The 273205-nt window shown below is 61.0% G+C and overlaps 8 protein-coding genes and 1 non-coding gene across 32 annotated transcripts; 7 read left to right on the top strand and 2 right to left on the bottom strand.

Moving 5' to 3' along the window:
* Positions 1–30774: 30774 nt before the first annotated feature.
* SFSWAP (splicing factor SWAP) lies at positions 30775–68772 on the top strand. Its single transcript, XM_053669818.1, is given in 19 exon segments — positions 30775–31123; positions 33432–33601; positions 34176–34307; positions 37791–37876; positions 39434–39659; positions 40468–40580; positions 41288–41423; positions 48975–49012; positions 49014–49216; positions 49974–50105; positions 50706–50799; positions 51620–51791; positions 53653–53883; positions 54509–54699; positions 58154–58419; positions 61224–61349; positions 67329–67493; positions 68073–68145; positions 68500–68772. Coding segments are annotated over 19 exon segments (2838 nt in total). The 5' UTR covers positions 30775–30905; the 3' UTR covers positions 68566–68772.
* Positions 68773–75683: 6911 nt separating this feature from the next.
* Positions 75684–91313, top strand: MMP17 (matrix metallopeptidase 17). Of its 2 annotated transcripts, XM_037160933.2 has the most exons (10): positions 75684–75783; positions 82001–82136; positions 82738–82867; positions 83306–83589; positions 84087–84263; positions 84446–84545; positions 85130–85212; positions 85291–85443; positions 87689–87946; positions 89943–91313. In XM_037160933.2, the coding sequence occupies exons 2-10, from the start codon at positions 82097–82099 to the stop codon at positions 90266–90268; spliced, it is 1551 nt and encodes a 516-aa protein (XP_037016828.2). In that variant the 5' UTR covers positions 75684–75783; positions 82001–82096; the 3' UTR covers positions 90269–91313. The 2 variants fall into 2 exon arrangements, with proteins under 2 accessions (XP_037016828.2, XP_053525721.1); XM_053669746.1 differs by lacking the exons at positions 75684–75783; positions 89943–91313 and adding an exon at positions 88281–88319 and having other exon boundaries at positions 81911–82136.
* A 12192-nt stretch (positions 91314–103505) lies between these two features.
* Positions 103506–125105, top strand: ULK1 (unc-51 like autophagy activating kinase 1). Of its 2 annotated transcripts, none has more exons than XM_053669745.1 (28): positions 103506–103916; positions 104088–104180; positions 104260–104301; positions 111477–111509; positions 111798–111834; positions 112413–112586; positions 112671–112744; positions 112876–112977; positions 113663–113721; positions 113799–113881; positions 114162–114212; positions 114434–114522; positions 114768–114849; positions 115616–115676; positions 115845–115934; positions 116188–116313; positions 119315–119463; positions 119595–119681; positions 120060–120328; positions 120740–120921; positions 121124–121233; positions 121319–121462; positions 121823–122016; positions 122191–122363; positions 122444–122562; positions 122742–122899; positions 123360–123495; positions 123567–125105. In XM_053669745.1, exons 1-28 carry the CDS (start codon positions 103806–103808, stop codon positions 123617–123619), a joined length of 3081 nt encoding a protein of 1026 aa, XP_053525720.1. In that variant the 5' UTR covers positions 103506–103805; the 3' UTR covers positions 123620–125105. The 2 variants fall into 2 exon arrangements, with proteins under 2 accessions (XP_053525720.1, XP_037016786.2); XM_037160891.2 differs by having other exon boundaries at positions 114699–114849.
* A 2151-nt stretch (positions 125106–127256) lies between these two features.
* PUS1 (pseudouridine synthase 1) lies at positions 127257–135399 on the top strand. 2 transcript variants are annotated; one of them, XM_037161081.2, is made up of 6 exons: positions 127257–127335; positions 127816–128047; positions 129799–129936; positions 130935–131037; positions 133280–133971; positions 135124–135399. In XM_037161081.2, exons 2-6 carry the CDS (start codon positions 127826–127828, stop codon positions 135169–135171), a joined length of 1203 nt encoding a protein of 400 aa, XP_037016976.2. In that variant the 5' UTR covers positions 127257–127335; positions 127816–127825; the 3' UTR covers positions 135172–135399. The 2 variants fall into 2 exon arrangements, with proteins under 2 accessions (XP_037016976.2, XP_037016975.2); XM_037161080.2 differs by lacking the exon at positions 127257–127335 and adding an exon at positions 127496–127692.
* A 2752-nt stretch (positions 135400–138151) lies between these two features.
* On the top strand, positions 138152–218759 carry EP400 (E1A binding protein p400). 19 transcript variants are annotated; one of them, XM_053669888.1, is made up of 55 exons: positions 138152–138291; positions 148868–150201; positions 151643–151753; positions 160418–160508; positions 162068–162175; positions 162699–163081; positions 164574–164867; positions 165589–165774; positions 166002–166142; positions 166582–166660; positions 167289–167338; positions 167674–167731; positions 168375–168464; positions 171398–171505; positions 172555–172745; positions 172956–173133; positions 174733–174869; positions 175789–175958; positions 176211–176385; positions 176516–176652; positions 179491–179677; positions 181372–181538; positions 182713–182882; positions 183606–183878; positions 185591–185755; positions 187035–187256; positions 188194–188288; positions 188853–189124; positions 190938–190958; positions 191001–191140; positions 191224–191393; positions 192384–192580; positions 192857–192968; positions 193145–193288; positions 195645–195779; positions 195982–196065; positions 196427–196561; positions 196758–196802; positions 196892–197045; positions 197269–197510; positions 197620–197793; positions 199781–199917; positions 200035–200091; positions 200758–200836; positions 200932–201183; positions 202150–202198; positions 202270–202379; positions 207488–207689; positions 207812–207978; positions 209386–209598; positions 209865–210060; positions 210661–210785; positions 211961–212107; positions 215358–215435; positions 216299–218759. In XM_053669888.1, the coding sequence occupies exons 2-55, from the start codon at positions 148903–148905 to the stop codon at positions 216569–216571; spliced, it is 9375 nt and encodes a 3124-aa protein (XP_053525863.1). In that variant the 5' UTR covers positions 138152–138291; positions 148868–148902; the 3' UTR covers positions 216572–218759. The 19 variants fall into 19 exon arrangements, with proteins under 19 accessions (XP_053525863.1, XP_053525862.1, XP_037016845.2 ...); XM_053669887.1 differs by adding an exon at positions 142350–142454 and having other exon boundaries at positions 190938–191140; XM_037160950.2 differs by having other exon boundaries at positions 160421–160508; positions 190938–191140.
* LOC119060842 (small nucleolar RNA SNORA49) lies at positions 192039–192170 on the top strand. The gene has a single exon (XR_005084673.1). It is a non-coding gene; the product is annotated as a small nucleolar RNA SNORA49 (small nucleolar RNA).
* Positions 218760–220313: 1554 nt separating the features above from the next.
* On the bottom strand, positions 220314–226881 carry DDX51 (DEAD-box helicase 51). The gene is made up of 15 exons (XM_037160966.2): positions 226549–226881; positions 226305–226456; positions 224378–224528; positions 224121–224266; positions 223967–224038; positions 223769–223875; positions 223554–223662; positions 223314–223459; positions 223003–223195; positions 222815–222930; positions 222617–222733; positions 222348–222449; positions 222163–222226; positions 221951–222085; positions 220314–221679 (listed from the first exon to the last, which is right to left on the bottom strand). The coding sequence occupies exons 1-15, from the start codon at positions 226838–226840 to the stop codon at positions 221653–221655; spliced, it is 1929 nt and encodes a 642-aa protein (XP_037016861.2). The 5' UTR covers positions 226841–226881; the 3' UTR covers positions 220314–221652.
* Positions 226882–226904: 23 nt separating this feature from the next.
* Positions 226905–231254, top strand: NOC4L (nucleolar complex associated 4 homolog). Its single transcript, XM_037160967.2, has 15 exons — positions 226905–227075; positions 227372–227492; positions 227912–228018; positions 228302–228409; positions 228649–228798; positions 228878–228977; positions 229067–229101; positions 229434–229484; positions 229569–229680; positions 229890–229950; positions 230126–230236; positions 230400–230560; positions 230643–230725; positions 230890–231003; positions 231095–231254. Exons 1-15 carry the CDS (start codon positions 226959–226961, stop codon positions 231212–231214), a joined length of 1551 nt encoding a protein of 516 aa, XP_037016862.2. The 5' UTR covers positions 226905–226958; the 3' UTR covers positions 231215–231254.
* A 7626-nt stretch (positions 231255–238880) lies between these two features.
* On the bottom strand, positions 238881–270324 carry GALNT9 (polypeptide N-acetylgalactosaminyltransferase 9). 3 transcript variants are annotated; one of them, XM_037161098.2, is made up of 11 exons: positions 270061–270324; positions 257874–258054; positions 253610–253776; positions 252581–252755; positions 251472–251669; positions 249043–249160; positions 243439–243624; positions 242039–242176; positions 241459–241554; positions 240599–240766; positions 238881–239633 (listed from the first exon to the last, which is right to left on the bottom strand). In XM_037161098.2, exons 1-11 carry the CDS (start codon positions 270299–270301, stop codon positions 239487–239489), a joined length of 1815 nt encoding a protein of 604 aa, XP_037016993.2. In that variant the 5' UTR covers positions 270302–270324; the 3' UTR covers positions 238881–239486. The 3 variants fall into 3 exon arrangements, with proteins under 3 accessions (XP_037016993.2, XP_037016994.1, XP_053525913.1); XM_037161099.2 differs by lacking the exon at positions 270061–270324 and adding an exon at positions 264268–264329; XM_053669938.1 differs by lacking the exons at positions 251472–251669; positions 252581–252755; positions 253610–253776; positions 257874–258054; positions 270061–270324 and adding an exon at positions 249397–249857.
* Positions 270325–273205: the final 2881 nt, after the last annotated feature.

The raw sequence follows: 273205 nt of genomic DNA, 5'->3' as shown, positions 1-273205 counted from the left end.
ACACAGCCAACAGACGCCAGGACAGTCCCACAAAGCCCACAGCCTGAGTGACCCGTCCACCTGGGGGCCGGCAGCGTGGGAGTGGGCCTGGGGCCGGCTGGCTGTCCGCCCGCAGGGCAGAGGGCAGGGCTCTACACCAGACACCGCAAACGATGGGCGGGGGGAGCAGCAGATGGTTAAGAACCTGCAGAAGGGAGGAGAAGGAATAGGGGCTCTGCTGGATCTTTGTGAAACTGGCTGGGAATCATTGTGAAAACAAGTTTGAAAAGCACACACCAGACGTAAGAGCAAGTAGCTGTCTTTCCTCAGGACCCAGGGTGTCTTCCCGAAGGGCGTTCTGCTCAAAATTAACAGGCAACTGGCGGCCGGGAGACTGTGTCCGCGATGTTTGAATCCAGAAAACAGCATCTGGAGCAGGCGGTGTAGCTCTGCCACCCGACGAGAAAGAATCCCCGCAAATGGACGAGGGGGCGTTAACAGAGAGCCTTCAGAGGGAAACCGCAGTGGGGATGCAAATTAAAACAGCGAGACATGCGTTACCCCCTGACTGACCAGCCAGGGTTACCAGGGATGTGGGACGCACCTGGCTGCGCAGGGGGGTGGGGGGCTGCAGCAGTTGTAGCAGCCCCTGGACAGGAACCTGGCACCAGTCGGTCCCATCGCCCAGGTGCCACCTGAGGAAGCGCCGTGCGTGACAGATAGTGGAGAGGCTGCTCCCTGAGCGCTCACTCGTGGGGGTCAGGAGGCGGAGGTGCGGGGTGGGGGGGCGTCCTGGGCCTGGGCAGAGCAGGTGCCAGCTCCACACCTTGGAGGGAGACACAGACGTCAGAACCGCCGAGGGACCGTCTGTTCAGCAGGATCCGCGCGTTTGAAACTAACTGTCCGTAAAACTCCACGAGAACGCCGTGAGCAGGGGCAATGTGTAACACCGTGCCTTCGGAGTGCATTCAGAGTCCGCACGTGCCCACGAAACAGCCACGGAGGTGCCACGAGAACACACACCAAAGTCGGTCGTCACAGTTGCAGGGTTTCCGAGGGAGAACGTCTTAGAGAAGAGTCTCAGCAAACACTTTTAAGTAAATAAGGTAAGAAGCCAACAAAGAAGAGGTACAGTTAACCATAGTTCCCTGAGTTCCTAAGCACGAGAGGAGGCACGGGGCGGAAAGGCAATCAGGAAGTCGGGAAATGGCGTGGAGCGCAGGTACGGGCCGGTGACAGACGTGTGCGGTGGGACCAGCTCTCCCGTTTCTCTGAGGTCCGGTCAGGACCCTCACGTGGTGACGGGGGAGGGGCCAGGATACTTTGCGCATCCTCCAGGGGCCCCTGGAGGACAGTGTGGCCACGCCCCTCTGGCATGGCCCCGCCCCTGCCCCACCAGACTCCCGGTGCCTGGCCTGAACACACGGGGTCTGACAACCTCGTGGTGGCCTTTCACTTGGGGAGGGGGTGCGGTTCAGAGCTTCCACACCCCAGTCCACACAGGTCTGGGGGCTGGGGCAAACCCCAACTCTGATGCAAACCGGGCCCTCCAGGGGCGACCAGCGTGAAACCCTGGGAACCCCCACATTTACTCCGCCCCCTCTGGGAGGAGCCTGCACGGGTGGGGCCCCGGGGCTCCCCGCCCAGTGCCCCGCCAGGCCGGCGTCTGGGCCCTGGCAGCTGCCCCAGCCCGGGGACATCAGCATTCTGCGCACAAAGACAGCCCAAGGAAACCTGACCATGACGGATGATGCTTGAAGCCAAACTGGTGGCGTCAGCGATTTTTCCCCTGCATTTCTCATTTTTGTTTCATTTTGCTTCAAACAGGAAGAATATCCAGACGATGAGGCGCCGTCTGTGGAGGGAGGCGGGCCTGGGGAAAAAGGTCTGGTCGGTGGTGTGGGCTGGGCCCGAGGGGTCCCCTCCTGGTGACCAGGGGGTGACGGGGGAGGGTGACTGCGCCTCCCTGAACCTCGGGGTCCCTTCCGTGCATGCGCCCGACGAGCCCAAGTCGGGCCTTTCCTTGTGCCTCCCTTCGGTCCGCTGCTGCTGCCCGGCACAGGCCATGCCTTCCTGAGGGGGCCTCCCTGTCGCTGCCGGTGGCGGGCCATCTTTTAAAAACAAGAAATGAGTCGAGTCACTGCTTCCCATAAACTCCCTCCAGTGACGTCCCGCTGCACCCAGAGCCCCAGTGTGGGAGCCCCAGGCCTGCGGGCAGCCCTGCACGCGTCTCCCTGCCGCCCGTCCTCCGGGACCCCCAGGCCTGTCTCCTGGGGACAGCAGGGCACGGGGAGCCAGCCTGTCCGAGCTCTGTCCAGCCCGTGGTGGCATCTGTCCAGCCCGTGGTGGCACCTGCCCGTGAATATTTCAGGAGACACAGCGCACAGATGGCCAAGTCACGGAGTGAAGGGTGGGCCTGCGCGCCCCACGCGTGGAGGAGGGGCAGGAGGGGAAAATGCTTCTGAGAACCCACGGAATCTCCTGCAGGAGACGGATGTGTGGGCCCGGGACCGGCAGGGGGGGAGGGGGTCCTGCCCTCCGCAGCACCCACTCGGATGTCAGGGCGCCCGCTGCCCCATCCTGAGCCGCTCGGCCTAGCCTCTGTCCCCCCACAGTGACCAAAGCGAGCACAAAGCATTGTCGTCACTTCCTCACAGGACGCTGCCCTCTTTGCCACCCCCAGGGGCCCCAGATTTCTGTGCTCAGTGCTGTTTGATGACCAGAAATCTCTTCACCTGGGACGGGATTGCTGCCCGCACGTCTGATGAGTCACCAGTCAGCCAGACCCCCGTTGAGGACGGCTTCCTCACCGTGCCCGCTCCTCGGAAGATAAGAGCTGGCTGCAATCTGCCAGGAGCAGACGCCTTGCAAATCGCCATGCAGAGGGGCGTGTGCGGGGCGTCTCTCTTCCCCGGACGCCTCAGACCCGTTCCCGAGTTGCAGTCACAAAGCAAGTCAATCTGCAAGCAGCGATTCCGCATCTGCCAACCGAGGCCTGAGTCACCCGGTCAGCGTGGGACGCGCTCCAGCCCACAGGAGCCTGCATTTCACGCCCGGCGACAGCGCTGTCAGCCTGCCGCCACGGGGCTGCGATGTCTGTGCAGAGAGGAGCAGGGGGCCTGTGAGCTGGGAGCCCTGGTGGCCCACCGTCACCCTCACCCCCCACTTCTCCTGACCAGAGCTGGTCACGGTTCCAACCCAAAGTGCAGGACGCAGGATGGGGACTCCAGCAGGGAGGGAAGTCCTGCCGGCTCAGTGCAGCCCAAGCCCTCCCAGAGGGTCTCCCACGGCGGCCGGGGGCTGGGGCCCACCCCGAGGGGCACAGTGGCAGTGAACAGGCCCTGGTGGGAGTGACAGAGGACCACTGCCTACCCCAGGGCCAGCACATTCTTCTACAAAGGGTCAGATCAGAAATGGAGAGACTGAGGGCCAGGTGGCGCTCACAGGGACGCTGAGTACTCAACTCCAGAAATGTTTTGAAGCAGCAGAGAAAAAGGAGAACGTAACGCCAGGAGCCCGAAAAGTGAATTCTGTGGGAACCAAAGAGGAAGCTGGTGGCTGAGAGGCTGAGAAACAATGAGTAACAATGAGTAATGAAAAGATACACTCACAGTGACACCAATTATCTAGTAATAACAGTAACTTCCGAAGCAGCAGCACAGAAACTGGGCTGAAGGCTGCGGGCCAGTGACCGGAAGCAGGAGATACAAGAATTTAGTGTAATAAACACGATGCATGTGTTAGGAGTGTAGGCAACACGCACGTGCCTGCGAACGTTCGAACGGTCTCCGGGAGGTTCGCTGGAAGCAGCCCTGACGCAGGCACAGTCAAAGTGTGGCTGAGGGCGGGAGCGGCGAGGGGAGCGCAGCGGGGTTGGGAACCAGCAGCTCCGCGGCCAGCTGGCAGATCAGGTCGGCTCTGCAGTGATTTCAAAATTAAAAGTTTCGTTAAATTTATTCATGGAATCTTTTGCTATGGCCTCAAATATGTGCCTTGCCACCTTGGACCTGCGTCCCAGGCGCAGAGAGTCAGCGTGCTGCTCCCCTGGTAACACGTGCTAGTTCACAGACGGACAAGTGACCCACGCCAGTCCCTTGGGAGATGAGGACACTCAATTTTGGAAACTTTACCGGAATGAGCAGAAAAGTCGAGCTCCTCTGCTCCCCGCCGCCACTGGGCTTCCTGCAGGCTAAGATGCTTCCCACTTCTAGAAAATATCTTGACACCACAGTGAGGGCTGTCTGTCTGAGAACACAGCTGCAGCAGAGGAGAGCAGGGTGCTGAGTGGAGAGAATCCCAAAGACTGTCTGGATCCAGCCATGCCTAAAGCTATTGCCCATGAATGGTTATAGTATTTTCATCGACAAACATTTCTGTGTTTAAACAGGTTCTAGTTAGGGTTCCTGTCACTTAGAAGTGAAAATAAATCCCCATTACCCCAATGTGTCTCCAGTGCCTACACGGAGAACAGTAGAGCATTCTGATGATGTAAGCTGATGTCCTGGATCCAGCCATGCCTGAAGCTATCATACCTGTGAATCATTATTGTTTGTGAGTGAACAAAACGTCCTTCTTAGTTGAGTTGGTTTGAAGCGGGATTTCTGTTGCTCACAGCTGAGGGGGTCCTGCTCCGCCATAGAGCTTAACACCTGGTTAACGTGGGTAACTGGAGAATAAAGAGTGAATAAAAGTGAGCCTGTGTTACAATCCCAAGAGGATATGGACAAGAGTCCTGGGCGGACCCTGCTGATACCCTTGCTAAAGGCAGAGGCTCAGAACTGACGACCCGTGGGGATGGCCCTTGAGCTGGGACCTCACAGAGGGCTGGGTCTGCAGCGAGGGCTCCAGACAAGCAGGCAGATCCAGCAAAGGCCCTGGGGCAACAGGGAGGGTGGCGGGGAGCCTGTGGGCACTGGGGCAGAGGGTGCCTGGGGTGGCGGTGAAGGTGAGAGGAGCCTTTCTGCACCAGGTCGTGGAGGGGGGTGGAATCCAGCTCAGGAAGAGGTAACACAGGGGTGAGCCTGGAAAAGCTGAGACGGCAGTTTGGTGCTGTTGAGGTGACCTGCCACCAACCCAGGTGTCAGAGGGACTAAGAGGGGTGGGATTCCCTGAGCTTGGGGCCACAGAGGGATCGGAGACGGGTGGAGACAGAGGGGGGCTCTCCCTTCCCCACCTGCTCTGCAGCCCCCGAGCTGGTCCAGGCAGAGCTCTGCCCACCACAGGGCCTGGGGCCCGTAGCGCCCAGGGCCCAGGGGACTGGGGGGAGGAGAAGGAAGGCTGGCAGGCCCAGGGTGGGCATCATGTCCCTACAGACTGATCCTCCAGGACGGACCGAGCATTCCAGAAACTTCCAGGAGCCCTTCACAGTGCTGCTCTGGAAACACCACTCTTAATGAATGAGACAGATGGCTTTTGGAAAAGCACCATTTCTTATAAGAGCAACAGAAAATACAGTTAACTAACGAAAACTCAATTCCTTGGGTCTAGACATAAATAATGTGATTTCCTAGCATCAGAATTCTGAGTGCCCTGCACAATATCTGTCTCTCAAAGGCGATTTCCTTCCCCAGGAACAGGTCAGAGGCCCGGGCCTGGCCCGGCCGAGCAGGGACAGAAGCCTGTGTCCCCACTCCCCCTATGACAAGTCACACATGGCACATGCTGCCACCTCTCAGGGTCTCAGTGGGGGCAAGGGGAGAGGGGGGCAGATGGGTCACAATGGCTGGGGTCCAGCTCCGTGGGGAGCTGAGCCGAGCGCCGCACCCAGGCAGGCAGAGGGGCCTGCGTGTGGCCCACCCCCACGCGCGCCGCAGGGGGTTGTGGGCACCACGTCGGATGCAAGGTTTTGAGCAGCAGGAAGGGAACAAAATCGGCGGGCATCCCCGGCGGGCACGGGCAGCCGCTGGGTGGATGCCGGCCAGCAGCAGGCTCCGGGTGGCTCCGGGTAAGGTCTGGTGTGGTTCGGAGCGGTTCTTCCCTCTCCTCCACACCCCTCTCCACAGTGTGTGTTTAAACACGTGCGTCTGCTCATGTCTACGTGTGCGAATTTACAGTGTCAGCGGTCGCTTAACCACACACACGTCTCAGAGCGTGTAACCTGAACAGTCGTGGGCCCTCCCGCCCGGTCGTCCGGACGTAACGAAGGGGGCAGAGCCTCCGACGCTGGTTCGTAAGTGGTGACCTCTCAACCCAGAGGCGAGACACGCAGTGGAAATGCCGAGCCGTCTCCCTCCGCCCTGAAGGCCGTACGGGAACAGCCTGGAGAGCCGAGGAGATGCGCGGGGAACGAGCCAAACCCCGTTCCGTGTCCCTGTGTCCCGAATGGGGCCCGAAGTGCAAGTAAACATGTAAATAAAAGTTTGAAACACCGACCGGAAGTGACGTAAGAGCAAGCGCGACGGACCCGAGGAAACGGGCGTGCGAGAGGCGGAGGAAGAATGAGCCCAGTCCTCTCGGAAGAGGGCGCACTGGGAAGGGGCTGCGCCCCGAGCCCTGGAGTGCAGGTCCTCGGCAGGACTCCCCGTGGGCAGGGCCCTCGCCTGCTGCCGTCGCCTCTGCTCCCCCCGGAGCTGCTTCTAAGGACACGCACACGGGTGCCGCTGGCCCACGCAAGCCCCCTTCCTGCTCCCACCGCACATGTTGACCATGGCCTACCGGGCAGCTCTGCACACCGAGAGGACCCTCCAGGACCCAGGCTGTTGCCGCCAGCCACCCGGTCAGAGGGAAGTCCCGTTCTGGTCACAGGTGACTCCTGGCACCACCGTTCCATCCCATAATTCCAGGGCCTGAGACCAGCCCTGAGACCCGGTGGGAAATAAGTTCTCCAGGGGCCTCGCCCTGTACCTGGGGCACAGAGGGGGGAGCACCAGGGCCACCATGGGCCAGGGGGACTTTCTGGGGCTCAGGGGAGGAGGAGCTCAGGGAAGGCTGAGCCTGAGGGTTACTGAAAGTTTCCCGTGGGTGGGGGCTGCGGACCATGGGGGCTCGGCTTTTGCCTTCGGTTCCATCTCCTCGATGGCTGATGTGGCGCCTCCCCATCGGCACCGAGTGGGGCTGACCTCAGGGTCGGGCTCTGGGCACTTTCCCCACTAAGGACAGGCCTGTCCCCAGGGCGGCATGAGCGCCTCACCTGGGCCCAGGGCTGTGGGGCTGTGGTGACTTCTCAGGCCTTGCTTCCAGGAGGTGCCCCCCCCCCCAGAGCCCCTCACTGTCTCCCCTGGGCGACTCCGGAGCTTCGCATCCATTAGGCAGTGCTCCTGGTTCCAAACCGAGTGGAAAATCCCAGGCCCGGGGTTGCGCTCCAGCACACACGCCGAAGTCTGCAGCTCGCTGATACCTCCCGGCGTCCGCCTGATTTGTCTGCCTCCACGTTCATGAATCAGGTTAAAACTTCAAGTCCCACCAGAGCCTCAGACCTTCCTGAGCTCAGTCTGTTTTGTGTTCTGACCGTGCCCCAAAGCCCCAAATCTCCCTGATGACACCTCGGGGCTAAGCCTTCCATAAGCAGCCCATTCAGCGAGGATCAGAGAGGTGGTGGCCTGTGGCCAGGTGCTGGGGGGCCTGGTCGGAACCTGCGGCACCAGAGCCCAGCAGCTCAAGGGGTGGGTGGCCGAGCTCTGGTCAGCACGGTCCAGGTGGTCTTAGTCCTTTGGTCCCTGGCTCCGGCTGAGGCCAGTGGGTCTTGAACACACATGTCCAGGACCAGAGTGAGGAGGAAAGGCCCCAGGCTGCACCCTCCTGTCCTGCTGTCAGGGGCCCCTATAGGGCAGCCGTGGGCACTGGCCCAGATTTTGTGACAGAGGCCCGCAGGCACGCTCCCAGCATCCACCTCTTCTGCTAACAGCCCCGCTGTGATCTGGGCAGGTCTCCCTTTGCTCCTGACAAAGCCTCCCCAGGCTGCAGCGATTGGGCCCGAGACGGTGGCATGACCGCCAGATGGCCAATCAGAATGAGCCTCAGAGTCTGTGCAGGGCCAACAAGAAAGGCTCTCACCTGCCATTGGCTTTACTCTGTGAACAGCAACTGGATCCCACATGCCTGAAGTGGAACTGTGCTGTGGGGTCTTCAGGTCGGGAGCTGACCAACCCCTCCCCGCTTGTCCCGGGACCTCTCTGCGTGGGCGGCCGCCCCTTTCAGCCTGAAGAGTCCTCCCACGCACAGAGCCGGGCAGAGAACCCAGACGGGGATGGCGCCCCGCCCAGCGTGCAGCACGGGCCTCGGTTTCCCGCGTGGTTGTGGGAACCCAGCAACTGTGCGGCTTCCCATCTCTTCTTGCGGATGCTGGAGACGGCTCCCGCCCTGGCCTCACTCAGCGCCTCCTTGGGTCCCGGAGAGGTGGGGACTTCCTGACCACATCTGAGTGCGGGCCTTTTTGGTTTCCTTACGAGCAAGAATGATTTCCCTGGATCCTGAAAACGTGGCCTGGGCCATAGTGCCATCCCCTCCCCTCCCCGATTCACAAGCTCTCCTTTCCAAAGGGCAGTGTGAGCTCTCCAGCTGCCACCCAGGCCTCGGGACCCAGGACCGAAGGCCCACCTGCCCGGTGCCCAGTAAACTGTGTTCATTTCACTCATGCGCTCAGCTGCAGGGCCTGTGTCCTAGGCCCTGTGCCTGCCGCTCAGACACAGGCTACGGGGTCCCGAGCCCGGGCCCACGTCTGGCCAGGTCTGCAGGTCCGTGTGTCTCTGGTTGTTTCTACTTCCTTCGTCCTGCCTGCCCAGGCCCTGCCAGATCCAGCCCTATGGACACCCCATTCCCCTCCCCACAGAAGAAGGCACAGGGCTCAGACGGCAGGCATTCAGACCCAGCCCAGTCTCGCCCACAGAGGCTGTGGCAGCCGGGAGGCTCCGTCTGCCCACAAAAGCCTCTGTCTGTGCTCAACGTCCCTCCTCAGTGGGCTGTGAGCTTTCTGAGAAGAGGCAACGTCGGTGAGACTCGGACCCAGGCAACTGTCTTGACCCCGTCCCAGGAGAGCCAAGGCTCACAAGGAGAAATCGCACCTGCCAGACGGAAAAAGGAAGAGAAAAGCCTAACAATCACTCCTGAGTCCCTAGATCAAGCCATGCCTGAAGCTATCACCCTGGATGTCTTGTTACATGAGGCAGTAAATTCTAGTTCTTGCAGCAGCTGCTTTGAGTCATATTTCTGCCACAGGAGGTTGAATTAAGATTTTAAAAAGCTGCTGGGTGTTTTTCATGCCCATGTCAGAGTCTTTCTGGGAACTGGGAGTTGGAAGGAAACTCTACAATGAAGAATAAATTTTTTAAAACTTCCTCTGGATCAGCATTTCCCAGAGCTTTCAATCATGATCCACAGAAAGGGCCGCTGTTCAGACTCAGCGCTGGGAGCTCCGGCCTGGCCGGGGGGAGTCTTTCTCACGGTCTTGCCAAGGACAACATGTAGCCCGAAGGCTTGTGTGAGCGAAAGTGTTCAGGAACCTCAGCCGGAAGGGGCAGGCCCGGCGTTTCCGCCCCAGTTGTCTGGTTCACTCTGAGGCTCACCGTGGCAATGCTGCTCCTCCACTTCCCCACACACGAGTGGATGCTGAGGCCCGTGTTTGATCCGGTTCCATTTCTGCAAATGGCCCACTTCTGGCTGCTGGCGGGGCCCGTGTCTGATCAGCTGCTTTGAGCACAGCAGCCTCACCCTGTCCTTCCCTCTCCGTGAGGCAGGGGCAGGGGGCGAGAGGGAGGGCAGCAATGTGCCCCTTATGCCACTGGGGACCCTCTCAAGTGGGCGTTCAGCAGAACCGGCTCCTGACAAGGAAACTGTTTTTCTCACATCCCTGGAATGAGGAGAGAGGCAGAAGCAGCTACGGAGCTAGTACTTGGAGCTGTGTGTGCCTTTGGGGCCTGGGCTCCGGTCTCCTGGGAACATCAGGGGGCTCTCAGCCTCGAGGCGGCTCAAGGAGGAGGTGGAAGAGGGAGGCAGCTCCTCAGAGCTGCGCTCCAGGCCCCTGAGGGTGGCAGAGTCAGCAGGGGACCAGCCTCCCAGCCTCCCGTGTGCCAGATTCCGCCCTCCCCAGGCTGGCCTGACTCTGCAGCCCCCCACCTTGAGCTGAAGCGGGAAGCAGGGGAAGCAAGGTCAGACTGCGTCCCAACAGCCGGAACTCAGCCCAATGCTGTTTCACGTGTCGCCTCTCAGCATGGTTTTTCCCGGACACGTGGGTTTTACAGCCTGTTTTGCAAGCACTTGGCCACTTAACATAAAAGCATTTCCGATGTTACGTTGTTTTAATAACAGTGTGATTAACAAGCATGTATTGGTTTAATGCAGCGATGCCACCTCGTCCAGCAAATCATTAATAAAAGACTAAATAAATAACTTCCCTAACTCAGGGACCACAGGGAGCTGTCTGCAGCCACGACCGGAGTCACAAAACGGCCTCCAGGTGCAAGTGGGTGTCTGAGCAGGTGGCAGGCTGAGGGCGCAGCGTCCCGTGCAGGAGGAAGCGGACGTCCGCCAGGCCCTGCGCTAGGGGAGCGTGAGCCGTGGGCTCCATCCGGTGGACGATCCGGGGCCCCGTGCACACGGCACGGCCGCTGCTCGGCTGCTGAGAAAGAAATCACGGATCCGCGCGAGCATTTCACGTGTGGCTTGCTTCTCCCTCCACCTCTTCTGGGAACACGTCCTCTTGAGCTCCGTCTAGAACCACCTGGCAGTGAGGACCATTTTCGACCCCCACGAGTCCTGCCTGTTCAAACCTGAAACTGTACAAGGCCGAGGGCAGGCAGAGCGGGGTTAATCTGTGTGCTTGGTGCCCTGGCGCTGTGGGCGGTCGGGGACCCCTCCCAGACTGACACTCACACGGGCGGCCACTGTCAGACCCCTGACACTGCCCCCGCCAGGCAGTGGGGACACCCGGGCACATGGGCGGGGCTGCGAGGCGTCTCCCCCACTTGGCTTCCCACCCACGTTGGCCTGGAGGCCGTGCTCTCCCGGAGCCTGGGAACCCTCATGTTGGTTCGTCTGAAAGAGCCCTGTGATCGGCACAGCTACACGGCACGGAGCCTTTGTGTCCTCAGCTCCCGGCTGCTTAAGATTAACACACAAGCCCTGGCTGGTGTAGCTCAGTGGATTGAGCGTGGGCCTGTGAACCAGAGGATTGAGGTTCGATTCCCAGTCAGGGCACATGCCTGGGTTGCAGGCCAGTTCCCAGCAGGGGGCGCACGAGAGGCAACCATACATTGATATTCTCTCCCTCTCTCCTTCCCTTCCCCTCTAAAGATAAACAAATAAAATCTTTAAATAATAATAATAATAATAATAATAAATGAAAGATTAACACACAAAACCTGCCGCAGCCTTCCCAGTCCTGGGTGGAGTCCGCCACTCCCCTCCCGCCCCGCCTCCTCGCTCCTGAGGCAGGGAAGGGCAGCAGCCCAGGACAGGGGGCCAGGGGTTGTGGCTGCCTCAGTTTACCCAAACTCCACCCTCCTCCCCCTGCAGCCGTGCCCCTCGCTCCTCAAGACCGTCCTCCGCCCTCCAGGTCCCACGGTTTGGGCGGGTCCCCACTGGCAAGCAGGCCTGGACGGTCAGAGCCCAGGGAGTGAGTGTGTCCGGGGTGGACCGCCGGCCGCAGGCTCAGGGGGCTGCGTGGGCTCCGGCCCCAGAGCCACATCGTTCCACACCCGGGAGCCTGCGTGCAAACTGAGCAGGTGCAGAAGAAAAAGATGAGCAGAGGCCTCTGTCTGTTCATGTAATTGGGCACCAGGATCCAGGCAAACCTGAACCCACCGTTCAGCCAATGAATCCCTGCTTTCTGCCCCCAACGAGGGGCCGGGGCTCAACCACACTCATTGCCTCCGACAACTGGCAGGGACCCTGTGGGCCCCCCACACCCCTGCCAGGATGCGCACCGGGCCCGGCCCGCCCCCATTTTGCAACTTCCAGCAGAAAGAAGCCTCGGGGAAAGGAAAGCCGGGGCCCATCAAAAACTGCCACCCAGCACCACACGGACGAATCTAGTCCTTCCCCCCTCTTCTCCGGGTGTTTGGTTTCCAAAGCGACCACGGGAAGTGCCACCAACGGTCTTTTTTCTGAGCCTGTATCAGACATTTCTCTGCCTTTTACCCCAAGGGGTGCTTTCCTTTCTTTCCCTGGAGTGGAAGCTTCCGGACTGGTGTCCAGGGTCTTTCCTCAAGGAAGACCACCCGCCCAGGCCCTCAGACACGCCGTCCCAGCAGCCAGAGGCTGGGCTCGCCGGACACGGCGGGTCCGCCCACGGCCCTAGTGGTGGGCACTCGGGGCAGACGCCTCTTCCCACAATGCCCTTGGCCCCCGTTCACTCTTTTCCCCAGAATGTGGCCTGTGTGGTCCAGACCTGCTCCATGTGAGGTCCACGCCCCCTGCCTGGGAACCAGAACCCGCCCCACTCTCCTCCTCGTCCTCCTTCATCCCCAGGACACAGGCCACACCCACGGCCCCGGGGCCGCTGAACCTGCCTCGGGCCGGGCACCGAGCTCATCCAAGGCTCAGCCCACACCCCTGACCCGTGTCTCCCCGCTGTCCCCATCAGGGAGGTGGCATCATGTCCCCTCTGCTGCTCGGGCAAGCTCCTGGATGTCCCGACCACTGCAGACCAGCCAGGTGTCCTGTCCTCTCCGCCGCCAGGGCCTGGGTCCTCGGGACACGGTCCCGGCTGCTCGCTCTCCGTGGGTCCCCCACGCCTGGCCTGGCTCCCGTATCCAGTTGCGCTCAGTGTGCATGTCTGGACCATGGGCCCCTGGGCGGGCCTGCACCTCTGTGCCATGCTGTCTGGGGGTGCGGCCCCTGGTCCGGCCTGCTCTGTGCACCCTTACAGGGTGTCCCCGCTCCCACTACATCCGATTCACTGGACCGTTAGCGGTGCTATGAATATTTGATGTGCCCAGCGGCGCGGCAGAAATCCTAAGCGGCATCCGTGATGATGAGCAGGTGGTGTGCGCCACACTCAGTGAGCATGTGCAGAATGGCCTCCGGCGCACACGCCGCCTGCAAGGGTGGAAGGGCCCGGGGCTCACCCTGCCTCACCTGTTCACGGACCACGGCCTGAAAAGCAATGCGGCTCTGGTCTCAGTGAGGCCCTGGGAGCTCTGGGCCTCGGGAGTCAAACGCCGCCGCTCACTGACATCACCACCCTGGTCCTGACCTCGGCCTCTTCAGGTCGAGTCTGCTTCCTGTGGGGACCCCACTGACCCGCCCGTCTTCCCCAAGGGAATGTGAACACCGTGAGCTCGGGGCCTGGCCTGGCTCAGTCACTGCAGTGTCCCGGGCACCAGGGGAGGGAGGAAGAAAGGATGGGTGGGCGGGTGTGGAGACGGATGGATGGACACATGGATGGGTGGGCGAGCCTGTTGTCTGCACACACCACCGGCTCCTCCTGGGAGCCACCTCTCACACTTCGGTGACCACACGCACGACCTGGCAGCACGCCCGGTCTCTCCCGCTCCACACTCCGATCCGGGGTCTGGCCGGGGCCCGGGAATCTGCATTAGTGACAAGGCTTCTAACCTGATGCCAGGCGAGGTCACCAAAGTGAGCTTGGTAGGACGACGAGAGAGCCCCGCGCCAGGCTGGTGAACAGCAAGCCTCTCTGCCGTCTGCAGGGCCCTGTCTCGGGAGCCGCTCTGTGGGTCCCCGGTGCACGGCTGCTCTCCAAGCCTGTGCAAGGGCAGAGGTCCTGGGGCAGACGGGGGCATCTGAGACCCCAGCCGGACCCTGGGGTCCCCCGACTCACAGGGCTGCTTGTGGTGACCTCCAGGGAGGCTGAAGCCCCCTCAGCACACAAGGTACAGAGTTTGTCTGAAACAGAAACTTCTAGGGATGGGTTCCTGAGCTTTCATTACAGAAACGAGCACGCCGTCATCAGCGTCTGAGCGTCTGTCCGGGCCCCTCTGACTGCCCTTTGTCCCCCTGGGGGAGCAGAGCAGCCTGGCTTTGCCACGTGAGTCCCCTCGGAGCCTCCCCTGCCGCCCCTGTGTCTGGGAGGGGAGCTGTGGGGACGGAGGGGCTGGCAGCCGCTGTGGGGTGTCCGGGGGTCTGGCTCATCCCCGGCCTCTCCCCACTCCTTGGCACTCTGCTCCCCCTGCCGGCCCGGCCCCTCCTAAAGGGCCCTGGGCCGCTCTGAGCAGGAGCCGCAGCTGGGCTTTCCGGGGAGGGAGGGCCATGGTGAAAGGCCCTCAGAGAGCCGCACAAGGAGGCCTTGTTCGGGGAGCAGCCCCCCTCGCTGGGATGGCCGCCCACACGAGCAGGAAGGGCGACCCTGCGGTCAGACGGCCAGCGCCGTGTGGGGTCACTGGGGTCTATTTCTAGCTGCAGCTTCTGGCCCCGCCGACCCGGGGCCTTGAATGAAACTATTTACAGCAGAACATCCCGCCCCCACAGCCACCCTGCAGCTGTGACCTGGTCGCCAAGGGCAGAGGGGATGGAGCCCACGGTGGGGTGGGGCTGAGTCCTCAGCCACGGCCAGGAGGCTCCCTGAGAACGCTGGGGACAGAACGACCTTCCCCTGCGACGCTCCACGGCTCCCCACCGCTGCGGGGGGAGTCCGAGCCCCTCCTCCCCCAAGGTCCCCCCACCATCCTGGGACCTCCCCCTCCCCCAGCTCTGTCCCCTGCTGAGACCAGGAGCCCCCACAGGAAGGGTCAGAAGTCGGGTTCTGACCGATGGGTCCACAGCAAGGCTGGGCAGAGTCCACTCTCAGCAAACACGGGCCCAGGGTGCAGGGGTGAGGTGTACCGACACCGCTCAGCCCCTCAGCCCCTCCCACCTGCAACGCCCGGGTGCCTCGGCCGTGGAGGCTGGTGGGCGCCAGGCATCCCCAAAGGGTCTGCCCAGCAGGGGCTGGTGGCGGGCTCTGCCCCCAATGGCCAGTCACCCCCTCCCCGAACAGGTACACCTCACACCTGTCGGAATGGCTATCATCAATAAGGCAAGAAATGACAAGTGTGGAGGAGGTGGTGGCGGAAAGGGGACCCTTGTGCACCGCAGGCAGGAACGCAGGCCGGTGCAGCCACAGTGGACGACAGACAGAGGCTCCTCGAAAAACCGGGACTGGAGCCGCCCCGGGACCCAGCAACCGCTCCTCCCGGCACCTGCCCGAACGCCGTGAAACACTGATCCGTGCAGGTGTGCGCACCCTCTGTCCACTGCAGCCTTGCCCACCGCGGCCAGGACATGGAGACGGCCAAGTGTCTTGGACAGTGGGCTGGACAGAGGCGGAGCGGGGCGCAGACACGCTGGGACGCTAGTCAGCCATCAGAAAGGAGAAGCACCGCCGCTGCCGCCACACGGGTGGGTCTGGAGAGCGTCGTGCCGAGCGGGACAAGTCAGGTGGAAAAGGACACGAACTGAGTGATGTCACTCCTACCTGGGCTGTGAAACTGAGAGCAGCAAACAAACCCACAGGACAAACAAACAGACGCACAGACACAGACAGCAGTGCGGTGGCCACCAGAGGGGACGACGGGGGTCGGGGAGGATGAAGAAGGTGAAGGGGTCAAATGCACGGTGACGGAAGGGAACTAGACCTGGGGCGGTGGCACGCGGTGTGATACACAGACGGTGTCACAGACTTGGACACTGGAAGTTACATCATGGTAAGAGCAATGTCGCCCAATACATTTAATTTTCGCAGCCCCGCAGCAGGGGGCCCCGTAGGGCTGTCTGAGGACCAACGGTGAACTTGCGGGCAGCGCTGGGACCCCGCCAGGCGGGGGAGGCACCACACGCTGCCCAGACTCTGACTCCAGGGTCAGGAGCCGTGACAGAGGTTCTCTGTCACCTCCCAGTGAACAGCTGGTCTTGGGTCACAAAGGGAAAGAGAGGAGACCATGGCCCTTGGGAGAACATCAGGCCTGAACTCGAAACATCGTGAACTAGACAAGCTGACAGTCCTCAAGGGCATGTCCCAGAGTCCCCAGGGGGAGGGGGCCCGGGACTCGGTGTAGAAGCAGCGGAGCCTCCTCGCTGGGGCTTTGGTGGCCGAAAGGAGCTGCTGGGGAAGCCGTGTGGTGGGAGCTCCCTGGGGGGCAGCGGGAGCCCACTGGGCTCCCTCAGGGTCTCAGGGAAGATCTCGGGTGACCAGGCACCAACCAGCTCTGCCTCTGGGTCCCCACTCCTTCCTGGGAGCTCCGCAGCGACCCTGGGGCTGAAGTGCAGGAGGACCAGCCCACGGGTCCCTGCGGACCCCCCTCCATGCTCCGAGACCACCACAGTCCTGATGAGCGTTGCCGCTGGGCCTCCATTGCGGTCAGAGGAGGACACCGCAGGACCCCACAGCCTCTGCAGGGTTGGTCCCCAAGGAGCTGTCATGCCCTGTTTCAGAAACTCCTCCGGCACAAGTGGCCACTGCCACCTCCCAGCGCCCACCACGCCCAGTGCAGAGACACCGTGATGGGCGGGCCCCCCAGGCGCCCAAAGTGGGGCAAAGCCAAGAGCCCCTTGATTCACTGGCACGGACGCTGTGCCCCGGCGACCTGGGCTGCCCGTGCACCTCTGTCGCAGGTCACCTGGGCTGTGTTCTGAGTGACCGCTCCCTGCCAGGAGAAAAGGCGGAGCCCCAAGGACGCGATGCTCGCTCACTGACGAGACTGGGCTGCAACTCGCTGTCCAGCAGAACAAAATTCACCTGAGTAAACCTGAAGAGGTGTCGGCTTTATGGAACGATTCACAAAGCGGGCAGCGTCCCATTCTAGCAGGGGCTCCGCGGGGTTGTCCGAATGGGAGGTTTTCGTAGAAAGAAGGGTGGGCAAGGGAGCTGTTGCCAAAAAAGGAAAAAGTAAGAAAAGACGACTTTTAGACCGGGACCTTTTGCAGGGCAGGGAGAGACCAGGGCTTTCTCGTGTAGATCTCGGATTTTTCCCGAGGGGGACGGACTGGGCCCACTGGACAGATGACCTCGTTGCGTTAAGCAGAAAATCCCAGACACGCGGGCGAAGACCTCATTTCTGGGGCAGCTGCACCAGCAAGCAGACCCGGCACCACGTGTAGGTTTGGTGTCTCGGGCTTTAGCGCAGGTGACACCGTCTGGGCCTGTGGCTTTCTCTCCCACACGGGAAACGCATCCGCTGTTGGCAAGGTTTCTAATCTGGGAGAAAGAAAAGGCTTATGTCGCGTTGAGAGCCAGTGAAGGTTTCGGAAGCCACGATGCTTTCTGATTCTGTTTTTGTTCTGGTAATTAACTGGGTGGAAGCGTTCGGCCTTAAGAGGAAACGAAAGATAATGCAGGTTCGCTGGGTCTGGGGAAGATGAATTTGTCTCCACCCGGAGCTGCCAGGAGGGCCGACGAACACACTGTCTCAGACGGAGGCGCCTGGGGGCCCAAACTGCTTCTGTCCCGGGCGTGGAAGACAAGCAGCTGCGTCTGCGCAGGGCCGGACTCTGGGCTCAGCCTGGCCGGGACCCCAGGGTGGACACTGGCTGAGGAGCCTGGGCAGGTCCCGACCTCAGTGTCCTGGCCGGGACAGCACCTTCTCTTCTCCCCGGGGGCCGTCGTGGGGATTCCAGGAGACAAGGCCCTGGGTGCGTTAGACAAGAGTCCTGGTACACCCAGCGCCTGGAAAATGTCACCAGAAATGCCCTGCTGATAAGTCACCACTATCCATGACCGTGGCTAGTCATGTTCTTCCGGTGGCCCTTCCAGTAAATCCCCAAATATTTAATGTGTTGTGGGATATTCCCCAAAGGCAGGCTGAAGTAAAGACCTGCTCTGGGACGCCTGCTAGCATGCGCAGCTAGATGTTCATAGGGGAAGGGAGCAACGGTTCCCCCCCCCCCGTGGGCTCTTACAGGCCCCTCCTCTGCCCAACCCCTCCCACTCTGTCCCCTCAGATCCTGGGGACACACCTGCCACCCTGGCCTGCAGGCTTCTCAGCCACCTCCAGGCCAGTGCCCTTGACACTGTCTTGTTTGTTTGTTTGTATAAATAATCTGCCTCCTCACATATTTCATCTCCTCGCCCATTACTATCTGATATTTATATTTTAAATGTAGCTACACTGTTGCAAAAAGGTAAATACACTGTTGCAAAAGTGCAATTCCTCATCTGTTGTGCATATTGACATTTTAAATAAAACTGCCACATCGCTCTTCCCTCTGCTTCCGAGACCAAAAAGACGTGTCATCAGTTTAAAGCAACATCATCGATTTAAACCGACAGCAGGCAGATTTACACGCTGTTTTCCTGCTAAACCCGAGTTTCACTGCTTCCCATTTCTCCAGGAAGTTTCCTGACGCTTGATGGCGTGTGAGTGATCGCTAGGTTATCCTTCTCCTTAGTAACAAAAAGTGCACGCAAAGACATTTATTTGAAGTTAAATAAATTTTGTGTCTAAAAAACTCTAGGGGTTGACATATTCCTTGGATTGAGTTATAATCACATTATGGTAGCAGATAATTCTTCCAAACTACACAAATAAATTAAATGTTTATATAATATGTCATATATATCATAGGTAGGTGTGTTATATAAGTATCCAACAGATATATAATGCATGAGATAAATGCTGATGTTCATTATATGTGCATGTCATACATTTATGTATTTAATATATCAACACTGTTCTAGTTACTGAGGCTTCGAACAGGGAAACTGCGCACGTCTGGGAATGGCTGGGGGCGTCTCTGAAGCCCCGGGGGAGGGACTTCCTGTCGTCGAGGTCGCAGAGCTTCTCCTGGGTGTTCCTCTAATGGGGCCCGTGATCCCACACTGGGTGTTCGGGCCCCTGGTGCACTGGGAGAAGATTCTCTGGTCCGAGGAGGCTCCCTGGTCTCCAAGGCCAACCCGCTGGTGCTGGAGCGGCTTGTGTGGCACTGGGGACTCAGGTCTGTTCCGGAACACAGGCAGGAGAGGCAGAAGTCCCCCGGGAAGGGGGACATTGATTCTGGCAGCCCCTTCGCTGACTGGGTGCTGGCCAGGCCTGGAGCCTGGAAGTATCAGGATGAACCCTCATCCCTGGGTGGTCGTGGTCCCCGCCTGGGCCCAGGGCCCATGTGCTTTGATGCCCGAGCTCCGGGGGGTGGCTTGGTGGGTCCTTGTCCCTGCATTGCTCCCTGGAGAGCTGCAGTTAGGCTTCGCCTGCACGGACTTGACATTTCACAGCACTAACGAGCTGCTGCTCTCCCAGGAGAACCAAGTTTATTGAAAACGCTAATTGAAATCAATAGACAGTGCCCAGTAGGTGAGTCACCTGTGATGACAGCCATCCTGGAGGAAAGCCGTCAAGATCCAGCATGCGGGGACCAGATCCTGGGTGAGCTGTGGGGTGAAGGGAGGAGGTGGTCTTGCTGACCAGCCTGGGGTCTCCTTTCATGCGGTAGCGGCAGCCAGGAACACCCCTCAGGGCCTCTTCAAGGATGATCCTGGGTGCAAGGCTTCCCCAGCCCTTTGCCCAGCTGACTCCCCTCACCCTGCCCCCCAGGACTGCTCCCCAGGGGTCCCCAGGTATCCATCCCCAAGCTCCTGGCACCCAGCCAGGCTCACAGCAGGTGTCTGTGGGGGCCTGGCCTCCCAGGCAGCTCCTGCTGGTATCCCCGCCCCACCAACCTGGGGCCCCACTGGGCTCCTGGACACTCCTCGGATGCCCCCACCAGGCCCCGGCCACGGGGTACAGCTGGTGTGACCCACACAATGGACATCAGCCCCATTCCCACTGTCACCAGCCCCTCCTCAGATGACAGCTTCTGCTTTTCCTCAGGCCAGTTCACAGGCTCAGGGACACTGGCCCACGCCTGGCCCCCCCTGCCTGGCCACACGCACTCTTGTACCCTGGCCACGGTGTCTGGTTCAGGGCTGGACGCACCACCCAAGTCAGAGCGGAACTGTCGTCACTCACAGACCGCGCTTCCTGTCGGAGGGAAGCTGCAGGACGCAAGCCCGAGTGCCTCCCACTGGAGCCTGCCTGTGCCTGCGGATCCATCCAGACCCCGTGCTGCCCCCCAGGCCTGAGTCCCCGCCCCGCCCCGCCCCGCAAGCCCGAGGCCCGTGAGCCTGCCCCAGGAGGCAACGCGCTCTTTTCTGACTGCACTAGCTCCAGATGAAATTCCGTGACCTGCAGCCAAAAACTCTTGGCACGTCACAGTGGTAACATTCGATAACAATGAAACAAGTTCGTCTGCGCCTAGGGCAGCTGCGCTGAGCCCAGTGCTGGAGGGGAAGCCCCCGCGCCCCCGCCGGTCACTCGGTCACTCGGCAGGGGCAGCACACACCTCCTCTTCCAGGTCCTTCTCGGCAGGGAGCTCCTGTGAGCGCCTCAGTCACAGTCTCGGCTCAGACCGGGGTCCTGCGAGATCAGAAGTGAGTCATGCATGTCCCTTAAGGAAATGACGGGAACGTCAGAACAGTGAGAGGGACTTCCTGGAAAGGCGCGTTGGCCACGGACGGCTCCCAGCCAAGGCCGTTCCCTCCAGCCTCTGCCTCTGCCTCCGCGGCCCGCGGCACGACTGGGACCCCGTGTGTGTGTGTGTGTGTGTGTGTGTGTGTGTGTGTGTGTGTGTGTGTGTGTGTACATGTTCCGGGCGCAGGAGCCGGGCGCGCGGGGCGGCCGAGCCCAGGCAGCTGTGACGGCGGAGCAGCGCGCACCAGTCTCTTCTGCGATTCATGGCGAGGCTCGGAATCCTGCGAAGGAACTACATGAAGCATTAAAAGCAAAAAGTCAAGTGTAACGCTGTTTAAACCTAAAAGGGCAAAGGCACTCACTTGTCGGCCTTGTAAAGGGCGATTCATGGGTGAGGGCACTGGGCACAGCCTGACCGAGTTTGCCCCGTTCTCTCCCCTCACCTGACATTACCAGGTGGCAGCGCCAGGGGGCACCACACACCTTCGGGCTCCCGCGGATTTCTGAGGGAGAGGGAGTGACAGGGGGCGCCACTTTCCTGTGACCTCCTGCAGGCAAGGTCGCTCGCTGGTCCAGCGGGCGCTCCTTCCCTGTGGCCGGGTCTGTGGCCCCGCGCAACCAGGCTGGGCTGACACCCCGACTGTGAGGACCCGGAGGGGGATCCACCCTCTCTAAGGAAGGGACTGAGATGAGGCTATGGCTCCCCAGGGAGGCGGGGCAGGCGCACACAAGTGCAGACACATGTACAGATGCGGTCACACACACAGGCCCATGCACACATGTGTGCACATGCAGCACATGGTGTGCTCATACCAGTACACATACAAACACATAACACACATGTCCAGCCCAGGAGGAGCAGAGAAAGGGTCCCCTTTCTGAGGCGGGACCTCAGCCAGGCACCATCTCTGGGGTGCTTGGCGCCCTCCTGCTGACCAGGGTGGGCTCCAGCCGGGTCTGACCCACCGAATCCTACTGTCAGCTGCTAGGACAGGTCAGGGCCAAGGGCGAAGTGCAGGTGGAGGGTCCATTCTCGACACCCAGACAGAGGAGCCAGCGTGAAAATGTACCCTACGGAACTTTCTAGACTCACACCGCCTGCCCCCCCCAACCTGGCCTCCACACGTGAAGAGTGGCAGCTTCCTGTCCAGGAGGGGAGGGTGGGGCTTCGAGTCACAGAGCCTGGTGCCCCGCACACCCCGCGGACCAGGCTGGCTCTGGCTGGCATGGGAAGACATGAGGGGCTCCTGCTTTCTCTGCCCATCGCAGAAGCCCTCTTGGGGTGAGGAGGGGGTGCAGGCAGGTCTCCCATGTGGTCAGAGATGTGAGCTGGCCAGGCTGGGCTCAGAGGAGAGGGGTTCAGGGAGACCCCCGCTGTGCACGCCTGGCCCCCTGGCCCTCAGCACAGGCGGGGAGGAGGTTTGGAGCTCTGGATGTCCCTAGAAGGGGGACCAGGGACAAAACTGTGGTGAGATTCACATCCCACGGGCATCCTGCCATCTGACAGGGATGCTACACAGTACCCTCCGCAGACACACATTCGATTTCAGTCACCGGGCGCCGATACCATGGTGACGGGCGCCATAGCAACCACCACACGTGCCCCTCGTGGCACAGGTGGGATTAATGAGTTCAGGGTGATTAGCATCGTGAGTGCCCTGGAGAGTCAGGGTCCAAAGTCATTTAGAACACGGGGGCCTGACAGTCAAGGATGAGGTTGCAGGTGGGGTCAGGAAGGACCCTCCCCACCCCCACAGAGCCCCATCAGCACCCCCTCCCCACAGGGATTCAGGAGCCTGGGGTCACGCTGGGTGGTCAAACCCTGTGAGGGCCGACGTGCTCGGTGGGGGGAGAGACTGCAGACAGCCGAGCCCTGCAGCTGCAGCTGCTGCAGCCCCAGGAGCCAGGGCCCTGCCCGGGTCCGCGGGGCCCACAGGGACAGGTGGGGGCCGGTCAGTGCCCTGTGGGCTCCTCAATCACAAGACCGCAGGTGCCATGGGGACATGAGCCTGTGAGCCTGCACCCTCTGGCCTCCTCGCTGGTGCCCTCCTGCTGCTTCCAGGTGCGCAGCGAACTCGTCCCAGTGGGCGCGAACCGGGCCTTTCCGGGGAGGTGGGACTCTGTGAAGGGGGGGGCTTCGGCTTCGACTCCAGAATGAGCTGAGCACCCAGACTGGAGGTACGTGGGCCGAGACACAACCCTGAGAGGAGGGGCTCCTGGGAGGGGCAGAGCTCTGGGGGGGAGGGAAGGAGGGGGCCGCACTGAGCAGGCTGGGCTGGTCCATGCCGATCCAACAGGATGACTCGCTCAGCCCGCAAGACACTGGATATGTCAACAGGGTGATCGCCTCAGTTTCCCAGCTGGCAAACTGAGTGTGAGTGGCAACCCCAGGGCAGCGAGGGTCGAGTGCCAGCTCACATCTGTCCAGTGCTCATTTCCCCAGAGACGGTGTCCCACCGGGACACCCCGATCTCCTGGCAGATGGGGGTGCGGTGCCTGGCCCACCCCTGGCCCCCTGCCCTCTGCCAAGCACGGGCACAGACCCAGGTGCAGAGCCGAAGGCCCACCGCAAAGCCCCCCAGAACAGGCCCTGACCCTGGGACAGCCGAGGACAGGCCGCCTGCCACTGCGGCTGGGATGTGGGTCCTGAGTGACCTAGCGGCCCTGGGCTTTGTCAGAGATTCAGCTTCCAGAGGAATCGCTCCACCTCCGAAGGCCTCGCACGCAGAAAGACTCCATTTGTCACTCAGGTAGAAAGCAGCCCAGGGCTTCCCCCTCTCTCTGTGGCATGCTCAGGACGGATGCTGTGCCTGCAGGTGGCAGACGCTCCCCTGGGCCTGCCCAGGACCAGACGGGCCCAGAGAGGCCTGCCGGGGAGGGTGCGGAACCTGCAGCTCCTGAGCCACAGAGGCCCTTCAGTGAGGGCCACGCTCCCCAGTGGACAGGGAGATTTTCCTCGCCCCACCCTGCCCACTCCCCCATCTTCCAGCACCAGCTTCCCACCGGGGGGTGGACTGTCCCTACTGCCAGGCCTCGGTCAGAGGGTGAGCGGGGCCCTCACCTTTTCCTGCAGGAGACTCAGGGGGCCTGGTTCACGTAACGACCACACAGCATCCGGCCACAGCAGGATTGGGGTTCAGGCGTGTGACCCCCCATCTGGGCCAATCAGAGTCCTACCCAGGCTGTGGCAGGAGCCCCCTGGGATGTCCTGCGCTCTTTCTTGAGCCTGCGTGATGGAGGACCTGCCGGGCTGGCTGGGCTGGGGCTGCCAGGTGTCCCCCAGGGCCTCGGGTGGGAGGCCACACAGAGGAGGGTGGAGCTAAGAGAGCTGCTCCCGCCCCGGTGCTGTCCTGACTAGGGCAAAGGTACGCAGATCCCCCCCTGAGGGGCCCACCGCTCCTTTCGAGCTCTGGGCAGAGTCCAAGTTTCTGCCACCTCACACGGAAACTACCCCACTGATGCCCTCGGCACTCACAGAGGGGGGATTAGCCTGAGGACACAGTCAGTACCCTACCCCAGCCCCCACAAGACAGCGAGTGAGGAGAGGTTGCCTAAGGTTCAATAGCAAACCCTCTTATAGGTGAACCCCCCCCCAAAAAAAAAACAAATTCAAACTTGGACTCTTTGCTATTGACAAAGAAAATTGCTTGGAAGACCCCGTGAAAAAGATGGTCACGCCACCACGTGCTTCAGCAGCTTTGGTGCAAACAGCCGGAGGGGCTGGATCCGCAGGTGGAAGCAGGCCAGGCCGGAGCTGGGGCTCAGAGACCGACCTGCCCCTCCTCCCTCAGTAGTGGCTGAGTCTAGGGCTGGGCAGGTGGTGGTGCCGGAGATCAAGGCAGTGCAGACACACACTCACACAATGACGGGGCAAGACAAACCATGGTCAAACGGGAACAGTTTGAGCAAGTAAGTGAATGAAGTTGTCTGGGCTGAGATCTCAGAGTGTGAACGCCCACAGGTTTATAGTGACACTGGAGAGCCCCATAGAAGGGGGGTGCTCCACTCTGAGAATTTCGGGTCCTGTGCGTGGCCCCTGGGCCCGGGTGGCTGGACCATGACCCCCACTCCCACGATGGGCTGCGCAGTGACTTCTGAAGAGGACAGTGTGGAAAGGGGGAGATGCTTTTTCAGGAGCTGAGAACCCGACAGACAAGCCCCAGCTCCGGTGTCAAGGCCACTGCCCACAGTGACGGTCGTGGGGACAGCAGGTTCCTGGATGTCATGGATGACCCCAGGGTGACCATGAGAAAGACATCAGGCATCCCAAAACGGTGGGGGGGGGGCGGGGTGCGGAGGAGGGGAATGTCGGACAACACCTGACTTGCTCCTCCCAAGGTCAAGGCCATCAGAACAAGGTAGGTCTGAGAAAGGGTCAGGGCCACGATCGACCTGAGGACACACAGGGCTGAATGGAGAACTCCCTGGGCGGGACCCTGGGTCAGAAGAGGACGTTGGGGCAAAACAGGAAATCTGATACAGCGATGCGTCACTATGGTGACAAACCCAAGCTGCCAGTCACTGCAGAAGCTGGGCTTGCAGATAGGGAACCATCTGTACCATCTTTGCAATAATTCTGTAAATATAGAACCATCCTGATAAAAAGGCTTATTAAAATCACAAGGCAGTGGGGTGTGATTCCCGTCCCGCACGAAGCTGGGCTGAGAGCCTGGGGCCGGCAGAGGCAACGGAAAGCCCCCACCCATCACCACCTAAGGCATGTGGGAGTCAGCTTAGGTTTTATTCACCTCCGCCCCAAATTCAGACTCATGCAATGAGTGGGATAAAAGCTAAAAAAAAAAAAAAGTCTTTTTAAGAAAATAAAAATAAAACTAACTTAAGGAAGTTTAAATAAAACTTTAAGGATCCAATAAATGGCTCTGCTAGGTAGCTCTGTCTTAAATTTCTCTCAGTCTGCCGGGTCCTCCCTTGGGTTTTATCTGAGACAGAATACATTTAACGTTGCCGTTTCAAGATAGTGTTATTGGCTTAAATTGGAATTTTTTTTTGTGCTATGTATTCCCTGATGGGCATGTTTTTCTGACTTTGATCTTCCAAGCACAGTGAGAAGTTGGAGAATAAAGTGATTTTTCTCTCTTCACTTCCACAGAATTGCCCACTTGGCCTAGCACAAAAATAATGAAACCATCCTTTAAAAAAACAGCCTTTGTTATCTTTTAGATGATGGAACTTAAATGAATGTTAATATGTAAAAGGAGGTAGACTACAATTTTTGCTGTACAATAGAGCCATGGGAAATAACAGCGGCAATGTAAGTTTGCCACATATTGTGTAGAATTCTGAATTCTGGGGCCCTTTAAAACAAAACACCTCCAAACTTACACTGGGTAGGCTTGGGAAGAAACCGAAGATTTTGGGGGCAGAGAAGGGTTAGCCAGCATTGTTATTAAAAGCGAGATACTCTCAGCCATTGCTAAATGTCTGTGTAGTATTCGCTTCCTCTGCACATCGGGCCTCTGCGGATGGTTACAAAGTAACTGGGTGCTACTCACTGGCTTCCTCTGCACGTCAGGCCTCTGCGGATGGTTACAAAGTAACTGAGTCTACCGCTGGGAGTTTCCTCTTTCTTACTTTGGTCACAATGTATCCTGTTTGCCTCACTGAGAGGCAGCCGATATCACTGTTTCTATAAGTTTTTCCAGAGATCGTCTATAAGTGAACGAGTTTCTGCATATATATGTATTATCTACCTACCTATCACCTATGTATTTTCCACAAATGGTAGCAGCACACGTTTATACAGTCCTTTTGTACGTGAACATATCTCTCAAGGATTCTTCCAAACTACGGCCTCATCCAGATAAGGCCTGAGAGTCACACAATTTATTTAGTGGTTCCCTAACCACAGGGAACCACTTGTTGAGTCTTCCGTTACATCAAACGAGCCTGCGGACATCCTGGCACACCCCCGTGTGCGCACGAAGCTTTGGTCTAACGCATGCTTGGAGTGCGTTAAATAAATGATCGCATGCTCGATCATTTATTTAATGGTTCCCACTTTCCACCATTATAGACAACACTGCTCCAGCCGTAAATCTGGCGCGCACCTGATTACTCCTTGGGCACGTTTCTAGGAGGAAGTGCTGCGTAAACACCGTTTAACCTTCAGCGTCTTCAGGCCCTGTTCACTAGGGCTGAGTCCGGGCTGCCCCTGTGCCTACACTGGGGTGGGCGTCATGGCTGAGTTCTCCCTGGGTTTTAACGATTACGCTTTAGTGCAAAATCCTGGCAAAGGGACAGCTTCCGTTCACAATAAATGACATTGGTCACCTCAGATCAATAGAGCAATCTCAGAGGCTGGTAACAAGCTTCGAGTAATTCTCTTCTACAACAATGTTCCTAGGCCGGGTTCGGCCCAACCTGAATGGAAATGGCCCAGATTTAAACCGTCCCCGAGGAGCCGGGCGCTGGGAGAATCAGCCATTGTCACTTAGAGCCAGTTGGGGGCAGGGAGGGTGGCAGCTTTCGCTACAGAGAGATCAGATCAGATCACTGGAGAGAAGTCTGGAGGGGCCGTGGGAGGAGGTTGCCGAGGCAACGGTAAACAGTCGCCAGCCGGATTGGTTGAGAAGCGGAAAGCCTCTGGAGCGCAAGGAATTATGGGCGAGAAGATGTGAAAGAACAGCAGGGGGTGGGGGCTGGCTCGCAGGCTCTCAGGCCCCTCTCCCGAGGATGCTGGGAAAGCGGAGCTCCTGCGGCCTGCGTTTCCAGCCCACCGTTTTACTGGGCAGGAAGGAACTCCACGCAGCCTGGGAGCAGGCTGGCCGGGCGGAGGGTGGCGGGGTTATGCTCTGGGTGCTCTGGAGGGAACAGGCGCTGAGGCTGAAGCCTGCCGTTCTCTCAGAATTGCTTTTGTGTGTTATGTTGTTTTCGTTCATAAACTAACCAAGATAACTGAAAACTAACTAGGGGAACCGCGGGAGAACCCAGGTGTTGGAGTTTCGCCTTCATAGATAGGCGTGATTCCAGCTCTGACTTGACAGGCTTAAGGGACTGCTTTGGAATAAAGACTCCTTTCCTTAGCGTCAAGCTTTTGCCTCTGGACTTTTGCCGCGAGGGCGGCGGAGGGCCCCCGAGGGCAGCAGGACCCTCGGTGCTGTTCTGTAACATTTCCAGGGCTCTGCTCAGGGGCTTAATGAACTGACCTTGGGCAACTTCAAATCCCTGTAGACTACGAAGGGTCTTTTGAGATCTGGGGTTTTTAATGGTCGCCCTCGGCCCTGGGAGCTGAGTGACCAAACTGAGGGGGGGGCACTTCAGGACTAGGGTTCAGAGTGGGGACCCCAACCCTATGTGGACAGATAAGAGGTCACGTATTAACCCTGACGAGCTCAGGGGAGGCGTGCACGGTGGCCTCAGAAACCCGGAGACCTGAAGGACAGTCTGAAATGAAAACCGCATCTGAAGGCAGGTCGTGCTGGGTGGTCAGGTGTCTCCGCTTTGTCTTCAGTCAGCCTGGCCACTGGGTTTCCATCCGGGACAGCAGATCTCTAGGAAGTTGGGGTAATTACCTTTTCCAGACCCCGGGGGGAGGGGTCACAGTCTCCCACCAGAGCAGTGATGCGAATCCCCTCCTTGTTACTGTTCTCGTGTTAACTGTTAAGCACCCACCTGTGTACAAGAAACCTGTGTCTGTTCGGTTTTACTTTTTATCCAACCCCAGAGGTCCTCTCTGCCTCTGCTTTCTCCCGCCTCCCTCCTCTATCGACGAGAGATTCATGTAAACCCCGTCTGTCTTCCCCTTTGACTCTAATGTGTAAAAAAATAAGGGGTGAGACCGCCGTTTTCCAGACTATTTCCTCAGTCTGTTGAGGTTTTGCCTCCTGGCAACTGTCGTCTGTTTGGCTCCAATAATCTCATACAAATGCTTATAGGTTTGGGCGTTTCTTAAATCAACACCTGCGATCCCGAGAGGTCTGCAGACCGAGAACCAAAGCCGCCAAGACGCAGGGGAGGAAAGGGGTGCGGGGTGCACGCCCATGACCAGCAGCGCCGGCTGTGTCACTGGGCAGCGGGTCTGGCCCGGGCTGGTTCGCCTCGGGCAGCCAGTAGTGTGTGGGTTCTTGACTTCGTGCAGGAAAGATTGCACAACACAAGTCCAGGTGACATGAAAGCTCCGTTGCATGAAGCTGGGGACAGTGAAAAAAGGAAGAAGCCACAGGAGAGCCCAGGCTGAGCTGCCGTAGCCCACTGGGCAGTCATAGAATGAGGGCCTTGGGGACAGGCTCAAGGGGGTCAGCCTGAGTCTGCCGCTGCCCGCAGCTCCCCTGGCTGCAAGGCCGTTGGGAAGAACCTGCCGAGCTACCTCTGAAACTCCTCTCGAAATGCGAGAGCCATCTTGGATATTTCCTCTTCCTTTCATGTCTTCGTGCTTCTAGGAGCCTCCAGACCCCTCTGGTGACCGGTGTGCTGCAGCTGACACCTGTCCTGCCACCGGTCCCTTCGCCGCAGCGGGAGCTACAGCCATACGAAACGACTCCCACGACTCCGTGAAAACGCCCTGCCTCTCACTTCCAGCCTCCGTTGGGCAGTCAGCGCACCTTCGGCCAGGTCCTCACTTGCCGTTCCCACCAGCTCAGGCACCTGTCAGCTGTTGCCTTGGACTGAAACATGGTTCTTCTTGCCGAGGCAGTAAAGGATCAAAGAGCAGGATGTCTATTCGGGGCTACATTCTCTTGCAGCAGAACAGGCCTTGGGGGAATGGGGAGAAAGGCCTCGGCTTGGGGCTGCACGAGCCCCAGTCCTTGGTGCCGAGGACTGACTTATACACCACACTTTGCCGTGTATAGTGCGCACTTTTATGCCCAAATTTTCGAGGGAAAAATAAGGATATACATTATACACAGGTAGTACTAATTCTGTTCAACCTGTGGAAAAATGAAAGATTTTTTTTTTACCTAAAAGTCTGGGCCAAAAACGTGGGTGCACATCACACACAGGGAGTGCATTATATACAGCAAAATAGGGTAAGTGGCCTGTCGGAGGTAAGGGAGTTACATATTGATTGATGGGAACAGGTGGCTCCAGCTTTGGGGGGCCAGCGGGGGAGGGGCATGACTACCCAAACAGGTATGTGTGGGGGTCTGTTAGTCCGAATCCTTATCTTGCTCCAGACCTTATTTGTTCATCTTGTTGTAAAACAGATACATGCCAGGAGACAGTTAATTAAAGTTGGGGCTGTTACCCAGTGTTATTTATGGGCTCTTCCTGTAAGCACTAGGGACTCCCTCGTAAAACATAGTGATCAGAGGTAGGCAATCAACCAAAGGTATTTTATGGGCTTTTTGTGGGCTTCTCCTTTGGGCACCGTGGAACCCCTCCCCTTTCTTCCCAGGCCTTGGGATAGATACATAGTTTCAAAAGCTTTCCTTCCCAGACAGTGGGAACGATACATAGAATTAATTTCAGGGCGATCCCTCCTCTCGTGCTGACACCGTGTTTCTCGTGCCATTGGAACACCTGGCAATCTTATCCGACCAGGTTCTGGACTGCTGAGTTAGTGGGTGAGAGAGGTTTCCAGCCTCCCCGCTCCCTGGGTTTACTATCCATCCCGCCTAAGCGCTAAAAGGGCTTTCCTGGCAACCAGGAGGCTAGCCGCTGGTCAGCAACCAGCAGTGAGGTCTCAAGAGTTCTCCCTACCCTGTCTCCTGCTTCCAGCCCAGGGCAGAGCAGCAAGCCCAGGGTTCCTGAGCGCGGCTGCAAGTTGCCCGGCAACTTTCTGGAGATGGCGCTGTCCCGTGGCCGTTTCACGCACGAGGAAACTGAGGCACAGAACAGGGCTCGCGGGCCCGGAACTCGGAGCTAGAGGTGGGACCCAGGTCTTCCAGCCCCCAGCCAGGCGGGAGAAGCCCTGCACAGGGTCGGAAAGCATCTCTTCCCGGGCTCCAGGAGGTCCGAGGAGCATTGGAGCTTGGCTGGGAGCCTTGGCCCCTACCACCCCTTCCCGGACCCCAAGGGAAAGTTCAAAGCAGCCCGGGGCCACCAGCGTAGGTAGCTCCGGAACCAGCCAGAGATACTGCATGTCCCCCCCGGCGGCAGCGGCCCCAGAGGGGCCCAAAGCCACAGATCCTGCCCCCCAGAGTCCCCCTATCCCCTCGGTCCCCCCAGGCTCCCCGGAACCCTGGCTTCCCAGGCTCCGAGCCCTCAACGCCCGGGCCCCCAGAGCCCCGCCCGCGGCCACTGCAGGGTCCGCCCTTTTTCCTCCCAGCCCCTGGAAAGGCGGGGCATGATCCGGCACCGCACTTTCGTCATCGCTCCCAACGGCCTGAAAAAGCCGACAGTAAAGACGCACTCTCTCGCGAACACAAAATCTCCTGCCGTGGAGGTGCCTCCGAATGAAAAGGGCTGCAGTCAAAACACTTCCTAGCGGCTCAAAGGGCTCCAAGCGTTGGGCGAATCTGCTGCACAGGCTCACCGGAAGTGGGGCCGCCCTTCGCCGGAAGTACCGCTTCCTCCATTTTGTTGCCCGCTATGGCGGCCGTGTCGAGGTTGGGTCCTGGATGCGGCGCTCTTGACTGAGGGGCAGGCCGGGGAGAGGCATCAGGGACAACGGTGCACGACAGGGCCAGCCTGGTCGCCGGGGACGCTGTCATGTACGGCGCGAGCGGCGGCCGTGCCAAAGCCGAGAGGAAAAGTGGCGCGAAGGAGGAGGCCGGGCCCGGCGGAGCCGGCGGTGGGGGGAACCGAGTGGAGCTGCTGGTCTTCGGCTATGCGTGCAAGCTGTTCCGGGACGATGAGCGGGCCCTGGCCCAGGAGCAGGGACAGCACCTCATCCCCTGGATGGGGGACCAGAAGATCCTCATCGACAGGTCGGTTCCTCCTCACCCGTCGGTCCTCCTTTTCCCGCGCCCGCTTGATGTCGTCTGATGTTGACTGGATGGCCAGGACTCGAAAGGGGTGTTTTGGAGCCAGCAGGGATCCTGGGAACCCCTCCCCTGTCCCACAGCCCCCCGGTGTTGGGAGGAGGGAGACGGTGAAACCGGCCCTAAGGCTCTGGCTGGAGTCGCCGCGTCTGTCGCCGCAGCCCCGGGCGACCCGCGCCCTGCCGCTGGGCTCCGGTTGGCCCCTGCCCGCGGTGGGAGCTGCCGGAGCCCCGGGCCCCGGGCTCGCGCTGGGCCCGGGACGCCGCCCCGCGAGGCCGCGGTCAGAGCAGCTCGTGGACCCGGAGCGGGAGCCTGGAGGCGCTGGGAGCGCCGGAGTGGTGCAGGCGCCCGACGCGTGGTTCGCCCGGCCCTTCCCCCAGCCGCGCTGTCGGAGAGTTTGACAGGTGCTGGCGGAGCGAGTCGGCGCCCATCGGAGGGCGACCGGCCCTGTGCTTAGGGCGGGTTTCACCGGCTCGGAAGGGAGGCCGCGGGAGGCAGATGTACTTCTTTTCCAATCAAACCTGCTTCAGAAAACCACCCTGCGGGGGGGCGCCCAGCCCTTTTAGGCGGAGGGGCCCCTGCGGAAATCGGGGTGTCTAAAGATGTTTGATTCGAAAAGGGTGACGTTGCATGATGTAGGTCGTTTGCTCCCCGCCCCCCAATGTTTTCAGGCCCCCTCCTCTTCTCCCCAACTCGGGCTTTTTGCTAATCGGTTTGGCTTTTGGCCCCTTTGGCAACTGCACTTCTGGGCCCGGACTGAAAATGAAAAGCCCACTGTCACCAGCTGTTAAAACTGTGGGACGCTCTGGATCGAAGGAAGCCCGTCGTTTAAGACAGTTAAACCTGGATTCTGCACAGCCCTGCACCGTGACTGTAGGGATGACTCTGGGCTGGCCAGGATGGACGCAGTGACCCGTAGGCCTCCCCGTCCCTGGCGTTTCCGTTTGGAGTTAGTGATAGACAACGTGAAGACTCGAGCAGGGAGGCGGCCGGGTCAGGCGGGACTCGCGGCCCCAGCCTTCAGGCCACTGTACCTTCGCCTCGCGGTTGCCACTGAACGATGCCACTGCGCTCCTGGGTTGTCGGGCGCTTGCCCTTCCAGAGTGTTCCTTGTGACAGTTGCTACTGAAGTTGGGCAATTTTCCGTATCGCTCCGTGCGTGACTCCAGTCAGGTCCCCCAAAGCCGGTGGGGGAGCAAACGCTGCACATGCGCACGTGTGGTAGTTTTCAGTAATGAACTACATGTGTAAGTTAAGGAGGTTTACAGCAAAGTAAAAGTAGTTTTGAAATTTAATAAAATGTCATCACTTGGCTACTCTGCAAGTTTTGGCCCTTTTTCTTGTCAATGTCTTTTCTGGGGTCTCCATTACAAAAGTCAGCATTAAAAATTAGGCAGACTTTTGTTTGACTCTCAGTATTTGTTTCTGTGACCCTGAAGATGAGTGTTTGAAGTGAAACTCACTCATTTATTACCCAGAAATTGCACATTGGCAGCATCTCCTTGAATCGTTATGTGAAAGATAGAGCGGAAAGCTACACCTTCTCTTGCCCTTAATGTGGCTGAAGGACCTGTAGGCCCTGCAGCACAGGGACCTGGGGTGGGAGGGGTGACGCTCAGAGGGGAACCGCGCTTGCTCTGCCCCGGTGAACCTCCTTGAACTGCATGCACCTGTCACTGTTCCTATGTACGTGTGTCTCTCTACCACATAACCAGCACTTATTTCCTCAGCCAAGTGGCTAGGGGCCAGCCTAGCCCAGATTTTACCTCCCATGGACGCAAGTTTCTTTGGTGAAGATCTCTCCTGAGAGTTCGGGACTAGCAGAGAGAAGCGAGGAAAGTTCGACCGTTTGGTTCTTACGGATAGGTATTTATGTATTCGGTTTGTGTGAATGTAAGCTATGATATTTGACTTTTCAGAAAATTTTATTTTGCAAATGGCATTGCCTAGTTGACCAAACCGTTAATGGCAGGGTAGGAACTGCCAGTGGAGTGGACCTACCAGTTATGCTATTAAAGGGTTGTTTGCCTTTAACTGTAAGTTTTCTGATATCCTAGCAAAGAATTGAGGCTTTGTTAAGATAACTTGAGTTTACAAGTAGGTGACTAGACAAATGAGATACAAATCTGAGAAGAGCTTTTATGTTTATTGAAATTAGTTTGATTTGCTTTAATTGGTAAGTATCTATGTGAGATCACACACAAAGCAAGCAGCCATTCACTCCTCCCCTCTGACCAGCGCGTCCGCATTGCAGGTACGACGGGCGTGGCCACCTGCACGACCTGTCCGAGTACGAGGCTGCGCACGCCACCTGGAACAGAGACCACCAGCTCTCGGAAGAGGAGGCGCGAGTAGAGGCCCTGTGTGATGAAGAGAGGTATTTAGCCTTGCATACGGACTTGCTTGAGGAGGAGGCGAGGCAAGGTACTGCTCAAGAAAACCTGCTGCGGCAACAAGCGTTTGACAGTTTTTAAGTATTTGAATTCGATTTGCTCCCATTCGTTTTTTTGTACTCACTCTTTCTGATATTATCTTGACAGTACCCCGTGGATTGGAAAGCAGGCGTCTTTGCGTTCTGGGAGGACCTCAGGATAGTTTATATGTAGAGCCACAGAGACTTTCCCAGCCTTTTGAGGGCAGACTGGGTTTGACAGACAAACCCAGCTCTTTAACTGTCCTTCTTTGACAGTATCGTATACACCGAAGTCCATGTCCTTGTCTTTGCCTTCACAACCTTTAATGCGGTTCTTAATCCCCAGATTTCTTAGCAGGAAGACATTTCCCACGCAAGACGCGTGTTCTGCGGTCTGGGGTAAACATGTACTGGCAGAAGTACACACCAATAGGTGTCAGGGGAGTTGTTAAAAACACTGTTGCCTCAAAAAGAGGTTGAAAAAGCGTGTTGTATGCTTTAACTGATAGCTACGACTTTAGGAGAATGTGAAACTTTCCTCAGTAAAGTTCCATTCTGTTAATAAAGCTCCCGTTTTTATTCAAGAGGAGGAATACAAGCGCCTGAGTGAGGCCCTGGCGGAGGACGGGAGCTACAACGCGGTGGGATTCACTTACGGGAGTGACTATTACGACCCGTCCGAGCCAACCGAGGAGGAGGAGCCTTCTAAACAGAGAGGTGAGAGGGAGGCGGGGCCGGCTCTGGGGTCACGTTCTCCGTATGTGAGGGGGACGTCTTCACAGGGCAGAGTCTCAGCACTGTCAGCGTACCGTCATGGCGAGGGGGAGAGCGTGGGTGGGTTTCCTTCGTAGGGCAAACACTGCTAAGAACCAGAACGTGACTTGCTCGTGGGGGTGGAAAGTGGACTCCAACTTCCATCCTCCACATTGGGTCTAGGGTTATTCCCTTCTCTGAGGTTCAGGAACTGGACCTCACCTGGCTTCTGTTTCTAAAGTGGCAGCGGGTGCCTGTCTGCAGGGTTTGCTCTCCCGGCTTTGAACAGACAGGCTTGGTGACGACGACACAGAACACAGCGAAGGTGTTCTGCTCAGGCTTAGCAGGACACATGCTCAGAGCACAGCATTTTACGGTAATGTTTACATAAGAGGAAAGATTTTAAACTGGTGCTTTTCTGGCTCAACTGTCGAGCTGTGGGTCAGAGAAAGTGCTGCTGCGCTGTCTGGAGTCCCGGAGTCAGGGGGCCTGTCCTCAGCTGCTGTGGTCGGCCCTGAGAGCACTGCTGCCACGGCCTCGCACAGCCATCGGTCCTTGAGGATCAGGAACGAGGCCACGGGCTTGTGGCGTTAAGGACAGGCCGCTCTGCCGAGGGCGTCCTTCAACAGAGAGGAAGAGATGTGGCTTGAGAAACCCATGTTTGTAGACTGGAGCCACGTCCCTCAGGGTGTGACCCGAGGGCTATCTAAACCTGTCATCTGGGCCTTCATTGGCTCCTTGCGTAGCACACCTACCAAGTGTGAAGGGACAGTGGCCGTGCTGCAGTGAAAGACTGTCTGCCCTGCGGAGGCGCCGCTGCCTGGGTTCTCCACCCTCAATGGGGGTGTGGCCTGGTGGCACCGTGGGGAGTGGACGCATCCCCTGCTGCCCTTCCTCCCATCCTGCTCCTTACTTGGTGGACAGAACAGCCACTGTCACGTGGCCCTGTTCTGTGAGCTTGTAAAGAGACTTTCAAACCTAATGTTCACTCTATTCAGTTAAAGCCCCACTAAGGTGTTTAACATCTTGCATATCGACTTTTGGACCCATTGCTGGAAAGGTCCTTCATGTAAGAAGGAAACGCTTCTTTACCCAGATTAGTCATCCATCCTGGCGTCCTGGGCTGCTTCCACCTTGTCCCATCTCTGAGCCCCTGCCTTGCACCCGCCTTAGACATGCGGTGTTTGGATCAGGGGGATGGGGGAGTACAGGTCGTCCTTTCACGGAGAAGAACTGAAATGTGTGAAGGCCGCTTGTCTTTTGCAAGATCAGGTGGCTGTTTTTGGGAAAATGCATACTGTTGGTTTCTTAACATTCCAGGTTAGGGATCGGCAGGTCCCGAGTGAAGGCCCAGGTGGCACGTGTCCGTGAGGTCCCCTGGAACAGCTGACTCCTCAGCCGAGCGGCTGGGGCGGGGACCCTGTGCCCCCAGGAGCTAGGCGGACGTGCTCGCCGGCCTCGAAGGGGGAGGTTGCCGGCCCCTGTTCATGGTTTTCAACCACTGTCTCGTTGTGATTATTGGGCTAATACTGTCCAACTTGGTTTTGGGGGTTGTATTTTAAGGACTTACATGTGACCTGGTTTCTCTTCCAAGTTTTAGTATGCTTTCTCTTTAACACAAAGTTCTCTGTAGTATTTTTTAAATACTTTATTTACTTATTTTTAGAGAGAATAAGAGAGGGAGAGAAACATCAATGCAGGACAGATACATTGATTGGTTGCCTCTCACATGTCCCCTACTGGGGACCTGACCCACAACCCGGGCATGAACGGTGACTGGGAATTGAACCAGTGACCTTTCGGTCCACAGGCCTGTGCACAATCCACTGAGCCACACCAGGCAGGGCTCTTTAGTGTTTTGTGTTGTTATTTGTTCTGTAATCATAGCCACAGAACTTTGCTTTATATACTGATTAATTTTTTTAGATTTTGTGGTAGGTAAAAAATGAATAAATAAATGAGGAGAAGAGTGAGCAAACCAAAGGAGAAACTGTTTTTCCAGCTCTGTGGTTAATTTGTAATGGAAGGTGGGCCCATGTGAGACAGCTTGACTTTCATGTTTAGCTTTGCACTGACGCAGGTAAAACGCCCCATGTGTGAATAACACCACACACGCGTGTGCGCTGACACACGGAACGCAGTGCCGTGGAGACCCAGCGCCACTGGCGGCCATCACACTTCAGTGCGGCTTCATTCTCAGATAAAAACATACGTTTTTTTTCGTCCTGAGCCATAAACACATCTGAGCGTTCTTGGTTTTCAGAATTACTGTGTTGCCCTGACATTTTTGACGATTTCGAAGCCTTCTGGCAACAACGGGAGTGTTCCGATGGCAGCTGCATTTCCGTGCGGTGAACTCCTCTCCCCTTTTGCAGACAGTGTTTCTAGCCTGGGTCCTAGCATTTAGATGTTCATCCTGTTCATTGTTAGTACGTATCCATTGACCCCCAGGCTGCTGCCTACGCTCCTGAACCAGGCTGCCTACGCAGAAAATGGCATTAGGTAGCTCTTACTTTGTAGGGATTTACAATCCCCCCACATTTCATCACATGCGGAACCTGCTGACTCCCCACCCCCCCACCCCCACGCCCCCCACCGGGCTCCCAGAAGAATGAGCTCAGATGGGAAGAGGCCTTTGGGATCACTGAGCTCCTCAAGGGGCCACGCAGGCATGACGGATCATTCATTTTGATGAAGAGCTCGTGCTCGCTTAGTGTCATCTCCTTTGAAAGAAAACCCAAAGTGGAGTGGAAATCCGAACAGTTTGCTTTCCCAGGTTCTCTGTGTCTGTGTGCACCTCCTACACCTTGTTAAACTGGCGAGCATCTGAATGACAGGCATGTGCAGGCACCTTGGAGTCAGAAGGTTGTTGTGGGGGGTGCTTCGTAGATAGAGCTCAGCAGACACCGAGGCAGGGCCACAGACGGGAAGGACACGCTGCCTGTTGGTGAGGGAGGGCGGTTCTGTGCAGAGGAGTAGTCGAAGCTGTACAGCTCAGTGGAGAGACCAGTCCTCTGGGGACGCTGGGGACTCAGAGTGGCATGGTGGGGGCCTCAGCACACAGACCAGAGAGGCTGGGGGACAGGGCCCTGCACGTGGTGTGCCTGAGTGGCCGTGCCGGTGGCACACACACCACACCCCGAATCCCCAGACTGCACCCAGCCCTGAAAGGGGAGGCTCAGCAGGGCACTTGCCCCGAGTTGCAGCCTTCCGCCGCGGCCTCGGGCACGCTCCTTCTGCCACAACCCTCTCCACCCCCGCCGTGGGGTTTGCCAAGGCGGTTTTGCTTGCTTGTGGTGGGACAGGATGGAAAATGGGAGAGCGCTTCTGGAGAAAATGACACAAAAAAGGGGGAGGGCCAGCCAAGCACCGTGCCCCCCGCATTGTTGTTTACTGTGGGTGGGTGCCTGGCGCACCTCTGAAGTTTTGTGTTTCCTTTTTATACAGAAAAAAATGAGGCTGAAAACGTAGATGAGAACGAGGAGCCCTTCGTCGCCCCTTCGGGATTGAACGTGCCGCCCGACGTGGAGTTGGTAGGTGCACTTCTGCCCCGGTCCCGCTCGTCCCGGCCCCGCGCATGACGAGGGGCTGGCCATGGGGGCCCAGTGCTGTTGCGCCTGTGCCACAGGAGCCTGTGCTTTACAGTTCCGTGCGAGCCCGCGGAGGGAGACCACGCTCCACCCCTTCTCCGCTGAAGGGAAGGGGGCAGCCAGAGCACAGTCACTGGACTGGGCGTCTGGGCCGGGAGGGGAGGGGAGGGGCTCTCCGGTCTCCCAGCTGATGCAAGACTGAGGCGCAGTTGGAGCGGGGTGGACCCTTGGCCACGCGGAAGCCTAAAGAGTCTCAAGGCAGCACGGCTTCCCATGAAGGTGCTCGGTCGGCCCTTTCTGGGTGTTTCCATGGGTTTCACACACGTTTCCCTTACACTTGCTTGGCCTTGTATCATGGGGGCCTACTCGTGAGAGATTTTAGACTAGCGGGTGCCCCTTCCGTGCTTGGGGGATGGCGCGTGTTCATTGAAGGGCATGGGTCTGAAGTGGCCATTCATCACGGCCCCGTGTGTGAAATACACTGTTTCAGAGACTCACCTTCCGTCAGGCAGAGTCTGTGAGGCTGCATCGGGCCCACGCGTTTGTGCGCAGCGTGGGCCTGTGACGTGCGTCCAGGTTACCTTGGGATGGGGAAACAACTTTGACCGCAGGCATTCGTCCTACTTAAGTGTGAAGGGCATTGTTAGCTAGGGATTAATTTCAGATTTAAGGCGTTTACATTTTATGAAATTGCAATGAGCAGCTTAATGCCCATTTTTAATGAGGATACTTTCCCACTTTATTGGCGTGTAATTTCCTGAGGTTAGCTCTTCATCACAAGTATGTGGACGTGTGGCTTCTGGCATTTAGTCTGACCAGCTGCGTGGCAGGACGTGCCGAGGGCACAGGGGGCGGGGGAGACGGGCGCTGGTGCAGGAGGGCGGTGGCTTGTGGGAGCCTGCCCAGTCACGTGGCCCCAGCCTGTCCGCTGCCATACAGGGCCCAGTGCTTTGCGTGGGGGTGTCTGTGACCTGCAGCCACAAGCCATGTCTCAGGGAGCAGAGGGAAGAACATTCGGGTCCAGAAGGAGGGCCTAGGAGTGAGCATGTGCCTCTCTTCACGTGCTTAGAAGAGTGGTGTCCCAGCTGTAAAAACTTGTTCCAGCTGAGAAACAGAAAGGAGTGATTTTCAAATGCTTGAGAAACTTGTTTGAAAATGCAGATGCACACGCGAGGTTGTCCGCACCCTGTGAGGACTCACGCCCCTGCGCCCCACCTGGGGCCCAGGTGAAGGGCGCTTGTTCTGCGGATGTGCTTTGGTTTGGCAGCGGTGCAGAAACAGGCCGCCTCCCACCAGCTCTGCTCAGGCTCGGGCGGCCTGCCTTGGCAGGCGAGGGCTTGCCCACTGGACAGTGCGGAATTCAGGAACGGAGGCCAGTGCCCATCTTCAGACCGGGCCCTCCCGGTGGGGATTCCTTCCGCCTCACAGTCCCCGGGGAGTCCAGGCTCGTTTCTGTGTTTTGAGTGCTGCGGCCAATGACATGAGTGTGTCTCTCCCCAGCCGCCCACAGCCAAGATGCACGCCATCATCGAGCGCACCGCCCGCTTCGTGTGCAGGCAGGGCGCGCAGTTTGAGATCATGCTGAAGGCCAGGCAGGCCCGGAACTCGCAGTTCGACTTCCTGCGCTTCGACCACTACCTCAACCCCTACTACAAGTTCATCCAGAAAGCCATGAAGGAGGGGCGCTACCCGGTGCTGGCTGAGGGCAGAGGCGAAGAGAAGCAAAGTATGTGAAGCCAGGGCCCTTTTTGCCGTGCGAGGGGAGCAGGGGGGCCGTTATAGGGCTGTGGAAGCGCTCACCCGCGTCTGTGCCACCTGCCACGAGGGGGATGGTGAACCCACCACTCCTCCTGCATGCACACGAGAGGCTGTTCTCGAGGAGTCGGGAGAGAGATGAGTCCTAATTAACATTTGGAGAAACAGTGAACTACTGATGCCGTCAGAACTAACCCCCTGGGTTCAAGGCCATCCCCTCCCCACCTGGCTGCCAGGGGTTCCTGGAGAAAGCTGCAGGCTCCCCAGCCACACGCACGCAGGCTGACTGCTGACTCTGCTCTCCTGCGTGCTTGTCTCGGCCTTGAGCTGTTGTGCTGAGAACAGTGTCAAGTCTGGAGTCCACCCCGTGGACTCCGTTTGGGACCACACCCACCGGTGACAGGTCTCCACACACATCAGCCCCCCCTTGTTTCCCTTCCTCTGAGATGGGGCTTTCAAAAGCAGTTGTATACATCTTACTGCAGCTCTCATTGTCTCTGTGTGTGTGGTAGTTTAAAAATGCCTGTTGCTGTTACCTCACCTTTCACAAACTGATAAGACTTTTGCCTGCTTTGCACAACAGCCCTGGGCTAGTGCTCGCTGGCGGGAAGCCAGCAGCCGGCCAGGACCCCTCCGCCTGGCTTTCTGCCAAGCACCTTGCTTGTCAGCATTTGTAGTGTTTCCAAAGGTGTTTTGGGGCAGGTCACTGAAACGCGACCTGGTTCCACCCCACGCCCGAGTCCCCTGTGAAGCTCACGCGGGCCTCCTCTCCACTGCAGAGCCGGGGGCCAGCTCGGACAACGAGGACGACGAGGACGAGGGCGACGGCAGTTACCTGCACCCGTCCCTCTTTGCGTCCAGGAAGTGCGACCGCCTGGAGGAGCTGATGAAGGTTTGCCTTCGCCCCGGAGCAGAGCCTCTGCGAATTTAACTTCAGAACGTGCTTAGCAAGCCCACCTTCCGTAGAAGGGCTGTGTCTTAGTCTGTCATTGCCGGCCTCCATGTTGCTCTTCTTTTGCTTGGGTCTGTTTCGCTCGCCCTGTTGTTTGAAGCACAGGAGCAAACCACGTTCACTCTAACTGTGCCTGTGCTGTGCGGGAGGAGGCCACGCCCTCTCTGTGCGGAGCCACTGCGATGGGCCGGGCGCGCTCCGGGACCCAGAGACCCAGCCTGTCTCCTAAAGCTGGGTTTCTGTCTGGCCCCCCCACCCGTCCCCACTGTGCAGGGGCTGCTCAGCATCCTCACACAGGCAGCACGTACACACCCCACGGTTGGGCCAGGGTCCTCGGGGGTTCTGCTCATGTCTCAGCGGCAGGCGGGGGCCTGACCAGGGCGGGAGGGCTGCGCACTGCAACCGCACTGCTTGGGCTTATAATGCTGTTGGTGATTAGAAATCAGAAGCTTCTCTGAGGGTGGACTGTGAGCGCCCCTTATTGGCACCTGCGTGCTTGCGTCCATGTTCGTGCGCATGCGCGTGCATGTACAGGGCACCCCTCAAGCTGCAGGTGTCGCTTGGAGGCGAGCTGGCCTTCATGGTGCTGCAGAGCTCCGTGTGGACAGACCATGGGCACCTAGTGACTGAGCTCCCTTCTTCCGCAGCCGCTGAAAGTGGTAGACCCAGACCACCCCCTGGCCGCGCTGGTGCGCAAGGCCCAGGCCGACAGCCCCGCCCCCGCCACGCCCTCGGCTGATGGCGCGGCTGCCCCGCCCTCGCACGTGGAGTACCCCTCGGACTGTGAGTACCTCGGTGCACCCCCTTCTGTTGCCCGGCTGCTGGGCTGAGCGGAACTGCGGGGTGTCCCCAGAGCTGAAGCAGGCAGCACGGCGCAGGGCTGGGGGAGGTGCCTACCCTCTTGTTTAGCTATCCCTCCCTCCAGGCCTTCTTTTGCTCATCACCATCCTCAGCCCCCTCTGTAGTGTGGGGAGGACCCCTGCGGGGGTGGGCAGGGGCTGGGGGACGCTTCCCCTCTTCTGAGACCTCCCAGCGGCCTTGCCTGGGACTCCCTATCTCCCGTGAACCAGGACCGGGTCCCGCAGCCCTTTATCTGCAGCTGAGGCTGGGAACTCGGCTCTCTGCTGGGTGGGCAGTGGCCCTGAGTGAGCCAGAGCCATGCTGAGAGAGCGGGGAGGGTGGACGTGGTCGCGGGCAGAGTTCCGGCGAAGACGCACAGGTCCCTCGGAGCTACTCTCAGCTTCCATGTCCTGCGGCTGGCCACCGTCTCCGCCTGCAGTCACTTAAGGTGACTCACAGGAGCCGATCCTGACAGTCAACTCGGGAAACCACTCGGAAGGAGGGGGAAATGAGGGTGAACACTTCACTCAGGTTCCCGCATATGTTGGCTGTTAGCTGTAGGTAGACGCTGGTGTCCAGAAAACAGCGGGCAGAGGTCAGAGGAGTCTGGAAAAGAGGACAGCGCAGGGGGGTGCTGTGGGACACCTCCGAGGCAAGACCACCGGCAGTTGAAGGAGACCCAGTGTGCAGGCCTATGACATCCTCTCCCTTGGAATATGAGGCCCAGCCGGTGGCCATCCTGAGACCTGGGCCCGTGGCCAGGCCGGTGTGAGGGAGCTGGGCACCCCCAGTGGGGACTGGCGAGGTGAGGCCAGGCCAGCGCCTGGTGCCCCCGGTTGGATTCCAGGTGTGCTCTTTGTTACTGGGAGTCACTTCTCCAGTTTCACGACGGTTTTTAAAAAATAATTGATTTTCTATTCTGCCTTTTCAAAGGTATGTCTTCTCACTCAAACGTCATCTGTTGGCATAAATTTTCATTAAATACATGATTGCAGTGGGGTTACCTGGAAACAGTAGTTGAAGAGAAAGACTGCTGGTAGAAGACAGAGGCCCCGCTGTCTGCAGGGGGCAGTGGTGCAGGTGGGGGGGGTAGGCAGGACCCCGGGATCGTGCCCTTCACAAGGACGGGTCTCAAGGGGGGGCGCACCAACTGACCCAGTAGCAAAACCACATTCAGACGTGAGTGCAGGTGTGAACATCCTCTGGAAATAAGGGCGCTTGCGTGGGGAGAATCATCTGTTTTAAGCCAACAGACACATTGAGCTAATGGGAAAAAATAAAACTGATGAGAAAGCAGAAAGACTCTCCAACGTACAAATAGCTTTTACAGTCCAGTTGGGAAACAGAAGCTAATAACCCAGCAGAGAGGCAGCTTTTACAGTCAAGTACGTAAAAGGAACAGCCCCATGGGAGAAGGTGCTGCGGTGTGAATGATCCTCAGGGTGACCTCACTGCCACGAAGGCTGGCTGTGGCTCCCTGCCCAGGCGTCACTGTGCCTGCGACTGTGGGGTGCAGCCTCTGCAGGCGGGACGTCCCGTGTTCCGTGCACTAGCCACAGCGGATGTCACGAGAACATGGGGTTTCCAGCAGGAAGGCACAGGACACATTGGAATCGTGTCTTGGGATAGAATCAAGATTTTGGGGCTGTCGACTTATTTCACATGTACAAGTTTGGAACGTATAATGATTGCAGAGGTTAAACGAAAGAAGCGTAGGTGCAGCCTGGTGATGTGCCATTCTTCGGTGGTCACAGAGCAGGGAGCAGGTGGGCAGCCGTGGCTTGTGCGCAGCGGGGAGGGCGAGCTGGCAACAAGTTCAGGCCCCAAAACGCACAGACCTTTGACCCAGGGTTTCTCCTGGCATCTCCAGACCTGTGTGTGCGGACGGAGCTGCAAGGGCAGTGACTGTGAGTGAGGCCTGTCTTCAGAGAGGACCCCTGGGTGACCAGGAGGCTCCCAGGGGCTGTTGGGGGGGAGGGCGGTGCTGGGCAGAGAGTCGGAGGCGAGGGATGCGTCCTGCCTTTCTGTGGGGCCTGGCCCCACCTGTCTGCAGTGGCGGGGGGCCTTTTGCCCTCAGCAGAAACGCAGGTTGCTCATTTGAAACCAAATGCATGTCCTGAGCTCAGTCTTTGCAATTCCCTGATTTGTGTTCTCAGCCCCAGGCTGCTGGGTCAGGTCTCTGCGATGGCGTCCCCTGGGCCAGCCCTCTCAGCCCGCAGCTGGCCCAGGGAGGGCCTCAGCTCTCCCTTCTGCATGTGACTGGCTATTTAGTAATGGGTGCACACAGGTGCACCTCGTGATGTGCTTTCTTTTTTCATTTTTGGAGGGAAAGGGAGAGAGAGAGAAGCATGGACATGTCAGAGAAACATCAGTTGGTTGCCCCACACACACCCCTAGAAACTCCTTAAATGTAGGTGTGGGAAACTAGAATGTTTCATTTGTTTGCATGACAGTGAGCTGTCTTTCATGTTCTTTATTTTCTGTTATGATTTAGTTGTCTTCTGCTGTTCAGCTATAAATCCTTGCAGAAGAGTCTAATAAGTGCAGTTAATTGCGCGGGAAGCAATAATACTGCCCGGTGTTACAGCGTGTGATTTTTTAAAAATAAAATGCTAACTTCATTTTTTTTGGATGTTTTATCCTATAAATAGCGTAAGTAGAATTAAACCACATCATGTGGCTGACTTGCTATTTTTGGCTTCTCTCCATTTTTTAAGTGAGGTTTGGCTGTTGTATGTGTGGCATTTTCTTTTTTTCCCATGCAAAATCATGACCTTGAAGTGCTTTGCTTACCTTGCAAGCCCGTTTTTAAAAATGGCTTTATTGTAAGTCAGGAGAAGTAGAAGAAAATAAAACTATGAACCAAGACCCCACCATCAGAAGTGGCCACTTTTGCCACTGGGGGAGCGTCCTTGGCGCCGTGGGGAAAGCGGCGGTGAGTGGCGAGGGAGACCCGGCTCGCGCCTGCAGACGCAGACTCCTCGTGTGGGGCTGCGGCAGTGCGGGCAGGAGCACGTTCCTCACTGGGATAAGTTTTCATCCTTCCTGAGTTTGACACACAGACCTTGTAATCAAAAGTCACAGTGACGTAACGGCAGATAGAGGTTCTTCCGCATCAAGAATTCGGTTCTAAAGGTTAGGAGAACATTAAAGAAAAGAGGTCATAATTATAGGGTATTTTTAAAAAACTTTTTTATCTTGGGTTTCAACTTTTGAAGCTAGAGGAAGTCAGGTGCTCGGTAAAACATCTTCCTTTCACTCCCGAACCCCTGTGTTTGGTGAGCCAGACCGTGTTGCCCGTGGGACCACATGTTCTTGTAACAGCACGCGCCAGCGCGGCCCTCAGCGGTGTGTCTCCGTCCCCGGGCCGGGAGTCCCCGCTGCCACAGCTCCCCCTTTGTCTCAGCTCTTTATCCGTTTGTCTCAGGGGCTGGAACTTCATAAGCAAGTAACTTTCAGCAGAGCTCTGTTTCCTGGCCTCTCCCACCGCGGTTGGAAAGGAGCACTGGTTTGGTATAAAAGTCACGGGGAGCGTGCTCTGTCTTTGTGACCTTTGCAGACCAGATCCCGGCGTGGCTCTTCCCAACATGGGGACGCCGGGACCGGCTGGCTTTCGCCGCTGACTGGTTTGCTGGTTGGAGGTTTCTGTGAATTGCTCTTGGGTGCTCTTTGCTGTGACGTGGCGTTTGGAGGCTTCTGTGGCCTTATGACACACTGAGCCACCTGGGCCTGGCACTGAGGGGCGTCCCCGGGTATTTCAGGAGTGAGGGCCACTGTGGTGGGCAGGTCAGCTCCCTCTCCCCGTCCTCACCTCAGTGTAGCCACCCGATCAGCCTGCCCTCCTGAGTGCCCGAGGGCCACAGTGCCTGCCGTGCAGTCTGACCGCCCTTCCTGGAGGCGCTCCCCTTGTGCCTCGGGACACTGTTCACTGGCTTCTCTGCTGAGCAGACAGCCGCTTCCTCCCCTGGGCCGTCTCTGTCTCCCGCCTGTCGTTTCTGTGTCAGTCTGTTCTCGGCGTCCGGGGAGACGGTTTCTGTCATCTCCAGGTCGGGAAGGTGGAAGCCGAGCAGCGCTGCAAGGGTGTGGTTTGGGCCCCGCCGGTTTGCAAGCCCCAGAGCTGGGTCGGCAGACCAGACACCCCCCACCCCACCCCCACCCCCGCAGGTCCAGGGGAAACGCGTCCCCTCTACGGCTCCTGCTGCCTCTGCCACTGGGGCCTGGCTGTCCCAGGGTGGGGGCGGAGGTGGTGGTGCTCCGACAGAACTGAATTTATAGGCGTTGAATTTGGATTTCATAGAATGTTGGCATCACAGAATGGTACTTTTCCTTTCATTTTTAACCGTTTAAAAGCTCGAGCCCCGCTGTCAGCGCTCCAGGCTGCAGAACCGGAGCAAGCCCACTCGTCCCACTGGGCCCCTCCCTTCAGGCTCTCTGGTCCTTTTATTTCCTTCCTTTGTGCTCAAGGGAACACCTGTCTCACTGGGTCTGCCTGCAGCTGGAGGCCTCGGAGGTCACCCTGGGCTGCCTGCGATGTACCTGCTGCGGCCTCCCCTACTCCTGTGGGCGGTGCTGTCCAGCCGCTGGCCTGGCCCTGCCCTTGCTCCCCAGCCCCCACCCCCATCCCGAGAGCCTTCGTCCCCGCTCCACATTACCTCCTCCAGAAAACACCCCCCCTGCTGCCCTGCAGACTCCAGAACTGTCCCAGAACAGGCGGCCTCCCGCTCAGGGACAGAGAGCCCCAGTCCAAAGGGCCCCTCTCACGGCCAACACCCCCTGGAGGTTGGGGCTGCTCTGCTCTCTGCGGGCTGCACCCCACACTCCACATGCCCTGCCTCTCTCCAGCCTGCAGGCCACATGTCTACACCACTTCCTACTCACCCAGAACTCTCTAGAACCTGTTTTGATATAACAAGCCTCCACCACCTCAACATGGGGTCAGACATTTAAAACTTTCTACTTGAGGGTCACGGAGGAAGAATCTGAGTAGTGGCGAGGGGCAGGCTTTTCTGGAAGCAGGTCCATTTGCTCGGAAGAGATCTTTCCTAACACCGGGCTGAGCTCTCCAAGCAGCGAGTTCCGATCTAAAGCCGGTCGCTGGGCAGCCAGCTTATAAAGGGGGAGAGGTGAAACCCAGCAGGGGCTCAGGGCAGGTGTGAGTCACTGCGTGGCGGGGGCCACGGTCAGAAATGTGGGGTGCAAGGTGCACTGTCATGGGGCATAGGGGGTGGCACTGGGCCAGGAGAGACGGGGTCTCAGGCCTCAGGTGGCCTGTCGCTGCCATTGCCACAGCCGCCCAGCGTCACAGACAACCTGCTCCTGGATGTCTGCCCCTCCTGATGGCCCACGGAAGGAGAACTTGAGGCGAGCCAGGGCTCATGGGGCTGCCTCAGGTGGGGGTCCTCGACTTCGGGCGGCACTGCCCTGAACGTGTCCAGTGCCGGCCAGTGAGGTGCCGCCTCGCCCAGCAGACGGCAGGGCGTGGCTGCCGTCGGGGGTGTGGACACCCTTACACTCCCGGTGTCCTTGCAAAGTATCGTGACACTGTGTTGGGAAGGACAAGATCCCGTTTGCCACTGCTCCTCTCCGCAGGGCTCCCAGCCCGTGGTGGCTGCAGCCAGAGGAGAACGTGGCGCCTGCCGTAGGCTGGGCTGTGTCTGTGCACCTGGAGGCAGGGCCTTTCCTGGCTCAGCTGTGCGCTGGGACCCCTGTCACATGGGAGCCAGCCTTCCCAGGTTTTGGCAGGAGGGGCTTCTAAGGGAAGGCAGCCTGCCCTCGGCCCAGCACCCCCATGTTCAGTGCCCTGCCTTCATTTCATGGACGGACCCCTCAGGAAGGTCTTGGGGGCTGGTGGTCAGTCTGCATCTTAGTGCCTCCAAGGGAGAGACGCTGGGTTTCGGGAGCAGCTCACTTGCACAAAGAATGATGGAGTTGCAGCTGCATGACATGCGCTGTCGTTTGAGGCTCAGTTGTGTCCAGTTTTGTTTTTAGGGATTCATGTGTCCCCTTGGCTGTGGCCCCAATGTGAGATGCATTGAGCTTTTCTTAGGCAGGAGGCTGACAGTCCAGGACAGGACAAGGTATGTCTGTCCTTGGTTGAGATGTGACAGTGGCCTAAGCAGTAGTCTGCTGTTCCCTGCCCCAGAGACTCGGGGCCACGTGGGGCATCTGTGCGAGGGGAGTCACACTCTGCTCTCGCTGCGCCCCATCTTCTCCTCGTTGGCATCTCTGCCTGGGGTAGGGAAAGGGAGGACCTCGGGAGCTCGATGTTCTGGGGGGTGGGACACAGCCCCCCCTCGGGGGCATTGTGAGACCTTACACTGTGAGAAGCATGTGTCTGTATTCAGCGGCCTCGACTGGGTAGGAAGGGCGTGTGTTCGACGCATCGGGGCAGTCTGTCCATCTGGCAAGGCCTGCGGGCCGAGTGCTGAGGGTGCAGATGAACATGCTGTCCTGGCCTGAGTCGAGTGGCCTCGTCTGCCCCCAACATGCTACTTGCGTGTTTCTGTGGGGAAGACCATGTGGACAGGCTATTGGGGCCACTGCTCTTAGCGTGCAGTGGACTAGTTAGTGTTCATGTGTAACCGTGGTTACACATGTGCAGTCAGTTCCTGCTGAGTCCCTGGCTTCTCAGTGCCCAGGTCACCTCCTGACCTGAGGCAGGAGGCAGGGTCCCTGTGCTGGTGTCTCCCTGGGGGCCCACGTTCCAGGAAACCGTGGTTGGTGTAAAGCTTCCACTGTTGGTAAAAACTTCTACTTTAAAGTAATGGAGAGTCAGAGTAAAGCTCCTTGTTTAGGAGGACCTTCACCCGCTCTCTAGTGAAGAGAAGGATCAGCCCTCTGGAGTCAGACCCAGCTGCTTATCTGCAGCAGGGTTAGACACGAAAGTTCCAAATCAGGCTACTTAATATTTTATGATAGTACTGGTTTGGGATACTACACACACACACACACACACACACACGAGTGAACCTACAGGACTTCTAAAGGTCCAACCCTGGGCTGCTGTCTGCCAGCTGCTCTTGCACTGGAGGCCGCAGTGCATCGCCGTTGGTACTAGCGGAGCCCGAAGTGGCCTCCTGAGTGAGTCTCCCCTGCACACCCTTTGGCTGCAGGGCACACACAGGGTCGGACAGGTGACTCCAGCGTGAGTGTGTCATGAGAAAGTAGGAGGCCTGGAGGATGGGGAGTCAGGGTCGCCATAGGGACACCAGCCAGGGGACAGGTCCCACCCAGGCAGCCACACAGTCGGGCTGTGCTGCTTGAGAGGGTCCCCTGTCCCCGTCAGCACAATCTGACGGGAGGTCTCGCCTGGCCCAGGCAGACCCGTGTCCGGCTGCTTCAGTCTCGTCCCCGCCCTGCGTCTGGATGTGGCCTGGCCCTTCCACCTGAAACGTGGAAACCACGCAGTCAAGCCCCCCCGTTGCTCCACTGCGGGCCCCACGCAGCCGCCCCCGCGCGCCCGCCCCCGCCCTCACCCCCTCCTGTGCTCCACAGCGGCAGCGGCAGCCGTGTACTACAGCTACTACGTGCTTCCCGGACGGCACCTACTGCCTGGCGCCCCCGCCCCCGGGGGTGGACGTGGCCACCTACTACAGCACCCTGCCGGCCACGGTGGCCGTGTCCAGTGCTACTGGAGTGACGGCCACCGCCCCACCCCCTCCTGGGACCACACCGCCACCACCCCAAACCACTGCAGAGACGAGTAGCGGGGTGACCTCCACCACCATCACCACAAGGTACCTGCCTGCTCCTGCAACTGGGCGGAAGGAGTGGGCGGGTATGGGGGGGCGCAAGGGGACGGTCTCTGTTACCCGAGTATTCATTCATTAATCCCCAAGTTACTGAGTTGACGGGGCAGCGGGAATTGTCCCAGCTCTCAGCAGTGAGGAGTAAGCACGTGAAGGGTGGGTTCAGGAAGCACCCCAGCACCCGCGTCCCCGACCTGCCTTTGCTGCGTGCAGGGCGGTGCCGCAGCTCCGCACAACCGGCGGGGGCGCCTCTCCTGGTTGCTGAGTGCAGGGCCTGTGACCGGACCCCAGCACCTGTCACTGCCCCGGCTTCCACCCCAGGGCATGGGCTGAGGGAGCACCTGGTCCTGGGCCCTCCGTGCAGCGCTGGGCCGTTGCCAGTTGACAAGAGTCTCGTCGGACACCAGGCGACACGCGTCGGCCTGGCAGCACAGACACCCCGCTGTCCAGTTAGACGGGGGTGCGGGACAAGTCGCGCCAGCCAGCCTTTGCTGTTTAAAACACAGCAGAAATGAACCCTTGTGCTCCTCCTGTGGCTTCGGAGAGTTAGCTCGTGCTGGGGGTGTTAGAGGGGACAGCAGCACGGTGACGCGTCCATACCGGCAGTGAGGCATCGGCCCCTGTCGTGAGTGGCGTGGCCCCAGTCAGTGGGCCAGTCACCCTGGGGGTCCGTGCCCGGCATGCGGTCTGTGAGTTGGTGCTTCAGGGAGGGGCTCCCCGTGACCAAGACCACCTCTCCCCGCAGTGCTCTCGCCCCCGTGGCCGCCATCATCCCCCCGCCCCCAGACATCCAGCCCGTGATCGACAAGCTGGCTGAGTACGTGGCCCGGAACGGCCTCAAGTTTGAGACCAGCGTTCGCGCCAAGAACGACCAGAGGTGAGGTGCCGAGCTCCGTGCGGGTCGCGTTGCTGGTGTTTGGGGCTCACCTTGGCTTCTTTTCAAAAAATCCAGCTGCATGATTTCTCTTTTAGTGTTTTCTTAATCTGTGTGTGTTTAGATAAATACATCTCTTGATTATGTTGTTAAGTTACTTGAAGTCAGGGGGTATTTTTAATTGTGTTACTTTTTTATTTGTTTATTTGCTTTTTTTTTTTTTTTTTTTTTTTAAGTAAAAACGGTGGAGTTTTCTCAAAAGGTGGCAGTTTGGACTTTTCAGGAATCTGCTGCAGAAATGTAGACACCTGGCCTGGGGGTTTCGTTGTTTCTTTTTATCAGATGGTGCTTTTTGGGGGCGGGAACAGCTTGAGGTGGGGCTTGTGCTGCGAGGGGGACGCACAGCCCCCTCTCATGCCCTGTCCTCCTTGTCCGCCGTGGGGAGGCCTCCTCTTGGCTGCCGCACGGTTGTCGAGGTCCTCGGGGTCGTCACTGTAACCCGTGCAACTCGGCGTCTGGCTGCCCGCAGGTGCACTGTCGCCACAGCTGGCGCGGCCGCCCTCGCGCGGGTGGCTGACCCAGCTGCTTCCTCTCTGTCGGCAGGTTCGAGTTCCTGCAGCCCTGGCACCAGTACAACGCCTACTACGAGTTTAAGAAGCAGTCCTTCTTGCAGAAGGAGGGGGGCGACGGCGCGCAGGTACCGGTCTGTCCGGGCTGCGGGCGCTGGGCGGGGTGGCTTCAGGTGCAGCGTGCTGTTCCTTCTCAGCATCTGGGAGGTGCTGGTCGGTTCCCGGTCCTTCTCAGGTGTGACGCTCATGAGCCTGTGCTGTCTCTGACTGGTCCCGCCTCTCGCGGTCGGAACTTGCTGTAGCTCTGTTGAAACTTCACTCACATCCGCAGCTCACTGGCCGTCGGTCACTTGTCCAGCATGTCCTAAAAAGCACTGGATGGTTTGGGTGGACTACTTTTTACGCACTTTTAATGGAAGCTGGGTCCTGTCCTGTGCGGTGACAAAGATTAGATGTGTAAAGTGTCAGCTCGCCCGCCCACAGGAAGCACCTCCTCCCGTCCTTGTCACCCTTCCTGCTAGCTGCCTCTGCTCTGCAGATGCCCAGTCTGGGCCTCCTGCGGGGGCAGAGGGAGCAGGGAGCAGGCCTTGCCCCAGGTGGACTGCGTCACGCTCGTCTCTGGCAGCTACAGCCGAAGAGCACTGACCTGTCTGTGGGCGGCGGCCTCGGTCTTACTCTGCAGTGTTCCCAGGCCGTCGTCCCCCAGGAAAAGGTGGCCGGGGAGGCCCCACAAGGGCGCAGAGCTCCGGGGGCTCACGTGCCTCCAGGGACATCTCTGGCCACAGCCCCTCCGCTCCCCTGTCCCACAGGCCCTCAGAGCCTGGGTGGGGCGCGTGTTCCTCGCTGCTGTGCGACAGCAGCCTGGGAATGCAGGTGTCCAGGGGGAGATCTGCGTGATGACGGTGTCCTTTCCTGAGGTGTGGTGTCCGGTCACGTTCATGTCTGCAGGCTGTGTCAGCATCAGAAGAGGCTCCTTCGGAGTCGGCTCCCGAAAAGCCGAGTGACCTGGGGGAGGACGGTGTGGCTGAGGACCCAGCCGACGCGGGAGGAAGAGGCGGCTCGGGGGGGAAGAAGGAGTCAGCGTCCAGTAAAGCCGCTGCGGACGGGAAGCTCGTGAAAGGTATGCTGGGCCCGGCCTGCAGGTGTCCCCCTGCGTTGGCAGGAAGGGGCTCTGGGCTTCCGGGGTGGGGCCCACTTTGGGCCAGTGCGACGGACGCCTGACGGGGGTGCCGTGCTGACACAGGCTCAGGGACACCCTCTCTTACGATGTGGCGGGCGTGCCAGCCGAGGGGCCTGGGCCTTCCAGACCGACTGCCACGCAGACCGTCGTCCCAGGCGGCCTGTGCTCCGCCAGGCAGAGCCCTGCTCGCCTCGCCTCGGTTGCCTTCCTGGAAGGGGTTGTCCACGGCCAGCACAGTAACCCTGGGAAAGCTGGGCTGCAGGCGCCTGGGGAAGGGCCCCTGGGGGCCCGGGACAGTGACCCCAGGGAAGAGGGGTGGGCGGCAGGCTAGGGTGGCAGGAGCCCCACCCTGGGGGAGTGCAGTGGGCCCACAGCAGAGCCCCTTCCACGCCTGCGGCTGTGGCCTGGGGCCGAGAGAGCACTCTCCACTGCCCAGAAGCCCAGGGTCTGGAGAGCTGCAGGCCCCAGACCGTGCGGCCGGGGGCACCTCTGATGGTGGCGGAGAAACAGGGACTTCAAACCTCATTCGTACTGTCAGACAACTGAAGTTTCCATAGAACCAGTGTGCCCATTACCGCACACTCCGGCCCGGGCCCAGGGGCACAGCCTGTGGAGCGGCTGTGGGAGGGTGGGTGGGCCTGTGTGAGGAGGTAGCTGTGAGCGGAGAGGAGGGGCCAGAGGCCAGCGGGAGCGGAGCTGGACAGTTCTGGGCAGAGCCCAGCCAGAGGGAGCCTGGGGCTTGTCCCGGTGCTTGGGAAGCTGGGAGGCTGCCCAAGTGCTCTTCCTGAGGGGACGGGGTTGGCAGACGTTCCACAGAGGAGCTGATTTCTGCCCCCAGCTCTCTAGCTCAGCTGCCCGGGCAGTGCCCTGGCCTCTGTCTCACCTGTGGGTGGGCGGGGCCAGGAGCGAGGTGAGGTGCGGGGGGTGGCGTGGCGGTCAGTTCAGTTATTGTGTCACCTGCGCTGTGCAGTGAGCACCAGGAGCCTGGCCCTGGGGTGTGGGCACGTGGGTGCCGGCTGCACCGCGTCCGCACAGAGTGTGTGCTGGGGCTGCACTGTGTTCCGGAAGCTTCCACTGAGTATTCTGTTTGTGGCTTGCTTACCATTCTAATTTGGAGGAAGAAACAATTTGGGAAGAATTGTTTTAAGATTATTTTGTGGTGTAACACTTTAGCCCCAAGTTACCTTGGGTAATTTTGTTAGAGACCATGTTACACACAGCCGGCGGTGACTCTGTCTGCTGGAGTCTCTTCCCGAACCGGGAGGTTGTGGGCTCCACCCGTCTGGGTGTGTCGGGCCCCGGCCTGGGCTCGTGTGGGAGGCAGCCATTCAGTGCTCCCACCCAGTGCTTCTCTCTCCCTCCCTCTCTTCCTCCTTCTCTCAAAGCATTGAACAGTGTCCGTGTCTGAGAATGAAAGAGGGCAGGGGAGACCGTATCATTACCGTAGGCAATAGAGGGTCAATAATGTTAAGCTTGTCTTCTCTGGAAGATTGCGAACATTTATAAAACCAGCGTGACCACGCTCCACGCCGTGGGTGCTCGGCCCCCATTGGCAGCCTGTGTAGTTGCGGGCGGCCCTGCCCCCTCAGCACTGGGAGCAGCCTTGGCCCACGCTGCTCTCCGTGGGCATGCTGGCACGTGTCGGCAGAAGGCACAGGCCGGGGCTGGCCTGGCCGAAGGGAAGTGACTGTGCGGACACTCGCCCCTCCCACCGCAGGGGCTCCTGTTGGTGACGGGTGGGAGGGCCTCTGCTCTGGGCATCGTCACTGAAACGCGTCACGTCCCCACCTGTCCCCCACAGCTTCGTTTGCTCCAATAAGCTTTGCGATCAAGGCCAAAGAAAATGACCTGCTCCCGCTGGAGAAAAACCGAGTGAAGCTGGACGACGACAGTGACGAGGACGGGGAGGGCAAGGAGGGACAGGAAAGCACCTGTGCAGCACCCGGCACGGACCCGGCAGCCGCCCCGCCCTGCGTGGGCGTCGAGGAGAAGCGACCCCCGCTCACTCAGGAGGAGCTGGAGGCCAAGCAAGGTTTGTGCGCAGCCGGCCTCTGAGACCAGCCCGTGGGGGGCGCTCTGGGGGGACGATGGCCGCCGCCCTGCTGTGTCAGGGACAGCACGGAGCTTGCATGCAGGGGCCTGTGCACACGGTTCCTCTTTCTGGGCGGTTTGTCGGCTGCGCTTCCTGTGGCTGGACTACACAGCAGGCCCAGCACAGCTGGGAAAGGTCACTTCTCAGCCGCAAGGCACCTTGCTGTCGGGGCCTTGTGCTGAGCTGCTCCTGACTCGTTCAGCTCTGTACTGTGTGTGGGTGGAGGGGTGGCCCAGAGTGTCCATCAGCTGCTGGGGCTGTGCGCATGCCTGTCCCGGAGAACGTCCCAGGTTCCTGTTGTCCCAGCTGTCCCAGCCCATCCACCGTGTGACTTTGGTTTTGAAAGTGAAACATAGAAACACTACTCACAGGCACTGTGAACTGTTTCTCAGGATTCAGTTTGCTGGATTCGTCCACCCGACCCGACCTGACATTTACATGCCATTGGTCTGTCAAAATTACTGTTGCGGTCAGGGCCCTTCACGGCCCCAGACAGTGAGGGCTGCGAGGCCTTGTGAGGACTGCTCACTCTCAACGCTGCGTCTCTGTTCTGTTGCCCCTTCAGCAAAGCAGAAGCTGGAGGACCGGCTGGCAGCTGCTGCCAGGGAGAAGCTGGCCCAGGCGTCCAAGGAGTCGAAGGAGAAGCAGCTCCAAGCAGAGCGGAAAAGGAAGGCCGCCCTGTTTCTGCAGACCCTGAAGCAGCCTCTGCCGGAAACCGAAGGCGGGAAGGTGGAGGAGAGCCCTTTCAGCGTGGAGGTGAGTCCGGGGTCCGAGTTGACTTCAAGGGACTGTGCTGTCGCTGGGAGCCGTGAGCGTGGACTGCTGGACATTCGGCCCCCAGCCTCAGCGGGGTCCTGCCCCAGGGGGGCTGCTGTCGCTGTCCCTGTGCAGTGGGGCTGGGGGCCTGGCGCTCCCGCCTTTTGACTGGCGCTCCCGCCTTTTGAGTGGCCTCTGAGCCACCAGCTGGGGGGCTCTGTCGTTGGCACGGCACCTGCCACTGCGCGCCCCCTACTGCAGAGCCTCACACAGGGGCTCTGTCGTTGGCACAGCACCTGCCACTGCGCGCCCCCTACTGCAGAGCCTCACACAGGGGCAGTGAGTCTGCTTGTCAGAGGGGCCGCCCTTCGGGCCCTTCGCTTCTGGCCCCTTCCTGAGCTGTGTGGCCAGGACCGAGCCCCTCCCGTGGGGTCGAATGGCTGCCCTGTCAGGATGCTGAGACACAGCTGCAGGCCACAGGCCTGTGCCACCGCCCTGCACGTTCTCCGCTGCAGTTGTGCTGACATCCGAGTCTCAGGCCCCCGCTCAGAGCTGACCTGGGCTGCACATGGCCTCCGGGCTGGCTGGCTGGTTGGTTGGTTGGTTTTCCCGTGGACAGCAGCGTTCTGAGTCCGCACGTTCAGCACTCTGTGGAAGGCCCAATCGGCCTGCTCGCCCGGAGCCTCTCAGAAATCGTAATGGCTGTACTGTCCCTGGAGGCGGCCAGTGCTGCGCCTGCCCAAGGTGCCCCCTGGCTGAGCTGCGGCCATCCCACCCAGAGCAGAGGGTGTGCGGAAGGGCACCTGCGACATCCGCTGGCTCTGGGCTGACTACGAGTAGCGAAGGGACCACTCACAGCCCTGGAGCAGCAGAGAAAGGGGCTTCGAGGAGCAGGGAGGAGGGGCACAGCCTACGTCAGGTTCGTTCTTATGGCTGCAGCTGCAGCTGCAAGGGTCACGTCGAAGCTACATGGGAGCCGGGGAGAGTAGGGACGTGTGCGGGGATGTGTCCGCCCTGCTGCTGTCACTGGTGGAGGGAGGGCTTGCTTCAAAGGCGTCGGCATCCGCAGAGGCTTCACCTGGCTACGCCGCCTGGCGGCACCTGTATTTCCCAGTGTGACTGTGAGTTAGTGAGCACTCGTTCCCCCCCAGGATGACCCGCCGTCAGCCCTGTTGCGCCGTGTCCCCCCTCTGTGTGTCACAGAACCACCTCCCCGTGTGCACAGATGGGCGTTCTCCCTGGTGCCCGCGTGCTCAGTGCCTCCGCCTTTTTCGTCCTCGAGTGCGCACGTGGGGTCTGGGAAGTGTCGGCATGGCCGTGGGCGCTTCCTGTGGGGACCCCTGGGCTGACCCTGCTGGGGGTCTGGTGGGAGAGGCTGTCGCCACGAAATGATTTCAACAAAAGTGCAGTGTGCTGCCAGATGGTGACAAATGACTCTAATTGCTCAGAGACAGAAATACTTGAATTAAATTGGTAGTTGTCATGAATGAGATTCATACTTGAAAACATTTTCAGCCTAAAGCAGCTTCCAAGACAGTAGACACCCTGAGCCCTCTGCAGAGTGTCCGGGTGCTGACTCACCGGCCCGGAGTGTGGGGCAGAGCTCGGCCTGGAGCAGCTGAGGCTGGGGGCGGGCGGCCCTGGGGGCACTGCCCGAGTCTGGGCGAGTGTGCGCTCCCAGTCGGGGGCCTGGCACCGCGCCCTTTCCAGTCACTGTGCACCGTGCACATGGCAGCAACCTCCGGGCAGTTTCAGGTAACAGTGATTTCCTCCCACCAACAGTCCTGCCAGGTTGGAAAAGAAAGTGAGGCCCCGGCTGGTGTGGCTCAGTGGATTGAGTGCCGGCCTGTGAACCAAAGGGTTGCGGGTTCAATTCCCAGTCAGGACACATGCCTGGGTTTCAGGCCAGGTCCCCAGTATGGGGCACACGAGAGGCATCTACACTGGGATGTTTCTCTTTCTCTCCCCTTCCCCTCCCCTCTTTCTAGAAAACTAACTAAATAATCTTTCAAAAATGTTTTAAAAAACAGGTGTGAGACTCGTGGTTGCACGTGTGTGTGCAGCCTGTTTCCCACGCAGTGACCATGAAGCTGCGTTTGTAGGGCTGGCGGTGCCCCGAACGTGCCGCCTGGGTGGTGTGGGCACAGAGCCACTCTGAGTCGGGCGGCGGGGTCCGCAGACCCCGTCCCCTGGGGAGACGGATCGGTAGAGGCCTGAGGAGCCACACGGTCCAGAGGTGACGGACCTGCCCGCCCACGGCGGCCTGATGAGCCTGAAGGGTTTACGTGGAGCAAGCAGAACCGAATGGCCTGCGAGTGGCGTGGGCAGAGCCTGACCTGGGGAGGAAGCGGGCGCCGGCAGGGACAGCACGGCCCCGCCCGTGTTCCTGCCCTACAGGGGAGGGCGCAGCCCCACAGACGGGCCCCACCCCGAGGTGGTACTGGTGGGGCCCCTCCTGGACAGGGGGGAGGACGCATCTTCAGTGTGTGTGAGGCCTGTGAGAGAGTCGAGTCCACGTGGAACCGCCCCGTTTCCCGGGGACTGTGGTGTCACTCCGCAGGTGAGACGTGAGCCTCGCACTCGGCCTGCTCTCGAGCCGCCCGTCCTCCCACCACAGGAAACGGGCTCGCTGGCGTGCGCGGTGTGCTGGCGGCCACGCGCCGGGGTCCAGGGGCTGATGGGCTCACCTCCCGGTGCGACCGGGGGTGCGTTTTCGAGGGTTCTCCTAAGTGACCCCGTTCAAAAGCTCCCCTTTGCTCTCTGGAACAGCGTGGAGGCCAGCCCGTGTCCCCCTCCCCCCGTGACGCTTCCTGCCTGGGCCCTGCTGCTGGGACTCTGCCACTCCCAGGAGGCGGAGCTGCCCGCTGCACTGGGCACAGCGGGTGCTGCCTGGCCTGTGCCAGTGCCCTGCTGCCGAGAGCTGGTGGGCGTCGCCACGGACCTCTGCGTTCCTGCACGTCTGCTGCCCGGCGGGGGCTTCCTCAGGCGCAGCGCAGAGTGTGCGGGCCTGCGTGTGCCGCCCGCACGGGGACGGCCTGTGTCCTCTCACACCCCTGCGACAGAGCGGTTTTTAAAGCCGAGGAGGAGCCTGCTTCGTGCAGGCTTTCTTTAAAAATGGTTTTTGGAGCACAGACACCCATCAAAACCCAGTGGCGGAGGCTGCAGGAACCTCCTTCCCGGGGGAAGGCCACCCTGCGCCACACGGTGCCCACGGGTCACGTCTGGCTGCTGCGGACGGAGTGGGTGCGGAGGAGGGGTCTTCCCCCGGCGGCCTCGGGGCTGCCGTTGCCTGAGCAGCCGTGTGCCGCCTCAGAACTGTGCGAAGTGTCCTGGCCCGCTCCACGGGCTGCGCAGCGCGTTGCCGTGAGGGTCTTGCTGGCGGAGCTTTGTAAGTGGACAGTTTCAAATGCCATCTTTTCCCCATTAACACCCAGACGTCTGCTTCGCTTCCCAGGAAGCCAGCCCTGCACCCTGCCCGCTGCTGAGTGGGGGCCGGCCTCTGCCTGCCGCGGATGCCAGGCCTCCCGAAGGGCCCCCGAGCAGGAGCAGAGACCCCCCCAGGGACGTGGAGAGAGAGAAGAAGAAGAAGAAGCACAGAAAGCGGTCCCGGACGAGGTCGCGCTCGCCCAGGTACCACTCGTCGTCCAAGTCCCGGTCCCGGTCCCACTCGAAGGTGAAGCACTGCCTGCCCAGCGCCTACCGGACAGCGCGGCGCTCCAGGTGGGTGTGCGGGCGCGTCTCCTGGGCTGGGGGCGGCTGCAGGCCCAACCAGGGGCTCCTGGGACGGTTTTCTGTCTCCACTTCCCTCTAAACCTTGTGAGCTACTGCCAGGTTTTAAAAAGCTGGATGGTTTTATTTCAGTCTTAACTGGCCTTGGACGGAGCCAGCACAGCACACTTGTTAACGCCAGACTAGTGCCCCGGGTTGGGGGCTGGTATGTGTGGAGGAGTGGATGCCCCCCCACCTGTGTAAGGGCAGGACAGCGGCGGGCTCTGCCCTGGGCACGCCCCACCCTCGTCCCCGCCCCCGCCCTCTGAGGCCACCGGCTCCACTTCCCGGCAGCAGCTCCCCTCCAGACCTCCCAGGTGCCCTGACGCCGCCCGGTCCGGGGGCCAGCCTGGCCTGTCCAGCCCCCGCAGGTCCGCCCGTGAACGCCCCTCTCAGTGAAGTGGTTTTGCTGCTGCTGCTGCTCTCAGTGACTGGCTTGCAGGAGGCTCAGACAGCAGGGTTCTGGTTTGAAGACTCAGGTTGCGCGTGGATGGCCTCCCCCCGCGTCTCGGCGCAGGGCCTCTGGCCGTGCTCTCCTCCCACACGGCGTTTGAGACACTGTGGGGATGCGCCTGCCCCCGGAGTCGCGCCGGACGTGCGCAGGCAACGTGGGGGCTTCAGGTTGAGACGTGTGTCTCCTTCCTCTCCTCTGTGGCGAATTGCCTAGCAAACCGGTGAAGGAACCGGACCGGCTCAGCCTCCTTGTCCTGTCACTTAAAGGAGGGATTGGGGCTTCTGCCAGTCCCACAGGGTGACGGTCCCCACACGGGGAGGCCAGCCGGTCTCCGTTCTGTGGGAACCCAGCCGCCCAGGTCAGCGGCGTCCTGGAGACAGCGGGCCCTTTGGGACTCTGGTGCCCGAGCTGGTCCCTCTGGAGAGAAGCGTCTGAGCTCCCTGCTGCTTGAGTGTTCTTTTCTCTCGTTCAAGTGATTTGGCTTCTTTGTAAGGGGTCTCTGGCCGCACCTCACGGGTGGTCCACTCACAGTGTACAGTGCCCACTCTCGGCCCGTGTCAAGGGGGCCATTAGGAGCCAAGTGACAGAATAAAAGCTTTAGAGTTTCTTTGGTTAAAAGGAAACCCGAATAAGGGCTCATGCAGCTTCCTGCCCTCAGTTCCGAGGTGGGATTTTTTCCCAGATAACTTGGAATCTAGAAGAAAAAAATGTTTCTTTTTCTTCTTCTTTTTAAAGGATATACATTAATTGATTTTCTTTGGAGTGAGGGGCAGAGAGAGAAACGTCGATGTATGAAACATCTGTCAGTTGCTTCCCGTGTACGCCCAACCAGGGATCAAACTTACAACCTGAGTACAAGCCCTGACTGGGGATCGAACCCTCGACCTCCTGGTTAGGGCTGGTGCTCCAGCCACCTGAGCCTTCCAGTAGCTGGGTTTAGACCGTGGACCCTCCTTGGCAGTCATCTGAGGTCCTGAAGGGCCCGCTGTCTCCTGGACGCTGTTGGTGTGGGCGGCTGGCTTCCCACAGAACAGAGACCAGCTGGCCGCCCCTGTGTGGGGACCGTCGCCCTGTGGGACTGGCACAAGCCCTGGCCAGTGCCAGCCACCTGACCGCAGAGAGACCTGCCACCACTGCGACGGTGTCCTGTTGTTGCGGTTGGCAGCACAGGAGCCTCTGTGTGGGGACGCCTCGGGGCTGTCGTGCTGGCTGAGCAAAGGGGCTCAGGGCGAACCCCACCCACCCCCTCAGTGCGAGCGCAGAGTGTGTGCCCAGCCTCACGGAGCCGCCCCCTCAGGGACACTGAGCAAGGCCCCTGTCCCCGCCGCACCTGGGCAGCTGTGCCCTTTCGAGGGAAACCCTGGTGGAACGGGCCGTTGCGTAAATCCTGGGGGCGGTCTGGGGAGAAGCCGAAGGAGGCGGCTCCCACTGTCTGGCGGGGGGGTCGTCTGGGGACGGGCCGGGGCTTCCTCAGAACAACAGTGTGTCGTTCAGGGCTTATTGTGATTAAAACGCAAGGTAGACTTTTGTAAATGGCAAAATCAAACTGCTCTTCTTTATTGTTTTTGAGCGGGTTGTCATGGAAACAGAACAAAAAGAAACTAGTTTTTTTTCCTCAGACTTCTGCTCATTGCAGGTCTTTCCAAGACAGTAATTTCACAGAATGAACCAAAAACTAAGGATCCTGAACCCATCATTAAAGGACCCTCTGTTGAAGGACCTTGGCCCCCCAGGGAGGGTCCCGAGAGGGAGTGGCGTGGGCCGCCGGCTGCCATGGGGGCCGAGTCTTGCTCAGGCCGTGGAAGGAAGGGTGAAGGAAGTACTGACACAGGGCTCTGCGTGCACGGGCTGCCGTCGATTCGGTCACAGCCGGAGCCGTCAGGAGGCTGCGGTCTGAGTGGGCAGGGCGAGCAGCTGGCACTGGGCCGAATGCAGAGGTCCCCCGAGGACGGGGGACGAGGGTGGGAGACACGTCCGGGCCCCTCTGCCTCGTCACATTCCACTGTCTCCCGTGGGCTCACTGCGCCCACCGCCTCCCGTCCTGACTTGGGCAGTGTGGCCGTGAGCAGAGGCTCGTGGAGTCGGGGCAGAGGCAGGACGGGGGCAGTCAGCCTGGCCAGCAGGGGCTGTGCGCTGGTGGGGGCAGGGCCTGGTGTGGCGGCGGCTCTGCCACAGAGCGTGAGTGCCCAGGAGGACAGACAGCACGCCGCCCCCACACCACACTGGGGTCCCCTTGCTGCCCCCGCCGGTGGGCCACCCGCAGCCAGCCGTCCGGACTCAGCCGCCCATGTTCCCTGCCCAGGTCCCGATCCCGGTCCCCCCGGAGAAGAGCTCACTCTCCCGAGAGGCGCAGGGAGGAAAGAAGCGTCCCCACCGCCTACCGGGTGAGCAACAGCCCCGGCGTCAGCAGGAAGCGGACCCGGTCCAGGTAGGCATCTTTGTTCTACAGCGCCAGCCATCAGGGGCACTCGGAGGTGGGCCCATGCTCCCCACACGGGCCGCAGGTCCCCAGGGAGCTGGAGCCGGGGTGCACGCCAGGTTCCCTAAGCAGCTCTTCTCTGCTATGGGACACAGAGCCAGGTCCCATGATCCTAGCGTCTGTCCCCATGTCCAGCTGCCCCTCAGGACCGCACTCACACGCCCTCACCTGTGGGCAGGGAGCAGCGAGGAGGGCAGTGATAAGGAATGTCAGAGGTTTGAGCCTCAAAGGAGATCCCAGCGATGACCAGGCCCTGACCACCAGGGGAGACCTGTCTCCATGGAGGAGAGCGAGGGCGGCCAGCTCGCTCGTGTGCGGAAGGAGAGGCCTCAGCAGCTGCACCTGGTCCAGGCCTCGGACACCCGGCAGGCAGGGCCACCGTCTTGCCAGGGGACTGGGAGCAGACCTGCGCGGCGCCGCGGGCTGACCACTCACACCGGAAGCCCAGACACTGCCACTAACTGGACAAGACACTGCCACTAACTGGACAAGACGTGCGGGGCCTCTCTGGGCCCTCGGGAGCCGAGCCGAGGGGCGCGGCAGATGCAGGGCCCCACAGGCCCGGAACGGCGTCTTCTGCGTGGCCGAGGGCCTCCGGGCCCCGTGCTGTCTGGTGCGGCTGCCAGCACCAGGCTCTGCACCGCGGGCTGGTGTGGTTTTATTCTCCCTGGAATGAAGGGGCCTCGTCTTGCGTGTCTCCACACGGGAGTTAGCGCAGCCTCCAGGTCTGGCTGGTGATTGTGCTCCTGGTGATGGAAGTGCCAGAGGAGGCCCGGTGCAGTGTGCCCGGCGGCCGCAGCAACGTGTCCTGTGCTGCCGGCTGTGAGCCGGGACACTTGGGGTCCAGAACCTTCCGGAGGACAGATCCCTAGGTTCCAGTGTGACTGACGGTCACTGCTCCCGAAGAAAAACCCAGCCACTGCCCGACCCGTGCGTGCCCAGGAGACCAGTGTCGTCGGGCGGCCCGCAGGGTCCCCCGCTCACCTTCGCAGGAGCGGCCCCGGGGGCCACGTTCCCAGGGGGCTCCCGAAGCCTGGCTAGTCTGTCACAGCCCCATCGATGGGTGAAATGTCGTCTTTTTCAAGTCCAGTTTACATTGTGTTCCCAAACCAGGTCATGGTTGAGCATTTGAAGTTTATGATTTTTTTTGGTCTGTGTAAAGGGCATGATCTGAAATACCACCTTGTAGCAAAAGGTGTCTCCTAACAGAACAGTCCGTCTTTCACCCTCAAGCCAGAAGAGCTGCCGTGGGAGGGACGGGGTTTCATCGGGACCGTGTGCGCTCTGGAGCCGTGACGAGCCAGGTGGGCTGCGCTGCCTGCCATGGGGAGGATTGCACCAGGGAGCCCGGCTTGCGGCCAGGAGCTGCCTGTGCCGGAGCATGGGCGGCACTGGCTTGTCTTATGCTCTCAGTCACAAACCCAGGGTCGTCTGTGAGGCCAGAAGACGTCCCCAGTCCCCTGCTCAGCAGGCCTGGCTCCTGAGACTTAGGTGGCAGCCGGTGGGGGCTTACATGTCCAGTCAGGGTTGCCCAGCCCGGGGGCTGTGCCTCCTCCGGCTTCGAAGGGTGATTGCTACAAGCTGATCCTTGAGTGCTGTTCTCACTGGCTTCTCACTGTGAAATCTTTAACTTCCTGGCACGTTTGGAACTCATTGTCCACAAATAGTGTAGCGAACACCTGGGCGCAGTCAGCCCAGCGGTGCTCACCCTGGGCCGCGCTGGCTTGCTCTCCGCCCCCTTCCTCCTGTGCCTGCGTGTTGGTGACTTCGCAGGTGCAGGCAGCTGTGATCCAGGCCCCAGTCTGGATTTGTCCGGTGTCCTGCGGGCTGGGTTCCTGTCAACTGTCTCAACAAGAAGAGGGTTGGGTGGATGTAACTTCCCACTGGGTCACACAGGAAGCCCAGTGTCCTGTCCCCTCACTGGTGGTGCTAAGCAGTGGCTTGGTTCAGGCTGTTGAACTGCCTTCTTCGCTTAACGTGGGAGGTACGAGGTCGGGCACCGTGCGTGTCCTGGGCCAGCAGCTGCTGCCCGTGGGCGTGCGTGGGACTGCGGCTCTCATGCCATCCTCCCTTCTCTCAAGAAGACCCTCTCGTTTTATCACCAATGTGGGCTCTGGCCTCGGAGGGCTGGTTCCCATTGGCTGTGGGGGGTCTGTCGCCGGTGATGGTGACACCATCTCGGCTTGGCCCACCTGGTGGTTCTGGGCCCAGCAGGAGGCCCAGGCGCAGCCCCAGTCCAGGACCAGCCACTGCTGAGTGTGTGGGAATCACATCTGGGTGCGGGGGATGTATCTCAGGAGTGAGGTCCCTCAGACAGAGCCTGTCGTACGGCTGCCCTTGCCTCAGGCCCATTGTGCCATCCCCTCGGGGGCAGACGGGCACAGGGGCCTGTCGCTGCTGTCCTGCCGCAGGGCCCTGCGTGGCAGCAGCTCTCGCAGCAGCTCTCGCATTGCTGTGAGGTCCCAGGAGTCTCCAGCACACTGGTCACTGGAGGGTGTGCACCAAGACTCCCTAGAGTGGCCACTAAATGGCAGTCACCGCAGTGACGGCCGAGGGCGGAGACAGGAACTCTACCGCTGCTCTGTCCCAAAGGAGGGGCGCAGAGAATGAGTGGAGAATCAGCAAGCAGAGCTGGGTGCCTGCCCTGCACGCTGTCACGCCAGGCTGCCTGAAGATGTAAGTCCAGGCAGAGACTGTCAACTGCGCCTGGAGCAAACCAGTCACCAGGCAGTGTGGCCACTGAGTACCTGCGTGGGCGCCTCCTGGTGACCAAGGATCGGTGCATCCTGTGCTTCAGCCTGCAGAACGGGGCTCGAGCTGAGGCTGAGACGGGCGGGTGCTGAGAGCGTGCATGGCACGTCCACCAGCCACGCACCGCAGCCCAGGCGATAGGGCCCGGCATCCGGGCGCACGGAGCCGACCCCGTGGTGAGTGGAGAAAGTTTGGGGGGAGATACCCAGACAATTTTCAGATATTTGGAAAAGGACACTGATTTTTAGTGACTTGTAGGTCAAAGAAGAAATCACAAGAGAAAGAGAATATTTTGAAGTTGATGGTGATGAAAATGTAGACATCTTGGGGGGCGGGGGCTACATGTACAAAGGAGCCAGCAGCTTCCAATGCTCGTATTATAGAGGGAGGGGTGTCTTCAGGCAACAGCCCACGCTTCTAAGCAGCCAGGGAACACAGAGCAAATTAAACAGCAGAAGCCAGCAAACAATAAAGACTGAAGATCAGACTTCAACAGACATCAATAAGGACATAAACGTTATTCCAGTTTATTTGACAACTATGGGGAAATGGACAAATTCCTGAAAGAACTTGCAAACTGACAGCAGAAGAAATGGAAAATCTGAGCAGCTCGGTTGGCAAAGGGGGCAGGTTTACCTATTTCCACCTTTCCATGGCACCCAGGCCCAGACAGCTCTCGTCAGGAGGCCCGGCAAATGCTCGAGAAGGAAGGAACGCCCACCTCATAGCAACTCTTGAAAGAAAATGAGGCAAGAGCAGTTCTCCACTCGCCCTGTGAGGCTGTCGGTGTGAGGGGTGGGAGTGGGGGTGTTCGCAGACCAGCACCCTCAAGAACACAGATGCACACCCACCAGGAGACACCAGCTGGTCCGAGTCCGGCAGCGTGGGGGGAGGACAGTGCGTCCAGACAAGTGGGGTCTGTCTCGGGGGTGCGAGGCTCATCAGCTCTCAGAAACCACTCCTCACACCTCGCTGCACCCACCGAGTGGGTGGGGAAGGCCCGGCCACTGTGCAGTGCCTTGGGCCCTAGGCTCCCCTGGAGGTCACCAGGCAGTGGCGGGCGGGGGGAGCCTTGCCAACAACCGTGCTGGGCAGCAGGGCTTCCAGCGGCAGAAGGGCTGTGCCCGACTCCAAGGCTCATTTAGGGCAATTGTAGCCCCGAGTGTGGAAACTGGAGCTGTTCCGCTTTTTGAAGAAAACAAGGAGATGTTCATGGCCTCGGGGGCGCATAGACCCCTGAGGGTGTGGAGAAGCCCACTGCAGGGAGAGGTTCCAAACTGGGCTGTGTGGCCTTAGCTTCGCCCAGGAGGCACGGTGAGGAGAGTGCTCAGGCAGGCCCCACTGCCAGGTGTTTGCAGTGAGTGACTTGATTGGAAAGGGGCAGGCGACTTGAACGACCCTTCATGACGGGACGTCCGTGAAAGCCCAGTGAAAGCGTGTGAGGGGCCCAGTGTCCTAGGTCACCTGTGGGGGAAATGCAGGCCAAGCCCCAGGGAGAGAACACCTGTCAATGGGGAGAAGGGCCAAGAGTCGACGGGAGGGACACGACTGTGTGCTGGCAAGGATGCAGATGGCCAGGCCGCCCAGTCGCGGCTGGTGGGCTGTTACGGCTCGGCTGCTGTAACACGAAGTCACACGTGGGCCACTCTGGCCCCGTGCGAGCACGGGGGACAGGCACAGACGCTGACCACAGAGGCAGCACTGTCGGTGGTGGCGCAGGACCAGAAACCGCCGGGTGTCAGCTGGCGGGAGAAAGCGTAGAGGAGCATGCGCCCGCGCAGCCTCTGTTCTGCAGGAACGGGCTGCGCGGAGGGACGGGGCGCGGAAGAGCGGTGCTGCGGCTGCTCCGCAGTTGGACTCCTGCAGTTGGTCTCCTGCGCCTGCTCACAGGCGGGACCGCCTCTGGTTGGTCTGCGCGGGAGGGGCGTGGCATGCGTGCGGGTCGTGTCGCCCGCAGCGTCTGCGTCTGCCTCCGCTCTGCGGGTGGATCCCTGCCCAGGAGGTCAAAGTGCAGCATCGTAGAACTCGAGTGACAGCCCAGGGCACTAACCTGCCTTGACCTACTCCACTCGGCAGCCACAGGAGCTGTCGGGTTTGGGGCCCAGCCTGTTCTGGACTGAGTTCACGTGCTACTGAGTCCTGAGTCCTCTTGGCCGCCTCTGAGGAAGGCGTAGCGCATACAGCTGGCACGGGGCCTGGTCGCGGTCTCCACACCTGTGCGTCAGCGTCAGGAACATCCTCTTCATTTTCTTCCCGGCCTGTGCTCAGGCCCCCTGCCCACAGCCTCCAGTTCTCAGGGCGCTACTTCCCAGGGCTGCCACCGCCTCAGCCGGTCTTTCTGGACTGGGCTGCGCTGCACCCCTGCCTGGCCGTGCTCAGTGTCAGGCCTGTGCCCAGGGGCAGCACCAGGGGCCTGGACTGGAATGCAGGCCTTGCCAGCACCTCAGGGCCATCTCTGGCAGTGAGTGGCCAGGGGATATGGGACAGGGCATTTCCCGGAGCACCAGGGGACAGGAGGGCCAGTGAGTGCAGCCGTCTGCCCTCAGCCCACAGTCCAGACCACAGGGAGGCCACCAGGAACAGGACAAGGACAGGGCCAGGTCCCAACAGTGGCACTGCCCTGGGGTAAGAGGCCCAAGCAGAGCCCTGTCTGAAGGAGCCAGGTGGGGCGGCCCAGACGCCGGGCTTGGAAATGCAGGCTCTGCAGGGAGGCCTGTGCCCTGGTCCTGACCTATCCCCCACCCTCGCGCATCAGACTGGTTTGGGGACATGGGGGTCACCCTGGAGGGCACCTCCTGGGGGAGAGAGCAATGAGACTAGGAAACACCAGTTAATCAGTGGTGACATTTTCTGAGGGGGCAGTGGGCTCCTCAAAGGCAGGGGGTAGGGGCCATGAGAGCAGGAAGGGGTGTCGTCTTTCGTAGTCTTGGGGGCCCAGGGGCTCACTCACAGGCTGGGTGGCGTCAGACCACCCAGGAGCCAGGTGACAGGGTCGTGCCGGCACTGGGCGTGGACAGGACAGCGAGCAGCGTCTGTGTGTTGTTGCAGGTTCTCAGTGTGGTGGTCGGGCAGGGGAGCTGCCTGAGCGCTTTCTGGGTTAAACGGCCCACAGTGTGTGGAAAACCCCAAACCCTCAGAGGTGCTCCAGGCCTCTGTCTGAACCTCCTTTCCTTCCAGAAGCCCCCACGAGAAGAAGAAGAAGAGGCGCTCGCGGTCACGGACCAAGTCCAAGGCTGAGTCCCGGCCGGCATCCCCGAGCAAGCAGGCCCCACGCCGGCACTCGGCCCACTCGGCCAGCATCTCCCCCGCGGAGAGTCGCGGTTCCAGCCCGGAGCGCTCCAGGTAACCAGGCCCCGCCCAGCCCCGCTCCCCACAGCCTCCCGGAGTAGGAAGTGGCCTGGGGCATCAAGACAGAGGCCAGGCTTGGGGGGCGCAGCCCCGACCCCACCTCCCCTCGGGCAACGGGGTCACAGGCTGGCCTCCATCCCCCGGACTCTGCCGAGGTCAAAGCAGAGAAAATGGGCGGGGATGGGGGCACAGTCCTCAGACACCTGTCACCAGTGTGACCACAGCCACTCTCCATGTTGTCCCAGTCCCCAGCGACGTTCCCGTGTCCTCACTGGGCATCTGGGGTGGGGGACAGGCCCTGGGTCCACGGGGACAGGGACCTAGCAGTCCCCATCCACATGTCACTCGCTCCCAGCTGCAAAAGGTAGGCCAAACTGTCACTTTCTGACTAGACAGGTGGCAGTGATGTCCACGCTCGTACGATGGTCACCCGACTGGCCTGGTCAGCACTCAGATGCAGGTGTCCCCACGCCAGCTCGGGGGCTGTTGAGTGGCCCCCTGGGGCCGTCGGGGCCACTCACTCAGTCGACAGGTGCTGTGTTTTTAAGCCTCTGAACTCTCTGTCTGTGTCAGGGGCGTTTCTCAGGAAAAAGAAGGTCAGATCTCTTCAGCGATCGTGTCTTCTGTGCAGAGCAAAATCACTCAGGTGAGGCGCAGCGACTGTCTCCCCCTCTCTCTGCACAGGGCCCTGCTCATCGGGACCCACAGGGCCTGGCAGGTCACCCAGAGGCTGGGGGTGTCGGCCTCGCCCTGGCCCAAGCATTCCACACCCCCTCTTCCCCCCGGGGTGGCCTCGTGACCCAGCCTGGCAGCCCACCGGCCCCGCCCTGGGAAGGTCGGGAACCTAGCCCACCCTGGGACAGGCCCAGGCCACACAGCACGTCCCCCGGGTCACTGCCGGTCTCTGCCCACCGGCACTTTGACAAGTCGCTTTGTGGTGAGGGCATCCGCCTCCCACGCTGTGATGGAGCTCACAGGTGTCCCCCGCCTTCTCCTACAGGACCTCATGGCCAAAGTCAGGGCGATGCTTGCCGCCTCCAAAAACATGCAGACCAGCGCCTCCTGAGACGCAGCCATGGGCCGGGGCTGCCCACCCGGGCCTTGCAGGGCTGGCCAGGTGCCCTGGGTGTCCTGACCGCGGTGGCTTTTGTACATTCGTTTTTGATGACATTTTCAGTTGAAGATTTTGACCAGCAGTCTCTTACCTGTATATTTGTAAATATTATCATGTTTCTGTGAAAACGTATTATCAAATAAAATGGGAGAAAAACAACTTTTCTAGCCAGAGACTGTGGCTGGTTTCTTCCTCGTTTGGCTTGTGACTGTTTCCGCCACCTGTTGCCTGTTCTGGATGCACACTCGCCGACACTCGGGGGCTCAGTGGTGGGTGCACAGCGGCTGGCCTGCCTGTCGGGGCTCCCTGGGCGGGTGCCCCCCAGGACCAGGCTGCCGGCGTGGATTTCGTTCCTCAGCATCTGGGATGTTGTCCGAGTCCGCCTCAGACAGACTGTCCCCTGACCCATGGAGAGGGACTCTGCCCTGCCGGCCCCCGCCAGCGTCGGCACGAGAAGAAGAGCCTACGTGCGGGGCCAGCGGCCTCCACAGCACCCGGCCAGCGGGGGCAGCTGGCCCCTGGACTGCACCGTGTCCGACACCAGAGGCAGGGCCGGTCGGCACAACGTCCCTTCACCCCAAACCCAGAGCCCCTGTCACTGAAGATCACCGGAGACACAGCACCATCCTGGGGCGGGCGGGCAGGCAGGTGGGTGTGGGTGTCGGGGGCCATGCCCAGGGCTGCGGAGCAGGGACAGCCGCCAGGCGTCCCTGGGGGTGCGTGTGCTGCACACCCACACACCTGTCCTCGCAGCGGTGTCCCCTGTGCCTGGGGCTTGTCTCCCCTGTGTACCTCGGACCCGCGCCCCATCCACTTCACAGGTGCGGCGGGGGGGGGGGGCAGCACCCGTGGGAGCGTGGCCTGACTCGGCCGCTGACCGGGGACAGGCGGTTGTCCGGTTCACACGGCCTCCGCACACAGGTGCCCAGGCCCAGAATGAACCCCCGCGGTGGAGGCGCTGGTCCCGAGGTCCAGATCCTCCGTTTTGATGCAAAGCCCCCCAGGAAGGGTTCCTACGGACAAGGGGCGCCCTCGAGGGCCGGCCGCCGCAGACTCCGCCTCTGCCGAGTCAGAAAGACCGCGAGGCTCATGCCAGCTGCTTCTCCATCACCATGAGTGGGGTCAGCGGCCGCTCCCGTTTCGGAGTCCTGTCCCTTCCGCAGCCGGCCCGCCCCTGGCCGTGCGCACGCGCTCTGCGTGCCGAGGGAACGAGCCTCCTGTGGTTCCAGGAGTAGTTCTCTCTCGGTTGGTCACCACCTTCACTTTGTTTACAATTGTTCTCAGACTCGGAAATTGCTTTTTTTACGTGGGCGTTTTTTCTCGTGGCTCCTCGGTCTTGCGTGGCTAGACACGAGCGTGAGGCGGCGGTCTCGTGGGCTCTCCCCCTGGGCACCTCGCGCCCGAGGGACAGAGGCAAAGGCCTGTGTTCCCGGTCAGGAAGGGGAGGAGGGCGCGCCCTCGTTAAAAAGCCTGCTTTCTCGTAAGTGCGCGGGCGCTTCACCGCGTCAGGCGCTCGTTCCCTGGCGGTGTGGTCGTCAGAAACCGCCTGACGCCTGTCTGCAGCCCTGGGCGTGTCGCTCGGAACACGCACCCTGCTCACCCTCAGACGTGGCCTGTGTCCCGGTCATTCAACGCCGCGACCTGTTGCTCCCCTGGGGGTCCATCTGGCCGCCAGCTTCTGGGAACAGCTGGGAGCTGCCTGGCGGCACCTTCCCCAGAAGAGGGGCCTGCGGGGGCCAGAACCGACAGCTGAGGTGTGGGGCTTGGGTGTTGGGGCCAGGAGGGCAGGGGGCTCCACCCACAGGTGTCCCCCCACCCCTTCACGTTGGATGAGGGCCTCAGTCACACGGTGGAATGTCACTTTCCTGCACCCACTTCCAAGCTCCTTTTCACGGGCAGGAAGACGCGGCCTCCCCGCCCCACCCCGAGCGAGCTCCTCACGTCCGCTGCTTCTGCCTTTGCAGGATGGGCCCCGCAGCTGCACGCAGGCGAGTTCCTTTGTTTCCTTCATAATGAAATTTTTTATACTTCCATGAGATGTTTTATTTCTTCATAATGAAACCTTCTCAGAAGCGTTTTGGGCTTAACAAGACCCGCGGCTGCAGGAAAGGTCTCCCGTGCCGGGGCCAGTTCCCCTTCCGTCTGCTCCCACGTTCGAGGGGCACATGCGCCCCCTCCACACACTCGCCGGGCCCGGTGGCGGTGGGGCACTCGGCCCCCAGGTCTGGGTCCTGATCCCCCTGCCAACAGGGCCCCTCGGAGGGACGGTGGGTTCAGGCGAGCGCCCAGCCGTGCCAGGAAGTAGGGATGTGGGCCGAAAGCAACCCTCGACGGCCACCCTGAGGGGGCCCGGCAGCCGGCGGAGAGCCACTGAGGCCAGAGCTAGAGCTGCAAGGAGCAGAACGCGCCAGGTGGTATCGGTCCAAAGTGTCCAGGAGCTCGCACTGACGCCAGTGAGTGGCTGTGTGAAGGGAAGGGGGAGGGCGTCCTGTCGGCGTGGAAAGGGGGACACACTCTCTGTGCAGCTGAGAACCCGACAGACAAGCCCCGGTGGGGGGGCGTCAGTGCCACTGCCCACAGTGACGGTCATGGGGACCGCAGGTCCCTGGATGTCATGGATGACCCCAAGGTGACCATGAGAAAGACATCAGGCATCCCAACGTCGGCGGTGGGGGTGGAGGAGGGGAACATCGACAACACCTGACCGTGCTCCTCCCAAGGTCAAGGCCATCAGAACGAGGGGGGTCTGAGAGAGGGGGCAGGGCCACAACTGACCGGAGGACACACGGACTGAATGGAGAGTAGCCCCTGGGCGGGACCCGGGGCCAGAAGAGGGCGTTAGGGCAACGCAGGAAACGACCCAGTGGGACTCCGGTCAAGGGGGTGTGTCGCTGCTGGCTCTGTACGGTGACACCTGTGACTCGTTGACGATGGAGGGGAGTGGGCGTGAGGTGGGGGGGGCTTTCTCTACTATTTACTCAGTTTTCCTGCAAATGCAAAACTGTTGGAATTTTAGACGTTTATTTAAAAGAAAAGAGAACCTTGGACCCAAAACTATGCCTTCTGCAGCAGGGACCGAGGAGTGGCTGTGCGGGTGTGGCCCACAGGGAGGACGGGCCCAGGCTCTGCGGTCACGGGCAGCGTCGGTGGCTGCCTCCCCCTCAGCCACGCCCAGCCTCCAGGTCTCCTGGGGTTAGCGGCCGATGCTGTCATCACAGCAAACAGCCAACATCAGGGAGTGGATCGCGTATGAAGGAAAAGCTTGCTGACTTCAGCCAAGCCAAGACCTGAAGCCGCGCTTCCGCTCCCCACGGAGGGGAACCCGTCGAACCACACTGGCTCAGGGCGGCCGTCACAGGGCGACAGTGAGAAGCAGCCCTACGAAAATGATGGTGACACCCAGGGGTCTGACTGGGGCTTCGAGGCAGGCGGCTGCCATGAAGTGGGAGACAGCAGGAGGGAGGGGGTGATGCCTGGGGTTTGGGACATGCAGCAAGGTGGCGTTGCCAGAGGACACAGGTCAGAGAGCTGGGCCAGCAGCATGTGGCTGGTCACAGAGCACCCAGAGTGGGGAAGGTCACGGGGGGGGGGTGACAAGGGCAGAGTGGAGACAGCAACTGGACCCATCGCAGGCAGAGCAGCAAGACCCCCACCTTGAGGGGGACCCTCGGGGACAGGGGAGAACATGGACAGCAGGCAGGCAGGGAAACTGCTGGGAGGGAAGGCGAGCAGGTGGGTGGGAGCGGGCCCTGTGGCGAGGGCCTGGCAAGGAGGCGGGGCAGGGGCAGAGACCCCGGAAGTAGCGAACCGAGGGGGGCAGCCCCGTCACTTCACGTGAGGGAGCATGGCCCTGAGGGAGACAGGCAGAGTGCTGGGCTCCTGGGAGGCTGGGGTGCAGGGCAGCTGCCCCAAAGCACCACCCATGAGGGGGACAACAGGTTTGTCCTCTCGGGTTTGGAGGCCAGGAGTCCGAGCCCCCAGTTTTGTAGGGCTGCGACCCCCAGGGCCAAGGGCGCAGCTGGTGTCCATGCACGTGTAGGCCACATCCAAGGAGCAGGAGCATTGGTCCTCACACGCACACTCACCCCACACACGTGCACACACGCACACCTACATGCTCATGCACACAAAGCCCACACACATGTGCACATGCCCACACATATGCACACAACACATGCACATGCTTCTGCACGCACACACATGCCTGAGCACGTGCAGCTCACGGAAGCTGCTGCCTGCACCCCTGCAGCCTGGCCGGCTGAGACCAACAGTGCAGGTCACAGCCCAGGGCCACCGCCCGTCAGAGGAGGTGGGCCGTGGGCCCCTCCCTGAGCCAAGCGTGTGGCCAGGGAATGAAAATGAGCAGTTCCTGCCCGGGCTCCACGCCCCAGGGGCGGACAAGGACCAAGGGGGGTTTCTGAAGGAAATTGGGGGTGCCGAAGTCAGAGGAAGGGGGTTGAATGGCAGGCATGGCTGGACCCAGAGGCTCGGAAGAGAAGACATCCACATTTGCCTGCGCACAGCAAGATGCAGGCCGGTGCAGGGCCACCGCCACGTACAGGGCGCACCGAGGGTTCGGAAATGGGGCCCATTTCTCCAGGGGGCCACGGGGGCAAACCGGGTGCGGGGGGACCCCAGCCAGCACCACCGTACACATGGCCCTGCTTCAGCCTGGGACGGGCATTTCTGGTCTTATTCACTCTTCCATCTTGCATCAGCCTCCGTGGGCAAAGGCAGGCACGCTTCCCCAGGCCGGTGCCGACGGTGCCCCGCCACAGACAACGCTCTTCTTGGATTCCGATCGCTGCTCTCTGGTGGCCTCTGAGCAAGGCTGTACTGGCTGGTTCTCGCTCCCCACGTTCCCCAGGCACGGACAACACAGAGCTTCCTCCACGCTGCCCGTCTGGTGGGAGGAAGGAGACCTCTTGGAGGTGCTTTGGTTCTGGCCACATTCCAACGCCAGGATTCAGTGGCAGGCTTGAAGGGAAAAGAGCTGTGGTGCCACACGGTCCCCCCCATAAAGTGACACGTCCCCTGATGTCCTTGGTCCCCACATCATTCATCAGCCACTATCTGGGGAGAACCCCAGACTGTATGGGCCCTTCCTGTGTTTGTGACTGGAGGCCACTGTCACAAGCCACCTCTCGTCACCGCCCTTCAGTGTTCATGCCTGCACAGTGCCTCATACAGCCCTTAGCCAGGGCTCCCTCTCAGGGTCCTCGGATGCAGGCAGACTGTTTGTTATACAGAGGGGTCGACCACTCCAGCTCCTCCACTGGGCCCCTTGATCCAGCCCTGCCTGCCACCCACTGCCTCCTCTGATGTCAGTGCCTCCAATTCCCTTAGCAAACCCCTTCCACCCAGGTCAGTGGAGGCAGTGGGGCTTGCTTCCATCCCCCACTGACGTTACCTAATGACAGATGGCCCTGGGACAGTGGCTGGGGAACTGCAGCTGGGCTTGAAGAGCTGGGAGGAGGTGGGTGAAGCTGCCCTGTGCTGTCTGTGCTGCCATTTGGAGATATCTGCCTGAGAAAAAAAGCACACATGGAAACAGAGAGAAGAAACCTATTCTGATCACATCCTTGTGTGACTTGATCCAGCCTCACCTGACGCTGGGACACTCTGGGATGTTCCCTCATGAGGAGCCCATGACCACAGCCACAGTGAGCTTGGTTTCTGACTGGCAGCCAAGCTGTCCCCATGCACACGAGCAAAATTTGCGGATGTGCCTGTCAAGAGTCACGGGAGCCAGGGTGCCTTTCCTCCCACGGTCTCCATCCATCTGTGGCAGGTGCACACTCTCCAAAAGGGGCCTCTGGGGCTCGGGGAGTGACAGGTAGGACAAGCAAGGCCACCCCTGGGGCAGGACAGTGAGGAAGGGCTCTGCCTGGAGTGCACCCCTCAGCCCCTCAGGTTGGGGGGGGGCGTGGATTCAGGTGAAGGGCCTGGGCCTCTGTCCCTGTCTGTACAATGGGGCCTCACTCCTGCCCCACCAGCCGTGATGAGGGGCCTCAGGGGGAGAGGGAGCTGCCGCTGCCCAGCAGGACAGAACCCAATATAGGAGTGTGCCCCACGCCTCTGAACCGCAGAAGCCAGCACGATCTGCTGAGGGCCTCTACATCGTGACCTCCTGTAAGTTACTTAATTTCTCTGGGCCTCAGTTTCCTCCTTTAAAATGGGAATAATGGTTTTCTTTTAAAATATTTTATTTAATTTTTTTAGAGAGCCAGGAAGGGAGGGAGAGAGGGAAAGAAGCATCAATGTGTGGTTGCCTCTTATGCGCCCCCCAGAGGACTGGCTGCAACCCAGGCCTGTGCCCTGACCGGGAATTGAACCCGCGACGCTTTGGTTCGCAGCCAGCACTCAGTCCACTGAGCTACACCGGCCAGGGCTAAAATGGGAATAGTGGTTTTGATAAGATGTTGGGAGAAGTGAATGAGATTGTATGTGGGAGGCTCTGGGCAGGCGCCGGGCACACAGGGACTACCGGTAAGTCAGCTTTTCCCTTCCCAGACCCACAGCGACCACAGACCGACCGTCCTCGCTGACCCACTGTACCCCGCCTCTCCCAAACTTTCACCCCGGCCCAGCCCTCCTGCTGTCCAGGCCCCTACCCTTTACCCCCTCCCACTGCGGTGCGAGGGCGCCACCTAGCGTCCGATAAGCGCTGCGGCTGCCGCGCGGGGTCTCCAGCCGTTACTACCAATCCGGACCGGGCCCCGCCAGGGTCAGTTCCCCGGCGGGCGGCCGGAGTCCCTGGACTCTGTGCCCACCCGCCCGGGACTGTGTGGAGACACTCGGAAAACGCCCTCTTTCGAGCCGCCGCCGCAGCCCCTACCCGCGGTGGACTCGCGCGGAAGGTTAGGATCCCCGCGGAGCACGGGCCCTTTAAGGCGGTGGGCGGGCCGCGCGGCCGGGGATCATTAGCATACATTAGCATGCCCCGCCCCGCCGCTGGGTGGCTCAGTCGGCCGGGAGCGGCGCGCGGGGCGCTCGGGACGCGGGGCGCGGGGACGTCCACGCCGCGCAGGCCGCCTTGTGAGCGCGATGCCCGGCCCGCCGCGGCCCCGGGCCCGGGTCCCGCCGCTGCCGCTGCTGCTGCTCGCGCTGGCGGCCCGCGGGGGCTGCGCCGCGCCCGCGCCCCGCGCCGAGGATCTCAGCCTGGGGGTGGTGAGTGCGCAGCCGCGAGGCGGTCCCGGCTGGCGGACCCCTCGGGCGCCCTGGACCCATTTCCCGGGCTGCAAAGCCGAGGCGGCGATGGGCTGAGGGTCGGGCACGCGCGCACCGGGTCAGGGACCAGGCGCCCGCCCCTTCCCCGCCCGGTGCGCTCGGAGCGCTGCAGCCGCAGGAGCCCGCGGAGGGGAGCAAGGGTCGCCTGGCCCGAGCCCCGTGCCCGGCTCGGAGCGGCTCCGAGCGGGTGGGGCAGGCGTCGCAGCCCGGGAGAAGTGCGCCCCGCGTGCGTTCACGGGGGAGGGAGAGAGAGAGGCGCGCGCCCACGACCGAGGACAGGCCGGCGCTGCGGAGTGTGGGCGCCCGGAACACGGGTGGTTCTCGAGTTGGCTCTGTGGCAAGTGTTGGGGAGCGAGGGAGCCGGCCCTCAGCATCCCCCCCGCCCCGAGCATGGATCTTGGTCCTGCGCCACCTCCACTTCCACTGCCAGGGTGTCCAGCCTCGCCCTGCCGCCCCCATGGCTCTGTCCTGAGCGTGGTGGGGTCCCCCTGCCGGTCCCAAGCTCGGACGGAGCCCCACCGCCTCTCCTGTGTTCTCCACCACTGGCCGTCCCGCTGCCCTGGGAGCCGCGCTGGAGAAGGCGGTGGCCCTCCCCACACCCCCTCCCTCGGGCTGCCTGCCAGGCTTGGAACCTCTTCTGGCCTTGGGAGACTTAGATCAGACGACGTGCGTCTGCTGCCCCCCGGGCGCGGGAGGCCACGCCAGGGCGCCGGTGCATTAAGCTGATTCCTTCTGAGGTTCCCGCCCCTGCAGCTGCCCTCGCTGTGCCCAGACGCAGGGACCCAGGCCAGGGTCCTTAGCGCCCCACCCGCACATGGCCCACATCCCTGGCAGTCTCCTGAAAGGGTGCTGGGGGGGAGCGCTGCCAGTGCCACGGACATTCGGGGGCTCCAGGTGGATTCAGGCAAATGGAGGCATTTGGGTGTCATCTGCAGCCCTGTGCTGGGCAGGACTTGGCCACAGGTTCTGGATGAGAAACAGGGTCCAGCCGCTGCCAGGCTGCCCCAGCCCTCCAGGCACAGGGGAGGTGCAGCCAGGGTTCCCGCATGCGGACTTTGGGGGACCCCACAGCCGGCTTCCTGCCAGGCAAACTGCCTCGGAGAAGGTGTGCATTTACCCACCTCCTGCAGCTTCTTGGGAGCTGGGGGTTTCCTGGATTCCCCCCCCCCCCCGGGGGACACACTGTGGACACCGTGTCTGGGCTGAGTGAGTGTAGATTCCAGGTCTGGAAGGCTGTTGCGGGTCACAGTCAGGCAGCGGAGCTTCCTCGGCCCAGCCAAGTTCGCTCATCAGACCCAGTGCAGCTCTGAAGTTGCCCCTGCTGCCCCGAGAGAGCCGTCAGGCACACTGCCCCCAGGTCCCGCCCGGGCATCTCCTCACCCTGCTCCATGGGCTCCCCAGTACCCAGGCGGCCACCGAGCCGAACCCTGTGGAGTGCGCTGGGCTGGGGACATGGCTTGCCAGCCTGGAGCCCAGAGACAGCAGGGTGCCGGAGTCTGGACCCTTGGGGAGAGCAGAGGATGCTGCCCTTGCCCCGGAGCCCCCACCCCCAGGAGGCCTAGTGCGGGAGAACCTTCCTGCCTCTTGCCCTGGGTAGTGGGCAGAGGGCGGCCTCTGGTGGCCTTTTGGGAAATGACACCTCAGAGCCTGCACCCCAGAGGTGGAAGAGGTCTGCGAGACACCCGGGATTTATGGGGATGGGGGTCCTTTCCCGCCCCCTCTGAAGGCCGCCCTTCGGGGCCCACCGGCTGCACACGCAGGCCTGCCGCCACCCATAAGAAGGGCTCCTTTGTATGTGGGATCCAGCACCACCCAGGCGGAGCTGAGCCGGTGGGTCCGGAGCAGTGGGTGCTTCTGGGTGGGGTTCCCCCCACCCCGCCTTCACCCAGCCCATCGGCCTTAGCTGGGGAACAAAGCCCACTGAGGCCTCTGCACCAGGCTGACGCGGCTGTCGGGGCGGTGGGGTGGGGCGACAGGGCCGGCCGTGCCCTCCTGGGCCGGAGCTCTTCGTTCTTCCTGAGTCGGAAATCTGTGGAGCCGGACACTGGCCCAGGGCCATGGGGGAACGCAGCGCCCCCCTCCGGCCCTCCTCCCCAGGACCCTTCCAGAAGTGCGGGGGCATGGGGACCCCAGCCCCTGGTCTTTGTGGATGACAACGTGCTGCCACTGCTGTGAGCCTGCTGTCTCTGCTTGGCCGTCTGTCCCGGAGGACAGTCTGTCTGCCCCATGGCAGGCCAGACATGGAGTCCAGGCCTTTAGCCGGTGGGACGGGCGGACAGCTCCTCTCAGTGAGCTGCAACCGGAGCCACCCGGTCGGGGCCGTGGTATGTGAGGCCCGGGCCCTGTCGGAGGGGCCTGCAGGACAGGTCCCATGCAGCAGGTGGCAGGCAGTCTCACTCCCCAGTGTGCCCTCGGAAGTGAGGGTGGCCAGGACGAGCAGCTCCCAGCGGCTGAGCAGGGCACGGGTTGGTAATGGTGGGAGCCACGTCGGCGCTGGAAGCTCCCAGTCCCCCTCCACTGCCCGCACGGTGAAGGTGGCAGGGCTGACAGGCACCCTGGCCCAGCCTCTGGTCCCTGGTCCCTGTGCCCAGGGGAGCTGTGGGCCCCACGAGGGCTCAGGATCCTGTCACAGGCCTGGCGGGGGGCCAGACGCATCCCTCACCGCCGCCGCCGCAGTGGAGGAGCTGGCCACCTGCCCTCAGCCGGGACCCGGGAGCAGGGCAGGGTTAACCAGGAGAGAGAGTGTCGCTGGGCTCCCAGGCCCTCTGCCCTTCCCTGGGAACTTGAATGTGAATGGATGTGGCTTGAGAGACGCCCCTCCCCAAACCCCTCCCACTCCTGAACACCCGTGACCAGTAAGTTCCGACTCTGGGCTGGCGGCCAGCCAGGAGGGACTGAGGAGTCTTTGTGGCTTTGTTGTGGGACCAGCATGGCCCCGGGCAGGACGGTGCTGGACGCCTGTGGTTGCTGCTCCAGGCAGTGCCTGACCCCTTCCTGGTGTAGCCCCCAGGCTGCTGCTCCCTGGCCTGCAGCCTAAGCGCTGGCCTCAGTGTGCTCATCAGCACAGTGGGACCAGGAGAACACAGCGGGGCAGTGGGACCCTCACTGGGCTGTGCCCCTGAAGGGCCCCGGGCAGCGTCTGGCAGGAGGAGGGGGCTGGCCTGGGCAGGTGGAGAGAGTTCGGGACTGCTGTGCTCTGACCCTGCGCCGTGCCCGGGGACTGCCAAGGGTGCTCAAGCGCCGGTGATTCTTGTCTCTCCGTAAATGACGACATGGGCTTCCAGCGGGACAGGGCTGGTGCCCGTGAAGGGTGATGGGGCCGCCACCCGTTAGCTGGCAGTCCCCAGCGCAACCCACGGCCTGAGGGAGGAGGCGGGTCTTGGCAGGGTACAGAGCCAGGCACCTGCCTCCGGTCACCCCCAGGACTGGTCCCGGGCACTAGCTAGGGAGCCCTGGCTTTCCGCTACGGCGCAGTGCCGCGGGGACAGGCCCTGAGGCCAGCCGGCCCGGGGTCAGCGAGTGACAGCGGGCACGTGTCCTGACCTCTGTGCCTCGGTGTCCACCTCTGTAAAGTGGGGATAGCAGGGCCTGCCTCAGAGGACTGACTCAGCGGGCTGTCACTGGGCCTGAGCTGAGGACAGAGATGCACAGGAAAGTGTGGGACCTCGGTGAGTGGTCAGGACCTCTCAGCGTGATTACTGTTGGTGATGGGATGTCTCCACTGTTTATCGCGGGTCTCCATGGGACCGTCTGCTCCCCAGGGGGTGGCAGGGCAGGGTCTCCCAGTCTGTGCCGGCGCCCCAGCGCGCCCGGAACTCTTGGTAGGGGGTGTGTCGATGGACTCCCGGGCAGGGGGCACTTGGGATTGCCCCAAGGGCCAGCACCCCCCCTGAGTTAGTGACTGTGGCCTCACAGTCACTAACTGAGTTTGCTCAGCTGTGAGGAGACAGCCAGCCCAGGAGGTGCAGAGGGTGAAGCAGGGACGTGAAGCAGGTGCTGGCCCTGCTCTGTACTCTCTGTTATTTTGGGGGGCAGGGCTCTACGCAGCTCCCCGTTTCTCCAGCTCTTCCCCTGGTGCTGCGGTTGGAGGCGGGAGCCTGCACTCGATCCCGCCCTCCGGGTCCGCTCCCTCATCTGTGCGGTGGGGCTAATGCTGAGGCCCCCGAGGCTGGTGGCGCGCCCTCAGGGATGGGATGTGGACAGGGCCTGACAGTTCAGCCATCCGTCCCCAAGTTCCCCTCAGGGGGACCAAAACCCAGGCCGGGGCCGGCGTGTGTCGGCCCACGTGCCTGCCCCTCCACACCTGTAAGTGCGGACGCGGACGGCGCCGTGGGTGGCGGCTGCGTGATTCGGTGCGCGCCGTGAGCCTTCGCGCTCCCCAGCGTGCGGGCGTCACAGCGCGCGCCCCCACCGTGCACCCAGGAGCTGCGGGACAGACGGGGGGAAGGGGTGCCTGCGACCCGCGGCCCCGGTGGTGGCTGCACCTCTGGGAACGGATAAAAGTCTCGAAGGGCGCCCAGGGGGCGCGGTAAGTCCGCCGGCCCCGAGCACGGACGCACGTGGTGCCCACGGGCGATAAACAGAAGCCCCGGGGCCGGAGAGCAGCGGCCCAAGTCGGCGGGGCGCCGGCGGGGCGCCCCTCCCGGGCCTGGGTTTCCAGATCTGGGTACCCGTTCAGCCCGAGGGTCCCTGCAGGCGAGCCCCCGCAGGCGGCTCGGCTGGGGGCGGAGCCACTGCGGGGTTGGGCGCCCGGGCCCCGCCCCTCGCCGGTGGCCCCGCCCCCTCCCCGCTTTCTGGAAGGTTCAGCACCGCCCTCCCGCCCAGGCTGTTGCCCTGGAGACGCGGGTGCCTGTGGGTGCGCAGGCGGGGGACGCTATGCTCCGTGGGCTCCCAGGTGTCGGGGGCGGGGCTGCCGTGGCTCCGGGGTCCGGGGGGTCTTGTCGCCCCTGCAGGGACCGCAGCCTGGTGGACGGGCTCTCACTCACGTGGGATCTGCTGTCCCCGTGGTTAACACTCCCACCCCCGTGCCACCCCCTAGCTTTCTCCATGATTCAAAATGTGTCAACTACCAGGAAAAAAATCAAACCTCGGCCATTTGGCAGTTTGCCTCGTCCTCCGAGGCTGGGATGAGCCGGGAAGTGAGGGGGGGCTGTTTTAGCCGCCCCTCCCCACAGCACCTCTGCGGCCCAGCGGGGCTTCTTGTTGGGGGTGCTGTCCCTGTGTCCACCTGCAGGTGGGGCTGCCGGGTCCCCCCAGACCTGCCAGAGGCTTGACCTGCTGTTAGTCTTGGGGTCTCCCCTGGCGAGCCCGGGGGGCTGTGCCCACACCCCCACTCCACACTTAAGCGCAGGCCTCGGGGGCTCTGGGAGGAGTTGGGGGTTGAGGAGGGGGGTCTGCATGGGGCTGGCGGGATGTCTGAGACCGAGGGTGCAGAGCCCCACGCCAGGCCTGCCGTAGGTGTGCGGCCCCTGCCACCAGCCCCGAGATTGGGTCCCTTTCCCAGAGTCTTGCCCCCAGTGGGGCTTCCAACTGCGGTGCCCTGGGGGAGGGGCAGGTACCAGAGGCTGCTGCCCGGTTGGGTGGGGGAAGGAGGGACAGCAACCGAGCTGAGCTGGGCCCCCCACCCCTCTTTCTACAAGTCAGGACTCAGGCCGAGGCTGATACGTGCTTTCCAAGGTTGGCAAACGTCTCAAAGCAGACAAAGCTTTCTCAGGCCTCCTGGCCCGGCGCTCCGCGGCCGCGAACCACACCGAGCCCGGGGTGCCGGCTGACACCTGGCTGCTGTCCCAGTTATAGGCAGGCCACCAGGGGTGGGCAGTTCTCCAGGGTGTCCCACTGTGTCTTTGAGTCCCTCCCACCCCCACAGACCAGAGGACAGACCAGAGGGATGGAGCGACTGGCCACTGTAACAGCAAGGAGGTGGGGGGTGGGTCATGAGCCAGGCAGCCTGGCCCCCCGGGGATAGACTCCTCCCCATCTCTCGTGGCCTGCTTGTGACCTGGTTCCCCAAACTGGGGCCTCAGCTCCTTGCCCTTCTCAGGACAGGCCTCACGCCTCGGGCCCTGAAGACACCTCAGGACAGGGTTAGAGGGATCTTGGGGACTGATGGGGGGACAGGCCTAGCCCCCTCTCCCCCTCACGCTGCTCTCTGCCCCAGGAGTGGCTGAGCAGGTTCGGCTACCTGCCCGCGGCGGCAGACTCGGCGACGGGGCAGCTGCAGACCCAAGAGGAGCTGTCCAAGGCCATCGGGGCCATGCAGCGCTTCGCGGGCCTGGAGGCCACCGGCGTCCTGGGTCAGTCCCGGAGCCTGACCTCCCCGCTTTCTCCTCGCCTCCCGCCATTCCAGGCCCAGTGCCCCCCAGCCTGCCTGTGTGGAGTGGGGGACGGGGGCAGGGCCACCCCCCGGGAGCCCCTCTGTGGTCGCCGCAGCACCCCAGGTGCGGCACGGCCACACCCAGACCCCTCTCCACCACCCCGCACGGTGGGGACTGAGGCTCCGTGCCCGTCCAGGCCACCCAGGGCGGGGCCCCTTCCTGCCCAACACCCAGCTTTCCAAAAGGAGCCGGAAATCTGGGGAATTTCGTGAGCACCCCACTTCTCACATGTTGGCAACAAATTCCAATTTTTCAAAGACCCTCCTGAGGTCTGTCCTAGGGCTCTGCAGGGGACACATGTGTGTCATGTGAAACACAGGGGGAGTTGGCTACGCTGGTCCCCGTGGGGCCCTGTGACTGGTCCCGGCCCTGCCATGGGGTCAGTGACCCTGCAGAGTGGCCCCATTCCCCCAGACCTGGGGCGGCAGGCAGCCAGGGGCCACCTCTCGGGGCTGCTGGGGAGCCCGGTTGGGGGCTGCCTTGGGCCTGGCCCCTGAGCTCACCTGCTTTGCCCTTGCAGACGAGGCCACCCTGGCCCTGATGAAGACCCCGCGTTGCTCCCTGCCCGACCTCCCGGCCGCCGCCTCAGCTCGAAGGAGGCGCCAGGCCCCTGCCCCGACCAGGTGGAGCAAGAGGAACCTGTCGTGGAGGTGGGTGGCAGGGCCCCCGGCCTGTCCCGGGCTCGGCGTCCAGGGGCGGCTGAAACAAGCACCCACTCACCGGGGCTTCAGACCACGGCTTTGCCCTCTCGGTTCTGGGGGCCGGAGGTCCGAGACCCTGGGCCGCAGGCCTGGCTGCTCCTGGGCCGTGGGGGAGAGCCCGTCCGCAGCCCTGTCACGCCGTCCCCAGTGGGCCTTTCTGTCTACGTGTCCTCTTTTGTGTATGAGGATGCTCTCCGTGGGTTTGGGTCCCCCCCCAGAGTCCGGAACGGCCTCCTCTCAGCCTCTGCCTCATGTCACACTGCACACCCCTGTTCCGTGCAGGGTCCCAACCCCCAGCCCTGAGGAGGGACACCCCGGGGAGCCTGGGGTGGGGGCACAGGGCCTGTCCCGGTGACCCCACCTCAGCCCCGACCCCGCCTGCCCTAGGGTCCGCAGGTTCCCGCGGGACTCGCCCCTGGGCCGAGACACAGTGCGGGCACTCATGCACTACGCCCTCAAGGTCTGGAGCGACATCACCCCCCTGAACTTCCACGAGGTGGCGGGCAGTGCCGCCGACATCCAGATCGACTTCTCCAAGGCCGACCACAATGACCGCTACCCCTTCGACGGCCCTGGCGGCACCGTGGCCCATGCCTTCTTCCCGGGCGACCACCACACCGCCGGGGACACCCACTTTGACGATGATGAGGCCTGGACCTTCCGGTCCTCAGGTGCGTCCGGGCTGAGCCCTGGGGACAGCCCTGCACAGCCCAGGGGCCCCGACAGTCCCCAGGGTGTGGCAGGAGCCACAGGGGCCTGTTGAAGGTGGGGAAGCCGCCAGGGCCTCCTTACGCATCCAGACCGCAGTGCGCACCTGTCTGCTCACGGGAGCGGCCGGGCAGTCCCAGCCCGGGTCGGCCTCACCCGCCGTCTCCGGTAGGTGCCCCCACCTGGCTGGGTGCAGCCGGGCTTTCGGGCCTGGGACATGGCTCCCTGTGTCCTCCGACTGGCCGAGGGGCTGTCCTTGCCCAGGAAATGTTGCTGACCCTGCTGTGAGTGGGGCGTAGACCCTGTTGCCCCCCAGGGGGCTGCTGCAGCTACCCGCACAGGCCCCAGGGACCCCCCAGGCACCTTCCTGCCCAGAACCTGCCCGTGGGTGCCTGGCCTGTGTGCACGAGCCCCGTCCTGTGACCCGAGCCCCGTGGCTCACTGATCCCCCCATCCCCAGATGCCCACGGCATGGACCTGTTTGCGGTGGCTGTGCACGAGTTTGGCCACGCCATCGGGCTGAGCCACGTGGCGGCCACGCGCTCCATCATGCAGCCCTACTACCTGGGGCCCGTGGGTGATCCCCTGCACTACGGGCTCCCCTATGCCGACCGGGTGCGCGCCTGGCAGCTGTACGGTGAGTCGTCCCCGGAGCCGGCCCCAGCAGACGGATGACGGGTGGAAGCTGGGGACCCCCCGCCGGCCGCAGAAGGGTTCTTCCGTCTCCACCCTGGGGACCGGGAAGGGCACTGGGGTTGGAGGGAGGTCCAGCCCGGCTGCGGGTGCGCCGGGCTCCACGCAGCCTCCCTGTCTCCACAGGCGTGCGGGAGTCCGTGTCCCCCACGGCGCCGCCCGACAGCACAGAGCCGGAGGAGCCTGCCCTCCCGCCAGAGCCCCCGGACAACCGGTCCAGCACCCCGTACGTAAGGCCGTTTCCCCTGCAGCAGCACCGCCCTGAGCTCCAGCCGTTGCTCAGGGACGCTCTCTCCTTAAACTCCCCGGGCAGCAGGGGGCGCCCCTGCCCCCCCCAGCCCCGGGCCTGCAGAGGCATTGAGTTTCATGTTGATGTCCTCTCAGCCTCCGTCCCCGTCACTGCGGGCTGTGTGACAGACACCTCCTCCATAGTGTCACACCAGCACCGTTTCTGAGCCTCGGGGAGACATTCCCCGAGAGCGCATCCACTCTGTAGAGTCTGAGCCCCGCGTGTTCTAAGTTCTGCGTCAGGCGGGCCTTCCCTTCCCTGGTTGTCACCGTCATGTTGCCCCGAGCCCACCCTCGGGCAGAGCCGCAGCCCTGAGGCCAGTCCCCTGCACGATGGCCGGTGTCACAGTGGACAGTGGGCCCTGGAGGCAGCGAGGTGCTGTTGGTGCATCCTCGGCCAACCTGACAGGGGCCCGCTTCCATTTGCTCTTCTCTGGGCGCCCCTGCTGTGCGTCTCCGAGCTGCAGGCCGGGCGCAGGGCTCCCTCAGGACGCCCCGCCCACCGGCTCTGTCTGTCCCCAGGCCCAGGAAGGACGTGCCTCACAGGTGCACCACTCACTTTGACGCGGTGGCCCAGATCCGTGGCGAGGCCTTCTTCTTCAAAGGTAGCCCCCACGGGGTGCGGCACCCAGGGTGCAGGGGGCCCTGGGCCAGGCCCGCCGCCTCACGCACTGTCCCCGCAGGCAAGTACTTCTGGCGGCTGACCCGGGACCGGCACCTGGTGTCGCTGCAGCCGGCGCAGATGCACCGGTTCTGGCGGGGCCTGCCGTTGCACCTGGACGGCGTGGACGCCGTGTACGAGCGCGCCATCGACCACAAGATCGTCTTCTTCAAAGGTGGGCGCCCCGCCTGGCCGCCTCCAGGACGGCCGTGCCTGCTCCTGCTCTGGGGCAGCCCTGGGTTTGCCCCGGGCACAGCCGGGAGCGGCCTGTTCACGCGCGTGCTGACCAGCGTGTTTGCTGAGCACCTACTCTGCACCGTGTGCCTCGAGGCCCTGCAATGCCCAGGGGTCAGAGCACGGGACCCCTGCCCTTTCGCTGGGGGCGCGCATGGTCAGCAGTCACCGGGGCTGAGGCAGCTATTTCCAGGGCACCCGCGGGAACAGGTCACAGGCAGCGGGAATGGCCCAGGCAAAGGTCCTGGGGCAGGAAAGATCGGAGCACAAAGAGGGTGATGGGGCTGGAGTCAGGTGAAGGGCGTGGACGCCGGGGACGGCCACAAGGTGGGAAGGAGCTGGACTCTGTCCAGGTCTGTGTGTCAGTCCAGAATGACTGGTCCCCTGCAGGAGGGCGTCACTCCCCCCTCCCACCCACGCTGGGGCCTGAGTTGAGCACCAGCTCCCAGACTCCGCAGTCAGGGGTCCGGAGGAACACGCCCAGGGCAGACCTGGTGTCTACACTCAGAGTTGTGACGGTGTGGAGTCCACCCCTCCGGACAGGCCAACCCCCAGCTCAGGGCTGGGCTGTCCTGCTGCCTGGACCTGGGCTCCCCGGCCCGGCCTCCACGTGGGGGGCACAGGGCCCGACGCCCACACTCAGCAAGGGGCCACCCGGGCCAGTCTCCCCGCCCAGCACGGCCACACTCACCGTGGCAACCCAGCACAGAGGGCGTGTTCCAGACTTGGACTGTTGTACAGTGTGTAAAAGCCACGGGTCCCCCACCACAATCCACAGCTCTGGCTTCTCCGGGTCAAGCCTGCAGCCTCTGGTGGGCTGCGCTTTTGCCCGGCTGCCCGTCCTGGTCGCACAGTCCAGCCCGCGGCCCTGACCGCGGAGTCTGCACGGGGCCACCACCTCTGCCACCCTCCCTGCCGCCCCGGCTTGCAGGCCCTGCATCTGCTGCCAATCCCCAGCAGAGGATTTTTTTAAATACTTTTAATTGTGATTTAAAACACACACCACGGAGTTCGCCGTCCCACCCACGTGTGGGCGCACAGCTCCGTGGCACAAGCACGTTCACACTGTCATGCACCTGTCACCATCGTCCCCAGAGGTTTCCGTTGTCCCAGCGAAACTGTCCCCGTTAAACCCTGAGCCGCAGCCCCAGCTCCCACTGTCTGATCTCCGTCCCCATGACTGCTGTGTCAGGGTCCCTGACGTGAGTGGGCTCAGGCACCGCTTCTCCCTGTGGGTCTGGCTGACGTCACCGATCACATGGCCTCAGGGCTCATCCCTGGGCAGCAGGCGTCCCATCCCCTTCCTCTTTGAGAGTCAGTCCCCTTCCCTTGTGTGGACAGACCTGACCGTGGTTGCCCTTCACCCGCCGATGGACACTCGGACTGCCCCACAGTCCAGCCGCTGGGACAGTGCTCCTGTGGACACAGCTGCCCAGCTCTGCTTTGCATCCCTGCTCTCCCTTCTGGGCATGAGCTCAGAATGGCGCTGGAGCCCCTGGTAGTTCTGCATGAAGCTGGGTGAGGATCCCCCACCTTTCTCGGAGGCTGCCCACCTGTCCTGTGTCCAGCAAAGGATTTCTAATGTTTGCTGCTTCCTTGGTCCTGAATAACAAGGCCAGTGAGCAGCAGGGAGGACACGCTGTCACCACTGAGCTGAGCTCTTGCGTCCCCACCCTGCTCGGGCAGAGCGGCAGCACCCAGCTTCCAGACAGAGTTGAGGACAGACCCCAAAGCCTTAGACCATTTTCTGAAAGTTCAGCATATGGGTCTGAAGCTCTCGGTGGTGCCTGAGGGCTCATGCACAAGTCCACTTAGAGCCCATCTTGTCTTTGCCACGAAGATGCTCCCAGCCCACCACCTCGTAGAAGTCGATCAGGCAGAACAGCGAAAGGGCATCTCGTGGGCCCTGACTCGTCCTGAGTCTGCAAAGCGGTTGCCCTCCCAGAACCTGGGTGCTCAGGTTGCCACCAAGTGGAAGGAGTCCATGCCAGGTGCAGAACAGGTGTCAGGCATGGCGCAGGTGCCAGGTGTGGGGCCCACAGTAGGTGCTCAGTAAACGCCGGTGAGGACTGCTGCACACAGTGGGGGTGGGTGCAATGGTGTGGAATGGGGAAGGGCGGGGGGAGCAAAGGCTGGAGCCCTGCCCGCAGGCGGGCTGAGCCCCAGCCGGCTCTTTCTCTCCCCAGGAGACCGATACTGGGTGTTTAAGGACACTAACGTAGAGGAAGGGTTCCCGCGGCCCGTCTCCGACTTCGGCCTCCCGCCAGGCGGCGTCGACGCCGCCCTCTCCTGGGCCCACAGTGACAAGACTTATTTCTTTAAGGACCAGCTGTACTGGCGCTATGATGAGCACACGCGGCGCATGGACCCCGGGCACCCGGCCCGCAGCCCCCCGTGGAGGGGTTTGCCCAGCACGCTGGACGACGCCATGCGCTGGTCTGACGGTGAGCCGGGCGGGCCGGAGGCGGGGTGCGGCCTCGGTCTCCCCACCCGTGGACGGCGTGGAGAGGGCGGGCTTGGAGCAGCCCTGAGCCAGGAGGTGCTCCCGGGCACCCCTGCTGCTGACCCTTCAGGGGTCCCCTCACCTGCCGTGGGATGGCCACCCTGGCGCCCTGTCCCCTCCTCCCTCCCTGACCCAGCAGCACAGAATGACCCCACAGGGCAAATGCAAGGGGATGGACGCTCCTTCCACTTGGCTTTTTAAAAAAACAAGCAAATTTAACCCTTCTTATTTATTTGTATAATTTGTCTCTTTAAAAATGTTTTCATTGATTTTAGAGAGAGGAAGAGCGAGTGAGAGACATTGATCTGTTGTCCCACCTATTCATGATCGATTCCTGCGTGTGCCCTGGCCAGGGATTGAACCCACAACCTTGGCGTATCGGGACGACACTCTAACCAAATGAGCTACCTGGCCAGAGCAAATTTAATCTTTTTCAATGCAGGGCTTGCCCTGATCCGCGTGGCTCAGTGTGTGGGGCATTGTCCCACAAAGTGAAAAGTCGCTGGTTCGATTCCCATTGAGGTCACGTGCCTGGGTTGTCGGTTCAGTCCCTGGTCACAGCATGTACAGAGGCAACCGATGGATGTTTCTCTCCCTTTCTCCCTTATTTCTTCTCTCTCTAAAAATAAATAAGTAACATATATTTTTAAAGAATTTATTTATTTATTTACTTATTGATAGAGGGGGGAGGATGGGAGAGAGGGAAACCAATGTGTGGTTGCCTCTCGAGCGCCCCCTACTGGGGAACCTGGCCTGCAACCCACGCATGTGCCTTGATTGGGAGTCAAACTGGCCACCCTTTGGTTCTCAGGCCTGTGCTCAATCCACTGAGCCACACCAGCCAGGGCATGAATAAGTAAAGTATTTTTTTAAATCTAAAATATGGGGCAGATGCACCGGTTGATAGTCCACAGTATATCCAGTTAATGATCGATAAGAAATCATGATGTTGATCATAGTTGAACTTAAAGAAAAAGCCGGCGTGCACTGCAAACCCTCCGCAAAGCTCTCCCTCACCTTCCGAAACTTCAGCTATTCCAGTTCCTCTCCGGGGACACCACACACATTGCCATGTTGGAGTGGTAGGGAGAAAACCGATCAAACTTACTCAAAGTCCACATTGCGAAAAGACCGCGTTATACAAAAAAGTGGTCACGCGCTCATCAGCTGAATCATCTTAGTGTATTTTCTTTGATTTTTCATTTCGGTGTACTTTAGAAAATTGACCGTTAAAGTAGTCAGACGGGAACGCCTCAGCGAAGGCTCCCCCTGGCGGCCGGGCCCTGCAGTTCCCAGGAGCTGTATCGGATCAGGGCGTGGCCTTTGCCCCGCCCACCGCACCCTCGCCTGCAGGGGGCGAGGGGGAAGGGAAAACAATAAGCTACGAAGAGAAGTGTAGAATTACAAAAAAGCCTAAGTTAAACACTTGCGTGAAAACCATTAATTTGTTAGAACGTAGTGTAATCACAGCAAATTCAATGATGCCTTTGAAAGCACGGCAGCCGACCAACTAGCGCGATTGGACTTGGCGAGCACTTGGAAGCTCTCACGAGCTCTTCACTCGCTTATTTTGCCCACTTCTTAGTAATCTTGTGCCGAGACGAAGCCGTTTGCCTGGCTGGGTAAGCGGCTGGTGAAGACAGCGTAGCGTTCAGCCGAGCCTTTCTGCTCTGTTTTCAAAGCTACTCGAGGGGCGCCTGGCACATAGGGGGCCCCTCCCCCGGCAGTGCCCATAGGAAGGACACCCAGGGCGGCTCCTGCGTCCCTCCGCCTGCAGGCGGCTCCGGAGCTTTCAGTCCCCGGTGGGGCCTAGACGGGGACTCCGACCCGCGGGACAGCGCTGCCTGCCCTGTGGCCCCTGCCCTGCCCAGCGTCCTCCCGTGGTGCAGCCGCCCCGCCGCGTGGGGCTCAGCTGCCTTCGCTCTCCTCCCCCGCAGGGGCCGCCTACTTCTTCCGCGGCAGGGAGTACTGGAAGGTGCTGGACGGCGAGCCGGCCGCGGCGCCGGGCTACCCACAGTCCACGGCCCGGGACTGGCTGGTCTGCAGAGACGCGCAGGCCGACCCGGAGGGCGCGGGGGCAGAGGCCGGGGCCCACGCCCCACCCGGACAGCACGACCGGAGCCACTCGGAGGACGGCTACCAGGTGTGCGCCTGCAGCTCTGCGACCTCCCGTCCGCCCCATGCCTGGCGCCCCCTGCTGGCCGCCGCGCTGCTGCCGCCGCTGAGCACCCTGTGGAGAGTGGCCCGGGCCCTGGTACTCTGACAGCCGCTGCCGGCCGGCAAGAGGACAGGCAGGCACAGCCCGGGGCCACCCAGGGCAAGGAGGAGCGCCCCCACCCACCAGCACCCAAAGCAAGAGCTCCTGAAGAGCAGGCGTGTCGCCTTGGGGACCCGGCCTTTGCAGCCCCTGAGCAGAGCCACCACTTCGGCCTGCCAGACGGAGCGGCCTCCTGGGTGCTGCCCCTGGGCTGGTTACTCTGACTTGTAGACACAGGAGCACCCTCCCCCTGCCTGTCTGGTGGGGACGGGAGACACTGTCCTTCCAGTCAGCAGACACTGCTCACACGGAACCTCACTGATGGGCTGGGGACCTCTGCTCAGGGCCTGGAGCACAGCCCTGCCGGGGCCACCGCCCCCATTGTGGCCACACTGCCCCTGGCCCCTGGTGCTTCCACCCACCGTGGGCTTGCTCAGGGCAGCCCCCAACACTCAGACGAGCTCCCGAACTGGGGCCACTGCCGGTCTCCCTTGTGACACCTACAGACAAACAGGACCTCCCTACTTCTTCCCTGCTCGGGCGAGGCTCCTTGAACCCCCCAGGTGGGGCCTGCATGTGACCATCCTCCAGGCCTGGATCCCAGACTCACCTGCACTCGGGTGGCAGGGCTTCCCCCACCCTGGGTTCATTGGCCCTGGCCTATCCAGCATTTCTGTGACGAGTCTGTGACCTGGGGTCTTTATACCCATTTCACAGATGGGAGAGTGGAGGCCTGCTCTGGAAATGCACCTTCTGCCTGCAGACAGGCCCACAGCCCACAGAGCTTGCTGGCAGAGCCCCTGCCTGGGCACACAGGACGTGCAGAATGAGACATGACCTGTCCTGGGGAGGTGCCTGGGACGTGGCAGGCAAGTCAGCGAGGGGCCTCAGGACCTCCAGGGAAGCTGCTGTGCCCTCGGCTCCTGCAGCCCCGGCTCCCTGTCAGGACGGCGCCTCCCCCCCACCCAGAGGGGCAGAAGGAGCCCAGCTGGCAGGGAGCCCTGTGCTTGTGGGGTGGGCGATGCTCCAGGAGGGGCCTCTCAGTACCTGGAGCGATTGTGGGACTCGGTCAGGAGGAGCGGCCGGCTGTAAGGTGGGCTCAGAGGGAAACTCTGGGGGCTGGTTCATGGCGGTGGCCCCCACCTGGGGGGAGATAAATGCTGCTTTGCAGGGGGTATCCAGGCAGGCCCCTGAGCAGGAACCGGGAGGAGTTGGTCCCACACAGGGGATGGATGGGGACAGGAGCAGCAGGCGCAGGCAGGGGGCGGGGCCCTGTGTCCTCCTGCCAGAGCACTGCAGCCCCCAGAGGGCAGGGCTGTCCGCAGGGCCTGCAGTCGCTGTGGGGCACGGAGCTCACACCCTGGCCTTGGGAAGCCCCTCTGAGGTTCCCCACTGGCCCTCGGGAGGGGCAGGAAGAGCCCCACATCAAGACGAGGGCCCCTGACCTGGCGCCCAGGTAGCAGAGGCGGAACCTGGTGTGTGTGGCCACCACAGCGGGCAGCAGGCTCCAGGCCAAGCCCCGTGCTCATCAGCCAGGCCATGTCCCACATCCGTCCGCCGGCCACCTGGTCCCTAGAGCCGGGAGGGCTCTCTGCCTGTGGGACCACTCGTTTAGGATGACCTGCCCACCCGCTCCCCCGAGTGGTCCCACTTCGACTCCAGCGGCCTGCGTGGGAGCTCTGTGTTTTTGGAGAAAGGGCCGGGGGAGGTTGGGCACAGCCCCCCGGGGGGACTAGGTCTGCAAGAATCAGGCTGTCACAGTGGGTGGTCTTACCGTTGTGTCCAAGCCAAACGCGTTTATAAAACTTTCCCACCAACGCTGTTTCGTGTGAAGACGGGGACAGCAGGCACAGGAGTGGCAGTCGGTGACCCTGTGGGGGGTCGTGAGGGAGGAGTTCCCAGTAATGTGGCCAGTCTCTGGCTGGGCCCCCCTGAACAAACCTGGGGGATGCCGTGCTCTCGTTGCAACCTGTGTGTTTCCGGTCTGGAGTGACCTCATGTTTGCAGAGGGGGGGCAGGCGGAGTGCACCCCAGGCTCCGCTCTGTGCGTTTCCTGCCCACCGGGCGGGTTACCGCACCTGTCCCAACACCCTCTGCTGACAGGAGCGTCGGCCGTGGCTGGGTGTGTTCTCCGAAGTGGGCACAGCCCCGAGGGCCTTCCCTGACCGCTGTGGCCTCACGACCTGCGGCTCGCTGAGGGCTGAAGGTCGCAGCTGGCTGCCTGAGCTGCCCCCCGTGCCGCCGCCCGAAGGGTCTTCCCAGTCAGGTTTCGTTCTGTGTATCCGGCAGGAAGGTCACAGAACTGAGCGACACGGGCAGTCTCGCCGTCGAAACACCTGGAGGTGCCGCGTGGGACTGTGGATGTTCGGCCCCCCTCTATTTTTATGCCTGGCTGTGGCGGTGCTACTAGCAGAGGCTGTGGGTCCCCGGGGACACGGCAGCCACGGTGACAGACCCAGAGAGATCCCCCGGGGGGAGGTCAGAGGACTCCCACCACTGCGAGGAGAGCAGGGACCCCAGCTGAGGTCACACGCCGGGCGCAGGTGCTGGCTGACCTCAGCCTTGTGAGCAAACAGACATGTCCCCGTGTGTGTGGGTGCCAAGTTTACAAATCGTGTCCCCACGGGTGACCTCAGGGGCTAGAACACACTGTACGGGTGAGGAAACGGGGACATTGGCCTTAGCTCTGGGAACCCCGACCCGCACTGCAGGCTGGGGGCTCAGACTCCCTGTCCCGAAGGCTGGGAGTCCCAGCTCAAGGTGCTGGCAGGTGCGGTCCCTGGGGAGGGCCACCTCCCATGTCCTCAGGTGACAGACTTACTGTCTCTTCTTAGAAGGACTCTGATCCCTGGTGAGGGCTGGAGTCTGTAACAGCACCTGAACCTCATCTCCTCCTTGGGTCTCACTCCCAACACCCTCCCACTGGGGGCTGGAGCTCGCACACGGGAGCGCTGGGGACATTCAGCCATGACACCAGGCCATGTCACCCCCTCCCGCCACCATCCTGGGAGCAGACGGCAGGGGCCCTGAGGGGCCGTTGCCTGGAAGAGGAGGCTGGGTGCTGTGGTCACAGTGCCATCCTCCTGTCCTGGGTGGTCGTCTGAATGGGGGGAAGGTGGTCACTCCCGTCTTCCAGATAAGGACACGGAGGCTGGAGCAGGGGCTGGGATGCTGGGTGTCTCAGGGGCTCCTGCGTGGCCTGGGCTTGCTCACGCAGGTGGGCGGCCAGGTTCTGAGGGACAGAGTCACAGCAGAGACCGGGCGGAAGCTGTGTCACCCTCACGACCCTGTCTTGGGTCACCACCGCCACTTCATGTGGGAAACCCTAGGCCCTCAGCTCCCAACCTGCCCCTCTGGGCCAGCTGCAGGCGGACCTCTCATCGGCTTCCTCCTAGACCTCTCGCCCAGTCTGTCCTGCCTTCCGAATGTCCCCCCTCGTCACGCCCATCAGAGCCATCTGCTCTGCCTGGAATATTCCAGCAGCCTCCTAGTGGGCCTACTGCACCCCACCGGCGGGGCCCGGGGCAGGTCCCAGGTGCACCGGGCACTGTGCTTCTGCCGCCCAGGCCGACGGAGCGCCCCGCTCTCCCGGGCCCTCGGGGTCCGAGGTGCTGGCAGGAGGCCGCGACCTCTCGTTCCGGAGGCAGGAGAGGGGGTGACAAGCCAGTGCCCCCATCAGTCCGACGAGGCTCCCCAGATGGTGACTGGGGTCAGAGTGGGCAGAGGTGCTTTACTTACTTTCTCTCTTTAATTTTCTAAACTTCCTATTACATCTTATTGATTATGCCATTTCAGTTGTCCCAATTTTCCCCCTTAGCCCCTCTCCACCCAGCACCCCTCGTTCTTTCAGGCCATACCCCCACCATTGTTCATGTCCGTAGGTCACGGGTGCAAGGTCTTTGGCTTCTCCAGTTCCTGTGCTGCACTTTACGTCCCCGCGGCTGTTCTGTAACTATTCATGCTTCTTAGTCCCCTCACCTCATCACCCATCCCCACCCCCCACACCGGGCAACCATCAAAATGCTCTCTCTATCCACGAGTCTGTCTCTGTCCTGGTTGTTTGCTTAGTTTGCTTCTTAGATCCAATTGTTGATATGTATGTACTTTTGCCATTTTAATGTTCATAGTTTTTATTTTTTTTAATAAGTCCCTTTAACATTTCATATAATAATGGTTTGGTGATGATGAACTCCTTTAGTTTTTTCTTGTCTGAGAAGCTCTCTATTGGCCCTTCAATTCTAAACAATAGCTTTGCTGGATAGAGTCATCTTGGTTGTAGGTTGAAAGTCTTTTCATGACTTTGAATATTTCTTGCCGTCCCTTCCAGCCTGCAAACTTTCTTCTGAGAAATCAGCTGACAGTCTTATGGGAGCTCCCCTGTAGGTAACTAACTAACCGCTTTTCTCTTGCTGCTTTTAAGATTCTCTCCTTATCTTTAAACTTTGACATTTTGATTCCGATGTGACTTGGAGCGGGCCTCTTTGCACCATTCTTGTTTGGGACTCTCTGTGCTTCCTGGACTTGCATGTCTATTTCCTTCCCCAAATTAGGGAGGGTTCCTTCATTATTCTTTCAAATAGATTCCGATTTCTCGCCCTTTGCCCTCTGCTTCTGGACCCCCTACGATGGGAGTGTTGGAGTCTTTAAGTCGGTCTGGCGCTGCTTCTACTACCTCGTTGGCTTTTCTCAGTCTACTGATGTGTCTTCCCCTGAGTCAGTCCCTGCTGGTTTTTGTAGCCGGAAGTTCTGGGGACTTATCGCCCTGCCACTGGTGCCCTGGGCTGTGGGCCTTGGTGTGGCGCTGGGACTCCTTGCTCCCGAGATGTCCCTCTGAATTTTTACCCACCACACGTGGGTGTGGGACCAGCCCGTTCCGCATGTCCGCCCCTCGTTCCAGTCTGGGTGGACGTGGTTTCTTTAATTCTGTAGTTGTCAGACTCCCATTCGACTCGCTTTCTGCCAATTCCGGGCGATGGTGGTTCTACAATTTAGTCGTAATTTTGATGGGGTTGTGCGAGGAGACAAGCCGTGTTTACCTATGTCATCATCTTGACAAGAAGTGGAGTAGTGGGTACTTTAGGGCAGTCCTGGGGGGCTTCTCGGGGTAGGTGCCACTAGAGCTGAGAGCTGCATGGTGGGAGGAGCTCATGGCTGGAAGGCCTGGGCAGTGTTCGACAGAGGCAACCTCCAAAGCGAAGGCCTCAGGCCAGGGTCCATTGGTTACAGTGCCATCCCGATAGGCCAAGGTTGGGAGTTTGATTCCCGGTCGGGGCACGTACAAATACCAGCCAATGAACGTGCAGATAAATAGAACCACAAATCGATGTTTCTCTCTCTCTGTCTCCGCCCCTCTTCCTTGTTCTTTCTAAAATCAATAAAAGGATAAAAATAAAGAAGGCCTCCAGCCAGTGCCAACTTGGGAGGCTGGCAAACAGAAAGAAGCCAAAGGCCGGGTGGCAGGAGCTGGCACTTGGACCCAGTGGCACCTCACTGAGCTGTAGGCTGTGGGGGGTGAGGCGCAGCTCTGGGCTTGGGCAGTGGGAGGCCGGGGGCGCGGGCGGGGCAGAGGGGGCTGGCCCAGGCTCACATCTCACAGTGCACGCACCCTGCCCGCCCCTGCGGAAGGCGCCGGGTGTCCCTCTGGGCCTGGGGGGCAGCGCTGGGGGTCTGCTCCCCCCCAGTCAGAGGGTCTGCCTCTTTCTGAGCATGGCTCTCCCACAAGCTGCCCTGCACCTCAGTCCAGGAGCACCTCCCAGTCCCGGCATTTCTGACAATGAGGACTGGGCCTTCTTTCCCTCTTATTCATACCAGTTCCACTCGTGCCCGCTAATGACTGCACTGGGGAAAAGACACAGAAAATAAGATTCACCGCCAGCCACATTGAGGGCACTCAGTGCCCTGCAACCACAGCCCCTGTCTGGTTCTGAACATGTTGGTCCCCACGAAAGGAAGCTCCTGCCCCTGCCTCACCCCCGCCCCGGCCTGGCTGTGCGAACACTAACCTCACTCTCTGAGCGGTTGCTTATTCTAGGCAACTCGTCCCGGAGGCAACCTGCAGCCCTCGTCATCTGTGTCTTTTACATTGTGCCCGATTTCATCGTGCTGTAGTGTGAACCTGAGCTTTGTTCCTTTTCAGGGCAGAGTAATATTCCACTGCTCAGTTTTTGCCACGTCTTGTTTTCCTTTTTATTGATTTTGAGAGAGAGAGAGAAAAAGAAACATGAATTTGTTGCTCTGCTGATTCATGCACGCATTGGTTGATTCTTGCCGGTGCCCCGACTGGGGACGGACTCACAGCCTTGGCGGATCGCGACGATGCTCTAACCCACTGTGCCACCCGGCCAGGCTGCCACGTTTTGTCTGTACATTCACTCGCTGATGGACATCGGGTTCCCAGTGTTGTGACTAAGGCTGCTGAGGACTGTCTGGGGCTCAGACACAGGGCCGGCTGCTGGCTGTCCGCAGGGGCCCAGCGGAAGTCTCTGCTGGCGAGTGCAGGTAAGCACTGCTCCGCGAGGGTGGGGTGAGGGCGGGGGGCTGTGCTGCTGAGTCGGCCTGGGTCTGCTGCACCCCCGCAGGCGGGCGGCGGGCAGGTGGTGGAGAGCACCCAGACCCCACTCCCCGACCCAGTTGAAGGAGAAAAGCGAAGGGTGAAGACCTCATGTACTCCCGTTGCGGATGATCAGAAAAGGACACATTAGGACTCACGTGGCCGTAGACAGAGAGGGAGCCGGCAGGTGGCTGGAAGTTCGTAGAAAAACACGAGGACACCTTTTTAGGTACGAAAACTGAAACCAGAGTGGAAACAGAGGAGAATCCGGGGTTTTGTGGGCGGAGGGCTGACAGTCGGTCCTCAGGGCCCGAGACGGAAGGAATTGGCAGGTACGTCAGTCACCTACCAACAGAGGGGACGGAGCTGGAGCCTGAGGCCCCGAGGCCCCGCAGCCGGTGTGGGGCGGCTGACCCTGCAGAGTCCCCTGGGAATGTCCCCGTTCCCTCACGGCCGGCCTCCGTGTCCCTACGTCTAGGGACAGTCTAGCCGGTAGCGTCCGGTTGGGTCCAAGTGTTTCCTCCATGTGGCCACCCTGTGACTTCGATGGGGTGTGTCGCCCATTCACACTTAGGGACGCACACGCAATCTGGTCTGGTCGCAGGCAGCAGTTCTGGCCGGGAGGGGCTTGCTGCTGCCACTTCTTTTGCCCTCCCCTCCCCTCCCCTCCCCTCCTCTCTTTTCCTCTCCCTGACTTCCTCGGCTTCCTTGATCAATTTTAAAAACATCCACAAGCTTTGATTTCTTTCTCTTTTTGGAGTAGCTGTTTTTCTGCGCGTGGCCACTTTGGGGATTTACGTACCATCGAGTTACAAAAGTGTATTTGGGGCTCCGAACAACTTGCGCTCGATGGTCCACAGAACCTCCCCCCACGTCCACTTCAGGGGAGAACACAGGCTGGGGGGTGAGGGGACCCCTGGGCAGAGCTGGGGCTCAGACCAGCCTCCTGGCTCCTGCTCGGTGTCCGGGCCAGCTGCACGGCCTCCCCGGGGACTTGGCGAACCTCCAGGCTAGTCAGCACCTTGGGGCGAGATTCCAGCCTTCTGAGACAGAGGAACGAGACTCTTCTGCCCTGTGTCACTGGGCGGAGGGCAGGCTGTCTGAGCCGCCACACCCACTGTGGCCATCACCGCGCCCACACCTGGCCTGTGTCGTCAAAGTGTCCCAGGCACCTCCCTGCCTTCCCCGTAACCAGGTGTGAGGCCTGGCGCCCTCCTCGTGACCCTTTTTAAATCGGTGTTTTCATCTGTAAAATGGGGCCGTGATGCTCCCAGGGTGTGTCTGGCTCCAGCGTCTGGACACTCGGAGGCAGTAAACTTCTCGCCCTCCCGCCGTTATAGCGGTGCTGACAGAGTGGCCAGCAGTGGGGACACGGGGACGTCCAGAGCTGCAGAGGATTTTCCTCAGAATTTATCTGAACTGAGAGAGGACAGCGGCCAGGGAGGGAGTTTTCCTGTGGACAGGGACAGTGCATGGCTCCACGTTAGGGAGGCTCCGTGGAGGTGGGAGAAAGCCAGGGGGGTCTTGGGGGGGTAGCAAGGCTCCGTGCTCCCCTGGGGGTGGTCACCCCATTTCAAAGGTATGTGAAGTTAGGTGCTCAGAATCGGTGGGCAAGGCCGGCTTCGGGTGAAGAGAAATCTTTGACTGAAGAAGCCACGTGCCTTGGGGCGGCTCCCCACCGCAGCCTGCCCTGGTGGGCATTTACGACCAGACTGCCCTGTGAGGTGACTTTCCCCCTCCTGCTGAGCTGTCCCCCGGGGGCGGCACAACCAAGACGGCCAAAGGTGGAGGTCGAAGCCGGACCCCTGAGATCCCCGGCCGCCCCTGCAGTGACCACACAGCAGGAGCAGGGAGCAACCCTGTGTGGTTTGGAGTCACCAAGAGTTACCGGCTGCTTGTCCCCTCGGCACAACCTGGCCAGTGTGGCAGACGAGCCAGAACTACGGGGCTGCCGTGAGGCTGGGAGGAGGTGAGGCATAAATCGTGTAAGCCAGCACCCAGCACACGCCAGCAGGTGACTCACAGACTCAGGCAGTCGGCCATCCGACCGGAGCGCACCTGCACGTGTGCCCTGGCTCCACTGGCTCTCGAGGCAAGCCTTCCCTGCTTCCCACAGCTCCCGGCTCCCGCCCCACCCACACGTCCTGCTCCCCGCCTCCCTGGACTGTGCTTCTAGTGCAGATGGATCCCACGGCAATGCCCAGTTTAATGGTTTTCAGGGAGGCCTCTCCTTTTTCACTGCTATATAATATTCCACCATCGAGCCATCTCAGAGCTGAGGTTTGGGGGTTTTGCCAGTGTTTCCCCCTATAAACGCTGCTGCTGTGAACCTCGTAGACTGTCCTCTGTGAGTGAGTGTGTGACTACATCCCCTTATAAAAGAGGGCTTGGTCTGGGGTGGGGGGACTTCAGCAGAGCGGGGGTATGCTTCCACAGTAGAGGGGAGGGTCTCAGGGAGCGGACAGGATGGTGGCTGCGGGTCCTTCATCCATCCATCCGTTCGTTGCTAATGTCAAGGTCTCAGACCCTTTCGGGTGGTAACAGGTGTGTCTTGGAGCTTCCACACTGGGCAGGGAGCTAGGAAATTCTCATTTCCGGGAGCAGAGTTCCCGCGATACGTCAGGGGGGACAGACGGGGAGGCGGGAGCTGGGACGCGTCCTCGGAATCTGAATCGCTTTGGACCGGCTCGATCTCCACTCCGCAGAGGGCGAATGTAAAAGTATGCGTTGGACGTCACAGAAAACAAGGATGTAACTGCCTCAAGCCCCCAGACCCCCCGAGTGGGCTGCTTGGTCCACCGACCTTGGTCCTTTGTGACCGGGAGGGGAGCGGTGGTCAGAGAAATCCTGGCAGGGAGGCGAGTTTGGAGCTGAAACCAGCATTTTGACAAAGAGCCGGTCTCTGCAAAGTCCCTGGGGCTGGGACAGGCTGCCCTGGGCGAGGTGAGGGGTGATGAAGAGGAAGAAATCGGGGCTGCTCTGAGGAGCATGGCTGATACGGGACACCGGGAGACCCCTCGGGGGCTCTGGGGTGTCCCGGCACGAGGCTGCGATGGCTTGGACCAGGGGGTGGCTGGCAGATGGGATGGGGGTGGGGGGAGGGAAAGCAGATGGAGCCGGGGAGGGAGTCGGGCGCCTCAGCGGCATCAGGAAACACACCTGGGTGCCACTTGAGGCAGGGAGGGTGAGAGGGAGAACAGGTTTTCCGGGCTGAGAGAGCGGCACACCCCAAGGCTCAGGGGCTGGCCCGTGAGACACTAAGGAAGCCCCAGGCCCTGGTCGCCGCCCCCCGCCCTGCAGTGACAAAGCCTGGGGGGGCAGCTGCTGCGTAACTTTAAGATGTCCTGTGAGGCTCGTGACTCCCTGTCGTCCGTCCTCAGGCAGCCACTGTCCATGTCAGGTTGAGTCACCGGTGCGGCAAGGCCCCAGGGCCTGGGCCACTGGGCTGACGACTGCTGCAGGAACTCGTCCGGCCAGCTGCAGACCCTGGGCAGCCTGGGCGGTCCTCAGAAGTGGCTGCGGTGCACGGACTGTAGTGTTGGGGCTGGGGTAACGCAGGGCAGAGTGCGGGGTCCCCGGAACGGTGGTCCCTGGCTTCTTCTCCTTCCAGGCCCTCCAAGGGGAGGGGACCCAGACACTGAGCCCTCGGAAGCTGCCGGAAGGGGCCTTCTCCCCAGGCTAGTGTCACTTCCACCTCAACTGCAGAGGCACTTGAGGACACTCTGGGGCCCAGCTTGTCTCCACGGCCGCTATTTGGAAAAGTGACCCAAAACTTACAAATAACAGCGAGGCAACAGGCCCTTGCATTGTCCTACTGGAGTGCCATTGAACAGCCCTCCCCCAGGGGCTTCTTTGTAACTCAAGGCAAGGGGCGCAAACCCATCCCCTGAAGGGTCAGACAAGCAAACAGGACTCTGCAGCCACGCAATCATGTGGCCACTGCTCGTGGACAGTCAATAAGCCAGGTGCGTGGCTGGGCTCCGGTAACACTGTATTCACCAAAGTGGCCGGGACTCTCCAGGGTACACAAGGAACTGCACCTCTCCCCACTTCCGAGCTGGTCAGAGACTTGAAGAGACTTCTCTCCAGAGAAGACACTTCAGGATCAGGGAAATGCAAATTGAAACCAGAGTGAAAAACCATTCACACCCACTAGGACAGCTATTAAAAAAGAAAGGCAGGGTGTGGCAAGTGTCCGTGAGGGTGGGGCCTGCGTGCTGGTGGGAATGTGGACAGTGCAGCTGTGTGGCCGTCAGGGCGGGGACATAGGCAGACCCTGTGATGACCATGGAGCCTTCCTGCTCAGAAACACTGGACGGCACCTCAGATGGGGGCTGTTTTCCATAGTGAAATCACCCTGGCTGGTGTGGCTCAGTGGATTGAGCGCCAGCCTGCAAACCGAAGGATCACGGGTTGGAATCCCAGTCAGGGTACAGGCCTGGGTTGCAGGCCAGGTGCCCAGTAGGGGGAGCTCAAGAGGCAACCACACACTGATGTTCGGCTCCCTCTTTCTCCTTCACTTACCCTTTCTCTAAAAAAACCCCAGATAAATATTTTTTAAAATAGTGAAATCAGTAAAAAGCACAAAAATGTAAGACACACGGCACTAACTAGAACTTGCTCTTTTGTGAATGCGTGTGCACGAGAACACCGACTTGAGGGTTTCGAGAGAATTCTATGAGCAGGCAGATTTGCAAATGTGGAAGCTGAGCAGAGGGTCGGGGTCAGGGGTGGTGCCCATTGTGGGCAGGGGGCCCAAGCAGAGCCAAGCGGGGCCAGAGGGCAGCGGACCAGTCTGGCCTCCCTCATGGCCAATTCTGGAGCTGAGGGTGAAGATTCCTTCCAGGATGGGCTGGGTCCTGGGCTCCCAGGGAACTAGCTGTCTGCCAGCACCTGCCCCTCACTGGCTGCCCTCCCTCCACACTCCCCTCAGTTGCAACTTTATACCATCTGGACAGTTTTCACCCTTCTGGTCCTCCTCTTTGTCCCCTGCCACACCCCAGAACCCGGAGCTTCTGAAGGAGAGTGCTAGCTTTTCCTCCCTGGGGCAACTCCAGGCTGAAGAAGGGACCTGAGGATACATGGCTAACCACGTGGCACGGGAGACCACCCCCTGGGAACACAAGGGTGGTGGGCCTGGAGACCCCTTCTCCCGTCCAGCTCTGGTGGCCTCTGGCCCCAGTGCAGAGGAGGCAGGTGCGGCAGCTGGGCCCTGGCCAGGCAGTGTGTTCCGAAGGCTGGCCACTGTGCAGGGCTGTCGCTGAAGGCTGGAGGTGGCGAATTCTGCATTTGCAGAAGCGATGCTTGACTGGGATCCGAACAACTTGCACGGGCTCTCAGGGTGCGCAGTGGAAAGGACTGACTCCTTCAGGGCAACACCTGTAGGCAGCAGCTCGTGGGAGGGGCTCTGGCTTCTCTGGCTGGCTGTGAGTTTGGGCACATTAACTCGCTTCTCTGTGCCTCACTCTTCACCCCTGTGAAATGGGGCTATGACAGCAAATGCTTTGTGGACTCACTGCGAGGAATAAATAATATATGGCATATGGCGAGCGACAGATTAGCTGTTAAACCCTAGACTATATATGCATATATAGTGAGGTACGATGTATCACGTATGCAAATACACATGTGAAACTATATATGCAGGTAGGTATTGTATACACACCCCCCCTTGAGTAACTTTCTTTTATTTTTAATTTATTGGGGTGACATTGGCTAATAAAATCATGTAGGTGTCAGGTGTACAAATCGGTAACACATCATCTGTACCTTGCATTGCGTGTTCACCAGCCCCAGTCAGGTGTCCTTGCACCATTATTTATCCCCCCTTTGCCCAACCCCACCCCCTTTTCCTCTGGCAGTCACCACACTGCCGTCTAGGATCCAGTGACTTTCCAAACGACAAATAGCAGCCCAGCTCACTGTTGTGCGTCTTACTTTCACTTAATTATACATTTTTTTAAATCCTCACCCGAGGCCATTTTTTTCACTGGTTTTAGAGAAAAAGGAAGCGCGTGAGAACGAGAGAAACAGCGACCTACTGCCTCTCCAAGGCTTCCCGACCAGATTCAACTGGAAGCCTTCCTGGGTAGGGAGGACGCTGTAACTGAGTGAGCCACACCGGCCAGGGCCTCACCATAGACTTTGAAGTGTTTCCCGCCTGGGCACACGTTTATCCAACGCCGCGTGTAAGAATCCGCTCCGTGTCGTCCCACAGACAGGACGGGCAGTGTCCCACAGACAGGACGGGCAGTGAATCGGCTCACCTTTCCTTTTAGACGCACTTGCAGGCCGTTTCCTGTGTTTGGTGCAATGTGGCCGGCCAATGCCTTACTATAGAACACGATTTTAAATGCATACACTCTGACGCAGCTATTCTCTCCCTAAGAATTTATTTTCCTTAGTCGCCAGCCCTGAAATCCACAGGCCACGTCCCAGGCATCACGGTGGCAAATATGCATCCCCTAAGGGACCCAGGGCCTAGCTCTCCACTTCCGACGCGGGGCGCTCTCTACTGGCCCAGCTCTCGCCAACTGAGCCCGCCCCTGGCCAGGCCCCGCCCCTCAAATTTCCTTCCCAGCAGGCCTCGCCACCCACTAAGCACACAGTCGCTTACCGGCCCCGCCCATGACCACGCCCCATCCCACAAGGTCCCGCCCCCAGGCCCCGGTCCCCCTCGGCGCCCAGTGCGCGTGCGCGGGCGTCTCAGGTTCTGGGTCCCTGCGGCCGTGGCTCTTTTGTTTCCCTGCCCGGGCCGGAGCCGGAGTCGGAGTCGGAGTCGGAATTCCTGTTGGCACCGAGTCTGAATCCCAGTCGGAACCGGGTTGGAGACCGAGTCAGGACCGGGTCGGGGAGGAGTGGGATCCGGATCAGCGACCAGGCTGGGAGCGGGCCCGGCCTGCCCGATGGCGCGCGCCCCCAGCCCGCTGCCCCCGGCCCGCGCCGCCGCCTGAGCCCGGCCGGCCCGCTCGCCTGGCCTGCCCGGCCCGCGCCATGGAGCCCGGCCGCGGCGGCCTGGAGATCGTGGGCAAGTTCGAGTTCTCGCGCAAGGACCTGATCGGGCACGGCGCCTTCGCAGTGGTCTTCAAGGGGCGCCACCGAGAGGTGAGGGCGGCGGGCACCTCTCACCTGGGCTCCCAGCCCCACGTCCCGGGGACCCCGTCACCCCCACGCCCCGGGGACCCGTACTGCCTGGTCTCGTCCCGTGCTTTCGTGGACTAGGGGCGGCCTTAGAAGTGTTCTCGGCTTCTAAGAAACATCCCCTTGGGTTTTCAGAAGCACGACCTGGAGGTCGCGGTCAAATGCATTAACAAAAAGAACCTCGCCAAGTCCCAGACACTGTTGGGGAAGGAAATCAAGATCCTCAAGGTGAGCGGGCACTGGTCGAAGGAGGGAAGAGGTGGTGGGTGAGCCGCCCGCTCACAGGAAACTTGGGTTTCTGTCCTAGGAACTAAAACATGAAAACATCGTGGCTCTGTACGACTTCCAGGTAAGGCTCGAACTCTGGCTGCGCTGTGGTGGTGGTGAGGAGACAGCCTCAGGCCCAGGGGTGTCAGGTCCAGGCCAGCATAGGGCCAGAGACCCTGTTCGGTGATGGATGGCCCCAGACTAGCGGCTTCTGTTTGGGGAAGGCGCTGGGCCACTCTGTCTGGCCCGACGGGGACCTGGAGACCCTATGGTCAGCCCTGCTTCCTTTGGGCACGCTGGCTGAGTGCCCACCTTCCCGGGCTGCCTGAGGAGGGAGCGGGATCGGGGGCCACAGGCCGTTTTGGCAGAGGAGGTGGATCACGATCACTGGCCAGGTGAGGCCTGGCTATACAGCTCGGCCTGACCTGCTGGCCCTGACCAGCAGTGCTGTCTCCAGCCCAGGCCCAGGCTAACCCTGCCGGCTTGGCCCACCTGTCTGGGCAGGCCTGTTGTCTGTTGACATTACTCCAGGGCCAGGCATTGGCCAGTCGCTCCCTGCGTCAGACTGGGGGAGGGGAGGGGCCACAGGAGATTCCTGCTTGCTGGCGGTGGGGCCGCCACCCCTGGAGGGCGGGTGGGGCAGGAGGTGGTTGCTTGTTTGATGAGGCCCCCTCAGGCCTAGGTGGCCCTGAAGGCCATGGCCAGGTTCCCCCGTGAGCCCCCAGGGCATGGCGGTGGGGCCCCGCCTCAGTAGGGGCCCAGGACCCTAGATGCCTAGTTTGGGAACTTGGGAACCTGAGGCGGCAGATCTGCGGGCCAAAGTGCTGACTAATGGTTTTGAAACCTGTTTACGGAGCCACGGGACCAGCCCCTGGCTGAGGGGAAGTTCCCGGCCAGGCTGTCTGTGTTTTGGTGGCCTCCTGCCTCCTCCCCCGTTCTCTCCTCCCCTTTCAGCTCTGGGCTGTGGCTTTGGGGGCTGTGGCATGGCTCGAGGTGACACAGGGAAGGCCGAGGTCCAGTGGGACAGTGGGTACCTGGCAGCCCACCATAGAGATGCCATGTCCTGGGGTCAGGAAGGTGGCCCCTTTCCTCTGCCTCCTCCTCCTCTGTCCCTTCTTCCTCCCCTCCCTCCCTCCTCCCCCTCCTTCCCTATCCCGCTGGGCCACACACCTGGCCCTGGGCAGGGCCGCTTCCTCCAGGGTTGGCAGCCCTGCGGCGTCCCCCACAGGAAGTGCTCGGTGGTCAGCTTGGCCTCTGCCCTCTGCCTTCGGGTGGTTCCCTGAGTCCTAGACCCTTGTCTTGGACCCAGGGAAAAACAAAACAAAACAAAACATTTTTAAAAAATAGGTAGTAAGTGATTTGGCTTGAAAAACAAATGAAGCAGGACAGAGTGGGAAACGTAACTCCTGGGCCTGTCCCTGCGGAGCCCTGTCTGCCCCCAGAGGGTCCGCGTCCGTGCCGGCTGTCCCTGTAGGGCAGCGCGGCAGGTGCCTCCCACCACACCACCTCCGCTCCGCCTCGGAGAGGGTGCCAGTCACTCCACGCACCCCTTTCCATCCCTCGGTGGTAAATTACACCCCCTCCTCCCAAGAAAATTACCCCAATTCCTTCCATGAGGTTAACACCTTTAAGCCCAGAGGTTGGGAGCCCAGACCCAGCTCCAGGGCTGGCTCTGCCACTGACACGGGCCTCTGTGCCTCCACCTGTCCCTCCGAGACCGACCGTGGAGCTGTTTGGCCGAGGCTGGTCACAGGAAACACTGCGTGAGTGTTGGTTGTGGTTTTGGTTGTGGCTGCAGCTCTGTGGTCCGTCGCCCCTTGTCCGTCGCTGGCCTCTCCAGTCCCCCGCCGATGGGACGTGAGGGGACCCTGGCACATCAGCAGTGGGGTCGTGGCCGTCCGTGCACTTGTGGGTGCCGTGTGTGCACCTGCAGGGTGCACTCCTGGAAGCAGATTCCCGGGTGGGAGGTGCTTTTAGTAGGGGACACTGGCCGAGTTGCGGTCCGCAGAGGCCGGACCGTGGACACGCAGCGACGCTGCCCGTGGGAGGGCTTGCCTCCCCGAGACCCACTGGTGTGGTTCTAGATGCCCCTCAGAGGTGGGCGGCAGCCTCTCTCGGCTGGTTTTCACGTGCTGGGGTGGGGGGAGGGCGGCGCAGCGTCTCCCACGGCTGCGTGGACATCGGCACTGCCGCCTGCCCTCCCTCCGCCTTGTTCCCCGAGGCTGATGGTGCTGACAGGCCGGGCCCTGCGTCCAGTTCCCCACTCACTCACCTATGTGACCAGGCTAGTCCCTCGGCCCCTTGGTGCCTTGGTGTCACCTGTGGAGTGGCAGACACTGCGTAGACACCCACCTTGAGGACCGGTCGTGGCGGCCACCTGGGTCGCTGGGTTCGGCGCCCGGTCTGCGCCCTGCTGTGGGTGGGGAGTGCTGTGTGGCTGCCGCTCAGAGGTGGGCAGAGGAGCCCCGTGTACCGAGGAAAGCCCGTCTGGGTTCGGTGGCAAACACTCCCGCCCCCGGTGGTGTTTTGTCTATTGAAGTGGTTTTGTTCTGTTGGCCTATAGGATGGGGACATTTGTCAGGCTGATGTGAGCGCCTGGAATCGGACCCGTGGAACTGTTCTCTGGCCTGAGGCTTCAGACCTGGGGGAGGCAGCCGGAGCCCCCGGACTCCCACCGAGCAGATCGCGTGGTCTCAGCCCGCGTGCTGGGTGGTGTCTTCCAGCTCTTGCCCAGGGACAGTGGCCATGGCCGGTTATGGGCTGTGCAGCTAGGACCAGCCCTGCCCGGTATGCCCCGGGAGGAGGGCCCAGCCCGCAGGGACCCCTCGGCTCCTGAGGCCAGGGCACCATTTAGACCCCGCTGTGCTTGTGAGTGGCGGCTGGTAGAGGCCTCAGTCAAGGGAAGAGTCGTCCTTGCTTCAGGGCCTTGGCCACAGTGCTGACCCCCGGGCCCTGGCTCCCTCTGCCATGGGGCATCATGATGCCAGTTGGCCTGAGCGAGGGACGCAGGCGGTGCTGAAGGCCCCAGGCACCAGGGTCCGAGGCAGAGTCCCGGGGGTAGGCTCGGGGTCCTGACAGCTCTGGACCCTATACAAGGTTGTGTTGCTGTTTCTGCTATTTCTTTTGACTTAAACTTTTGAAGTTTACCGCACAGCGGACAAGGCAGAATGCAGGGTACAGAGAGCTCAGTGAAGCGGCTCCTGCGTCCCTCCTGCCGTGGTGAGACCTAGAGCTTGGTTAGCCCCGAGCGCCTGCCTGCCAGGGACCCCCGCTCATCTGCCACGCCAGAGCCCTGTGCGCCCACGGCGTGACGCCCTCAGCATCACGGGAAAGCCGTGTCGTGGGCATCCCTAGGTGGTGCCCGGGACAGAGCTGGGTCAGATCTGCAGTGTAGCTGGGGTGCGGGGTCTTGCAGGACTGTTTTCTGTGGGGCTGCACCAGCTCATGCCTCTTTCTCTGGGAGGGGTGCGGAAGGAGGGCTGCAGGGGGCAGGTCGGCTTGCCAGGCCCCGGGAGCTGCTGGCACTCTGGCAGTTGAAGGGGACCCCCCCCCCCGAGGAAGGCCACGGCCCTTCCCCTCAGGGTGGGCTGGCATCCGTTCCCTCTGGGAGCCAGGAGAGGCCAGCTCTGTCCCTGCTGGCCTGTGGCCTTTGCCACCTTTGGAGCCAAGGTGGCCAGCTGCAAGGAGTTATCGAGGTCAGCACCTGCCTGCCCACTGGGCCAGTCCCGGATCACCAGACAGTGGGCTCAGTGGCAGGGGAGGGTGGGGATCCTATTAAGCAAAGCACCTCAAGGCTCCAGCCGGGCAGCCTCCTGTGCAGAGAGGCCAGGGCCAGCCCTGCCCCAGGGCCCCAAGAGGTGGGTGGGCTCCAGGTCATGCCTTTAAAGGCTTTGCCGCGTTGGCCCCTCCTGGGGGCTGTACAGGGACTGGTCAGGGCTCTAGGGCCAGCCAACTCCGCCTCCCCACTTGCCGGCTGTGTGGCGAGGCCCTCTCGCAGCCGCTTCCTCCCTCACAGGCTGCGCGGCTTGACTGCCGTCCTAGGGCCCAGCGTGTGCAGCTGGGGTATGGGCAGGGTCTGGTGGGCTTGTGCCTGACCACCTCCGGGTCCCCCTGTAATGATGGGTGAGAACCAGCCCCCAAGGAGACCCTCTCGGGAGGCAAGCCCTCTCTGGGACCCTGCCGTCACTTGGCCCTTCAAGTGTCTGTACCGAGTCCAGACTGAGTCCCTGGGGGCTGGCTGGGTGCCCACTCCGGCCCCATTCAGTCCCCAGGGAAGCGTGTGAAAACCAAATTTAGCGCTGGTGGGGGCAGGCAGAGGGGGCACCTGAGGCCTGTCCAGGTTCCGGGTGAGCAGGGCAGGGCAGCTGAGGCCAGCAAGGTCGTGTTGACCTTTCCCTCCTACCCCGGGGAGCAGTGGGGGGCACCCGGCCAGGCAGTGCGGTGCCTGCCTGGCCCTAGGAGGGGCCCGGGGACGCGGCGGGCCTCCCACTCTCCCGACCTGGGCTTGGTGTGGGCGTGGGCTGGTCAGGGGTGGAGGACACACTGCAGCTGGTCCTGGGAGTGTCCTCGCTTGTCTGCGCAGCACCCTGGGTCCCTGGGCTGGTGGGTCAGCACCTCGCCCCCCCAGGGCCCAGGTCACAGCTGGGAGGGACGTGTCCAGGGCTGTGCTCTCTCCCAGGGTGGGGCCTCCGGGGTCTCCCCAGGCCTGAATGCGGTGGTCTCTCCTCTGAGGCCGCTGACCCTCCACACCCCAGACATCCTTCTGGGCCCAGGGTGGGGGGCGCTAGAGGTCTCTGCTGAATGACCCACTGGGGCTCAAGGACAGAGGTCAGAGTGAGGAGGGCAGGCTGGACCCCCTCCACTCATGTGGCCAAGAACCTCGGGTCTCCTGCTCACTAAGGGGCTGTGTGGCCCTAGGAAATCTGGATGGTCCCTTGGGGGTGACAAGTGCTGACCTCTGCAGGGCCGGGTGGGGGCCTGGGCTGGGGGGTTTCCAGGAGCAGTAAGCCAGCAGGCCTCTGGGGCGGGCCCTGTGCAGAAGCCCTGTGGCTTCTTGGGCACAAAGGGGACTCTTGTCACTCTGTTGCAGGGACGTCCCTTCTGGGGGAGGTTGTCCTGGGTTCCGTGGGTGTCCCTGGATCCGGAGGCCGTGATGTGTGCCTTCTGGCTGGCAGCCCGCAGGCACCGTGGGTGTCCCTTCCAGTCCTGCTGAACGGCTCCTTGCGGTGGCTCATGGGGGTGGGCGCTGTGATGGCTACATTTTGTCTGCATCTGTCCTTGTCACTTTGCCTGTTCCTGCCCGCCCTGGCTTGGTAGGTGAGTTTGGGGCTTCCCCGGGGAGCTGACTGTTAGGAGGACCCGGGATGGCTGGGGGCGCCTCGGCCTGGTTTCCGCCGCGCCACACCTCTGTCACTGGGTCTCGCGGAGCTCACTGCTGAGGCGTAAATTTGGGGGCATGCTCAGCACCTCACCGGAGGTGGCCATGGTCAAGGTGACGGCAGGCAAGGGAGCAGGTGGCCTGGGTGTCTTGGTCCCCTGGGTTATTTCTGGGTCTCTATCTCTGGCACCGCCCTCTGCCGGATCCTGTCTCCCTCTAACCCCGCCTGCACCCTGCTGCTGTAGCCCCGGTTCACCCCATGGGTCCCGAGTGATGGGGGTGGGGTACCCGCACCAGGCTGTCGCTCCCCGGGGCTGGCCCAGAGGTGTGGGCTGGCAGGCGGGGCTGGGAGCTCCCAGGCACTCCCTGCTGCCAGGCAGCCGGGCAGGGCTGAGGTCTGCCTTTGTGGACGGAGCCCACCCCGCCCTGGCTGCGCGTCCCTGTTGGGACACGCCCCAAGTGAAGGGCCTGGGGGTGCCAGGCGGGGCACGCGGGGGCAGGCCTGCCCGGCCCAGGGCGCCCGGCTCAGCCCCTGGGGCTTCAGTGTCAGCCTCACACCCTGAGCGTGCCCCACATCTCAGCCCGCTCCCACGTGTCTGCCCTGGACACGCAACCCCCTCTGTCGGCGGGGCGCCGGGGGCCGACATTTAACATCCACACAGTCTCCAGGGGCGCCGTGTTCCCGCGCTCACCCGTGGCGTGTGGGTGTGAGGCCCGGGCCTGAGCGGGGCGGACCGTGGTGGCCGCTGCTCGGCGTCTGCTCTGCCCTGAGGCCTGCTGAGCGGTGTCCCTCCCTCCTCACTTCCTTCCCCAGGACCCCGCGGGTCCCGGGTGGTCTGAGGGCTCACGGGCTGCTCACGGGCCCCTGCCCCGTGGGAGCTGGAGCCAGCAGCCACCTGCGGAGTGGACACCTGTGGTGATGGGCTTGGGCTCCATGCCACGGGCCCAGAGCTGCTGGCGCCAACAGGGTTTGGGGCCTCCTTCCTGCCGGCAGGGCCCCTCGGGGAGGGACTCCCTGCCTGGGGAAGAGCTGGGGGCCATCGGCGGGAGAGTAGAGCGGCTCCCACGCTGTCTGCCCACTGGATACGGCCCCTGCGGCCTTGGTTTACTTCCTCCTCCTTGAGGAGGAGGTGTCCCACGGCCAGGAGGCCCATGGGTGGCCCAGGGCCTCGTGCGGGGCCTGGGTGCGGGCCCTCTCCATCTCCTTGGGTGGATTGAGCTGAGGGTGTGGGTGGCACCCCGCAGCTGGCCTGGCGGTGCCGACCTATAAGTCTAGGGGTGTCTTTGATTCCAGAGCCCAGAGCCCAGCAGTTTCCTTGGCCTGAGGTCAAGGCCTTCACACCCTGGACATCTCCCTTCTCTGTGGGCCTGGGTCTCCCCCTGAGTGGCTCCACCCAGCCAGGATGCCTCATTCTGAACAGCAAGCTGAACCCAACTAAACCTCAGGGTCTGGTCTGACCCTGACCCTGACCTTGACAGAGACCTGGGCAACTGAGGGCCACTCCTGCAAGGTGGCGTCCTCACCCCACACTGACACCTCTTGAGATCTTGGCCCCTTCCCTAGACTTGGCAAATGAATGTTCTGATTGGATGCTGCTCCTGTCACTCAAGCAAATGAACTCAAAACCAAAACACTAGAACCCACTTGGCTGTCCCACATCCTGTCTCCCAGCCACTACCCTCCTGGCCAAGCCCTGGCAGGCAGGCCGCAGGGCAGTGGGTGTCCACACTCCCTGGCTGCTCCTGCCTGCAGCCCAGGTGGTGTGCTCAGGGTGCTGGCTGCCCAGGTCTCAATGGGGCAAGACAGGCTCTCCAGGGGGCTGCCAGGTGGGGCAGAGGGAGTCCCCCTCAGCTCTCACTGCTGCTTCTGTGTCCTGCAGGAAATGGCCAATTCCGTCTATCTGGTCATGGAGGTGAGTCCCTGCAGGCCCGACCGGAAGGATCCTTGTCACTGGGGGTGGGCAGGCCACACTGCCCGGGCCACGTGCCTGTGGGCTTAGGGGCACGGCCCTGGGTACCCCAGTGGCCATGGCCGGTGCCTGAAGGGTGGAAGGTGCCCCTGTCACCTCTTCCAGCCTGGGTTGCAGGGGACACCTGTCCCGGGGAGGGGAGGTAACGCTGGGAGCCGGGCACAGGGTGGGGGGACCCGGGCAGGCTGGGGTGCCCCCGCACTGACCGGGCCTGTTGCCGGTCTCTTTCAGTACTGCAACGGCGGGGACCTGGCCGACTACCTGCACAGTGAGTGGCACTGCCCGCCCAGGACCGCACCGACCCGGCCTGCGAGGGGGAGCAGTGTGCGCCAGCTGCCCCCGCTGGGTGGTCTGGCCAGCTCTCGCATCCCTCCGGCGCCTGCTGGGGAAGATAGAAGGGGGGCCAGAGCCACCGGGGACCCTCTGAGTGGCCTGTGGGCCTGCAGGGTCCCTGAGTGCCGGCCTGTTCAGAGCACTCTGGGCCCCAGTGCAGCCTGCTCTTCGAGGAGGGCAGGTCTCCCCCTGGGGCTGCACTGCAGGGGTCGGTATTTTTAGCCCCCGGATCCTTAAGGGTCAGGCCCCGGGGCTCATTGCAAAGCTTCAGTCCGGGGCGGGTGCTGAGGCAGGTGCTCCAAGTGTCACAAGGACATAGGAGCAGGTGGGCGGGGCAGCAGCCAGGAGCTGTGGGTGGGGAGGGGCCCCAGGTCAGGTCAGAGCTGGGTGGGTGGTGCGAGGGGATGGCCCAGGGTGACCTCGGGGTCGATGGCGGCCTGTCCGGCAAGGGAGGTCCCTGCGGTTCCTGTCCCGCCGGGGCAGCTGCGTCCCCTCAGCCCCATCTCCTCACAGCCATGCGGACGCTGAGCGAGGACACCATCCGGCTGTTCCTGCAGCAGATCGCGGGCGCCATGCGGCTTCTGCACAGCAAGGGCATCATCCACCGCGACCTGAAGCCCCAGAACATCCTGCTGTCCAACCCTGGCGGACGCCGTGCCAGCCCCAACAACATCCGGGTCAAGATCGGTGAGGCCAGGTTGGCGGGGCTGGCGGGCGCGGGGAGGCAGGGGACCGAGGCCGCCCCGCTCACACGTCTGTCCTCGCCTGCAGCCGACTTTGGCTTCGCCCGCTACCTGCAGAGCAACATGATGGCAGCCACGCTCTGCGGCTCCCCCATGTACATGGTAGGTGGGCAGCCCCCAGCCCTGCTGCGTCTCACCTCAGCTGTGGTGATCAGCTGGCACCAGATTAGGTCAGTGCACACTGCATGCCCATTCTTGCCATGGCCCTGACCCGTGTCCCTGACGCCTTGCAGGCCCCCGAGGTCATCATGTCGCAGCACTACGACGGGAAGGCGGATCTGTGGAGCATTGGCACCATCGTGTACCAGTGCCTGACGGGGAAGGCTCCCTTCCAGGTAGGCGAGCCCTGACCGCGCCCTCCTCCAGCTCCAGGTGGCCTCCCAGCTGCGCCTCTGCAGTTGCTTCCGGGCCAAGGCCTGAGTGTCAGCTGGCTCTGGGGCGCACCTGTGTGTCCATGGCATGCCTGAGTCAAGTTCACAGCCTCCCTCCTGCCCGTTCCAATACTGGTGTGACCTACCGAGTGGTAGCAGGACCCAGAGCTTGGGCGCGCCCCACGTTTGGAAAGCAGGGGCCCGCCCTGTGGTGGGACTTCGCCCTGTGTGCCTGTGCGTCTGGTAGTGGCCGCACGGAGCACTGGGCAGCTCTCGGCTCTGGTGCCAGCTTGCCCGACATGGTCCCCCATGTCCTCCGTGGTCCCTGCTGGCACCCTGACCGGTGCCTGGCACTCGGCAGCGCTCGGGGAGGAAACAAGTGAACAGCAGGCACGCAGGCGCCGGGTCTTTCCCGCAGTGCGCTGCCCGCGGGGAGGGCCGGGCCTCTTGTGGGCGGGGCACAGGAACCTGCCTGATTTCAAGAAGCAAACGACCAGTTGCACTGGACGCCTGGAGTGGCCCGAGTCCAGCCGCCTCTTTACACAGAGCGTGGCTGTGGGCTGCCCGCCTTCGGCTCCAGGCCCCAGGAGGTGTACGCACAGCCCTGGCTGGTGCCACCGGGGCGCTCACACCATTGTTCCCCGACCAGGCCAGCAGCCCTCAGGACCTCCGCCTCTTCTACGAGAAGAACAAGACCCTGGTGCCCGTGTGAGTCCCCTCCCCGGTCACGCCCCTGTCCCCCAAAGGCCCCCAGCCGGGCTGACCTCTGTTCCCTGACTCCCCAGCATCCCCCGGGAGACCTCGGCCCCACTGCGGCAGCTGCTGCTGGCCTTGCTGCAGCGCAACCACAAGGACCGGATGGACTTCGGTGAGCGCGGCCCCTCCCGGCAGCCTGCAGCCTGTCCCTGAGGCGCGGGCTGGGAGACCCGGTTTGCAGCAGGAGCTGTGCTGGGAAAACCACACCTGGGGGACGGGCGGGTCCGGGCCCGATGCTCTGGAGCCCAGCCCTGTGTCTGTGCCGGGCGCGGTGGGCGCGGTGCTGGCCGGGACAGGAGGCAAGGCCCGCTGCGCCTCGGTGAGGGGCGGCGGTTCTCCCAGAAACCCCGGTGTCGGGGATCTGAGGTCTGGCCTCCCCTCCCCTCCCGCAGACGAGTTTTTCCGTCACCCTTTCCTCGATGCCAGCGCTTCTGTGAAGAAGTGTGAGTCCCCGAGGGCCCCGAGTTCCCCATCCCCACCCCCTTTCCCCTGGGCTGCACCCCCTGCCCAGGGGGTCAGATGTCCAGGTCCTCAGCCCCCTCCAGCCTGGGTGCAGCGGGCTGGGGGTGGGGGCTGCGCTCCTCTTTGGTCCCGGGTCTCCGTGTGCTGGGGGCAGCTGTGTGCACCCCGCGGGCGGAGTGGTGCTGACGGCTGGCCCCCGCAGCCCCGCCCGTGCCTGTGCCCTCGTACCCGAGCTCCGGCTCCGGCAGCAGCTCCAGCAGCAGCTCCACCTCGCACCTGGCCTCCCCGCCGGTGAGTGCGCCAGGCGAGGCGGGGCAACACCCAGTGACTGCTGCGTGGGGCCCAGGCCCAGCCCGGGGGTGGTGTCTCCACGTGGAGGGGAGGTGTGGCCCCCTGGGAGAGGAGCAGGAGGGCCCCGGCAGCCCCTAGCCCCGGGCCAAGTCTCAGGGGCCCCTCTCTGACCGCAGTCCCTGGGGGAGATGCAGCAGCTGCAGAAGACGCTGACCTCCCCAGCCGATGCTGCCGGCTTCCTGCAGGGCTCCCGGGACTCAGGCGGCAGCAGCAAGGACTCATCATGTGACACTGACGACTTCGTCATGGTCCCCGCACAGTTTCCAGGTCGGACCCCTGCAGTGTGGGGCCGGGGGGTGGGCAGCGTGGCCCTCGTGCTGGGGGCTCTGTGCATGTGGCAGCCGACCTGTCTCCACCTGTGGGCCCTCGGTGGCTCTCCGGGAGCTTCTGGGAGCTAACCTGCCCAGTCAGTTCGGCCGCAGGGTCAAAGCCAAGTCCTGCCCTCCGTCCGTGGGTGGTCGGAGGACCTACCCCGCCCTCTGCACCCCACCCTGCCTGGTTCTCCTCTCAGCAGCCATGTTGCCTTCTGTCATTTGGGTGTGGAAACCCTCTCTGGAGCACCTGCTCAGACCTCTGGGGTGGGCCTGGCCCCCCGCATCCCTGCTCTGGGGTCCTCAGTTCCTCTCATGACCCTGGACGCTGGCACTTCCCGGGCTGGGCTGGGTCTGAGTGGACCTGGGTGTCCCTGGGGGCAGCGATGACCCGGGCTGAGCCTCTGGCAATGTGAGGAGGGCGGGGGAAGACAGGCAGCTGTGGTGCCTGGTCTGGACTTGGCCAAAGGCAGGGGGAAGACAGGGGCCCTGGAATCTCTCTCAAGAGCCCTGCCGTCCAGGCAGGCAGAGGGAGTTCCCAGTAGGAGTGACAGAAGTGGGGACACAGCACTGGTCCCACCATGGTGCGCGACCCCGCCCGGAAAGAGACCACCCCACCCTGTCCCATGTGTGTGTGTGTGTGTGTGTGTGTATGTGTGTGCGTGCGGAGCCACAGTCGGGGAGGCAGCCTGGGCCCAGCCTTGCCTGTCCCCTGTCCGCAGGTGACCTGGTGGCCGAGGCAGCCGGCGGCAAGCCCGCCCCGGACAGCCTGATGTGCAGTGGGTAAGCTCTGCTCGGCCACTCCCTGGGAGAGCGCGGTGCGGGCCCTGCCAGGGGCCAGGCAGCTGGGGAGGCCCGGGCTGTGGTGCCCTCTCAGGGTGGGCCGGGGAGAGGCCAGGGCCTGTGCGGACCGCTGACCGCCTGCCCGCTCTGCCCGCTCTGCCCTGCCAGGAGCTCACTGGTGGCCTCAGCTGGCCTGGAGAGCCACGGCCGGACCCCGTCTCCGTCCCCACCGTGCAGCAGCTCCCCCAGCCCCTCGGGGTGAGTAGGTGGAGCCTGGGAGTGGGTCCCCCAGCACTCCTGGGTGGTCCAGCAGAAAGGACTGTGGAGAAGGGGTGTAATCCATGGGGCGGGTGACTGCAGGGACCACCGAGGGCCAGTGCCGCCAGCACATCTGGGCCTACAGGGCCTGCCGGTCCTGACCAGAAGCCCCCGGGGAGCAGCGTCGCGGGGTGAGCTCCCGGCCCTCCCAGGGGCCGTCTCCAGTGACCCCTCCCTGCCTCTGCCCACACAGCCGGGCGGGCCCCTTCTGCAGCAGCAGGTGCGGAGCATCTGTCCCCATCCCGGTGCCCACGCAGGTGCAGAACTACCAGCGCATCGAGCAGAACCTGCAGTCGCCCACCCAGTGCCAGGCTCCACGGTGAGTGCAGGGCCCGGGGCCCGGCCCGGGCGGTGGCGTGGGCCCCGCTGCTGCCCCTTGGAGAGGTGTGAGTGGCCTGCACTCACCGTCACGCGGGCTGTGCGTGGCGCGGTGCAGACTGGCATCCTCAGTTGACGACAGCTGTCTTCTAGACGCCAGCAAAGCAGGGGCGTCCAGCCTGCGGCCCGCGTGGGGCCCGGGGTGGCTGTGAATGTGGTCCAACAGAAAATCGTCAATTTACTTAAAACGTGAGATTTTTTTTGTGATTATGTGTCACGATGACATGTAACACAATGACACGTAAAGCACGTGTGTAGTACACTCTCGCCATGTGTGCACGTGCATGGCTTGCTTCCGTTTTACGGTGGCGTGTGGCTTTCGGAGTGTCCTCTCCCGGTGCGGGCGTAGAATCCCCACCGTCAGATGTCCCGCACGCTGGTGGTGACGCAGCGAGGCGGTGACTCTCGACACCGGTTCAACCTACCACTGCGGCGCCGGGCATTTAGTGCTTGTCAGGGGTTAGGCAGCGGTTCTCCTCCGGCTGCTGGCGCACTGCCCGCATGCCACACACCCGGCCGCCGCTGAGGAAGGGCCCCAAACTTGCCGTCTGTTTTCCTGTCAATCAATTTCCACAGTAAAAGTAAATAAAGTCCCTTACCTATTATTTTTTTAATCCCAACGTGGGTTCCACGAAGTCTCAGAAGAAAGATTAGAGGTGAAGGAAGATTGCTCAGCGGAAAGTGGACAGGCGGCTCCTTTTTTGTCCAGGGAGATAGTGAAGCCCTCTGCCTCATTTGTAGGGCATCTGTGCCAGTGTTCAAGGACTAGAGTGTGAAAAGCATTGTATGCAAAAGTGTGCTGCCAGATTCAATGGGTATGAAGGTTTGCGTCATAAGGACAAAATAGGGGAACTGAAAAGTCTGTTCTCAACAAAACGTTTTTCAAAAAGTCACAACTTGGGCAGATTCCACTGTGAAAGCTAGTCGTGTGGAAGCATGTTTGGAGCAAAAGTCGGAAGCCTGGATGGCGACTTCGTGAAGCAGTGCGGAGGAAGTGTCCAGCGGGACGTGCCCCGAGAGCCAGGTGTTCATCGGCTCGTCTCACACCGACCGCAGCCAGGCGAGCTGCGGAAGCTGGGGAATCTGCTGAAAGATGTTCGGCGAGTGAAGCTGCGGGTTTTCGGTTTTGGGCTTTGGTCACGGTTGTTCGCACCGATGCCACAGATGGGGCTCACTGGCTGTTTTCATCAGAGGTGTTGATGGTGACGTGATGTCACTGAAGAAGTGGGTCGTTAGTGCCACCGAAAGACACAGCGGGACCCAGAGAGGCACGAGCAGCGGTGAGAAGTGCGCCGGAGCGGCTTTCCTTGCCCGTTGCCAGCACGTCTGGTGCAGTCACTGTGGCTGGTGCCCCGGCGGCGGTGCAGGGTTGGGGGGCAGTAAAGCTAACAGAAGACGGTGCGATTGCCGCCCAGACCGGCGTTCCATGAAGTGTCATCCCCTCGTACGTCAGGGAAATTTATGCACAAAAGCTTTAAAAATGGATGACGTCACTCAAATCAGCATCAGGATTGAATTTCCTAAGAGCCGAGGGACTGAGTCAGCGCCGGCTCCAGGAATTCCTTCGAAACACCCATGCCGACTGTGGCGACGCCGCTCACCTCTCGGAACACGATGGCCCAGTCCAGGCCAAACACTGGAAAAGCGCTGTGATTTGTAACGCGTTGTCCAGTCGTTCATGGCGTCAAAACACAGATTTGGGCCGGAACTGGACGATGAAAACTGGCTTACAGATCTAGCACGTTTGGTGGATTTACATGAGCTACACATGCGTCATCTGGGTGACACCAGCTCATCAATACCATGTTTCAAACCAGAAGGGCGTTCCCAGTGAAGCCGGAGTTAGGGCGAGCTTGGACGAAGGCAGATAACTTCACGCATTCCACCCCGTTGGCTAAACACAGCCCTGTGGACAGTGGAAGACACGCAGCTTTGCTTTTTGATTTGAAGCAAGGATTGGAAAGCAGATTTCCAGATTTCTGCTGGGAAAAATCAATACTTTGCTATGGTTGTGGCTCCTTTTCAGTGGACATAAACACGTTGTCGGCCGATTTTCAGATGGGATGCGTGCAGCTGCAATCTGACGTTCAGCCTGGAGGGAACTCCTTCGTGGAGTCCCGGTACAGGTCCTGTCTTCCCAGAGGCAAACACCTGCACTTCGCGGCCACGCCTCGCTCGGGCCGCAGCACCTGCACGTGCGAGCAACTGCCCTCGAGAACGAAACACGTGAAGAGTGAGATCAGGGCCAACACATCGTAAGAGCCGCTGGAGAGCTCGCTGGGACTCGTGGCCACGTCTGTCCCACCAGACACGGGCACGCCGGTCTCTGTGTGCAGCGTCACACACCCGCCAGCCAGGGTGACGTGGCCTCTCGTCCTTTCGTGATGAAAGTACAGAGCTCGTCGGTGACGTTCCACTGCTTAGATGCGGACGCTCCCCGCATCGGTGCTCGCACACTCGGGCCTGCTCGGGGAAAGATTATGGAGAGGGCTGCCCCGTGATCAGGGTCATCTATTATGTGAGGACTCTTTTGCTTCCCTGGTGGCCGAAATCAGGAAAACTGTGCACGAGCCTCTCTTTTGCTCATCGGTTGTCATTAGCGTTTGTGAATTTAACGTGTGGCCCAGAGACGCCGAAAGGCTGGACACCCGGTCCCAGGTTTCTGACAGCTGTCTGCCAGGTGTCCATAAAGTATGTGGGGCTCACAAAACCTGTGTTTCACGGCACATTTCAACAGGAGGGGGGGCCTTTTCTGTAACTCACAGAAGGCCCTGTGGGCTAACGGTCGTCCTGGCAGACCCCTCGACCCCTGGCCTAACAGTGCCCTGGGGGACACACTGGGACTCCCCACCTCCCAGTTGTCCTCCATCTGGGAGGGTGAGGGGGGTGAGCCATCGGGCAGGGCTGTGGCCTCACTTCCTGGCTCCCGTTCGTGTCCCCAGGTCCTCCGCTATCCGCAGGTCGGTCAGCACCAGCCCCTTGGGCTTTGCACGGGCCAGTCCGTCCCCGCCCTCCCATGCTGAGCACGGAGCCGCCCTGGCCAGGAAGCTCTCCATGGGCGGTGGCCGGCCCTACACGCCGTCTCCCCAAGGTGCGTCCTTGTCCCTCCGGTGGGTGCGGCCTTCAAACTGGGATGGGACTGGGCATCTCTGCGTGGATGGGCTGGGGGGGGGGGCTGTCACCTCCACCAGGCACTGACCGTGGCAACCCCTCTTGTCCAAGTTGGAACCATCCCTGAGCGCCTGGGCTGGAGCGGGGCGCCCTCCCCACAAGGAGCCGAGATGCGGAGTAGCCGGTCCCCTCGCCCAGGTAGGTGTGGCACCGGCCCTGTGTGTGACCATGGATTTGGGCGGGGGAGAGGAGCCCAGCGCCACGCCTGGGGTGGCTGTCTCTCTGCCCTCGAAGCCTTCTCTCCTCCAAGCAGAAGGCAGGTAGGAAGGAAGACGGCTGTGGGATCCCAGCCTCCCTGGACCTCCTGTCCATGCTGTGTGCCTTTGGGCGGGTGTCTCAGCTGCTCTGCACCCGTCCCCTTGGGTGCACAGTGGAGCACTGTCTCTCAGGTGGCCAAGAGGGTAAAGGGTGAAACGGACAGACTCGGGGGCTCCGTGCACGCTCCCGGGTGGCAGTGTGCAGGGCAGGCTCGGCGGCCCCCCGACCGCAGTGACCGGGCCGCCCTGTCCCCCTCAGGCTCCTCCGTGCCTGAACACTCGCCCCGCGCTGCTGGGCTGGGCAGCCGCCTGCACAGCGCTCCCAACCTGTCCGACCTGCACATCGTCCGCCCCAAGCTGCCCAAGCCCCCCACCGACCCTCTGGGGGCTGTGTTCGGCCACCCGCCGGCCAGCCCCCCGCAGCCGCCCCACGGGCTGCAGTCCTGCCGACCCCTGCGTGGCTCACCCAAGCTGCCTGACTTCCTGCAGCGGAACCCCCTGCCCCCCATCCTGGGCTCCCCTACCAAGGTAACAGGGCCCCCGAGTTTCAGTGGGTAAATGTCCACTTCTTCCCAACTCCTGTGCCCACAGGACATGGGCCCCCCAATTTAGAGGCAGTGCTCTCAGTGCTGAGTCTTGCTAGTGGCTGTGTTCCTGTGACAGATAGGTCCCCAAAGCCACAGTGTCTGCTCTGTGGCCCTTAGCAGAGCAAGTGTCCCAACCCTGGCTCAGTGCCCCACACCCCCAGGACACCCAGGCCACCACCTCCGGGAAACTGGACACAATGAGATGGGACCAGAACCTGCAGCCACCCTGTGGTGTGGCCCTGGAGGCCCACGTGTGGGGGGCGGAGCCCTCCGGCCCAGAGCGCTATGGTGGGAGAGGTGGGGCTGAGGGGCTCTGGGCTGGTTTCACTCCCCATGGCCCCGCCTCCCCCAGGCGGTTCCCGCATTCGACTTCCCCAAGACCCCCAGCTCCCAGAACCTGCTGACCCTCCTGGCCCGGCAGGGCGTGGTCATGACGCCCCCACGGAACCGCACGCTCCCGGACCTCTCCGAGGCCGGTCCCCTCCAGGGCCCTGGCCTGCGGCCCACCGAGGACACCAAGGGCCCCTTCGGCAGGTGAGCGGGTGCCCCTCCCCATGTTGTTGGTCATTCAGTCCCTCGGTGGCCCTTCTGGACCTCTGCTTGTCCTCTGCACATTGACAGTGGCTGTCCCGATGGGCAGGCGTGCGGGGCTCTGTGCCCAGCGGCCAGCGAGCTGGGGGAGCCTGCCTCTGGACCCCCAGGGTGGCTGATCGCTGCCCCTCTCCTCACCCTGAAGGTCCCTCAGCACTGGCCGCCTCACTGATCTGCTCCTTAAGGCGGCGTTTGGGACACAGGCCCCGGACTCGGGCAGCTCCGACAGCCTGCACGAGAAGCCCATGGAAATCGGTGGGTGGGCAGTGTGGCTGTGGAGTGGGGGTGGGGGTGGCGTGTGGGGGCGGGTGGGCCTGAGCACATCCTCTTGTTCCCACAGCGCCCTCTGCTGGCTTCGGAGGGAACCTGCAGCCCGGTGCCCGGGCTGGGGGCGCCAGCAGCCCTTCTCCGGTGGTGTTCACTGTGGGCTCGCCTCCCAGTGGGGCCACGCCGCCCCAGGGCCCCCGCGGGAGGATGTTCTCAGGTGAGGTCTGTCACAGTGACCCCCATAGGCCGGGCAGTGCTGGGTGCCTGGGACACCGGCTCTGAATCCAGCTGCCCTGAGATGGCCTTCCTCACGAGGTCAGGAGGCCTGGGCGAGGGCCCTCCCTAGGCTCAGTGCAGGCCACACAGACAGGCCCCTGTGCTCGGCGCCCAATCTGCAGCAGGCGGGGGGGGGGGGGTGAGCCGCCCACTGTGAGCTCCAGTCGAGGGGACAGAAGGAGCATAAACTGTACCCAGCCCACCCAGAGAGGGTGGGACCAGGATTTGTGTTATGGAGTCCAGGGCACTGGGGCTGCTCACGGGGAGGCGAGAGCACATCTTGAATCGGCCCCCCCCACAGTGGGCTCCTCCAGCTCCCTCTGCACAGCTGGCGCAGCCTCCGCCCGCCACCTGGCGTCTGGGGCCTGCAGCGAGGCCACCCCCGAGGCCCTGGCCCCTGGCCACTGCTGCAGCTTTGCCGACACCATGGCCGCCAACCTGGAGGGAGCAGTGACGTTCGAGGCCCCTGACCTCCCTGAGGAGACGCTCATGGAGGTAAGGGGAGCTGGGGGCACCCTGGGCTGGAGTTTGTGTGCCTTGGGGCAGGGTGGGGCCCAGGGCAGCGTGGACCCTGACCGGAGAGGGAGGGAGCAGAGCAGCGGCCCCCCGGGGTCTGGCCCCTGGCCACTCCTATCCGACCCCCATCTGACCCCCAACTGACCCCCACAGCAAGAGCACACGGAGATCCTGCACGGCCTGCGCTTCACACTCGTCTTTGTCCAGCACGTCCTGGAGATCGCTGCCCTGAAGGGCAGTGCCAGCGAGGCGGCCGGGGGCCCCGAGTACCAGCTGCAGGAGAGCGTCGTGGCCGACCAGATCAGCCTGCTGAGCCGCGAGTGGGGGTGGGTGTTCCTGGCAGGCTGCAGGGAGGCCACCTGGGGTGTGGGGCCCCCAGCCACCTGACACACCTGCCTCCCACCAGCTTCGCGGAGCAGCTGGTGCTTTACCTGAAGGTGGCCGAGCTGCTGTCCTCCGCCCTCCAGACCGCCATCGACCAGATCCGGGCTGGCAAGCTCTGCCTGTCGTCCACCGTGAAGCAGGGTGAGTGTGGGCTCCCTAACCCCCGCCCCGCCCTGGGAGCACGAAAACCAGGGACCGGGTTCAGGAGGGCAGGTGACCGCGGGGAGAGACGGGGAGAGCAGCCAGCCCGGGGGGAGCCGCGGTGCGTCCCGGTGCGTGGCGAGGGGCCGGCCTCAGCGATGCCGACGCGCCCCGTGCAGTGGTGCGGAAGCTGAACGAGCTGTACAAGGCCAGCGTGCTGTCCTGCCAAGGCCTGAGCCTGCGCCTGCAGCGCTTCTTCCTGGACAAGCAGCGGCTCCTGGACCGCATCCAGAGCGTCACCGCTGAGAAGCTGATCTTCAGCCACGCGGTGCACACGGTACAGTCAGGCTCTTGGCTGGGGAGGGGGTGACACCACGCAGGCCCCCAGCGGACAGCCGGCCTGGGGCCCTCCAGGCCCAGCTGGCTCCACAGTCCAGGTGCATCCCTGGCCGCACCCTCCCTGAGACTTAGTTTCCCCCACTGGTGGGGATGAGGCCACCAAGGGCACCAGTACTGGTCCCTGGCCTGGAGGCCCAGTCTGCTCACGTGGGGCCACTGAGCCTTTGGGGTCCTTCAGCCCAACGAGAGCAGCCCGGTGGCGGTGCCTGTTTCTGAGACCACTGATTAACATAGTTAAATGCACACCAAACAAACGTCCTAGAAAAGTCTGCCTCCCCACCAGGGGTGACCCCTGACTGCCCTGGGGGTTGGGGTAGCTGCTGGTCCGACCTGTAGCCCCCGGCTGCCCACGGCCACACGGGCACCTGTTTAGACGCCCCGTGCCGCGGGCCACACAGGTGCAGTCGGCCGCACTGGACGAGATGTTCCACCGCCGGGAGGACTGCGTCCAGCGCTACCACAAGGCGCTGCTGCTCATGGAGGGGCTGCAGCAGCTGCTCACGGACCAGGCGGACGTGGAGAACATCGCCAAATGTGAGCGCTGGCTCGCCCGGAGGGGCCGGGGCAAGGGCAGGGACAGCGCTCACCGGGCCTCCTCCCCGCAGGCAAGCTGTGCATTGAACGGAGACTCTCAGCTCTGCTGACCGGGCCCTGCTGACCGGCCTTCATGCCTGACCTCTCAGGAGCCTGCCCACCAGGCCCCAGCAGCCGGACCTTCTCCACGGACCCCGTGGTGGGCTGCCAGGGACAAGCCTGCAGCCTGTGGCTCCCAGGGCTGGGGGAGCACAGCCTCCCCACCGTGCATCCAGAGCCAGGTGCCCAGGCATGGCTGCTTCCTGGGCCTCTGCCGGCACTGGAGGGCCCGCACGGAACCTCAACCCAGGCCAGTCCCCTGGCTGCCTCCAAGGCAGGTGAGGACATGTGAGCAGCCCCCCACCCTGGCAGTACAAGCCGGGGCCCACTCAAGCCAAAGCCTCCAGACCAGCCCAGGGCCCGCCCAGGAAAAGGTGTGGGCTCCTGGCCCCTTTCCTCCCCCAAGACCACCACCCAGCTTTGTGAATCACCAAGCACTTTATGCAGGCGGACTCGTGCCAGGACTGCGTGCCCAGTGTGGCTGCTGTCCTAGAGGCGTGTGTACATACCACACACATATATACACATATAAATAGCCCACTGCGCCTGCTGCCTGGCCCACACGAGACACAGCATCTTCTTTAAACGTTCTTTTAGGGATACGCCGGATGACGGGCCCAGCTTTCTAAACCCAGAGCAGACGTGACAGTCTTTCACACCCACTCGTAAAATGTGTCTTATTTTTCTGCAGCTCTTTTTTTGTTTAAAGAAGAAAAACTCGTAGGTGTTTAGCTAGTTAGCACGTTTTGTTTTGGAAGGTGGGGGGACCCATAGCAGGGTGGTGCACCTGCGTGGCTCGCTGGCCTGCTGTCCCTGCCGATTGGGGCAGTGAGACCCTTGCTGAGAAGACGGTGGGCAGGTGAGGGGGTGCATTTTGTGGAAAAACCTCATCCAGCTTTCCCAGTAGGTTTCGATGTCAAATGCCTCTTCCCTTTCCCCGCACCAGGTCCTGGCCCCCTTCAGAGGGGCCAGAGGGGTCAGGGAGGGCCCACTTCCTGGCTCCAGGGGACTTCTCTGGTCTGCCCAGCTCTGCTCCGCCCCCTCCAGTGCACCCCGGGAGTGTGGAGGAAGCCTGGCCAGCCCAGGCACCTGGCCAGGGCTTTCGGGTCTGCACCACAGACCCCCTCAGACCTGCGCGTGTGTCTCTGCAATACTTGAATATCGCCCTGTGCTGGGACTTAGGAGCAGCCCGGTGACTCTATCTTCTCGTCACCAGTGACGTTATATTTTTCCTGCTGCACAGGACATGTTCCTATTTATTGCTTTGTGGTCGGCTGGACTCCAGGTCTGCCAGGAGGCTGGCGTCAGGGCGGGCGGGCCTCCTTCCCAGTCCCTCTTGTAGTGGCACCGTGTGTCCCGTGCGCCGCCAGCCAATCCTGCTCTCCACGAGAGAGCACTCAGTTCTCAGTCCACTTCAGGAGGAATTTCGTGTGGTTCCCCTCCCCACCCCATGCCAGTTGTGTTAAATTGTGTAATATCCATTCAAGGAAATAAACCGTTGGAATTGTTGAGTGGCTGTCACTGTCTCAGACCCAGCACTGCTCTCCCCCCCCCCCCCAGCATCCTGCCCTCCTGCAGCAGCACCCGGTTGGCCCTGCACAGAGGCGGGCTCAGCCTGGGGACCAAACTGGCCCTGCCTGCCGGGGCTCTGTGACCGGTCCCCTCACTGTGTCCCAGCAGGATGCTCCCTGGGCCCCGGGGGACGCCTGCCTCTCGGGGTTCTCCAGGGGTTCACCCAGGAGGGGAATGTGGGGTGACTCCTTGCACAACTTCAAGCAACTGCACCAGACTTTGCGTGGCATCCACACCTGTTCCGTCCCCATCCGATTCCCACACCCTCGGCAGCGCCGGCAGAGCTCTGTGTCTCCCCCCAACACCCCGTGCGCGGTGGGTTTGCAGGTCCGTGGTGACTAGTGACCTCCAGGGTCTTTTCACAGGCTTGTCTGCCATTTCCAAACCTAAATTGTCAGAGAAATGTCTATGCAAGTCCTTTGTCTTTTTTTTTTTTTTTAATTTGGGTGGTATCTCTAATGTTGAGTGGTAGGGTTTGCATTTTTTTCAACGACATAATGTTTTTGTGAGTTAAAAATAGCCCATTGAATGACCAAAAAGGCTAACCACAACTCGAAATGAAAGTTCATGGAGGGGTAGCAGTGAACTTTTTTGAGGAAGCGAAGGTGGGGCCTGCTCAGGGCCGGCTTCCTCAAGTGCAGACACGGCCCCCAGAGAGGAAGGGCCGAGCCGGGCGAGGCTGGGGCCAAGCTGCACGTCTGCTCTGGGTCTCCGAGTTTGTCCGTAACAAAGAAGTGCTCGAAGGGGGTGGGGACAGTCGTGACATGTGGCTGTTGCTTAACTGTTGCGTTTGCCCACGTCCACAATTGCAGTCGTCCAGCATCCGCAGGGCACGTTCTGTGGGTTTGAACAAATGTGTACCGACACGCACCTGTCGTCACGGGGTCATACAGGGTAGTTTTACTGGCCTAAAAATCCTCTGCCTGTTCTTCCCCCCACCCCAGTTCTGGATTTTTTGCTGTCTCCGTAGTTTTGCCTTTTCCTGAAGTCCACACAGTTGAAATCACACAATATGGCACCTTTGCAGATTGACCTCTTCACTGAGTAATGATATTCTCCATGTCTCTTCGTGGCTTGATAGCTTTTTTTCCTTTTAATGCTGGGTGACATCCCATAGTCTAACCACTTCCTTCCCATGCACCTGCTGAAGGACATCTTGGTGCTTCCCAGTTTCAGCAATTACAAATAAAGCTGCTATATCCATCCTGTGCAGGAGCCTGACTGTGACAAGTGGGCCCAGGAACGCTGGCCTGGGGGGTGCAGTGACCATGCAGGATGACCTCAAAGTCCCCTCTGCACATTCCTTGCATGTTCACAGCTCCCCAGGCCCACAAGGGCCTTTCAGCCAGGAGGGCTGGGCTTGGGCACCCACCCTGCCTCAAACCTCGGCCCCCTGGGCGCCAATCCCAACTTCAGGCCTCAGTCGACCCTCTGTAGAACGGAGATGCAAGATCACCCGTTGTAGCTGGTGGGGGTGAAGAGGCAGCAGGTATGGCGGTGCTCTGCGTGAAGGTAGCTGGATGCTTCGTAATGCTGCTCAGCCGCCTGAGCCTGCCAGGTCACAGGGGACCTTGTCTTTCCTCACCTCAGGAACTGGGAAGGCAGCGTGCTTCCTTTCTGCAGAGAGAAGGGCTGTCCTGGTGGGCTCATTTGGCACAGGAGCTCTTTCCATTAGGGCCTGACTTGTGAGCTAGAGGAGCCGTATCAGCCTGCAATTTGCCTGTTCTAAACATTTTGCACACGGCGTGGCCTTTGCATGTAATCTCCTTCACGGAGCATGAGGTTTTCAAGTTTGCTCCTGTTGCAGGGGCGTTAGGGCTTCTCGTTCGCCTTTCACAAGGCATTTGTTACTTTACAACGCAGTATTATGCGAATGATCCGTGTTGTCGTTATCTGTCTCCCTGAAGATGCACGCGTTAACACGTGTAACCTGGGCAGGGGCCTGGAAGTGTTACCGTTAGGACCGCTGTCCGCGCTAAAACGTCGCGCGCAGCCGCCTTCACGGCTGCCGGCAACCAGCCAGGAATCTGCTGCTGCTGCCAAGCCCCGCCCCGTCCCACCTCCAAGCCCCGCCCCGAAGGACTTTTTTCCATCGCGGCCGCCGTCCGGCCTCGCGCTGTTCTTCCGCCTTCGCTCACGTGGTCCGGCTGGGGTTCAGTCTGCGGCGCCGTGAGTGGGACCGGGTGGGGTCGCGCCTCCCTGGTGCCGGGCCGGGCCGGTGGCCGGTAGCCGGTGGCCGGGGTTTCCTGATTTCCAAGAGGAAGTCGGGGGGGGGGGTGGTGGGAGAGGGGGCGGGGCTGGAGGACGAGGTGGGGACTGGGGAGGTCAGAGGTCAGCCTGGGGTCAGGGGACGTCGGAGGATCGCCGCGGGCGGGGCGGGGCCTCGGGGGCCCGGGGAGGTCTGGAGTCGCGCGCGTGTACCCCACCCGGGCTGTGCATGGGGCTCGCCAGGCTGCGGGCGGCGGCCGGGGCCCTGCAGAGAGCCTGCGGAGCGTGGACGCCGCGCCTGGGACAGCGCCTCCTCGGGTAATGTCCGCATCTGTCTCGTCCTGTGTCCGGGTCGCGGAGGCCGGAGCGGGGGCTCCACCCCGCGGTCCCCTGGCCGCGCGGCGTCCGCCAGTCTTGCCGACAGCGCCTCTGTCTTTCCAGTTGGCCCCCCATGGCCGAGAAGGCAGAGACCCCGGTGCCCATGGGGACCAGGCAGGAGCAGGACAGGAAGGCCCGTAGCGGCTGGCAGGGCGGGGGCAGGGCATGGGAGGACACGGAGCAGCCGGCAAAAAAGCTCAAAAGCGGAGCGGACGGGGAGCCGCCCAGGAAACTGCCCAAGCGCAAGATCGTGATGCTCCTGGCCTATTCTGGGAAGGGCTACCACGGCATGCAGGTGAGCGCCATGCAGGTGAGCGGTGCGAGCGTGCTCTGACTCGCCCGTGACCGCTCCGTGGTTCCGGGTAGGGCCTCCAGGGGGCCGCCCCAGGGAAGGGCAGACACGTCGCTCTTCCACCCTGTTTCTCGGGTCCCAACAGGTTGAGATTGGAATCCAAGTGCTTGGACCTTGTGCCTTGCACGGGAGATGCAATTGTCGGGGCTTTGACTCGTCTCCCCGGGCGGTTAAAGGCCCAACCGTGCCGCTGACCCGGCGCCACACCTGGAGCGCATGGTTGGAGCGCTCCATGCCTTGGGTTCCTCACCTTTGACATGGGGTGATCACAGCACCGGCCTCCTGGAGCAGGAAAGTGCACAAGGCTTGCTGATGCTGTGCACCGAGACCCAGGTGCCCCTGGGGAAGATTGGGGACTCAGCTGTCCCTGCCCTTTACACCTGTTGAAGTGACGGGCTGTGGGCAAGGGGGCCCCTTTTAGAATTCTCTCTCCAGCCTGCCAGCATGATCCTTTCACAGAAGGCAGAAGGTGCTGCCCAAATGCTTGTAAACTTTCTCCTTCCCTCTTGTCCTCACTTCTGTTTGGGTCAAGTCTCTAAGCCTGACTCACAGTGAGAAATTCACTGCTGGAACAGAGTATCTAAGCGAAGGGAAGTTTAGAAAAAGGTGTTGCAACTTTTACTAAGAACAGTAGTAATGGTAAGTTACTTTGTATCCTATTTTGTTTTTACAAAAGCACCGCTTGCACTCCTGAAACCAAGTTCATCACATCACCACTGGTAGACTGTGACCTTGGTTCAGTCTAACAGCCCCAGGCGTCTGCAGGAGCAGGCCAACCCACGGGAATGCATTTTCCAGGGTGGATTTGATTATGCGGATTTTTGCCTTCAGTGCTGCCTTGAGGACTTTGAGAGAAGGCCTATCATCTTCTATTTGCCTCAGTTTCCCTGTGAGGGAAATGGTGGAGAGTGACGACTCACAGAACGGGCGGAGGGGCAGATGGAGAGACTGGCATGGGGGTTGTTCCCCGTTTGTTAATGTCCGTTCCCATCACCTGAACATTTATGACTCCATGCTGAGTGAGGGATTGGATCTACACTGTGAGGTAGACTTTGGGAAGGACTTCCCCCTGTGCTGAGGCCCTGTGTCCCCTGAGTGGGAAAGGCTTTCTTAGAGAGTGGGAAGGCTGGTGGTCTCACCAACACCATAGGGTCCTGCAGGCCCTGGATCAGGGTTGGGACAGCTTCCCGGGATGGTGTCAGAGACGGCTCCGGAAGCAGGGGCTGTGTTCCCCTGCCTGCGTCAGTCCTGGGAGGTTGTATGGGCTCTGCAGGCACTGAAGGGTTTACGGAAGCCAGGAACGCCAGACCAGCCCCTGCTGGTGGTGCCTGGGTGTGTTTTCTGAGTGAGGGGCCTGCCTCCCTGCAGTCATACGGGAGGGGTCCCTCTGCAGACAGAAGCGCCCCACATTGGGACAGTGCTGGTTTCAGGGCTGACTGGGTGGAGGAAATGACAGCACGGCCGCTGGCCATTCGCCTGCTGCCTGGGGTGGGGATTCCTGGAGGCTGTGGGCACCCTCAGCTGGCCTTCCTCCTTCCCCTGGGAGGGACGAGACGCAGCGTCTCCCCACGCCCACAGGCGTGGTGCCCGACTGGGGGTGTGGGCAGACCACGCCTGCCCCTGCCAGGAGCAGTCCAGGCCTGCTCTTGTGGATAGCGACCACGCGAAAAACCGCGTTGTCTCCTTTCCTGCAGAGGAACGTGGGGTCCTCGCAGTTCAAGACCATCGAAGACGACCTGGTGTCTGCGCTGGTGCGGTCGGGCTGTATTCCGGAGAACCACGGTGAGGACATGAGGAAGATGTCCTTCCAGCGGTGCGCCCGCACAGACAAGGTAGGCGGTGTCTCCGTTGGTCAGCACTCCCGGTTCCAGGTGACGGCTGCCTGAGTGAGACCCGTCTCGTCAAGGTGGGAGGACGTTGCTGCTGGTGGAGCAGAGACGGCTGGGTCTGGACGCCCACTGCTGGCAGCGCTGCGTCCGCTCCGTCCTCTGCCCCCGCCATGACGTCTCCCGCCATCGACCGGCCGTCTCAGGTGCAGTGACACACGTGGGCCAGCCACACTGCGCCGTGCATTTCTGCTTGCCGCAGTCGGAAGGGAAAAGGAAACCAGCAAAATCGGTGTTAGTAACAACGTTAGTTTAAAGGTTCCTGGGGTGTGTTTTTCGTTCTCTGGCCATGAGTGCTGACTCCAGTGCGGTGTCGGTCCGACAATCGGCCCATCGCTGTGCGTCTTGTGGACTCAGGAGCCCTGCGACTGTGGCCCAGCACCGTCCACCTGGAATCACGAGATTGAGTCCTGTTGTCTGGTCAGCTCACACATCTGCCCCGGGCCCAGTTCCTGGCTAGCGTGGCAGCCATCATGTTCCCGGACATGGGCCTGGCTCAGGCAGTAGCCCCCCTGCACAGGAGAGTAGAGGGGTCGCCAGGGCTGGGCCCAGGTGTGGTTCAGCGGGGCAACAGGGCTGGAGCATGTGAGGCCTCCTGGTAGAAGCAGAACACAGCGTGCTCACACCCCACTCTTCTGCGACGCTGGCTGCTGGGCATGTCCAGCCCTGGGCCAGGGGGCAGCAGTCTCCTGGACGGAGCTCTCGGCAGGTCGGGCCCCGGGACCTGCGCATCGCCTGGTCTCAGAGGTGCACAGGTGCCCTGCACTGTCTAGGGCTTCCGTTGTCTGAGTTGCCTTCTGTTCCCCCTCCTGAGGTGGCTTTCCAAAAGCAGAACTCCTCTGGGAACAGACGTAACCTCGGCGTGGTCCTTCTGTTCGGGAGATCCCTGCGGTGCTTGACGAGCAGGCCTCAGCCGGCCCCTCCCACCTGTGCTTCCTCTGCAGGGCGTTTCCGCAGCCGGCCAGGTCGTCTCCCTGAAGGTGTGGCTGATTGACGACATCTTAGAGAAGATCAACAGCCACCTCCCGTCCCACATTCGGATTTTGGGTAAGACCTACAGCGTGGGGGCTGCAGACGTACTCGGCCTTTCTCCTCTCCCCAAGTGTCTCTGGTGGGGGGGGTCGAGACGACAGAGAAGGTGACGAAGCAGGTGGGGGCCTGGGAGTCCGTTTTCCCGCCTCCCTCAGAAAGGGCAGGCTCGGAACATCCCTCTGATTGCAGCTACACGGGCCTGGTTTTAACCAAACCCTGGATGTGTAGGTCCAGGTTCGGTGAAGTTAAAACACGGGCCGTCGTTCCCTCTTCCAACAGGCCTGGTAAATAGGACTTTCTCCGTCTCATTAAAAAGAGAAAATCCAAGCTGACTCCCTTTTAAATGGCATGTGCATGACATTCAGGTTTAGTGTGGTGTTGGGTGACTACTGTGGACCTTGCCATGTGTCTGTTCTTTGTCCCCCTTTATCTGCTTTCTTTCACATTAATTGGTACTTTTCATAGTTCCATTCGTTAGAAACCTAGCTGCCTCGTTAGCTGTAACGCGGCTGTAGATTTTCAGTGATGGCTTTGCGGTGTAAAGCAAGGGCTGGCAAACTCTGTGGAGGGCCGGGAAGTAAATATTTTGGGCTCTTTGGCCACATAGATCATGCTGTGTATTATATCTTACTCTTTATTTTTAACCCACCCTTTCAATGTCACCTCTCTGACTGTGCAGAAATGGCCCTGACTGAGCCATTTTTTGCCAGTCCCTGGTTCAAGGGCCCGTCTCTAACTTACTGCCTTTTCAAGCGAGGTCACACCACTGTGCAGAGTCGAAAACTGTGACTGCACAGCCGCCCCTGTGCCCGCAGCTTGGGCTGCTGTGGACACATTTTATATTTATGGACGTTACAAGTTCCACACTACATTGTTACTGTTTTCTCTTTAAGCAGCCACTTACAATTTTTAAGGATACTTTTTAAAATTGAAGTGGGATTCATGTGTAATAAACCACTTATTAAGTATTCAATTAAGAAGCTTTGGGCCCTGGCTGGTGTAGCTCAGTGGGTTGAGTGCGGGCTTGCGAACAACCGAACAACTGTGTTCGAGTCCCAGTGCCTGGGTTGCAGGCCAGTTCCCGGCAGGGGACACACAACAGGCAGCCACACACTGATGTTTCTCTCCCTCTCTCCTTCCCTTCCCCTCTAAAGATAAATAAACAAAATCTTTAAAATAAAAAAATGTATCTTCAAAAAAAAAAAGAAGCAGCTTTGCTGCACCTGTGCACCCGGCTCTTTATTCCCCCTTCTCGCCGGCAGCCACTGCCCTGGGACAGTTCCTGTTTTTACAGGTTCGAATGAGTCGGAGCCGTTTGCCGCGTGCTCCTTTCTGTCTGGCTTCTCCCGCTGAGCCTAGGGGAAGACTCTGCGTGTTGCTGTGTAGCCAGTCTGTTCCTTTGTATTGCTGGGTGGCGTCCCGTCCCGTGGGTGTCCACAGGTTGCTTATCCATTCACCTGCCGGGGTCACTTGGGGGGTTTTTCACTTCGGGGCTGTTCCAGAGAAGCTGCTGTGAACATTTGGGTGCAGGTTGTAAGGATTCTTCTTCTCCCTTTTTTTTTTTTTTAACCAATTTTCAACTGTATTTTAAAAAAGATTTACTTTAGAGGGGAAGGGAAGGAGAGAGGCAGAGAAATACCAATGCGTGGTTGCCTCTCCTGTGTCCCCTGCTGGGAACTGGCCTGCAATCCAGGCATGTGCCCTGACTGGGAATCGAACTGCCATCTTTCGGTTCGCAGGCCTGTGCTCACTCCGCTGAGCCACACCGGCCAGGGCTCCCTTTTGTGTTTTTCACTCAGTAGTCAACCACGCGTCGTGCCCTAGCGGCGTCGGGTGTCTCGGAGGGGCCGCACCTCAGACCTGCGTCCTGACCTTCAAGGGCTGCCTCTCGTGTTGTCCTGTGAACACTCTGGAATGTGTCAGATCATTTCCCCATTACTGGGCTTTTTCAGTTGTTCCTACTTTTTTTTTTTGGCTGTTACGGTGCTGCCTCTGTGGCCACATCTGCAGAGTAACTTCTAACAGTGGGCTCACTGCTGCCGACGCCATGGTCTGGTCCCTGCGTGCAGCTGTGGCGCTTGCGTGGGGTCTGCACAGGGCGCCCCCAGCACCCTGGCCCCTAGCCAGCCTTGGGTCTTGCAGGCGTTGGGTTGTTGCCCACAGGTGTGTGGTGTGGGGTGCACTTGGGACTTGTCCTTAACGTGGGCTGAGGTGCCAGGGCCCTGGCGCGCCTAAAGCCTTTGCTCTCGTCCCGCAGGACTGAAGCGTGTTACAGGCGGCTTTAACTCCAAGAACAGGTGTGACGCCAGGACGTATGTGTACATGCTGCCCACATTCGCCTTCGCGCACAAGGACCGCGACGTGCAGGACGAGACGTACCGGCTGAGCCCGGAGACGCTGCGGCAGGTGAACCGGCTGCTGGCCTGCTACAAGGGCACCCACAACTTCCACAACTTCACCTCGCAGAAGGGGCCCCGGGAGCCCAGCGCGCAGCGCTACGTCCTGGACATGTTCTGCGAGGAGCCCTTTGAGCGGGACGGCATGGAGTTTGCGGTCATCAAGGTGAAGGGGCAGAGCTTCATGACGCACCAGATCCGGAAGATGGTGGGCCTGGTGGTGGCCATCGTCAAGGGCTACGCCCCTGAGGATGTGCTGGAGCGCAGCTGGGGCGAGGCCAAGGTGGACGTGCCCAAGGCGCCGGGGCTCGGCCTCGTCCTGGAGCGTGTGCACTTCGAGACGTACAACCGGCGCTTTGGCTGCGACGGGCTGCACGAGCCGCTGGACTGGGCGCGGGAGGAGGCGGAGGCCGCGGCCTTCAAGGAGCAGCACATCTACCCCACGATCACCAGCACCGAGCGCCATGAGAGGTCCATGGCCCAGTGGCTGAGCACCTTGCCCTCACACGACTTCAGCGCCACTGTCCACGCAGCAGCCAGCCCCGCTGCCAAGGTGGGGCTGGGGGCAGGGGCCGTGGGGGCCACAGGGCTGGTGGGACCCCTTCCAGGAGCTTGGCTAATTCTTGTCTGTCTATTGTGTCATCTGTGGCTGAGCTTTTAACCAGCTGTGTGCTGGTGTCATCGTGCCCATTGTACACATGAGCAAGCTAAGGCACAGAGAGGCACATCACTCCCCCAAGGTCACACAGCAGCTGGGGAAACAGGACCAGGGTATTGGACCGGGTGCCTGGTGACCCTGATGCACTGCCCAGCGCTAGCCCACACTTAGTGACCTGGAGTCAGGGACATGCTCTGCAGCATTTCCATTTGTGACATGGAGGTGACCAGGTGACTAGGACGTTCCTGGGCCGACTGTGCTGGTCAGCTAGCATGCACTCTCTCTTGCTGGTGCAGTGGGTGCCCAGAGGGTGGCATCCTCACCTGGCACTCGGGGGAATCTTCCCATGACCTGGGCTCACGGAGAAACATTGCCGCCCTCCGCACCTGGAGTTGTAAACGCGTGTCCATGCAGGCAGGTGTCAGAACAGCAGGTGGTAGGCCAGGTAATGAACGTCGGCCAGGGCCAGGGAGGCAATCGGGACCAGTGGAGACGGGGCCGAACGGGAGCTCTCGTTTGTCTACGGGGGAGACTGCCACTGATGTCCACGTTGGAGCGCTTACGCTCTTCCAAGAGAAACTGGTATTCCAGAATTTCACGTGAACCCCTCACTCCTTAAATGTTGTTGGTTATTCATTTCCCCGAGTGCCGTGAGGCTGGGTGGAGACTGTCCAGCTTTGGCCTGGGAAAGCCTACCGCCTGAGTCCATCTGGCAGGCTGCTGGCCGCTTGCTACCTTCACACTCTGTCGAGGGGCCTGCTCTGTCCATTTGGAGAGCCCAACTGCAGGTTTGCTGAGGTCACTGTATCCTCTGGAGATCTCGAGGAGGCCTGTAAAGACCCTGCACCTCTTTGTCCCCAGCCCCTGGCTTTCACGTTCTTGAGTCGGTTAAGACAAAGTCTGGCAGAGCACTAATGCCTGCCTCACTCCAGAAGGGGGAGGTTGGAAGGGGCTTGGGGTGCCACAGGCAGCCCCTCCACAGGGGGGAAGCACCCACACCTGGGCAGCTTGCTCCTCCTAAGCTGTTTGTCTGCTCTGGCTCTGCAGGTCCCCAGCCCCCAGGAAGGCAGTGAAGGGGATGGAGACAGTGACTGAGGCGGGGGGCCACCCGTGGAGACGCGTGCGCCAGGAGCTGCTGCTGCTGCACTCGGCCGCATCCCTCGCCGAGATGTGGCCTCGTCACCTCAGGACCTTGAGACCCACATCGTGCCACAGATGTTTCAGCTCAGCATGAACTCTGTCCAACTCAGCCTGTCAAGATACTATTTTTTTAGAGAAATGATTTTCTTACTAAATGAATACAAACTTTGCTTAGCCATTCCATTTCTCTTGGTCTCTGTTTCTTTCACTGAGAGCTGAAAGGAGCTCTGTGTGCTGTGCAGGATAGGTGACCTGGTGAGTGTGTGGCGTGGGTGGCAGTGGGTGGAACACACTCCCAGTGGCCCTGAGGGTTGAGGCCGAGAAGGTGGTGCAGCCAGGGCATCTTTCCAGGACTTGGCTTTAAGCCACTGGGATGGGGCTTGGCTGTGCTTAGTGGAAGCCTACCAGGTGTCACGGACAGAACAGGTGGCAGCTGGGCCCAGCATAGTGGTACCCAGGCTGGAGGAGCGCCTTTCCTCTGTCCATCTGGCTCTCCAGCACCTGGCTTTTGTCCTGGTCACATCTACCCACCACTGTTAATGGTCCAGGCAGAAGGGGGGGCATATTTGAATATGTCTCTTAGTGTGAGCTCTCCCAGGAGACCCACCGGCAGCTTACTTCCTTCATTGTCATGTCTAGCTGCAAGGGAGGCTGGAAACTGCTTTTTATGAAGTGGCGCCCAGTGCCAACCCAGAACTAAGTGACCTGTTAGCAAAGAGGGGATTGGTGTGGGCAGGTGGGTCATCGGCAAGTCTGCCGAAGAAGCTGCAAGAGGATTTCAGGTGGGGAGGTGGTGTGTGCATGCATGCACATGATACATGTGTGTAACCATGTGCATATACACATAATGTGTGCGTACATGGGTAACATGCATGTGGGTGTGTGTGTGTGTGATGTGGTGTGTGCACATCTGTGTGTATGCACATGCACCGTGGGGTTGGGGAGATACCTTCAGAGGATTTTCCAATCTTACTCATTCTCACCATTTCAAATTGCTTCATCTCCCGGCACTGGGGGCCCCGCCCTCACCCCTCCCACCAAGGCTTGTCTTTCTCAGCACATGTGCTGCGACTCCCCTTTATGAGCAAATAGAAGCCATGACTTGAACTCCCCAGCTTCTTGAATCTGCTCCAAGCCTGCACTCCTCTCCTGCTGCCTGATGTTGCTGTGGGAGCGGCCACTTTCCTACCTGACACAAATGCCCGCAGGTGCCCTCAGCCCCACCCCCCCCACATCACTTCCCATCTCCCCTTTTGTCTTGACCTCTAACACCTCTATTGCGGCATCAGCACTCACAAATGTGAAGTCACTCCTTTCTGTTAACCAACTAATTTTGTCCCCTTTCAGCTGCCCCTTTCTTGTCTCCTTTCTACAGCAAGTTTTCTTGTAAAATTTTTCAGGGTGTTTAATATCAGGGAGGGCATTTGCACCTGCATTTTGCTGAGGAGTTGATTGCCTTAGCCTGCATTTCTTTTTTTTAAGTAAACTTAATTGGAATAGAAAACTCATCTTTTCAAAGTGCACAGTTCAGTCGTTTGTTAGTAAACTCACAATGTTGGGCAAACATCGGCACTACCTAATTTCACGACGTTTTCATCATCCCCAGAAGGAGACCCCGCATCCCAAGGTAGACCCCATCCTCTCCCCGCAGCCCTTGGAAACCACTAACCTTTCCACCTCTGTGGACTTGCCCATTCTGTACATCAGAATCATACTATTCTATCATACATATTGTACATTCTGCACATTAGAATCATATACAACATGTAGCCTCTCTGGCTTCTTTCACAGAACATGTTTTCAAAGTCTATGTAGTACGTGTCAGCATTTGACCCCCTCCCCTTTTTTGGCTGACTTTTATTATCTGGATGTGCCACATTTCATTCATTCACCAATGAATGAATGATGGATATCTGTATTATTTCTATCTAACCCTGTCTGCTATGAATAATACTGAGAATGTTTGTTGTGTATGTTTTTGTGTGGGTACGGTTTTTATTATCTTGGGTATAATACTGAGGAGTGGAATTCCTGTTAAGGAATGGCTCTCCTTAACTCTAACATTTTGAGGATCTGCCAAAGTGCATGTCTGCCATTCCCATCAGCAGTGACGAGGGGCCCGGCTTCTCCACACCCTTCTCCACACTGGTCCGACTTCTTGATTCTAGCCAGCCTGGTGGATGATGTGGGATCTCCTTGTAGTTTTCCGTTTGCATTTCTCTGGCCCCAGAGAGTGTTGAACATGTTTCATGTCCTTATTAGACCTTTTTCGAGGCACGTCTGCAAGTTCTTTGCCCGGGAAAAAAAAAGATTAGTGTCTATTTATTGAGTTGTAAAGTCTTTATTCTAGATACAAGTGCCTTATCCAGTATACGATTTGCAAACACTTTCATTCTGTGGGTTGTCATTTCTCAATGGTGTCGAGTGAAGCACACAAGTGTTTAATTTTAATGATGTTCAATGTATCCATTTCTTGTTACTTATACACTGTTGGTGTAACTTCTGAGGAACCGAGGTGGTGAGGCTTGACACCTGCGTTTCTTAGTTCCAGCAGAGGCACCTGGGCCTGCGATCCGGTCGCGATCTCTCGTGCGAGCGGAGCGAGGTCGGGGTTCCCGCGTGCCTCTTTCACGGGTGGGCGCCTCCTCCCCCCCCCCTCCCCATTTGTTTCAAAGCCCAGTGGCTATGAGCGGGGACTCCCTTTGCTCCGCCCCGCTCCGCTCTCTTGTCGCTCCCGCCTCGGGGCTCTCACCCCACCGACCGTGCGCCTTCGACGGAGCGCGCGGTGTCCCTCCAATCCCGACTGGACTGCTGGGCTCGGCCCCACCCACCCGCCCGCCCGCGGCCGTCTAGGCACCTCCCACTCGCTGACGTCACGCCGCCGTCACCGCGCAGCTGCGGCGCGGGCGCGCGTCCCTTCCGGCTCGCCGTAGCAGGCGCGCCGCCGCGTTTTCCGCCCGCGGCCCCAGACGCACCGAGTCCGGCGGAGCGGCGCCTCCTCCGCCTCAGCCGCCGGTTCCCGGCTCCCGGCTCCCGATTCAGCCCGACGCGGCGGGAGCGCGGCCCAGGCCCCGGGTAGGTGGCGGCGCGGGGCGCGGGCGGGGGTCTCCCCGAGGGCCTGCGCCGAGGGGCCGGCGCCGAGGGGCCCGCCGCGGCCGCCTCCCCCGGGCGCGCCGCCGAGAGCAGGCCGCGGCCGCCGCGGCTGTGGGCGGGCCTGCGCGCGGGCCCGGTTCCGGGTCGGGGGGACGGGGCGTGCGGCCCACGGCCTCCTCGGGGGCGTGCGTCGCGGCGACGGGTGGGCCGGGCGCGGGGGCGCGGCCGCCGGGACTGGAGCGCGGGCCGGGCCGGGCGGTCCTCGGGGCGCCGCGCGGAGTCCTCACGCGACGGGTCCGCTGCCGTCTGGCGCTGTGTTTTGATTCGGGTGTCGGCGCCCGAGCTCTTCGGCGGGCGGCGGGAGTCCCCGCGGGCCACGGTTTGACACCTGTCAACGCGGGGCACCTGCGGGCGGGCGTCCGGACGGCCTCGCTCGCCGCCAGCGGCCGGGCCTTGTCCCGCGGGCGCGGGGACGACGCGGCAGCGGCCCGCGCTCCGCGCTCGCCCCCGGGGCCCTGGCGTAGCTTTGTTCTCTTTGTCGGCCCTTTCGGCCGGAGCTGGCGGGCGACGGACACAGCGACGCTTGTGATTTTCCTAGGGGGACCGCTAAAAACGCTCTCTGAGTGGCGGGGGGAGTGTGGAAAAACGTATTTCAAAACCCTAGTTTAAAAAAAAAGTAAAAAGTGAAAAAGTGGCCCCGGCCGGGTGGCTCGGTGGGCCCGGGTGCGGGTCGGGGCCCCAGTCTGGGCGCGGGCGGGAAGCGAGCTGTGAGCGCGCCGCCGAGGAGGAGGGGCCGCCGGCCGGCGAGTCTCCCTCTGTCGGGATGATGGAAGTGAAGTAGACTCCGTGATTTAAAAGCACCCCGGGATCATCGCTCTGCCCCCCAAAGATGAGCACGATGAACACATTTCTTCATGGCCTCTTGTGTCCGTGCAGCTTTGTGGCAATAGTTGGCAGTTGCATAAAGTCATTTTACGTGCTTTTAAAAAGCTGTCGCTAGCATGGTCGAGGGCCATTGAGGCCTGTGGAACAGCGGTCCCCAACCTTGGTGGCACCAGGGCCCTGTGTTGTGGAAGATGGAGGCCGGTGGGGGAGGGACGGGGGGCGGAGCTGCGGGGGTGGGTGGTGGATGAGCGGAGCGCAGGTCCGCTGCTGACCGGACCCCTGCAACCCAGTACCTGCCGTTGGTGACCCTGACCGTCAGGGACTCAACCTCTTGTATTGGACCCGCCCCTTCCATGCCTTCTCCAGGCCTTCAGCTCATTTTCTCTCCAGTCTTCAGCTTCCCATCCTGGGTCTCTACGGCTTCCTTTTGCTCCAGAACGGCACCCCCAGTCCCCAGGTCCTCTCTTTCCACTGCTCTGGAACCAGCATCAGCTGAGCTTGTGGTCCCATCTCGCCTCTGGAGCGGCTCCCCTGCGGGCTCCTAAGGCCACGCACTGCCAGGCGCCTGCCCCTGTGGGCAGCCTCCGACCTGGCGGCCTGGCCTCCTCGAGGCACCACTGCCTTGGGGCACCCAGCTGCGCTGTTCTCCTTTGACCTTGCTGGCTGACTCCCCCGTGTCCTTGCTGGTCCCTTCTCATCGCCTTTCCCTGTAAGTGCTGCAGTGTTGCTGGGCGGCCCTCAGACCTCCTCTTGGGTCTATGTGGCCAGGTGACGCGTTGTCCTCTGTCACGCTGTCGGCTTCCTGCCAGTACATCCTAGGTGTGCATCCCCTGCTTCTCATGCCCCTCTGCATCTCTATGGGAGGCATCTCTGTCTTCCCAGCTGCTCGGGTCGGACACCGTGGTGAACCCCGCTTTCTTCCACATCCTCAATTTCAGCTGTCAGCACCTTCAAACTGGGCCTCACACCCGGCCACTGCTCCCTGCTGTCACTTGAGCCCCTGCGGCCATCTCACCCTTGGGTGACTCCCCCGACCCGCTCGCTGCTCTCTGCTCCCTTGAGCTGCTCTGCAGTCAGTGCCACGCAGCAGCCTGGCTGATGTTTTACAGAGACTTCATTTATTTACTTTTAGAAAGAGGGGATAGAAAGAGAGGGAGGGAAACATCAGTGTGTGATTGCCTCTTGCAAGCCCCCAGCTGGAGACCTGGCCCACCACCTAGGCATGTGCCCTGACCAGGAACTGAACCAGCAGCCTTTCAGTTTGCAGTCTGCAGTTTGCAGTCTCCACTGAGCGACACTGGCAGGGCCTGTGTTCCAAGTAGAGGAAAGGTCTTTGTGCACCCTCACTTTGCTGTTTTACTTATCTATAATAGAACTTACACAGCCCAGGCTGGTGAGTGCCAGTCTGTGAACTGAAAGGTCACCCGTGCAATTCCTTGGGGGCACAGACCCACAGTGTGGGCCAGGTCCCCAGTAGGGGGTGCTCAAGAGGCAACCCTTGGACGTTTCTCTCTTCCCCTTTCTCTAAAAGTAAATAAATAAAATAAGTAAAATAAAACAAAAACCTTATACCTAGCAGTACTTACTCTTTTTGTATGTAGAATTCTGAGAATTTCGACGTGAGTGTGATTTCTGTGGCAGGATTTAGAACAGCTCTTTCACCCCAGTTTCCACCTGCCTCCTCTCTTGAATCAGCCCCTCCCCGCAGCCCTTGGCACCGGCTGACCTCTGTGCCCTCTGGGATGCCAGGAAGAGGAACATGGTGTGGATGGAGCCTTTGAGTCTGGCCTCTTCCCCTGTGCACAGCCCCTTTGAGACTCACCCGGGCTACTGCGTGTGCCAGGGGTTGGTTCCTTTACGTTGCCGGGTCGTGTCCCAGGGTGTGGACAGGCCAGTTCGTCCATGCACCTGCTGACGGCCATTGGGATTGTTGCAGGCTTTTATGCAGGTCACCAGTGAATAGCTCTCATGACGTGGTGCTCAAGCAGCGGGGAGCACTCGGAGGGCGGCAGAGTTCCCCTCCGCCCTTTCCTCCTTCCCTGACCTGCCCCCAGCACTGACTGGTGTCTGCTTGTGTGGGCCGCTTCTGTTCACGGGAACCCATCTTCCCCACGAGTACCTCCCACAGGGGGTGAAACTGTCTCAGGTAGGGCAGTGGTCTGCAGCCTCCCAAAGGACCCCAGTGCATGAACAGACACACGGCACTACCGTGGTGTTAAGGTTTCCCGGGACGATCAGGGGAGAAATGCCTGCACGCGCTCCGGGGGGTGAGGGAACACTGAGAAACAGTAGGACGATGAACCGGGGGTCGCAGCTCCGTCACGTGGTGTCTGCAGAAGCACTTCTTCAGTTGTCCGCCGGGGGTTCGGCGTCTCGGGCTGTTAAACTCAGGGGACCCTGGTGACATCAAGTCTGGGCTCACCTGTTGCACTTCGGCACCCGCCAGGCCAGCTCCCTGCAGCGACAAGAGTGAGTCCTAGACGGCTGTAAACTGGTTAACCTGGCTTTTCTGATTTTGAGTTGACGCATTTTAGGAGCCAGTTTAGGGACTTCACACCCAGGTGGGAGCAGCATGGACACCTTGTCAGTACATGGGACTTCTGTTTCAGCCCTTTATTCATTGAGCTTCTGGTGTTACCACGTAATATAGAAAATATTTTTTCCTGTAATATTTTACTGTGAAAATTTCAAAGGTACACAGAGGTTGAAAGAAAAAAAACTTTAGAGGGAGGGTCGGGGAGGGAGAAAGAGAGGGAGAGAAACATCGATTGGTGGCCTCTCGCACTCCCCCCGACTGGGGACTGAGCCGGCAACCCAGGCATGTGCCCTGACTGGGAATCGAACTGGTGACCTCTCACCGAGCAGGGGCTGCCGGTCACTTCCAGTGTTTCGCACGTGCAGCCGACGCCACGGCGACTGCGCTCCGTGTTGTCGTGTTGGCACGTCCCAGGGGCCGTCCGGGCTGTTCAGGGTGCAGTCTGCAGGGTGCAGTCTGCAGGGTGCAGTCTGCTGGGTGGGGCCGAGGGTTACCAGCTGTGTGCTGTCCAGCTTTTGAATTTTTGTCAAGTCTAGTAGATGAGAAATGTTATTTCAGCTAAGTTTTATTTTTTATTTTTTTATCCTCACCTGAGAACATTTTTTTCCATTGCTTTTAGAGAAAGAGGAGGGGGGTGAGAGAGAGAGAAACATCGATGGGACAGGAACATCGGCTGGTTGCCTTCTCACATGCACCCTGACCGGGGATCGAACGTGCAACCTGGGTATGTGCCCTGACAGGAATCAAACCTGTGATCTTTTGGTCTATGGGATGACGCTCTAACCAACTGAGCCACACCAGCCAGGGCTCAGCTAAGTTTTAATTTGCATTTCTTGTACTATCAGGGATGAATTTACTAGTTAATATGCTACAAAAATTCAGTGTCAAGTCTTGTGCTGGAGTTCCTGGTTTTACCGCCCTTTGTTGCAGGAAGTCCCGTCTCATATACACAGGCTGGGAGTGGGCGGCGTCAGACACCGAGTCTGTTCCTGGTGAGCAGCCTTGCACAGGGCGCTCGGGTGATGGGGTGGGGTGCCCCCGAGGCCAGGTCTGGTTCTGGTTTATGCAGCTGGACGTATCTGTGAGGGTCTCCCGTGTCCATGGTGGGGGCACGGGGCCTGCTCGGGGCTCTCTGACCCAGCTGCTGTGTGTGCTTTGGACAAGGGACTTCCTCCTTCCCGAAACGGCTTTTCGTTGTGGCTCAGCACCGCTCCCTGGGGACAGCAGCACGAGGCCTTGTCTGTGGCCTGGGGTGGCATTGTGACTGGTGGGGACCGCTGTGGGCAGGGCAGCCTGGAGCGTCTGAGCAGCTCCCGCTTCTTGTTGCCGGGCAGGAGGTGGCCAGACTTGGATTTTCCTGATGAACAAAGCTGACAACTTGAGATTTTGTATGACGTCGTCTGATTTAAAAATACTGACTGAAATAAGCCAGACAACACACGGTGTCTTAAGTCTGAAGTTAGCCAGGGCACCCATGGCTGCCAGCCGCTCCCTTCAGGGCGACATGGGGACAGTCCAGCCCACACGGCGCCTTTGGCCTCTGAGCCCTGTGCTCTCTGTCTCTTCAGCCTGGGGCGCTGACACACCCGTCCCCGCATGCTCACCGAGTGTGTCTGGAGGGCTAGGCGCTGTGCTGGCATCGCTCGCTGAGCACACATGGCCCTCCTGTGACAGCGCACAGCCATGCTCCGCAGGACATTCCTTTTAGTGCATGTAAAGACATTCAGTGACAGATTACATGCATGTTGTTTGACACACACGAACATGTATGCACACGTGCTGCACACATGTTCGGCCTCGCTCGACACACGTGCGGGCACATGTGGGTCTCCTCATTCTTCTCAGTGGCGCCTCCTGTGGGTGGCCCTGCCAGACTCCACTGGACCCCCTGCAGGAGCGTGTCCGTGGCGTCCACGGTGTCTCATGTTACCAATATTGCGGTGTCCGTCCTTGGACACGTGCACATGTTCTTGGATGGATCCCTGGAGGGGAGGCCCCCGATCAGTGCACATTAGGACAGCGACAGGTGATGCCAGGCTGCGCCCCAGAAGGCGCCGTGGGCTTCACTTGCTTCCATGTGGGGCGGCCCCACGCGCCCAGCTGGACCGAGCCCCGTGGTGCCTGTCGACCTCTGTTTCAGGTCTCGTCCTTGCCGGGGCTGAGCACTTTTGATGTTCTCCATCTGTGTTTCCCGCAGAACTGCCTGCTTACGTCCTCTTTTCTCGCGTGGTGGTCTGACTCTTGATTTGTGAGAATTCTTGTCATATTAAGGATGGGTAACCTTTTGTAGTTATGTGCTTCAAATAATTTTTGTCAGTCTCTGACTTTGTTGTTGTAATATTCTTTTTTTATAAAAGATTTTATTTATTTTTAGAGAGGGCAAGGGAATGAGGAGAGGGAAAGAAACATCCATGTTTGGTTGCCTCTTGTGCGCCCCCTACTGGGGACCTGGCCTGCAACCCAGGCCTGTGCCCTGACAGGGAATCGAAGCCGTGATCCTTTGGTTTGCAGGCCGGCACTCAGTCCACTGAGCTGCACCAGCCAGGAGAGCTGTAGGGGTGGCAGGGAGGCCAGGACAGAGGTGTAAGCAGGGCATTTGTTTCTTAGGGATCATAACTGGGGTCTGTGGGGTGGGCTAGGTGGAAGTGCGGAGTCCCCTCGGTGACGTATCGCTCTCTTCGTGTGCCGTTTAGCCAGGTGCACCTCAGATGACAGGTGCACCCCAGATGCCGCGTCAGTGGCTCCCAGCCAGCGGGCGTTGTGCCCACAGTGCGCCCCCACAGTTGGCTCGCTGTGGCGCTGCTTACTTGGGCCTCGTCTCCGTGCTCCCTGTGCAGCAGCTCCTCCACATGACGTGCTTTCTTTGACGCGTCAACGAGACCCTGTAGGAACCTCACTCTCGTTAACGTCAGTCAGCCTGCGGTAGAGCCTGTTTCAAGTCATTTTGGTTCAAGTCACAGAGGCGATCGCTAGTGTTCAGTGAGAACTTCCCGTGTTACCAGAGCAGGAGGGAGTCAGCGTGGTTGCTCACCGCCAAGGCGGGGCCTGTGCGCACGCCAGCTGCAGGGCTGGGAAATGCACACCTCTGTGGCTTCTGGCAGGAGAGCCAGGAGCAGTTGGCCGCCAGCACTGCACTGTGGAACTCGCCAATTAAGGACAAGTTTGGGAAGCATAGAAAGGTAAGAGAAAAGTCAGAGCGTGCCCTGTCGCATGTTACGTGTCACATTTTTTGCATGGGTGTATCGAGTCGTTGATGTTCATCGCAGGGCACGCCACCTTTCTTGGTGTAAAGTTTCTGTGAGCTGGGTTCCTGGTCAGAGGCATGAATGTGCTGTAAGACCCGGCCAAACTGCGTCCTGGGATTTCCACCGGAAGACGCAGCTGCACGCTCTTCGTAGCCCCTCCCCCACCCTGTGCCCTCCCCCCTGAATTTGTGTGCACGTTGTCCGAGCCCCGTCCCCTGCCCTTCACCTCTCACTTTCCGTGCAGCCCGGTGGTCTTTATCTGCAGAACTAACTACCCAAAGTGCCCAGACCCACCAGAGGCCAGATCTGTGGGGGGGATGTAAGGGCAGAGCGGGAAGGGGGAGCTGGTGTGGGGTAGACCTGAGCCGCCTGCTCCGTCGAAGGGGAAGAAGGGGAGGAGCAGGTCTCCAGTGCCTTCCTCCCCACGCGTGGGCCTGCCCTGAGAATAGGGCCCAGGGGGCTATTTATTTACTTACTTGTTTGTCTATTTTTCTTGTTTTTAAAGACCTTATTTATTTACTTTTAGAGAGAGGGGAAAGGAGAGAGATGGAGAGGAAGTGAAACATCAATGTATGGTTGCCTCTAGCACACCTGGTACTGGGGACTGGACCGAAACGCGTCAGGCGTGTGCCCTGACTGGGAACCCAAGCAGCGGTGTTTTGGTTCCCAGGCCGGCGCTCAGTCCGTTGAACTACACCAGCCAGAAACCAGGGGATTCTTTCTTACTTAGAGTGGTTTTCCTAGCACCCAGACATGGGTGCTCTTTGCTGATATCGTCCTCAGAGCAGCTGCAGGCGCAGGTGCTGAGCCGGGTCTGTGCCATCCCGGGCACTGGTGGGGAACCCCAGAACCCACTGCTTCTCCAAAGAGGTGAGGTGGGGTTCACGCAGAGCGGAGTTCACACTTCTGTGTACGGTTCTGGTGATTCGGACGACCGCCCTGTGGTGACCAGCATCACACATCAAGTCTAGAAACAGTTCCTCACCCCTAGATCCCCTCTTGCCTCTCTCGAGTGAGCTGCACCCCACCCGCTGCCCGCAGGCTCTGTCTAATCTCCACCCCCGTGGCTGTGCCTGTCGTGTTAGTGACCCGCAGGGCGCTGCGCCGGAGGCAGGCTCTGCCCTGGTGTGCTGTGTGCCTCCTGGTGCGGGCGTGTCAGCAGCATTGCCCCTGTGTGGCTGTCCAGCAGCGGTTTTGGTTTCCATTTTCGCAGAGTGGTGGCGGTGTGGTGGGGTTGGTGCCCTGCTTTCCGCACTTACTAATTCATCTGAAATATCTCTGCTCTTCGTTACATAGTATCCATCTAGAACCTAATCTTCGGGGCTTTCTGGTTACATTTGTTACTTGTACTGTATTATTCTTCAGTGACTGTTTTTATGCACAGTTAAAAAAAATAGGTAGGTGAGTGTCCTTACGAGAGATTTCCAGAGGGGGCAGAGGAGAGGGGGTGCCCTGGTGGGCACATGGCAGGCCCTGAGCCCTGGCTGTCTCTGCTCTGCCTCCCACGCCAGCCGGGGTGTCCTGTCCGCCACTCGGCCCAGTGCATTGGGGAGAGTTGTACACGGTGAGGCTGGGTGGTGTCCTCTAAGCTGGTGAAGTGGGTGTTTTTGTCTTTTGTCCTTAATTTATTTTTCTTTCAATTTCTTTCTGTGCTTTTGGTATTCCTAGTAAAAACTTTCTGTTACAGTCACTTCAGGTGTTCTTCCCAACATATTTGGGTTGTGATTTTTTTTTTTATTAAATTTTTAAATTTATCTTTAGAGGGGAAGGGAAGGAGAGAGAGAGAGAGAGAGAGAGAGAGAGAGAAATATCAATGTATGGTTGCCTCTTGTGAGTCCCCTGATGGGAACTGGCCTGCAACCCAGGCATGTGCCCTGACTGGGAATCGAACCGTGGTTGCTTGGTTCCCAGGCCCGCGCTCAATCCACTGAGCTACACCAGCCAGGGCCATATTTGGGTTGTGATTTTGATCACTTTTGAGTTTTAAACATTTTTAAGTTATGTCTTCAAGTCCATCTTTTCAGATAAGACTTTACCGTTTAAGTTTGTAGGCAAGTTTGGACATGTTTAGGGTGGTATGGCCATAGACCTATTGAAGTTCTGGAAGCAGAGCTTCATTCAGAGCTTTAGTAAGTATTTATTTTTGTGTTTTTTATGTCTTTCTGCTTTGAGTTCTTTTCATTTAGTATAAAGCTCGGAATGTTGGCTTAAACAAATGCATTTATTTTGGTGAATGATTTGTGGGAAGAACTCAAAAGTTTCTTAATGTGTCGATCAGTGATCATAAGACGCTTCCCCAGAACCCCCCCCCCACCCAGTTACATGAGTTACTGTGTCCGAGAGTCCCTCTCTGCTCCTGACCCTGGGGCGGCCCCGGTGGTCTGCTGCGTTCCACTCCCACACTGACTCCCATCCAGTTCTTGGAAGAGATGGGGACGGAGACCGTTGTTAAGTGCCTCGGGGTGCCTGAGGGTGCCCACATGCCTCGCCCACCCCAGTGCCACTGCCTGGCTGGGCTCTCTGCTTAGAGGGCAGCGGCGGCAGAGGGCCTGACGGCACCCGCCGTTCCTTGCTGCGGTCCTGACTCTGCCGCCGACTGGAGACGGCCGTCAGAGCAAACCTGCTCCTCTGAGGGTCCTGTGTGCGCCAACCCTCCCTACTCCTCAGCCCTGACTCATGCAACTGTCACCCATGGCTTCTGATTCCAGGCACGTGTGCATTGCACCAGGGGTCCAGGACAGCAGGGCCACTCACACCCACGCGTGTGTCGCCTCTGCGGGTTCTGCGATTCCTGGCGTGGGCGTCCCCCCGGCGCGCTGTCTCTGGGAAGCGGCAGTGCCTTGGACAGGAGATGGCGCTGCCGTCGGTCTCAGGGAGGCGGTGAAGCAACACCATCAGCGGGCAGCTGGTGTGTCTGTTAATACTGAGGGTTTAAAATGGTGGGGGGACATTTTTCAGCCTGTGACCCAGCACAGCGGGGAAAGACGGCCTGAGGGGCTGTGGTCATCCTGTTTTCCAGTGGACACCTGGACTCTAGCCACATCTGTCTTGGGAACGTGGTCCCCACTCGGCTCAGAGTAGGCCCCTTGCTGCCGTCCTCTGATGGCTCCTGTCCTGAAGGCCGAGCAGTCCCGTCCACCCCCCACCCTCTCTCCAGCCCTGTGAACTGAGCAGGCTGGGGCCGGGAGCCCCTCGGAAGCTGCCGCACCGGTTCTCGGAGTTCCAGGACATGGTGGTCTCTCTGGCCATTCCCTTTCCCCTGGGAGAGTTTCGTTGTTGGCAGTCCCCTCCGTACGCACCTGTGACAGGCTGGGCTCTTTCCGAAGAGCACAGGGTGTGACATCCTGGGGGCCGTGTGTGCTTTCGGTTAACAGTGCAGCCGTGAGGTAGCTCAGGCACTCGTGGGAACTGCTGTCTGGCGACAAGGGGTTGCTTGTGCAGTCTGTCCCTGCACGGGGAGAGACAGGCACACAGTCTACAGCACGTGGGAACTCAGAAAGACCTCCATGCAGGGAGAAGTGTCCCCGAAGACCACACGCTGGTCACGAGTGCCAGACCGAAGTCACATCCTGCTTGGCCTTGAGCGGCGATGCTTATTACCTTCCCAGGTAGCTGGTTAGCTTCCCACACCTCCTGCCAGGCCGTGCTTTGGCCCTGGGCACAGCAGAGCCCAGCAGGGCCTGTCTCTCGTGTGTGCGAAGGAGGCCGACCACGGGCGGTGTGGCCGAGCACGCAGCTCGATGCGGATCGGTGAGGCTGTCCTCTGCACCGCTGCCGGGGGGACGGATTGTCCCGTGTCTCCTCCAGTGCTGCCAAGTGGTGCTCGCAAGAAGGGGTGATCAGATGCTTGTGTCTGCCTTTAAGTAACTTGATTTTAACTTTGATTTTTCAGGAGAACATTAAGTTGGATAAAAAAGGGGGGCGATAATGCACCACGGCGGTGGCCCTCCGAATGTCCAGCACCAGCTGCAGAGGTCCCGGGCCTTCGCCAGCAGTGAAGAAGAGCAGCAGGCCCACCCAAACCCACCCCCATCCCCTGCCGCGCCCTTCGCGCCCTCGGCCAGCCCGTCTGCACCTCAGTCACCCGGGTACCAGGTTCAGCAGCTCATGAGCAGGAGCCCTGCGGCTGGGCCGAACGTGAACCTCACCCTGCAGAATGTGGGGCCGGTGGTGGCAGGGAACCCCCCGCTCACACTGGCCCCACTGCCGCTCCCCAGCCCCACCTCTCCGGGCTTCCAGTTTAGTGCCCAGCCAAGGCGCTTTGAGCACGGATCACCATCCTACATCCAGGTCACCTCACCACTGTCCCAGCAGGTGCAGACCCAGAGCCCCACCCAGCCCAGCCCCGGGCCGGGGCCGGGCCTGCAGAGCGTTCGGGCGGGCACCCCCGGGCCCGGCCTGGGCCTCTGCAGCAGCAGCCCCACCGGAGGCTTCGTGGACGCCAGCGTCCTGGTGAGGCAGATCAGCCTGAGCCCGTCCGCGGGCGGGCACTTCGTGTTCCAGGAGGGCTCAGGCCTCGCCCCGGTGGCCCAGGGAGCGCCCGTCTCGCTGCAGCACGCGGGGGCTCCCATCGCAGCGCGAGAACGGAGACTGTCCCAGCCCCATGCACAGCCCGGGGGCACTGTGCACCACCTGGGACCCCAGAGCCCTGCAGCCTCGGGTGGGGCTGGCTTGCCGCCCCTGGCCAGCCCCAGCCATATCACCACAGCCAGCCTGCCGCCCCAGATCAGCAGCATCATCCAGGGGCAGCTGGTCCAGCAGCAGCAGCAGGGGCTGCAGGGGCCGCCACTCACCCGACCTCTGCTGCCCGGGGTCGGGGGGGCAGCAGCGTTCGGGATGACATCCCCACCGCCCCCCAGCAGCCCTTCCAGGACTGTAGTGCCCCCCGGCCTCTCCAGCCTGCCCCTCCCATGCACGGGCAACAGGAAGGTGCCCAGGAAGCTGGAGGAGATCCCCCCGGCCTCCCCAGAGCTGGCCCAGATGCGGAAGCAGTGCCTGGACTCTCACCACCGGGAGATGGAGGCGCTGCGGGAGGCCTTCAAGGAGTACCTGATCGAGCTCTTCTTCCTGCAACACCTGCAGGGGAACATGATGGACTTCCTGGCTTTCAGGAAGAAGCACTACGCCCCTTTACAAGCTTATCTTAGGCAGAATGATCTGGACCTGGAGGAGGAAGAGGAGGAAGAAGAGGAAGAGGAAGAAAAGTCTGAGGTCATCAACGATGAGGTGAGGACAGCAGTGTCTTAACAAGAGGGCTGCCCTGCGCGGGGAGTCGAGGCAGCTGCGCGCACAGGCGAGTCTGCGAGCCCCGGTGCTCCTCACGCCCAGGAAGGCCTTTTGCTGTTTCCTTCCTGGGAGGGAGGGAGGAGCCGCTGCAGTAGTTGGGGGCAGGTGCCCGCGCAGGTGCCTTCCCTGAGGGCAAGGGCTCTGCCCCGGTGGAGAGGCGGCCTCCGGCTGCAGCCGGCCGGGGTCTGCGGGGGGGCGCCCTGGCGGCCCCGACTCCCCCGGCCCACGCCTTCGGCCTGGTTCTCCGTCCGGTTTGCACATTTTACTTACGTAGGTCCACCCATTGCAGCTCCACGAATGTAGTTTTAAAACAAAAGGTTTAAACGCAAGTCAGTATAGATATTGACAGTGTCTTCATGATCAAAATACAGGTACAGCAAAAACTGAGGACTTGTAGATGTAGTCTTAGATTTGAGATTATTTTTTAAACTCACACTTGGACAAATAGCTGTGAGTGATATTTAAGGTGGAATCTTTTTTAAATAGTGAAATTTTGGGGTGCCTGGAATGGGTGCGTAATAAATGCCCGAACCGAGGTTTCTCGACACCAGTGTGACTCCGGCCCGTGGCTGCGCACTGCCTGAGGAGGAGCTGGTCCCAGCAGAGCGAGAGGGACGTGGGCTGTCGTGCCCTGTACGTGCGCCTCTTTGTCGTGTGGTGTGCACTCCGTTGGTGCGGCTGACTTTGTTTTAGGAGGTGGCCGAAATGACTGACATCTGTCACTCTTTTCCTGCAAAGAAATCAGCCTTCGGTGAACAGAAACTGGTCTCTTTGCTCAGCCGTCCTCATTGATATTCACGGACGTGTCTGTGTGGCTGTGCCATTTTGTGTTTTTTTTAACGCCCTTTCCAGGACGGACCATTTTTATTTTCTCCAGGGTCACGTGATTATTTTGAGGCTTTCCCCTCTGAAATAGTGTAACTGAGTTCCTTTCATGTTTGTGCACTGGTGGTGTCTGTAGACTCAGTCCCTGTATCTGTGCTCGTGAAGAACAGCGAGTCCCGTCTACAACTTCCCGTTGGAGCAGACCTTCTCCAGGCCGACGACCTCCACAGAGGCTGTGCAGGCCGCCTGGGCGGTGGTCCAGCCCGTGGTCCTGAGACTGCCTGCCGTCCCCACTGCTATAGTGTGAGGTTGTGCAGTCTGAGGGTATTGCACCTGTGCCTGAAATTAGAGTTCCTGCAAGATTTGCAGTTGAGTGAGGTGGTTATGTTATGAATCTGCCTTGAACGAGTCCATCGTCCCTTCATGGGGTCTGATGCAAACATGTTCCGTTTTTAAACATCAAACATCAGGGAGGCGTCAGCAGTAAAATGCTAACAAGATTTTGAGCAGTCTTAAAAATCACGTTGCCTTTTTTTCTCAAAATATTTCCTCTCAGGTAAAGGTTGTGACAGGAAAGGATGGGCAGACTGGTACTCCCGTTGCTATAGCAACCCAGCTTCCGCCAAATGTTTCTGCTGCTTTTTCATCCCAGCAGCAACCATTTCAGGTACTTGTCAATGGTTCTCAAATGTAGCCTCATCCCAAGCTTTCCCTTCATCCAGGTATTTTATCCTTCAATTACTATCTGCTCCTAGCATTTTTTTCCAGAGCCCATTCCTTATTTTTAAAAATAAAAAAGTCGTCCTGCTGCGTATAGAACTGTCCAGTTAAGTTGCATGAGTGAACAGCAGCCCAGAGCTAACACACCACTCCTGTGCGGACCTGTGCCGCAGCCGTAGCTTTAGTGTGCATGTCGTCCAGTCCTCGTGGCCCTGCCCGCTGTGCGCCAGGACGCTGCGTGTGCTATGTTCCATGTGGGTTCTTCTGTGTCTGCTCCCTGCTCCTGAGAACAGTGCAAGACAGAAACAGGAAGAGAAGGGTTAAAGCAGATGGTCACTTGATGTTTTCTGTGGCTGAAGACACACCGTTGTGACACCTCTGAAATCGTCGGGGCCCCAGGCTCCTGCGTGGATGTTAGCGAGCGCAGACTGGTTTTTTTTACGTGTTTAGAAAGCAAGTCACCCACTGTCCCATTAATAATACCAAAGGCCTAAAAAAGCATATAGCCCGATTCTAGTAGTTTTGGAGTAGATTGTGCTGGGTTCTGAACACAGTTTCATCTTGTGATAAGTTTTTAAGAATTTTATATTTTTAACATTTTTAAATAAGTTTTTAATTTTTCACTATAGTTGACACACTAGTTTCAGGTGCGTAACATAGCAATTAGACATTTATATAACTTATAAAGTGACTAACTTGGTAAGTCCAGCACTCACCTCATATACCATACATAGTTATTACAATGTTATTTTTACTTTTAAATTTGACACAGTTTCATACCTGTGTAAAAGCTGCAGTAATTGTACAAAGAGCTCCCCTTGCCTCCCTTACCCAAGTGTCCCCGTTGCTAACTTTCTGCCGTTTGCATCACCTTCATCCTCTCTGTCGTGTACACACACACACACACACACACACACACACACACCCGCCCCCTGAGCTGCTGGAGAGGACGTGGTGCGCACTTTTACCCCGAGATGCTCCGCGGGGCCGCGGCGCGGCGTCCGTGGTCGGGAGGGTTTGGTGCGAGGCAGTTCAGTGACTCGGCTGCGACTCGGCAGCTGTTGCCTCTGTTGCAGACGCGTCCTCTGTGCTTTCTCCTGCAGTTGGGGTCCCCATCTTCCTCCATCGGGGCCGGCTCCCCAGTCTCTCAGGGCCTTCCTGTGTGTGAGGGGTCCCGGCCAGTCACTGCCAGCGTGCGCCGTGACGTGGGCTTGTCTGACATGGCCTCGTGTCTGGTGTGGCGGTGCCTTTTTGAGAGATTCCCCAGGAGGGACGCTGGGGCCGGCTTGGGGCCATGTGAGGAGGCCGTGACGCCGGCGTGTCCCGTCACTGGGCCACGTGGCTTTTCAGTGGAAGGTCATTCTTTTTCTTTGGGTAAATGATAAGATAAATTGGGGAAGATACTTTGAGGCCACATACAAGCATCTAGTGTCTGTTAAACTTTCAGCCATCGTCATCCGATCTTGTTGGAGACTGCAGGGTGGGTGTTCTGACTCCGTGGAGCCTTTCACACCTGTCAGTTGGCATTCGGCTGTGATGGCGCGCTTTCTCTTCAGTTTACGTATTTGTGTGTGGATTCTTACTTCCATTAGTGGTTATAACAGGCCGCTAACCCTGTTTATTCTCTCGTTCACCTGCGCTTACCCGGCAGCATTGACTCTTTCTGGCTGGGAGTCCTGGCGTCCTGATAGGCACGGAGAGTGGAGTGACCGCGGGGGCAGAGGAGCTCTGTCGTCCCCTGAGCGCTCCCTCCTGTGCCTCGGGAGTGCGGCCGGGTCTCGCCCTCCCCTGCCCTCCGTCTGCACCTCTGCGGTTCTGCCTTCTCCGGGACGAGGTGCAACGGAACTGTTCCGGCGTTGCCTCCCATTCTGCCCGCCGGCTGTTTGCACAGCGCACCAGGGAGACTCCGTGCGCCTGCATGCGCCAGCGGACTGTTTCGGTCTTGCCCAGGGCTGCTCCTGGGTCCTGTCGCCTTGGAAGGACAGTCGGGTTGCCTCCAGCTTTCGCCACGTAGGGGTGAAGTTGCAGCGAGTGCCCACACAGGTTTTCGTGCGGACGCAGGCCTGAACTTCATCTGGCGGATGCCGGGGGATAGGCTGCTGCGCTGTGTCGTGGAGGAGCCGCCCGCCTGTCCCCGGTGCTCGGGGCTGTGGGCTCGGTTCTCGTGTCACCGTCCTGACACTGATGCAGGGTGTTCAGTTGCGTGGCTCTGAAAACTAATGGTGATGCGTGCGTCTTCATGTATTCATTTGACGTTTGTGTATCTTCTTCGGGGAAGTATCTGTTCCTTTCTTTCACCCATCTTCATCTTTTTAAAGATTTTATTTATTTATTTTTAGAGAGGGGGAAAGGAGGGAGACAGGGAAAGAAACATCAACATGTGGTTGCCTCTTTTGTGCCCCCTGCTGGGGATCTGGCCCACAACCCAGGCGTGTGCCCTGATTGGGAATTGAGCTGGTGACCCTTTGGCTCACAGGCCACACTCAGTCCACTGAGCCCTGCCAGCCAGGGCTTCCACCCATCTTTTTCGTTGCATCATTTGTTTTATTGTGGCACAATAATCTGGATATGATTTTTGTCAGATATAAATTTGCAATTTTTTTGTTTTATGGTTTATCTTTTATACTATTTTTACCGAGCAAGCATTAAGTTTTGATATATGTTTAAATTTTTTTTTTTATGGATTGTGCTTTTGACATCATGTTGAACCACTTTGTCCAACCCAAGGTCATAGATATTTTCTCCTGTATTTTCTTCTAGAAGTGATGTAGATTCACGTTTTACGTTTTGTTCAGTGATTCATTGTGAGTGAAGTTTTCTGTAATGAGTGAACTCACGGTGAGCATGAGTTCATTGAGTTCATTTCTTTGCACATCAGTATCCGGGAGACCCAGCACCACGAAAAAGGACTGTGCTGGACAGGTCAGCACACCAGGTGGCTTTGTGTGTGTGCCAGGGGCCCGTCCACCCGCGTGCACCTGTTTCCAGACCCCCCCTCTGCTCGGCTGCGCCGGTGCCGCTGCCGCGCTGTCCCTGACTGCCGGGGCGGTGCGGTGGGGCTCGGGGTCGGAGCGCGTGCGCTCTTCGACTGTGTCCTTCCGAAATGGTTTTGGTGGCTCTAGTTCCTGACCCTTTTTGACGTCCACACGCCCTCCTGCCAGCGTTTTGACTGGGATGGCACCGAGTCCGCTGACCAGCGTGGCATCTCCCAGCCGGAACGGGGCGCATCTGTCCAGTTGCTGTGGGCCTCTCTGTTCTCCCCCTTCCCCGTGGTGTGGTGTTCAGCTCCAGTCCTGTGTGTGTTTTAGATTCATACTCGGGGACTCTAGTTTTTCTGTGGCATCGTGCTTGGTGCTTACACTTAAAAACTTTACTTGTCCATTGCAGGTATATAGGAGTGCAGTTGATTATTTGAACCTGTGTTCTGCAGCCTTGCTAAACTCATGTATTAGTTTCAGGATCTTTTTTGGTAGGTTTCATGGGCTCTTGCACAGAGAGAATCATGTCTGCAAAGAAAGCAAGACTTACCACGTTTTCCCTATCTGTGTGGTTATTTTCTTATCTTGCTGTATTGCACGGGCAGAGACCAGAGTGGGAGTGGTGGGAACAGACCTCACCTTCTTCCCAGTCTGTGCCAGGAAAGCGTTGCCTCCTTCCCACTGGGCCTGAGGTCAGCGGTAGATTCTGCAGGTTAAGGAACTTCCTTGAATCCCATTATTTATCATGAGCGGGTGTTGAGTGTTGTCAAATGCTGTTTCCGAATCTGTTCCCGTGACCTTGTGATGTTTTTCTACTTGGGTCTGTGAACGTGGTGAGTCATGCGGATTGAGGTTTGTGAGCAGGGAATACATGCGTCTTGAGTGTGACGAGTGCCTGTGGGACCCAGTGGGTTCGGGCCCATTGTGCACAAGGAGCAAGCAGCCTGCCTCCTGCTGGTGGGAAGAACTAATCGGAACCCAGGGCTCAGGGACTCCTCTTGTGAATTTGATACAGTGGAAGAGCTGCTGACTTGGAGGCTGTCAGAGTGTTGACTCCTGGGCACCTCCCCTGGGAGTGTGCAGAGGGGTGCACCACACGGGTGGGCGTGCGGGCCACTCTGGGAGGGATCGGCACTGGGACCCTGGGGCAGTAGACGCGAGGAGGGCCTGCAGGCTGGCAGGGTGTGCAGTCTCCGCGGCGACTCCCTGTCACACTCACCAGAGGGCCGAGAACTACGCTGGGTAGAATCTGGTGCGACAGTGGGATGGGGGTGCCCCTCCACTGCCCCCCGGTGAGTGTGGAGACGTGGTGTGGAGGAGGGGAGCGTGGGCAGACCCTTCGGCCGGCAGGTGCTGTCAGAGCAACTCCCGGGTTTGTGCGCCAGAACTGGAACAGTGATGTTCCGGCAGCATTGTCTGTGGAAGCCCCCCACTGGAAAGAACGAGATGTCCACCGGCGGCGCTGCACACCCACGGCCATGCACCCTCCACGGGAATGCCAGCGGGGTTGCCATTCACAGCTCAGGGCCCTGCGTGAAAGCTGGTCTCCACGGTGCCCTGTGCCACCCCTGGGCTTCCAGAAGACAGGTGCAGAATTTGTCAGGGACAGCTCACCAGGAAGCAGAACCGACCAATGTGGTGTGGAGCTGGCGCCGCAGGTGCGGGCGCTGCAGGACGTGCCCCCAGGCCCGCTGCCTGCTGCGCAGGTTGTTCGCTGAGCCCGGGGATGCCTCCCTGAGTGATCCCTGCAGGGCTGCCGTCTGCAGCTGTGCAGACGAGGCTTCCCACGTCCCCTCAGCGCTTCACTGCGGAAAACTTCCAACAGAGAGAAAGCTGGAGTGTTCAGTGAACACCCACTTCCCCCTAAATCCAGATTAACGTTTCCTGTGCTTTCAAAATTGCATGTCTGTGTTAATATCTTTTGTGTGTAGGATGTGTGTCATAGTGAAAAGTCTTTAGGAGACTAAAAGGAAAACTGAGAAGTGTCCCTGTGAATTGCAGGTTTCCCAAGCAACCCCGAATGGATGTCTCAGGAAATGGGAAATGGGGAGTCTCTCGTAATGGGTTGAAAGGAAGAACACCCTTTGTTTTTTCTATTAGAAAAATCTCAGCATGAGTTTTCTCATTTACAACCTGTTGTAGAATTTTTATATTGACCAATTTATGTGTCCGCATGAAACCCAGAAATCGACCCGGAGGGCTCGGTGTGGGATGCACATGGCCCCTGTCTGCCCCCACAGGCCCCGGAGCGTCTGGCAAGGGCAGCAGAGCTGTGTGTGATGGCCCCCCCAACGTCTGTCTAGGGAGGGGACCACTTGCCGCTTCCGTCAGAGAAAAGGGCCGTTTGGCCTGTGGGTTCACAGCCCTAATGACCACGTTCACAGGCTTTTGTGTCACATGAGTAGGTGCCGGGCGGCGCGGTGCGCTCACACCTGCGCTCACGCAGCACTCCCTGCAGCACCCTGTCTGCACGGCCCACTCACTCGGACTCCCACTCTAGCCGCCCCCAGGGCTCACTGGCACCACTTCCGATTTGAGGTTCTGTCTGCTCCACCTGGTTAACACCCAGGAGCAGCCGCCGTGCGTGGGGAAGTCCGCAGCTGGTGTGCGGCCCGGGGCGTCACTTAGTGACGGCTAACGGTGTCACTTGAAACACGCGAGCGCATCCAGTGTTAGTGGGGTCTTGCCGCACTGTTAGGAGTTCTCCAGAGTTTAAGACCTAGTCTCAGGCTGAGTTTTGTTATTTGCAGTCAATTACAGGATTTTTATCATAAGTTAGTCTGTTGCTAGTTAAGCTCTGGAAGTGAACCGAGAGGATTGCCCTCTTTCTGCTTCCCAGGTTTGAGGGGCATTCTGGAGTGTGGTTACTGTATGCAAAGTAACACTTTTGTTACAGTTATTTAGATCTGAAAAACCTTCCTCATTGGAGATCATTTTTTAATGACTCTGATGTGAGGGAAAATGAACACTCCTAGTTCCGTAGCCCCACCCCAGCCATTGCCCTTCATTCTGACACACGTGCTCATATGTGCTCTAGGTGAAAGTTTGCAGGTATGAAGTGGCGGCACACCTGGTTTCAGTGGACACACTCTCGTCCTGGGAGAAAGTGCTTTCCTCTCTGTTCCCGGGTTTGCCGGGGGTCATCTAGCCTCGAGTCCTGTCCGTCCGTGGCTGTCAGTCCTGGTGAGGGGCTTGGGAAAGGCACCATCTTGCTCTCTCAGTGTGCGCTTTGTCTGCTCGTTCAGATCAGGCAGAAATTCAGCCCCGGTCACTGCCCCTGCAGCTCGGGGGAGCCTGTGTCTTGGGGCAGGGGAGGGTGCTCCCGCCTCTCCCAGGCCTTCCAGTGCTCTTTTCTCTGCGCTGTCCGGACCCCCCAGGAGCCCTGCTGTTCTCGATGGGTAGAGTCTGTTCTGATGTTAACGTGGGCAGCAGCCACAGTCCAGTTCCTGTCCAAGGGCTTCCCTTTTCTCCATGAGAATTTGTTTCTTATTTCAGTTCTGACACGTGACTGGTAGTTAAAATCGTTTGTATTTTAAAGCCCGCAGTAGGTTTCCTGATAAAATCGTCGTGAACGTGGTGTGAGAGAAACTGAAGGTCATGCTGAGAACCGGGCGTGGGAGGCGGTGCAGAGGTGTCAGGAGCAGGGAGTCGGCCTTTCCCCTCCGTGTGTGATGAGAAGTCCAGCGCGTCGGTCTTTTCACCCAGGTCTTCTGTCTTCCAGCACCATGTTGTCGGGCAGGCTTCGCACTCCCTCGGGTTGCTCCCAGCCTGCAGCAAGTAGGGTGATGGTGGCGGTCACTGCGGCCCCCGCCTGGCTCCTTGTGCGTCTCTGTTCGCTGATGAGCAGCAGGGCGTCCCGGTGAGCACGGCCCCAGCGCCCCAGACCCAGGCTCTGTCCCAGCTCACCGGCCTGCACCCCACGCTGCTCCTCAGCCTTCTGGTGCATTTTTTATTTCTGATGTTTTAGTTCTCGGTTCTAGGATTACCGCTGGGTTTCCTGTTTGAACAGTTCATTATTTCTGTCCCTCACGATGATGTATTTTCCTTCTCTCCCAAACATACTCCTTAGAACCCCAGCAAATCCTCACCGCGGTTCCCGGCTCTGGGCGGTCGGCTTGTGCCCCTCAGTGGTTTTCAGAGTGTGGCCTGTGTCTCCTCGTGGCTGTGTTTCGGAGTGCTTTTGACTTGGGCTTCCAGTGCGGTGACTGGCGGCTGCAGGGAGTCTGGGGCGTGTGGACTGCACTTCTCTCACGGCAGCCGCGCGTCTGCACGGGAAGAAGCGCAGCTGTGCTCAGGCCTCGGTGTCTGCAAGGTTCCGGGGCGGTGGCGCTGATGGAGAGAGAGTCCCTTTCCACACTGCTGGCCTCCCGCACCGTCCTGTGCTCGCAGACAGGAGGCTGGGTGTCTGGGCCGAGCTGGTCCCGGGGGCACAGATGGGCCCTCACGCCCCTGGGGCCGGGTTTCTGTTCCTCTGGAGTTGGTGTATCTGGGGTGCATTTGGTCCAGTAGCACACACTTGCCCGTTACTGGGTACAGAGCCCTTCCTCAGTTTCTGTATTTAAAACCTTTTTCTGATTTTATAAGTAACACACGTTCACTGTGAAATGTCTGGGGAACTTAGAAAAGTGCACACACACACAGATGATAAATTCCTTGTAGTTCTTTCCCAAGAGATAACCACTGTTCACATATCATCTGTTTTTCAACTCATTCTTATCCTCTGCCCTTCCTTCCCTCCCTCCCTCCCTCCCTGTCCCCCATCTTCCTTAACTGTAACTGGGTGCTTACTCACCCCTTCAGGCACTCTGAGCCTGTCCCCAGGGGAGGCAGTGGCCCCGCAGCCTGGCTGCGACTGGCTGTGTTGTGTCCCCTCCTCACGCTGCAGGGTCAGCAGCCCCCACATGGAACAGCGACTTCATTAGGCAGTTGCGACTTTTGCATTTAAAATGCCTTACTAAATAGAGTAGTTGTCGTTGAATAAAGAAACGAGCCATTCGCAGCTGTGGGACATCACCCTTGGCGTTTAACGTGCCGCCGCAGGGGTGGTGCAGATGAGGGAGGTGCAGTGCCCCCACGCAGCCCCACCTCGGCCAGTGGCGTCTCGCTCAGACAGTCAGAGTCAGTGACTCAGTGACCCCGCTTCACATGCCGAGTGTGCCCTGCACCTTTTGGAAGATTCAAGTGAATCAGACTTGTTAACTGGGGTTTTAGTGTCATTTTCCTGTAGGAAAACAGTTCCAGTCTTTTTCCTTGTTCAGCTTTTGTGTTGGGGGCGAGCGATGACAGGCGGGGAGGCTGGCCGGGGAGGCGGGGCGGGAGTCTGTCTCAGACTCCTGCCCCTCAGCGTATAGGCCGGCTCCCGCCAGGGGGGCTGTGGGCTCGCACTGCTTTGCAGTCCTTTTAAAACCAGAATGACTGACCTTTTACAAGTCCTTTCTTGTTTCCAGAGGTAAGTTAGAACTTTGAATTATTTACTATGTAGAAATATACATTGCATATGTATATTTAAGTACATTGGTAGATAATTCTTATTAAAATGGAATGAGGTCAGTGGTTGGGGCAGTTGTGGTAGTTTTGTCTGTTGTTGCAATGCACTTAAATGGCCCAAGCCTGATTCTTTCCTTGTTTTTCAGCAGCAAGCCCTCGCGGGGACCCTGGTGGCAGGGGCTGGAAGTGCAGCAGAAACGGACCCCTTTAAGAGGCAGGCGGCAGGGCCCCCGGCAGGTACGTCTCAGACCCAGGAGCCAGTGTGCTCCTCGCTCCTCAGCAGGGCCCGCTGCTCAGGGGCCACAGGCTTCTAGAGTGGGGGGGCTGGGGGGCTGGGGGGCTGAGTCTGATTCGCTTCCACTTTGAACGCTGGCTGTCCTCGGGCTGGTGTTCCTGTGGAGCGGCAGGCGGCGCTGCAGGCCTCGGTGCGCCTCCGGCTCCTCTCGTCATCGTCCCCCCCCCCCCCCAGCGGTGGTGTCAGACCTTCGCCCGCCTTTAGTTCTCTCGGGCTGGTTGTTTTCTTCAAACTACGGACTTAGTACGTTTTATGGGAAATTTTTCGACAGCTCAGAAGGGGTCACTTGACCTACCTCGGGTCTGGCACTTCCTGCCCGTGTCCTGCCACAGAGGCAGCTGCTGGGGACCTCTGTGCGTTTCCACGCTCCATCCACACAAGCTTCGGGACATGGGTCGTTCTTTCCTTTTGCTGTGGCCACACGGGCACTGCTGTCTTTTTTCTCTTTTTTAAGATTTTATTTTATTTTAGAGAGAGGGGAGGGAGGGACGGAGGGAGGAAGAGAGGGACAGAACCAACCATTGATTGGTTGCCTCTCGCACGCCCCCAACTGGAGACCTGGCCTACAACCCAGGCATGTGCCCTGACCAGGAACTGAACCAGCGACCTTTTGGTTTATAGGCCAGTGCTCAATCCGCTGAGCCACACCAGCCAGGGCTACACTGTTGTCTGTCTTTGATACTGACTTACTGGGCCATCTTTTCCACCCACGGGCCTCGTGCTTTTTGATGGCTGCATGGTATCCCATTGTGCAGGTGGTTCCTCCGTTATTCTTCAGACGGTGGTCAGTGTTCACTTGTTTTCACCACCTGTCTCTGTTGTAATCCAAACAGCGTTGAACACTCCCTTACATTTTTCCCACCGTGTGTGTCGGTGGGTGTTAAGGAAAAACTCGGGCAATGAAACTGCCGCGTCAGCAGCTAGCACTTAGCTGCTGGCAGCATTCAGTGGCCCTCCAGGGGCTGGGCCACGGTCCGCTCCCGTCGAGAGCTCCTGCTTCTCGCGTGTTTGGGCCATTTTATTATGACCAGTCTTTCAGCCTTTGTGGATCTGATGGGTGAATGTTAAATCTCTTGCCTCGATATGAGTTAATTTTGAAAAGGTTGCTCAGAACCTCTCCTGTGAATGAACTGCCGCGGCTCCCCCCCTGCCAGCCGGTTTCCCTGCCCACGTCGTCCGTCCGGTCCCGTGCTCTGCATGTCACCGTGGGGGCTCTCTGAGCGCCGAGTAAACCAGCCGTGTGCCCGTCATGTGTGTCGCAAACATTGTCTCTCCGGTTGTCGCTTGTCCTTTGCCTTTTTAAAATGCTTTTCCTTATATTTGCCAATTTTTAATGAAAAGAAGTATTTATCAATTTTATTTTTTATGGCTTCTGGATTTTGGTTCATGCATAGAAAGGCCCCTCCCCCGTTCAAATACTATAAAAACACACATGTTTTTTTCTACAACTTCTGTGGTTTTATTTTACATCAAACTGCACCTTTTCTGAAAATTATTCTAGAGCAGTCTAAGCGACCTCGACTTGAAGTGGGTCACCAAGGGGTAGTTTTCCAGCACCCAGGGGTGAATGCAGGAGTTCCTCTCCAGCAGTTAATGCCGACAGTTCAAGGTAAGACCCAGCGCCAGAACCAGCTCCTGTAGCTCAGAAGGAGAGTGCAGAGAGGCCTAGAACCTGCGGCAGACTAAAGCACGTGCCGTCGAGCTGGCGCGGTTGAAGTGGCTCCTGAAATTGGGGTGTTGAGCCTCAGTTAGTGCAGGATGAAGACCCCCCCCCCGGAGGCTAGTTCTTGTCCCTTTAACGAGCCACTCACAGCCTTGTCCTTGGGCTTCTCTCCAGTCTCCACTCCTGTGTTTGTGTAGTTGCTGCCACGGTAGGGACCCCTGTGGTTACTCGATGCTGTCCTGCTTGGTGCTAACTCGCAAAGGTCCAGCTCCTTCTGTTCTTTTTTATGTGCTCAGTTATAACATTAGATCTGATGTAACTCAGATTCCCCACCAGTGAAACGTCCCATTTGCATGTGCGATGGTTTAGAGGGACAGGTCTGTGACAAGCCCTGGGAGTGATGTCTGGCTCATCGTTGACACTTCCGAGCTCCGGAGTCAGTTCCGGTGGGGCCTTCACTGTCTTGCAGGAGGGATGCCTCCCGCCCCCCAGGCTGCCCAGCTGGCCGGACAGAAGCAAAGCCAGCAGCAGTACGACCCGTCCACCGGACCTCCGGTGCAGAACGCCGCCAGCCTGCACACGCCGCCGCCGCCACTACCTAGCAGGCTGCCCCCGGCTGGCCTCCCAGCTGTGCCCCTGCCGCCTGCGCTGCAGTTCCCGCCACAGCCACCCATGGGGGAGCCACCGACACAGCTGCATATCCCCGCGAAGGCCCAGCAGCCCAACGCCCCCCTCCCCACCCCTGCCGCCGGCCAGCTGCCTGTGCTATCGCAGCCCGCACAGCCAACCCTGCTCAGCCCGGGGCCCGGGAAGGTGCAGATGCAGGCCCCTCTGCCGCCGTCCCAGCCGCAGGTACTCTGGGCCTCGGGCTGTGTAGGATGGGGAGGGCGGGTGGCAGGTGTGACAGGAGGGTGCCTCAGCCAGGGGTGACTGACTCGTACAGGGAGTGAGGTCCGCGGTCACAGTCGTCATCACCGACTCATCAGAGAATCTACACTCAGAGCAGGGAGCCATGCAAAGGGCTTCACGGTCACTGTCCCACTTGACATGCTGACTGTGGCGGGGGGGGGGGGGGCAAGAGTCTGTGTGATTGGGGCAGAGACGAGGCTGGGGGGTGGTGGGGCTGCTCTGAACCGTCTTCTAGGCCTCTGCTCCCCCCCCACCAGGCTCTGTGTTCTGCAGACACATGTCCAGGGGTCGTGTCAGTGAGTGTGCTTGCTGGAGCCACTTCAGAGCCTCCCTTTCCCCTCACTGACAAGGCCTTTCCTGGGCTTTCAGTTCAGCTTCTTTCTGGTTTCTTGAGCCTCATGGCAGAGCTCGATCTTCCAGAACAGTCAGGTGGTGTGGTGAGCACACTATCAGCATTCTCGTATTTCTTATACCTGGCGGCCCTGTGAGGTGGAGTCTATGGTCTCCGTTCACCCGTGGAAAAGCCTGTGGTCATGGTCAGCAAGGCCATGCATCTTGGCCAGTGACTGGAGGCGCTGTGATTGGCTGCCCTGTTCACATAGGTGCACGTCGAAGCTCTGTCCACTTGCTGGAGAGGGCAGGTGCCCAAGGGCAGGAAGGCAGCCATTCTGGGCATCGCTGGCGAGGGCTCTGTGGCCGTGAGTCTTGTGAACGTACGCCGACTTCCAGCGGCACCGAGGCCTCCCTCGGGTCCGCTTTCCTGCCGTGTCGAAGGACCGGCTGTGGAATGCGGTTGTTGAGAGGGCTCTCGCAAGACTGCCCCTCCTCAGCGCGGGGTTGGCAGGCTTCTCTAGGGAAGAGAGAGGGAGCGTCACGGGCCGTAGGCCTCACAGCCGTGTGGTTGCTGAGGCTCTGCCGCCGACCCCAGGAGGAAGAGATTGCTTCACGTGCAGAGACAAGCCACACATGGGAAAGTGCGTGGCCTGGGTTAGGAACCTGCTGCATTTTGCATCTACTGTCCTTGGCCCCCCGGGCTGTGGCAGCACCTGGCCCGCCACACTGTCTGCTGCCCACTTCCTTCCCGAGGGGCTGACCTTCATCTTCAGCAGGGGTGGGGGTCCCACCGCTGTGCCTTGGTCTCTGCCCCACAGACAGGACGCCCGCCTGCAGCCTCCAGCGTGGGAGGCTGCTCGGTGAGGCTCGCCCTGCACGGGAAGGGGCGCAGTGAGCGTCTGGGAATTCGCAGTAAATGTTAGCTGACGCGATGACAGAGCTAAAAAAAGCCCTCAAAGACAAAAGAAAGGCTGGAAAAAGAGAAAGGAAAAGTCTGAGAGGAGGTGGCAGGAGCAAGTGCATGTCTGTGGTGGGGTCTGCGTGCCGTGCGAGGCGGCAGGCCGGCACTCCTCTCACCTGTTGCCTCTTTTCTACCTACCAGATGGTGACGTCCGCGAGACCACCCGCAGACCCCATGCAGCCCTGTACCCGGCCCCCGCCCACCTCCTCCAACTCATCCGTTGCTCCTGGCAGCATCTCGGGCCCAGGACCCTCACCTGCGCGGGCCTCCCCAGTGAGCAGACCCTCCTCAGCAGCCAGCAAGACGCTGTCTCCAGTTGTCTCCCGGTCCCCAGGGGCGGCCGTGTCAGCCCCGGCAAAACCACAGAGCCCAGCTCAGAGTGTGGCCGCGCCCCAGGACGGTTCTCAGGACAAGCTGGCAGAGCAGATGGCACTGGTGAGCAGCTGGCACCTTCCAGCCCGTGACACGCAGCTTCTTTTCTCTCGGGACGCGCAGCTGGCAGCTACTGGCCCAGCAGCGAGCATAGGCAGTGTGATTTGTGGTCGGGTGGCACAGTTGACACCAGTCGTGTGACCTGTGCTGTGGAGGGAGAGTCCTGTGGAGTCTTTCCTGTGCTGAAGGCAGCGGTCTGCGCTGTTGTCATCACAGGCTATGGGTGAGGTACCGGGAGGTGGCGTGTGTCGTAGTCTGGGGGACAGTGCTCAGGGCCCCCATTTTGGTTAAGGTCATGGCCCAGCCAGTGGCTCTTGCTGTTCGTTGGGGGCCTAGGCAGTTACTCTGTTTGATTTCATTAGAGGCATGAAAAGGAACAGCAAAACAGGTGGGCTCGATAAACCCAGCCTGCCCTGTCCCGGTACAGCCAGGAGCATGGGGCCGGCCTTATTTGGTCTCTCTGCCTCCCCAGTGGGTCGAAGCAGATTCCAGGCCTGTGTTCTTTCCCTCATAAGTGTGAGCATGGGCCTTGGCCGTGGCTCTGAGATGGCAGGCTTGTTGCTTCAGCTTCTGAGGTTCCAGACAGTCATCTGCCTGCTCCTTCCGACCTCATGTCTGAGTCTTAACCTTTGCTGCCAAGACTGCCAGGCAGCAGGTCTCACAAGCGTGGGGTCTGCGTTGGGGGTGCAGTGAATGACCACGTGATGCCTGCCCTTCCCTGTAGGAGAACCAGGTCCATCAGCGAATAGCCGAGCTGAGGAAGGACGGCTTGTGGTCCCTGAGGCGGCTGCCAAAGCTGCAGGAGGCCCCGCGCCCCCGCGCACACTGGGACTACCTGTTGGAGGAGATGCAGTGGATGGCCACCGATTTCGCCCAGGAGCGGCGGTGGAAGGTGGCTGCCGCCAAGAAGGTAGGTGAGACGGGGCCTGCGGCCATCAGTCCACTCGAAGGCCCTGGGGTGCCTTGGCTGCGTGTCTCCCCGCCCAGCCTCTGACGGCCTTCAGGGCACACGCGGCTACATCTCACCGAGACGGGCTCGTCCTGGGCTGAGAACACGTTTAAGAAACTCCCGTGCCTTTCTTAGAGTGCGATGTGATACAGACTAACACGGGGAATTCTCCAACTTCTCCTTGCCAGCTTGTCAGGACAGTGGCACGTCATCACGAAGAAAAGAAGCTTCGTGAAGAACGGGGGAAGCGGGAGGAGCAGAACCGGCTGAGGCGCATCGCTGCCTCGACCGCTAGAGAAATAGAGTGTTTCTGGTCCAACATTGAACAGGTGGGTTCGGCGTCTCACCAGGGTCCGGAGGCCCAGGTTGTCGGGGCCGGTGCTGAGGCAGAGCCTACAGCGTCCCCTCGAAGGCTGGGCAGGGTGGGTCCCTCGCCATTGCTGCTTAAAAGGCGGGGCTCCTGCTCTGCTTCTGGCTGCGTGTGGGCTCGCGTGGCTGCTGCCTGTGCTGCGTGTCCACCACTCCTCGGGAGACCCTCCCGTGGCTCCTAGGGGCGGGGGTCAGGTCACAGAGGCAGCTTCTCTTCAGAGTGGTGGCTCCCACTCCCGGTTCCCAAAATTGGACCTTGGCCTCTGATCGGGCCAGGCAGGTGCGGTGAGGTGGTGCATCACTGGGCGCGCCTGGGTGAGTGGGTCCGGTTGGTGTGCGTCTGAGAGCTGCCTTAGCTTCCTCCTGTCATACGCTTCTGTGTTTAACTCCTGCGTTCAGGTCGTGGAAATAAAACTGCAGGTTGAATTGGAAGAGAAGAGGAAGAAGGCCTTGCATTTACAGAGAGTTTCCAGGAAAGGTATGACACTTCCAGACCGGGTTCCACCCCAGCACTGTGCGCCCCGGGCCTGGCGACAGCGGGGCTTCCCCGGAGGCTGTTGGCTCGCGGCCACGTGTGACCCTGTGGTGCCCTCGGTGCCACTACCCTAGCGTGTGGTTTTCTTTCAAGATTTGCTGGTCGAGTTAACTTTGGGCTTGACCAGCTGTGGGGTGCTCTCAGAATTGAGGCCTGAGCCTGTCCCCTTTGGCCAGTCCCTGGGCGGGGACTGAGGCACGTGCCCCGAGGAGCCACTGTGAGTGGCCACTGCACTTTCCTGCAGCACCACACAGTGGCTGCCAGTGGCAAGGGACAGTTGGAGGTGGGCGCGACAACTCCCATTTTACTGGTGAGGAAGCGGAGGTGGAGAGATGGCCACGGCGACATCACCGACCTGTGAGACCAATAGGTCTTGAGCATGGAGCTTCGCCGTTGCCGCTCTGTCCTCTCCGGACCGGAGACATCCCCATGCTGAGGGCTGAGGGCTGCCCTGGGTCACCCGCAGGGGGTGGGACTGGCCGTCTCCTCGGCAGAGACGTCAGACGCCCTGGACGGATGTGAGGGGCGTCCCCACCGTTGTAGTGAAGCGGACCGTGCTTCCTGTTTCTAGGAAAGGACTTGAGGCCCAAGGGACCTGACGCGTTGCCGGAAAGTGCCCTGGTGAGTGCAGACCTGTCCCCGCTGGGTGCACTGGGCAGCAGGGTGAGCCCGTCTGTGTGGAGTCGTCCCTGTTTCTACCTGCAGCCCCGGCAGTGACGGCGTCACTCCCTGTCACCATAGCATCCGCCTGCTCTGGGGGAGAACTGGTTCTCAGTCGTGCCGGGCTCCCGGGCGCTTCCTCCACTGCCAGGGCCTTTCCTGGCACCAGAGGCCTGATGGCGGCACGCTTGTCACAGGCTCCCAGCGCCCTCGGAGGTGCACGTCAGACAGGCACTGCAGCCTGGGGGCTCGCCCGGGCTTGCAGACGGTGTGTGTGCAGGCTCGTTCTGTTTCAGGGCTCGGGACCGCCTGGAAGGAAACGGAGAGCCAGCACGTCCCTCACTGATGACGAAGGTCTGTCCTGCTGCCCTTCGCTGTCCCCTCTGCAGGGCCCTGAACTCATGAGCGGCGAGCCCACTTACGGCGACCGTGACCAGAAGTCGCTGGGGCCGTTGCTGGCTGGGTGCCTCAGGGTGGGGGGCTTTACAGGGAAGACACAGAGTGCTGACTGGTGGAGCAGGGGGAGCCCGGGACTGAGGGTGCGCTCCGTTCCAGGGGGAGGGGCTGGCAGGGGAGAAGGTGTGGCCTACTGGGCAAGGCCTCAGGTGGCGAGGGCTGTGTCCAGGGGATGGATGGCTGTGGATGGTCGAGTTCCGCTGGGAGTGCCGGTGGACTCTTCTGCGCCAAAGACCAGTCTCTCCTGGGAGTGAGGTGCAGGGTGCAGGGCTGAGGCTCCTTCAAGACAGTGGCCAGGACATTGTGGCCGTGGGTGACGGCAGTTTCACCGTGACTACAGACAGCATGCCTGTGCGCTTCTCTGCAGCGGGCTCAGCAGGCAGACGAGTTCCCCGTGCCCCATGTTCTGGTCTCAGTGGGCTCGCCGTCTGCAGACTTAGCCTGGGAAACGAGAAGGCGCAGGGCTGACGCAGGGCTGAGGCTGGTAGTGCTGACGCAGCCCCGGCCTCCGTCTCATGACGCTGGGTGGTCTCCATTGCAGTGGAGGACGAGGAGGAGACCATTGAAGAGGAGGAGGCGAACGAAGGGGCTGTGGACCACCAGACAGAGCTGTCTACTCTGGCCAAGGAAGGTAGGCCTCGGGCGCCCCGCCAGACGCTGTGGCAGGACGCGGTGTCTGCGAGGCAGGGGAGCCGGGGCCTGGGGCTCTGCGTGGTCAGCCGCGATGCTGTGCGTGGGGACAGCGCCAGGTGCCCGTCTCCCGCTGCCCGCACTGCACCGCGACTGCAACCTGGACCTCACGTTGGTCACTCCTGCGGCTCCGTCCCCAGCACCTGCGTCCGTCCCCAGCATCTGCGTCCGTCCCCGAGCACACTGCTCTGTGTGCGTTGTTGGAGCCTCGCACGCGTCCGCCGTGGGTCCACCCGGTCGCCTCTCTGCTCAGCACACCTCTGGGGCCGTGTCCACACCTCTGTGCTGTGTGAGCGTGCCGACGCTCCTGCTGGGCAGTGTCCACGCGCCCACCCGCCGGCCGCAGGTGCTCTGCTGGGCTGGGCTGCGTGCCTGGCCCGCGTGACGAGGCCACACTCTGGGGCGGGGACGGCGTCTCTGTGGGTTTTCCTTCCGCTCTTGACTGGCGTGTTCCTCGCGTGTCTTGGACACGGATTCTGTGTGAGGGGTGTGTGTGTGTGGCAGGGACCTTTCCCCGTTTTCATTCCCTTCGTGGTACCTTTTGATAAGCAGCTGTTCTTAGTTTTAGTGTCGTTGGATTGACTGACCTCATTGATTTAAAAACCTCTTTTTACCCCTGCATCAGGGGCGTCACACTCATCGTCACCGGGGCCACGTCAGACTCGTGGTCGCCTTCAAAGGGCCGGATGCAGTGTTAGGACTAGACATGCAACTACTCCTTGACTAGGGGCAAGGAGCTCTACATTCGGCCCTTAGGAGACAACCAACCTCAAGGCTGACGTGGCCCCTGGTGAGAATGAGTTTGACCGCCCTGCTCTGCATCATGAGAACGTCTGGGTGTCGGCTAAAACTTTTTGTTTTTCTTCTCAGGTGCATGTCTAACTCATCAAGAGTTGTTTTTGTCTGTAGTGTGAAATAAGAGTGTAAATATTTTTCCTTTTTTTTTTTTGCAAATAGATAACCCACTGTCCCAGGGCAGGTGACACACCTATACTTCCCCCGAAAATGTAGTGTCGGCCACTCAGCAGCTGCCCCAAGTGCTGGGCTCAGGGTCACAGAAAACCCGCTGGGAGGTCGGTCGCTCCGTGGTTGAACCCAGTGTCGGGAGGGAGTCACGGACTGTCAGGTGCTCGACCAGCCTGTGCCCCACGTGCCAGTTCCTAGTGGATTTGTTTTCAGCCGTGTTGTATGAGGTAGCGCAGAAGTAGGTGTATGGCTGTCTGTGTGGGAACAGCGCAGTCGTTCATAAATAACGGGAGAATGAACTTCGAGTTTCACATGCTCACAGCTGTAACCCTGCTTCCGCCCCACCCTGCAGCCTTGGAGCTGTGGTGAGGGGCATCTTCTGAAGACTTGTGTTTTTAATCGGTTGCTGGTAAGCACAACGGAAATGCGGTCAGTGTGTGTTTGTTGGTCCTCCGTCCGCAGCCTGCCGAACTCTGTGTTACGAGCTCTGCATCTCCAGAGAGACACAGTTTTCCCTTTGTAGCCCTGCGCCTTGTGACGCTGCTAGCAGTGACATGTGGGCCAAGGTGCTGGGGACAGGGGAGCTTGTTTTCAACTCAGAAGGGCCACTGTCAGTGGACAGGCACACCTTGAGGTGGGAGTCCCGTACTCAGTGCACACCCCACGCTGCCCGTCATCCCCCAGCCGTGGAGTCGCCTGTTTGTGTTCTTGTAGGACTGTCTGACCACAGTGAGCGTTGCCATGGTAACTGCTGCAGCATGGCACCCCCCATGGATCAGGGACATGCAGCAGCCTGGCCTGGGGCTTTAGATCCGTGTCCTCAGCCTCTGCCTGTGTGGCTGCCCCCAGCTGCCGGGCCCGAGGGCCCTCGTGTCCAGGCGGCCTGATGGCCGGTCCGCCCAGAGCGAGCCCCTCCTTCTCAGTTCATGCCCCCTGGCTGTCACCCAGACCAGCCCTGGCCTGTGTGGGAGGGGACCGCACGGGCCATTACCAGGGTGGGCAGTGGCCTTGGGGCAGCTGCCACCACCTGTGGGATGCCCGCTCAGGTGTCCTCGTGCCCCTCGGGGACCTCGGAGCACTTTCTTCAGGCAGATGATGTGCGTTTTTTTTTTTAAGTTAGATTCAAGTCTTTAATGTTCTGATGGAAGTATTTTCTCCCTTATTACGTCTGAACTCGCTTCCGTGGGCTGAGGGTGGTCCCGGTACACTCAGCGCATCACCCGACCCCGACCGCGTCACCTCGTTGCGTCACCATTTTCACGTTCTCCCTGTGGGTCCCCCCCCCCACCTGCCTAGAGGCCCGTGCACAGTTCCCAGCATTTTGCCCCAAAGCAATCGGACACTCCACCAGGTGGGAAGAGCCTTGTGGTGGCCCCACAGGTGCCCGCCACTGCGTCCACCCCCCACTGCACTTCCGCAGCTTCTCAGCCCAGGCTGGCGGCCGTTTGGTTGGGAGCAGATGACGCCTGGGGTGTCGGTTGGGGTTGGGTGTGTCGTGGGTGCCTGTGCTGACGCCTCTCTGGGGTGTAACACTGTGCTGCGTGGTGTCGGACCACGGGCTTCAGTGACAGGTAGCACACAGGTGTGAGTGGGGCTGCGTGTGCAGTGTGTAGACACGAGTCTGGGTCTAGCGTCGGTTACCCCAGGGCACACTCGTGGGGCTGGGAAGTCGGAGGTCAGCGACATTCTAAAGCCCCTCAGCGGCCACAGTGGTGCCCGGGTGGCGACGCCGCTGCCCCTCAGCCTTGTGCGTGGAGAGGCTGCTGTGGTTCCCCCACAGCGCCGAGGTGGGCAGGGGGCTGCTCATGTGACTGGGGACAAATTTGCACCACGTGACCCCCAGAGGCGCTCCAGCCAGCTGGCAGCACTGTGGTGAAGTAACCGCCTTTCTTCCTGCATTTTTTCCAGCCGAGTTACCCCTCATTGATTTGATGAAGTTGTACGAAGGTGCCTTTCTGCCGAATTTCCAGTGGCCCCAGCCTCAACCTGACATTGAGGAGACGAGTGAGGAAGAAGGTCTGTTCTAGTGTCTTCAGAGGGTTCCGCTTTCTTCTTTCTATCGATTAGTTGATTGCTTGATTGATTTTAGAAAGAGCCAGAGAGAGAAACACTGACTTGTGGTTCCTCTGCACATTCACTGGTCGGCTCTTCTGCGTGCCCTGCGACCGGGCTCATCAGGACAGCGCTCTGTCCACCCAGGCCGCCCGGCCAGGCCCGGGGGCTCGGCTTTAAAACAACGCGCTCCCAGAGGGGGGTTCAAACAGAGTGTGAGCACCTCCCTCTCTTTCCGTCTGAGGAAAGGGAAAGTTGGGGATGTGTTTAATGCATAACATCATATCGAACAGCGCTTTGTTAAATTCTGTGCTTTCTGTTTCTGTTCATAAGGTTGGCATAATCCCCAGAACACTTGATCATGTTGTGAACAGTTGATTTTTCTCCAGACTTAGAAACGCCATCATTTTATGGACCTAGATTTTCATCCTGTTACCTCAGGCTGTGTTGTTTGTTGAACACACCAGTTCTAAGGAGTTTTACTTTTATTAGACATTCCTGACACACAGGCTGCACCCAGACTCTTCTCTCCTTGGTGCCTCTCTGCCTGTTGACTGTTAGATGTGCTGCCTGTGAGTGGGGCGGTGGGGGGCTCTCAGGACCCTGGTTGCAAAAGGACTAGGGGGAGGAGCTGGTGGCCCCTTACTTGCCTGGACTTGAGGCTGCTTCTAGTTTGTCCCTTCTTGGTGGTGGAAGGGTGGTCACGAAACCCTTAGGAGCCCGTAAATCTGTTGGTAACACCAGCTCCTGATTGGCACAGAGACGCTTTCCAGGTTGACCCGAGGACTTTTCAGAGTGCTCCCAGGGTTGAATGTTTCGTGAGAGTTTGTACCCATTTATCCAGAGAGTGTTGTTGGGTATACGAAGCAGATTAAATTAAAAAAGTTGGCGTTGAATTTTGTATTTGACGTATTTTGATTCTATTGGTTTACTCTCTTTTTTAAAAAAAAATGTGAAGTGTGCTCACAAAACTGTGAAAGCGGCTGCAAGTCCTGTTTCTCCACTGTTCACAGACGTGGAAGACGGCCCAGCTGACCAGGAGGGCCGCAAGGACGTGGTTCTCATCGACTCGCTGTTCATCATGGACCAGTTCAAAGCCGCAGAGAGAATGAGTGTCGGGAAACCTCACACGAAGGACATCGCGGAAGTGACCGCTGCCGCAGAGGCCATCCTGCCCAAGGGCAGCGCGCGGATCAGCACCGCGGTGAGGCGCCCTGCTGCGGGCTGGGCCGGGGCGGGGGTGCTTCCTGCCTCCAGGCTGCCGGGCAGCAGCGTCGGGCTCTGCTTTCCCGTTCCCCGGAGCCCTTCTCCGTGGCTTCTTAGTAGCCCCTCGTGTGGCTGACTGGACCTGACTTTGCACAAGATGCCCTGGGGTCACTTTGAGACACACTCACTGGCCCGTCTGTCACTGCAGGTGAAGTCGGGGGTCCCATCCCTGCTGTACGGCACACTCAGGGACTACCAGAAAATCGGCCTGGACTGGCTGGCCAAGCTCTACCGGAAGAGTCTCAATGGCATCCTGGCAGATGAGGCCGGGCTGGGGAAAACCGTGCAGGTTATCGCCTTTTTTGCCCACCTCGCGTGTAACGAAGGTGAGTGCTTGTTGGAGCAGCACGTGTTCCTGAGACCGCAGCACAGGCCGGAGTCTGGCCTGTCCTCCCTGTCCCTTTGCTCCAGGCTGAGCCTCAGGACCCAAGGGGGCAGGTTGCACGAACGAGCAAGAGACCCTCTCCCAGTCACACTAGACGGGAGCCCGCCCGGCCGCTTGGCCGCGACTGAGGCTCCGTGACTTCCCGAGTCCTGCTGCTCATCAGCGTGTGGATGGCAGAGTAGGCGGGTGTGAGCCAGCGCCACGGGTGCCGCCCCGGGCTGGTGGGAAGGCACCCCTCGCTGTGACCGGGCGCGCGCCGCCCCTCCAGCCTCTGCATCTGCAGCCGCTTCCCCAACGCCCCTGCCCCAGGGCTGCGGCTTCCCCAGGCTGGCTCGTCCTGCTCCTCGGTGGGCCCTTCTCGTGTGGGCGGTGACATGGTGCCGAGCAGCGATGGCCATCGAGGTGTGGGCTGCAGGCGCTGTCTCCGGGCCTGTCATTCCCATCTTCTTTCTCACTCTGTGCTTTCTGCCCGGCACACAAGTGGAGCTCTGTTGTGTGTGTGTTACTCTGTCGGGTTGGCCAGCAAGTTTGTCTGGCTCTTTCCTGTACGCTGGTTCTGGTAGCACTTAGTTCTTTCAGTTCATTTGAAACAGTTTTGTTGGATTGTATTGTGACAGCTGTCGTATCAGCATGCATTTTTTAAAAAAGTTATCAAAATGGGTGAATGTTTTTATAGTCATTTTAATAGTGAAGATGGAAGAAAATAAGCAACCTTTTTGGCATATTAAGATTTATTTTTTCAAGAAAGGCAAAAATGCAACAAATGCAAAAAAATTGTGCCATGTGAGGAGAAGGTGCAGTGAGCAAGCCAGCGTGTCACGAGTGTCTGTGGAGTTTCAGGCCGGAGCGCTCTCGCTGGGTGCCTCTCCATGGCCGAGCAGACCAGCTGAAGGTGACAGCGATCCAAATCCAGACAGTAATTGAGCCCCGTCAGCACCAGCCCAGGCAGGAGGGAGACGGCTGACAGGCTCAAAGTACCCAGTCAGTCAAGTTGCCGGGGAAGAGGAAAACTGTCTCTTATAGAAAAAACTAAATGGACTTTTGGGCCAACCCAGTAATTGAGAAACCCCAATTTCTTGGAAGAATGAATTGAAATCGGACATTTTGGGGTGGTTTGGGTGCATTGGCTAGAGGTCGGGAGCCGCACGAGAGCCAGCTTGGCACCACAGGGTGTGCCCCGGGCCCTGAGGCCGCGGCTGCTCCTTCTGAGTATTATTCTTTGTAGACGGGGGTTCCTCCCCATCTCACAGGGGTCTGCCGTGTTTCTGAGCAAATACTTCCGTTAGTCAGCTATTGCTCATCCAACCTCTCTTTGCTGAGTGCCTCCTAAGAGTCAGACTTCCCTCCTGGGGCAGCCAGACCTGGGAACGGGGCGGGGCCATCCGATACCCAGGGCCGGGGTGGGCCAGGTGCCTGCGCGCCCTGCTGGGCAGCTCCTTTGGTCCTGCGTGGGGATGTCCGCATGTGACACCTCACTGGTACCTGGACTCAGCAGACGGTGCAGTTGAAGAGCAGGTGCTGCCCCTCCCTCCATCCACAGGCAATTGGGGCCCTCACCTGGTCGTTGTGAGAAGCTGCAACGTCCTCAAGTGGGAGCTGGAGCTGAAGCGCTGGTGTCCTGGGCTCAGAACCCTCCTGTACGTGGGCAGCCACAGAGAGCTCAGAGCAAAGAGACAGGTATTTGATTTTGAACGTGAAACAAAACTGGGCAGGAAACCATCTTAATTTCTGTAGGAGACAGATTTCAAAATGGCAAGACGTGCTTATCGGTGTGTTCACTGTGAGATGCCAGGACTTCAGGTTGTTATAGATCCGCAGCCCTGCACACCCGCCAGCAGAGCCACAGGTGCACGTGGCCTTCTGTCACTTCCCAGAAGATGAGTGTTCCCTTCAGAGCTGGAGCAGGCTCTGGGGGGCCCTGGCCCTTCTTCCTGAGGCCTCCTGGCTCTCAGGCATAAACGAGAGACCGGGTACTGCCCGAGTGCCAGGGTGGCCCTGCAGGGTGTGTGAGGCACATTTGCCACATGGAGTGCGCTTCCGGGAGCCTTTGGACTCTCCTGTTCTCTGCCCAGTAGTTTCTGCCGTGAGATTCACAGTAAAAGGGTTTTACAGACCACATCTTCCAGCGAAGATGAACTCTGGCTCACCCGTAGGCCGTTGCACTGAGTAGCGTTTCGTGACGAAGCGATGCCCTGAGATACGCTTTTTCACTGTCTCTGGTCACTCGTTCCTGTTGGGAGGCTGTGACGCAGTCAGTGCAGCGCAGACCCGCGCCTCCCGCGTGCTCCGCCTCGCCCGGGTCGAGCCCCGGGCAGCTGGCCGCCCTGCACGACACTCCCTGTCTCTCTGTTTTCCGCAGACAGCTGCTCGTGCCTGAGCGGCCACTGAACCCATCCACACAAGTGCTCTAGGTCCCCGGAGGAAAGGGTCATGAGAACACACTCTCGGCCCTTTTCTGTGCAGAAATAGCAAGTGATCAAGAAGAGCGAGGGAGGTGACCGTGGGTGGGGACAGGTGAACGCAGACAGTGGGCCCTGGTCACTGCCTGAGAGGCAGGGGCAGGGAGACAGGCGGGGCCTGGTTTCGTGTTCCCCAGGGATGGACGGAGCCCAACAGCTTCCATGTCTGCATCACGTCCTACAAGCAGTTCTTCCGGGGCTACGCGGCCTTCACGCGGTTGCGCTGGCGGTGCCTGGTCATCGATGAGATGCAGCGTGTGAAGGGCCTGAGCGAGCGGCACTGGGAAGCCGTGTTCACCCTGCAGAGGTCTGACTGCTGGCCACTCATTGGGTTCCGGGTTGTTGAGGGCAGGTTCATTTGCAGGCATACATGGCGTTGCCTGTGTCCTTGGTCACAGTGCGTCCCGCTGAGTACACCCTCAGAGTGTTCATTTAGTTCAGCCCATGTTTTTAAAGCCCCCGGACGCAGAGTTGCCCATAAAATTGCCAAGCCCCTTAAGTACTTCCGATGCAGCTTTGCACACTGGGGCTTCAGACGCGGTCTCTGGTTTGTGCGCAGCCAGCAGCGCCTGCTCCTGATCGACGCGCCCCTGCACAACACCTTCCTGGAGCTGTGGACCGTGGTGCACTTCCTCGTGCCAGGCCTCTCCCGGCCCTACCTGCACCTCCCGCTGAAGGCCCCGAACGAGGAGAACCAGGACTACTACCACAAGGTGGTCATACGCTTGCACAGGGTACGTGCGGCTCCGTGCATGGGGCCCCAGTGGGCCACGAGGTGGCCCCCACCTGGAGGTGCAGGGGCTCACGGAGGGTGTGGTGATGTCATTCCCGGAGAGAAAGCAATGGGTCGTGTGCTCTGTCCAGGTGACACAGCCGTTTATCCTGAGGAGGACCAAGAGAGACGTGGAGAAGCAGCTGACGAGGAAGTACGAGCACGTCCTGAAGTGCCGCCTGTCCAGCCGACAGAAGGCCCTGTACGAGGACGTCATCCTGCAGCCCGGGTGAGCGCGCCGCCCTGCACCGGGCCCTCCCCGGTGGCTCTGCACCTGGCCCACCCAGGTGTGGCAGGTGCGCCGTTCCCACCTCTGTTACCACAGCGTCCTCTGGCAGTAGTGCAGGTCAGACAGGTGCAGGAGACCCACAGACATAGGACTTCAGGCTGGCCATGCCACAGAATGGCTGCACGACCCCCTTCCCCACAGAGGGTCTGTCCAGGTCCCCCAGCGGGTGCCCGAAACGGCGCCGGGCCCTGTGTCTGCCAGTCTGTACACAGCAGGCCTTCTCACGGCGCCACGGAGGTTGTTCTGACTGTGGCTCTCAGGGACCTCGGCACGCCACGTTTTCCTTTCCTTATTAAACCAAGAACTTCTACCTCTCCACTACAGGAAGTGCTTCTGGCTTCTTTCGGCCTGTCCTCGCGGCCACCATCACTACCCTTTCTCTTAGGGGCCGTTGGAAGGAACAGAGGGGTCACGGGAGCACAGTGCTTCGGTGCCAAGGCAGTCCTCGGCTCTTCTCAGTGACCGGCAGGCAGGGAGCGTCCACAGTGGGCGACCCTCACAGACACGGGTGGCTGACGCCCCCACCAGGAGGGAGCTCCTCATGCTGTCTAGAGGAGCGCCCAGTTGAACACCTGTAACTGGTTGTTTCTGGAGCTTTCCAGGTGATGTTTTTGGACTGCAAGTAGCTGAAACTGCAGCCACGTGAAGCCACCGATGAGGGCGCAGGCAGCATCCGTGTCGGGGGGCTGCCGTGTGCCGCCTGCTGCTGCGCCTGGGAGTGCGGGGCCCTTGCTTCTCGCTCTGCTCTTCCTCCACAGTCACTGGGCTCTTTCTACCACACCCTTCATTTTCCCGAGTTTGAATTAAATAAAAACACAAGCTCGGAGTGAAAGCCTTGCAGGTGTTAGGTCCGTGCATTTGCACTCAGTAACACCAGCCACTGTGTGTCAGGCGGCTGAGGAAGGTCAGTGCAGACCCACCCGTCTAGCGTGAAGTTGGCCTCGGCGGCCTTCTAGAACAGACTCCTGCATTTCTGCCAGGTGCCCCGGGCTGCTCACCTGGCTCACGTGTTTGCTACTTGTGGGAAGAAAGGGCGACCTGGTGTGCCGCCCCGAGGTGGCAGGTGCAAGTCACCATGGGACACAGATGGTGGGGCACCCGGGCTGTGGAGGGAGGTGCAGTGGAGGGCGGCTGCTCTGCCACCAGCGGGGCTGTCTCCGTGGATGAAATGCGGAGGGTGTGGGACTGTGGGCAGGTCGTGTGGGAAAGCGTCGGAATGGTGTCTGCGTGGAGAACACCATCGTAAACAGCCTTGCTATTGGTTCACAGTGTCTGGAAATTTTAGGATGGAGTGTAAGCGTGTATTGTTGTTGGTGTGTATTCTGAGACAGTCCTTCCCCTGACAGCATTTCTCAGGGACAGACGTCTCTCCTGAGCCTTGTAGACACCCCCCCCGGTGTGTGAGCAGAGATTAAAGTTGGGCATCGGCCACATAGTTCAGTGGGTCCTAACGTCACTTGGTGAGGGGTCGTTTCGGTGGTGAGAACAGCAGCTCATGCAGGGCTTAGGACTGGTATCAGGGTGCCAGGCCCTCACTCCCCGGGGTGCGCTGGGGCATGGGGCCGCTGCACACTTGGGGTGGTGGTGCCACCCGCTTGTTGGCTCTGGGACTCCCTGTGTGCCTGCAGGAGGGGCCCCTGAGTCTGGGACCGTGCTTCTGTCCTGGGCTGTCCTGCCATCCGCCGGCCCCTGTCCGAAACCTGCCTCTCCTCTGTCACTGCTCCTCTCTGCCCTCTGCGCTGTTGCCACTGCTCCTGAGCCTGCAGACCAGCCTGTCCCTTCAGGGTGGCCCCTCCCCCTCCCACAGGCCTGTGGGTGGGGCGCCTTGTTCCCCCTGCCAGGCAGAGATGAGGGGACACTCTGTGGGGTGCGCTCACCCCTGCCCCTGGGTGCTCTTCCCCTTCCGAGCCAGGGGCCCTTGTCCTGAGCTGTCAGATGCTGCCACAGCGTCAGAGCACTCGTCACAGCTGGGCTGCCACACATCACTGCCCTGTGTGCAGTGTCCCCTTCGCCCTCGTCAGGTGGCTCTGTCAGTTGGGGTGTTGACCTGGACACCAAAAGGTTGTGGGTTTGGTCCCCAGTCAGAGCACATGCTCAGGTTGCAAGTTCAGTCCCCGGCCAGGACACATATGGAAGGCAACTGATCAATGTTTCTTTCTGTCTGTCTCTCTGAGATCAATGAGCACGTCCTTGGATGAGGGTTTTTTAAAAAGTCCCCTTCCAATCTGAGTGGGGGCCTAGAGAGCTGTGCCCACCGGTGACCCTCATCCCTGGCTCTCTGGCTCTCTGTCCTGTCTCGTGGGGACGGTGAGGAAGCCCGAGGATCCCAGGCCACCGGGCGGGAGCTGCAGTTCAGGCGTGTGGCATGCACGCCGGGGGGGTGTCTACAAGGCTCAGGAGGGATGTCTGTCCCTGAGAAATGCTGTCAGGGGAAGGACTGTCTCAGAATACACACCAACAACAATACACGCTTACACTCCATCCTAAAATTTCCAGACACTGTGAACCAATAGCAAGGCTGTTTACGATGGTGTTCTCCACGCAGACACCATTCCGACGCTTTCCCACACGACCCGCCCACAGTCCCACACCCTCCGCATTTCATCCACGGAGACAGCCCCGCTGGTGGCAGAGCAGCCACCCTCCACTGCACCTCCCTCCACAGCCCGGGTGCCCCACCATCTGTGTCCCATGGTGACACACATGGCAGCGTCTGTGCGGCATGCAGAGCAGATGACACGCAGAGCAGATGCTGAACGTCTGTGTCTCCCGAGGCAGGACCCAGGAGGCGCTGAAGGGCGGGCGCTTCGTGGACGTGCTGAGCATCCTGCTGAGGCTACAGCGCATCTGCAACCACCCCGGGCTGGTGGAGCCCCGGCTCCCGCAGTCCTCATTCTCCGCTGGGCCGCTGCAGCTCCGCTTGGCTTCCCTCGTCCTGAAGGCACTCGACAGGGACGCCTGGAAGGTAAGGGGCGCCCGGGAGGGCAGCTTCGCGTGCAGCCGTTCCAGCCGTCCGGAGGTCCTGACGCCAGGCAGCGCTGAGCAGCCCTTGTGCCGTGCTTCCCTCTGACACAGCGCCCACGTCTGGCACTGACCCTGGGGCCAGCTTTCCTCGCACGGCATGTGCGTTTGGACTCTGCGGAACGGTGCCGTACACATGTGACAGAGAACTGGGTCGCAGCTGTGCTGAGGCCTGCTTGGCACACGGGCCATGCTTCGGGCACAGGCTCCAGGGCCTGGGACCTGGGAGCCTGCTTGGTGCCTGGACTGAGCTGCTGTGGGCTCAGGTTGGGGACAGGCCAGGGACTTTGCAGCCTTGGTGCCCCGTCCCCTGCCCAGGGGACTTTGAGGTGTGACCCGTGAGTGTGCAGTGGTCTGAGGGCCCACGGGCAGCAGGTACACTGTGAGTGGGCCAGCCTGCTGCTGCCACCGCTGCGGTCACTGCTCAGACAGGGACACGGTCCTCCGCGGGTTGCAGGGTGGCAGCCGTGGACAGCACAGGTGCATCCGACTGCTGCCCCCAGCGTAGCCTAGGGGGTGCCGCCCTTCCCAGCTGCTTTGCGTGTCACGCGGTGTCTGAGGTCACCCCTCACCCTGACGCAGCCTCCTGTGTGTGCACTGTGCCCACCTCCCCGCACTCCCAGGGCTGTGCAGCCGTCCCCTGCACCTGAGAGCACAGCGCCCCCCAGGGCACGGGCATGCGTGCTGGCCGTCACCTCTGCACCCCCTGCGGCTTCTCCCCTCAGACCCCTCCGCGGACCCCCTGCCCCATGCAGGCCGCAGGTCCGTGCAGGCGCAGCCAGCAGGGTGCGCACTTGACCCTCAGCGGGAGCACCCCAGGGTCTGTCACGTCACGGTGGGCCTTCCTCTCTCTGAAGATGTGTGGCTCCCCCGCAGGCACACCCCCACGTAGTTTGTCCATTCGCCAGCTGGACACTTAGGTCGCTTCCAGGTGTTGCCTGCTGTCATGCTGCCGTGGGCACTGTCTGGTGGTTTCTCGTGGACACGGGTGGGTTTTCCTCAGGAGCGTGTTGGGGCTGGAAGTGTGGGCCGGGTGCTGACTGATGAACACCAGCTGCACCTTCTCCCTCCTGCCAGTGTGCGCAGGCTGGAGGTGGCCCGGTCCCTGGGTCCCTGTGTCCCTGCCCACCCCGCTACCCTGTGGGGTGAACTGGTGCTTTTGTTGATAAAGCTGAGAGGAGCCCAGGCGGGTGGTTCTCGGGTCCCCAGCTGGGTTTGCAAGCCGTGCGTGCTCCCCCAGGAAGGAGCGTCCCCAGGGCCCTGCTGCTGATGCTGGGCAAGCAACGTTCTACATGTCTGCACCAGCTCTCGAGTCTCCCCAGGGTCTCCTGGTGCCTTCCCCCGGCAAAGCCTGGAGTCCCCACCCCTCCCAGACCACCCTTTCCCAACTCGGTCCCGTTGGTCCCGGGGTGCTGTCTCCTCTACTTCCACAGCCACTCAGGGTGACCGAGTGCCATCGTTGTGTCTCAGAGTTGGGGAGACCGAGGCATGCTGAGCCCCAGAGCGGAGGGGAGGGGAGGGCTTCGAGAGCACTGCTCAGCACACAGCCTGGTCTTCCTGTCTGTAAGCCTCTTTGGTTCTTAGTCACAGGCTTTTCCTGCTGCCTCACGTAGCTCTTCATTTTCTTCTTTTGCTTAGGAAACCGATCTTTCGATATTTGACCTTGCTGGCTTAGAAAATAAAATGACTCGCCACGAGGCTGAATGGCTGTGCAAGAAAAAGGTGACCCGGAAACTCGTCGAGGAGCTCTTCACGGCACCGCCCCCACCGGGCAGGCCGCCCCCTGTCCGGCTGAAGCCCAGCAGGTGAGAGCGGGGGAGTGTCGCCAGCAGCCTAGTCTGGCAGAGGCCCGGGCCCGGTGGATGAGCGAGCCCCTGCGGGGTGGGCTCTGTGGGACATGGGGGAGGCCTGGGAGCAGACTGGTGTTTCCCTGGGGACGCTGGCTCCGGGCCACGGGGAGAAGGGCCCGTCACTGCTGGTGAGCTGCTTCTGCAGCCGCCCAGACGCCCTGTGTAAGCGGAAGTGCGGGCCCTTTGCACTCGCCCACCTGAGGAGTGGCCTTCACTGTCTTTGAGAAGCATTGGGGTTGGGGAGGCTCTGCACGGGGAGGTGCTGGGGACAGGTGGTCAGGTAGCCGTCACAGCCGGATGTCCTCAGGGCGAGGGCAGAGTGGGCGCCGTGGGGCAGTGCCAGGCCTGAGGCGGGCAGAGGGCTGCACCCTGACTCTGCAGAAGGAACACCTGCGGTGACACGAGGCTGCAACGTGGCAGGCGATGTCCTGTGACGCAGGCACAACCCGAGTGGCTTAGGAGAGGCTGACCCAGCGGCTGGAGACAGGTGGAGGCTTAGGCTGGGGCACACGAGGGAGAAGAGGGAAAGGGAGGGTTTCAGAGACACGGGACCCTTTCTGCTGACTGGCAGCCCCTCCTGTTGCCTCCTCCTCACACGCGGTCCCTGGGGACCTGCGCCCCGCCCTGCATTGGCGGGGCCCACAGCCCCCGGACACACACAGCCGCGGCAACTGTGCCTTCAGCCGGCCGCTCCTGCCCGTCCCCGTCTGCAGGGCCGTTTGGGTGCACGTCCTGCAGCTCGGTTTCCCCGTGAGCGCAGGCCGCACAGACAGAACCCCACCCCGGCCGCTGTGGCAGGGTGTGCGCCTACGGGGTAGCCCTGCGTGGTGGGAGAGGCTCTGTGACCTGCCTGTCACCTGTGCTGCCTTGTCACCGGATGGTGCCGTTGACCTTCCACCCCTTCCTCTTGCCGGTGGACGCTGTGTCAGATGCTGTTCCCCAGGCCACACTGACGGAGGCTCGGCCGAGTGGGAGTCACGCCCCACCACACAGGCACGGGGTGCCACTTTTAGGGACCGCGAGTCTCCAGCACCACCCAGGGGCCCTGCCCCCCTAACCAGGACCAGGAGGAGGAGCCCGGGCCTGCTCCACAGTGACGCTGTGTCTTCATGCCCACGCACGCGTGTAGGTTGTTTCAGCCTGTGCAGTATGGCCAGAAGCCAGAGGGCCGCACAGTGGCCTTCCCCAGCACACACCCACCCCGGACAGCCACCTCTGCCGCGGCCACTGCCACTCCACAGGGCCACGTTCGAGGACGACCACCGGTTGCCACATTCTCTGCAAACCCGGACTCCAAAGGTACGTCTTGCAGGGGGCTGTGCTCGCACCTCAGAGGGGCTCCCCCAACTTCTGACGTGGGGTCTCGCTCTGGCTCCTCCCAGGAGGCACGTGCAGTCCTCGGACAAGCGTGAGGCTTTTCAAAACTTCTTTAAATTGGGCTTCTACACAAGACGTTGCACTCTGAGGGGGTCATGCTTGGAGCGGCAGTGTGGGTGCTTCTGGGGGGGCGTGTTCACGCGTGGGGCTTGGTTGCGGAGCTCTGGATGAGGCTGCCGTCCCGTGCCGTGCCCTGCTTCACCGTCCCCGAGTCACTGTGGAAGAGGAGGGCGGGGCGCAGTGGCAGCGAGGTGGCAGGGAGTGCTGCCACCGGTCAGTGCGTCCTTGGGGCCACGTGCCTGGCAGCGGGTGGCCGTCCAGAACCACCCGGTGCAAGTGCTCCTGGCACAGCCGCGTGCAGGCTTGTGTGCGCCTGGCGTGTGGTCAGGATGGGCTCTGGTGGACGCTGCAGTTCACACAGTGGACATCTAACGCCCGCTGGCCGTGGGAACGCACCGCACGGTCTGCGGACTCCACGTGAGGACAGGCGACTGATGGTGAAAAGTGGTGCCCGTCTCACATCGGAGACCCCGCCGGCCTCCTGCCCCTTGGTGGAGCTTCTCACCTGAGAGACAGTGTGAAATGTTTGTTTTATTTCTTTAAAGTTCGGGTTTAGAAACTGCACTGATTGAGAACTTCTAACAGCTCTGCGCAAACCGCCCTTGTTGATTGCAGCGGCAGCAGCCCCGTTGCAGACCTCTCAGGCTCCCACCGGCGCTCCGAGACCCCAGGCCGCCTCGACCTGCAGCGCAGCTCCTAGCCCAGCCCATCCTGCGAAACTGCGGGCTCAGACCACGGCCCAGGCCTCCGCCCCGGGCCCGCCCCAGCCCCAGCCCCAGGCCCCCCCGCACCCGGCCGGGCAGAGCACGCTGCCTCAGGGGCTGCTGCTCACCTCGCAGGCCCAGGCGCGCCTGCCTAGTAAGTGGCCCCGCCTGTCCTGGCGGTTCTGCCCCTTCCTCCCCCAGGAAGCTGTGTTTTAGGCCCGTGGTGTCAAGGGCCTGCTGTCCACTCCTGTCCCCTATGCCAGGTGCTGTCTTTGCCATGCTGTCCTTTCTGGCCTCCAGTCTCCAAGGCCCATGCCCAGGGCCCATCCTTTCTCTGTCCTTTCTCCTGACCCTGTGCGTCAGTTCTGCTTCCTCTGCGCTCATGCTCCGCGCTGTGTGCTCATGACTGCGCCTCCCTTCCTGTCAGCCAGGCTTCGGGCCAGCAGTGCCTCGGCCACTTGGGGAGCAGGTGGGCACGGTGAGGACGGGGCACTTCTTTGCCAGCCGTGGGATGAGCATTTAGTTTTGAAAACTGACTTCCTTTGTGCCTCTCATTGTTACCGAACTTAAATCTGGGATAAATTACTGCTCAGTGGGGACGTTTCATAATAAGTCAATGACTGAAACCTCACAAGCTCATTGACTGTTTCAACAGAACTTCTTGTTGTGACCAGTGTGATTAGCATATTTCCAAACCTCACTTGGACCCAGTCGGTTCTGCTGTGGAAAGTGCCCCAGTGATGGCACGGGCTGCACTGTGTCTCAGGTGCTGCCTCACGCACACATTTGTGATGTGACAGACTGTGTGGAGGCCTGGGGAGCGGGTGAGAGAGGCGCGGGGTCCCGAGGGCTCCCGCCGGCCACCTGGGCTCTCACCCTCCGCCCACGGGCAGTCGCTGCCGGGGCACTGCCTGCCGGACGCGCTGCCTGGAGCGGGCCTCCGTGGCCGTGCCCCGGGAGCTGTGCCTGCAGCTCGGGCAGCTGGGGCGCCGCAGTCCGGTGGCCTCGCCGCTGCGCAGACCGCGAGGGCTGGCGGGGGCTCTTTGCGCGCAGACCTTCCGTCTCTTTCTCCTTCTGCCCTTGTTCACGGTTTCTGTGCACAGAGACCTGGATGTTTTTCTTGTCTTTTGCTTACTGTGTCCTGTATCTCGTCACTAATAATTCTCACATGGGTTTTCCTGAGTGTTCAGGCTCACATACCAGCCATCAGGTAAAACGTCTTTAGTCCTTCGCAAACACGGTGTTTTGAGATGCACACGAGCTGAGTCTGGTTCTCAGAAACAGGCTCCGAGCAACACGGAGGCTCGCACTTCCTGACAGGGAGCCGCAGACGGGGTCCTGCGGTCTGGTTCCCACGCCGTGAGTCCTCCCGTCTCAGAGCCACGTTCGGGGGCCGCAGTTACGGACTCCAGCGTTGAGAAGGCAGGGGGTGCGGGGCTGTTCGGCTCTGCCCTGGACCCCTGGCCTGGCAGATCTGCTCACCCTGTGGGCCAGCCTGGGTGCGGGACACTCCGGGGGGCTCTCTGGAGCAGAGGCTGACTCGAGGGTGTCCAGGGCCTGTCCCCGACGTCCGCTGCTCACGTGCTGGTTGGAGAGCAGAGGGCGTGTCCCTCACAGTTCGGTTAGTTGTACTGCAGTCCGATGTCTAAAATCTCTTGTCAGTTACAGTGTAGAAGTTAACCACTAAAACCTGACTTTAACTTTTTCTTTCCTATTACAATAGTTACTTTCTGAAAGCGTCAGCGGTACGTAACCCGTGTTCTTCTGACTGCTCAGTTGCCACGGTCGTTCCGTGTGACAGACGGCTGTCAGCAGCACAGTCGCACACTTTCCACAGGAGTGTTCCCTTCCTCTGTGTCCCCGCAGGCGGGGAGGTGGTCAAAATCGCGCAGCTGGCTTCACTCGCAGGACCACCGAGTCGAGTTGCCCAGCCGGAAACTCCAGTGACGCTGCAGTTCCAGGGAAACAAGTTCACCCTGTCCCACAGCCAGCTGCGGCAGCTCACGGCCGGCCAGCCCCTGCAGCTGCAAGGTGAGAGGGAGCCTGAGCCCCGTCCCCGCGAGAGCCGCACTAGAGGCTCTTCCGTCTCTGGAGACGGCGGGCAGCTGCCAGCTCGTCCTTTCCTCAGTGACTTTCAGCCCAGGTGCCTCCCCGTAAACGCCACAGCGAACTCGACCTCAGAGGGTACCACGGCTGAGGGTGCTGGGAGGGCCAGGGGCCGTGTGCGTGTCACCCGACTGCCCCTCCTCAACGTGCCCCTCCTCACGAAGCCGAAGTCGTGTCCAAAGCCCTGCCCTTTGACAGAAGTCCCCTGTTCTCAAAATAAAAACAGAAACATTTGCTACTTTCTAACTTTACTGTGAGGTGACTGGTCCTAAAACCCCAGCAGACAGGCAGTTTACGTGGGAGAAACTGTGGTCTTACACACACTCAGGCGACTCTAGACCGGCGCCTCCAGGTCCATGGCCAAGGGCATCGTGTCCACGGAGTGGCTGCTTTTTGAAGAAAGGGGGGTGCAGTTTGTGTGGCTGCTCAAACTAGTCCCAGGTGACCACATGGCCACAGCCCACTTACCTGTCCGTTTCAGCTGTTTCAGGCTTGGGTTCAAGGGTGGCGTCAGCAGCAGCCCCTGGGCCCCACTCCCAGCAGTGTTCATGGGGCAAGCTGTTCACGGCGCTGATCAGGGTAGAAGGTCACCACGGGGTCACCATTAGCAGCGGGCAGGCCCAGGAAGCCCCCGCAGAGGGTCTGTGCCGTGGGTGTAATGCCGGGTCCCCCCAGGCCTCTGGTGGAAGGAGTGAGGCCTGGGTTGCCGCGCCTGGTCCACTCCAGCTTCTGGAGCATGTGAGGGCCTCCTCCAGAGCCAGACAGGTGGAGAGAAGCCCCCACACCAGAGGTCAAAGTGGTCAGCTCCTCCAGCAGAGCTGCAGCATTTGGGCTAAAATCCAAGATTTTAGATATTTCTTTATCCAGCTGATGGGCGGATCTGGGAGCTGGGACCTTCTACCTGTGACTCAGGCCTCAAACAGACATGACAGAGCCTGAGGGGGTTCCCGTTGCACTGACAGACATCAGGAGTCTAGGAAGAGATGAGCTTTATTTGGACATTTAAGAAAAATGACATTGTTCCTTAGAGTTCACATCCACCGTGAACAGTGTTTTCGTTTTCCTCCAAGTAACTGAGCTTTGCCATGTTGGGGGTAGAGTTGGCTTTGGATTTTCGTTGGGGCGCCTCGTCTGTTGCTGCTCGTTGGAGCTCATGTCCCGCGGGCACAGCCCTGAGCAGCCCCTGGTGCGCGTGTGCTTGCAGGCAGCGTCCTCCAGATCGTGTCCGCACCCGGGCAGCCCTACCTGCGCCCACCGGGCCCTGTGGTGATGCAGACCGTGTCCCAGGCAGGCGCCCTGAGCGCCCTGGGCAGCAAGCCCCCGGCCGGGGGCCCGGGCCCTGCCCCCGTGACCCCGCCAGGTAGAGTACCCCGAGCAGGAAGGAGACCGGCTGCAGTGCTGCCTCCCGGCTCTCTTTGCCTAGAAGGTAACCGGGTGGCGGGGTGGTTTCCGACTGCGGGGCCTCGGAGCCTGAAGGCAGCGAGGCAGGGTGTAGCCCTCCTCCCTCTGGCCTGGCCCATGCTGCCTCGCGGCCTGCTCCCTGGCCCCACTCCAGCCTCAGCACTGCCGCCCTCCTGTTGTGCAGAGCGGAGTGAGTGAGAGTCCGACTGTGTGGCATTCTAGGAAAGGCAGACAGTGTGTCACTGCTTGCCGGCTCCAAAGAAATAACCCAGAGGACTGGCTGCGACTGACGTGGCTGTGCGGGGACCCCAGGGGGCCTGTCTGCAGAGTCTCTGCAACACGGGCCTTCCCAGTGCCAGGCTGGCGTGCGGAACGCAGGGCAGGCCGTGCAGAGAAGCTGTGTGGGGCCAGGAGCCAGCGGTTCACGGTGCAGGCTCACATTCTAGGACCGTTTCCTTGACCGAGGAGCTGGCCAGTCTCCCACAGTACATTTAACGATGGCCTTCCTGGCCTCCCCCGAGTGGGAGGAGGCACGGGAGCTTGGGGGGGCCCGTGTTCTCCGGTTTCGCACGCCCTCCAGGAGGGAAGGCCCCCCGGCCCCCCTCCGCTGGGCCTTCCAGCCTCAGACGCCTCCGTGAGCACAGGTCTGTCGGGCAGCATGGCCCTGGCTGCTCCCCCGGCGACCCTGTGCTGCCCTGGAGGGCAGTGCTGACTCCTGGCCCTTGGGGCCCTGAGTCTGGTGCACATGGTCTCTCGCCAAAGGGAAGAGGCAAACTGGTGCCTTGGCTCGGAGTGGCCAGAGAGCAGGGGTGCTGGTTCTGACCGGTCGGGCTTGAGCGCGCCAGTCTGGACCTGCACCAGTGGGCAGTGGTGCTGAGCCCGAGCGCCCGCCGTGGAGGGGCGCGTCTGTGGGGCGCCTGAGGGCCGAAGCCGTGTTGGCAACTGTGATTTCTGATTTGCAGTCAGTGTGCCTGGTCGAGTGGCAGTCAACCCGCTGGCTGTGGGAGAACCCGGGATGGCCTCCAAACCAGCCTCGCCCCTCGGAGGGCCGACCCAGGTACGGGCAGCGCTGACGGTGCTCCCGCCGCTCTGGCCGCTCCTGTGTGCCTCAGTGGGCGTTTGCGCAGGCCGCAAGTTCAGGAGCACTTCCCCCTTTGTAGTCACTGTGTGTCGTCACTGGTACAGTTGTCCCCGGCTTCCCCCTTTGCCCTCCGCCCACCCCACCCCACACTGCCGTCCACGTCATGGGCCACTGGGACGTGTTCTCCAACTAGTCCCTTAAAAGTACTTTCCGAATGAAACGCAGCTGGGCTTTTCACCGATTTTTATATTCTTCTGCCCACCTTCAGAAATTAAGAAGTTCTTCATTTTAATGAAGTCCAGCTTATCAGTTCTTTCCTTCACGGGCTATGTCTTTGGCGTTATATCTAAAAGGCATATGAAACACTGTCTCGAGAAACTTCACCTGCTTTCTCACTGCTCCCTGCCCGTCTTGTGGAGCAGGCCCTACCTGGGAGTGCGCTCTGCCCGGTGGGACCTGCCCAGGGACCCTCAGGACCCCAGCAGGTGGCCAACGGGCCTGTCGTTTCTCATTGGCCATTTTCATCACTGTTTGATACAGGAGGAAAAGACCCGACTTTTGAAAGAGCGGCTGGACCAGATTTACTCTGTCAATGAGCGGCGCTGCTTCCGGGCACCCGTCTACGGTGCAGACCTGCTGGGGGTCTGCTCCCTGGCCTGCAGAGACCAGGTCCCGGGGCTCAGAGCTCCGGGGAGCAGGTATGGGAAGGCGGCCAGGCCAGCGAGCAGCTGCACGTCCCCCTCAGAGAGTCAGAAGGACCTGATTTTGACGCTGACTCAACGTCAAGAGTCCCTCCAGGATGTTATCGACAGGTGAGCCTCCGTGCTCACCTATTCGTCCCTTCCTCCCTGACCCCTGGCAACCCCTGCTCCTTGCCCTTTCCACCGTTTTGCCTTTTCTAGAATGTGTCACACAGTGGGAGTCACACAGCATGTAGCCCTTCAGGTGGGCTCCTTTCCCTGAGTGATGTGCAGTTGAGGTTCCCTCTCATCTTCTTGTGCCTTAATAGCCCATTCCTTGTTGGCCGAAGGACACTGCAGTCTGGGCGGGCCGCAGCTCCCCTGCTCTCTGCCTGCTGACGGGCGCCTGGCTGGCCCCAGGTTCTGGTGATCGGGCCCAGGGCTGCTGCAGACGTGTGCGCGGGTGTTTGTGTGGGCGGGAGTCTCCCGCTCCGTGCCGGACCGTGCGGTGAGACTGTGCATTTGGGTTTGTGCGAGACAAGGCCACCTGTGTCCTCCAGCAGTCCTCCCAGAGGGAGGCTGGGCGTGACCAGCGCTGGCGTCTCCTTGTCCTGTGTTGTGCTTCCTAGTGACGTGAGGGGGGCACCTTTGCGTCTGCACATCACCTTTGGTGGGCGGCCCGTCAAGGTCTTTGGCCCGTTTTTTAATTAGGTTCTCTTATTGTCGAGTCTCGTGGGTTCTCCGCACATTTGGAACAACAGTCCTTTATCAGGTGTTCCCTGGCAAATATTTTGCCTCTGTCTGTGGCTTATATTCTCATTCTCTTGACAGCAATCTGCAAAACAGAAGCTCTTAATTTTAATCATGTCCAGCTTATCAATTCTTTCTTTCACGGACTATGTCTTTGGCGTTGTATCTAAAAAGTTGCTTCCAGACCCAGGGTTATTCAGGTTTCCTGAGTGTTATCTTCTAGTGGTTCCACCCTTGCACAGTTTGCGTTGAGGTCTGTGATCCATTGGAGTTGATACCCGTGACGGTGCGGGGTCTGCGTGTGGGTTCGTGCTTTGCGTGTGCAGTTCTAACACCGTTTGTTGGAAAGGCCCTTTCTCTGTTGGAGCCTCATTTCTGTGCCTCTGCCGAAGGTCCGTCGACTGTCGTTGGCCAGGTCCGGTTCCCTGCTCTCCGCTCTGTTCCTCGGGTCTGCTCGTCTCCCTCAGTGCCGCTGTCTCGGTCGCTGTGTCTTCCTGGTCCTCAGACTCTGCTCTTCTGCAGTGCGTGTGGCTGTCCTGCACCTTTTGCCTCGAAGTGAACGTTGGAATCAGCTTGTCAGTGCCCACGAAACGGCTGCTGGGAGTTTGGGTTGTGCCGAGCGTCTGCACCGAGTTGGGAGGCGCTGGCGCCAGACAACATCCAGTCTGTCTGTCTCTCTGCGAACACGGAGCGTCTCTCCGTTTGTTTAGTTCTTGGGTTCCGTTCCCCGGTGTTGGGCTGATGCGTGCCATCGGTGGCCAGTCACGAGAACCCAGCCTGGGCCGACTTCCAGGGCTTTTCCGGTGCAGGTGGCCGTTCGGAGGCCGTGACGCGGGTCCTCCCTCCCAGGCCACCTCCCCTCCTATGGCACAGTAACATCAGCAGCTCTGGTTCCATACTCTTCCCCCAGACTGGCCAGGAGACGGGGCACCCGGTCCCAGAACTCCCACCAGGAGACTCGTCCTTCACAGGGAGTGGGCCGTGAGCGCCCGTGCCAAAGCCGGTGTGTCTGCCCTGGCAGCCCTGGTGGGCCGGGACGGTCGCAGCCTGCTCCCATGGCTGCTGTGACAGGGAGGGGGAGCCAACAGGCTCGTCCCCCCCAGTGACTCTTACTGTCTAAGGGGCTCCACAGGGCAGACACCAAGGTGCAGACACCACGGTGCTGCGTGTGACCAGCCTGCCTTCTGCTTCTCAGGGTGGCGTGCGTGATCCCGCCAGTGGTGGCCGCGCCCCCGTCTCTATGGGTGGCGCGGCCGCCCTCCCTCTACAGCCACAGAATGAGGATCCTCAGGCACCGTCTGCGGGAGCAGGCGGCGCCCTACGCCCAGCAGTTGCAGCAGGCGACGGCGCTGCGCTCCCTGCGGTTCCCTGAGCTGCGGCTGGTCCAGTGCGACTCAGGTATGAGGGGAGGCCTGGGCGCACGCTCCCTCGCCGCGCCCGCCACTCTGGGCGGTGAGACGCATGGTGCTGTCCCTCCGCAGGCAAGCTGGAAGCCTTAGCAATCTTGCTGCAGAAGCTGAAGTCGGAAGGACGTCGGGTGCTGATTCTGTCCCAGATGGTTCTCATGTTAGACATTTTAGAGATGTTCTTGAACTTCCATTATCTCACCTACATACGGATCGATGAAAACGCCAATAGCGAACAGCGCCAGGTAAGGGGACCGTCTGCCTCACTCACCGGAGTCTGACCTGACCTTCAGCACTGTGTGGGTCCAGTGTGGTCACAGCCCTTCTGAACGGAAGGGGGAGCAGATGCCTCTGTGTCTTTGAACTCAAGTGCGTGAGTCTTCGTCCTTCGATACTTCTTTTTTTGAGATTTTACTTACTCATTGTTAGAGAGAGGGGAAGGGAAGGGAAAAGAGAGGGAGAGAAACGGCAATGTGTGGTTGCCTCTCACGTGCGCCTCTACTGGGGACCCGCCCACAACCCAGACATGTGCGCTGACTGCAAATCAAACCGGCCACCCTTTGCTTCACAGGCCCTCACTCAATCCACTGAGCCACACCAGAAGGGCTGATACTTCTTTTTCATAAGTCATTTCACTTAAGACATGCACAGGTGACCCAGGGTCGCAGAATCAAAAGTGCTGGCGTACACTTACTGCAGGACAGGGCTGGCCGTGGTGAGACAGGAAACCCAGCTGCCTCCTTCTCAGCGGACACCGTGCCTGTGGAGGGTCGGCTGCCTGTTATGGTCTGACCTGGGGCTGCGTGGGTGGCGGAGGAGATGTGCGCAGTGAGCCGTCCCGGCTGCTGGGCCTGAGAGGGCACGGGGGCCTCTCCTGGCTCGTGTCCCTGCTCCCTCAGCCTTACTCCAGGGGCTTTTGCTGTAAAGTGCCCTGGCATTGCCCGGGGGGACATGAAAAAGCACAGATTCCCTCCCCCAGAAGACACTGCTTTCTTGGGGGGCCTACGAACTGAGCTGACAGTGCACGTCCCGGAACCCGACGGCCTCCTTGTGTGAGGACTCGCCTGGTTTCAGTTGTGTGTGGGGACGTGAGCGAGGGTGCAAGTGCACTAAAAAGTCAGCATCAGAGTCCAGAATGGGGTGCGACTTGTATGTGGGAACGTGATTCCGACAGTTGCGGGGACCGCCTTTTGACCAGGGGCACTGGCGGTCCTGACCAAGGCCCGTCACCGCAGGGGCTGATGAGGAGCTTCAACGGGGACCGGCGGGTGTTCTGCGCCCTCCTCTCCACGCGGAGCCGCGCCCCTAGCGTGAGCCTGGTGGAGGCTGATGCAGTGGTTCTCTATGACCACGACCTGAACCCCGTGCTGGACGCCCAGGCCCAGCAGTGGTGCGACCGGATCGGGAGGCGCAAGGACGTGCATGTGTACAGGTGTGGCCACGGGGGTGCTGCCGGCTTCACCGCTGCTGAGGACGGCAGCTGGAGGTGGGGAGGGCCGGGGGGGGCAGGGCCGGACGGCAGGCCGAAGGAGCCCTGGGGACCTGCCACATGTGGTGTGGGCACCGTGGACTGCGCTTCAGAGGCCTTGCAGTGCCCGCCCAGGAGGGGCGAGCAGCCGGCTGGGCTCCGCGCCGCACCGTGCTGCCTGCGGAGCCCTGCGCCCCTGGCGGCTCCGCCGTCTGCGAGCGTGTCCTGTCTGGTGTGCAGGCTGGTGAGCGGCAACTCCATCGAAGAGAAGCTTCTGAAGAACGGAACCAAAGACCTGATCCGGGAAGTAGCTGCTCAGGGGAACGACTACTCCATGGCGTTTCTGACACAGGTACCCTCTGGGGCTGCGCCTGCAGGGGGCTTTCTGTGTGGCGATGGAAGTGTGTGGCCTTCGTGGCTCTCGGTGAGGAGTCGTCTGACGCTTCCTGGGCGCTGAGCCCTTGCGCGCAGGCCAGGCGTGAGGCCGTGCCTGTGCTTCTGGACAGCCCCCCGTGTCTCTGTGTGTAGCGCACCATCCAGGAGCTGTTTGAGGTGTACGCCCCCCTGGACGATGCCGGCTTCCCAGTGAAAGCCGAGGAGTTCGTCGTCCTCTCCCAGGAGCCTTCGGTGTCGGAAACCATCGCACCCAGAATCGCACGGCCCTTCATAGAGGTGGGCACAGATGGCCCCCCCCCCCCCGCACTCGTAGTCCCTGCTGGCTCCTCCCTGTCCTTCCCCTGAGGACTTGCGCCCACTCCACCCCATCCTCCTGGCGGCTGGGCCTGTGGTGAGGAGGATTCGCTTCTCGTCTTCCATTTTTAAATATTAGCTGCTCCGTAGTTGAGAAGCAGTCAAGGGGTGTGGTAAAAGCTTCAAGAATTTACGGTGACCGATCAGTCTGCACAGACCTTCAGGTGGCCACCTGGCGTCTCCTTCGGGAGCGTCCTGTGGGTCCCGTCCCTCCCCCTGGCAGCGTCTCAGCGCTCCCCACGTCGGGGGCGCAGACCCAGTGGTAAGGAAGGACAGGATGGGGACAGACCCTTCTGGAGGTAACTGTGACCTCTGCTGCACGTCACAGTGCCCCGGAGGCGCGTGAGGCACCAGGGTACAGGCATGTGCACACGTGTGTGCATGAGAGCGGTGGTGTCCTCGAAGCAGACTCTGTAGACGCACTGGCGGGAGGTGTTGCCGCGTCAGGTGCTGTCGTGGGCGGAGGGACCTGGCACTGGACAGGGGGCAGATCTTGGGCTCCTGAGCCTGTGCTCCCCTAGGGGAGACAGCAGGACAGCATGCGCGTCGGGTAAGGCAAGTTCTGGTTGGGGAGAGGGACAGCTCGGCTGGGCCTGCCTCAGTGCGTACACAGCAGGGGTTCATTGGGGCCCTGGAGGGGGCAGGGCGGAGATGAGGTGTTGGAACCTGTGGTTCCAAACGGTCGCCTGGCTCTGTGGGACCAGGTCAGAGGCCGGGAGCGTCGACACCGCTGGAGGCGGCAGGCAGGTGGGACAGCTGAGGACAGAGGGGCTTTTGAAGTTGGAGTCCGTAGGCTTTGTGGGTGCAGGTGAGAATCAGGGCAGTGCCCCCCCACAATTCCACCAGCCCAGGGGGGCGGCCAGTTTGCCGTCAGCCCTGTGGTTGTGCAAGGCTTCTTTTACTTCCAGTGCGCTGGGCGCTGGCGCAGCTGTGTCTCTCCCGCAGCAGGTCCTCGATCAGCGTTCGCACGACAGCTGACCCTGGAGGGTGTACTGGGAGGGTTCCCAGGGGCTGGGCTCCCGGGACCCTGACCCCACTCAGCCGTGCTGGGCTCCTGTCCTGCGCAGCGACTCTCGTTCTCGCCGTAGCCGTGCTCCTGTGGCCGCTCTGCTGTCGGTGGACTCAGTGCGTCTCAGCCCAGGGTCCCCGGCGAGGCCCCAGGTCCTCGCTGAGAGGTGTCCCTGCACAGGTGCTGCCAGTTTCCGGGCTTGTTGTGCCGCCCGCCCTGCTGAGAGCGCAGGAGGGGCGGGGACTCGTTTCTGGGCTGTGCTTTCTTCTGCACGAGGTCCGGGTCGGCGAGTGCGCGCCCCGTCCTGCCCGTGCCCCGGCCCTGGTTTTCAGCCGGTGTGTCTCTCTGTGTCCCGGATGCAAGGCCTTTCTCGGATCTGTGTGAAATCTCGCCCCAGGTGAAGGTTTGCCTTTTCGTGCTGTCTTTCACCAAGGAGAAACTCTGGGCCGCGGCGGGCATCTCCGCCACGTGGTCGGCACTCTCGCGTTCTGCGTGAGAGGCTCTCACCCTGGGTCCAGGCCACGTTCCCCTCCGTTTCCTCCTCTGTGTCTCTGTTTTATTCCTCACCGTCGCCCGTGCGGTTTGCCTGGAAATGGTGTGTTTGCACGGTGTGGAGCGGTGCTGTGTTTTAAACTCGGCAGGTTTTGCCCTGGAAGGAGGTTGCTCTGTGTCCCAGTTGACACCCTCTAAACAAAGGGTGTGGCCGTCCCAACGCAGGAGTGTGTCCCGCCTCCGCCACACTGTCGGGCGTGTGCCCCCGGCTGTCGGGACAGGCACACGGTGGTGTGTCCTTTGATCTGCATTTTCTGAACTATGGTGACGTGCCTGTCTCTCTGTCCCGTTTTCTGTGGGCTTGGTTTCAGCAGCTTTGATGCTGGGTGGTCGCCTGCGGCTGACGCTGTGGGTGGGCCCGTGTGTCACACCCGGAAGAGCTAGTCCCCGGTCAGGACCCAGAGGCACGACGGGCGTGGCTGTGAGACCAGGCTCCCGTCCTGCTCTGCGGTGGGTCCAAGGGCTTTATCACGTGTGTTGGCCTGCGTGCTTGTGGTTCCTCCTCGTCCAGCCTGGTGCCGAGTCTCGCGTCCACTCTGTCCCCTCGCGGCCCCGGTCCACCTGGGAGAGGCCCCTGAGGAACGTGTGTGTGGCCCCAGGGGCTCGGCGCCGGGGTGTGTGGCCGGCCGGCTTTGCAGGGCGCGGCTCTGTCAGAACCCCTGGACTTACAGGTGAAAAGCCTGTCAGAGCACCCAGCCCGAGCCCATTGCTCCGCAGGCCCTGAGGAGCATCGAGTGCCTGGAGGGGGGTGCGCAGGAGCCTGCGGGGGAGACGCCGGCGTCCCCAGGCCCCGCCAGCCCCCGGGGCCCGGAGCCCTCGCAGCTGGAGGAGCTGGCTGACTTCATGGAGCAGGTGGGCGCCTTTTCCTGTCTGTCCCCCCAGTTTTTCCTCCCAGTCTGTGTTTTAAAAACTCGTTCCTTTCATGAGTCATCTCTTATTTACTTTGGCCAAGAGCAACCTCTTTTTTGATTGAACTGTAGGTGGGGTTTGTAAGAGACTTTTAACCCTTGTTAACCTGTAGTTAACTGTATCCAAAACTTGTATTTTGAAACAGCTTACCCCAATTGAAAAATACGCTTTGAACTACCTGGAATTATTCCATACTGCCATTGACCACGGAAAGGAGAGGACCAGTGAGGTGAGGCCACCTTCCTGCCGGCGGCCAGGGTAGCTTGGCCTCTGCAGCATCAACTCTGGAGGGGTGCAGCCCGTCTGGTGTCTGAGGGCCAGCCCCCAGCCCCAGGTGCCGGAGCTCACCTACAGCAAAGTCTCGGGGCAGCCTGCACGGGCGGTTTCAGGGCTTCCAAAGCCTCGTGGTTCTTGACAGAGGCCCCGTGATGGGCAGGGGAGAAGTTCTGGAAAACGAGTAGGCACAGCTCAGAGGGAGCTGTGACAGGGGCAGGAGGGTCCCCTGCCTGAGTGAGACACGGGGATGGGGTAGACGTGCGCCCGGTGGGGATGGTGCCGAGCGCCGTGTCCGGGCCCGTGTCTCCCGGCAGGACGCGGTGCTGACCGCAGTGAGCGCCTGGGAGGCCCGGAACCTGCGGGCGCTGCGGGAGCAGGAGGCCAGGGCGCTGCGGGACCTGGAGCAGGAGCAGCTGCTCACCTACACCAGGGAGGACGCCTACAGCGCGGTGCGCGCCCGTCACAGGTCCCCACAGGGAGCCGCGGCAGAGAGCCGCTGCACCGCGTTTCAGCTCCACTCGGCCTTTCCCCGCCCGGTGGGGTGGGGCGGGGGGTCCCTCGCCCTCGGTGGGAGGAGCTGCGAAGGCAGCCTGCGGTGTGGAGCGGGCCGGCTGTCCAGTGAAAGCCTCCCTCTGTCCCTCTCAGGAATACGTCTGTGAAGGTGCAGACGGGCAGACGGAGCTCATGCCGGTGAGTGTCAGCCTAGTGGTCCTCGTCCCCCGTGGTGCCGGCTGCCCCCCACGAGGCGCACAGCTCAGGCCTCTGCCTTCTCCGTGCAGCTCTGGACCCCGCCCACGCCACCCCAGGACGACAACGACATCTACATAGACTCCGTCATGTGTCTCATGTACGAGACCACGCCCATCCCGGAGTCTAAGCTGCCCCCCGTGTACGTGAGGAAGGAGCGCCGGCGGCACAGGACGGACCCCTCAGGTGGGCGCTGCGACTGCACCCCGGTGCCACAGCACCGGCCGTCCAGGGGCAGGCGGGAGCCTTGGCGTGCCCGCTCTCTGCAGTGAGAGCAGGAGGGGTTCATGGCTGCCCCGAGCGCCTGGAGGCCTGGGCGTCCTTGCTGGCTCCTTGTTTCCTTCCTTCGCTCGCGGAGGCGGGTGGGGTGCTCTGGTGAGCGCCGCGCTGAGCCGGCCTCTCTGCGCAGCTGCAGGCAGGAAGAAGAAGCAGCGTCACGGGGAGGCCGTGGTGCCCCCGAGGTCGCTGTTCGACCGGGCCGCCCCGGGCCTGCTTAAGATGCGCCGGGAGGGGAAGGAGCAGAAGAAGAGCCTCTTGCTGAAGCAGCAGACACAGTTCGCCAAGCCTCTGCCCGCCTTTGCCAAGCCAGCCACCGAGTCGGGTCCCGACAACCCCGAATGGCTCATCAGCGAGGACTGGGCGCTGCTGCAGGTGAGCCTGACCTCCCCACACGCACGTTCACGTCCTCGTCACTCCGGTTCCGGGAAAGTCTGATGACGCTCAGTGTGTTGACCTCCTGGGCCTGACCTCGGTCCTCTAGGCTGTGAAGCAGCTGCTGGAACTGCCTCTGAACCTCACGATCGTGTCCCCGGCCCACACGCCCAACTGGGACCTGGTTAGCGACGTCGTCAACTCCTGCAGCCGCATCTACCGTTCTTCCAAGCAGTGCCGCAGCCGCTACGAGAGCGTGCTCATTCCCAGGGAGGAGGGGAAGGTGAGTGCGTGCCCTGGGGCCGTCCGTTTGCAGGGCCTCCGGAGGTTCGGCTGGGCGAGGTCTGTCTTGGCGCAGGCGGGGAGGCACGGCTGCCACGGCCACTTTGGGTGCAGGCTGGAGTTGCCGGTGCTGGAGCTTTGCGTGACGCAGAGCATATGTGCTGCTCCGTCCTGTGAGAAGTGCTACGTGCCGTCCGCTGGTTTCAAGCACAGCCCCCCGACCCCCCACATAGACAAGGAGAGCACAGCTTTGTGCCGGCAGCTCACATGAAGAAAAGTGCCGGCTGTCTTGGGCCTCACCCCTGTGCTGGTGCGCTGGTGCGCTGGTGCGCTGGTGCGCTGGTTCAGTATGCTCCGCCCTGACCAGCTGCGAGTGTCCCGGGCGCTGCCGACTCCGGGCGGCGACCCCGGGCGGCGGCTCCCCACTGCTCGTCAGCAGGAGGCCACTGCACTGTCAGTGTGCGGTGCAGGTCGGCACCCAGGCGCCTTTCTCCTCCCTCTGGAGACAGTCGGTCTCACACTTGTCATCTTGCTTCTTGGGCAGCGCTGCGGCTCTGTGCGCTGGTCTCGGCCTGGTGCCCTGTCTGGAGGGGACTGCTAGGCTCGTCCCCTGGGAAGGGACATCTGCCTGCACTTCTAAGTTGTGGCGGTGTCTAATCACTCCTGTAGCCAGCCTTTGCCTCAGCTCACTTTAGTCTTTCTGGAAACGGTTCTCTCAAAATGAGACATTTGGAGTTTTTTGTCTAAAAACGACAAACAAGCAGCTTTCCCCGACAGCAGTTCCGGTGCCTTCACCAGGAACATGTGAGGTCCGTTACACTTGGAAGCCTTTCTCACAGTGGCTCTAATTTGAACGTGAGGAGTGTGAAGCTGTAACTTGGCTTCCTGTTGCCACCCGAGGGTGAAAGTGAGGAAAACGCTGAGTGTGAGATGTCGTGGCGACCCCGAGTCGGAGGAGACCTCCGGGAAGCACCAGTCTGGTGATGAGGGAGCCTCTCGTGCGCCCTTGGTTTGGTCTTTGCTGGGGAGGCTGCCACCCGCGGGGACACCCCAGTGACGCTTGTGACGGAGGCAGTGGTGGGGAGGGTGGTGCTGGTGGAGGGACACACGAGGTCCCCATTGACTCATACCAGCAAGGGGCGCACTTCACAGCGTGGTGAACCCAGACAGTGCCGCCGGGGCTGTGCCGCCGCGGGGTCTGAGTCTGGGCCTGGTCACCTGCACGGTCACCTCCAGTTCTGCCGACACGGCAGGGCGTGTCACACGGCACGGCGGCTGCCCTCAGTGCGCTCTGTAGTGGCGGCTCTCCTCGGACGCCCCTCCTCAGCCGAGGGCCTTCCCTCAGCGTGGACGCAGTGCTCAGCACACCTGTCCCCCTCACGGGTTCCCCCTCCCCTGTGGAAGCTCTGTCTCCACCCATATTGTACTCTGGTTGGAGACGATCAGGACTCAGAACTCAGGAGCCCGGCCCACAGGGTCACCAGCCAGCCCTTCGCATGGCACAGGGAGTTGTCCTGAGCTCTGTGGGCTGCTGAGAGGTCTGGGGGGCGGGCGGGCGGGCGCTTGGTGGGACTGTGGGACTTAGCGGGACAGCGTCACCAGGCACAAGCAGCACTGAAGCCCCCATGGAAAGTCTGACCTCAGGGACCTTTGTTAGCCCACCGTAGACAGAGACTGGTCGGGAAGGTTGGGCTGCAGGTGAAAGCACTGGCTGCATCCCTCGTCAGTGGCCTCAGGCGCTTGGTCAGTGGTTCTTCCCCCCCAGAGAAGGTGGGCCCTCTGTCCCCAGATGGTTGGAGGTTCCCTTGGCGACGTTTGGAAAGGCCCAGCACAGACCGAGGACCAACGTCGGTGGGCGGCAGATACCGCTGCTGTGCCGTCTGTGCCAGGTCTCAGGAAGGAGGGGCGTTAATCACAAAGCCTCGGTCGCTGCCTCCAGGTCAGCGAGCCCCACGCCAGGTCACTGTGGGTCGTCTATCCTGTTTCAGAGTAAGAACAACCGTCCTCTGCGCACGGGACAGATCTACGCCCAGGACGAGAATGCCACGCACACCCAGCTGTACACCAGCCACTTCGACCTGATGAAGACGACCGCTGGGAAGAGGAGCCCCCCCATCAAACCTCTGTAGGCCGCGTTCCCCCTGCACCCAGCCAAGCGGGGCGGGGGGGGCTCACCTCTCGTTTGTCGTGTGTGTGTGTCCTTTCCTCACTTGGTAACTGCTGTCTCCGTTCCGTGCTGCAGGCTTGGCATGAACCCCTTCCAGAAAAACCCCAAGCACGCTTCCGTGTTGGCAGAAAGGTATTCTGTGTTTGTAACACCTTCTCACTCTGAAACGCTGATCCTCCAGCGTTCTCTTGCACCCAGTAAGCTCCACAACTGTGCAGACGGTGGGTCCCGGCTCCAGCTGGGGGCGGCAGAGCCGCCGAGCCAGCGCTGCAGAGGCTCTTGTCCGGGAGCACACGGAGGGTGTGCCGGGTGTCGGCCCTGCCGCCGTCAGGCAGAGGGCGCACCAACAGGGCAGGAGGGCCCTCTGCCCTCTCCCCACCCCTGATCTGGCAGACATTTGTTAGCTCTGGTATGAAAACACACCCAGTTTGGGAGTGAGCGTGCGTGAATCAAGGAGCTCGTAGGTGACAAGTGTGGGAGGCTGCAGGAGTCCCTGGAGCAGGAGTCCGTAAGGGGGGTGCAGACCTGCCGGGGCCACGCCCTGGGGTCTGCTGGTCGGCTCTGGGCCTGGAGGGCGGAGCGCAGGGCCCCAGACAGGCCCGAAGGGGAATGGGGCCCTGGGCTGGGGTGGCCAAGGCGGCCTTTCTTCCTCCTGGGCTGATGTGCTCGGTGCCCCGACCTTCGCGCTGGGCTGGAGCTGCCGCCAGCACCCCAGCTTGGACGGCGAGGGCTTTGGGTTTTGAGAATGTACCTACTTGAGAACTTGCCTGTTCATCTTTACCAACTTCTGTCTTTCAGTGGAATCAACTACGACAAGCCCCTGCCTCCCATCCAGGTTGCATCTCTCCGCGCAGAGCGAATCGCCAAAGAGAAGAAGGTGTGCAGCCTGGGTGCACCTGGGCGCGGTGGGGCCGCTGCTGTCAGATGCTGCAGCCTCGGCTGCTTCGCGCTCCTCTCCTTCCTGCCCTGCAGGCACTGGCCGATCAGCAGAAGGCACAGCAGCCGCCCGTGGCACAGCCCCCACCACCCCCACCGCAGCCACAGCCGCCGCCGCCCCAGCAGCCGCCACCACCTCTGCCCCAGCCCCCCGCAGCAGGCAGCCAGCAGCCCTCGGGGCCTCCCGCTGTGCAGCCCCCTGCCCAGGCACAGCCTCCAGCTCAGCCTGCGCAGCCCCCGCCGAAGGCGTCGCCCGCAATCACCACCGTGGGCAGCGCTGCCGTCCTGGTGAGCTGGCCCTCCTGTCCCTCAAGGCGCCCAGAGCAGCAGCCCTCCCGTTGGGGAGGTAGAGGCCCACCCTCTCCCTGGGGTGGGGGGTGTCTCCTCTGCGCCAGCTCTGTCCAGAGCTCCCGCGCTGGGGGACTCAGCCGCAGCTTGGGCCGGAGGCAGCTCTTCCTGGCGCAGTGCCTGGGGAGTCTGGAGTGAGATGGGTCTGTGACCTGTAACTGAAGAAGTTGCCCCCTCCTCCTGGCCCCGTCCCCCCTTTTCTCGAAGCAGCGGCACACGTGCACACACGTGCTCACGCACACACGAGGGAGAGGAGGTGGGCCCACCATCTCACGTGCCCCGTGCCGTCCCCAGTGCCCTGCCGCGCCACCTTGCCCTGCGTGCCCATGTGACTCATGCCGAGGTCACCCGTGGGAAGAGTGCCCGGGACTGGGTGGGGGCGCCAGTGCTCTGCACCGCCATCCAGGTGTGGGGGAGGTGTCCTGCAGGACCAACCAGCCCCTTTGTTTTCATTCCAGTAGCTGGAGTGTCATTTTCTTGTGCACTTGGGCAGCCTTGTTCCTCACACGCTGAGAGAACGCACTCACTGAACCCAGGGAGTTTGTCCTGCTGGGACTGGCAGGGCCCCAAGGAGAACAGGGCGGGGGGCGGGGGTGGTCAGGAGGGGGCTCTCCACAGAGCCAGCCCCTGGGCCGTGGCCTGAGTGACAGGGGTCATTCTGGAAAGAGTGGAAACCAGCAGCAGCCGTTAGCTCGCGGCTGTAGGGTCAGGGTCAGTGTGGCTGGAGCACTGGGGACAGAGGGGTGGACACCACAGTGACAGGCATTGGGGAAGGGGGGCTGGAGTCGGCTGTGTGGCCAGCGACCGTGGTCGGGAGCCTGGGTTCAATGCTGCTGATGTGGGAGCCTTGGGGGACTCACCGCACGTGCGAGATTGGTCTGGTCTTCAGACGGCTTCTCTCTTCAGCAGGCAGGGGCCATCAAAACGTCCGTCACGGGGACCAGCGTGCCGGCAGGTAAGGGTCGGGGACACGTGGCAGGAGCTCTGCTCGCGCATGCTCCTGCCTCACAGACCCTCTCCCCGCAGGCACGGTGAGCGGCAACGTGATTGTGAACACCATCTCGGGTGTCCCCGCCGCCACCTTCCAGTCCATTAACAAGCGCCTCGCGTCGCCCGTGGCTCCGGGAGCCTTGACGGTGAGTCGCCCCTGCTCCCAGCGGGTGCAGTGCACACCCAGCGGAGATTCCCAGGAAGCGGTTTGTTTGCCTTTTGGAGAAAACGGCCATGGGCGCAGGAAGTACTGGCCTAGCTGGAGTTTCATCAGCCGTGTGGACGGGCAGGTGCCAGCAGAGGTTCTCTGCTGTGCATCTGCAGGTGTGGACGGGAGCCCTCACTGCCACCTCCCTCCTCTGCAGGGTGCTGTGGGGGTGCCGCCCGTGGGGTGCCCCTTGTGCCTGTGGAGGGCTGTGGGGACACAGAGAGGGCTGGTCTGGGGGTCATGCAGGGGGAGGGGCCGTGGTGTCACCTGAGCATGGCCCACGCACCTTGCTGGGAGTGGGGCGGGCCAGGCAGCAGAGAGGTGCTCTGTTTACGGGGTGTCTAGACCCAGGCGCGGGAGCAGGGAGGGGCCGAACCTGGGCCGAGTGGCAGACACGGAGCCGTCAGACCACCGTGTGTGGGACCGTCAGGAGCCAGAGCGATGACCAACCAGAGAAGACGGGCGTCCAGCAAGACACACCTCGTGACAAGCCACCTGGCATCAAGAGCAGACCTACTGAGATTCGAGAGTCTAAACGTGTGCCCCAACTTCTAGTTCAGTGGCGCACCCACGGGCAGTGTGAGTGAGGAGGAATTGCTTCAGGGGCAGCAGCGCTTCGGCAGGCAGAACAGTGTCCTTCTTGAGCTGTGAGAAGTGTCCGTGCACAGCCGCAGCCGTCGTCGTTGGACGGTGCGGTCCTGGCAGAGGGTGGACTCGAGGGTCCTTGTGGCAGGACAGAGGTCAGGAGGAGACCCTCACATGTGGAAGCTCAGCCGGCTTCCATCCGGGTGCCGAGGGGGCTCGGAGGGAGGGCAGGCTTGTCGGCAGGCTGTGACCTGTGGCTCCCACTGCCCGCGAGAAGTCACTCACAGAAGGTCACCGACCAGAAGGCGAACGCCCACGCCACACTTCCAGAAGGCGACGCGGCGGACGTCTCTGCCTCGTCGGCTCAGGCAGACATTTCTCAGGATGCCACAGCCTGTGGGTCACCAAAGAAAAATTAACAAATTGACTTCATCAAAAATCACAAACAACTGCTCTTTGAAACGTGTTTATGGGACATAGCAAATGAAGGATTGGTATTCAGATGGTGCAAAGATTCTTCAGTCAGTAAGAAAACAACTTTTAAAGATGCACGAGAGATAGTCACTTCACCAGAGAGGATACGTGGATAGCGAGTAAGTGTGCAGCACACTCGCCGGGACCACGCCCGTTAGAACGTGGGGATGCGCCGGCACACACCCATGAGCACGGCTTGGAAACCAAGCACCGAGGCCTGGTGGTGCCGAGTGCTGGGGAGGCGGGGCTGCCGGGGACTGTGGGGTGGAGTTGGGTTACTGCTTATAAAAGTGAACCTGCGATTGTCCAACAGCCTAGCAGTTCCACTTCTTGGTTTCGCTCAAGAGAAAAATGTCTACGCAAAAAACCTGGCCGTGAACGTGGATAGTGGCTTCACCCATAATTAGGAAAAACGGGAACAACCAAGCCGTGCTTCAGAGGGTCTGTTGAAAAGACCTATTTCTGTGATGTCCTAAAAGATACAGTAACACACCCACGAAGCATTTTTCGAGGTGCAGGGGAGGTGCACAGTGTGCTCACCGGCCTCCTGCCGCCCGAGGCCGGGACCCAGCGCAGCTGCAGACGGCGGGGGGGCTTTCTGCGGAGGCAGAAACAGGCAGCGGAGAGCGGTCAGCCCCGCCAGACTCGGGTAGTGGGGTTGCTGGGCACAGGCTCTGAAGCAACGATGCTTGTGCATTTAGAGAAATAAAGGAACCCTGAGAATGTCTCTAAAAGCCAGGAAACGGTATTTAAAAGAACACAGAGAACTGCTAGAAATGAAAAACGGTCACCAATGTTGGGAAAAGACAGCCTGGTCAGGCTCACTGCCAGCTGACACGGTGGAGAGAGGACGGTGCCCTAGGAGGCAGGTCGGAGGATGCCGTCTGAGGCAGCGTGGGGAGGTGGCGGGCAGCCGAACGGAGAGTCTGAGAGCCTCAGGGTTGGGGAGCGACTCTCTCTGGAGACGTGTTTCCAGAACTGACCACAAGCCGAAATGACCAAGTCCGGCGGGGAGAAGAGACCCACACCTGCACACTGCAGCGGCCTGGAGGTCTTCAAGGCGACCAGCGCAAGCTCCCTGGTAGCAGTGGGGCCGAGGGGACGCCATCGTGGCTGTAACTGGGGGAAACAGCCACCGACCTTGGGCTCTGTCTCCTTTGAAAATATCTCAGGAGAGAATTCCGCCAAGATGGAGGCACAGGTGGAAACATTGTGCCTTCTCACACAACCAAGTTTAAAAACAACAAAGTTTTAGCAACAAAAACTCAGTCAAACCACAGAAAATTGAACTATACTGAAGTCCAACAACAACAAACCCTTCAGCCAAACCGTTAAGAGGGGCAAAGCTAGCAGCAGAGCGGGGTCGGGCAGGAAAGATCCACCAGACTGACTGGGGCATGCAACCCAGGCACGCCGGCAGCCAAGGACGAATCCCAGGTGTGGAGTAGCAGCGGGTGGACCCACTGAGGGCAAAGGCAGCGGGCTGATCTTGGTCACACATTCGCGCACAGATAAACCAGCGAAGGAGCGAGCAGTGAGACAGACCGGGCAGCCCCCAGCAGCGGGAAGCAGCAGAGGGGACCGCTATTGCTCCCTCTCTGACCCCGCCCCCACATACAGCTCACAACCCAGCGACCCTGGTGGCCCCGCCCTGGTGAACACCTAAGGCTCCGCTCCTCATACGTAACAGGTGCAAACAGATCAAAACATGGCTCAAGAAGAACTCAGAGCCCCAGAGCCAATAAATCTAAGCAATGAAGAAATAGCCAAACTTTCAGATGCACAGTTCAAAACACTGGTGATCAGGATGCTCACAGAACTGGTTGATTTTCACCACAAATTAGAAGAACATATGAAGGCTAAACTAATTGAAATGAAGGGAAATGCACAGGAAAGCAATAGTGATGGAAAGGAAACTGGCACTCAAATCAATCGAGTGGACCAGAAGGAACAAAAAAATGACCAAACAGAAAACAATGAAGAAACAAGAATTCAAAAAGATGAGGAGAGGCTTAGAAACCTCCAGGACATCTTTAAACGTTCCCACATCCGAATTATAGGGGTACCAGAGGGGAAGAGGAACAGCCATGTGTAGAAAACTTATTTGAACAAATAACAAAGGAGAACTTCCCCAATCTGGCAAAGGCAATAGAATTCCAGGAAATCCAGGAAGCACAGAAAGTCCCAAAGAAGTTGGACCCAAGAAGGAACACACCAAGGCACATCATCATTACATTAGCCAAGATTAAAATGAAGGAGAGAATCCTAGAAGCAGCAAGAGCTAAGGGGACAGTCATCTACAAAGGAGTTCCCACCAGACTGTCAGCGGATTTCTCAAAAGAGACCTTACAGGCAAGAAGGGGCTGGAAAGAGGTATTCCAAATCATGAAATCCAAAGACCTACATCCAAGATTACTCTATTCAGCAAAGCTTTCATTTAGAATGGAAGGGCAGGTAAAGTGCTTCTCAAATAAGATCAAATTCAAGGAGTTCATCATCACCAAGCCCTTACTGTATGAAATATTAAAGGGACTTATCTAAGAAAAAGAAGATAAAAAAGGTGAACAGTGAAAGGACAGCAAACTCACAGTTATTAACAACCACACCTAAAACAAAAGCAAACTAAAAGGACAGCTAGATCAGGGGTGGAAACATAGAAATGAAGATCTCAAGGAGGGTTAGCAACAGGGGAGTGGGAGGAGGGGAAGGGGGGAGAAGGTACAGAAAATAAGTAGCATAGACGGTAGGTAGAAAGTAGATGGAGGGCAAGAATAGTATGGGAAATATAGAATCTAAAGAACTTGAGACACGTGGACATAAACTAAAGGGGGGAATGGTGGGGGAGGGGTGTGCAGGGTGGAGGGGAATGAAGGGGGGAATAGAACAAATGTAATGGCATGATCAGTAAAATATATATTAAAAAAGAGAAAAAAGAAAAAATATCTCAGACAGGGTAAATAAAAACATTTCCAAACAAAGGCTGAGAGAGTTACCATGAGACCTTTACTCAGTGACATCCTTTAGGCAGAAAGAGGGTGTCCACAGAAAGGTGGAAGGGCTGACACATGAAGAGCAAAGACACAGTGTATGGGTGACGAGGGGAAGGTGGACGTCACTCCCGGGGGTGAGCGGGAGCAGGGGCGCCACACAGCTCTGGCGTCCGCACTGTTCACGGGAAGTGTGAGTTAGCCGTGAGACTCGAGTAGGTACCCATGGTGTGGTTTGCAGGTGAGACACCAAAAGAATAAAAACGGGGTGTGACTTCCAAACTGGGAGGGAAAATAGGAGGAGGAAAAAACCTGAAAGAAGGCAAGAAAGGAGATGAAAAGATACAAACGATGGGTGAGAAAGCACAGACCAAGACACTAGATTTAGACCTAAACACATACGCAAGGAAACAGACCGAGTGGCCCAGGAGCACACGGTGACTGCAGCAGGGGCATGTGACACCTTTAAGGGCATCAGACTTGGAGTCAGCAGGGTCTGCACCAGTTTGTGGTGGGCACGAGGCTGCCGGGACTCGGGGTCAGAGCTCGGCACTGGGCGGAGGGTGTGAGGCAGGAGGCTGCCCCGTGTTCTCCGTGAGGCCAGGCTGCAGAGCTGTGAGCCCTGAGCCCAGGAAGGAGGTTCGCACCGTGACTTCCGTGCCCGACTGGGGGTGATGAGGATGCAGAGTTAGCGCCTTGGACTGCGTGCTCTGGGGGATTCGACACGGGCTTGCTGGGGATGGTCAGGTCTCAACAGGTCTGTTGCATGAGGACAGCGGGACAGGGTGGTGTTGCAGACGGCGTGGGAGGCTGGCATTGGGCGCTGCTCGTTCCTTGTGTGGCCAAGTGACCTGCCGTGATGCTCTTTGAGTCAGCAAGATCTCCAGCAGGTTCTTCATTCCTTGGGGTTTAGATTCGGGTGTCCTTTCCGTCCAGTGACGGTGAAAAGCCTCGAAGCGTGTTTCAAAGTCACTGACAGGCCCTCGCCTTGCCTTTCCAGACCTCCGGAGGCTCGGCACCTGCCCAAGTGGTCCACACCCAGCCTCGAGCAGTTGGCTCCCCGGCCACTTCTGACCTGGTGTCCCTGGCACCAACACAGGGCGTTAGAGCCGTCACCTCCGTGACGGCCTCGGCCGTGGTCACCACCAGCCTGACTGCAGCGCAGACGCCGACCCGGTCTTTGGTGACCCAGGTGTCCCAAGGCAAGTATGGCTCGGTTTCCTGGGGTCCACCCTGCCCTGGAAGGCAGGACTCAGTCAGCCTCGGGTGGTCGTGGGGGAGAAGACTGGTGTCCACGTGCCCCCTAACAGAACCACTTCCACAGCCACAGGGGTTCAGCTCCCAGGGAAGACCCTCACGCCTGCGCACTTCCAGCTCCTCCGGCAGCAGCAGCAGCCGCCGCCCCCGCCGCCCTCCCAGGCACAGGTCCCACAGCTCCAGGGCCAGGCCCAGTCGCCCGCACAGGTCAAAGCCGTCAGCAAGCTGACGCCGGTGAGCACCCCCGGGAGACCACAGGCAGCGCTCTGTCTGGACACTGCCGTGCGTGTGTCACGTCCCTCAAGGCCTGTCCTGCAGATGCCGCCGGAGACCAGTGTGTTGGTGTTGTCTTTAAAAACATTCGCCGACGTGGTTGAGCACTCTGGAGGCCTCCGCCCCAGTCCCCAGCCATCTTCCCTCCTGCTTTCCCTGGGTCCCAGTCCCACCCAGAGGACACGCCGGGAAGTGTGTTCCCCAGGCTGGGGGCTGGGGCAGTGAGGACGTGTAACTCAGGGCTGGTTCCCAGGCAGCATTGCTGCTCACGGGCGTCGTGTGAGCTCGGTGTTCTGGGTTTGCTGTCTGCACACCTGTGCTGACGTGCGTGCAGACACACTCGTGGAGGGAACACCGTGTTCCTGCTGTCCACGGAGAAGCACCAACACTGGGCACAGGAAGTGACCGGAGGAGGCGCAGTAAAAATTCCAGCCAACTGACGGCCCATCCCCCCAGCTCAGAGTAGACAGGCAGGCACCGAGGCTTCCTCGAGGCACCGGAGCACACACCAGGGAGGTGAAACAGCCCAGCAGAACATTCACTTCCTGAGTCACTCCAGCCACAGTCGCAGGGCTCAGTGGCTGCGGGGATCAGTGGCCACAGGTGGCCATGGTTTTAGCACAGACAGCTCAGCTCCTGAGCAAGCCATCCCTGCGGGGAGCTCTGCCCCATGCTGCCAGGGGAGTGGCGGGCCCACAGAGGCTGTCAGTGGGGCTGGGGCTCCCCCAGGTGGCCCTGCTCTGGCCGTCCTGCACCTCCCACACCCACAGCGGGTGCCGTGCCTCACCCTGCACAGCTGCCCCGAGCCTGCCCCTCCCGGCCGCTGCCTCCCTCCTCCTCCGCCCAGGTCACTCCATTCATTCTCAGGGAGAGTCACGAACAACTCACTGAGCGTCCTTTTTAAAGGTTTTTTTTTCCTTAAAAATACATTTTGAGCTATTGTGGTATTTTAGCATTTTGACTTAAAGACATGAAGTTTACTAGTGAAATCTTTATTTGCAGATGGTGGGGCTAAGTGAGCGAGTGAGAATTAGTGCACATCTTAACGTTTCAGAGTCTAAGGAGGGGCCGCAGTTTTAAGCCCTAAAAACTTTGGTGGTGCAGCAGATTTGAATCAACTTGTTTGTGAGTGGTAACAGCCTGGACATTCTGCTGTGAATTCATTCAGGGGTCAGCACCACTGTTTCTGGCTCTCCCCGTGACGTGCTGACTTTTGACATGGAGTGTTTAAAACCCGGGGAGAGGCTTCGTGGGGCAGTTTGCACCCTGCGCATCAGCAGCCAGTCTCTTTGGTCAGATGCGAACGGAAAACCAAGACAGTGTGGGTGCAGTTAACACTGACGAAGACCTGCTCTTTCTGGGTTTTAGGAACACCTGATCAAAATGCAGAAGCAGAAATTGCAGCTGCCCCCGCAGGCCCCCCCGCCACAGGCCCCGCCGGGCCCCCCGCCGCCCCCCACACAGGTGCAGCCCTCACCACCCGCACAGCAGCAGAGCCCCCAGCTCACCACCGTCACGGCCTCCAGGCCCGGAGCACTGCTCACAGGCACCACCGTGGCCAACCTGCAGGTGGCCCGGCTCGTAAGTCCCCCGGGTCTGCTTTCCCAAAGCACCGACTGTGCAGGCGGTGTGAGCGCTGTGTGACCAGTTAGCTTGCAGGTCTTGTCAGACCCCGTCCCCTGCCTTTGGGGGTGACAGGCTGAGCAGCGTAGGGCAGCCTCCATTGAGGCTGACCACCACTTCCCACCCTCGGGAGCCCTGGCCACGTCTCACCGCTGGGCAACGTGTGGGGAGATGTTTGCAGACTCGCGGCTGAGTCCCCGACCCCTTTCTTTCTTCTGTGTTAGACACGTGTCCCCACGTCGCAGCTGCAGACGCAAGGCCAGATGCAGGCTCAGGCACCCCCACCGGCGCAGGTAGCCCTGGCGAAGCCTCCGGTGGTGTCAGTGCCCGCAGCTGTGGTCTCCTCGCCAGGCGTCACGACCTTGCCCATGAACGTTGCTGGGATCAGCGTGGCCATCGGACAGCCTCAGAAAGCCGCAGGTGCCTGTTCACGCCCGTTGGAGCCTGCCGGGGCTGACCGGCCTGTTTTGAGAGCACCACAGTGCACGTCAGCAGAGGGTCCCCCAGGCCCCCTGGCACGGGTTTGGCCCCTCAGTTTAACCACTAACACGCGGTGCTTCCCGTCCCTTTACCTCCCGGTGTCCAACCGGTGCACTGCCAAGCCGTCAGAACCTGCACCACCCCACTGTCAGTCAGTCAGGGGCGCTGACCTCTTCTCCCTCAGGCGGTTGCGTAAAAAGACAACAGCCACCACAATAGCCATCCAGTGTAAACGAATCAAAGTTTTACCGGTCTCCCGCCAGGTTGGCAGAAAATACACTTTTGGTGTGCTACGGACTCTCAGCGATTAGCGGGTGTGCCATGGGGTGGGCACGGCTGACTATCGCTGTTGCACCCGTATGTCCTGGTGGGCCCAGGGACCTCGTGCGTGTGAGAGAGAGATGGCTTTGTGTCTCAGCCAGTCTCGGGGTGCCGTTTCCTGTAGAGGGCAGTCAGTCTGAACTACCCCATGACTTGGGGACGGGCGGGGACCAGCTGTGAGACTTGGCATGTGACTTGCCCCCCTGACGGTGTCGGCAGGACAGACCGTTGTGGCCCAGCCCGTGCATGTGCAGCAGCTGCTGAAGCTGAAACAGCAGGCTGCGCAGCAGCAGAAGGCCATCCAGCCGCAGGCCAGCCCGGGCCCAGCCGCCGTCCAGCAGAAGGTACTGGGTTCCTGCAGGGGCAAGGGTCTTGGGTGCCCTGTCCTTATGCCGAGTCAGGCCCTGACCAGGCCCCGGGCGTACTGAGGACGAGAGGGCTCTGAATGGGTCCTGCTGGGGCCTGGGGGTGGGTGCTGTTCCCAGGCCCGGAGGGAGGGCATTGTGGGGTAGGGAGCTGCATTCGTGGAGGGCTCGTGGGGAACAGTGGGGCTGGCGAGGGGCCAGAGGTTTGGGGAAGCAGGTGCAGCTCGAAGTTTGCGGCCACCTGGGCTGCCAGAGCACAAGGCGGACTGGTGGGTGGGCACCCGTCCTGTGTGTATGACGTGAAGGAGGACTCTCCGTGTCCCGGGGGCTCAGACTCTGAGAGGGGGCAGCTCTGAACTGATTCTGGTCCCCACACGACGTCCTTCGCAGCAGGCTGGCACGCGGGCATGTGCTGTGCGGGCACTGTGCTGGCGTCCTCCTCCGGGAGGGGCCTTCTCCGCTGTGGTGGGCGGTTCAAAGAAGGGAACTCCTCTTGGTCCCCTCCCGTCCTCGTCAGCAGCCCCGTGGGTCAGCCTCCTGGGAGCAGGTGCAGGGTGGTTGGCTGGCACCGGGTGACACCAGGACAGAGAGGCCGGCAGGCGGGGCCTGAGTGATCGCGTCCACTGAGCTTATGTCCCAAAGAGAAACAGGCTGGGGCCAGAGTGCAGGTCGCGTGTCAGCGCCAGCTGAACGAGAGTCCCTGAGGCGCCTGTGCGTGGCCATGGCTCTGTGCGCCGGGCGAGTGGCCCACTGGTGCTCGGCCCTCAAGGGCAGGCAGAGGTTCCCTGTAGAGAGACTGGAGGCCAGAGTGGGTGTGGGGGGATCACACACAGTGGTTGGCCCCTCCTTGTGCTGGTCTTGAGTGTGTATGCCCAGTGCTCAGAGTCAGGTCTGAGAAATTGCACGTGTGTGTTTCCTACACTGTGGTCAGGTTCACTCACATGATGGGCGTGTAAGGATGGATCCCATCCCCGAATGTGTGGGGACTTCAGGAGAGGAAGCTGGTGACGCAGGGGCTGGACACACCAGTGGGATGCTGTGGGGACGGGGCAGAGAGCAGGCTGCACAGGGTGGTCACACTGCAGGTGGGGGGAGTGTCGGAGCCCGTGGAGCAGGGCCTGGTGGCTCTGACCCTGGGTGGTCTCTCTCTGCAGATTGCTGCGCAGCAGATTGCCGCCCAGGGCCAGCCCCAGAAGGTCACCTACGCCACCCAGTCCACCCTTAAAGCCCAGTTCCTCGCCCCACCCCTCTCCCAGGCTCAGAAGCTGGCCGGGACCCAGCAGGTGCAGACCCAGATCCAGGTGAGTGTGGACCCGCATGAGGGCCGGACGGCAGACCCCGCCGGCGCCCAGGACCACGGCAGTGAAGGTGGGCGGGCCCTGCGGCTTGGCCACCGGGCAGGTGGCCACGGCCTCTTCTCCCCTGCTTCCCCTTCTCATGGCCGCATCGTGCTGGGGAGGTCGCAGGGCCGCATCTGAGGTGCGCAGACCGAAGGAGCTCAGCCACGTCACTGCTACTGTGATCATTTTCTAAATCGCCCTTCGTTAGGGTGGGAAGATTCCCTCTTTGGTCACCAGAAGTGTGTGTGCCCTGTGGTGTGGGGTTTGGCCTGTGTCTCACCATCTGCCTGCACTCGGTCCCCTGTGAGCTCCCCAGTGCGGAGGCCTCCGTCCGTCTCAGTGCGGCGACTCCAGAGTCCGACCTGCAGCCGATTGCTGTCCCCATTCCAGATTCTTGACCCTAGCTGCCTTGGGACAGGTCACCCAGACCCTCACGCGCACCTCAGCCTCACCTGTGCACACCTGAACTCTCCTCCGGCTCCGGAACAGCGGTGCTGTTCTGCTGGCCTTTGGCCTCCCCTGGGCTGAGCCCACGGGCACGTTCCATCCCTCCATGTTGCCCCCCGGACCCCGCCCGTCAGCCGTGCTGTGGGCGGGGTTGCCGGGACCCGCTTCGCAGCGGTGCTGGGGCACACGTGTCTAGGCCCAGTCCCCGTTGCTGTGGCTTCGGCGCTCTCAGTCCCTGGGAGGGGCGTGTGGGCCCTCCGGTCAGGGCTGTCACGCACCGTCGGCTGCCCCTGGACCCGCAGCGTCCCTGCTCCGCAGAGGCCCCGTCCACACCAGTGCCCCTGGGTCCCGACGCCCGCTCTGCCCCGTGTGGAGACCTCCCCCTCTCTGGTGGGGCCCCTGGTGTCCCCTGCCCCAGACTTCTGTGCTGGGTCTGCTTTGCACAGCCCCCGGAAGTCATCGTGGTGACGCCGCCACCACCAGTCTGCTGCCACTCAGTCTCCAGTTTGGTCTGAAACGTACTCACTCCCCTTCACGGGGGCACAGGTGTAGGTAGGCTTACCTTCCTTGTGGTCTGGGGTCTCGGTTTTGTTTCCCTCTCCGTTCTTTTTTGCCTTCTCTCACGCCCTTCATGTATTTACTTCCCATTGTCCGTCCTCTGCCAGTTGGACAGTTAGCTGTCCTCTTTCTGTTTGTCGGTTGCTGCCTGGGGCAGACCGCCTCCTCTCCTGTGTCGGGTCCCCTCCCTCCGCCTCCTCGAGTGAGGCCCGTGCATTCTGCTCGGAGCGCACCCTCTGGAGCTTCCAGGAGTGTTTGAAATACCTGCCTTTTACTCTTCGTCCTGGAAGGTATTTTTGCTGGGCATGGCTTTGCTGATCAGCGTCTGTCCTCGGTACCATAATTTGAGTTCCTGGTTCCGTCGTCGTTGATGGACAGTCACATGCCCGTCCAGGGCCCAGGGGCTTTGAAGGTGATCGTTAAACCTGTTCCTCTCGAAAACCTTCAGGGTTCTGCAACAGCATCGCTGGGGGTTGTCGACCTTCTGGATCCCGGGCACTGACTTCACTTGCTGGTTTAGGGAGCAGTCGGCCACTGCACTTCCAGGTGCTGGCTCTGCCCGTTGTGCTGCCCTCCAGCCGCCCTCGTGCTTCCCGCTTCCTGTTCGCCTCGCTCAGCGGCATCCTGGGGAGGGGCCTCAGGTCCACCATCAGGTCACCGACTTCTCCCTGGCCAGGCCTGGTCTGCTGCGAAGCCGCGCAGTCAGATTTGTATTTTGGTTGATGTGTGGTTTTCACCCCTGTAAGCCCTGATGTGCTGCTGGTGCTCGGCATTCGTACCTCAGGCTGCACAGACGGGGCGCTCAGCTTGGTGTCCGGCCCTCTCTCTCCTGAGAGTCCTGGTGCATCCGGTCCCGCCGGTCTCCTGTTGGTCTCCTGCGCTTCTCACTGCAGCGGCTGGGTTTGTCTTTACGGTGACCGTTCTCTTGTGAGCCAGCTTTCCTCGGAGTCCTGTCTGCGGGGTGCTTTGTGGCCTGGGCTCCTGTAGTTACCGTCGGGACCACACCAGCTGTGGCTTGTGGATTTGCTCTCTCAGGTGACAATGATTTGGCCTCTAAGCCTGTGTCTCCTGTCCCCAGCACCAAGCCCTAAGAGGTGATTTCCTCTCACACCCCTGTGGGTGACGGGATCACAGCTGCCAGGGGGTGGCATGCGGCCCCCCTGAGAGTACGTCTGGACGTGGCCTCTCGTCAGCCCCCAGTGGGGGAGCGGGGGCAGCAGCACAAGGCCCCCCAGACTGTGTGCCCAAGGCCGCAGCCGCTGCTCCCCACGCAGGGTCCCAGCTTCACCCGGGTCCCGGCACCGGGCCTTCCTTCCTCCGCAAGCCTGTCGGTGTGTGCGGGCGCCACCTCCGTCCTGTCCGCAGCATCTCAGTCCCAGCCCCGCACTGGCCCGCTGCGCCAGCCCCCAACCCAGCGGAGGCCTGATCCGGGCTCCTCCCATCTCCGCGAGTGCTGGTGACGGTCTCGTGTGTCAAGTTCCGACGCACCAGCAAATGCCTTCTGACTCAGTTTTTATCACGGGGACTAACGTTTACTTGGAACTTTGACGAATATGTCACATAATTTCACATTTTCTCCAGAATTGTCTTGGGCAGACTTGTCTTCATCCCTGTTCCACAAGTTAGTACCCTGGGGGGGGGGGGTCAGGACCTGCAACTGGCCCTCTGGGTGCCATTTGGCCTCTTCAGTCAGCACCCCCGCGGCCCTGGCCGCACACAGACGGTGAGAAGCTTTGTTCTGTAAGTAGGAGGCAGGGCTCAGTCATGGTTAAGGAAAGTGGTCCAGACGACCACTTCACAATTCCGACGCATCTCTGGGCCAGAGCAGAATCTCTTCCCTGGGGGGCGCCCTCCTGCTACGTCACCTAGTCTTAAAGAAGAGGCTCTCTTGAGATCTCAGAAATGCTAAAACATTTTATTCCATCCTCGGTTTAATTTTCTCATGTAAACTTGGAGCAGTGTTTAGTAAAAGAAAACCTTTGGCTTTGTAAAGTCTGAGACCAAAAATAAGTGTCCCATCACACGTGACCGCAGGGCGTGAAGGCTCCCTCCGCCGCCTGGGGAGATGCCGGAGAAGGTCTCTTTTCCGCCCTCTGGCCACCGCGTTTCTGCATCGAGAACTGAGGAGGAGAACGAGGAGGGAGAGTCTCCCTCTGTGCCCGTGTTCTTCTGAACCCTGCATTTGGCTTTCTCTGTTTTGTCGAAGGTGGCCAAACTCTCTCCGGTGGTGCAGCAGCAGACACCTGTGGCTGGCATCCCGCAGGTCGCCTCTGCTTCCCAGCAGGTAGGTGCAGGCAGGCAGCCGCTGGGAGGCCCGCACGTGGGCGTCTTGGGGGCCTTCCTGTGGCCAGGCTGAGGGTCCTGGTTTCCTTCCGGAGGACGTAGACTGTCGGTCACTGGAGAGTCACTTTAGATTTTCACATATAGAAGAATGTGAGTGCACGCCACACCCTGTGGACCAAGGGGGCGCATTGCCGGGGCCGGAGCTTCCGCGGTTGTGTCGGGCTGCCCTGTGGGCCGAAGTGCGGCCGGGAGTGTGAGCAGCAGAGGCAGCCAGGACGCACGTCCCGACAGGCCTACCGCCGCTCCGGGGGCCGCAGAGAGCAGCGCCTCACACGAGTCTGTTTTCAGAGTCACACCGGCAGTGGGTTTCAGGAAACCAGAAGCAGCCGACCCTTGAACAGCGTAGCGTGTGGGGTGCCCGCCCCCGAGCAGTTGGAAGTCTGCGTGCAGCTGACGTTCGCCCTCCACATACATGCATTCCCAGCCCGTGGCTGTCGACCCTCGAACAGCGTGGGTTCGAGCCGCACGGGCCCACCGGCTCTCGGAGCCCACGCACAGGCTCAGGCCTGCGTTGTTCAAGGGGCAGCCGCAGCAGCCCCCCACCGCCGGCCCCCAGGCCCCAGCTCTCGCCTCCTTCCCGGAGGCCTGCAGTTTTAGCCTGAAAGCAACAACCATGTTGTTTCCTCCTCTAGTCTGAGTAGAATCCGGAGGGCGTATTTCGATACGTCCAGCAGTTTTCACATTTCACAAAAGAATCCGTGCCAGTGAGGTTTCTGAAGCCCCCTGCTCACCCCCAGGAGTGTTGCCTGTCCTGTCACGGGACCTGTGTGTTCTAGGCGATGTGTGTTTTCTGTTTTGGCTCAGGCGTCCCCACAGACTGTGACCCTCACCCAGGCGACAGCCACCGGGCAGCAGGTGCAGATGATCCCTGCGGTGACCGCGACCGCGCAGGTGGTGCAGCAGAAACTCATGCAGCAGCAAGTGGTGACGACAGCGGCAGCCCAGCTGCAGGCCCCTGGGGTCCCCAACCCCACACAGGTGCCAGCCAGCGCCGAGAGCCCAAACCAGCAGCCCAAACTGCAGATGAGAGTCCCTGCTGTCCGGTTAAAGACACCCACCAAGCCTCCGTGCCCCTAGCCAGGAAAGCAGCAGCCTCGGGGCGGGCCGCCAAGCGCCCCACCCCCAGCCAGAGCCAGCAGGCTGTACTTCCTGCTGAACCGCGGGCAGTGTCACGCGAGAGGTTCAGCGCCTGCACAGCTGCGGCGAGGTTGCGGGATCCTCGCTGCCCGTGGTGGCCCTCGTGGACTGCCACCTCTTCTGCAGGAGACCTGTTGGAAACACGACGGTGGCGGTCTTGGCCCAGTCACTCCCCTCTGGCCGCTCCCCAGAGCAGCAGGGCTGGGTGTGGGGGCCTTTGGAGGCTGTCGGTGCCTGTGGTTTGCAGGTCACGGGGCCACGTGGAACGTGCAGTGAATTACAGTGACTTCCTGCAGCTAAGATGTTTTGAGAGCATCCACCTCTACTCGGTTCTTGATGCCCAACTGATGCCCACCACGGTCCTGCAAGGAAAGGGGTCATCTGGGGCCTGTCATCTCAGGTTTGAGAGAGCCAGCCTGGCCTCTTCCTGTTCTCTGAAATGTGACTTGTCAGGGCTTTGAAAGGACCACTTGGCGCTGACGCCTGCAGAAGCACACTGGTGACGCGGCTCTGGCCTGCGAGCAGGAAGAGCACGGTGATTGAGCTTCCGTCCAAAGAGCAGCCAGTCTGGCCGGTCCCCAGGTTGCCGGGCCCTTGTGGGCTGCTCCCATCCAGCATACCTGCAACACCTCCCAGCTTTGGAGTCAAGCTTGCACTTGGACTTGGTGCCTGGAAGCAGCTCCTGCAGGTTTGAGGGCTCCTGTCTGGAGCGGTCAGGGCCCAGAGGCCCGGGCTGCTGCGGGTGTGCTGCCCCCTGGGCTGCTCACAGAGCTGAGCCGCCTGCCCCGGCAGGGGGCCTGCCCGGGGCCCGCTCTTGCTCGTGCACCGAGACCCCGACTGCTGCTCAGAGTCGCGTCCAGGAGCAGACGCGCACCCTCGTGAGTCTGTGTAGACTGCCGAGTCACGGGGGCCGTGGTGGGGAGGCCAGGAGGAGGCCCTGTGTCTGTGCCGTCTTGCTTTTTCCACCGTGGTGCGGTGCATATGCTATGGCAGCGGGCTCCACCGGCACCGGGGCCCGGCCACCGAGCAGTCTGTGTGCTGAGGGGGAGTCAGCGTCCCGAGGGCGTTTTCATCTGTGCTTTTCCTCGTTCGGCGACGTGGGCAGTGAGTGACACACAAGTCCCGTGGAGCCGGTGGGCACTTCATCTGTGAGTTCTTGGTGAGAAATGTGGAGAAAAGTGAGAGTCAGTCGTTGAAGAGACAGAGGGGATTCAGCATCTTAGTTAACTGAACGTACAGAAACAGAGCTGCTCACCTGGCCTTTCAGTTCTGGTTCGGTGCAGCCTGGAAGCCCCCCACCCCCGTACCCGGGGACCCCCTGCCCTTCATCCTGTGTGCACAGCTGCCACGCGGGGCCGTCCTGTGAGCACACTTCACCGCACGCCTGTGTGCATCCCTCGTGTCCTTCACGGGGCCTTGGAAGCCCCTCTTCGGGCGATGAGATGCTGATGCGCTTACTTAGACCACCCTCGACACAGCGGCCGTGGTGGGCGTTCCGGTGAACGCTGAGCCTCGCAGGGGCGGGAACCTCCCCAGGCTTCCTGGAGACGGGCTGTGTGCAGCTGCAGCCCCCTCACCACGGGGGGCGGGGTGTTTCCTCCCTCATCCTCGCGATGCAAAGTATGGAACAGGAAGGAGTTTCCTTGGATCGCTGGGCTCAGTGACGTCTGCACGTTGCCACTGACCTGCAGTCGCTCAGGTAGAACCCTCCTTCCGGAACGTTGCTTCCGAGGTCAGGCTTTCCACGCAGAGGAGGGTGTGAGTTCGGGAGAGGGCCGCTGCTGGGACCCGCGCTGCCTGTGCTGCTGGGGAGAGGCCTTCTGAGCACAGAGCAGCAGGGCTGGTCCGGCTCGCACCGCCCTCCCGTGAGGGGCGCGCGCCTCCGGGACGCAGGGGGCGGGTCCACACACGCGCAGACGTGGCGCCTGCGGAGGCGCCCCTCTCGCGTCTCGATTTCTTGTTTAACTGTTGTAACCAGGTAGCTGTCGTGTTTTAAGATAATAAAAACGAAGACTGAAATTGTAAATACTTTGTAAATATAATCATTTGTACTTGAACAGTAGGGTTTCAAAGGGCACTGATATCCCACCACAGAAGAGGCATAATAAACGACCTTTTTATATGTTTCCTTCGTTTTGTTTTTCATAGAACACTAGTTAAAGAAGATGCTAGTTGTGCTTATTTCATTGTGTGGCTTTGGAGGCGGAGGTTTACTTCTCCGGCACCGCCCCACCCCCCAGAGGAATGGGGTGCACCTGCAGACTGGCGGAGGAGAGTCACCCTTCACTTCTGCAGAGACCACGCCCACCGGGCCCCAGAGTTCCAGAGCCACGTGCAGAGGAAGGACCGGGGCATTCAGGTGCCGCCCCCGCTGCTGCCCAGCCCCTTCTTGGCCTGCCACCCCCAGCCGTGGGTCCCCTGGAGGGCCAGGTCCGCCTCTGGTAGCCTCGTGTCTGGATACCCAGCACCTCCAACCTGGCAGCCAGCGGGCCCTGCTCTTCTCCACCTTCCTTTTTACGCCTGCCTGGCCATGTGCGAGGGCCAGCAACAGCACCCGCAGTGCCTTGCTCCCACCCCCTGGCACCTGCACCCAGCGGTCTGTCCTGCTCTTGGGGTCACAGCGGAGCAGGCGGCCCTGCGGCCTCAGCCTGCCAGCCGTGTGTGGGGGGGCCTGGGGCAGGCCTTCCCTGGTGCATGAACGTCTCCGGGGTGTGGGCACCCAGGTGACGGGACTCCGCTGTCTGGCACAGTGGGTCGCACCTCCAACCCTGTGAGTCTCTTGGCCCCTATCCAAGTTCAGGTGAACCCGTTGGTATACCCCACGGGCCGCCAACCACAGCTACCTAGGGGCCTCATGTCGGCCTCCCTGGACTCGAACCTCCTGTCAGGTGTCCAGACAGGCTGTGGCTCAAAGGACTTTGGGAGAGAAGAGGGGACTCCTCTGCCACCCATTCTGGGCAGCAGGTCTGCCCTGCCTTCGGCCCGCATCACTCACACCCAAAGCCAGCTGACCTTCCCGAGGCTGGGTGTGTGGCATGTGTCCCACGGAGTCAAGTGCAGCCACCAAGAGCAGGTTGTGGCCTGGAGTGGGGAGGCCTCGGGTGTGGGGCACTGCCGGGCAGAGCTGCTCGTAGGTGTGCGTGCGTATGCGGAGCCGTGGGAACAGTGGCTGCCCACGGGGAGGTGGGGTGCCCTTGGTAAAGGGGGTGCTTCCTTACGTTTGGTGTAACCTTGTGATTGTTGGAGCAGCTTGCCACCTGCACCGTCTCTTACAACAAGGCGCTAGAGGTCGCCCGTCTGTGGCCTCCCAGCCCCTCAGGAAGCGTGTTTGTGGGCAGGGCCCGCTTCCTCGCCTGATCCTGTGTCGCTCCCGGGTGTGCTCTAGCTCCCAGCACACGGGACAGCCGTCACTGTCCCCCCTTGCAAACTAGCTCTCTGCTTGGCCACATGGCAAAGTGTGTGCTGGCTTCTCCCTTCTCACCGGCACAATGTTCTGGTTCCTCAGCGGCACCAGGTGCCAGACAGTGGGGTTTGTGTGACCTCCCTGGGGCACCGCCGTTCGGTGTCATCTCTGTTCTGTGTGCACTGAAGCACGTTCCATCCATACCAGCTTTATCAAGCGGCAGATCCTTGAAAAGATCAACACTTGGCTCTTTTAAAGAAAATCAGAGCTACTGAGACAGATGGATAAATTACCGGTGTATTCAGCTGTTTACTGGGGACACCCTCCGTGGCAGCTTGCCATCTGGGCCCTGGAACTGTGGGCCGGACAGATGACGAGACACTTCAGAAGCGTGAGTACAGTGACGCCACGGGCGTGGTCCTGGCAGGCAGGCTGGCTGTCACCCTGAGTGACGAGGGGGCTGACGCTGGGCAGACTACATGAGGGACAGTGTTGACAGCTTGCCCTCTGGCCCTGTAGAGAGGAACGCAGCTGCAGGCTGTGGCCACCTCCCTACAGACACTGGGCCAGGGACAGGCTCCAGCCCCCAGCCCAGAGTCCAGACATGGCCCCACTGTCAGGTTCAAGGTCCCGCCCAGCCCAGCCAAGGGAGGTGGCGTGTGGTGAGCAGGGCAAGTTCTGCAGAAGCACAGTGCATCCCAGGGACAGGTGCCAGCAGGGTCCCCGGCCAGGCCAACAGGCCCGGCCAGGGGCCACACACAGAGGCCTCTCTTCCGGCTCCCATGCCCCGCAGGACTCGGGTGCCAGCGCACTGTGCAGCCCCAGCAGAAAGGCCTGTTTTGCCCGAGTGCTGGCGTCTGTCCCACCAGCACCTCTGCCTGGCCAACCAGAAGCCCCAGAATCTGTGAGCAGACCGTCACTCAGCTCGAGTGATGTAGACAGAGAAAAACCCAGTTTGCTCCCATTTTTTGGTTACAGTAAGTGCTGGGGGGAAGCCCTCTCCCGGACAGTGGGTGAGTGCTGCCAAGGCCTGTCTGCAGCCCCCCAGCTGCAGGGGCTCGGGCCTGGCCGTAGGGCCGGCCGGCCTTCTCCACACCCAAGGACGTTTTTTCCATTGCTTTTGGAGAGGGAGGAAGTGAAAGAAAGGGAGGGAAACATCGACTGGCTGCCCCGCCCCCACACACACACACCCGCACCAGGGACTGCGCGCCCACCCGCTGAGCCACACGGGCCAGGGCAGGACCAGGGTGAAGCGAAGCACCGCTGACCATGACACCTGTGACGGTGGAGACGCCTCCCGGTCCGTGGTGCCGAGGCCGGAAGGGCCACCCTCCCGGGGGCAGAACAGGCACACCGACATCTTCGGAAAAGCTAAATCCCCGCCCTCAGCCAAAAACACAGCAGCCACCGTCCTGTCAGTTCTCGGGGAGTGTGAACAATTCGACTGAAGCTGTTTCCAGGAAAAGCGCCCAATCAGAGGTTGGCCTTGTGCGCCCTTGACGGTCCCGGAGGCCAGGCCCGGGCACTGACGAGGGCTCCTCATGTCCCGGGGCCTCTTCCGGGAGGGCGCACGCACCTTGCTGCCGTGGAAGGTCCTGCCCGCCCCTGGAGCCCTGACCTAGGCCGCCTTCTGCCTCTGTTCTTCCTGCGGGAGGAGACGAGGGGCTCAGCTGCAGTCTCCCCTCACTAGTCTGCAGCCCAGCCCGGCCCCCCGCCACCGCCTCGAAGAGGGAGAGGTACCCAGTGCTCACTCAGAAGGCACAGCTCTGGTGCCGAGCTCAGGATCTCCCAACCTCCAGCCAGAAGTTCAAGGGCAAACCGGGACCTTATCTCCCCACTGTCCACCTGTTGTCCAGATGGGAGCAACCTCCAGATGGTTCTTGTGATGTCCCCTAGAACCATCACAAGCTGCTCACCTTGACAGCCGCCTCCAGCTGGGCCAGAGCCTCCTCGTACCGCGGCACCAGGGGCTGTAGGAGCTCGGCGGGGGTGTCGTGCTGCTGCAGCTCGGGGACCCCTGCTTCTGTCAGCATCCGGAGGAACTTCCGCTCCTGGAGGGGGTGTGCCCAGTGGGAAGGGGCTCCCATCGCCGCCCACCCCCACCTCCTACGAGGTCCACTCGCCTGACCTGCACTTTGAGAAGCAACGTGAAGGCCTGTCCGGTTCTCCCAGCACGGGCCGTCCTCCCAACCCTGCAACCAAACGGACACCTCCAGAGCGGCCCCTGCTGCCCTGGGAGGGCCCAACAGAACAGCCAGTTCCCCCCCACCCCCCACGCCAGCCCCGCCCACCAAACCACAGCGCAGCACCCACCGGTGCACGTAGGTCCGCAGGTACTGGGGGGCGTCGTAGTTGACCACCAGCTGCACACCTTGTACGTCGATGCCGCGGGCGGTGGCGTCTGTGCTGATGAGGCTGTCGGGATACGAGGGGCTGTGGGACCAGCCTGAGGGCAGGAGCTGAGATGCCCCCTGCTCCCACCCCACTGGGGACGCTTGCATGGGATGAGGCGGCAAATCTGCTGCAAGTGCCCGGCGGGGCCAGGCAGCCACCTGGAGCCAGCACCCTCCCCGGGCACTCACAGCTGGATCTTTCCCTGTTCAAACTGCTTCAAGATCGTCTTCCTCCAGCCAGGGCCGTAGCGGGAAGAGAATTCAGCCACCGCCACACCCCCGAAAGCCTGGACTAGCAGGAAGAGCCTGCAAGGGAACAGCCGGGTGGGTCGGGGCCGGGGCCCGCCTGCCCCTCACCCCCGCCCGCACCGGCCTGCCCAGTCTCACCTGTGGGCGTTCTCCCGGGAGTTGGTGAAGCACAGGACCCTGGAGAAGCCCAGGTGCAGGGTCAGGTGCAGGATGACCAGCGGCTTGGAGTGCAGGCTACAGGGCACGTAGTGATGCTGTGGGGACAGAGCAGGGTCAGCCCAGCCCCAGGAGCCCGGGCCCCTCCCCAGCCCACACGCCCAGCTCACCGACAGCCCCGAGGGGAAGGTGTACTTCCCGCCTGAGTCCACGTCCGAGGCCCCATCTCCGCAGCCCCCACGAGCTGGCTGAGCGGAGAAGAGCCGGGGCTGGTACAGGCCAAGCTGCTGCAGCTTCTCGGGGTTCTGGGTCAGGGTGGCCGAGAAGAGCAGCTTCTGCAGGGGCATCTGGGGGCAGCAGGTGCTGAAAGGCAGCAGGCACTGAGTGGGCAGCTGCAGCCTGGCCAGCCGCCCCTCTGACCGGCTGGACCGACCTGGCACTCTGCCCGGGGCAGAGCGGGGCCAGGGATGGGGCCAGGTACCTGGCAGCAGTCACGGCCTGGAGCTGCCTTCTCTGGAGCAGAGCACAGGGGTCCTTGGCAGCCTCCCTCGGGAAAGCAGCCGCCACCACCCGTGGGAGCCATGACTGGTGCATGCTGTCTATCATCCGATCAGCCTCGTCTATGACCTGCGGGAGGCAGGAGGCGGGCAGCCCAGGGTCCGGTGGTGAGGTCAGCGTCGGCTCTGAGCTCGGCTTCCCCCTGGGTGGGTGGGCAACCTACCAGGAAGCGTAGTTGCTGGAGGCTGAAGCCGGGGGTCTGGTCGATGTGGTCCACCAGGCGCCCAGGAGTGGCCACCACAATGTCAGCCAGGCAGCGGAAGCCATCGGCCCTGTGGAGCAGAGAGTAGCCCAGCAGGAGCCCTGCACAGACCTCCGTGTGGGGAGCCTGCAGGGCCCGTGCCCAGCCCCCAGAGCGCACAGCCGGGCAGAACCTACGTCTTCCGGACGAGGGTCTCCTGCTCCTTGGCCAGGGACTTCTGCCCCGTGACCAGGGCGACGCGCAGAGGAGTAGCGTCTGTGTAGACGTTGAACACTCTGCTCACCTGAGAGGACAGGTGTCACTGGCCTGACCCGAGAAACCGTGCCAGTGACAGGGACTATGGGGGGACCCCCCCAGGCATGGGCTCCACACACCTGCTGGGCCAGCTCCTTGGTGGGCAACACAATCAGAGCACGGACCTGGCACACGGCTCGACGCAGCAGGGCCTGTGGGAGAAGGAGGGCCTCCGGTGTCGGCAGGGCCAGCTGCCCGCCCGCCAGCCACTCGGAGGGCGGGGCCCTCACTCACCTGTACCACGGGGATGACGAAGGCCAGTGTCTTCCCACTGCCCGTCGGGGCAGAAACACAGAGGTCCCTGGGCTGGTAGCCACCTCTTCCCACCAGGAACCCGTTGGCTGCGCTCTCCAGGAGAGCGGGGATGACCGCTGCCTGGACTAGATTCGGGGAGAGGGGACGTCAGTCAGGCCTGTGCAGGGACACCCACCAGCACGGGGCCCCGGGCCAGTCTGAGGCCTCCAGGCGGGCAGCTCTCCACACAGGGGCACCTGGGAAGTAGGATGAGATGCCATGCGCCTGCAGCTGCTTCTGCAGGTCAGGGTGGACTTCAGGGATGTCCTCAATGGGAACCGTGTCTTCGGTGACATTCCTTCTGACACGGCTTGGCTCGGCTAGCCACTCTGGCAGGAAAGGGTGGACCTGTGGCACAGGGTGAGGGACAGAGGCCAGGTGGCTGCTCCAGAGCCTGCCCAGCACTGGGGAGCAAGGCCACAGAAACCAGGCTGCAGAGGCTGCAGGCAGGAGGCCCAACGAGCCCTCACCTAGTGTCTTGGCCTTCCCGCCACCCCGGCTCCCTCACACCCGCGTCCCACACAGCCGCTCCCCTGGGGTCTTCCCCTCACACCCGCGGCCACACTGCACTGAGCAGACCCTGCAAGACCGCGAGGACAGATGACCACGGTGGCGTTCTGCTAACCAGGGGTCTCCTCAGTCCTAGGGAACTTACCTACCTGAACTAGGACCCGCCCGGCGGGACGAGTCAGTGCCCTAACCCAAGGGTACCAAACGGCCCATGTTAACACTTTCGGTCACTGCGCCTTCAGTGCAGCTCGTGCCTGTGGAACGGTTTGGAAGCAGTGGGACTTCTCCCCATTCCCTGGGCGGGCAGTGCGTAGAGGGCAGCAGACAGGCTGCGGGGCCGTCGGAGGCCACACAGCAACTGACGACAGAAACTCCGGGACACCGGAGCTGCCACCAGGGAGCTGAAGGGGCTCGCGGGCCTGAGGCTGCTGCCGCCCCAGCAGCACTTGGCAGGCAGAGACTGCCCAGACCTGAGAGTGTCCTCGGCTCCCCTCTGTAGCCCTGACACTGCTGCAGGAGAGACGACACGGTGACAACAGGGGACACTGCACCCAGACGACGGGAAGTGGGTCTCACCGCAGGGGCTCAGCTGCCCCCGCTTCAACGGGCGCACAAGCTAGGGCCTGGGGCTCCAAGAAGATGACTTCATGCAGCGAACAGCATTCCTGGAAACCTCCCCTCGCTGTCGTCACAACGGCACAGCAGTCACAACAGCGCCGCCGACATTCTCTGCACCCACAATATAACCCTGGAAAACCTCTCCGTGGGACACTGGGGGGCATTTCCCACCTCCGTGAGGTCCATCTGAGGCACAGAAAGTGGATGTTAACCAAACACCCATCTCCAGGTTTCGAGGATGTTACGACTCATGTGCCCTCTCTGCAGGTTGAGGCTCTCCCCTGAGAGAGACCAACGGCCTACTTCCTCAGGGCCCACGGGTGATCAGAACGGTTGTCAAATGGCTTGTGCCCAAAAGCAGGAAATGAGAAAGAAAAGGGTGTCGAAGCTGCTGTGCAACCTGGTCAGCAACCAAGGGGACCTGGTGAGTTCCCTGGGGCTGGACACCTCCACTTCCCAACAGCCCAACCCCAAAGGTCCGCGAGTGTAGACAGCGGTGCCTGCTCCTGCCGCGTCGTGACAAAAACGCAGAAATGCCAGCTCCCACAGCTCCTGCCTCGGGTGCCTGACGCGCCCGGTGCGCGGCAGACCTTGCCCTGACTCAAAAACCGCTGGGGCACAGCTGCACGCCCCCTCGTCTTCCTGCCTGTATGAGCACCTCTCCCTCTCCAAAGTCCGAGCAACCCTTCAAGACGGCTTGCAATTCCGCGCTCCAACCCGTCCACAGATGGGCAAATGTTTAAAACCTCGCTTCTCACATCTGCAAAGGTTCAAACCTTCTTTTCGTTGACAGAAATATACAACACTTTTAGAACTGAAAGTAAGAACTCTGTTTTTACACAAGTACCCGCACGAAGGGCGGCTCGTTCACCCGCGCAGGTGTCCGCTCACTGCACACCTCGGGAACGCCCACAGGCGCCGGTTCTTCTCCGACTGCCCCATGGAGCCTTGCGGGACTAACAACAGCCCAGCCTCGGCCGCCCCCGGGCCGCTCACCTTCGGCGCCCTGCTCCTCCCGAAGCCGCCCAGCAGCAGGGGATGGGCGGGGGGCCCGGTGGCTTCGTTGGGGGTCCGTACCCCTGGGGCCTTCGGCAGTGCTTCGGCGTCCGCGTCCACGCCGCTCTCCCCCGGAGCCTCCTCGCTGCTCTCTACGGGGAAAACCGGGACGGGCGGCGCGTCAGCCCCACGCGGGCCCGGATCCCAGGTCGCACCTTGCCCCGCCCCGCCGCGCCGAGCCCACCTGCACCCGCCTCCTCGCCGTCCGCTTTCCGTCGCTTGCTCCCTGGCGCGTGCGGGCTTCCCGGCGTCCCACCTCCCCTGCACCTCCGCGGGCGCCGCCGCCGCCGCTTCCCCGGCGCGCCCTCGGTCTGCGCGGCCTCCTCGGGCTCCTGCTGCCGCGGCTGCTGCTGCAGCTGCCGCTCGCGGGCCCGGCGTTGAAGCCGCTCCAGCAGCGCGCGCGCCCGGCCGTCTGCCTCGGCCTCCGCGCCCGCCGCCTCGGGCCCCGGGTACCGCGCGATGTGGAAGAGCGCCATGCCGGCCGCCCCGGGCCCTGCGATCCGCGCGCAGCGATGACGACGAGGCGGGGCCGTGACGTCAGGGCCGCGCCGGAAGGCGGCGCAGAGACGGGCTGTCTGGCGCGTGGGGCAGGGCATGGAGCGGGACACGGGCCCGCGGGGGGCGCGCCGCGCACTAGGCCACCTGCTGGAGGCGGTGCTGGCGAGCCGCGGCGAGGCCAACGCCGTGTTCGACATCCTGGCCGTGCTGCAGGTGAGGCGCGCGGGAGCGCGGGGTCTTAGGTTAGAATGAGGGCCCCGGGCGCGGGCTTGGTGGACCCGCGCCTAGACGTGGGAGATAGACAGTTTGTAAGGCGGCATCTAGGATTTTACTGGGGTTTTTTTCTTGCCTCTCAGGGTCCCGGGGGCGGACGGTTCGATGGGAGGTTCGGCAGAGGCGGGGTGGAGAGTCACGCCAGGGTCAAGTTTGGAGTTAGGTGGGGCTGGAGTGGGGGCGCAGGGAGGCCACAGTTCCCGGCAGGACACGGAGCGGCCGTCGTCTCCTCGCAGTCCGAGGACCCGGAGGAGATTCAGGATGCGGTGCGCGCGTGCAGCCGCCTTTTCGGAGCCTTGCTGGAGCGGGGGGAGCTGTTCGTGGGCCAGCTGCCCCCAGAGGAGGCCGTCATGGCAGGTGAGCGTCTTTGTAGGCACAGGGACCCTTCTCTGGCAAGGTTGGAGAGAAACTTTGTCAACACGGGATGAGCCCCCAAAACCTAATTGCCGGGCGCACGAGGGCATGGGAGAGGGGCAGGGCACAGCTGGTGAACGTTGAACAAAGCTTGAATCCTGTGCACGTTTGCAGTTTGTTTAATGTTCATTGTCAGTACTAAGTGAAGCTGGTGTTATGCCTTCTGAGTCTTGGGACGTTCTGGTTTTCCGGAAAAGTGAGGGGAGGGGATGGGGTCCCTGCCCTTGAGGTAGGCACTGCTCTCCCTGGCTGGGGGAACTGCTGGCCCCACCCCAAATCTGGGGCCAAGGTTTCCAGTCATTTCCCTAGTTGGGCTGAGCAGTGGGCACCAATGTGGGCTGACCACCGCCCCCCACTGGCAGGGTCCCAGGGGGCCACTCGGAAGTACAAGGTGTGGATGAGACACCGATACCAGAGCTGCTGCAACCGCCTAGCGGAGCTCCTGGCCCACCCCTCATTTCAGGTCAAGGTGAGTCTTGGGGTCCCAGACCATGCCCTGTCTTGTCCATTCCCTGAACCCCGAGCTCCCCCACACAGCAGAGTCCTGCGCTGCAGGCCCTCACCTGTCTGCATGAGGACGCTCTTTTTTCCATTGGACAGTTTTGTGCGGGTGGCTGTGGCCCGCCTCCAACTCTTCCCTCATGGCGTTAGGCACCTGGGCCTAACGCTAGGGGCGCTTTATGGGCCAGTCTGCCCCGGGGGCGGGGGTGGACATGTTGGACAGCACGGCCACTCTGCTGCCCTCTTTCCAGGAGCTGGCCCTCAGCACACTCATGAAGTTTGTGCAGCTGGAAGGTGCGCATCCCCTGGAGAAACCCAAGTGGGAGGGCAGCTACCTGTTCCCCCGCCAGCTCTTGAAGGTGAGGGTGCAGGGCCTCAGATGTCTCTGAGGGCCCAACAGATGTCTCTGACCCCAAGCTGGGATGGCCAGCCGTCAGGTGCCACGCTCTGCTGCATCCAGCCCATGGGAGGAGCAGACCGCCAGCTGGGGGCTTTCTTGGGGTGGTCCGGTGTTGGTGGGGCTGCAGCGCGAGCTCGGCCCTGGGCTGGCCGGTCCTACAGTGGAGAGGCGCTCACCTGCCCGCCCGCCCTGGCCCAGGCAGTGGTGGAAGGCCTGCTCTCCCTGGAGGAGGACCGCTCCCTGCTCCTCTCCCAGTTCCGGGAGTACCTGGAGCATGACGACATCCGCTACCACGTGATGCAGGCGGCCACAGACACTGTGGCCCGGGTCGCCAGCGGGCACCCAGAGGTGAGCTGGCTGGGCCCCACATCTGGGGAGGAAAGGGGGGTATGTCGGAGCCCTGGTGCTCAGGCCAGGCCTCTTGCAGGTGCCCCTCGCCTTCTGGAACAACGCTTTCACGCTGCTGTCTGCCGTGAGCCTGCCTCTGCAGGAGAGCGGCCTCGCTAACGTCTATGTGAAGCGCACAGGTGGGCGTCCTGGGCGGGCAGGCGGGGCGCCGGGGCCTGGCACCCTGGCAGCCCCGCTGCCCATCACTTCCCTCCCGGCTTCCTTGCAGAGCTGTCGGACAAGTGGAAGGTCACACACCTCAAGGTGAGACGGCGTGGAGGAGCCGTGGCCTCCCCGGGAGCGAGTCCTGTCCTGGGCATTGCCTCCCCCCAGGTTCAGGCAGCGTGTGTGGGGACAAAAGGGGTTGGGAAGAAGGCCAGTCAGTGTCCTTGCTGAGGGGTGGCGGGCGCAGCGCCTGTCTGCTCTGGGGGAGGCTTGCAGGAGGCAGGGTGTCTCTCCTCCTCTCAGCAGCGTCCTGAGTTCCAGTCCCGGGCGCTCCGACCTCCCAGCGGCGGTGGGAAGCAGGCAGGGTGGGGCGGGAAGGATGGGGAGGGGCCTGGCGGGCAGTGCTACAGCCCAGACCCCCACCCCCACAGGAGCACAGGAGGGCCTTCCAGGCCATGTGGCTCGGCTTCCTCAAGCACAAGGTAGGGCCTGGCAGGAAGCGGGCTCCCGGGTCGGGCCCCTGGCCTGAGTGGGGTGCGCCCTGACCTGTGCCCCAACCCCAACAGCTGCCCCTCAGCCTCTACAAGAGGGTGCTGGTGATCGTGCACGACTCCATCCTGCCGCACCTGGCCCAGCCCAGCCTCCTCATCGACTTCCTCACCCGCGCCTATGACGTCGGTGAGCAGGGGGCCCCGGAGGCGCCCTGACCTGGAGGCCTGACCACGGGCCTGCCTGAGTCGCCTTCCCTGCCCTCGGCTGGATGGAGGCGACCGGGCCTGTGGGCAGGCGGCTCCCCTAGCGTCCGGCTTTTCTGGACCTGTCCCTGTCCCTGTCCCTGGTCGGGTGCCGGTGAAGCTGGGGCTGCATGGCCTGGTGTCTGTCTGCAGGGGGCGCCATCAGTCTCCTGGCGTTGAACGGACTTTTTATCCTGATTCACAAGCACAACCTGTGAGTGTCAGCCCCGGGGTGTGCAGGCCTCTCCCTGCCCCTGGCTGGGCCCCTGCTCTGCCCCTGGGCGCAGGGGCTGAGGTTCCCTGGGGCCCTGCTGCCTGCTTGCTCTGTGCTCTCACCCCCACGTGGCTGTCCCCCCACTGCCTTTCCCTCATTCACCCTACACCTGCAGGGAGTACCCCGACTTTTACCGGAAGCTCTATGGCCTCTTGGACCCATCCATCTTCCACGTCAAGTACCGGGCGCGCTTTTTCCACCTGGCCGACCTCTTTCTGTCGTCCTCGTGAGTGTTCGGGGGGTTGGGGACAGGGTTCCCGGCCTCCCCCCACGGCCACAGGACCTCCTGGCCCTGCCCGGACCGCAGTCTGCCCCACAGGGCTGTGCACAGGCCTGGGAGGGGCTGGTGTGCAGGGTGGGGGGGGTCTCACGCCCACCTTCCTGCCCAGCCACCTGCCCGCCTACCTGGTGGCTGCCTTCGCCAAGCGCCTGGCCTGCCTGGCCCTGACGGCGCCGCCCGAGGCCCTGCTCCTGGTGCTGCCGTTCATCTGCAACCTGCTGCGCAGACACCCAGCCTGCCGCGTCCTGGTGCACCGGCCCCAGGGCCCTGGTGAGTGCCCTGACCCTGGGGGCTGTCCCGCCGGGCGGGCGTTGGGGGCAGGTGGTGGAACAGGTCTGGGTCTCATCCGCAGAGCTGGACACCGACCCCTACGACCCTGACGAGGAGGACCCGGCCAAAAGCCGAGCCCTGGAGAGCTCGCTGTGGGAGCTGAAGGTGAGGCACCAGCCCGGCCTGCCCCCTGGAACTGCCACCCGCCCGCTGTTCCCTGTCTTCCTGGGAGAACCCAGGCCTCTGCCTGGAGAGGCCGTTCTGTCCCCCCACGGGCTGTCATGGGGTGGGGCAGCCCTGGGGGTTGCTGACGCCCACACGCCCCCCAGGCCCTGCAGCGGCATTACCACCCCGAGGTGTCCAAGGCCGCCAGCGTCATCAACCAGGCGCTGTCTGTGCCCGAGGTCAGCATCGCGCCCCTCCTGGAGCTCACGGCATATGAGGTGGGGCTCAGGGCTGGGTTGTGGGGGGAGGGGCCGGGGCACTGGGCACTCCCCAGTGCCAGAGCATCTGTCCACCTGTCTGTCCTTGCAGATGTTCGAGCGGGATCTGAAAAAGAAGGGGCCTGAGGCGGTGCCACTGGAGTTCATCCCGGTGCAGGGCCTGCTGGGCCGGCCGGATGACCTCTGCGCCCAGCACTTCACTCTCAGCTGATCCTGGTGCCCCGTCCCCCAATAAACGGTTTTGTGGGAGAGCGACTCTCAGGTTGTGGGCGGGCGGCAGGGCCTGTTGCCTTCCTTAGGGGCTGTGCCCTCACCTGCGCCTGCCGTCCTTGCCCTGTCACCGCCCCACCCCACCCCCTGCCCCTGCACCTGGCCTCCCTTGGAAAGAGCTCCCCAGGCCCCTCCCTTCTCTGCAGCCTGGCAGGGAGGCCACCATGGGTCTTGGGCCAAGGGGCAGTCAGGATGACCAGCCTCTCGTGCCCACTGGCAGGTAGTGTGGGTGGCCAGGGGCACCAAATGGGTCCTTGGTCTCCAGAGCCAATGGTGCAGCCCTGACTCAGGGTCCTCCAGGTGGCCCCACCACGGGGGCAGGTCCCCAGGCGGCCTGGCCGTCCCTGTGTGCCTCCAGTGCAGCAGTGGTGTCTTCCTGCTGCCACCGATCTGGGCACCCATCCATGGACCAGCCGCCGTGTCAAATGCTGTGTCTCCCCCACTTAACCCTGACATGGATCTGTCGTCCCTCTGACACCAAAGAAGGGGCAGCAGCCTGACAAACAGACCCCACGTCCGCTGCCCAGCGCTGGAGTCTGGGATCCACCACATGGTGAAAGCACCCATGTGGTGTGTGCTCTCAGCTGGGCCCCTGCGGCGGGTCCTGCTCTCTGCTCAGCAACACTCCAGGGGCCCGAGACGGAGACCCCTTCCTGTGCCCTGGTGCGTCCCTCCTGACCGGTGCTCACTGGTCACCTGCTGGTGTGCAGGGGACTGTCAGTCAGGTCCCCCTGTCCGTGCACAGTGCGTCCTCTGCACGGGGCCTCCCTCCCTCCGCCTGGTGCCAGGGCTTCCGCTCGGAGCTGTGGGGCTCCGGGTGATTAAGTCACAGTCACGTGTGTAATGAGCATCTGCCGAGATGTGGAGAACGCACCAGCGATAAGGGATTATTGCTTGACGCCCAAGCATTTAATTGGTATTTAGCGAATTAGCTGCAGACAATTAGCTGTTGGGAGGCGCGTTCCCTGCAGCGTCTGTGGAGCAGCGGTGGGCCATCACCGCGGCGGGAAGGGTGCGGTACCTGGGGCCTCCGAGGCCAGCAGGGGGCGCTCCTCTCCTTGCTCAGGAAGCCGTGTGGCCCCCGTGGGCAGGTGGGAGGCATGTACATGCCTTGGAATCTATTTTTCCTGGGAACTTTCTTAGGTGAGTCTGGCAGTGCGACCATGGAGGTGGCTGGGGACCCTGGTGGGTGGGGTGGGCCGGGGCTGCGGGAAGGCCTCAGCCGCACGTTCACACGTGCCAGCGCCTGAACTTGCCTGGCTTCTATGGCAGCAGCTCCCGAGAGCAGGGCGCGTGCGGGCCTGACCCACAGACCCCAGCCCTCTGGTCAGTGCCGCGGGGAGCCGTTGCTGGGGCTGCGTGCGCACTCAGCCAGGCCTCTGGTGGGGACGGAGTGGCCCTGGCGGCTTTGAGGTCCTGTGCCTTCTCTGTAGGCAGGTCTCAGAGGGGACACGTGGTGGCCTGAGGCAGTGCCTGGGGTGGGGTGGAGACAAGCCAGCCTCACGTTTCATTCGAGCCCTGGGTCCAGCTGTGCCTGAAGCGAGACCCAGTCTCCTTCTGAGAAATCTCGTGAAAATGCGCCAGTTCTGCAGTTCAGGGGCCCTGAGGCTCCTTCGGCTCAGTGGTTTGCTTGGAGAAACTGGTCCCCAGTGAGCAGGTGTGGCCCAGTTATGGTCTCTTGTCCCCGAAGGGCTCAGGACAGGCCTGTCTACAACAGAGGTCCAGACCACCACCCTCCCATCCATTCATGCCGGCCCTTGGTCCCAGGTGTCCCTGGTGCTGGCTATGGGCAGCCTGGGCGGAGATATGGCAGGCAGGTATGTGGGCTCTGCACCCCGACTTCCTGCTCTCACTTCACCACTCTGCTTTGGCCCAGTGTAAAGTGGGTCAGAGGCAGCTCCACCCACAGGTCTCTGTGATAGTGGGGCCAGCACTGAGGTGGAGTCGGACAGACAGGGTCCTGAGTGGAGGGAAGGGGACTGTTGGCTTGCCGCAGGGAGCCCCACACAGAGCTGCCCCTTTACAGGGGTCTTCCCTTCAGGCAGGAGGTGATCAGCTGAGCTGGTGACCTTGATCACCTGGGGGGGCTAGCGGGGGACAGGGGTCCTTCATAAATGTCCTTCCTGTCTGGCCAGGACTCCCTGCACAGAGGACAGTGATGCCTCTGAGCCCCTGCCACAGTCTGGCCTCAGGAGGGTCATAGGCTTGTCACATGAAAATGGCAGCCTGGCCTTTGTGCCTGATGGGCCACCTTCACCTCGATTCTTCCCCAGCCCGGGGAGTCCTGTCTCCACGAGTGGCTGTTCTCATAAGACCCTCAAGGTTGCAGGTGGAGCTGCTGTGAAGGACCCGTCTCCAGGGCGGCAAGTCCAGCTCAGGCGGAGTCGGGGCGTCTCCCCTGGCCCTTCCTCAGACAGAAGGTGGGAGACCGGGATTCTTCCAGAAAAGTGGCGCCGCCCACTGAGAACTGCCTCCTGGTGGTCTGTGGGAACCGCAGGCCCTGGGGGCGGCCAATGGGTTCATGTAGCAGAGCTTTGGAGCTGCAGGGACCATGGCTCAGGAGAGCATTTTGGGTGCAGGGCACCCGCCATCCTTGGAGAAGCTGCCACGTGGTTCTCAGGCTGATTTCCAGGATCAGGTTTCCTGAGCGAGTGGCTGTCATTCTTGCGGATGCCTGTGTGTCCTTCAGTGCAGCCAGGGCCTGAGGTTTCCCGGAACCGCTCAGCATGGGCCAGAGAGCCTGTGGCCTCTGCTCTTGGTTGAGCACAGTCAGGAGGAACTGAGGCGGAGGCAGGTGTCTCGGGTCTCTGTGGGAAGAAGGAAGTTCCCAGGCCCATGTGCTGGAAACCCCGGCTCCGACCGCACAAGCTGCCGGGGCATCTGCTGGGCCAGGTTGCCGGCCCCTCCGCCCCTCGCCCAGCCACCTGCTGCTGCCAAGTCTGGGCCTCTGCCGTCCGCTGGCAGGGGCTGGCTTGGCTGGGGACGGAAGTTTGATGGAGAAAGTTATTAAGAGGCATTGCTCTGTCTAGAGGCTGGTGTTGGGCAGGCATGGACTTGCTCTTTCTGTAAATAGGGGCCTTTCCTAAAAAAATTACAGCTCGTTGTCTCGGGGTGGACAGGAAATTAAATCAGGGTGTTGGAGGGGGCTGGCGGGGGGAAGGAGGGCTGGACCACCGTCCAGCTGGAGAGGACCACCCGACAGCAGTCTGCCTGCCTGCACGTGAGGGGGGCCACGGGAGACCCGGGAGCTGGGACCGGTGGCTTTAGCTTGTCACAACCCCTCCGTCTGCCTCCAGGAGCAAAGCGGGCCTGACAGTAACTATAGAAATTACAATTATAACTATTTTATGTGGATAACACTGTGTTATATAATTATTGATTATAAGTATGTAACTAATATGAATAGTTATAGTTATGAATTACAGTTATTACTTATAATAATTATATAATTAATAGATTGCTTATTTAAATGATTAAATAAAATTATGGGTACAGTGACTATAGATAGTAATTACAAATGTGGGAAGTAGAACATCACTTTCTTATTGTGGGCAGAACACCTAGGGTGTGAAACGTGTTCTCAGACTCGCTGCTGATACGTAATCCCTGGTGTTCAGATACATTTGCTTTTAAACCTTTTGCCTTGTCAACAAGGGGTCGCTGCCACCAACCCAGTGCAACAAGAGTCTCCAATCCAGGGCTCAGGAGAAGGAGATATTTTATGGAGGCAAATAGCTTGCAAGAGGGCATATGTGGCCTCTGTGCTTTCCGGAGACAAAGGGGAAGTGGGCTCGAATAAAGAAAGTGCCCACCCTGGCCCCTAAATGGTCCATTTCTATGCAAATGAAGAATCCACATTCGCACAGTCTGATTGGTCCAGGTAGCACTGCCTGATGGTTATGGAGCTTCTCGGATTGGTCAGTAAAGTTGCAAATGAGGATATAGCTGCATGACTCCGATTGGACAGGGCAGGTCTCAGCCCGTTGATTGAATGTGATTCCAGGAGCTCCTTTATAAGGGTCGGTGCACTGCAGTCAGGATCCTGGGAGCTGCCTGGCTTTTCCCTGAAACACAGCGTGTGTATGTGTGTATATGTGTGTACACACGTGTATGTGAGAGAGGGGCCTCTGTTGGCAACAGCTGCTGGACCCTGGTTGTGAGTTTGGGCCCTGCAGAGTCCTCCCTTGGCAGGTGTATCTTTCTTGGAGTCGACAGCACACAAACACATTTTATTTACTAACCAGAATTATACTCTGGGCATGTTTTAAACAAAATCTTCCTTTTGGGGAACATAATTTACATATAATAAAATGTGCATTTAAAACGTGTTTTCTTTTTTTTTTTTTTTGACATTTTCATTTCAAAATAATTTGAGTGGCAAAAAGGAAAAAGATGCAAAAGCAGAGTGCAGAAGTCCCGTGTGCCGCCTCCCGCACCACACGGATCCTCTGAGCTGGTTTTCCCGTCTGCTGTGAAGTTTTCTTTTTCAGGGACACCAAATGATCTTTACGCTGACTCATCTTCCTGTGGAATCTGAGTAATTCATCTTCATTCTGTTGCTTCTTTTTGAGTATTTCTCCTAAATCTCCAGTCACTGTGGGATCTGCAGCTGTGCTCCTGCGTCAGCCGCGTGGTCCTTGGCTGGGCTCCTACTGTTCTCCGCTCCGTGTTTACTCTTCACTCCCTGTGGTGTTGCCCGGAGCCTCCCTTTGTCTCTTTAGCTCTGGGATCCCAGTTTTCACCTCCTTCTTTAGTCGTGGGTCTCATCTCCAAATTCCTCTTTAGAACGCTGTCTTCTTCAGTCCTTCTAACGTAAGATGCTCTCCCAGGACATTCCGATTCTTTGGGTTGTTTTCTTCCAGAATGTTTTCCACTTGTCCTTTCCCCCTCCATCCCTGGGTCTTTTCTTCCCCCAGCCCGCACAGCCCTGCAGAGACACAGAGGAGCCAGCTGGCCCGAGAGGACATGTCCATTCCCGCGGGGCCTGGGAGCAGGTCTGGCCACCATGGCTTGAGGACCACGCACTTGGACACGTGAAGGCCGGTTCTGAGGTCAGAAAAGAGATGGCTGAGAGTCCAAGCAGCCGTGACCTGCAGGGAGAAAGGGGCCGGGCGCTGAAATCCATCACTGCCAAGCCCCGTGACGTGTCTGGCTAAACTGCATGGAAATAGCAAAAGGCTGCTGTGTGGTGGGCCCACCGGCCATCCCTGAGTCCCTGGAGAAGGATGGCCGTCAGTTTGCATTAGCACTGATTTCATTTTGCAGTGACCGTTGGGGCTTTGAAGAACAAGAAGAAGAACACATGAGGCCCTCACCTCATTGATCCCTGAGCAGTTAACTGCCTCACTGACCAGGAGTCCGTTTAATTAACTGGGGCGTCTGAGGCAGCAGCTCTTACCAGCGTGAGGAGGTGACTCACCTCAGGCCCCACGACCCAGTTCGCCCAGTGCAACTTCTCCGGGGGCGTCTGGGGCTCTTTGAGTTTGGGGGCTCACACTCCAGCGGCCCGGCCTCCGTGGGCGGCATTCAGCCACTGCCTGCTCTTGCTGCTCCGCTGGGATCCCAAGCTCCGGCAGCTTCTGGCCCCACTCACAGCAGGGCGACCACTCGTGCAGGAGCCCGGGTGCTCCGAGTGGCTCTGAGCTTTCAGGCCCCTTCCTCTGAGTGGCAGGGAGTCATCTGAGCCAATGCTGCAGGGGGCTCCGGTCGCCTTCCCCAGGCCCGGGTCCCAGGCCTCACAGGGGGAAAACGGCAGGAAGATGCCTGCTCCCCGCACGGTCACCTCCCTCCCAAGTGCGCAGGACAGTGAGGGTCCGGGCTGTGGCATCCACATGGCCTTTCCCCTCTGTCCCTGCGGTTGGGCCAGGGACCCCAGGACGGGGAGGGCGCCGGGGTGGAAGGGGTCCTCAGACCCCAGGCCCCCCATCCCTTGCAGGCCAGCCCCTGGCTCGGTGCCCAGGGACAGCCACGTGGGGGCTGCTCTGGGTTCTCAGAAGACTCTTCCTCGTGTCCGTTGGGTCCCCGGCCAGGGGCTGCCTCTCCCACCTGCACCAGGTGTCGGGGCCGCCCTGCCCCTTTCTTGCTCCCGGAACCCCCTCCCCGTGGGATCTGTTCGCCCAGACTGAGTGGGGAAGGAAGCTTCGCTGCAGCGGGGGCCGTTTTCATTACAATTAAATCCCGCACCCCATGGTCTCCAGCAGGAGCAGAGCAGAGTGAGGGGAGGGCAGGGCCTGCTGCCCTTCCGTCCGGAGCGGGTGCTTGGCTCCTTCCTGCCTCTCCCAGGCCCCGGCGGTCAGGGCCGCTTGCCAACGAGCTGCTTTAAACAAACACCATGGATGTCTCTGCATTTGTCAACTTATGATCAGATTAAGGAAAGGCACGAGCCTGCGGCGAACTTTCATTAAATTCTATTTGCTTGTGTCCTGGCCATTTATAACACTGCCCTTGTTTAAAAATGAAAAAAAAAACAACCCATACTTGGCAGCCAGGCAGAGTGGAAGGAGCACAGGCTTGGGGGTCAGACAGACCCCAATGTGAGCCCCCTGCCCAGCCTCACTCAGAACATGCGGATGAAACTTGGGCAGAGGAGCCCTGGCCGGGAAGCTCAGTGGGTGGAGCATCATCCCGCAAGCCAAGAATGTAGTTTCGATCCCCTGTCAGGGCACAGACAGGAATCAACCAATGAAGGCATCGGCAAATGGAACTATAGACCCGTCTCTCTCTCTCCCACTTTAGACAAAAGAAATGTGGAAATGGGGGCCAGAGGGTGCAGGGATTGGGGGTGGGGCCCCCACAGTCCAGGGGTGGAGCTGGATGCCATTCTGAGCCCAGGATGGTGGTCAGGGGGAGGGGAGGGGAACGCGTGTCTCCATGAATTAGAAAGATGGAGAAGCGCAGAATCATTCCTTGTCCCCAGGGCCCAAGAACCGTGAACGCTCCTATGACCTCCCTGCCCAGGGACATGGAGACGAGTGCCACACTGCTGTCCTCTGATCTGCGGGAAGAACCCCCCTCCTCCCCCGGGACCAGGGACCCAGGGCAGCACCAGCTGTCACTCCGCCTCTCCCTGAAAAGGCGCCACCTGGCTCCGTGGCCGCCATGTTGTCCCGGAAACGGAAGCCGGGCTCCGGCCACGGCGAGGCGACCCCTGGGGGCGGTGCACACCCCAGCCGGAGGCCTGCGCGGTCTGGAAGCCTGCCCGAGTCACGCCATGAGGGGGAGAAGCTGGAATGGTAAGTGACCACGGTTCTGCCCGGGGAGGCCCTCTGCACCCCGGGAGCTGGGCATCGCCTCACAAAGGCTTGGACTGTTTGACCGCGGGGCGGCCGGGCCGGCCCTGGGGCCCCGTCCTCGGACACCTGAGGGCCCTACTGTCCAGTGTGGGGGCAGGAGTAGCAGCTGCCCGGCCCTGTATGTGATAGGGAGGGGGAGGGGCAGGCCCTTTTCTGGTTTCTCTCCCGGGGTCCTGCGGTCTTCACCAAGCCTGTGTGGTCCGGGGGCTCCAGCACAGTCCAGGGCGGGGGAGGGTGGGGGCGCTGCTTCTCAACTCCGCCCTGGGGCCCCAGAGCCGCTGCACGGATGATACGTAGCAGGTGGGCGTGGCCGTGGCCATGTGCGGATAAAACTTTATTTATAAAAACGGGCCGGGGCCGTGCGTCCTTGTTTGCTGGCCTTACAGCAACAAGGAGAGGCGCCTGGCCCGCGTGAGATGCTGGGACAGGGATGCTGCCCTGACCAGTTCCGACTCCACGGACCAGACGTGTGTCTCTGTCACGTAATCTGCTCTGCACTGGCCTGACGCTGCCCTGTGGGCACAGCCTTGAGACACTGTCCGAGCTGAGATGGTGCTTTGCTTGCTCCTGGTGTCCAACCGGGCGACCACTGGAGGGGGGGCACATCAGCGAGGGCTGGCCTGCTGCTCTGAGACCCCGGGGGCATTTCTGCGGGGGGTGTGCAGCGGCTCTGGCACATGCAGAGATGGCCGTCCAGGCGGCTGCGCAGGAAAGCCTCGGAAAAGGCACGTGGTTCGGAGCCAGAGCTGACTGTGGGCCCCTCGGGCAGAGCCGCCCGGCTGGGAGGGTCCAGAGTCCAGAGGGCAGCCCCTCTGACCCACACCCACCAGCCGCCCAGGAGAGGGCCCAGCCCAGGATGGCGCGGGCCCAGCTGGGTCCTCTGGGCTCCGGCCCCCGGTGGGCGGGGAGGCCGGGCGGTGGTCAGTGCCGGACGTGCTTGAGCCAGTTCCGGATGGCCCACTTCTGCCCCGAGCAGCGCTGCAGCACCAGCCGCAGCCCGAAGTTGGCGTCCTTGGACATCTCCACCTCCAGGCACCTGCCGGTGTCCCGGCTCACGATGGGGCCGCTCTGCGGGGCGGGGACGCCGAGTCAGCACGCGCACCCGGGGCCGCTGTGAGGGCCTCCCGGGAGTGAGGGACGCGAGCCCGGGGTCCTGTCTGTCCCCACGTCTTTCTGTCCTCCCAGCTCCCCCCATCAGCCCTCCCACCTGCTGCCCCAGCTTCCCGGGGTCTGAGGGGTGACTGGGACAATGGAGCCCGAGGCCCTAAGATGCACATTTCCCTGCGTGTCCCTGCCTGTGAGTCCCCTGTCCTTCCCAAGCCATAGCCAGCCCTCCCTGTCCTGGCCCCTGGGGACAACTGGCCCTTGTGGGCTCCCTCCAGCAGCCTCCCTGTGACCGGAGCCCCAGTGTCGTGGGCCTGCTCCGCAGTGTGTCCTGGGCGACGTCACTGCCCGGCTGGGAGCTCAGGTGCGGGTGGGGGGTCGGGGATGGGAGGAGTGGGGCCTGCCTCGTGTGGCAGCGAGGACCCCAGGCAGGGAGCGGCCACACATGCTGCCCTGTTCTTGGGCGCAGGGTCCCAGCTGCACACTGAGGGTTCGAGGGCTGTTCACACCCAGGGTGGGGCCCATGTGAGGAGGGGTCGGAGATGCAAGAGGAGCCGGGTGTGCGGGGTCTGGCCCACCATCCAGGGGCCACCTCTGAACTGCCAGCCCAGGTCTCTGTCCTCAGGGCTTGGCTTCGAACCCAGCAGCCCCCAGAGGACCAGAGGGGTCGATGCCGGTGCAGCCGGAGCACTTGGGGTCTGGCCCCCAGGCCGTGGCCTGCAGCGGGGTGAGGGCTTCCCCCAAACCCCCCTCATCACGACGCTGGAGGAGGTGAGAGTGGGGGGTCCCCCCAGCGGGAGCAGCAGCAGGGCTGTGACCTGGCTGTGACCCTGTGCCTGTCACCTCACCCTGTTGAGTCAGGGTTCAGGTGGAGGCAGCTGATCCGGGCCCATCGCTGCCCCCACTCCCACCCAGTCTGCCCCACTGACCTGGGTGAAGTCCCACAGCCGCTGTGCCGGCCGGGCCACATCCTCGCATTTCTTCAGGGCGGGCGCGCGGGCCCTGCCGTCGTCCACCAGGCACTTGGAGTCAGGCAGGAAGGCGGTGGAGCCCAGGGGGCCCAGCTGCAGCAGGCCCTCGGTGCTGTAGCGCACGAGCTGCGGAGAGGCCGGGGGCCGGAGTCACCCTGGGCAGGGATGGCCCTGCTTCTGGCCTGGCCCTTCCGTCCAGTCCACAGGGTCCCTCTCAGCAGAACGCCTCAGTCCCTTCCCCACCCCTGCGGGGCCTGCAGCCAGCCCCCAAGGCCGCTTCATCTGCCCTCAACCAGGAGACAAAGGTGCCAGCACCGCCCAAGGTCTCACGTGCTGCGGCGCTAGTTCAAGTCGTTTGCAAACCACAGGCTCACAGCAGAGTACAGCCTGCATGCTCCTGCCCCCACCCAGACGCGCGACCTTGGGCCAGTTTCGCTGCCTCTCTCGCCTCGGTGCTCCTGTCTGTTGGCCGGTCTGACAGCACCCGGCCCCCCGGCTCTGGGAAGGACCCAGTGGACGCCAGTGGACGCCGAGTAAAGTGTGCAACCGGCAGCGAGAGCTCCCTGGGCCTCATCTCTCTGAGTGTGGCGCCTGCGCGGTGGCAGATGCCCCGCCCACAAGTGAGCTGGAGCCACTCAGCAGCCGGGTCCTGTCCATTTGTCCGTCCAAGACGCAGGGGAGCCGAGGCACCGGGGTCAGAGATGGCCTAATGTCTTGCCCCTCACTTCCCTGGGGTGTGTGCACGTGTTTGTGCGTGTGCACGTGCGCGCGTGTGCCTCCGGGGGGCCCAGGTGCTGACCGGGTGAGCGCCGCCCTACCTGGGACGCCATCCCGTGGCAGGGGTAGAGGATCGCTCGGTCATCGTCCTCCGCGCCCTGGTCCAAGCAGTAGCCGCTGGCTTTGCTGTTTCTAACCTACAACCCGACACCAGTGGAGAAGCCCTTGCCGGACCGTGCCAAGGCCATGCTGGGGGTCCCCTCCCACCCCGCCCCCTGACCTGGGCAGAGGGGTCTTCTGCTCTGGGCAGGGCAGGGGCTGGGGGCTGGGGAGGAGGTGTGTGTGGGGGGGCTCCAGGAAGGGGCTCACTGGGGCGGGACTGGTGGGCTCCTCGGTAGGTGTAACCATGCTTGTCACCCTGGGACAGACAGACGTGCCTCCCACGGAAGCATGGAGACCTGGCCGCCCCTGCACAGGGGAGCACTCGCTGACCGAAAGGCGCCCGTGCCTGTGCTGCTGACCTGTCTGTGCCCACTCGGGGGGGGGGGGGGGCAGGGGCTGGGGTGTGAACAGCAGGGGGCAGGGCCCTGGAGGGTCAGGACCTGGGAGGGTGTGGTGGGGGACCCTGGGCATGGGTGGGAAGCCACCAGAGCCCAGGGCCCACCGGGGCGGAGGCGGTACCTCTCCGTACGTGAGGGTGTTGTTGTAGGTCCTCATCTCGGGGTACACGTTCTCCAGGTACCACTTGAAGCTGCGGCACTTCAGCCTCTGGCGCAGGGCCCGCCTCTCGGACACGTCCCCGAAGTCCACCCCTGGATTCTGCCAGGCGGGGGTGGGGGGGTGGGAGGCCAGGAGGCGTGAGTGCCGGTCACATGACAGGGGAGCGCCAGGATCTGGGGGTCTGCCTCCCGGGAGCAGCCCTGCCTCTCGGGGCCTCCAGGGGCCGAACCTCCCTCATCCGGGGCAGCCTCCCACTGTCCCAGGACCCTGGAAGGCCCAGCGCAGCTGTTCCTAGTGGGAGGCCTGGCTACCCCAGTCCCAGCCGGGACAGGCCTGGCGTCTCCACCCCCGCTGGCCCCCCCGCCCTTCCGGCTGCTGATCTCAGAGCCCCTGGGAGCATCTGGGCCAGGGCCTGCGGCTGCAGCACCCTGTGGTGGGCTCTCGGGCTTGGGGTATTGATGTGCACACACGTGTACCCACAGCGCACACATACGGGCACACTTGCGCGTGTGCACACAGATGCACACAAATGCATGGGTCTGCGTGTGCCCAGGAATGTGTGTATATGCACATGGAGCATAGTGAACACAAGTGTGTGCGCGTTTGCACACCCAAGCCCACTTCCCGAAGTTCCACCCCCGGCCACAGGCTGCTGGTTTGGTGCCTCCAGTCTGTGTCCAGCTCTGGCTTCCTGCCAGCAGCGGGCAGCCACTTCACCCAGCCCCCTGTCCCCAAGTACCCCCTGAGTTGTGTGGGCTGCAGGACCCTGGACTGGGGGAGGAGGCCTGCACTCCGGAGGCAGGCGGGCCCTGCACTCCGGAGGAGGTGTGTGTGGGGGGCTCCAGGAAGGGGCTCACTGGGGAGGGACTGGTGGGCTCCTTGGTAGGTGTCCAGCCACGTGGCCGGACACTGCCAAGGCCCTCGGCACCCTCTGCCTCCGCTCCCTGAGCTGCGTGGCCCCGCGCAACTGACTGGACCTCCCTGGGCCTGCCCCCTCTGCCAGGTGGATGGCAGCCCTGCCATGTGCTCCCTGTGTTGCCACAGCGGCCGTCACATCACTGTGGCCCCGAGGCTGGACTCACTGGGAAGGGCCTCTGTGTGGAAGGGGTGGCTGTGGCCTTCCTGGGGCAGCCTGCACCCAGCAGCCAGCCTGCCACAGCCAGGGTCCGCTGGCCAGCGTGACCAGCAGAGGGTGGGAGAGGCCTCCCTGGACGGGTGCTCGCTGACCAGCTAAACGGCCATTGGACAGGGCTGTCCCTGGTGGAGGTGACCATCAGGACACTGTCCTCGCTGGGAGGTGCAGGAGGCCCTGCCTCCCAGGACCCCGTGGATACCCGCCCACCCGCCTGCCCCCGGCTCACGGTCATGGGGATGTTCCAGGCCATGTACACGTGGGACTTGAAGCTGTCCATCCAGACCTCGGCCGCCCGCAGGGCATTGCGTTTGGCGTAGTAGTCGATGTCGTTGTTGTAGGGCTTCCGGGTGCGCTCGATGTGGGCCACGCGGGAGCAGGGCAGCACCTCCATGCTGCCGCCACACTGCCACACCTGCCGGGGGCCCGCGGTCAGCGGTCCTGCCCCCCCATCCCCCTCCTGCTTCCCCCACCCCTCCACCACCACACTGCACCGCTGCCCAGGGCACCCTGAGGCCTGGCCCCTGTGGGCTTGCCTGGGGGGCCACAGCCAGGGAGAAGCCGTCCCCCGAAGCCTGGACGGAGCTGCCCCCTCTCACGCGCGTTGTAAGATACAATTGAGGGGCATTTTCCCCACACATGTTCTACCCACCCCAATGTCTCATCATAACTGTTGCGTCCCCATGTCCCTGCTCCACCCCACACAGAAACCCCGAGACTGGGCACCACTGGTCAGCAGCTCCTGTGTGGAGAGTGGGTCTTGGCACAAGGGTGGAATGCGGTCACCACAGGGCATTTCTAGGAGAGGTGACAGAGCCATGGCTCCAGACTCTGTCGATTCGGTGGGTCCCATTGCATCACAAACCTCTGATTTTCCTGCCCAGCTCTAGGTGGCCGTTCGATGCAGTTTGGGCCAATGAGGTATAAGCGAAAGTGTTATGTGGAATGGGGGAGCTTTGGGGAAAGCTGGGGCTTGTCCTAAAAAGGGACAGACTCAGCTGGCAGGGCCCTTTGCTCTTTTCCCCTTCTTTCTGCTGGGAATGTGGATGTGAGGTCTGGTGGAGTGGCAGCCATTTCGTGACCACGAGGCAACAAATACGAGGCTCAAGGCATACGCAGCAAACGTGGCCAATGGAAAGTGACAAAGGGCCTGAGTTCCCACATTGTGGAGTCGCCATGTCGTCAACCATGTGCTTCCTGAGACACCTAAACACCACCCAAGCCTCGGGTGGCAGAGCTTTCTGTTGTATTCAGACCAACCAACCGGGACCAGGAGGTGTCAGTGGAATGAACGGAAGCCCCAACAATCCTGTGTCAGGGCGTTAACCTTGTTCTCTTACAGATGAAAGTGAGGACTGAGGCGCAGAGAGGCTGGGGCGTGTTGAAGGTCACGCCACTGGCCCCTGCTGTGGCAGAAAGTCGGAACCAATGGGCAAAGCCCCTGAGGTTGCTGCTTCACCTGGAACAGTGGAGGTGACACGGAGCACAGTCACGTGGCCTCAGTGTGACCATCATACCCACCGTGTGTCTCAGCCACTGATGACCTCAGTCAGTTTGGTTCATCGCCCCCCAGAAAGAAACGGCCATCATGATGTGGGGACCTGGGGTCAGCCTGCAGGCAGCTGTTCGGAGGGGAAGGGCCCAGGCGCAGGAGACCCACGGGGGACCCCCGAAGCCAAGCCCGTCAGCCCAACAGACGTCGACCCCTCAGAGCTGGGCTGTGACCAGTGGGACCCCAGAGCAAGCTGTCTGTCCTGCCCTAACAGATGAGACCTGGTGGGTGGCAGCAGATGACTTCCTCCCTGTCGGGAGGTCAGAATGCGGGGCCACCCTCCTGCCGGCCCTGCCTGAGTGAGCCCCGAGTGCCCTCAGCTGTCATTCCAGAGCTGGTGCACCTTGCAGCCACGGTCACCACCTGGTTGTCAATCTCCGGATGAGTCGGGGAGAACCTGCAAACTGGGCGTGTGCTGCTGTTCGTGGGCTGGTCTCACGTCCCGTCACTGCTCCCGGGTCCAGCCTCTAAAGGAGATGAGGCCCAAATGCCCACGGATTTCCCACCCAAGTCAGATGTGGGCCCAGCGCCGCCTCAGCCAGTTTGGGGGACAGAAGTAGTCAGACGTCCTTGGTGACTGGCCCGGAGCCTCCACTATTTCTGTGATTTGCAGATGACAGCAGGGGATTCCAGTGACAGAAATAGTTCCTTGCACTCTGAGCTGTGATTTTTATCAGCTGTCCTGCCATCGGCCTTGCCTGTGCATGGAGAAGCGTCCAGTGTTTAAATCGGGGCCGAGTGGAGCCGTTCTCCCCAGTGTGGGTTCCGGCCAGAAGGTTTGCTGGCCGTGGCCCTGGCTGCCGGAGATAACAGTGTCTTCAGTAGCTGCCCTGACTGAGCACCTGACTTTTGCCTTTGTAACAATCCACACATCCAACTGATGAAATGGATCTCCCCCTTCCACTCCACAATCCACCCATCATCCACCATCCGCCAGGCGAGGAAAGCAGGTTGAGAGGGGACGCCAGCTCAGGGTCCGAGCCCAGGTCTCCAGACGCCGACCGGAGGCCCAGCAGGTCCAGGCTGAGGCTGATGGACACAGTGTCCCGCCCCAGAGGCTGTGTCACCTGGCGCCAACCCAAGAGGCCCCCAAAGACCATTTTCCTTTTGGAAGCACGAAATTTCCCACATGAGCAAAACCCAGGGCTTCACAACTGCTCTGGAGAAAACTGCATCACTTCCAGAGACTTCCCATCCAAACCGCTTTGTAAAAGGGATGGTGGTCCACCCCGGGCCCCACCCCCCCGGGCCATTCCGGAAACCCTGACACCAGCGGCCACAGGCAGGAGCGAGGTCTCCAGGGCAGAGCTTGGCTGGATTTCGCTTGGGAAAGGAAGTCCTGTCTCCAGTCCTCAAGGCCCCTCCCGACCTCCGACCTCCAGGTCAGGGGCTCTAGGCGCAGCCCCGCAGGGCGTCTGGTGTCTGCCGGAATTTGGGAGCCGCTGTGCTAACGGCCTCGGGCTCCCCCGCACCCTGGACTCAGCTGTCACCGGCTACATCCTCTGCTCACTAGGCGTCTCTCCACCCGGCGGCCCCCCAGAGCCTGGGCTCCAAATTTGGTGGCTTGCTCTTCACCCCGAGACTCCCCACTCGTACAGGGAGTCAGCTCGGCGTGGCCCTGGGACTCGGAATCTCCGCCGAGAGCCCCCTCCAGGCACAGCCCCCACTTTGGTCTTCCTTCCACCGTCCCCCCAGGAGGCGAGTCTGCGTTTGAGGCCATGGTTCCCGCACACCCAACCGCTGCAGCGGGAGCGGAGGACCGGGCCCGAGACAGAGGAGCAAAGAGCCCCCACTTCCCTGCAGCCCTGGGCTTTCCTCGGCGGGACGCCCACGCGCGGCTTGGTCTTGACCTCTGCGGGCTCCACGGACCCGATGCATTCTTGTTCCCTAATGGGCTCCAGGACGTCCCTCAGCAGGGACGAGCCGTCCGCATTCCTACAGTCGCAGAGAGGACACTGGCCCCGAGACCACGGAATTGCTCCTCTAATTGGGTCGCATCGATCAGGAGGGTTGTGTGGGCGTCTGCGCTAATGACACTTCAGAAGCAGCAGCGGCTTCAAGACCTGTGTGTGTGGGCGCAGAGTCCCAGGAAGGCGGGGGAGAAGCACGCGGAAGGGAGGGGGGCCTGGCCGCTCCCCAGGGGACACCAGCTGGGGTGGGGGCAGGGGCCTGGCAGCGACAGGCGTCAGCAAGGCAGGTGGGGGTGGCTCTGGGGCTTGGAAAATGCTTGGCCCCGGTTTCCAAGCTCCCTGGGAGCACCGGGCCCCAAGGTGCCCACGGACAGTCTCTTTCTGCTGTCCCTCAGAATAGGGCTGGCTGGTCCCCTCAGCTGGAGTTCAAGGTCAGACAGGCCTTCTGCATATAAGCACACGCCAGGCTCCCGGGGGCTGGTGTGCTGACACCAGCTTTCCTGATTTGTGTCCACATCCGTGCTGCTCACGCCCAGGCCTAATTATACCTTCACCTGGGCCCGCACCTGCACCTGTGCCCCCACCTGCGCCCACACCGCCGCAGTCAGCAGACATCTCTGAAGGTCTGAAGAGGGGGCATCTGGCAAGAAGACCAGGCTCTGTGACCATGGGGTGACCCCTGGCCTTGGTCCCCACTGGGCCAGGTGGGGTCTGGGCCTGATGCCAGCATTTGGGGGACTCTGCCGGATCCAGGTCTCAATCCCATTTCTAGCACAGATGCCTGAGGGCTGACTCTCAGTGTGCGCTGTAGAATCGAACCCCTTTGGAGAATGACACACAGCAGCGAACAACCCTACGCTGCTTCCAAGGACCTGAGATTCGGCCTAAGTGTCATGTATCAGACGCAAGAGAATTTTTTATGCACTTGGGGGAGTTTCTGCTGTGATATCGGACAACGAAAGTGCTTGAAGAGAAAAGGAAATACATTACATTTATAAACGTCGTTTTAAAAGGTTCAAGGGAATTTAACTACCGGCAGAAATGGAACTGATTGTTTAGTGGCAGTTAGTCTGTTCAGCCTGAGTTAATCAAACATTAATCAAAGAAAAGGGGGGTGGTGGTGAGTGTTATTGTATTAGATTTGTAACCATAATGCCACGATCTCGGGTTAACGTCAAAGCTTAAAGCAAACAGGATTGGAAATGTGCCACTTCCATACGCTGTATACAAATGTTTAAAAATTGGCCTTAATCCGTTCTGTGAGTAAAGGCCCACAGGCAAAAATCAAAACAAACGAAACCCCAGAACGTACGCACACCAACCGGAGCTCACCGCGCCTCACCCGGGGCAGCCCACCACGGCCCCTCCTCACCCCACCTGGCAGCCAACACCTCCCTCAAAACGCCTCGAGATGCACGCGGGGTCTGGCCGTCCCCGCAGGCTGCCCTCTGACCCCCAGCCAAGAATCACAGAGGCCAGAGGGGGCCCTGCTTCAGTCCCGCCTGCCTCCCACCCTGCCCTACAGGCCTCCGTGGTGATGGGCACACAGGCGGCCCTGCCTCAGGGCCTTTGCACAGTGCCCGGGACACCCCTGCTCCCTCCCCTGCTCCCCCTCGGCACCTGGGCCTCTTCAGGGGACGCCTTCCTGGACAGCTATCTTTGAATTGCGTGCAGGCCCCTTCCCGTGCTCCCAGCCTCCTCCTGCTGCTTCCGCCCTTCCTCTGGTCCCTCCATCCTGCTTCTGCTTCGTTCCTGCCCAGGCCTGGCACACCTCAGCTCCCTACGGCAAACTTGGGCTCGGGGAAGGGGCTGCAGAGGGTCTCGGCCCCGCTCTGGCTGGAAGCCTGGTCCCTGAGCGCTGAAGATCGCAAAAGCCACCTGCCACCAGGCACCAGGCTGGGGTTCTGGGCTGTCCTGCTCCCATGCCCTGTCCAGGGAGCGCTGTCCCCGGGGACCCATACCCTGAGGCCCCACACGATACAGCCTGCTCCCAGTGGGGCTGCCACTGGACCGTTAGGGCACCCCAGAGAATGAGCCTCTCCTGCCAGGGTCTCTGATTAGCAACCAAGACTCTTCCAGAACCTTCTGTCAGTTCTCCAAGCAGCCAGGGGAAGGAGGCGATGGGGGGGGGGGGAGTTCCCCACCCACAGCAGCCTGAACTCAAGTGCGATCCAGCAAAGGCCAAGTGCTCGAATAATCAAAACACACAGAAAATACGGTGAGTCATGGTATTCAGCAAACTCCAGTCCCAGTGCCTTCGGCTGCTTTCTCTGACTCTCAGCCTGGGCCTCGCGTCCCACGGGCGGAACAAACCGCTCGGGCCACAGCCGACCCCAGGGCAGCCCCACAGCGCCCTCCACGGGCCACTCACCCTCATGCCGAGCTCGATGTTTTCGCCTCCGTACACCTCCATGCCCGGGTCCAGGAGACCGATGTCCCCGAAGTACTCTCGGTCCACCACGAACGAGCAGCCGATCATGGCGGGGGTCCTGGGGGAAGCAGACAGTGGCACGAATAGATGGGGGGGCGGCGTGCCGGGGGGCAAGCACAGCCCAGGCCAGCACCTGGTGGGCCCCAGGGGCCCACAGGGCGCCGGACCTCCCCTCCTGGGCCGCAGGCACTGCCTCCGGGCCTCGGTATCTGGTCGGCTCCGCGCATCGGGAGTCTGGGCTGAGATGGGCAGCTGGGAAGCGGCGTCAGCGGCACGTCCCTGCCCACCACGCACCGCGCAGTCGGACAGCGCCAGTGTCCTCGCTCCCATTATTCCATTTACATCGACGCAGTTGAACGTGTCGTCCAGTCTGTCCTGAGCAACCGTATCTGCGAAGTCGCGCGTCGATGTGCCGGTTGCAGTGTCCCCCAGGACGCATGACCAGTCGGCCGGTGCCCTGCGTCCCCTCCCGGGTGGTGGTCTTACGGAGCAATGCAGGTGGGCCGGGCGTGCATCGGGCAGCGCTGCTCGGCTTCGCTGCGACTGGTATTGCACGACCTTCCGGAAAAATCTCTCTCCGGCAAGAAATAGGCGAGTCCGTGTGTTCTGGGCAGGCAGGATCTCCCAAGCTTTTGATGGAAGATTTCGCCTCCAAACACAGCGAAGCCCCCTGCAGGCTGAGGGTGGCGCTTGCTCTCACTTCTGAGGGCGGGTGCAGCCCCTCTGGTCCCCCAAGGTGCCGGAGGCTGAGGCGCCGCCTTCTCTGCTCCTGCCCGCCCCCAGCTCCCGGGGAAATTAAATTCCTCTGCAGTGAAATCAACAGAGAAAGATCGGCCTCCCAGAACCCAAGATAAAAGCAGCATTCCACCCCCGCTGGGAAGTCAGAGGTCAGCGCTGGTCAGTTTTCCAGGAAAACAGGGGTTGAACAGCCGCCGCCCTTTTCTTCCCACAAAAGTCCGATCTGCTCTGTCTCCGGGTTCGGGCTGCCAGTGCCCCAGCCGCTGCTGTGTGATCCCACCGGGAAGCACGGGGCTGGGTGAGCTGCAGCCCACGGTCACCGGTGCTTATTTCTCCCGTCGCCTTAACTGAGAAAACGTTCCCGGGTGATCTCTGGTGGGCTGAGCTGCGAATTCACCGCCCAGCCTGTGATCACCGGCAACGTTTGTGTTTTCATTTTTGCTGTGCGTTCCAAAGTGAACTCCAACGAGTCAGCAGGCGCTGAATTTATTTGCATAAGAAACCCTGCGGGCTGCAGGCTCAGCTCCAGGGGAGACGTGCTGCCCGTGCTGAGGGGCTTCCTCGCCTCCGCTGACGTGCAGCCGCTCACAGGAGAGGTGCGGGTGTGCGTGTGCACGTGTGCGCACAGGAGTCGGGGTGTGTGCACGAGTGTAGTGAATGGCAAAAGCCTTCCTAAGCTGGCCCTTCAAACGTCAGCCCCGCCCCTCACGGCCAGCATGGCTGCTCCGTGTCCCTCAGGACGAGGGCAGCAGTGTCTCCTGCCAGGCCCCAGGGAGCTCAGTTGTCCCAGAGCACGACCGCCTGGTGCCCCTGTGGGCTTCCCAGGGGCTCGGCGCCCAGGGGAGGGGCTGCAAACCACGGAGGCCGAGTCCGTGGTGGAACCGGACCACAGAGCCGCAGCCGAGTGTCGGAAGGCGGACAGGCAAGGGCTGTGGCTGTGGGTGACAGGGACCGGAGGAGTGACAGCGACGGTGGCCAAGCAGAGACCACACGCTGCCTGGACTGGGACCACTGCCCAGCTCCACCCAGCCCCACCTTGTGGGAACCTGGGCCTTTCCATTTTTCAAAAGATGCTGGACTTGGGTATTTTTATCATAAGAGTCTTTCCATTTTCATGTCTGGGAAGGTGTCTCAGAACAAGTGCTTCTCGGGAAGGAGTCCAGTGGAGGGTGGGCAGGGCCTGCTGCGCGGTGCCTGCCGAGGTCCCGGCCCCGGCGACGGCGCTGCCGCCTCCCCCGGGCTGCGTCTGTCTGTCTCCGTCTCCCGGTGCCTCTGTCCCTCTCCACTCTCGGACACTCTTCGCTCCTGCGTCTCTCTGTTCGTCTGTCCCCTGTCACCTGTCTTGCTCCCTCTCACTTTCTCGCTGGTGTCGGCCCTGTTCTCCCCTCTCTGTGTGTTTCTCATCCCCCGGCTCTTTCTGTCTGTCTGTCTGTCTGTCTCTCTGTCCTCTCCCCACCGGACCTTGTCGTTACCCAGGTCACAAACCAGAGCCAGCCCCCCAGTTCCCCGTCCCCACCCCCCACCTGGCTGCACCTGCGGATTCCAGGTCCCCGCCGGCGCCAGGCTTTCTGCACGGAGCATCCCCCCACCCCCACCCCCACCCCATGCTGCCTCCCCCCACAGCGGCCCACCTGATGGGCGCGGCCTCGTCGCCGCGGTCCAGCCAGTCCTGGGGCGGGACGATGTACATGCACCAGAGCCCCCAGTTGTAGCCGTGGGCCGCGCTGGCGTACTGCTGCACCTCGAACGTGTCGAACTTGATGTTGTCGATGGCGGGCAGCACGATGCGCCGGCGGTCCTCCCGGATCCGTGTGAGGGCGGGCTCGGCCCTGTGGGGGGGATGCACCTCAGGAGGAGCCACGCACCCCAGCAGGGAGCCCAGAGCCAGGCGGCCACAGGGACGTCTCCCGCTGGGAGCTTCAGGGTCGTCGGGCACAGAGCCCCCCTCGCTGGAGGTCCCACCGGCCTGGGGCAGCCGGGGCTCTCAAAGCCGAGAGGGCCACACCTGTGGCCTCTCCCCAGGGCCGGCCCAGCCCCACGCTCCTGCAAAGGCGGCTCCATCAGGAGCAGCCACTGGAGGGACAGCTGGGGGTTGCAGTGCGGGGCTCGGCTCAGCTGGGCAGCTGGGTGGGGACCTTCCCTCCTTCTGTCTGTGCCCAGTGTTCACCTGCCTTTCAGCTCCGAGAGCTGGATTGACTAGTCAGTGTCAGCAACGTGCGCAGAGAGAAAGTGCTCTCCGGAAACGCCAGGTCTGCTAGTGCGCAGGAGCCTGGGGGAGGCCGCCCTGGCAGGGGAGGGCTGTTTGCAGGCGGAGAACTGGGTTTTCAGTGGCACAGACTGAAGTTGCACCGGCTTCAAACCGCGCTTTGCCGGGACAGACTGGCGGCACTCCAAAACAACCCCCGAGTGCTGGGCATTCAACAACTACCAGAGGCACCGGAAGGTCCCAGGCACACTGTGTGGTCCTCGGGCACCCTGTTGGGGGCAGACAGTACGGTGGAAGGTGACAGATGTCACAGGACCAACAGCTGTCTCAGGAGGTGGCAGAGAGACAGAAATGGAGGGCAGAGGGGACCCCACCTGGGTCAGGCACGTGCTGGGGCAGAACCAGCCCTCAGAACCGGCTCCTGGTCTAGGGGGCTGGGGTGCCCAGGAGAGCGGAGGATCGGGGCCTGGGGGGCCGCGCCCCAGCGCCCACCTGCACCCAGGCTGCAGCCAGGCCGCCCGCTCCCACCCTCACCAGCCGGTGCTGAACTCCACGTGGGCGTCGAAGAAGCCGACGACGGGGGCCGTGGCCACCTTCCAGCCCTGCAGCCGCGCCCGGATCAGGCCCTCGCGCCTGCTGTTGCGGACGATCTTCACCAGGCCCGGGTACCTCTTGTGGACGTACTGGTCCAGGTTGAACTTGAGCTCCACTGTGCGGGGCACACAGAGACAGCTCAGCACCTCCACTCCAGGTGGGGCCCAAAGTCACGAGGCGCAAGGTCCATCTGGACGGGTTGGGGCGCTGTGTGCCTCGCCCCACATTCCGTAAGCGTGTGGGGGACCCACCACGGCTGGACGTGGTTCAAGGTGCTGGGGAGACCACGCAGGGGCAGACCCACCCCCGACCCCCGTGAAGCTGGCGTATGGGGGGACGGACAAGAACAGAGAAGACGACTCAGGCAGAGATGCATTGTGGAGGCAGGAGGGATGGGACTGGAGTATTCAGCCTCCACAGGGACTGACGTCCCTGCACATGGGCCCTCCACACAGGGGAATATTGTTCAGCCTTGAAAAGGGAATTTCTGCCCTGGCTGGTGTGGCTCAGTGGACTGAGCACCAGCCTGCGAACCAAAAGGCCGCCGGTGTGATTCCCGGTCAGGGCACGTGCCTGGGTTTTGGTCCCCAGTAGGGGGCGCACGAGAGGCAACCACACATGGATGTTTCCCTCTTTCTCCCTTCCTTCCCCTTTGTCTAAAATAAATAAGTAAAATCAAGAAAGAGAGAAAGAAGTTCTGACACCGGCTACAGCGTGGAGGGGCCTTGGGAACACTGTGCTCAGTGACATAAGCCAGACTCCACCTCCATGAGAGACAGGAAAGGCCAAGTTCAGAGACAGACACAGAGGGTGGAGCCGGGGCCGGGCTGGGGGAGGGGTGTTAGGGCCTCAGGGGGACAGAGCGCAGTTTGGAAAGACGGAAAGTTCTGGAGACGGGCGGCTGCCTTTGGCCGCTGCCTGGGCACGGTGACGCGCTCCCTGTCCCCAGGTGCCACGCTGGCCGCTCACCATTGTCACTGTTGTCGTCCACCAGGATGACCTCCTTGAGGAGCGGGGAGGGCGTGTGGTTGACCACGCTGTGGACGGAGCGCAGGATGACGGACAGCGCCTCGTTGACGAAGATGAAGACCACAGACATCTGGGGCAGGTCGTCCGAGTAGGTCACCTGTCTGCACCTGCGGGGGCGGGCGCGGGGTGGCATCAGCGCTCTCACTGGCGGCGGCCCTGCAGGAGGCCGGCACAGCTGACCTCGGAACCGTAAATCCCAGTTCCAATGACAGAGAGCGGCAATGTCACAAACGGAAGACGGCCAGACCCAGGGAGTTGGTGCGGTCGCAGTGGCCTCAGAGCTCCGGGTGTCCAGGCCCTGAGCCCCAGCCGCTCCCTCCCCGCTGAAAGGCGTCCGCGCCCCATTCGGACCACACCAGACACAGGAGAGGTGCAACGGCACAGTGATCCCCGAGCCAGGGTCCAGCAGAGGGGACGGGGGTGGGGACCCAGCCCGGAGCCCACGTCAGCTCTGTCCACACCCGAGACAGGCAGCACCGTGGGCCCACAAGCGGCAGGCGTGGTTCCCGGGTGATGGGCTGCCGGAGCAGATGTCGAGGCAGCTACCGGCCCAGACTGTCATCTGCAAGGGAAGCCTCGCCGTTCGGAACCCAAAGTACCAATGGGCTGGGCCATGGCTGAGAACCGGGAGGACAGGATGGCCCCCACCCTCCGCTGAAGCTGGAGCCCGGCAGTGGCTGGCTGCCCGGCACTGCCCTGCTGACCTGGGCCACAGGCCTCAGCCCAGGGCCCTTGTCACTCAGACAGAGGCTTTCTGACGAGAAGTCTTCACTCTATTTTTCTGTCACGGAAAAGGGCTGCGATGCACAGTTTTCGTGAACTTGCAAAGTGCATAAAACCGGCCTCGGGGACGAGGTGTGGGTGGGGCCTGCGTGGGGTCCCGTGCCTCCTCTCACGGAGCTCAGGGTCCCCGCACTGCGTGGTCTCTGCCCCCCAGGTCGTGAGCCCCAGGAGCCGGCCCCTGGCTGCCTCAGCCCAGGACTGTGCACAGCAGAGCCGCACAGAGATGAAGATGCAAACGGAGCCGGGGCTGCTGCCCCAGGGGAAGCGCCGGGCTCCTCTTCTGCCTCAACCTTCCGGGGTCAGAACAGGACAGAGTCACCTCTGGACGGGCCAGAAGCAACACTGTGTCCCCAAGGGCTGTTTGCAAAGACACAGGAAAGCAGATGCTGAAACCATGGAGCAGTCGATACCAGACTGAAATTAGCCTCAGTGTCACTGTGTCAGCTTCCTGCCTTGGGCGTCACTGTCCCCTTCCCGTCTCAGAGACACCGCGGCCCTGGGCTGTCCCCTGGTCAGAAAGCTGAGTGGGCTTCTGCCCAATATCCCTCAGACAGACACTCTGCCTCCGCGGCGACCTGTGACCCCCGGGTTGGCAACACTGCACCTCAGCTGCTCAGAGTGGACAAGAGAAAGGACCCACATGGGCCCTGACGGCTGACTCAGAGGTTGTCCCCCGGCCCCCGGCTGGGACTCCCTGAAGCCAGGGTCAGAGGCACTGACTGGGACATGACCTGCTAGTGGCCTGGTGACCGGAAAGGCGCATTTCTCAAGTCTGGCCGATTCCGGCTCTCTGGGGAGCGTGCAGACCCCCACAGCGCTGGACGCCCCGGGTGCCGCTCACATGTGGCCGAGTCGGTGCACTCGCACCAGGCCCCGGGCTGGAGGGCACTGGGCTCCACGCCCCAGGGGTCCAGGAGGACCTGCAGACCCGCAGGGCCCGGGGGCAGCAGCCACCTCTGAGGTCCCAGGGGGCGCGTGGCAGGCAGAGTCTGGCTGGCCTCACGGGAAACCCGGCCACGGCAGCGACACAGATGGAAATTGATGGGGCTGCCCTTGGGGCCGCTGGGGCCGCAAGCACAGTGCGGGAGGGATGGCGTGCCAGCCTCCCTCCCCGGGGACCGCGAGCGTCGCCTCGTGAACCGAGTACATCCATCTCCTGCCGCAGACGCAGGGCTGGGGTTCAGCGTGGCCGGGAAGCCGCGTCATGGAGCCCGTGACCAGTGTTTCTGGGAAGAGCTGTGGGAGGTTCTCGGAAGCACATCACTGGGATTCGTCTGCCTTTGACAGCCTCCAGGAGACCTTCCCCGTGGTGGCTTCTGCCTGGTGGGGGACACGATCTGGGTGGGCCTTCCTGCTGGCCGGGACTACTGCAGGGCCCGAGGCTGGGTCCCGTGGGCTCGGAGGCACAGCGGCCCCCACGGAAACTGTCTTTCTGAGGCTGAGTCGGTCGGTCCGTCCTGTCCAGCTTCCATCAGCCTCCAAGCCTGCAGCAGGGTGAGCCACTGCAGCCTGCTCCCGGGAGAGAGAGCAGGGGGGAGGCTGCTGGCCTCGGCGACCGTCCCTTGGGGAACTGTGTTCCCCAAGATCCTGCATGCACCTCCTTCAGTGGCACAGAACGATGGCTCAGGAGCTGGTGGGAAGGCAGGGGTCCCCTGACGAGGAGAAAGGAGGTACCATTGCCCACGGGACAAGCCACACGACACGGCTCACTTCCACTTGGGCCCCGAGTCTTCCCTGCGCGCTGTCCCGGACGCCTGCCCCGCTCCCGCACAGGGGCAGCGCAGAGCAGGCCCCAGGCCGGCCGACAGCCAGGACGGGTCCTCCCGCTCACCGTCCACTCAGCCTGCACGTGTCAGAGCTGACCGCCCGCTGCTCGCAGCTCACACAGTTAACGCCGTGCACGGGGATGTCACAGACGTGGCGGCGAGGACCTGACTGCCCTGGAATGCACGGGGGCGGGGGGAGGGGGGCTCGGATAAGGCCGCTCACTTTTATGATCCTGTTTAATGTGGATTTGCCGGTTTTCCTTTCATGATCCCCTGGGCCCAGCTCAGTAATCAAGATCTATGTTATGTGCTTTGTAGCATAATTAAAGCCACTGCTTAATTGGAAACTGTCCACCTCCGGAGAGAGGGAAATCAATAGTGTGTTAATGGGAGAAAGCAGTGAGTGCTCTCGGTAGCCATCGAGGCAGGGACACACGCACTGACACGCAGGCACATGTGCATGTGCACATGGCTGCATGTGCACACACAGGCACGTGAAGGAGTGTGGACATGCACGCACATGTGGGGCACACATGTGTGCACGTGTGCCCACACTCACCTGCGCATGTGTGCAGGCACATGTGTGAACATGTACATGTGTTAGCACGTGCACTCACAGGCACAACACACGCACATGAACAGACATACACCCATGCACCTGCTCCCTGGCGTCCAGTGTGAGTCTCTGACACCAGCATGTGCAGAGCCCACCGGCAGCGCGGTTGCTGATGGTGGGCAGACTCTGCAGGGACTACGGCGGGTGGGGGTCCCGGTCTGAACGAGACCGGTCGGCCCAGGCTGAGCGCCGTCTGTCTATCTGCTGCCCTGGGAGACGTACCCTCCCCCGCCCAGCCCTGTGGGACGACGGGCATCTGCCCTCTCCACACACCTGCAGATGCCCAGGTCCTGGCCCCACAGGCCTTTCCTGCCTCGGTTTCCCGTTGGCGAAGTGGGGACATCGGTCCTTCACGCCTTTCTTGGGTTGAGTGAGTGCGGGCCTGAGGGGCAGGTGGCCCGCCGCAGCACTGTGCCTGAACTGAGCGCTGGGCAGCGGGGGGTGCTGCCCACCCGCGTCTCTTTCCTCCCAGAATGTGTCCCAAAGCTGCCACCGCACCTGGTGATGCCCACGAGGCCGCCCACTGAGCATGGAGGGGAGCTGGCTGAGCTCCGGGGTCTCCGGACAAGCCTGGCAGGGTGACAGGGGCTGGGGGAGGCCTCATTGCACCGTGTGCATGCACGTGTGTGCATGCAGGCATACGCCCGTGTGTGCTGGGGTTGTCCCGTGCACGCCTCTGGCACCAGAGCCCCCTCGCTGGTCTTTGGAAGGAGACGGGACACGAACCCACACCAACAGTTAAGACCCACGCTCCCGATTCCGGGCGGCAGGGGGCGCCCGCACCTCACAGCTGCGCGCGCACCCGCTTTGCGTGCGTTGGGCGCCGTGCGGACGGACGCCGGAACCTCACCTGCCGCCTCCTCTGTGTGGTCAGAGGCCACTGCGCTGGACCTCGCAGCCGGTCCAGTCGCCGGGCCCTGCAGTGGCCGCCGGCCGAGAGCCCAGAACCCGGGGCAGGCACCGGTCCATGCGACGGTGTGTGTCCGAGCTCACGGGGGACCCTGAGGGGCGGGGGGGCCCCGTGGGGGTCACTACTCACTTTTTGGGCCTGTAGTCGGGGATGGCCCTGTCCAGGGAGATGCGGTCACTGAGCTGCGCGTTGTAGCCGTACTCCTCGTAGTCGCCCGCGGCCTCCTGGCCATCGTCCCGCAGAGCGGCCGCCACGCCACCTTGGCCCAGGCCCCCTGGGCCCTCCACCAGACCCATGGGCTTGGCGAGGCCTGGCGGGAGCAGGAAAGAGGGAGTCAGGCAGGCCCAGGCCTTCTGCGGAGCGGGGGTGGGGGAGCTCCTTGGGCGCTGGGCCAGGGTGAGGAGTGCACAGCAGATTTCAGGGCGGGGGCACAGCAGTTGTGGACATGCCTCATTTTACAAGTCTGTCCAGGCCCACAGAAGGGACACCCAAGAGGGAGCCCCAGTGTCAACTGAGGACCGGGGCAATGAGGAGCAGTCGAACAACAGGGGGTCCGTGGGGGCAGGGGGCTACCCTGGAGCTCTCTGCACGTCCACTCACTGTTCCTGCAAACCTAAAACTGCCCCAAAGAGTGAAGTCTATCGACTTTTTAAAATATAAGGTGAATGTGAATTAACATTGAAAACGCAAAGCAGGAATTGCAGACCCACTGCCCGAGGGGACCACCTTCCAGCTTTGTCATCTGAGTGCCCTGCACACAGGCAGGTGATTCCAGGCGAAACACACGGAGCCCCTGGGGGCTGCACGGGTCCCAGGGCCAGAAACGCCCTGTGGACCGAGGCATCGCCATCCGGCACGGCTCTCTGCGATGGACGGTGCTGACCAGGGGGTCCGGCCACCACGGTGACCTCCAGGAAAGGAGCCCTTGAACTTCCCGGAGACCAAGGTGAGTGCGTGTGTGAGGACTTGAGAGGGCCGGCCGCGCGTGTTCTGGAATATTCTATGTGGTCACTTGTGCCGGGAGAGGAACATGGCTCAGTGCCATTGTTCTCAGAGGGAGCCAGGGACAGAGTTGTGCCACCTGGCCAGGATGTCCCCTCGCTCTGCAGGAGGGACGACTCCGAGCACCTCGGCTTTGGAGGGGGGCGGGGGGAGCAGTGGTTTCTAACCCAGGAAGTGGCCGCGGAGGTGCTGTCCTCGGGCTGCACCGTGGAGAGAGAGGGATCCATCCTCCTCCGGCCCAGGGAGTGTGAACTCTGGGAAACACCTGCGTCCATGTCACAGGCACCCCCACTGGGGACACTTCTACGCCTTGGGTTTGTGAACGAGGGAACCGGGGTGCTGGACTTTGACCGTCCTTCCAGCACCTGGCCAGTGGCCAAACCCCGGGACGGCCACCCCGTGCAGGGCCAGCAGGCTGCACCCCACACCCCCAAACCTCCTTCCCACTTCTCTGCCTGTCTCCGCTCTCCCGTCCCCTGCGCACCCAACCACACCAGGGGCCGGCACCCCCAATTCCACTGAGTTTTGCTCCGATAAACTCTTAAAACTGTTCCTATGCCTCAGTTTATCCTTGTTTTTTTAGCCTTTTATTTTTTATTTTTTTAAGATTATTTATCAATTTATTTTATTTTTTTAATTTATTTTTTATTGATTATGCTGTTACAGTTGTTCTATTCTCCCCTTCATTCCCCTCCACTCTACCCGCCTGTAATTTATGACCATGTGTCTCAAGTTCTTTAGATTCTATTTTTCCCATACTATTCTTGCCCCCCAATCTATTTTCTATCTACTGTTTATGCTATTTATTTTCTGTACCTTCTCCCCCCTTCTCCTCCTCCCACTCCCTTGTTGCTAACCCTCCTTGAGATCTTCATTTCTGTTTTTGTTTTAGGTGTGGTTGTTAATAACTGTGAGTTTGTTGTCCTTTCACTGTTCATGTTTCTTTAACTTCTTTTACTTAGATAAGTCCCTTTTGATGATGAACTCCTTGAATTTGATCTTATCTGAGAAGCACTTTATCTGCCCTTCCATTCTAAATGAAAGCTTTGCTGGATAGATCAATCTTGGATGTAGGTCTTTGGATTTCATGCCTTGGAATACCTCTTTCCAGCCCCTTCTTGCCTGTAAGGTCTCTTTTGAGAAATCCGCTGACAGTCTGGTGGGGACTCCTCTGTAGGTAGCTGTCCCCTTATCTCTTGCTGCTTCTAGGATTCTCTCCTTCATTTTAATCTTGGCTAATGTAATGATGATGTGCCTTGGTGTGTTTCTTCTTGGGTCCAACTTCTTTGGGACTCTCTGAGCTTTCTGGATTTCCTGGAAGTCTATTTCCTTTGCCAGATTGGGGAAGTTCTCCTTTATTATTTGTTCAAATACGTTTTCCACTGGTGGCTGTTCCTTTCCCCCTTCTGGTACCCCTATAATTCGGATGTTGGAGCGTTTAAAGATGTCCTGGAGGTTCCTAAGCCTCTCCTCATTTTTCGAATTCTTGCTTCTTCACTCTTTTCTGTTTGGCCATTATTTGCTTCCTTCTGGTCCACTCCATTGATTTGAGTCCCAGTTTCCTTTTCATTGCTATTGGTTTCCTGTGCAATTCCATTCATTTCAATTAGTTTTGCCCTCATATGTTTGTCTAATTTGTGGCTATAATCAACCAGTTCTGTGAGTATCCTGATCACCAGTGTTTTAAACTGTGCGTCTGAGAGTTTTGCTATTTCTTCATGGCTTAGATTTATAGGCTCTAGGGCTTTGAGATCTTCTTGCGCCATTTTTGGTCTGTTGGCACCCCTTAAGTATGAGTAGCAGAGCCTTGGACTCCCAGGTCACTGGGTTGTGACGCTGTATGTGGGGGCGTGGTCAGAGCGGGGAAGTGGCGGCCCCCTCTGCTGTTTCTCACAGCTGGGTGAGGAGCAGAGTCTTAGGTTGTTCACTGGGGTGGGGCCACTTAGGTCGCTGAGTTATGACGCTGTATGGGGAGGCGGGGTTAGAGCGGGGAAATGGTGGCGTCCTCCACCGCTGCTTGCCGCTGGGCCTGCTGGCTCTCGTCCAATCGCTCACTCCCTCGCTCGTCTATCCACACACGAATGCGCGACCGCAGTCAACCCGCAGCCCTGCTCCCTCGCTCTTTCCCCGAGATTGCTCGCTGAGTTGCCCACCAGGTCCAACCCTGCGCCTGGATTCTGCGCGCCTGAGTCCGTCTGACCGAGTTTTCCTGTGCTATCCCGCTCTGCCAGCTGCTGGTTTCGCCCCTCTTACCGGTCAAGCTGAAGAATTTGTTGGTATCAGACTTCTGAAAAGTTCAATTTTCTGTGTTCTGGCTGTGTTTTCTGTTGCTAATATTTAGTTGTCTCTAAACTTGGTTGTGTGAGGAAGCACGGCGTCTCCACCTATGCCTCCATCTTGGCGGAAGTCAGTTTATCCTTCTTTTTAAAGATTTTATTTATTTATGTTTAGAGGGGAAGGGAAGGAGAGAGGGAGAGAAACATCAATGTGTGGTTGCCTCTCGTGCGTCCCCTGCTGGGAACTGGCTTGCACCCCAGGCATGTGCCCTGACTGGGAATTGAATCGTGATCTGAGATCCTCTGGTTTGCAGGCCCGCGCTCAATCCACTGAGCCACGCCAGCCAGGGCTTCAGAATGTTCCACTTTAAACAGGCAAGCACAGAGCTGGGGTTTGCATGGGACTGAAGGATGCGAGCCCAGGCGGAGCTGGAAACCCACTGGGCTCGCAAACCGCTCCCGGTCCCGGTTCAGTGCTGTGTGGCGTCCTGATCTTGCTGCGAGGTCTGCACCGCAGGAGCGGCTCAGCTTGGACTCGGCTGTCAGCCGCTGCCCAGGGCGCAACCTGGAGACACAGCGTCTCCACTCCGGCCACCAGGGCCTGACCAGGGGACAGCTCTGTCACTGGGAGCCCTGCATGGGCCCCAACCCCACATCGACAGCTCCCGGCAGAGTCAGCGTTTCCCGAGCTGTCGCCCCCGCGAGCCTTGCTCCCGGGGGACCCTGTTTTCCTGGGTTTAGTTCCTTTGTTTTGTCCACTCGCATCTGAATGTCATGCTCAGGGTCTGGAGGTGCTTTGTCAGTGGAGCTGGTTCCTGGGGCTTCCGGCCACCCCCGTGGAGGGGGGGCTTCTGTCTCAACTTGGCCCACACCCCCCCCCCCCCCCGCCGCCCACTCCTGCCCCGGCGGCTTCTCCTCTCTGCTGGTATTTTTGGTGATCCCGGTGGGCACCCCTGTGACCTGGAAAAGCTCTATTTCTGGAAGTATCGACTTCAGCCACGGCCTCCAGCTCCCAGGTTTGAGGAGAAATTAGCATGTTCCCCGAGTTACTGCTCGAGTGTGAGGTTCCGGCTCCACACATTCTCCCCTCGACCTCCCTCCCTCCCTGTCCCTCCGAACCGAGAGGAAGAGGCTGGGGTGGGCCTGCCCCGCAGGCCTCTCGGAAGGCGCTGCACTGGACGCTTAGAAGTTGGTGCAGGGGGTCGACCTCATCCTCAGTGCTCCCTCCACCACAAAGGACTAACAAAACTATAAAATGCTGAACTGCAAAACGAAGAAAAATAAGAAAAGTGGGGGAAAGACGCTCGAAGGGTGCCCTCTGCATCCCCCGCTCTCTCGTCCCTGGGGCCCCACAGAACACCAGCCTCTGCCCGTGACCACGGCCTGCCCGTGCGGTGTCTGCACCGTGAGGACTGAGGCCACACCCAGGCCTTGAGCCGCTCAGGGGTGGATTTTCCAGCGCCGAGGCCCCAGGTCCATCGCTCTTCCCCACGCTGTGCTCACTCCCCAGAACCCCGGCCGTTTCGCTTCCCTGTAGGTTCGGACCCTGACCTTCTGCGTAGCCTTCCGAGGGGCACACTGGTGGGTGCGACTGGTGGCAGACGGGTGGGGGTGGGGGTCCTCACCCAGTGGCAGGGTCCATATCAGGAGGGAGCTTTTGGGGAAACAAACTCTGGAGAAGCCTTGTGAAGTGGGAGGCAGAGATGGGAGGGACGCAGGCTGGCCCGGACGCCTGGGGCCGCCAGACGTAGAGGGAGTGGGTGTCCCTGGTTTCTGCCGCAGGGCGGCGGTGGCGCTTCCCTAGCCTGGGCCGGGGGACCAGCATAGACAGCCTGCCCCAGCGGATCCTGAGAGCGAGCGCTGACCGGGTGCTTTCCCGTTTGAAGCCCTGCCCCCCCCCCACCTTTAGTCCGTGAATGAGCCCCGACTGTGAGAGTGATGGGGAATCTGCATGTGTTAGCTCAGCCCCAGGGATGTCTGACACTTTTCCCACGCGCCAGATGAAAGGACAAACAAAGACAGCATGTTCTGGCCCGTGGAGGTCACAGCTGCTGACAACACCCAGCGTTTACTGCGGTGGCTGTGCCCTGGGCCAGCGTTGTGAGGACGCCCCCCCCATCCCCCTTCCCACGGAGGCGACCACGGAGGCTCGCCGTGGGCACGGCTCAGCCCGCTAACCACACAGCATCTCAGAGGGGAGTTCAGAGGGGCCGGCAAAAGTCACCGACTGTGCATTTAGACCACCAAGGACGTGAAGGAGCCGCCTGCCGATTGCTGGGGCCACATCGTCACAGCCGGGAGGCTGGTCTGCAGCATCTCTGGATGCGACTGACTTTGTGATGGGCGGGCGCCTTGTCTGCCTCCTGCTGCCCAGGCTGGCAAAGGGCTTCCCCTGTCCACAGCCGCCCCATCGCCAGCCCCGGCCCCCCAGTCGGGGTTAGAGGCAAGGATGGCAGCGCCAGCACGGCCTGAGGACCGACCTGGTGGCCAGGGCGGAATCCGGCCAGGTCACAGCATCTGCGCTGAGCACAAGCCCTGGCTGCGGGGCGTCTGGGGGCTGGTGTTCCTGCCCAGGAGGGCCCGTCTCAGAAGATCAGGAGCCGCCCCCAGCGCAGTAGGAACCCGGTGACGATGGGGCCATCCAGGCCCTCTGCCCCTCATGCTGGCCACGGCCTCGCCCTGGAGAGGGGTCAGGGCACCAAGCACTGGGGCTCAATTCTAAAGACAGAAGGTCACCTGCATTTTGCTTTCCGCTCCCACTGAAGACGATTGTCTAGCGTCTCCTCAGTCACCATGTGCGGCTCGGTGACGGTGACTGGCCCCGCACGGATACACAGACCTGCGCTTTGGGGTTCCTATCTGTTTGCGTTTACGGGTCTTGGAGCCAAACTATTTCACAGAAGGTTTAGATTAATTTCTCAGCTGCCAGCCATCTCTCCCCTCATGCCTCCAATCAGAGAGTGCGTCAGTTCTGGTGGGGAGAGTCCTAAATGCTCACGGCGGAAAATGCTAGACACACATGCACACACAAAAACATGTGTGCACACATGTGTGCCTGCAGAAACATGTATGCACGCACACGGGATTCCCCAGGGCCTCACTCCACGGGGAATCAGCAGTAGGGAGTGGCGGGGACTGTGGCTCACAAGCCCCACCCATGGGGGCCACGGGACAAAGACACCAGACTTTCAAGACCGTCAGCAGCAGGCGCCTCACAGATTCACACCCCACCGTTAGCAGCTCACTCGTATCTGTGGGAAACACGGCTTTCCGCCAACAGTCAAGTGGGGCCCACACCCGTTAGCCGGGGCAGGTGTGGCAGGGAGAGAGTGGCTCCCGAGTGTCAGGTTCTTGTCCCTGGACCTGGAGCACATGTCGTCTGGAACAGTCAGGAGACTTTGCGGATGGGGTTACGTCAAGGCCCTGTCGGAGGGGGCGTGCCCTGGGTTGTCCGGAAGGGCCCCAGGTTCCATCACTGGCGTCCTTGACAGAGGGCAGGACAGAGTCCACACGGAAGAGGAAGCTGTGTGACGTGGAGACAGAGGTGGCAGTGACAGGGCCACGTGTGAAGGGAGGAACACCTGGGCCCCCAGAAGCTGGTGGTTTATCTGTTTTTGCCTTTTATCTGTAATCATCTCCCCATCCTCCTGCCTGGAACTAAGACTTGGTGCCTGGAGCTGCAGCAGCCATCTTGTGACCATGAGGCTGGCAGGACGGGCGGAGCTGCGTGTCTGATGGGATGGGTGGGGTTTCATCCAGGAGGAAAACCACCCACAAGGCAGTCAGGCCACATCAGCCAGGGTTTTGTCAGTGACTCTGAATCCGCCCAGAGAAGCAAGGGGGTGCGTGTTAGGGACCAGAGGGCACTGTGACAAGGAAAGCCAAGCTACCCTGCCCTGCCCTGCCAGCGGCCCCATCCAGGGACAGGGCTGTGCTGGGATTGCAGCCTCGCCTCTGCCCTCGGGAAGCGCACAGGCAGGCAGCTTTCCGGGGGCCCTGCCGACGGCCTCGCCCCCAGAGGAGTCACCTCTCTCTCGGCAGCCACTCACTCCAGGATACCTGGGGTATGTGGGCGGCTGTGATTTCTCAACTTGGAAGCAAGTGAGGTCTGCAGGCTCCCAGCTTCTCGAGTCACCGAATCCCATCTGTCACCACGACTTGAGCCAATATTCCAAGGGAGGAAGCAGCCCAAATGGAGATGCTGCCGGTCACAAGCTAATCGAAGGGGAAGAGGCAGCATGAAGGCGCCTTCAGGAAGGGGGGCTGCCCCCACCAGCAACGTCAGGCAGCCTGCGAGACACGCCTGGCTCACAACTCAGCGTGGGGACAGCCCAGGGGACCGACGGCCTCTGGCAGCCCATAGAAGGGGTCTCAGGTCGGCCAGGGTCCCCAGGAGGGCAGGCTGGGCTTGTCCATCCAACCACGGCCCTGAAAACCACTGAGAAAGTTAGACTGAAAAGGAAAGTAACAAGACCCATGTCTGCAGAGCTGGAAATATCTGGTAAGAAATTACGAGGCTAAAATGAAGAGAAATGATGGTGGAGATGAGTCAGCCCCTAACTTGCAGTTTTCCTGGCGGGGTGGGGGGGGTCTAAATACTGCAAACTTGGCATTTCACAAGAACGCAAAGGGGAGGACCCGTGGGACCGGCGGGACCCCATGTGGGGCATGGCCTGGTGCTCCTGGAGCCCTGGTGAGCAGACCCTATCAGCACTGGCCTCCAGGGGGCGCTGCGGACACTGGCGGAGACAGATGTCTGACCCGGTGCTGCCCTGGCCCGTGGGCCGGAGCCCAGGCCTCCCGTCTCCAGCTCCCAACGCCACCTAACAAGCAGGACTCCGCGGTCTGCGGCGGGAAAGCCACCTGTCACCTGCCGTGCCTTCGTGGGCCTGTGGCCTTGGTGGTTGGCTCTGTGGAGCGTGTGGGGTGGAGAGAAAAGGTGGACACAGCTGTGGGCACAGCGTCCCGCCGGCCCCCAGCTCCTGCCTCCACACCCTGTAAAAATCGAGGCCAATTTAACATGCCCGGCTGTTAATCGGGATGATTACGAAGTGGAGATAAAAATGAGAAACTCAAGCTGCCTCGGCCCCTGGAGCGGATCTCTCTCTCCCCCGGCTTCAGCCACCCCCCACCCCCCACCCACGCTCCAGAGAACAGCCAATTGCGTTACGCCGGGCCGTCAGGACTCCCAGGCACCGGAACTAATAGCTTATTGTCAACAGCGAAGACACTGACAACCCTTCTGAACGACAAAGTTCTGAATATCCTGTGGTCGGGGCAATGGCTGTAAAACATATTCTCACGGAGACTAACATAGTGTCTGATAAATCTCCATACATAATACTTGTGTTCAGCTCATATGAATATAGGGCCAAAGTGCGGGGATAAGGGACGTCAGGAAACGCCTGCAAATGCACTTCCCGGCTCTTCCTTGCACCTGGTGAAGCACGTGGAGGCTGCAGAAGGTCACCCGGCCGGCTCCTCCCCGGTAAAGGCCGACCCAGGCCCATTATTGCCGGGGAGCAGGCACAGCAGCCTCCGGGATTCCTGCCACCTCAGCGGCAGCCCGGCTCAGAGTGAGCCTGCCCGAGAGGGTCAGCCACCTGGCCCGGCCTCCCCTCGCCCACCCCTGCCTCCAGCAGTGGGTGACTGGGTCCCTTCGGGCTCAGTTCTCTGCTCCGACCCCAACAGAGGAACATCCTGGGAAACTCTCACCCCTCGGGCCCAGCCCAGACCTGGGGTCACAGACAGGAGGGGACCTTCAGGGAGGTGACCAGGTGGGATGAGATCACTGGGAGGTCCCGGGGGGGGGCTGGACGGCGGGAAAGACCACCTCCCAGTAGGCCCACAGAGGGGCACCGAGAGGAGGTCTCCTCACCCTGGAAACCCAGCCCCCAGCCTGCAGGACTGGCATCTCTGCTGTTTAAACTGCCTGCCCTGCGGTACGCGTCCCAGCGGCTGGACCTGACCAGTGCAGCTCCTGAACTTGTGTCCCCAGCACAGGCTCCACGGACCGGCCCCCTGGCCGCTGGCCAATGCACCCAGTACACTCTGTTGGCCCCGTGTCCGGGCCCACAGCCCCTTTACAAGGGGTCCCCTCCCGTGTCCAGAGCGTGAGGCCAAGATCCCCGACGTCTCCAGGTAGCAGCCCCGGGTGTGCAGGGTCGGCCGTGGCGCCAGCCTGCACTGCACCGGAAGCAGAGGTGTGGGAAGCCGAGCCCGGCTGTGACCCCTGAGGGTCGTGTGTGCCCTGCAGACCGGGGCTGGGGCGGATCCCCGGGAGGGCCTGACACGGCCCCTCTGACTTCTAGAAATGACCTCCCTCAAAAACCACAAATCCACCCAAACTGCAACCCAGTGTCCCCGCCCCCAGATCCACTCCAGAATCACCCCTCCACAGGGGTCGTAAGAACTCGTCCGGAGGTACCAAGGGATGGGCGGCCGGGTCGGCACAGACCGTCCTGCCCGAGCTGAGGAGGGCCAGGCCGGTGCCCGAGGCGAAGGCCTCCACCTGCCCACCGCCTGCAAACACGCACCTTGACCTCATGGGGGCTCAACACCAAAGGGGACAGAAGTAAACCCCAACAGCCACAGGAGAACTCCCTGCGCCCCCACAAGGGGTGTGGACATTTTCTTAAAGACAGGAGGGCTTGAACATGCAGACCACCGAGGGGACCGTCTCTCCCTTCCCTCCCCACCCAGAGTTCGCAAGACTGGGGCCCGGTTCCCTCTCAGAACGGTGAGCTACGGAACTATTCGGGAGGCCGACTCTCGTCCCTGAGCCTTTTCCTTGCCCAGCCTGCTGAGTGTGGAAGCAAGCTTGTGTGTGTGTGTGTGTGTGCACACGAGGCAGCTCCCTCACGAGTGTTCTCTCCTGGGTGTGTTCGTTCTGCGAGTGTGCAGCATGGAACAGGCCTCCGCAGAGGCCCCAAGACTCCCGGGGAAGGTCGTGGCCGAAGGCGCAGGGGGAACCGGGGAGGGCGTCCTGCCGCTGGGCCCCTGCCTCCCCACCAGCTCTTCCAGCCGGGGGAGGCGTCAGGGACGCAGCCGAGGCCGAGGAAATGTGAGTGATGAATCCGTTTCGTTTTGGGTTTCGCCCTCTCCCATCTAACTCGGCTGCATTAGTATCGGGTGGAAACTCGGGAATCAATTTCATGTTTCCTCGACCTAAAATAGAACAGGCGGTGCTGGAAAGGGCAGCCCCCCCGCCCCCGCCCCCGGGAGGTTTCTCTCTGCCGTCCTTCCTCGTCCTTCACTTGGGGCATCCGGGCCCGTCTGGAGGCCTGAGCACGGTTTCAGGTGGCTACTCCTGTACCGGTCCCTTCTTAGGGACCTGTCTGGGGTGTCACATTGGGGCTCTCTTGTCATTTCCAGCAGCAAATACTGAATGACCCCTGGGTGAGACGCGGGGCTACAGAGGTGGCCTGAGAGGGGGCAAGATAGACTTGCCAAAGAGAGTGAGACCGGGGAGACAGAGAGACAGGGACAGACAGACAGGGAGGGAGAGACACAGAGACAGACAAACCGACGGAGACAGAGGGACACAGAGGTGGGAGGCAGTTGGAGAAGCCGGTGGGAAAGGAAGGAGGGAGGAGGCAGGGGTTGGTGTTGGGCAGGAGGAACAGAGGGTCGCCGGACCGGGGAGGGGCGGGGCAGCACCGCGTGACCTCCCCGAGGCTACCTGAGCAGCCGAGCCGCGCTGTTTTATGTAACCACCCAGTTGTCCCCAAAACAGACTGTGACACCCTGGCAAACACTCTCCAGTGAAGCTGTGCACCCCTACGGGGCACGTGTCGCCCCGGACGAGCCACCCGAGTCACCTGACCAGCAGCCGAGTGGCAGCTGAGCTGAACTCTCCTCCCCTCGTGGCCTCCGCTCAGCAGGGAAGACCAGGAAAAGCCACAGGGCCTTTCAAAACCGCCTCCGAGCAGCACCAGGGGGCCCGGGGGGGCGGTGAGAAGGAGCCCAGGCACTCCGGAGGGTGCCCTGCTTCCCCCCTCGGGCAAGCCTGCCAGCTGTTCCTGAACCTTGGGGGCCTCGAGACTCCAGGTCGAAGGGTCCTGCCCGGGGCCAGGCTGGACACCCAGACCCCTCGCAGCAGGGCCTGGTACTGATGCTTCAGGAGGCTTTGCCGGGGCTGCCGGTACAGAAATCAGAGGGAGAACCCATGAACCAGGCACACCAACTTTCCTCCTTCCTCCAGAACCTGGCACGGAGCTGCGTCCCGAGGGAAAGAACGCAGTCCCACCTGCCGTGGCTGCGGCTCTGGCCCCGACCCCCACGCTGTCTCTCAGCAGTGACCCAAGTGGAACAAGCAGCCCCCACCAGCCAGTGGGCTTCTCACAGACGCTCCCATGGGCACCAGCGCCCAGGCACCAAGGCCGCCGGGCTGCCTACGCAGTTAACACCTTCCAGGCCCCTGCTGGGCCCCTGAGCACCTGTCCACCTGACGCGGCTCCTGCAACTCCACACCTGAACCCCAGCACCTTTGGAGCGAGCCCCGGGCAGCCCTCAGAAGGGCGGCTGGATGAGCCCAGTGGTCGGGGGGCCCCTCTCCCCACCAGGAAAAGAGTGCCAGGCCAGCAACCTTGGAAGGGCAGCATCACCCCGCCCCGCCCTGTGCTTGAGCCCTGACCCCCAGCGTCGGGGAGGGGGACAATGCCCCACACGCTGGCACCTGGGCAGTACCTGCTCTGGAAGCAGGTCCCACAACCTCTCCAGAAGTTCCCACAAGTCCTCTCAGGGGATAAGCTGGAGTCCCTGCGTGTTTGGTGAGGGATGGTCTCGGGTGTCCCTGGTGTGGCTGGGCGAACCAGCGGGGGTCCGGGCCAACGCCCTCTGCTAAGGGGAGCCCTTCTCTTCCCGTCTGTCTCCGCGCCCCCTCCGCAGTCACAGAGGCTCCACCCCCGCCCCTGCTGGCCTTCCGGCCCCTGGGGCCCCGCAAGTTCCAGCGTCCGGGACAGAGTGCAGGGTCCCGGCTCAGGGACAGTGCTCCCCACCCTCGCGCCTCCCAGTCCCAGCGGGACCGGCCTGCTCACCGTTCAGCTGGTTGTAGACCACCTCCTCCAGGTGGTCCAGGCGCTGCAGGATGGCCTCGCGGTCGGCCAGCGCGCCCGCCTTGGCCAGCCGGCTGCGCACCCGGCGGTCGGCGCTGCGCACGAGCTGCGCCAGCCCCTCGGACCGGTCCTGCAGGCGGCAGTACACGGAGAAGAGGATGATGCCCACGAACACCAGGATGTTGACCGTCAGCAAAGTTTTGATCTTCCTTGCCACCGCCATGAACGCGGCTGGAAGCCGCTGGGGGCTGCCTCACCCACGGGGCACCTGGTGGGCCCGGCCGCTGGAGACTCCGCCCAGCCCGCCGCTTCGGGGGACCATGAGCCCCCCGGCTCGCTGTGGGGCCACGGGGGCAGCGGGCGCGGCTCTGGAAGGGGGTTTGGGGGGACTGCGGGCCGGGGCTGCGGGCTGGGGGAGGGACTGTGGGCTGTGGGGAATCTGCGGGCTGGGGCTGCGGTTGAGGGGCTCAGCGCAGAGGAGGGGGCTGCGGGTGGGGCTGCGGGCGTGGGGAGGGGCCGTGCGCTGGGTCGCGGGGCCGGGAGCTGTCCTTTCAGCACCGCCGCGTCCGCTCAGAGCGCCCCGCCGCCGCCCGGGTCCCCGCGCGCAGGGGCTGCCCGGGATCGCGGGCGCGGGGCGCAGCCGGCATCCTCCGCAGAGGGGCGCACCCCGTCTCCGGCGCGGCGGGGCGGGTCTGGGGGCCGGGGAGGTGAGGGCGGCGCGGGCCGGGCGGGCGCTCCGGCTGCCGTGCGGCTCCTGCCCGCCCCGCAGTCACGGCGCCGGTGCGGAGTGACGCTGCCGCCCGGCTCATCAGCATGCACGCGGCGGCTCTGCGCCCTCCTCCCGCCCCCGCGCCCCGCTCCCGGGCCCGGACCGCCCCACGCAACCACCCCACCCGCCCCCACGGGGCAGGGTGCGTGCGCTCTCGGGGTCTCCAGCCTCCCAGCGGGGCAGGCCAGGCAGGGTGGAGCCGCGCGCTCTGGGACCCGACCAAGGGCATCGCGCCCGGGCGCGGCGGGGGCGGAGCCATCGGGCCCTCCCCCCCCCCCCCCGCCCCCGCGCGTCCCCAGACTCGGGATAAACCCCAAACTTGACTCCAATCAAACTTGACCCTGGTCAAGGCTGTGTTGACTTCATCACTGGCGGGGGCGGGGCAGGGAGGGGGCTTGGGGGACCTTCGTGGGGAGGAGGGTGGACAGCGGGACAGGGCCACCTTGGTGGTCTCCCCGCTTCCCGGAGCCTCCTTCCCCTCCCAGATCTCTGGGGCTGGGGGCTGGGAAGGGCTGCGTTCAAGGGCAGATGGACTGGACTTAGGATTTAATGGGACCCAGGGGCACCACCAGGACAGGGGCCAGAGACCCCTGGACATCAGGGGGTTCACGTCAGGTCCCCTCTGGCCCCTGGTTCAGCACTGTCCCCACAGCCACGTGTCTTGACCTCCCCACGCCAGCCTGTCCTGCGCCTCTGGGTCGATCTGGCAGAGCAGAAAGGCCCATTACTCAGCTCCCTGTGAAACTTTCTTTTCCATCTCCGGACTTTTTGTCTCAAGAAAGACAGAGGGTGGTCCCAGGTGCTGGGACGGGCAGCCGGCTGTCCTCAGAGAGCGCACTACATGAGCCCCGTCTTCCGAGAGCAACCTCGGATTTCCGCTTTTAATTATCACTCCAGGACGGCCTTGGATGCACGGGCGGGCGGTAAGCACAGGCCTGGTTTTGATCGGCAGCCTTCCCTGCCTGGGAAACACCGATTTTTTTCTGTTTATAAAAAGCCAGTTTGCAAGGACAGTCTTTGAAATAATACCTCGAGCAGCTCACAGTCACGCAGCCGTGGGAATCTGCCGGTCTTTGTTCTCGGTCCCTGATGGCTGTGAACCCATCGACACTGACAGCTACTGCACTGGGCCACAAGCTGCTCCGGCCTAATGCTACAAGTGGGGAAACTGAGTCAGCGGGAGGGCGGGTGCTTTGCTGAAGGTCAGGTCACTGGCAGGTCGGGGATCTGGGACTCAAGCCCAGACAATGAAGCTCTGCAGTCAAATTTCTCAGCCACCGTCACTCAAGAAGAAAAAGAAATCAAGCACTTTTTATTCCATGTTTTATTGAAAGTGACGTTAAAGTGGTTTTGCAGGCGAAAACATCATTTTGCTCCTGTAACGACATCGTTCCGCATTCTAAATTTCGGTGGCAACAATGCATCCCGACAGGCAGCGACCTGTGGCTAAATTCCATTCACAACAGGCGCCCAGTGACTTGGGGGGACATTGGGTGTTGCCCTGCAAACAGGGGATTCACCTCACAGTCCAGCAAGCCATGGTTTTTCATTCGGCTTTTCCACACGCTGAGGTCTGAGCTGTGAGCGGTGAGCTGGGCCGCAGTGACGAGGCCCTGCGGGGTGCCTGCCGCAAAGCCCTGGCCCCCCCCACCCCGGGGCGACCTCGGTGGCCACAAGTGTGAGCTGGCTCGTCCCCATAGGAGGAGCCCTCCCTGGGACTGCAGGTGGCTGGTGGGATGGTGAGACTGGGCGCAGGACCCCAGAAGAAGGCGCCATGGACATGGGACCGGGTTCCCGCAATGCTGGGCTCTTCGAGGTCAGAGGCCGAGCTCTGCTGGGTCAGCCTGGGTGCCGTCCACGCTGAGCAGATGCCTCCGAGTTGGGCCTCGCTCTTTGCTTGGACCACAGATGGAAACTCAGGAGCCCCCGATGGGTCCTTTCCTGTTTCCTGGAGAAAAAGCATTTCCCGTTCCCGATCCCGCCCGGGCATGTGGCATATGCCGTGTCTCGCCACAGACAGGTGAGGCCTGGGGCTCCAGGGGCAGGGCTGTTTCCTGCACACTCGGCACATCCCAGGGCCCACGGGGGCTTTGGCGGACACGGCACCCTGGGCCCGGCCCTCCGAGAGCAGCCCCCCGGAGTGCCTGCAGTGGCCGCTGGGCTGCGTGTCAGCCCAGAGCTGACGCTTGGTGTCCCCCCCACCACTGGCCAAATGTCCTGCGGACATGACGGCACAGACGGTGAAACGAAATTCTACCTTGACCTTGAAGATGTGGAGATCGTCAGGTGAACAGGGCTCCTGACCGGCACAGTGACCTTCCAGAAAGTCAGGGGTTTATTCCAACAGCTCGCCCCACA

The sequence above is a fragment of the Artibeus jamaicensis genome, unplaced genomic scaffold (genome assembly GCF_021234435.1).
Source record: "Artibeus jamaicensis isolate MK-2021 breed Jamaican fruit bat unplaced genomic scaffold, CSHL_Jam_final contig_525, whole genome shotgun sequence".
Lineage (NCBI taxonomy): Eukaryota > Metazoa > Chordata > Mammalia > Chiroptera > Phyllostomidae > Artibeus > Artibeus jamaicensis.
Note: the sequence above shows the minus strand (reverse complement) of the source record. Positions and strands in the feature narration are given on the sequence as shown.

Bases quoted from the DNA above. Each gene is read 5' to 3' on its own strand.
- ULK1 (XM_037160891.2), top strand. From the start codon at position 103,806: ATGGAGCCCGGCCGCGGCGGCCTGGAGATCGTGGGCAAGTTCGAGTTC. The intron at 114,523-114,698 runs GTGAGTGCGCCA...CTCTGACCGCAG, and splicing joins CGCACCTGGCCTCCCCGCCG to TCCCTGGGGGAGATGCAGCA. The intron at 122,563-122,741 runs GTGAGTGTGGGC...CGCCCCGTGCAG, and splicing joins GTCGTCCACCGTGAAGCAGG to TGGTGCGGAAGCTGAACGAG.
- EP400 (XM_037160949.2), top strand. From the start codon at position 148,903: ATGCACCACGGCGGTGGCCCTCCGAATGTCCAGCACCAGCTGCAGAGG. The intron at 183,879-185,590 runs GTAAGTGGCCCC...GTGTCCCCGCAG, and splicing joins GGCCCAGGCGCGCCTGCCTA to GCGGGGAGGTGGTCAAAATC. The intron at 197,046-197,268 runs GTGGGCGCTGCG...CTCTCTGCGCAG, and splicing joins GCACAGGACGGACCCCTCAG to CTGCAGGCAGGAAGAAGAAG.
- NOC4L (XM_037160967.2), top strand. From the start codon at position 226,959: ATGGAGCGGGACACGGGCCCGCGGGGGGCGCGCCGCGCACTAGGCCAC. The intron at 228,410-228,648 runs GTGAGGGTGCAG...GCCCTGGCCCAG, and splicing joins TCCCCCGCCAGCTCTTGAAG to GCAGTGGTGGAAGGCCTGCT. The intron at 229,681-229,889 runs GTGAGCAGGGGG...GTCTGTCTGCAG, and splicing joins CACCCGCGCCTATGACGTCG to GGGGCGCCATCAGTCTCCTG.
- PUS1 (XM_037161080.2), top strand. From the start codon at position 127,604: ATGGGGCTCGCCAGGCTGCGGGCGGCGGCCGGGGCCCTGCAGAGAGCC. The intron at 127,693-127,815 runs GTAATGTCCGCA...CTGTCTTTCCAG, and splicing joins CTGGGACAGCGCCTCCTCGG to TTGGCCCCCCATGGCCGAGA. The intron at 128,048-129,798 runs GTGAGCGCCATG...CCTTTCCTGCAG, and splicing joins AGGGCTACCACGGCATGCAG to AGGAACGTGGGGTCCTCGCA.
- GALNT9 (XM_037161098.2), bottom strand. From the start codon at position 270,301: ATGGCGGTGGCAAGGAAGATCAAAACTTTGCTGACGGTCAACATCCTG. The intron at 251,670-252,580 runs GTGAGGGTGGGA...TCCCCCCCACAG, and splicing joins GTGGAGTTCAGCACCGGCTG to GGCCGAGCCCGCCCTCACAC. The intron at 239,634-240,598 runs GTCAGTGGGGCA...CCCGCCCCGCAG, and splicing joins GGCTGTGGGACTTCACCCAG to AGCGGCCCCATCGTGAGCCG.
- DDX51 (XM_037160966.2), bottom strand. From the start codon at position 226,840: ATGGCGCTCTTCCACATCGCGCGGTACCCGGGGCCCGAGGCGGCGGGC. The intron at 222,931-223,002 runs GTGAGCTGGGCG...CTGTCCCCACAG, and splicing joins CCTTCCCCTCGGGGCTGTCG to CATCACTACGTGCCCTGTAG. The intron at 222,450-222,616 runs GTGAGTGCCCGG...GTATCCCGACAG, and splicing joins GAACAGGGAAAGATCCAGCT to CCTCATCAGCACAGACGCCA.
- MMP17 (XM_037160933.2), top strand. From the start codon at position 82,097: ATGCAGCGCTTCGCGGGCCTGGAGGCCACCGGCGTCCTGG. The intron at 82,137-82,737 runs GTCAGTCCCGGA...TTGCCCTTGCAG, and splicing joins GGAGGCCACCGGCGTCCTGG to ACGAGGCCACCCTGGCCCTG. The intron at 84,546-85,129 runs GTACGTAAGGCC...GTCTGTCCCCAG, and splicing joins GACAACCGGTCCAGCACCCC to GCCCAGGAAGGACGTGCCTC.